This window comes from Alosa alosa, chromosome 9, assembly GCF_017589495.1.
Source record: "Alosa alosa isolate M-15738 ecotype Scorff River chromosome 9, AALO_Geno_1.1, whole genome shotgun sequence".
In the NCBI taxonomy this organism is placed as follows: Eukaryota; Metazoa; Chordata; class Actinopteri; order Clupeiformes; family Clupeidae; genus Alosa; species Alosa alosa.
The window spans coordinates 22,008,265-22,296,622 of record NC_063197.1 but is presented as its reverse complement, the minus strand read 5'-3'; the positions used below and the strand labels follow the sequence as shown (position 1 = coordinate 22,296,622).

The 288,358-nt window shown below is 42.1% G+C and overlaps 9 protein-coding genes and 1 long non-coding RNA gene across 13 annotated transcripts; 6 read left to right on the top strand and 4 right to left on the bottom strand.

Moving 5' to 3' along the window:
• The first annotated feature begins 2,069 nt into the window (after positions 1–2,069).
• Positions 2,070–8,993, top strand: rgs5a (regulator of G protein signaling 5a). The gene is made up of 5 exons (XM_048253116.1): positions 2,070–2,170; positions 3,711–3,824; positions 4,689–4,750; positions 6,119–6,285; positions 6,933–8,993. Exons 1-5 carry the CDS (start codon positions 2,127–2,129, stop codon positions 7,092–7,094), a joined length of 549 nt encoding a protein of 182 aa, XP_048109073.1. The 5' UTR covers positions 2,070–2,126; the 3' UTR covers positions 7,095–8,993.
• A 3,667-nt stretch (positions 8,994–12,660) lies between these two features.
• rgs4 (regulator of G protein signaling 4) lies at positions 12,661–24,096 on the bottom strand. Its single transcript, XM_048251438.1, has 6 exons — positions 23,780–24,096; positions 16,511–16,699; positions 15,940–16,038; positions 15,408–15,469; positions 14,230–14,393; positions 12,661–14,050 (listed from the first exon to the last, which is right to left on the bottom strand). Exons 2-6 carry the CDS (start codon positions 16,552–16,554, stop codon positions 13,802–13,804), a joined length of 618 nt encoding a protein of 205 aa, XP_048107395.1. The 5' UTR covers positions 16,555–16,699; positions 23,780–24,096; the 3' UTR covers positions 12,661–13,801.
• A 6,843-nt stretch (positions 24,097–30,939) lies between these two features.
• On the bottom strand, positions 30,940–32,384 carry LOC125300053. Its single transcript, XR_007194504.1, has 3 exons — positions 32,253–32,384; positions 31,963–32,023; positions 30,940–31,466 (listed from the first exon to the last, which is right to left on the bottom strand). It is a non-coding gene; the product is annotated as an uncharacterized LOC125300053 (long non-coding RNA).
• A 29,983-nt stretch (positions 32,385–62,367) lies between these two features.
• nos1apa (nitric oxide synthase 1 (neuronal) adaptor protein a) lies at positions 62,368–164,493 on the top strand. 2 transcript variants are annotated; one of them, XM_048252017.1, is made up of 13 exons: positions 62,368–62,925; positions 63,219–63,290; positions 93,773–93,865; positions 94,371–94,394; positions 95,489–95,547; positions 110,664–110,772; positions 118,453–118,594; positions 120,050–120,207; positions 134,860–135,021; positions 143,799–143,964; positions 145,188–145,337; positions 155,663–155,972; positions 158,623–164,493. In XM_048252017.1, the coding sequence occupies exons 1-13, from the start codon at positions 62,821–62,823 to the stop codon at positions 159,281–159,283; spliced, it is 2,211 nt and encodes a 736-aa protein (XP_048107974.1). In that variant the 5' UTR covers positions 62,368–62,820; the 3' UTR covers positions 159,284–164,493. The 2 variants fall into 2 exon arrangements, with proteins under 2 accessions (XP_048107974.1, XP_048107975.1); XM_048252018.1 differs by lacking the exon at positions 94,371–94,394 and having other exon boundaries at positions 62,369–62,925.
• A 6,042-nt stretch (positions 164,494–170,535) lies between these two features.
• uhmk1 (U2AF homology motif (UHM) kinase 1) lies at positions 170,536–185,787 on the bottom strand. Its single transcript, XM_048251706.1, has 8 exons — positions 184,968–185,787; positions 183,877–184,169; positions 183,393–183,584; positions 182,832–182,926; positions 182,584–182,660; positions 179,707–179,805; positions 177,026–177,114; positions 170,536–176,924 (listed from the first exon to the last, which is right to left on the bottom strand). Exons 1-8 carry the CDS (start codon positions 185,269–185,271, stop codon positions 176,778–176,780), a joined length of 1,296 nt encoding a protein of 431 aa, XP_048107663.1. The 5' UTR covers positions 185,272–185,787; the 3' UTR covers positions 170,536–176,777.
• Positions 185,788–185,894: 107 nt separating this feature from the next.
• uap1 (UDP-N-acetylglucosamine pyrophosphorylase 1) lies at positions 185,895–200,379 on the top strand. Of its 2 annotated transcripts, XM_048251703.1 has the most exons (11): positions 185,895–186,319; positions 187,055–187,357; positions 188,634–188,838; positions 190,314–190,489; positions 191,693–191,865; positions 194,516–194,709; positions 195,562–195,702; positions 196,637–196,825; positions 198,536–198,577; positions 199,385–199,451; positions 199,545–200,379. In XM_048251703.1, the coding sequence occupies exons 2-11, from the start codon at positions 187,087–187,089 to the stop codon at positions 199,635–199,637; spliced, it is 1,551 nt and encodes a 516-aa protein (XP_048107660.1). In that variant the 5' UTR covers positions 185,895–186,319; positions 187,055–187,086; the 3' UTR covers positions 199,638–200,379. The 2 variants fall into 2 exon arrangements, with proteins under 2 accessions (XP_048107660.1, XP_048107662.1); XM_048251705.1 differs by lacking the exon at positions 198,536–198,577.
• Positions 200,380–204,777: 4,398 nt separating this feature from the next.
• Positions 204,778–262,926, top strand: ddr2a (discoidin domain receptor tyrosine kinase 2a). The gene is made up of 18 exons (XM_048252263.1): positions 204,778–204,913; positions 226,469–226,576; positions 234,485–234,587; positions 235,675–235,906; positions 237,162–237,309; positions 237,831–237,933; positions 238,819–239,002; positions 239,902–240,015; positions 240,101–240,236; positions 240,366–240,431; positions 241,626–241,762; positions 241,976–242,192; positions 242,468–242,700; positions 242,918–243,045; positions 243,179–243,376; positions 256,345–256,579; positions 258,179–258,328; positions 260,595–262,926. The coding sequence occupies exons 2-18, from the start codon at positions 226,471–226,473 to the stop codon at positions 260,724–260,726; spliced, it is 2,622 nt and encodes an 873-aa protein (XP_048108220.1). The 5' UTR covers positions 204,778–204,913; positions 226,469–226,470; the 3' UTR covers positions 260,727–262,926.
• Positions 244,806–247,898, bottom strand: LOC125300375 (elongation of very long chain fatty acids protein 4-like). Its single transcript, XM_048252262.1, has 7 exons — positions 247,662–247,898; positions 246,875–247,062; positions 246,570–246,650; positions 246,041–246,097; positions 245,837–245,951; positions 245,477–245,604; positions 244,806–245,138 (listed from the first exon to the last, which is right to left on the bottom strand). The coding sequence occupies exons 1-7, from the start codon at positions 247,717–247,719 to the stop codon at positions 244,971–244,973; spliced, it is 795 nt and encodes a 264-aa protein (XP_048108219.1). The 5' UTR covers positions 247,720–247,898; the 3' UTR covers positions 244,806–244,970.
• Positions 262,927–263,237: 311 nt separating the features above from the next.
• Positions 263,238–273,115, top strand: hsd17b7 (hydroxysteroid (17-beta) dehydrogenase 7). Its single transcript, XM_048252234.1, has 9 exons — positions 263,238–263,376; positions 263,900–264,103; positions 264,504–264,596; positions 264,740–264,854; positions 268,225–268,419; positions 268,853–268,957; positions 269,158–269,214; positions 271,037–271,135; positions 271,662–273,115. Exons 1-9 carry the CDS (start codon positions 263,339–263,341, stop codon positions 271,755–271,757), a joined length of 1,002 nt encoding a protein of 333 aa, XP_048108191.1. The 5' UTR covers positions 263,238–263,338; the 3' UTR covers positions 271,758–273,115.
• Positions 273,116–276,008: 2,893 nt separating this feature from the next.
• serbp1a (SERPINE1 mRNA binding protein 1a) lies at positions 276,009–284,102 on the top strand. 2 transcript variants are annotated; one of them, XM_048252233.1, is made up of 9 exons: positions 276,009–276,363; positions 278,348–278,531; positions 278,812–278,952; positions 279,065–279,133; positions 279,448–279,522; positions 281,920–282,094; positions 282,274–282,312; positions 282,418–282,606; positions 282,982–284,102. In XM_048252233.1, the coding sequence occupies exons 1-9, from the start codon at positions 276,111–276,113 to the stop codon at positions 283,039–283,041; spliced, it is 1,185 nt and encodes a 394-aa protein (XP_048108190.1). In that variant the 5' UTR covers positions 276,009–276,110; the 3' UTR covers positions 283,042–284,102. The 2 variants fall into 2 exon arrangements, with proteins under 2 accessions (XP_048108190.1, XP_048108189.1); XM_048252232.1 differs by having other exon boundaries at positions 279,062–279,133.
• Positions 284,103–288,358: the final 4,256 nt, after the last annotated feature.

Sequence of the window (288,358 nt, the reverse complement as noted above, 5' to 3'; positions counted from 1 at the left end):
AGCATACACATAATCATGTAAAAAAGTAGAGTGAAACCAAAAGATAAAAATGCAAAATGATAAAAAAAGATTTTTACAGAAAAAGAGAAAAAAAGAGCACTCAACAGCAGGGCTGATGTTTTAATTTAAATTTTCCGGAGCTTGTATAGTTTTTGAGTTGTCTTCTCACTCTTACTTGTTTGTTGCATGTAGAAGTATTGTTCCCCTGTATTGGTTGAAACACACCCCATAATCATGTCCCAATGATTGCAGTACCAGACTCAAATTCTGACTAGAATTGAATCTGGCTAGGCGGATAAACGGCCAGAGCAACGAAGAGCACTGACCGAAGAAGTTGTCAGTATTTGTTGTTAGAGAGCCCATCATGAGTGTGGAGAGAGGTGAATCTAGGACACCAAATGCTACCTTTTGGAGGTTTTCTGGGCATAATTCAATGAAACACGGATGAAGAAAGGTGCCTGCTTGATAACCCCAGTGAAATGCCCTCGAAGGCTCTTCTGATGTTAATGTCGACAAAGGTTGCTTTAATGTGGATTTTTGTGTTAAATGGTAAAAAGATTGGGTGTTGATTGGCCGCTGTGCTAAATCCCCTACCTATAGCACTAGGAATTTATATCAGAAAATCTGAAAATATCTAAAAAATACAGTAATATCCACGATTGTGCATGTTTTGATAATATAGGCATATGGCCCTCCTGAAAGGGAATATGTCTAGCAGCACCCCACTCTTGTCTGGGTTAGGGAAAGCCCACACTGACCTCACACTTTTCTCAGCCACAAGTACTACAGGAAGTGCCTAGTAAAACATGGCTTTAGACAAAGGTTTCGTGGGTAAACTGTACCATAAGTGCACTTTGTCCTACCATCACTGCACATCTAGTACCCTCTCTTCTCTAACCGAGAGCAAGAGCTTTCATCATCCTCATGAGTTGATTGTCATCACCTTGTGTTTTTGAAAGCGGCCTCTCTCCCCTCTCTTTTCCTTGTGAAATGGTTATCACCCTGACGATCATACCTCTGGTTGTACGGTGCTGTAACACAAAGACTCTCAGATGTTATCACCCTGTATTTTTGGACATAGAAGCACAGCCCCTCATTGCACCTTCTACCTCCATACTAGAAGGCCTTTCAGTCCACATGGATGGATTTGATCAGCTGCAGCCTCCCTTTGCAAATTAAAAGTTTGATCATTAGAAGAATCAGACTTAATCTCTTAATATTAAGAAGTGTTTTCATTTCCTTTTGTAGTCGACATTTGTGAAATGATATGTTCCTATGGATTTTGGTGGCAAGCACAGATACATGTTGTATACTATGCATTACTGTAAAATATCACTGCTGAAATAATATTTTTCTAGATCTAATGCTTTAAAAAGATCCAACACATTGACACATTGAGAATTTCAACTAAAATTGTACTGCATTTTATTGAGGCCTGAATTGATTAAGTGATTAGTTTTCAATGACATTTTAATGGTAATTGTTTGGTAATTTGGTGGTTCCAATCATTTTCTGATTGACCACTTTTTTTATTGATCTTCCCAGACCACCATTATAGTCATTTACAAGGCATTGCATTTCGTTGTGATTATCTTTAAAAGGAACCTCCAATATTTTTGTGATAAATGGAGATTAACCCTCTATAGTGCATTCTGCTCAATCAATAATGCTCATAATATGCATGCATTTTTGTTCACACATAGGGAGATAGTACTCTCAAAAAGTGGCACAGATTTGCCCTTACAATTCACAGTAAAAAAAAGTGATGTGAGTTTTAAGAGTTGTACTGTATGGTTTATAGAGTTGTTTATTGTTGTAAATTTTAGGGGAAGTCCAAACATACTGTAGCTCTGAAGTTCTTCAAGTTCTTTTCCCTTTACATTATTTATATAGTAATCAATGACTGTACAGATGGCAACTTAACCGTTAACTCTTTTTAAGTTCCCTGTGCTTTATCACCACTGTTCAGTCTGGTAGATTCAGCGCACTGTTGTGTGGCAGAAAAGCCTTTGATTGGTCCAGAGTTTCTGGACCATGGCCAAAGGATAGTCTCTATATAAACATGGAGAACCAGAGCTGCGCAAGGAATTCAAAAAGACCGAGAGGAACGGAACTTATCTTGGAAAATGTGTAAAGGATTAGCTGCCCTGCCCCAGACATGTCTGGTGAGGTGAGATCTCCATCTGATGACATTCATTTATACCATTTTTAAAGCCTTCTCTGTTTTTCCTGCTTGCTTGACGTCTTTTGCTTTTACCTCCAACATCAAACAAGGAGGTAAATGAAAATCGAGTTTGCTGTACAAAACAGAGAGGGGAGATTATTAAATATGTAGCGGGACTAGCATTTTTGGATGTGAATACTGGCTTTAGAACAGAAGATCAGAAAGACTAGTTTTTTGTTACTGTATCAAAGCTGTTATCTGCTCTTTTAAATTTCAGTAAAGTACACTAAAGTTGGCAATGAACCTTGTTGGGTGGAATATCAACATGATAAAATCTAGTAAAACTTGATGTAAATTTGGTGTAAAACACAGAAGGTATTGTAAGGTTGGCTCCTTATTTCTATCACAGCTGTTACTGAACAGAGTCACTGATTTGACTCATCTGTCTTTTTTGACCCATATTTTCTCTATCAGCTTGCATTGATTCTCATTGCTCTTATAAATATGTTATACAGACACAATGGTAACCCGTAACCAATTTCACCTTAATCTCTCATATATAATGTCATAGCACCTCGAATAATTTTCATCTAAACAATTTCAGAGAAACATAATTGTTTGAGACATTCTATTCTGAGTTTGCATTCTATTTGGTCCTGATCAAATTACTACATTTTTAGGCTTTATTTCTCAATAGCAACGTGAACCTGCACAAAGTGGTGGGGCATTCTGTTGTGTGCATGTTATTGTACCAATGAATGACGCACTTCAAAATGTATCATGCTTTGACATTTGCTAATGTGAATCAGCAGTGTTCTCTAAACATTCATGAAATAGGAGAGCTTACAGTGACCTCACCAAGGCAAATAACTACTGAGCTTTAACACATGAGGGCTTATGTGCCAACCATGTGACCCTGGAAAGTAAATATGGGCCGGGGCAATACAGTTACACCTCGTATAACTCTAGTAGAACAAATGTGTGATCTGTTTTGGATGTCTGATGAGGACACTTGATCATAAACACATCTCAGAAAGCTTCCCATCATAATGATCTGAGAACTGATGTACATCTGAAAATAGGTAATGCGAGAAGATAGTGTGTGGAGGCAAAAGGTCAAGTACATGACAACCAAAAACTTAATATCAATATGCCTATTTGTATTGGATTTATATTGATCCCATTGCTGTTCCTTTGCAGCTGTATTTACTCACCCCCTTTCGGACAAAAATGAACATTTCTCTTATTTCATAGAATTAAACTGTTATACTGTTTTGTTATACATATTTTGTCAACTGTCATACAGGCCTTTGCTATTCGGCGTTGATAAAGCACATAGCTGTAAGGTTTGTTTTAATGTTGTTTTGTTTACTCATTATATAGATAGATAGATATATAGATAGATATATAGATAGATAGATAGATAGATAGATGCTTTATTGATCTCCAATGGGAAAATCAAGAGTTCATTGGTAAGAACTTTTAGGTGTTTAATAATGTTTTTGACACAGCATGTTGAACATTTGATTTCTCCGTCACGATTTAGGGCTAAGGAGATCAAGAGTAAATTAGGAATCCTCCTCCAAAAGCCAGAAAATGCCATTGACCTGATTATCCCCTATCCTGAGAAACCAGAGAAGAAGCCAGAGAAGCTTCAGAGGTAAGCTACCACAGTTGATCCATCCCCTAATCCACCTCCTAAAATCTGTGTAATTTTGAAGACATTCAATAACAAAGACCATATGGTAGCAATTGTGACAGTGGTAACAGAGAAGAGTGTTATGGCTTCAGACAGGGGTGCTGCAAGGCAGTGGGGTGGTTGGGGCTAGGATGATTCCAAGGGCCCTTCACTGATAGGGGCCCCCACAGAACTTGAAAAGCATTATTATTATTATTATTATTATTATTAGGAGGTCTGAACATTATCTTATTTCACAGGGCCCAACATTTCTTGCAGCACCCCTGGCAACAGACAATGTGAGATCATACTATAAAGACTCCCCATCTATTTAAATGTATGAAAAGCATGTGTCCAACAACACGTGAGAAAGAGAGAGAGAGAGAGAGAGAGAGAGAGAGAGGGGAGAGAGCTTTGTGTGGAGAGAAGGCCTGTAATGGAAAAGTGTGAGGGGAGTGTTTATACTGTAAATTGCATCCCAATTGACCGAAAAAGCATTGCTTACTGGCTGGTCCTCAGTTGGCTTGCGCAAGGGCTTACATAAGTTTTGCTCAGAGACATGGTTCTGAAGTGTTCCAACTATAAACATCAGTTAAATCTAAAGAATTTCCTCGGAGAGGCACTTGAAATGACATGGAACATTGCCATCGTAAATGAGATGGTGACAGTTCCTTTAGCACAAAGAGGTGATTGATTGAATGGATTTTGTAACAAAAAAATACAAAAGTGGATTTTCCTTGCTATAATAAGATTGGCTATATAGTTGAGTTCTATGCATATGGTGGTCAAAAGTGACTTTTTGATTACAGTAGATTGATTGGTCAATTATGTTATTTTCACCACAAGACCCACCCCTGAAGAAGCTGCCCACTGGCGTGAATCTCTGGATCAGGTTCTGGCCAATGACTGTGAGTTTCACTGAATGTTTTGTTTTCTAAAATCTAAAAGGACAAAAAAATATGAAGCCAAATTTAATCGAAAATTATGTGTTGTGCTTTCATTGATTATTTGTGCCAAAATTAAGAGCTGTATGTCTTATACCTAATACCCATCTCTCACTGACCCATTGTCAGTTAATGTAGACCTTAAAGTACATTACAATAAGTCTGTTAAACATTGCATATACTGTAATGTGCAGTAATGTGCTTATACGATTTATAGTGGAGCTGGAAAAACTGTAACAAGTCACAAGAGTGGCAAAGTCACTTTTCCCTGAATTTCCTGAAATTTTGCATATATTTCACAGCAATAATATCCCTCCTGTCTCGTACATGCTTTATGTTAGCTGGGCAGAAAACTCCATGCCCACCATGCGTAATATATATCCGTGTCAGAAACCTTACAACACTGATCCAGGTAGACTGATGAGCATGCACTTGTATGTGTAAACTGTTTTGCTCATCTTGGACAAAGTGTGTGCAGATGGAGACAGGAGCTTTAAACTCTATTGCCCTACTTAGCTACCTTACCACGGCATAATATATTGGTGACTGTTTACTTTAGGCTATGGATTAACATGCTATAGTTGTTATGAATAATACATCACCTTCAGTTATATTAAGCCATAAGTACTGTACAGTAACATACTGCAGAAATTCATGATGCGTGAAGTAAGCTACAGTAATTTTCTAAATAGTTCTCATTCATACTTGCAAACCAAATGTTTTCTTGTAATAATGGAATTTGATGGATAATAATCAGGAGAGTGTCACCATTTTATGTGTTGAATTTTGTAAATAACAGCAAACTTGCCAACAGTGTCGCGAGCGGCTCTGAGAGAGAACAGAGCCTCAGTAAGCTTAACCACAATGGATGGTTAGATAAAATCAAGATAAAAGGCTGGCTTATAATGTGAGAGCCGATATTTTTTTCAGCCCTCGATTACCAAATATATGTGCTTGCTGCAACATTTTTGAAAAGCACAAACCACATAACATGAGGAAAACATAACAAGGGTCAACTCATTCTTTTGTCTAAGGGCAGCCTTCACTGATAGGTAATCACCGTTCACAAGGCTTTTGCTTTCAAAACAAACAGCCTCGCCTGCTAAATTGACTGTTTGGCAGATGTTTTTCTCATTATTCGGAAATGCGCAGCCCCTAGCTCTGTCAAATTGTGAGAGAGTTAAAAGCAAGCCACAAAATATAAATAATGCACCAGGCTCACGGATGCAATACTGTGTCCTGTGCCAGAATGTCCAACTCTGGCAGGTCTGGCTGGTCTGCGTGGAGGCTCACAGTTTGTACATATACTGTATTGTGGACTCTCCTCTACAGATGGTGTGGCCACTTTCAGGAACTTCCTGAGGTCTGAGTTCAGTGAGGAGAACATTGAGTTCTGGGTTGCTTGTGAGGACTTCAAGAAGACCAAGAACCCCATGAAGATGGCAAACAAGGCCCAAAAGATCTATGAGGACTTCATTCAGACTGGTGGACCTAAGGAGGTGGGTTGAAAGCAAATTAAATATTTTTGATGTAGCATCACACATTTCATTTTGATCCGTCGGGAATCCAAGCTAATATTTTCATGGGAGGGTTCAGGGATGAGTGGTTGAAATCACTGATGCTTCTCTCAGGATGCTTCGCAGGAAGAAAAATGAGCTCAGCACCACTGTAAAGCAGCCAACAGACCTCATTGTTCATATCAATGACTGAGTGATTATCAGGAGCTATCATATTGCCTGCATTCTCTCAAACTTTTTCTGGAGTCCTGAGAAATACTAACCGTATTTCTTGGAGAGTCATCACCCCCAGAACTTATGTAAACATCAGTTTGGAGAAAACAAGTAAAACACCTGCCAAACAGTGTGTATTTCAGCTCTGCACAGTCTATTTATGCTCAACCCAGAATTATATGTTCTTTCACAGAAATGCTTACAATAAGGGTGTCAGCAAATATGGGTGTCAGCATCTGTTTTGTGAAGTCATTGACTGGTTTTATAACCAGTAAGGTAAATATTTAGCTAGAATTAACCACTCAATCATAGTAAGTTTATATACCTCTTTGTTTAATCACAGTTTGTTTCAAGATTAGCAGTTTGCGATTTTCATAATTTAGTCATTACAATCCTCTCTGTTCTTCCTCTAAAAGGTGAACATTGATCATGTTACCAAAGACGTGACCCTGAGGAACCTCGTTGATCTGTCCCCTGCCACCTTTGAGCTTGCCCAGAGCCGCATCTTCACCCTGATGGAGAAGGATTCCTTTGGCCGGTTCCTGAGATCTGAGATGTACCAGGAGCTTCTGATCTAAAGCTCTGGCAGGGCTGCAGGGAGACCAAGTCAGGTTACTAAACCCAACAGATCTTACCTGATGACCAAAAAAGGCCCTTTTATAGAGTTTGGTTTCGAAAAGAAATCTGATCTATTCCTGTGAAGAAAGGAAGACAAAACGACAATGACATGTTCTGGTACCATTTTGACTTCAGACAGATTTCACAATTGGGAAAGCACATCGGTGGGGACATTGTCTGATCATTAAATTATGCCTCTTAAATATTAAGCAAAACTGAATTCAGTTCTGAAATTGACCTTATGTCTCCCTGCAGCCTACTAAAACCAGCTTGAAAAATCATTCAGAGGAGAACAGAAATAACACAAGATTGGATAAAATTGGTGTATTTGTGTTTGGATGATTTAACCCCAATTTTATTATGTTTTCCTGATTAAATGGGGCATTCAATACATATCCTGTAAATTCACATAAAGTCACTGCATCACTTATATGACAGTAGCATTTACTTTGTTGTCAGACCAGCCATTACCATCCACTAATGAAAACAAGATATTTCACATTCGCCCTTTTTGTCCAGAAACAGAAGTGATTCACTTAAAAGAGAAGAAGCCCCAAGAGATTACTATACTTTCATCATGAAGCTTTAAATTGAGAGTGGGAAGCAGGAAATGTCTTTTTTCAAAGGCAAGTTTAATATTCACAGAGCCATACAGTAAATAAAGATACCACCAGACAGACACATCGCACATCGCACACACACACACACACACACACACACACACACACACACACACACACACACACACACACACACACACACACACACACACACACACACACACACACACACACACACCAACAACAACAACATGAGTAATAAGTAACCTTGAAGAAAGCCTCTGGCCTTCGAAAAGCCACTCTGGGAACAGAGAAGAGAGATTTGTGTTTAGCACCTAGTGCCGCACTGCAAGTTGCTGAGATGGGAATATCAAGTAGGAACCAATCTTGACAGAGAACTGGGTAGATTTCAAAACAGGCTGACATTTTGGTCCTCAGGAAACATTTGGCCATATATTCCAACATAGTCCTATTTATTTTCTACTGATACTATACTAAATCAACTGTGCCTATGGTGTTGTTTCCTGTTTCTCCCTTAACTCTTCAATACCATATGTAACTGATTTTTCTTTTGGAACGTACTAAAGCCTTAGCCTGAATTCTAAAATCTTTCTGTTAGCACAATCCAGAATAATTCTCCTGATTAAGAGGATTTCAAGCATGCATCAGGGCGTAATCAAACATTATAAAACTCTATTTTATGCTCAGTATGTTTATGATGATATGTGTGTGGTCTCTTTATACAATATCCAAAGTATTTCACAATATATTATATATCCTTAGCACTTTACACTATCTTAAGTCCTTATTATTTGCCTACTCACTTTTGATTGAAATTGAACTCTGCTGGCCACGAGTTCACAATTTGGACTGTTTCAAACCTTTCAAAAAGGAAGTACCAAGCCCATGGGAATGCCTCCCCACTGATATTTCCACTTTAAAGATAATTATTTTGATTAATTTGACCATATAGAGTGAATTCACCATTTCAAGTATCAATGCAAGTGTTACTTTCCCTCAAAATAAACTTTTTCATATTTACAGTCAATGCATAAAATTGCATCAAATGAATTTTCAACATTTTGATTATTTCATTTGATGAAGATGGCAAAAAATAACAAATAATGAGGACTTAATTTGTGCTAATCACCTTATATTTGACGTAGAATGTGCATGTATTTTGTGTAGCCAACCATATATATATAAAATGCATCAATACATTAAATATCTGAGGATGTATTTATTTTTCTATGTAAATATCTATGGTATGGAGGAATTAAATTCTAAGTTATTCAATAATGCAGCGCTTTATTCACTATTGTCTGAGGATGAATCCATCCCAGAACAACGTGGCAAGATCATGTCATTCTTTCACTGTCATAAATGCAAAAATAATATACATTTTGATTTGTCACTTATTCTGTGTCAAGCATCTACTGGTAAAATGTACAATTTGGGGGTTTCATTGCAGATGAACAGAATATTCGATGTAATGGATTTACATATCTGAGAACTGACCGTGAAATTATATTTACTTTCTTTGTTTTGTTGGTGGCTTACAGCTCCTAAAAGGGTGACGGAGGCCCAGTGGATGGCACTGTTCCACATTCTCCTAGGTTATTTTTGTCTTTCCAAACAACTGCTTCAGGTGTTTTCAAGCGATGAGCGAGAGGGAAGAGAGAAGAGAGCGGGTGAGAGAAAAGACAGAATGAATGCATGAGGATGTGTGCGGAGGAGTGAGCAGAAACAGATGGACGATGGAGATGTTGCCAACACAAACACTGTTTGAGGCTCACATGCAGCACTCTACTGCTTCCTATGAATAGCCCATAAAAAGCTGGGCGACCCAAGGGGATGAGTGAAGCTAACAGACATGCGGTGGCTTTCCAGCGAGATATTTCAATATGCCTGCATTTTTTTTTTTTCGACGTGAAGAACCTGTGTGTCTGTGTGAGGTGACCAGTGAGGTTCTCTTTTTGGCTGCATCAAATGAACCCATAAGAATTCGCCCGAATGTACAGTGTGCATTTTAACATGAGTGTGTGAAAAAATCATGTAGTTTTGATGTTTAGCCTTTTTGTTTTTTACCCTTTTTTGGTCAATTCTACTTGGAGACAAAGTAACTGAAATAAGAAATGGTCTCCACATGTTTTTCCTTTGACAGGCACTGTCTGCTGGAGGCAATTCAGCCATGCACTTTGAAGTGTGTTTTTCTTAGACCTGTGTTTAATAACCCAGATAATGAGCTCTGTCTTGCTTGACTTTGCCATGGATCATGTCTTACTTTACCAAACATTTGTCACAGTGCAAACTACACTTGAGTTGAGTAATGCCCTTACTGGGCTCCAGAGGGAAACGGTTGCATGATAGCGCTTAGCGAGCTCATCAAGTTTCCCTGTGACTAAAGGACAAAAATCTTTCCCAATATTTCCCGAGAAACCACAAACACACACAGACAGCAAGCAGTGGGAAGATAAGCACTCGTACATGCCTAGTACATTCGGTCATTTGTGTTGAATGAGCAGTTAGTGTGGTCTTGTGGGACATACGCTCCAGACTACTTTGCCTCATTTACATTTTTTAAACACTACCACCAGGGCATTCATTCCTCACATTCTAAATAAAGATCACCAAGATTGATAGGTATAATAAAAAAATCTTTTAGCATTTATTTATTTATTTATTTTTTTTGCCAGGTCCTGAAAGCCCGAGGAGCTGGACAGTATATTGCAAGGGTCAGGAGGGTTAATGCACTGGGACTCTTAGTACTCATTTGGCTTGGTTTGAAAGATTACATGACTCAGTGCGTTCTCTCTCTCATTGACAATGGTTCTAAGGTCAGGCTTGATAATGCTTGTTTGGAATTTTCTCATGACTACATAAAGGAGTTCTGGGAAATGAAAGCACTACAAAGCATGGAAAATAACATTACAGTAGAGCTTTATATTAAAAGAAATAAAAAACAGATCAAACAGTAGGTTGATATTATTAGAATTCATAATATTATGTTCGATTGATTGATCAAATTCAAAACCATGTGTGCAATTCTTGAGCATGTGTGTGTATGTATGCACGTGTGTCTGCACATGTGTACATTAAAAAGGCTCCCTCCCTCAAACAATAATAACCAGCCCACAGCCAAGCTGCAGGATTGAATTTAATACCATCAGGCCTTCTGCTGAGGTCTAATGACCAGGCCTAAATCCCCCAGCAAAGCGCTGATGAAACGAGATGGGCAGAACAGAGGCACAGATAAAGTGTTTAGCCAATTGGAGGGAAGAACAGGGTGTTCTGGCAAAGCTTCATTTTAACCGCAAATTTGAAGGGCTGTTTTTATCTGTTCTGTTGAGTCAGCCATGGACTCACATACATTATTAGCTTTTGCCTTCTCTCTGTACAACTACACACTGCTGAGGAAATGGCTAAATGCCATCATTTTGATTCAGTGCCTACACCTTGTGACATTAAATATTTACAATGACCTTACAGCGATGTTTCCATGTGTGGATAATGTTTTGATGTTTCCATCTGTGATAAATTAATAATAATATAACAAGGTAATAAAGTAATACACTTTTATGCATTCACACACTACAACAACATGTAAGTGTATGGGTGAGTGTGTCATGGTTTCTATGCATATTTTGTGAACATTTCAAGAGATTCAAATCTCTCTTCTATGAATACTTTACATCTGCAACTCGAAGTGCCTCACAATTGACCCTGTAGCCCTCAAACAACACAATGGAAACTGGATAATAAGATTTCAAGATATCAAATAGAATGAATGGCCTTTCTTATGCCTCAGTGAATGTGCTGAGTGATATTTGAGGGGTATTACTACACCATATTGTCTATTCAAAAGCATTCAGCAACAAGCCACACAGCTTGTTCCAACTTGTGCTTTTGAAATGCCCCTCTTTATCCACCCATCAATCAACACTCAAGTTTGACAAGCAACAGCTAAGACCCATTGTCTATTCTAGTAGGCTTGAGGCACACCGCACATAAAAGTGTTTGTTTTTTGGTGTGTATAAAATAATGAAGTTGGTACATGAGGTGTAGTCTTTCTCATAATGTGTCATATTCATTTACATCATAGTGATTTACTAACGACTGTTTACTGAATTAAGCAATTAATTAATACAGTCTACGATACATGTGTTGTGGACACTGTAAACATGTGAAACTTGTAAACTTTTACATGTGCAAAGTTTTGGTGCTTATTCTTGATTCTTCTAGGTTTACTTTAAGGTAAGTTGAGGGAAGTTAATTGTTAAAATGTTCAAAAATCCATACAGCATACAAAAGCCCCAATAAAGCCCTGGGCCCTCAGAATATTTCAGAATTCTCTAATCTCTACCATCCCACACACCTTTCTCTAAAACGATTAGTTCTGGTCTTTGATTATGATTGGCTAAATTGTATTCAAAGTCATTGTAAAACACTCTGCAGCCCTTCACGCTGAAGTCATTGAATTCTATGTCACTGCAATTATGATCAATATAACAGTGCATGTGAGACATTCCATTTGTAACAGCAAGCCACGTTAGCAACCAACCACCACATGCTTTGTAAAGTTTTGATGGACAGATAAATGGATTAAAAAGACCAGATAAGTGATTTTTCTCTAACATCCAAGCGTGTGTGTATTCTATTGATATGTAGTATAAGGTAATGGGTACAGTGGCATTTAAGGTCATTTGTCACTGACCTGGAAAATGTCCCTCTTTTTCACAGCCTAATATAGTCATAAATCGGGCAGGTATAAATCACTGGAACCTTCTTGGGGCGTATTGCTTAAGTTTATGGTTAGAGGAGCAGAATCAACCAACTCAAAGTGCCAATAAACAATGTTTGACAAATCAAATGGAAATATGCCATTGACGCACCTGGAATTTAATTCAGTGTGATCAGAAAATGTCCGGAGGATTTTTCTTGTAAATGTATGTACAGTACAAAATTACAAACTATACCAACATGGAATTTTATTTTTTTTAAAAATACAACAAGAAATGTAAGTGAACACATATTGGTTAAACACACATAATATATAACACAATACATATAATTTACTATTCATTTATTAACTTGAGGCAGAGATATTTTTTATAAGATGTAACATTCATTAATCAAATGTGTTTGAGATCTCAGACTTGCCCTCAACAAATTTCAATATGATAACATCAATGAATTTATATAGCCTAGGTGACACAACTGAAATCACTACAATTTTGCATCATTACTTCATTACATGATTTGGCATGCATGTCCACAAAAATGCAAATTTTTTCACATATATATCAGCACTCAGATATGTCTTTTTCTCAATAACTTAGCTACAAAGGCATGGCATCATAGGTAGCTGACATCAATACAACAATTGATATCAGAATGCGAAGACATCATAAAATCAAGATTCACAGTAGGCTAATTTACCATATCATTTTCTGTCTAATACATTCACTAACAAATTCAGTACAGGCATTTTTTTTTTAATGTTAGTGAATATATGTAACGGTAATTCTCTTGTAAACCACAACTTTGTCAAGTTATTTAGTTGCTACCTCTGTGCATGCAGGGAAATTGGAAACTAAATGTTTTAACTGACTCTTCCAAATCTCTGTTTAGAAAATTTAAATCAGTGAGGTAGTTAAAAGTCAATGGCTTAAAGACTTTAAAATATATTTTAATCATGTTTTGTGGAAGTTTGATAAGACGTTATCTACAGCTATTTGCACAACTCTCATGGCCATGTTAAAGGATCCTGTCAGGGGACAAAGACCAGAATTCATTAACTCGTAATTGATAAAGAAGTCGGATTCAGCATATACAGTAAGCCTTCAGATACAGATTAGACTAAGGATGGGTGACATTTTGCAGCTAAGTCACTTGTTGGTGACTTGTTGGTCACTTGGATTTAATCCCTATTCTACAGTACACTATTAATTTTACTCCCCTTTTAGTTCACTTTCAGTTTCGATGAAAGAAATGTGACCTCCACTATCAGTAACATACTGTGCACACAACATCAATACTCTATGTTCTGGGCGCGTAGCTGTCTAAGACGGGAAATAACCAATCAGTCAAGCTATTAGTTCTGAGGACTAAGCACAGAAAGGCAGGAGATGGCTACTGTTAGACAGGTTTCTCTTCACACCTCTGTCCAGGCCACAGCGTGTGCTGCCAACAGGGCTCTGGGACAGTTCCAGGAACAGTTTTGACTTCAGAAAGCGCCGGTATGAGTCTTTCTCCATCAGGTGTATAATTTTACTCTGGGCCTCATCAAAACAGGTGACATCAGCACTCATCAAGTTTCTTCTGGTCTCCTCTCGAGTTGCTGAGTCCAAATTGACCTGAGAAACAGTTAAGGGATTTATTTCACTCAAAAGGCTTTTCATTTTGTTCACTCTATTTGTCATATTTCCAAATATTTACAACTTAGAAATAAGTAGTAACTAAGTATTACATCATCAATATACGGTCATTAATGGTAAATACATATCCAGAACTGCTTTTTCAATATGATCTTTACCTCATTTGGGGAGTCCATCTCCACATATTGATTAAATATCTGTGAGGCTTTTACAGGCCTTTTGTCTGCGGAGGTTTTCTTGTAGTCTTCACAGGCGCTCCAGAACTGAATGTTCTCCTCGCTGAATTCAGACTTCAGAAAGGCTGTGAAAGCCGCCTGGCCCGCTAAAAAAGGTAAATAATTTAATTTTATTTCATGGAGGGAAATTTGAGAATGAAGCCATACACACTGGCAGTTTACACATTATTGTGCAACTAATGCCCTAGTATGTGAAATGAAAGCGCAGGTTGCAACACGGGATAGTTTTTCAAACACATATTTTTTGCTTCTGAATTCATTTCTATTTCATACAATCACATGACATTTGGGCTGCCTCAACAGAGTGAAATTCCTGAGACATCACATGATGAGCTACAAGTCAACCCCAAACAGTTCCCTTCCCTGGGTTGCACCAGTGTTTAGACACGCGGGACATGGGGTTTGGGGTGTGCGGGGTTGGGCTGAGTTTAGAGGAAGGCCTAAACAGTGGTCAGAGCCACGTCTCAGGGGGATTTCTCTGAAGGCCATTGCTCCACAGCTCCATACCCTTTGCGGCTGATGCTCAAGGGGCCACCAAAGTGGAGCAGCTGGCCCTGTTATGGCCACCCAGAGCAGCCAGACGACACGTAGCGCACGTCCTGGGGCCATGAGAACGCAGGCCAGAGTGGGGGAGGTGGGAGGTATGTGTGTGTGTGTGTGTGTGTGTGTGTGTGTGTGTGGGGGGGGTGTGGGGGGGGGGGTCAGCCTCTAGACTATACAAATGGATTGCTTTTAAACAACATACATGAGTCAGATTAGTGGGAACCGGGCAGACCACGGCTACCACACTGTCTGACAAATAAAAAAAGTCTCCGTGCCATCTGGGGAAAACGAAATAGTAAATAATCTCCATTCCAAATAAAATGTTTTTGTTAAAAACAAAAACAATACATTGGCTATCTGTTTTTTTTTGTACCCTTAGACAGACCTGAAAGGCCCTGATTGATTGTTCTTTTTGGATCAATGAAAAAAGACCATCTTTGAAGTCACATGTCTCTCAGCATGATAGACTTTTGTTACACCAAAAAGCACTTCACATAATTGAAGTGCTTTTTGAATTGATAATTGAATTTGTCTGCACACTCACACCTAATCCTTACCTTCATTATTGATCACATTGTTGAAGGATGACTTCCATTTCTCAACATCAACAGATTCGACACTGAAGAGACAAAAACAATCACTCTATAGCATTACTCTATAGCCCCAATGTGAGCTCAGTATCATAATACTCCCCAGCCCATGCAAGAAACTCCCCAGGTCATTCAGAGCAGCTTAACTAGAGTGGTTGGTAGTGTAGTTGTTAAGGACCTGGGTTAGCATGCAGTAGCCTGAAAGTTGTGGGTTCAATTCCCGGCTTCAATTCCCACCGTTGAGCCCTTGAGCAAGGCACTTAACCCCAAGTTGCTCCGGAGACAATGTAATGTAACATAGTTGACATATGTAAGTCACCTTGGACAACAGTATGTGCTAAATGTAACTATAAACTACATCAATTTGACTTTTAAAATGCAATTACAGCAATGCATAATGTATAAGACCGACACTATTGAGTCAAAGCATATTCGTTATCATGTTCGCCTAGAAAGTGCGCTGTTGTGGCATGTCGCCTGCCTCACTCTCCTCTCTTACCGTTTCACCTCTGGTGCCTTTTCCTTCAGTGCTTTCTGGTCAGGTGGAGGGTCCGGTTTTTGAAGAAGGAACCCAATGCGATGTTTTATGTCCTTGGCACTGCAGGAAGAAAGAGAGAGAGGGGGAATGTTTTACTCTGTCATTTTACTCTGTCAGCAATCATTTAAAACAGATGAATATTAACGAAATTAGCAAAAATTATTATGAATACGATTACATCTCCATGTTGTTATGAAAAGAGAAATGTCAATATTACATAAACTGGATTCCTGTTACCAAGTATCTTATATATATATGTATATATATATATATATATATATATATATATATATACATACATGAGCATACATTCAATGAGAAGACTTGTGATCTGTTTCTTTTGTGTCATATGTTTCATATTTATGTGTATTTATTTAAATTATGATACTTAACATAAATAAATGCTATTAATGCAAATCATCATATTCCTTGAAGTAATCAGTATCTATATAATCTGAAACGTCAGTAATAACAAACAATCTTTTCATTTGACTATAGGTCTGAACCAAAACAGACAAAATCGTGCCCCTACCTTTTCAAGCAGGTTGCGGGCAAAGCCGCGAGACCTTTACACATAGTTGCGGTGGTGAGTACAGATCCGACAGAGAGAGAGTGTGTCTTCAGCACAGAGTGCAATCCTCATACAGTGACAGTGCAGCCTTCCGCTCTGCCTGTGCTTTTATATGACCGGAGTCCTGACAGCAGGGGAACCGGCCAATCACTGTGGAACAAGGAGATCTGCTGTCAACAGGCTTGGTACAAAAGAGAATGTGTGGAGAGGAAGGAAATCATAACAATGGCTCGCAACCCCTATTATGGTAAAAGTACACCTGGGGGTATTGTGAGTGCTTTTTAGGACACCACCGGAGCCACCTGTATGACAAAGCATCCTTGAAATGTCCTCAGGATCGAATAAAAAAGAAGCAGCTTGTATGCTTTTTCATTCCTTATGCAACCTGAACTGTGACCACATTGCTAAGCATAATGGGAAAAGGACAGCATCTCCATACAAACAAATTCTCTTTAGCTTTCATTATTAATATGGAACACAATTCCTCACTCCTGTGAGGAGTTTCTTAGGGTTTTCAGTTGAGTTCAGCTCAACTGAACTCAACTGCATTCATCAGCCATATAACCTGTGCCCTTGCCTCTTCTAATTTATTTAATTGCTTGATCAATACTAATGCTCTATAAAACCATGAAAGAGGGGATCATTATACACTGTGTGAAGACAAATACTTTTGTGATCAATTCATACACATACATGTATAAGTATATATACTCTTTTGATCCTGTGAGGGAAATTTGGTCTCTGCATTTAACCCAATCCGTGAATTAGTGAAACACAGCACACAGTGAGGTGAAGCACACACTAATCCCGGCACAGTGAGCTGCCTGCAACCACAGCGGCGCTCGGGGAGCAGTGAGGGGTTAGGTGCCTTGCTCAAGGGCACTTCAGCCGTGGCCCACTGGTCAGGGCTCGAACCGGCAACCATCCGGTTACAAGTCCAGAGTGCTAACCAGTGGGCCACGGCTGCCCCAAGGGGACTCTCCATTCAGCACTGATATGACATGATGATTAGTCTCAGAGTCATGCATTGCATAGTTGCCATTTAGCATAATTTATGCCATATATAGTTATATGTGTAGGCCATGTAAGGATATATTGTATGTGCGCATATGCAATCTGTTTCAAAGGTGTGCATGCAGTGAATGTGCAGGATAGCAAGAGGGAAACAGCTTGGTTCCATTTAAGAATGAAGTAAAGAGCAAGCTAAAACAGAGACACATAATCACATCTGTGCAGTATCTTGAGACATTGTTTACATTGCAGAGTGTATTGCAGTGTCATGTGGATTTCATTTTAATTACATGTTTTATCAGTGTTAATTTTGTAGAGACCTGCAAATGGAAAAAGCATGTAGACTCATGTATTCCGAAGGGCTAGTGTGTGGGCCCAGCTTTGTGTGGGTCACAGTATGTGAAATCAAGCATGCTGCATTGCTTCAAAATAGTATCAGATATAGCTCAAAATTTTGAAAAGATGAGACACCTTATCAATTGTTTTTTTCCTCCTTGGGTCTGGAAATGGCAATGCACCGATAGAACTGTGGATGTATGTTGCCCTATGTTAATAACACATGTAACACAAGTGTGCGACTTGATGTTACAGTATGTAATGCCAGAAGCTGCTTCTTGATGCTTCCTAATGGGAGGGGACAAAACACTCATGTATTCAGTATCATTTTGACATGGAAGTAAAAGCAATGCTTTTTTGTTTTTAATCAAATGCATCAGGGGAAGTATTCTACCCAGCAGTATTTCTTATGGGTTTCTTGAAAGACAGTTTTATACTAACTGACAGTTATAGTCTTATGTTCCGTTTTCTACAGTGCCTCATTCCCCCATACATACAGTATTAAGCCATTAATCACAACACCAACAAATCATGAGTTAGCAAGCATCAGGTTTAATCTGATTTCTGTGTTGTTTTAGAGAGGAAGGTCATCCACAAAGTAACCTACTGGCGCTGCAAAGGTCAATAGATTTGTAGCACTTGCCAAAAAATTTGTAGCATTGTTATAAAACCTTTACAATCTCTAAAGAATCACAAGTAGGGCAGTTCATCACAGTCCATCCATTGCAACTGGACTGATGAAAGGTACACCTGTAGGCTACATTGTATTTGGGAAAAGCAGAAGGTAGCAGCATAGTGTATTTATTTATTTATTTATTAAAGAAAACAATCCCTGTTAGTTCCATGCAGTTTTCAACAGCTATCAAGAAGAGAGGTCATGTCATGGATTTTTGTGAATGTTTCTTCTTCTACATATGCATAAGTTTAGTCATCTAGTTCATATGATATTCAGCTTTATTGTCAATGCACAAATTAAATACCAGTAGTCTAAAACAAAATGCAGTTTTACCCAGTGGTGCAAAAAACTGACATGTCCAAAAGGGCCTTCATGAAATGCGTTGCTAGACTGTTCATACACATTTTAACGGGCCAAGTTGAAGAGCTACTGTCCGTTATTGTTCGTGCAAATAATAGGCTGATTCATGTTCCCTTGCATTTTGCAACTATGAGGTCCATGGTTAGTCTGGCTTTCGACCAAGCTCAATCTTTTAAGAAATCGAAAAAGAAATCGCCGGCAGATCAGGCTGAGTTCACCCAGCCTAGTCCATGGTAGACGCCCAATAGAAATATTGTTTAATTTTGCGATTGAGATATCCACGCACTGGCGCCTCCTGCGGCGTGTTAAGCCCCGGTTTCAGAGCTATTCTAAATGCAAAAATGCATAGAGGGAGTTATGACAAAACCGTGACTGTTAACAAACTATAAGCTATACAAGTTAGGCCCTATGCTAGGCCTATTACACAACATAAATTGTCACTAGGCTATGCTGGCGACCCAAATAAAATCTCCTTTGGGAACCAATGGCTTACAGTATCAAGCGGACTTAAGCTGCCACCTCTTGGCGAAAAGTTAATAGTTTTGCATATCAGTAGTAGCCTAATACATTTCACGCAGCTGTGTGAATCACGGAAAGCGCGAATGAAGTGGACACTTCTAAATGGAACCCAACCCACTGTACAGTAGCTCAAGGTCTGTGGCTAAAGCAGCCATAATGAAAGCGTTATCATTGTTTGGATACTTTACACACACGTGTTATTTAATCGCATAGACTACCAAGCTGGAATCAAAGCACATCGACTCCCCTCTCACACCCTAAACACGCACTTTGAACAAACAAAAAGCGTCTCAGTCTCAAGGTATAGCCATAGGCAAAACTGTATCGGACCGGTGTAACGTTGGTAGGCTACTAAATCATCCATCACAAAGAATGATTTTTGTAGCGCGTGCAACAAATATGTGTACAGCCCTGCCCTGGATACATCTCTCAACGTGCGCTCTAAAACATTTGGTTTAAATGGAGATGTAGATCATCACGGGTGCGAATTTATGTAGTTTCAGTCCTAGTTACTTTACTTTGAGCCATGCTCTTCCTTACTTGAATCACCTTTGAAAATAGAGGATTGAAGTAGACTATATGCAGAGCTCTCAAGTCTCACGCATTGAGCGTGAGACACACACATTTCAAGTCAAGTCAAGTCAAGTCAAATGTATTTATATAGCACATTTCAAAGCAATAGCATTGCACCAAAGTGCTTTACATAAAATAATAATAATAATAAAAATAATAATAATAATAATAATAAAAATAATAATAATAACAATAATACATATACATAAACATATATAAACAAAGGGAGAGGTGAGGGAGTCAGGGAGTGTTAAAAGCTAGGGAGAAGAGGTAGATCTTTAGGTTGGATTTAAAACTACTAATAGTGGGGCAGGATTTCACAACATCAGGAAGGCTATTCCAAAGCTGGGGAGCATAGACAGAAAAAGCTCTGTCACCTTTGGATTTAAGAGAGGCAGAAGGAACACAAAGAAGACACTGGGAAGATGATCAAAGAGGTCTAGGAGGACAGTAAGGAATTAAAATATCACATAAATACTGAGGTGCTAAACCATGTAAAGCTTTGAAAACAAACAGAAGAATTTTAATATTAATTCTTTGTTCCACAGGACGCCAGTGCAGTTTAGCCAGGTGAAATGTGGTCATGTTTCTTAGATCCAGTCAGTAATCTGGCTGCAGCATTTTGGACCAGCTGGAGTCTGTTTAGAGTAGATTTAGTTACACCTAAATACAGTGAGTTGCAATAATCAAGCCTAGAGGAAATAATGGCATTTATAAGGATTTCTAAATCACTGTAGGAGAGAGAAGACTTGAGCTTTGCTATTGTCCTAAGTTGGTAAAAACTTCCCTTGACAACGCTGTTGACTTGCTTATTAAAAGTCAGAGAAGAGTCTAGGAAAACACCTAGGTTCTTGACCACACTGTGATGGTTAACAGACAGAGGGCCAAGAGACTTGTTTACATTGTTGACAGAATTTGGTGGTCCAAAAATGATTACTTCTGTTTTGCTGTCATTTAGCTGTAAAAAGTTGTTAGCCATCCAATTCTTAATGTCATTAAGACAAAGAAAAAGGTTTGTCAATGAGCAGGAATTTTCAGGGGCCACCGGTATATAAAATTGGGTATCACCTGCGTGGCAGTGGTAACGAATATTGAATTGATTGAAAATGGAGCCCAGGGGAAGCATGTATAAAGAAAATAATAGAGGTCCTAAAATAGAACCCTGGGGGACACCACACTTAATGGGAGCAGATGACGATGAAGCATTGCCTAAACTTCACATGCCATTTCTCACTACGAGAAATTATTAACTTGCCCGCACAGAAATTCCTAAGGGCTATATTTTACAAATTCTACTAAGTTATGCAACAACCTATATATGATGACAACTGTAGACTTATTAGAGGATAAGAATTAAAAGGGAATGTGAAACATAGCCTACACAGCCCCGATATTTGGTTACGCGATTGTTGATGACTGATTATCAAACATTTCTGATTCATTCGTGCTCGTCGCTCGACTTATCGTGACTAAATTCAAGATGGCTGCAAACGCTAAACTTTGTGAAGACACTGTCTGTATAAATCGTCTTGTAAGTAAACTACCAGTGCTTTTTCAAAGTTCTCAATGTCTCGTTTTAAATGTCAGGGCCCTGGGAAGTATACCAATAAAGTGTGGAGATACGTTGAGCCTCGTAAATGGTGTAAAACAGTGATTTATTTGCATGGCTAGACCGATGCCCGAGGCATCAGCATTAGCCGCCTTGTTGGTAGCATCGGCTAACTAGGGCCAGATTTCGGAGTGCAGGGGACAAGCCGAGATGGGCTATGAGACATAGGTTCACACTCGGCGTCATGTTTCAAAACACTTTAGGTCAAAATCACACCGGAATTCTCCTTTAATTGGGATGTACAAAGAAAAGCTGCGTGGAATGCTGCGTACGCACAGTTTCATACATCAGGATTTTTTTGTGCGTACGCTACTTTTCAGGTTTGCGCGTACGCAATGTTTTAGTATGAAATCGACGCAAGTCTTTGTACATGAGGCCCCAGGATAATCAGGTAATAACTTCATTCATTTCAATCTCTCATTAGTTACTATAGTTTTCCTACTCGTGGTTTAAGAACAATACAATTTAAGTGTTCGTTTGAATAGTAGCTTATTGCATAGCCTATTGTTATAGGTCACTTTTAAAATCATGTCATATATAATTATATCCTGGCCATGGATGCATTAATCATTGCATCTGTATTCAAAAATGTCGGGTAAAAAGCAATTAGAGGAAAGCCCCCTAAAAGGTCCAGGTTCGTGGATGCTCAGAGGTGGTAAAAAGGCCCATTAATTAATTGTTAGTGCCATTTGTCAAATATTTTCTTTTGCAAATCTGAGCAATTATAAATTATACTTTTGCCCCATTTTGACTTAGGAGGGCATTGCTCCTACATACTTTAGCCAATAATCAAATGCCTGCTCTCTTTTGGAAAGCTGAGGCACTGTTGGAAAACAATTAGAATAACTGTGTGATGTACTGACACAAAGTTACAAAGGCTAGATTATTCTTTTCTTTTTTTACCGGATAACAAGCACCTTTGAACTGACCATTGACATTTCTGACATTTCAGCCCTCTAGGTCTTGACTTGATATGACATGACTTCAGTCCTAGCATTAGGTCTTGTCATGCTGTGTGCAAAAGTAGATCAATATAGAATGACAACATGAGTACTTTAGACCATTATTTGCCAAGGTTTTTTTTGTCTACTCATGCATTTTGTAAAATGCCCTATGAAAACTCCCCATAGGACTTTGGGTTATCCAAAATGCATAGTGGCAATCAAATGCTTACTGCATATGAACCCCTTATAAGCATAATCTTGGCCTCAAATGAAAGGTAATACTCTGAAGTTTCATGCTTGCATTTGGGTTGTAGGCTACTTCAGGTTCTGATATGACTACACTAAATGTGGAATAATTACAAAAAATACAAATCTATACAATTTCTTTGTGTGTATAAGATGGGCTATATTTCTGCACAACTAATATTGGATCAACTGGTAACCGACCTGGGGCTGCTGTATGCTAGCTGGTGATGCTAGTTGAGCGTGTAAATCCTCACACCCCTAACCTTAAGAACGGCTCTATCCGCTGAGTTGGAAGCTTGGGCTTTTAGCTCAGTGGTTAGAGCGCTCGACTCCCATGCCGGTGTGTGTTGAGGTGGCGGGTTTAAGGGCCGTGAGTGGCTGACGAAACAACCTCTGTTACACTGGAACATCAGAAGGCATATTAATAACAGCAACAAAAAGTTGAAGTATTATTAATGAAACACCCCCATTCTCGCAACCAGCCCGTCTGACCAGCCACCCCTTTAACCCTCAGACGGGGGGGGGGATCTCACTCTTGCCTGTCCTCAAAACTTGAGAGCCCTGCTATATGAGTGTTTGGGAATGAACGTTGACTCAGATGCTTTTTGAGACTGAGCAGAAATGTCCCAGCCCGGTGTTTAGGATGCATCATAGACAGTTTATCTTTCAGGTAGCATATATATTTTCCATTAGAAAACCATCACGTAGCGAACGTGTTGTGACTAACTCTCTTAGCTCCTGTTAGTAGTCTAGGTTATCATAAGCAAATGAGATGACAGTCGGAAGATACAATTAGTGCTGTTATCAATTTGCTTGGTAGTCTATAACCGCATTTATGGTTTTCTACAAATACATCAATAATCAAATTGGCCTCCATCACTCAACCAATGCTAACGGTAACATTATTTTACCTACGTCCTAGGCTATTGATATAACTTAAGATTAATGTAGCCTACCTGCAGTAAAAACCAAGCATGTGTGACGGGTCACTCCATTCTACTGTTGCTTCTACACATCACCACGGACAACCACTTGGATCAGGTTTCTTTATTGCTGGAACAAAGTATGACAGTGTGGAATTGTGGGTTCAGCAAATAGATCTCGGGACAACAATCCAGTATCTCGTAATCTCCAGTCTGGGTAAATACTATAGCCTACAAATACCTGAATATATTTGTGCTAGTTGCAAATGTAAATGATATATCTATGAAACAAAATAAAACTGTGTGTGATCGTATAGTGGCTAAGTTTTAGAATATCTGATATAAGCCTTGAATTACCCAACATACATACAGTACATTTCAACATTACAATAGTAAAACTACTTGATCCATTTTACATTATATTGAAATAACAAAATAAGGAACATGTTTATCATTGCAAACGCAGCACTCGAGCACATGTGGCTAATCTCCAAACTACCACGCTGGTCTACAATATAGCTAAGCTAAGCCAAGCTGCTTATCCATATAAAGCTAATGTATAAGGCAGCTTGCACAATGAGAATAACATGACGATGAAACCATTTACACAACATAAGAATAGTTATCTGGAACAAAGTATGACAGTGTGGAATTGTGGGTTCAGCAAATAGATCTCGGGACAACAATCTAAATAACATGTAAAGCAAGTGACAATTAGCACGCTTAATTCACATGAAAATATGCTTTGTTGCAAGTCTCTTAAACATGACTTTACAAGACACATAAATCATCAACTGAACTCAAAATAGTTAACTGAAATCATTATAAGTACATTACATGACAAAATACGAGACAAATGTACTTAGAATTTCAAGAAAACATTGTTTATCCCAGACCTCCCAAATTATGTGGACTTACCCAGTATCTCGTAATCTCCAGTCTGGGTAAATGCAACGCGAATCCCACTGTCACACTAAATCAACCTGCCTCTAGATGGCGTAATTGCATCAATTTTAATATAATTTAACTAGCAACTCTTTTTACTCCGTTACATACACCCCCCTTAAATTATGCTAAAATGAGGCAAAGTGCATGAAAATCTGACAGACAGAAAGAAAAGAAGAGAAAGAAAAAAAAAAAAAAAAAAAAAGTGTATCTCGAGCACTGATGTACCAAAATCTCAATATCATAAAGTCTTCTATAAGAAGTGCGTAAATACAGGGTGGTACCAAAACCCATACTTATCACAGAGAAACAGAGATGCCCTCTACATCTCACAGTGTTGTACATAACTTTGCCCTTATAGTATAGAGAATGTTCTGAAATAGATCACAGATCAGGTTGGCAATGAGAAAAAAAAACAAAAACAGTTTAATTGAACATACTAAACTCCCATAGACACTGCAATGAAACTAAATGCAGACCCTATGATAGGTTCAGCATTCCCCAACAATCTTTGGCCTGACATCTCACAAATAAGCCTATTAGGATTCCTCACACTTCTCCCACGTCTTGTGACAACTAAAGGGGCTTGTGTGTTAGGAGGATGCGCACAAACAACTTGTTCTGGTCTAACGTCATCTAGATGTGGAGTGTCACTAAGGGCAACAGATCCATCAACAGGTAAGTGTGTGATGTCGTGTACTGGATCTGGTGACTTGTCAGTGTGTGCATGAGTGATTTGGTCAGTTACAGAGACATCAAGAACACTGTCCTGCAGTTCATCTGACTGGTAATCTCGAGGCATCTACAGATAAGGCCTTCTCAACGCCGCCTTCCTCAGGAACACTCTCACTCTCCACTTCCGCCTGGACCGGCGACTGCATGAGCCAGTTCATGGTGCTGCCTGAGAGTCCTCCTTATCAGCCGCTGCAATAGAACTCTGAGCACACAAATTATTAGACTGTGACTCCTCAAGAGATGCCAGATTCCCATCCTGTCCAGGGAATGTTAGGAAGTCAACAGGGAGCAGCATGTTTCTGTGTAACGACTTTTTCCTTCCCTGTGACAGCTCTCTGATTCGGTACACATTAACTGCAGACCTCACAGACACCACATCGAAAGGAGTTGAGTCCCACCTGTCCGCGACTTTTTTCTCTTTCCTCTCTCACCACGATTAGCCAGCAACACGCGGTCACCCACAGACAATGGCATTCCTCGGACCTTCGGGTTGTAGACTTTGGCATGACGGTCTTGTTCTCCGGTTGCATTGTTTTGGGCAAGCCGCGCTGCTTCTGATAGGTCCCTCTTTAGGTGGTGCACAAACTCATGATGACTGACGACGTTGGTGTCCTCCAGAACATGGTGAAACATGATATCGACAGGCAAGCGTGGGATCCGCCCGAACATCAGGAAAAATGGTGCAAAGCCTGTTGTCTCATGCACCGTGCAATTATAACAGAAGGTCAGCATTTGGAGCATCTGTGGCCACCTGGACTTGCACTTCGGAGGAAGAGCTCTTATCATGCCTCCAAGAGTTCTGTTGAACCTTTCTGTAATGCCATTGCCCATGGGATGATACGGAGTCGTATGGGATTTATGCACACCTGCCATCTCCAGTAGATCTTTAAGAAGCCGGCTCTCAAAGTTAGCTCCTTGATCCGAATGGATTCTTTTTGGGAACCCATAGATGCAGAAAAATTTATCCCAAAGACATCGGGCAACTTGCTTTGCAGACTGGTTCCGACAGGGGAAAGCGAGAGCTAGCTTCGAGAAATGGTCTGTGACAACAAGAACATCAGTGGTCTTCTTGTCACCCAATTCCGCTGTCCAAAAAAATCGATGCAAACTAGTTCCATGGGAGCTGAGGTGCGAATATTCTCGAGAGGAGCTCGGGCATCTGGTTCAGGAGTCTTCCCTAAGATACATCTCTGACAGTGCTTCAAATAACTCACGATATCTCTCTGCATGCCTGTCCAAAAAAATCGCTCACTGGCCAGAGAGAGTGTTCTTGAGCCGCCCTGGTGACCAGCTATATCATGAACTCCATGAAGGACTTGCTGTTTCAGAGCTTCTGGGTGACAAACTGAAAGATCTTCCTGTCCATGTGGCGGTCCCTCCTCACTCTGTAGAGGAGTCCATTACGCACCCTCAACTTCTTCCAGTGTTTCAACAGCCTGAGCACAGGGCTCGACTCGGGCTGCTCTCGCCAGCTTGGCCTCCTATGCATGCACATAAAACAGTACTCTGTTCACTACAGCATCTTGCTGTTGTAGATTGTGCAATTGGCTGAGTGGAATAGCAATGGATGGATCTTCCCCAGGCAGCTGCAGTGACTCTGGGCTTGTGCAAGACAACCTAGAGACCCTCCAGTGCGATGGGCATCCATGACTGCTGACACCTCCTCAGCACTGATAGCACCTCCAAAAGACAAATGGGGATCTGGTTGGGACTCAGGGCTTCATCACCATGGTCATCGGTGGTCTGAACGGCTTGACAGTTGGTGGTCATTCGAAAAGCATCTTGCACTGTGCCGGTGACAACTCCATTGACTTCATCCAACAAAGACAAGTAAGGCTGTTTCATCAGGCGATGGCTTACACAGGACTGGACAAAAGGTTCACGGCTTAGGGCATCAGCGACGGTATTCTTCGGTCCTGGGACATACTTCAGATCGAAGTCATATGCCGCTAGTTTCGCCACCCATCTTTGTTCACATGCATCCAACCTGGGTTTCGTTAGGATGTAGGTCAAGGGGTTGTTGTCAGACCATGCAGTGAAGTGCACTCCTTTCAGCCAGTGGGAGAACTTATCACATACAGCCCACTTCAAAGCAAGGAACTCTAAACGATGCGCTGGGTAGTTCAATTGGGCACGTGACAGTGTTTTGCTAGCAAAGGCCACTGGCCTTGCAACCTCTTCTCCAGGCTGGAGCTGGGAGATGACAGCGCCAATCCCATCAAACGAAGCGCCTACTGCCAGGATGAACGGCTTCCCGGGTCAGGGTGGGCTAACGCCACAGTGTGTAATAGATCGCGGCTTCAAAGTGTCGGCGAATCCTGACACTGGGGGTCCAGTCTTCTGGCTTGAGCTTCACAGGACTGCAAGACTTTTCTTTGGCTTCCTTCCTCTGAGCTTTTCCCCATTGTTTTGTTCTGAAAGAAGCTTGAAAAGGGTCTGGCCTTAGCTGAACACCCTGAAATGAAATGTTGATAGTATAGCACCATGCCTAGAAAGGACCGAATTTTCTTCTGTGAAGGAGAGACACCGTCACTGTCCATCAGATCAGACATCTGTACTTGGCCAATGGCTTCAACCTTTCCAGGGTCTGTCTGCACTCCCGACTCAGTGATGACATGGCCAAGAAACCTAACTGTTCTCCGCAGAAAGTAGCACTTTTTCGGAGCCAACTTGAGGTTGTTGTTCTTCAAGCGAGAGAAAACCATCTCCAGACGCCAAGAGCTAGCTGTTCAGTCGAGCAAATACCATGAGGTCATCCAGGTAACATAGGAGACTGGTGAAGTTCTCATCTCCAAAAATGGAAAGCATCATTCGCATGAATGTAGCTGGGCTGTTAGACAGACCTTGAGGCATCCTGTTGTACTCATGCAGACCAAAGGGGGAAGAGAAAGCAGTGTACTTCTTATGGTCTTCATGTAAAGGTACATTATAGAACCCAGAGGTCAGGTCCATGGTGGAAAAGTAGACATTTCCACCAAGTGCAGCGAGAGCATCGGCCTGATGAGGCAGTGGGTGTGCGTCCTTAACCGTTCTTGCATTAAGCCATCTGAAGTCCGTACAGATGCGCAGATCTCCATTTTTCTTCCATACAAGAACAAGTGGCGATGCATACTCACTGCTGGATTTACGAATAATGCTTCTTTCTTCCATATCATTGAGAGCTGTTCTTAGTTTTTCATAGTGGTTTGGTGGCACTCTGCGGTAAGGCAGGCGGAACGGCTTTTCATCCACCAAATGTATCTTGTGCACAAAGTCAGATGCCTCTCCACAGTCCAACTTGTGTCGCGAAAAGATCGTCTCATATCTCTCAATGATCTGCAAAAGCCTGTCTGTCCACAGGTCAGAGACTTCACAGGCATCCAGATCCAGGTCATGTAGACCAAGCTCATCCAATGCTCTCTTGATATCTCCTCTGGACCTTTGTCGAGAAGCACCAGTCACAGTCTGGGAGAAAGCTTGAATGCTGTCAGGCTGAGATAAGTCTTCGGCAGCGATGCAGGGAGACACATCTGCTAATTTTGTGTTTCTCTTTAACACTACCGCTCAGTGGTGGGGTTTATGATCTTTACTGGCAGCCATCTGTCGCCCCCACATCGGTGCAACAATCCTGCCGACCAAAACTTTCCTTGGCCTGCATCTTGATTGAGTTGGTTCTACAACCACTGTGCTGCCTGCTGATATAGGCGCAGATGCAGGCAGTTTGCCCCACACAAGATGCTCACTCTCTGGTTGTAGAGTCACACACTGCTGCAACTTCAGCGTACCAACCTTGACAGGCACTGTCTCACCTCTCCACTTCTCCATATTTGAAAGAACAGAGAAGAAGTGATGACAATCCTCATCACTGCCACCACTGGGTTCGGACATCAACCGCTGTCAGTCTTTCTCATGAAATGAAGAATCTTCTTAATAGCATTGTTACCCAATATCACTTCATCAGTCTGGCCAGGCACCACAAGCATTGGAATGACCATCTTGCAATCATACACCACCACATCCACATCATATATAGCCTTAGGTGTGACTTGATGACCGCCACAACCGACAATGATGACCCCATCAGCAGAATATTTTCTCAGGCCTGAGTTATGCTGCGAGAGGCGTGCTTCTGCTGCTTCGCTCAGTGTGCATGCCATGGAACCACTATCTATCATTGCTTTCAGAGTAATGTTTGCCGCCGAGATAGTGGTATAGAACAAACTATCAGACTTCTGTATTTTATGTAGGCCTTGAAATACAACGGTTTTGTTTGAGGGTACTTTGGAACTGAATGACTTGTATAGTGACTCAAAATCCTCTGTGTCGTCAGTGGGAGGCTCACAAACAGGGTCTGCACTGTCCTCCTCTTGATGCAGACCCATCAGTTTCCCGACTGAGCGGATTTCTCTTGTGCCGGGCAGCTGCGTCTGGAGTGGTCAGGTGAATGGCACAGAAAGCAGAGTTTCTTGTCACGACAGTGAGTCAAGGCAGAGTGTTTAGCATCACTACATACAGCACATGGCATGCTATTCAGACCCTCAATCCTGGGAAGTCTAGGCGTAGACGCCCTGTTTGACATGGCCTGAGCAGGAGTAGCTCTCTGAAGTAGAATTTTTCTAACATCGTGATGACACGGTTAAGAGCAGGGGACTCAGTCGACTTGGCTGCATGAAGGTCCTGTCTGTCAGGTAAAGACGCACCAGCGCACTGCATTTCAACCTTGTTCACGTGCACATTCTCATTGAGTTTCCTATTCACAGATACAGTACCCTTAGAGCGAATCTCATTGTGATATTCATCTAGCACATCTTGGACCTCTTCAACAGACCACTTATCTATTGTCTTTGACCTGAACGTCATGGCAAGCTCTCTAGATGGACAATTCTTGATAAACATACGCCACTTCAAGAGCGGGCAGTCTAGTGTTTTACCTTGTTCTTTAAGCCGACAGTGGCAACATCTGCAGCCTGATGGAGCCTCAGCCAGTAGTCATATGCACCCTCATCACTCTTTGGCAGTGTAGTGTAAAAGTCTGCTAGGGGAGGGGTGAACAGGGGACGGCAGCAAAATGTTTACGTGAAGACCATAGATGGCTTCCGGTTCTCAATTACTTTAATGCCACTGTTCGAATCCCAAACTTTACAACATCTTTTGCTTTGCCTCTGAGATGCGTGAGTATTTCTTCTGCTTGTTGCTCTGCTTTGATATTTGTTTTCTTTTACGTAACTCCTCATTAAGTCTTCCCACTCACGAACATTCACCGTGTCTGTGCTATCCCCTCTGAAGGTTGGAGGCTCCTTCACCTTCCTGTGAGGCACCAGTTGAACTTGAGACAGGTCCAGACTCTGTGTGGATGTGTTAGTGGGTGTGCTGAGCATGTGTGCTGTGCTAGGCGTGGGCACTGCTTGTGTTGGGCTGAGGCGCGCAATAACGCTATCCGCCAGCTGCTGACCAACATTCCTAATTATGTCACTCATTTGACTCACTATGTCAGGTAACAGGGGAGTAGTGATTGGGGTGGGACGATATCAACAACCTGTGTGTTTGGTGCATGCTCAGTGTGGTGATTCTGGGAAGAAAACCCGACCCCACTAGCTATAGGGGCCGCTGCGGCAATCTGACTATCCCCCACCACATGAACGTCACCTCCCTGAACAGGACTATCAAAATCCAAAACTATTGGAATCCCCCTCCCTCTACCAATGCTTTCACCAAAAGGCGTACTGATATACCCTCGCCTGTAGCTCATATTGGAGTATCATGCAATATCAAACAATCAGTAACACAGTATCAGTCAATCAGTAACAACTGCATGAAATATAGTCAGAAAAGGGCTAGCAAAGAAAAGTAAATAAAAACAACTGAGGCCTACACTAATGTGTGAAGCGATACGCTGTCCACCTGACAGTGTGACGAAGCCGTCCAGTAGAATGGTCCCGGGTCGAGGTGAAGATCCAACTTCAAATCGATGAGTCACGGCACCAATGTGACGGGTCACTCCATTCTACTGTTGCTTCTACACATCACCACGGACAACCACTTGGATCAGGTTTCTTTATTGCTGGAACAAAGTATGACAGTGTGGAATTGTGGGTTCAGCAAATAGATCTCGGGACAACAATCCAGTATCTCGTAATCTCCAGTCTGGGTAAATACTATAGCCTACAAATACCTGAATATATTTGTGCTAGTTGCAAATGTAAATGATATATCTATGAAACAAAATAAAACTGTGTGTGATCGTATAGTGGCTAAGTTTTAGAATATCTGATATAAGCCTTGAATTACCCAACATACATACAGTACATTTCAACATTACAATAGTAAAACTACTTGATCCATTTTACATTATATTGAAATAACAAAATAAGGAACATGTTTATCATTGCAAACGCAGCACTCGAGCACATGTGGCTAATCTCCAAACTACCACGCTGGTCTACAATATAGCTAAGCTAGCGCAAGCTGCTTATCCATATAAAGCTAATGTATAAGGCAGCTTGCACAATGAGAATAACATGACGATGAAACCATTTACACAACATAAGAATAGTTACCTGGAACAAAGTATGACAGTGTGGAATTGTGGGTTCAGCAAATAGATCTCGGGACAACAATCTAAATAACACGTAAAGCAAGTGACAATTAGCACGCTAATTCACATGAAAATATGCTTTGTTGCAAGTCTCTTAAACATGACTTTACAAGACACATAAATCATCAACTGAACTCAAAATAGTTAACTGAAATCATTATAAGTACATTACATGACAAAATACGAGACAAATGTACTTAGAATTACAAGAAAACATTGTTTATCCCAGACCTCCCAAATTGCGTGACTTACCCAGTATCTCGTAATCTCCAGTCTGGGTAAATGCAACGCGAATCCCACTGTCACACTAAATCAACCTGCCTCTAGATGGCGTAATTGCATCAATTTTAATATAATTTAACTAGCAACTCTTTTTACTCCGTTACACATGCTTGGTTTATAAACATTCTCAGATTTATTTCGGCTTCAAGAAGAAATGGGAATTACATGTCATGCAGAAATCATCCTACCCTTATTAGACGTTCTCTGTGGTAAACTAGTCTTGTCCTTGTAGGAATTGTATTGTCTTTCCAACCCACTTTACACCCACCCAACAAAATTACGTCTCACTGCAACGATGCGCCATCTGGTGGACAAAGGACTAGTAACGCCAATACTGGAAATGCTGCCAAATTATGATGAATATTTGGTTTTCCTTTAATCCTACTGAATTTGTGATTATGTATCGGCCGTTCTAATTGCGTGCGTGCCTGTGTGTGTGTGTGTGTGTGTGTGTAGCACAGGCAGGCAGGGGAGTGGCCCCCGGGGACCAAACAAAATTTTTCCGTAAAAGTCTAGTGGGGCTACATACCTACCAAATTTCATGTGCCCTGGTGGTTCGGTGTCCCGGGTATCGTTGACCAAAAATTCAGGAAGTAGATGACGGGGAAAAAAGCGAGTTAACAATTGTTGTGTCTTATTGCTTGATCAACTGGCTGTGATTGCATTACATTACATTACATTTGGCTGACGCATTTTTAGCCAAAGTGACTTACAACATGGTAAACAGTTTAAGTTTTAAAGCAATTCTCAACAATTTTAGGACAATTTAAAAAACGGGAGAGTACAGTAAGAATAAGTGCATCAGTGAGTGTTGTTTTTAACAGTTACGTGTCAGTTTAAGACGGCTGGTGAGGGCTAGGATCAGCAAGACTTGTTGTAAGTGGTGCCATGAGAGGAGATGTTCTCTAAAGAGCTGGGTCTTCAGGAGTTTTTTGAAAATGGAGAGGGATGTCCCTGCCCTTGTAGGAACTGGCAGTGTGTTCCACCAACGAGTAACAACAGATGAGAAAAGTTTGGATTGGCCTGAGCGTACCGGTGGTAGAGCTAGCCGTCGTTAGATGAGGAGCTTGCGGTCTGGAGGTAGCGTATGTCTGTATGAGGGCATTCAAGTAGGTGGGAGCAGAACCGGAGACTACTTTGTAGGCAAGGGTTAGAGCCTTGAATTTGATGCGGGCCGCCATGTAGCCAGTGAAGCTGGATGAGCAGCGGGGTAACATGTGCCTTTTTGGGTTGGTTGTAGACCAGGCGTGCCGCCGCGTTCTGGATCATCTGAAGGGGTTTCACTGCGCAGGCTGGGAGACCTGTCAGGAGGGCGTTGCAGTAGTCGAGTTGTGAGATGATTATTGCCTGAACCAGAAGTTGGGTAGCATCTTGAGTCAACCAGCAGTTCAGTCTTTGAGAGGTTCAGCTGGAGGTGGTGTGCCTTCATCCATGTAGCTATGTCTGAGAGGCAATCCGAAATCCGTGCTGAAACCAAGGGGTCATCAGGTAGAAAGGACAGATAGAGCTGTGTGTCGTCTAGCAGTGCAGTGGTATGAGAAGCCATGCGAACGGATAATCTGTCCCAAGGAGGTGGTGTAGATAGCAAAGAGAAGGGGGCCCAGCACTGAGCCCTGGGGACCCCCTGTGGTGAGATGGTGAGGTGCAGATAGCTGACCAAGCCATGATAATGCTAAACGGCGTCCTGTGAGGTAGGATTCAAACCAGGAGAGAGCAGAACCGGAGATTCCCATGTTAGCGAGTATAGAGAGAAGGATGCGGTGATTAACCGTGTCAAAGGCAGCCGATAAGTCAAGCAGAATAAGTACTGATGACCGAGCGGTCGCCCTGGCTTCTTTTAAGGTTTCTGTTACAGACAGCAGAGCCTTTTCGGTAGAGTGGCCGCTTTTGAACCCAGACTGATTTGGATCCAGAAGGTTGTTCTGTGAAAGGAAGTCAGAGACCTGTTTGGAGACTGCTCGTTCAATGCCTTTGGATAGGAAAGGCAGGAGTGAGACAGGGCGGTAGTTCTCGACTTGAGCAGGGTTGAGAGAAGCTTTCTTAAGTAACGGTGTTACCCGGGCCATTTTGAACGCTGTTGGAAGTGTGCCGGAGGTTAGTGAGGCATTGATCACATGTGTGATAGCTGGTGCGATGGTCGGGTGGATGGACTGAAGTAGGCTCGTAGGTATAGGGTCCAGCGAGCATGTGGTAGGATGGCTGCATGTCAGGAGTCTAGAAACTTCACTTTTTAGCATTCACTCTCGGAGAGAGGCGTGAATGCTGAAAAAGATGTTCCAGCAGTCCCTAGAGGTTGTAGGAGTGCGGTATCTGAGTCAGATTCGTTGAGTGGGCATGTAGAGAATTGACTGCTGATTGCCGCCACTTTGTTTGTAAAAAATGAGGCGAGGGTATCCGCAGTAAGGCTGGATGGAGGAGGAGGCAGCTGAGGGTTGAGTAGAGATTTGAAGGTTGAGAACAGTTTTCGAGTGTCTGTAGCGCTGTTGATTTTGTCATTGTAGAAAGTCGTCTTAGCAGCAGTGATGCTGGCTGAGAAGGAGGTCAGGAGTGTCTGGTAGTGTTTGAGGTCATCAGTTAGTTTGGATTTGTGCCATTTCCTCTCCACGGCTCTGAGTTTGGTGCGCTGCGATCGGAGGGTTTATCATTTGGATGAGAGCGTTTGGATCGAGCTGGCCTTGTGGTCTAGACACGAGCTCAGTGTGGAGCAGAGCGAGTCTGTGGCCTCATTAACCTCTAGAAAGGAGAAGGTGTTGAGTGGAGGTAGACCGGAGGCAACCACAGAGGAAAAGTCTGTTGGAGACAGGTTCCAGATGTTGCGGCGGAACGTGACCATCGGCTGAGGAGCCAGAGGCTGTTCTGCCAGACTGACGTTGAACTGGATAAAGAAGTGGTCAGAAAGATGGAGAGGCGTCACCATGAGGGTGTCTGTGCTGCAGTTCCGAGTGAAGATCAAGTCAAGCTCTTTGCCAGCTTTGTGAGTCGGTGGGCTTTGAACCAGTTTGAGGTCAAAGGAGTGGATCAGGGCCAAAAAGTCTGCTGATTACAAATAGTTAATAATTATTCTGTCATAAATTGTGGATAAATGGAAATATTCTGAATATAAATTTTGTCAATGTCCTGTTTACATGGACCCTAGAATTCCACTTTAATTCAGTTTGATTGCCTATTCCAATTAAAAATGCCTCATGAAAATACCTCAACTGACTGGATTCAGCCTGATCCAACTAAATGTTCAATCCGATTGAGAGAGGTGGTGTAGCTTACTCCTTTTGATAATCTCATCAATCTGAAAATCTAGCTAAACAAGTAACTCAATTCTTGGAATACATTTGTTTTTTTTTTTACTGTGTGAACCATACATGGGAGCAATGCACAGTAAAGCGGTAGGCTCAGGGGTAAACAACAAAACAACAAGAAGGCAGTGGAACTGCAATAGCGGGAGAAACCACCACTGCACGTCAAAAAAGACTAAATGCAGATTAAATGCTTTGGGACATAAAAAACACAAATTCAGGTCCCTTTATTTAGTGTTCATGTAAACAGTTCAGATGCAATCTTTCATCGGAATGATTGGATTTAAAACTAAACTTGCATGCAACTAATGTTTTCACTAGTTCAGAGAGGTCAAAGTGGACATTCTAACAGTTTCGAACAGGACTGATATCGTCACAACAAATACAAAACTAGTAAGCTACACAGCTTTCTCTCTCAAGGTCATCATCAATGTATTTTATATTACCAAGATGGATATTGATTTAGTTTTATACTTTTATTCCATTGTTATGAGGCCCACCATGGCAAATATTGACAGTGGACATGGTGGAGGCACTTAAACAAAGCAAGCACACCTTTCAGAGACTCCTGATGTCTGATCTTGGTGAAAGATTAGATTTGTTCAGGCACTGCCCTTAGTTATTGTATAGTTTGAAATTTGAAGTAGCCTACCACTAAAGATGTCGAGTACTGAATGTTGAACACAATATCATTGAACAGTAAATCATAATATATTGTTCATACAATAAGTTGGACATTACATACTCTAGGTTAATGTATTTTAATGTTACTATATCACAATTTAATTTCAGCAAAAATACACATTTGCATTGCGTTGCACTGGATTGATTCAGCAAAGCTTATTATTTGCACACCCCTGGTGTACTTATTTCAATGACTGACTGAGCTCTGAGCAATATAAGCAATATATTGTGATTTTAGATGCTTTCAGAAGCTTTCCTGTAGCATTTTAACAAGCATTCTGCATACTTAAATGTCATTTTTTCTTCTTAACTCTGAACCCAGTGCCCCCATGGACACATCAAAAAATGGCATGTCTAATTTGGCTGTCCTTTCTTTCACTCGTGCCATGGACGTCACTCGTATCCAGGGCTCTAATTACAGAGCCCTCCAGGAAGAAGTCAGAACAGTTCAAATGAGTCCATAGCCTACCAGCCTGACTCTGTGTAACACCCGGAACATGCCCAGTGGTGAGTGAGGGACCAGGAGGGTGCAGATCCTGCCTTTAGCATGTCATAATTGGGTGGATATTTCAGAAAAATGTGTTGTGATCTGTGTGACTTTGCTGGTTCTGTTCTTTTTCAGGCTTCAGACTTGTTGTTCATGCTTGCTGTTCTTGCAGAAGAAATAATACTTCCGAGATAATGAGTTGGGGTCAAAAATATCATGCACCTATCCTGGTGAAGGGCTCCTCTTATAATAAACAGTAATATCATGACTCATGAGCCTTATTTTAAAAAACACAGTGTCATAAGCCAAAACATTAATTTAGTCATTTTGTGTCTATTCTTGTACAGTAATTTATGAATCCAGTGATGTCCATCTGCATAACATTGTTAGCCATTTGATAATGTCATCAAGCAGAGTTGTCAAGCCGACGGAGTTTTATACAGTGTTGGGGGCAGGGGAAATCAGCTTTCCACATCAGAGATGAGGCAGAGGGAGTAGAGATGTATACTAGCCATTCCAGGCCATGAAAGGAAATTATATGAATAGGTGTCTTTCAGGAACGAATGAGAGTTTTTAGGGGTTATTCAATGGTTGGACTGTATCTTTAAAATACCAATATGATTCTTATTAAGTAGTAGGGCCCAGGGGCGCCACTAGGGTTGTATTCCATAGTACGCACCATGGCCCAGGGCGCTAATCACCCCCACCCCCCAAAAAAAAGAAAGAACGGTGGCTACCCTACACGTAGAGTTGTTTCAAGCTTTTTAAAAGTTATGGGATGAGGGAGATTTCACCCCCGGGAATTTTTTTTAGATTCTGGCTGCTAAACACACCATTTTAACGCAATTTGGGTGGGACAGAAATACCTAATACCTTTACAGAGCAAGCAGCTCTGGCCATATCGGCTCTGGCTCACATGACGTGAACATTGCTTCAAATGCATTATCGCTTCACTACCCACTATCGCTTCACTAACACGCGAACAACAGAAAAGAAAAAAGAAACCAATGAGCTTATGTCGCAATTTGCGATAGAGAAAAGACAGCTATGGTAACCTAACAATAATGATTTGCTTACACTGCTGTTTGGTTGTCCCAAACTTTGCGTGACTGTAGGATGCAATGCCTAATCTCACTGCCTTCGGCATAACTGCTAAGAACAGTGCTCCTATTACTGTAAACACCTGAAAAATATTAAGCTGCTGTTTTCTTTTCATGACGAGCACTACGCTTGAATGATTTATGACTGAATGGAACGTTGCGTTTTTAAGCTCCAGAACTGCTTATCATGTCGTGACAAAGTTTACACCAATCATCTTCTAATGTATCCTTATGTTGAGATGTCCATTCTCTTTGCCCTAAACATCATTTGTGCCCGAAGCATGTTTCAATTAAGGCAGTACACAAGCTATGTTTATTGTTGTAATATTTATGATTTCATGAATAAAGCGTTGAAGAATTGTACGCACAGTGCGTACTGGATTACGGCTGGCGGCGCCACTGGGGCCTGTACTGTAGTTAGAAACTCAAAAAACAACCATTTTATCTTTATTGTCTTCTTGCATAAGAGGAATTAAAGGGAAAACCGTATTATATTGTTTATTATGCCAAAGGGTCCCTACAGACTGAAAAACCATGGTTCCTTTGCTCTCTTTCTCTTTCCCAGATGACACTTGAAGTCACCAGCAACCTTGAAAACATGAATGAGATTAACTGTGGAGATCTTTGCTGACATCTATCTGATGGATGAAGGCCACTTCATCACCATCCAGCGGTTACTATCCAATACATTGTCAGTTCCCTTGATGGATCAAATAAAATAAATCAGCATGACATTGCCATGATACCCATAGGAACATGGGTTAAGCTGAGTGTAGTAATACTTGGAAAGTAAGTGATTTTACCTATACCTAACCCTATGAAGTGTGGCCAATCATGTTTAGGCTACAGCCCACAGAAACAAAAGAAAAAATTGTAAGTTTGTGAGTTTTGGAACTATAATGTAACACATCAATCAAACACATTACAAGCAATTAAGTGAACATTTATTTCTTGACAAGGTGGATTGCATAATCAATACATATATGCATGTTTTTGTTTTTACATCCACATAATCTCACTGCAATTGCTGGAACATTCTTCAAACATTGTCAACGGAAGGGAAAATCTGGACGGACTCCAGCGTCTTTGATCTGCATGAAGGGTAATCAAACCGGCTCACATACCTCTCTATGCACTTCTAGCTCACATATGCAGACACTTAAGGCTGGACCTACACTAAGTGCATCCAGTCGAGGAGGCTGTTCAGATCTGTCCAATTTCAAAAAATTGCCGGCTGATACCATCATTCACGTCTCAGCGGGAGAAATGCATGCTCTCTCGGAAGTGAAGTCGTGTGCAGTAATGAGGAGAGGGGAGGCTTCACCGCGATACCATGCGGCTAGCTGCAGTTGAACCACTGTGACAACTCAAGTCCCTAAGAGTGCGCTCATCTCCCTAGACTCCATATGTAAACAACAAGCAGAGAGGGGAAGTGAATGACTGAAAGAGAGAAACAGCGAGAGAGAGAGAGAAGGGGGGGGGGGGGTGGCCGGTAAAAAGCAAATAAATTATCCAGACCCGAGTCATCTCTCATTAAGTCCAAAGGTAAGGCTGAGGGCATGGAGGCAGATCTGAGGTGCTTTTATGTGGGGAGGAGAAGAGTTATTCTGGCCATACAGCACATACTGTGACCCACCAGACCCTCCCAGGGATTACAGCATAATTGATCCAAGCCAGGTGAGCTGATCAAAGCCAAGGGCAGGCCAGATGGGGGGATGAGGTCAGTCTCTGGCAAGCATTACACATTTAATGTCAGTCTTTCATCAAAACACTGTCCAACAGCCCACATGCAGTAGTGCCATACGGCTTCAGGAAAAAAACTCTAATACGTCTGTGACAGATTTTGCATTTGCAATAAAATTTGCAAGTTTGAGCTGTATAATAAATGCTAATGTAGTCTTAATGTACTTTGATCTCAGTTAGATATGCTAAGTAAAGATGTCCAAATATTGTGGCCAAAAGCCACCAAATATTCAAAAACTGCAACATTTGCATGTCTGGGGGTCGTTTCTAGAAAGCATCGTTTGTTAACTTGCGTCGCAACTTTGGTAGTTCGCTTCATCGTTCTTGGATTTGGTGTTACCTATGGTCTCTAGATGTAGAGTAACTATATACATAAATATGTATGGTCAAAACCTATTGTTGTGTCTCGTAGGCCTACTCTTACTCAGAGATGAAAAGAAGAGATAGGATCACGAACTCGGCCCGGCGCAGCGCAGTGCACCAACGCTGCCATTAAGCCACGAGACAGTTGATAACCTATGGGATACCCAGATATTTGTCCAGGCTATATATTTTTTATAACACAAATAATGACTCATATTGGTCTGCTTAAGTTAACTGTTTTATATGCTTGCAATAGGTTTAGGTTTTGGCTGATGGCAATGACAATACCAGCATTAATCACTCGGTTTAGATTAGAAACATGTCGACATAGGCCGTGACAGAACATTTCTAGGGGGTGGGGTATTACATGTTGCCACTGTTTCCACCAATGATATGTATAGCTGCATCATCAACAACGTTGTTGGAACTATGGTGTTCGAACGTCGGAGGTAGCGAATTGCGACACAGGTACGATGCTTTCTGGAAACAGGTGTAACAGTGTCGTTGTTTGGTCACAAGTTGCGTCGTACCATGGTGGTTGAGCAACGTCGTTGCTAACTTTTGTAGAAACGACCCCCAGGAATGGACAAGCAACGACATTGCTCAACTTTCTGTGCATCCTATTTCAATTTCGTCCACAGAAGTATTGTGTTGTGTTACAGAAGGCATTCCGTCCACGCAATAGTAACTTAACAACTTACGAAATGCATTCAGTGACATATGCTTTCATTCTGTGGACGAAATGCATAATAGAATCACGTACAATACATTTCGTGAGTCAGCAGTACGAAATGAATTATGTGTCACGGTCATTTCATTACGTGGACGAAATGCTTTCTGGAAACAGGTGTAGCAGTGTCGTTGTTTGGTCACAAGTTGCGTCGTACCATGGTGGTTGAGCAACGTCGTTGCTAACTTTTGTAGAAACGACCCCCAGGAATGGACAAGCAACGACATTGCTCAACTTTCTGTGCATCCTATTTCAATTTCGTCCACAGAAGTATTGTGTTGTGTTACAGAAGGCATTCCGTCCACGCAATAGTAACTTAACAACTTACGAAATGCATTCAGTGACATATGCTTTCATTCTGTGGACGAAATGCATAATAGAATCACGTACAATACATTTCGTGAGTCAGCAGTACGAAATGAATTATGTGTCACGGTCATTTCATTACGTGGACGAAATGCATAACAGAATCACGAAATCAGTTTTGTGACCTGCTGCAATACATTTCGTGAGTCAGCAGTTTACGGAATTAATTATGTGTCACGGTCATTTCATTACGTGGACGAAATGCATAACAGAATCACGAAATCAGTTTTGTGACCTGCTACAATACATTTCGTGAGTCAGCAGTTTACGGAATTAATTATGTGCCATGATAATTCCATTATGTGGACGAAATGCATAACAGAATCACGAAATCAGTTTTGTGACCTGCTACAATACATTTCGTGAGTCAGCAGTTTACGGAATGAATTATGTGTCACGATAATTTCATTACATGGACGAAATGCATAATAGAATCACGAAATCAGTTTTGTGACCTGCTAAAATACATTTCGTGAGTCAGCAGTTTGAATGAATTGAAATGAAATGGGGAACTCATTGAGGCCTGTTTAAGATATGAATGAACAGTAGCCACCCTAGACATATAACACACAACAGGATTTAACCTCCCATTAAACCCTTATAACTTTGCATTAACAAACCTCCCTGTTATGCCCCCAATAAATTAGTATTTTGTCTTTTTTTCACATTCATTTTCATTTTTTTTTTTTGAAGTTCTCACAGATCTAGTCGATCTGGCTTTGTGACAGACCTGCCAGACCTGGTTCTCACAGTTTCTGGAGTGCCCTGAGGCCCTTCTGGAGACACCTGACCAGTGTCCGCTGAAGTATCCTGCAGGTCGACCCCTGCAGCATGTTCTTGTGTTTTACTGCTGTTGTCTGTCGACATGGGCACAAGGTGGCGGCGATTCCGTCTTAAAGTGCCCTGTGGTCCACTGACCTGGGGGTCGTTTCTAGAAAAGTTAGCAACGACGTTGCTTAACCACCATGGTACGCAACTTTGCAACTGCACTGTTACACCAAACAACGACACTGTTACACCTGTTTCCAGAAAGCATCGTACCTATGTCGCAATTCGCTACCTCCGACGTTCGAACACCATAGTTCCAACAACGTTGTTGATGATGCAGCGATACATATCATTGGTGGAAACAGTGGAAATGTGTAATACCCCACCCCCTAGAAATGTTCTGTCACGGCCTATGTCGACATGTTTCTAATCTAAACCGAGTGATTAATGCTGGTTGTCATTGCCATCAGCCAAAACCTAAACCTATTGCAAGCATATAAAACAGTTAACTTAAGCAGACCAATATGAGTCATTATTTGTGTTAAATATCTGTGTTGGAAAAAATATATAGCCTGGACAAATATCTGGGTATCCCATAGGTTATCAACTGTCTCGTGGCTTAACGGCAGCGCGTTGGTGCACTGCGCGCTCGGCCGGAGTTCGCATCCTAGCTCTTCTTTTTATCTCTGAGTAGGCCTACGAGACACAACAATAGGTTTTGACCATACATATTTATGTATATAGTTACTCTACATCGAGAGTACAATAGGTATACATCAGTCAAAAACAATTGAATCTACGTGTCACACTAGTTCACCTGCAGTTAGCGAGAAGCAAGAGGACAATCTCACATCATAAGAAAATCGAACCTACAACGTTGGGATAATAAGTCATCTGCTTTAGCCACTACACCATTTAACACTGCTGTTGTTAGGGACTGTGAAGATTATAATACTAAAAGCAAGGCAATACTTTAATTAACATAAATAGCAAGAATGAGCCAAGTAGGGGAGCAGTGTCTTCATCAAAATTAAGCTACAGGATAGATTAATCATTGAGTCACGAAATAAACATCCACTTCGCAAATTTTGGTTAGGCGGTTGTGATTTTTGGTTAGGCGCTCCGGACACCAACAGGAACTACCAAGGAACGACACAAGTGCGCGACTGCCTAGGGCAGTAGTTCAAACGACCAAACTTTTTCCTTGTTTGCGATTGAGAGTTCGAACTACCCTTTCTAGAAACACCAAATCCAAGAACGATGCAGCGAACTACCAAGGTTGCGACGCAAGTTAGCAAACGATGCTTTCTAGAAACGACTCCCAGGTAAGATCTAGGTGTTTCATGTGCGGATGTCACAGTACCTGGGGATCTTGTATCTGTGATCTACACTTGATCTCCTGATGACAGGTCAGAGAGATTTCTCACTCTGTGTCTGCGGTCATAGTTGCTTGCGTCCATCCATCTCTTCTCCCTTTCTTTACGCTGCACCGACCAAAGGTCTGGGATGGCTGGCTTCAACACCGCTGGGAAAGCTGGCACAGTGGTGCGCAGGCGGCGCCCCATGAGCAGCTGGGCCGAACTGAAGCCATTGCTCAAAGGAGTGCTCCTCTAATCCAGCAGTGCACAGTAGGGGTCAGTTGCTTTCTTCAGCAGGTTTTTGATGGTTTGGACAGCACGCTCGGCCTCGCCGTTGCTCTGAGGGTCTCATGGGCTGCTTGTTACATGCTCGAATTCATACTCAGTGGCAAAGGCCGTCATGTGAGCCCCCGCAAACTGAGGCCCGTTGTCCGTGACTAGAATCTCCGGTATGCCGTGCCTGGCGAAAATTGACTTGAGGTGCTTTACCACATCCACACTTCTTGTCGGGCTCAGCTGGGCCACCTCTACATACCTGGAAAATTAGTCCACAACAAGCAAGTAGTCTTTGTTTTTCAATGTAAACAAATCGGCCCCTAGCTTCTGCCATGGTCTATCGGGTAGCTTGGAAGGCATAAGAGGCTCAGTGACATTGGCACGTTCTTTAACGCATGCCGTGCATTTCAACACTAGCTCTCCTATCTGGCTACTTAGCCCAGGCCACCACACGGACTGTTTGGCTCGTTCACGGCATTTCACTATTCCCTGGTGCCCTTCGTGAATTTTCTCTAGCACTCTGTTCCTCATTACTGAAGGGATAACTAGCTTAGTACCCCGCAATAATAGACCATTGTGAGTGCTAAGAACAGCTCTTTCAGTCCAGTAGGGTCTTAGTAGCACATCCAGTCTGCTGCGATCTGGCCATCCCTCGATGCAGTACTTCATTGCTTCAGCACACACGCTGTCTGCACTCAGCTGTTTCCGCAGTTCGGACCCGGTAAGCCTCGCTTGCTGGTAAGTTTGCAATTACAGAGTCAACGTATATGTTTGTTTCCTCCATCAAGCCATCTCCATCTGTCATGCCATCCTTCAGCGGCGCCCGTGACAGTGTGTCTGCTGTAGTGAATATTTTTGCACCAGACAGCATGCCTACAGCTGGTCTACAGCTTTGGAGGATAAACTTTTCCCTGCACACTGCTTCATTGAGGGGAGAGAGGTCAACGCAGATCCTTATTTCATTCTTAGATTTCTTTGGTGCAACCACCATGCCAGAGCACAACTCCGTCGGCTGCTCGACCCGGCTGATGACTCCCAGCTGCTCCATGCGCTGGAGTTCCTGCTTTACTTTTCCCCATCAAGGGCAGTGGGACACGGCGGGGCACTTTCAAAGACACAGGCTTGGCATCTGGTCTAAGCTTACTTGTGTACTGCTGCTGTACTAAACCTAACCCACCACACAATCTAGGGTATTGTTGTTTTACAGAGTCAAAGTCATTATCTACTCTGGCTACCAGTCTGAGGTTAACTGAGGCGGGTCTACTCAGCAGAGCTGTGTTCAGGTGCTTCACTACATAAATGTCCTCTGTGGTGCGTTTGTCACCACTTTTGAGTATTTCTCTGGCTACTCCCACTACTGAGAGGTTCATGGCCTGGCCCAAACAGTGCTTTGTTACCTGGGGTGAGGTTGTATCCGGTGCCTCTGCATATCTGTCTGTACACCTGCGCACACTTTACCATAATGCCCTCTCTTCCCACAGTTGTGGCAGTCCGCATTCTTTGCTGGGCACTGGAATTTTGCATGTGACTTACCACATTTAGGGCATGACTTATGCTCTGCTCCTGCTTCGTGCTTGTCTTTGTACTGTTTAGCTGGCTGTCTTTTATTTTTCCATGCTTGCTGTTTTGCTTTCTTCGTGTGCACTGCATCCACTGTAGTTTTAGTAGCATGTGTAGCATCTCCTCTCAGATCGGTCATCTGCTTGTCTGACCATGATGCGTGTAGGTGCATTCCGTATTTACGTAGACAGAATTACTTTTGACCAAACATTTTGTCTACGACAGTAAATACTGCATTCAGCATTATGTCCACGAAAGGAAAAGGCCACCAGTCAATTTCGTCCACGAAACACTGCTTCAGTGTTTCGTGGACACAATGCAAACCAATTTGTGCATTCCGTGGACAAAAAGCGTTAAGATGTAACATGGTTTCGTAATGAATATATGTATTTCGTCACACGAAAGTCATTCTGTCCACGAAATAAGGCATGTTACATTTGGCGCCCCATAATAAACAAGTCATAAACGTTTATGACATAATGCTTCTGTTTTAAGTGACATTCGGTTTGTGTCATAACAAATTAGGGTTAGGGTTCATGTGTCATGACAGTGTCATGTCACTCTTATGTCGATACTGTCAAGTAAAATGTTATCATTTATTGTCATGTACTCATAAAAGGAATTATAAGTAATGAAATTCTTCTCCTCAAGAGCCAGCTCAACTTTAAAGAATGAATTAAAAGTGTGTGTGTGACACAAAGAACTTTGCAGTCATTAGAACTTGGGAACTGTCTCTCAGTGAGGCTTCCATTCTTTTGTTCCTGTGAGCCTCGTCTGTCAGTCCTCACTTTCAGTATAAGCAATTCAGAGCTTTACAAGCAGCTGCAGGCTGATTGGGAAACAGGTGCAATCTACTGTCTGAGTCTTATCAGCTAGAAAAGAGAATCTCACCCTTTTGACAGAAAGAAACATTGCATTCAGCAGTTAATTAGTCGCTGTGTAGGAGAGGCTTGTTCATGAGGCTTGTTCAAGTGTGGAGTGTCGTCAGCACGGTGAAGAAAATTGTTATCTTCAAAGCATACCACTGACTGACATACTATCAACCACCATATTTTTCATCAAAGTAGTTGGCATGTGTTATTCATTAAATGGGATGAATCATATAGGTGTGTGCAGGCTTGCATTTATGTATTTATTTACTTATTGGTTTATTTCATTGATGCTCCTATCCAGAACAACTCACAGTCTCACATTATTCCTTCTGAAATGTGTTGATTATCTGTAACACATTAGCAGATACAAGAACAGCCACATAGGCACTGTAGTATTTGGTGTTTCTATTTTAAGCTCCCTGATCTGATGTCATCAGAGTAAAAACATCAACAGTGCCCCAATGTTTTCCTTTAAATATGAGACATTACTAACACTGGCATAGTGACTTCTACATGAGGTCATCAATGTTCCTCCTCATAGACTAATAAAGAAAATATTCTTTTGAGAGTGGTGAACTCTAAGACTCTGACACAAAGCTTGAGAAAGCTTGAGAAATCTGGCATTCGCAAGTTCAAAGTTCAGCAGCACAGGATGTCACAAGAAGGGTTACTGTGGCCTCATAGAACCATTTAGATAAGTAAGCAATATAAAACATCATGTGATACAGAAGAGCGTGGTGAACTCTGATACATCATCCATTGATCAAACACTACTGACATTTATTACATTTTGCCTCCCAGCATTTTCAAGTGGCATATAAAACAGCATCACAAGGGAAAGTTTCTCCATCCTCTTTGTTGGTTTCACTTGCCTGGAAAATGACGGTAGTAGCAGTGTTAAAACAACACTACATTCAGAGACTTAATGTGTGTGTCTGTGTGTACATGTGTGTGCGTGTGTGCATGTGTGCGTGTGTGTGTGTGCCTGTGTGCGTGCGCAACATTCAGAGACTCAAGTTCTCATCATGATCTAATATTTTGCTGTCATTTTTTAGAAATTCACAGCTACTTTATTACAAGCTATTGTTCAATAGTGGATCTTAAACAAGAGAAAGTGGTACAGTTATGAATGTTCTTCAGGTGCTACTGGCATATGTACCATATTTCCCATAATAAGCCTCAAATATTATATCTAGGCTGCTATTACATCTGGTTGCTATATACAATGTTCTATACAATGTTTAAATGGTAGGCCCGTAACATATTATGCAAATTAATTGAAACCAAATTATTTCCCCATGTTACAATCAAATACCATCTGAAATGCTTAAAGGCTCTTTGATATGAAATACTACAATTTTCTTCATTCACAGGCCAGAGTTGAATCAATACATTACCTCTACCAAGGCAGTTTACTTGTCTGTCTGTCTGTTTGTCTCTTAGTATGATTACAGAAAAGCTACTGGCTTGATTTTAGTGAATGTTAGTTGAAATGTGTATGCTCCAAATAGGAACCCAGATACTGCTTCTGTGATATCACTAATATCACAAGATAATGGATTTGGTAGTGGTCTGCCCTGTCCAAGTGCACTTCTTGTTTTAAAATGGTTTAAAGTGATCTAGAACAATTTAAGCTATCAGATGCTATTAGAATTGTATTTCGAAGGAGCATTGATCAGCCACTGACAGCCAGATGATTGTAGGAGGGGAGCTACGTGCAGGTCAGCACGGTGTGCGAGATAGACATCAGACCAGATGGTGGTAAGTGGCCAGCCTTCACTCTGCAGGCTATCATGTGAGGGGCTGACAGGAGGATATGGACATGGATGTGAGAGAGAGAGCAAACTACCCATAACGAGGTCATACATCCAACACCGTGCTCAGTTTGAAACTGGTAATTGACTGTGTGTGTCTGTCGCAAGGTCGGAGAGGCTATATCGGGAGCTTCGGGAGTAGACCTATTCAGGGCCGGAGTGGGGCCACTTTTCAGCCCGGGAGTTTCAGGCCCAAGACCGGCCCACTTTTTTAGTGGTGGTGGAAATTGGATGAATAAGGCAACATTTCAGCTCTTACTATCCTGTAGTTTTCATTATAGGCTACCAATATTCCACTATTCCACAAGGATAAGTTGATAAGTTAACAAAAACAGGAAGGAAGAAAAAAAGCATTTGAAATGTATCCCACAATTTCACTAAGAGGCATATTGAACTATTGTTTACAGTACATGTTTTTTCTGCATGGGTCAGCTATCATGTTGTTGTTTGGTGATTTGCTCCTTTACTACACCCACTTCTGAGCAAACAAGGCATATAGGTTGATCATGTAGCCTACTGCTGTCATATAGCCTACTGTTCTTTCTTACATAAAATAATTTTAATTCATATGGTTAACTCTATTATCCTTTCTACTTGTCCCTGTAGTCATAGCTAATTTCAGGCTCATCATTTTCAGCTGGACTGGCGATCTGCTGCTCAGAGGCTACTTTTATTTTTAGGCATAGGCTACTGCATACACAGATCAAGCTTGAGTTTTGTTATAAATATTTGCAAAGTCTATGAATCGCCATATTGGATGATACAAAAAGGCTATTTTTTTTAAAATTAATTTAGTATGTTGCTTGCGAATAGGTTGACAATGCTACAACGTCCAGTATTAGCCCAATAATTAGGCTACGGCGCTATAATCATGGCTAATTTACCAGTTGCCACTTATTTTGTCCTCTTAAAAAAAAATCTGGAAGCTTGGCACATTTGGCAGCATTTTCCTCCAATACTTTTCGTCTTTTTTACCTGGCCTTTACAGTCCCTCATGGCCTCTTTCTACCATCCATCCTCCCTGACGCTTATCGCTACGGTAGGGCCGGCCCAGCTGGTATCTGAGAAAACTTTTTAGAAAAGACGGGCTATATGGACCCAACCAATTAACTCTTCTTGGGAGGGGAAAACAACCCGGGTTGTTTTCCCTCGACCGGTCCAAAAGTGAAGCGGCCCACCGGGAATTCTCCCGATTCTCCCGATTACCCACTCAGGGCCTGGACCTATTCCCGGTCAGCTGTTAACGTAAATATATAGTTTTTGAAGTTAATTTGCTGCGCCCTTGCGGCAGTTAAGCAGCCTCGGCCGCAGCCCCTCACTTGATGTTTCTCAAATCCTGTTAAAGTAGGCCTAGCACACACACAAACTGTTCTAAATATGCAACCAAGTCTGTCTTATTTGCAATCATTTAGACGAGCAAATGAGACCCCTCCTCAGGTGGCACAGCCCTTATATGGGGCGTGCCACGAAGAACTTAAGTTCGACCAGAAAGACTCAGTAGACAGAATAGAATCAGTTAACAATTTAATTAGTAAAGGAACGGCTTGGATGCAAGCATGATAGAGTCCTGAATAGGTAACAGTCTTTGGCGTAGGCCCCGCCTCGATCCGGCCCAGCGATGAGAGGATCTCGCCTCCTGCCGATGGATGAAGGCAGGGGCGGGAGCCTACCCCCACGACGCAGACGGGACCAACTGGTGGCGGTGGCTGAAGGAAGATGATGTGGTAGGCAGACCGTGCCCGATGGACGTGGACTGCTGGCAGAGGTGGCTGGAGGGGAGGTGGAGGGGACGTCAAAGTCAGCGTACTGAGAAGCAGAAGCAGTGTTAGGTGGTACATATTTAAAGAGCCCACTGAATTCCTATAGGCTAGCGCTGATTGAATGAGTGAATGATCAGATTGCAGGGCTTTCCCGAAAGTAGGCAAAGCTAAGATTGGCTCCGTGTAAGCATGGGAGGAGTAAACTACACTACGAGTCTTCCTAGTAGAACTTTCGCTGAAGCTCTCATATCTTAAAAGCCCTCGAAAATAAAATGTTGTAGCGTCGGTGGTTCTTTTGATAGTCTGTTGCTGAGTGAGTGCTAACCTTGATTCTGTGCGAGTGTCAGTGTGAATTAGATTAGGGGCCTATGTGTAGGCCTAGTGTTGGCCTTTGAAGTTGTAGCCTATTTGCCTATCGTTTTCCATGTTGTGTAAAGGCCCATTCACACCAAGAACGATAACGATAACGATAGCTATAAATAAATATCTTTCTCGTTAATATGAATGACGACGTTCACACATAAACTATAACGACAACGACATGAACGATATCGTTGGGGATCACTTTCAGAGCGATTTTCACAACGATAAAATGCTAATACCCCATCAGAACCCATTGAATTTTAGCCGTCACATTCATTAACACAAGGAGAGACTTTGTTTATCGTTGTTCAGTGTGAACGGTTTTATCGTTATGGATATAGTTATCATTATCGTTATCGTTGTTGGTGTGAATGGGCCTTAAGCCTATTTATTTGTCTGTCTTTGGTTGTACCTCATGTGTTTATCCTCTTCTTAAAGGTTGTATCAGCATAGCGGGGATCCGTCACTTCTGTTGATGTTCAAACAAAACAGAGAGCTAGCTCGCTACTCCCTCCCCCTCCCTCCCGTGCAATTAAAACTCTCCTTAACGCGCATCACGTTGGTAATTGGTTGAAACACTTTATTTGCCTTTGAGTGGTTGCCAACCTTTGTTGGTAGCAATTGTTTTTGTGTACAGATAGGCTGCCTACAGAGACGCGGATCGTTATGAAAGATTAGATGGATGTGATCATTTATGTTTGGGCCATTTTTGGGCCTGAAATCGCTGATACAACCTTTAATGTGTGTGGTCACTCTAATTGTGTGTTGCGTGTGTGTTTGAGACAACCCTTGTGTTGCTCTCGCTGTTGAGTGGCTAATAGCCTATCTGTGTACAGTATACCTCTCTCCTAATACCTGACTTACCAAGCCTAAAGTGATCGCTTTAAGATCTTGTAAATGAGTGGGATGGATTCCTATGGGTGAGATATCACTCATGCCTACAGTTTGAGTATGCTGATTACAGTAATAGGCATAATCCACACGTGAGGAGTCATAGCCGGTGCGTTTGTTTATTTCGGTGAGGCACAGGAGAGAAAGCGCACGTTTACGTGGCATGTCACTGTTGACGTGTGGTTGAAGCTTTTGAATACAGAAATAAAGGCTAGTCTCATTTAGTCTTTGTTGGAATTGATTCTTGACATCATACGTTTTCTTCTCCAGAAGTTTATGAATTAAATATGTTTCTAGATTCCACTCAGATGGAGGTACCAGACTACCAAACATTTGTTATTGGTACAAGGGAGGCTACTCCTATCTTGTGGAAAAATATGTTAACTCTAAAATGAAGTGTTCCACTCCAGCCCTGTGTGTGTGTGTGTGTGTGTGTGAACCGCGCTCGGCCGTGAAAGTAAGTCTAGTTGTAGTTTGCTGGTAACTGATTGACGCACATGTAGGCTAATCTCTATTCAGGTTGCATCACTGACCAATCCCTTTCCTCTAAATTGTGAGCCCGGTAACTTAAGCAACTTAACCTATTACAAATCTCACTGATCATCTGACAGCCCATCACTAGACTGTGCTCAGAAGAGTCAATAAAGAAGGACTAGAATGATCTCGCGCGATCAAGTGAGGGAAGAGTCAAGAGGTATGAGGAATGCTGGAGATAAGGTCTAATCACACTCTTTATGTGCTAAACCATGAATGGACACTTTTGTCACCCAAACTACCTAACCTTTAAATCCATCCTGATTTTCATAGCTAATTTTTGTTGTATTTATGTTTGCCCGGTCAATACAGTTGAAACCCCTTTTAAACATCATTATTGCAATCACTACTCCTTTCAGATAAACCATAAGAAACATTTTGCTGACAAAAATAGGTCATTACACTTTCATAAAAGGCTACATTTCAGAGTGGAAAATCAGGTGTAGCCTACTCAGCATTCTTCTGTCTCACATTAAGTTTATCTGAATAAAACACAAATGAATAGAGAATTGAACATACAGTGTCAGTGAAGGATACCACAATGAATGCCTTTCGAAAAGTCTGCCAATTTGTATGCAGTTCCATTGACAGAGCAGTTTATCCTCAAAAAGCCATTTTATATAATTATGTCTGTCTGTATAAGAGCTTTTACTGTCTAAAAATATTGCCATTTCAGGTAATTCTGCAACAATTATCCACAACAATAATGAGTGGATTAGACACGATTTCGAAAAAAAAAATCATTTTTATCATAAAAATCAATCTATTTTTCTCAAAAAGTAATTTCCCCCTCTATCACTGTCTGTTATTTTGTTAATATTATGAAAATAATTTTAACTTCAGATTAGATATTAGATATCCATCTTTGGTGAAACACTAAAGCATTTTCTGACGTCGTTTCTGGTTGTCTGAGGATGTGTTGTAACATTCCCAAAAGACCTATAACACTGAAAATGGTCCTCATGGGTAAAAGGCACAGACGTTTAACATGTTGTTCATAAGTCCTCCCACATTTTTTTTAACAGCTTCTGTACAGTTCATATAGAGGGTATGGAGTAACCACCACTAGTTGTTTATGACAGCAGTGGCGTCATGCACATTGAAATAAAGGGGGCACGTGCCCCCTTGGATTTTTCCTCCCTGATAATTTTTTTTGGTCATAACTTTGTTCCTATTGTGCTCCATTATAAACCAGAGCCTATAACGACTCAAATGTATTCTTCTGGATGTGGAATAAACCGTACCAAAATAGTTGAAGACCGATCAGCATCAGCCCTTTTCCTAAAATTGTCTGTGTATGTTCCCATAGCAACTCACACACACATTGAGCTCGCAATGTTTTGCTTGTGTTGAACTGTTACAGTTAACTTTAGGCTACAGTTTGAACAGTTGAACTGTTACAGTTACAGTCAATGGTGTTGAAGTGGTAAGTAGCCTAGGCTTGGTAATCAAAGTTAGAACTATGGATTTGATGTTGACCGCGAATTCAGAGCATTATGTCAAAGCTGCAGTTGGCAAGATTTTTTTGATCATATTCACTGAAACCAACACTATGCTCCGACAGAACAACATAAATCAGTCGGTTATAGAAAAAAAACACACTTCTACCTCCACCTAGAGCCTGTTATTTGTTTTGCAAAAATCCACAGCTCCCGGTTCTTCTGGTCCAATCAGAGCAGGGCTGTGTGAGATCTGAAGGTCAATCACAGTCTGGTGAGCCCTGATGAGCACAAACTCAATGAGAGGGTGCTCTGTGGTAGTGGGGGAGGGGCATGAGAGTTGTAAACATAGCTAAGTACCCTCAATCTGTCAGACTTGCCAACTGCAGCTTTAACGTTAACCTACATTGTGTCAGTGTAACCTAGGCAACTCTTAGAAATATTACAAATATTTGGCTAACAGACTTCTGCTCTGTTTTGTCTTGTGATACATTCTCCTGGTTCAATTGTTTCCAGTTTCATAGAAACAAGGGTGTTACAGTAAATTTGCAGTAGCCTAACTACAAAATCCAACCTAAAAACATTAGGCCTACCAAGGCATCGCATTGATGTTTCTCCACTTCTTGTTCTCTTCACTTAATTTCTGAGCACCACAAACTCAACACCTTTTTTAATGTAATATCATTCTTAGGTCACATACCAATTTAAAATCATAACATTACAACTGCAATGGTACTAAGTGGGTGTCTAAACATTCTTTAATGAGCTTACAGTTCTTTCACCACCTATGTGTTTTACATTAACTTACAAAACAGATACTTTAGCTTAGTCCTCAGATAGAGGAGGGTTGCTGCTTGCTCTGGTAGTGTAGCGGTTAAGGAACTGGGCTAGCGTGCAGTAGCCTGAAAGTTGTCGGTTCAATTCCCGGCTTCCACCGTTGTGCCCTTGAGCAAGGCACTTAACCCCAAGTTGCTCCGGGGACAATGTAATCCCTTGTAATATAGTTGACATATGTAAGTCGCTTTGGCTAAAAATGCGTCAGCCAAATGTAATGTAATGCTCTGTTAAGGTATTTCTGTCCCTTAAACTGCATAATTTCCAGGGAGGAGAAATCTTCTGCCCCCCTCTAACATGACCCCGTCAGAAAAAAAATTGCAACATCCTTGATTGATGTGCGTGTGTGTGCCTCTGTTTGTGTGTGTGTATGCATGTGAGCGTGTGTGTGTGTATATGTATGTATGTAGCTGAGCGACGGATCAAAACAAAAAACACCAAGTTTCATGCAGCCTGGTCTTTCTGTGTCCTGGGAATCGTACTGGGGGAAAAAATCTGGAAGAAAAAAAACTCCTAAGCTACTTGGCCAGTGTGGCGGTCATAATAAAGAACATCCTTATATAACATTCATCTTGTTTACAGTACAGTACACATCATATCTAGAACAGAAATAGCTGACAGTGAAAGGGAGCGCTTCATATCCCGCAGGGGCCATAGCCCACCCATAGCATGGCCCTTGGGAGACATGGAGAGAACATAGGGAGAGGACATAGAGAGAGGCTTTGGGTGGGAAAAGATGTGTGACGCTAAGAAGTAAATCGTGGAGGACATACAGCACATCCACATCCCCAACCTCATTTGGCTCCATGATATCAAGAACTAGGCCTATGCGACCTGATGATGCAGCTGTTGAGACACCAAACGGCACCTAAAATGTTCATGTAAGAGTCACGCTTCCACTTAATGAATTGGCATCTTGTCCTTGGCAACCCCTCCACAGATGCCTGCTATTAGAAACTCTGTGTGTGAATCAATAGGAGTGTGATGTCATTGGTTTGAGAGAGAGACAGAGATCTGCATGTTCCCATCTGCCCATGTAATACTAAATCTTACCAAGTGTGTGGGAAATGTGAGTCACCATACGCAGGCTCAATGGACAGAGAAAGTGAGTACAGAGAGCTTTAGTGACACCATGTGTTTCAGTAACAGCACAACATGCAGGGGTCACAAAAGAGTGGACGTCAGTAAGTGTGTGTGTGCGTGCCTGTGAGAGTGTGTGAGAGAGAGAGAGAGAGAGAGAAAGAATGTGTTTGTTTGTCAAGGGACTGTTGTCTGTGGGTGGGTGAGTGTCAGTAAACAATCTGTTTTCTTCAATTAGATTGCATTTTTTCAGCAAAAGAAGCCATGGAAGACTTAGGGATGCATAGCTTAAGGGCAGGCATGGAGTAGTGTTTGCTGACACATTACTTTTTTGCCATTGCTCCTGCATTTGTGTTTGTGTATGCATTTGTGTGTGTTTAAGCACAATTTTATCATTCAAACATAATTATTTATAATGACAAGCGTTGCAGATGTAGCTTTGCAATCACTGAGTCTTAATTGTGGTAGCAGTAAACATGTTAGATTTGCATTCATCTGTTATTTCATTTCCCAACATTCATTGAGAATGCAGCCCACCAATCTTAACAGGGTCTCTCTCTCCCTCTCTCTCTCCCTCTCTCCCTCTGCCATTTCAGCACTGCTCAGACACAAAGCTGTCTCCCAATAAAGCTGTCTTGGTTAGAGTTGTAGAGTTTAATGATTAACCTGAACAAATCTAGAGAACAAAGAGGCAACCTTTGCATTGGTCTTGAGTTAGGGGACAAGTCATTCAACACTACTTGTCCAGATAAACAAAAGAAGACACCACAATTTAGCTCCTTGAAGATTTAGGTCAAGGGGCATTGTGCAGTAACCTGGAAAATGCTCAATTTATCACTTATCAAGCCTTTACCCCTCTCTCTCTCCCTCTCTCTCTCTATTTCTCCCATCGCTTCCTACCAATCTGTCCTCCTTTCTTTCTCTCTCTCTCTCTCTTGATCTTTCTTTTATCTCTCACTCACATACAAACACACCCAAAATGGACACACACATCCATCAGTGTTGTACCACACACCGGAGCCAGTAAGTGTTCTGAGATGAAGGTAGCCAACACCACAGGGCAAATGTCTGTTTTCCAACTAGGTCAGGGCCCGCAGTCCACATTCCTTTTGCTGCTTGGCAAAATCTCCACAACAAATCCCTCTGAGACATATTTAAGCAAATGCATTTCCATTTGTTGTTGTTTTTACACTCATCAGTTTATGCCTTATTAGTGTATAAACAAATAAAATACTTTGTTAATTTTTTATTAAATCTGAATAGAAGGACACAGGAGAGTAATGTTGAGACAAAGCTATAGCATCCCTCTGTGGTATTGAGAGGTATCACACTCTAGACCAGATTAATCACTGGTGAGTTAAAGGCACATAAAAATACTATAATGAATTACTTACATTTACATGTATTCTATTTTTCAGTTTGCATGGGAGTTTAGCTCATTCCTAGAATATAATCAAGTGCAGGGCATTGTATCATACAAAAAATGATCTACCTTCAGAATAGAACATTCTTGATATCATGGATCAAAAGTACGCCATTTGAATATGATATTCGTCATAGTGTAAAAAAATCCCTTGCTTGGCCAGGTCAATAACCATAACAATCAAGCTCCACACCATCAGCCTGTGCAAATGTTGGTTTAAATTCAGCATGGGAAACCTGGTCATATGTAGCCTAGAAATCTAGACGCACCCTAGGGGCGGCAAATTAATTTGTTCAGCCTGTACGTCTAGTAGCAAACCATAGGGATTTCTGTTGGCTGACGCTGTGGACGTCATCCAATCACAGTGCTCTATTTTGTTAGAGAGTCATAAGGCGGGCTTAACAGGATGACGACAGTCCTGCGAAGGTGGCTATGGCGAACGAAGAGCGGTTGTTTGAATCGGCGTTGGCATCAACTTTGGAGGAGTTTGACTTGTGCTTTTCTTTAAAAGTTGAGCAACACAATGCACTTAAGTCATTCCTTATGCCGTTTTGCCGTTTTGCCGACCGGATACGGTAAAAGTTTGATATATCATCTTTCCTCAGTTTACGTCCCTGTTCACTGTTTTCGTCACTCTGGCCACGTCATCCTGCTCTTTGTTCTGATTGGTCGTAGCGCTGGCCTGTTGCATGCATGTTTGAAAGACAATTCGCGCTGGCCTATTGCATGCATGTTTGAAAGACAATTCTCTGCCCGCCCCTTGGATTAAGCGAGGTGAATGGGTCGATTCCAGACTATACATTTCAATGACATAGGATGGCCCGCCAGGCTAGGTCATATGCATTAAATACAGAATCTATATGTGTGACAGAGACTAAGTAAGAGGAGTAGAGATAAGGAAAGTCTTCCCCATCATAAGATGAAGTGGTTGTATTATTCAGAGACTTCTGATAAGCATATTAAACACTTGGACTGTGCCCATACACACTCCCATCATCTAATCAACTGTAGTAAGACAGAGAATCGGACATTCTAATATTGGAGTGGGGGCTGCTGCTTTCCTGTCATTGCACCATCCTTCACACTACGTCACCTTCACATCACTGCTGCACTGATGACACTCTGTGGCAAGTCTTTTGCATGATGATCATGCCACTATGAGCACTGGGATGTTTGAGAGCCCTGTGGTGGTGGCTGAAGACCAGAGACGATGGACTTGTGTGTGCTTTCCATCATTCTGGTGAAAAAGGAAGATTTTGCTGGTCTGGCTGAATTCAGATCTAGTCTGTCTATGTCTATGTCCTTCTTTATTTTGTCATCACTGTAGTGGCAGCCAGAAATAAAGGCTTGTTGCAACTGAAATTGCAAATCCAAAGAGAAAAGAATACAGACTTGTCAGTAGACATAACTGATTACTACACAACCTTCACCTCCAAAACGTGTGGTTCTCTCTGCTCTTACTAATTACTAAACAATATAAAAAGTACATTTGAGGTGACAGATGGCCTTTGTGTCAGCATCAATATGAGAAGATGGCAATGTTGGAACTTTAGTCCCTGACAGTGAAGACTGGATAGCATCTGATGTGCATTCCCACCACCTAGTGGCCAAGGGCTGGAGATGCAGGGTTTTCAACAATCATCCTTTTCTCCTGTTCCCTTTTTTACTATTTTTGCTGTAATAGGCCTTTACAAGCATCTGCACTGTGTCAACACATACAGAAGTCTCATATTCCCGAAATCCTTTTGATTTTACTTTAATCTGTTTGTCCATAGGTTTAGAAATGCATGCTGTGGAACTTCAGGAAATCAATTACTGCTGTCTATTCATAGCAGACACTTAAAAGAGCTTCTTTATCATCCATTACCCTGACGTTGTTGCATGAAACAATATAATGGAAATGCTACACTAATTAAAGTTGCCTTAACGATGCCTCAAAGCATAGTTAAACATAGCGACACCCTCCCTATGTGTGTTTTCCCCTTTCCCTAGGGGTGGAAGCATCTTGCCTCTGCTGTATGTGTGCCCCACATTCATGGAGCAACTTCATGACTTATTGAGATTAAGCCAGCTGTCTGCTGGAAGACGGCTTATTATGAGGCTTTTAAGGACGGCCCCAGAGTGCCCAGCGCTGACCCACTGCCCTCCATTTAAACTCTCCCGCTTTCCTGAACTGATGTCGGTTAAGTGTCTTTTGATTTAACTTGGAGTGACAGGCAGAAATGTGAATAAACTGTGAGTGTTTTTCTAGTTAATTAGCAGACATGTTAGAAATAGAGCTACATGATGTGGCTCGAATTTGGGAATTTGAAGAGTGCAATTAATGTCATTAAATGTACATCAATCCAATGTCAGTAGAACCATGTGGAATATACTGTATGAGTGAAAACATTATACACACTGAGGCTTAAAGTGCCCAAGTTGGATGATTATAATTATATATATGTCAAAACAATATAAGTTTTGGTGGTTCCCAGGCTCTGTGAACAGTGCACTGAGTCACAACGTTAATTAATGATCATTTGGTGAAAATGATAATGACAAATTTCAGAAGGATAAAGGAATGACAATAGCTGCACAGGATTAGCTGTATCATGGATGTAGCAAAGGGAGAGAGCAAGTCACCCCACCCGGCCTCAAACATGCAGTTTGACCACAACCAAAGAGCCAGGCTCGTTTGTATGGCAGTCAGAGCGCATACTCGACTGTAGAGACGGCACTCAGTCACACTGCCCTCCCCTTCGGGAAGCGTGCCCATGTGCTGCACGCACACTGGCGTCCCTCACGCATCCACCAGCCAAATTTCTTCCATCCCAGGGTGCCCCACACACTAGTGCTGTTATAATACAAACTGTTATAATACAAACTGTAACCAGTTTATTGTGGAGCTGAACTACAGAACCTTTATCTTAAAACAGTCGCACATTCATAGCAGACTAACAAAATAATCAACAAAGTTAGAGACAAAATTGTGCCTCAAAACACAGTACAAGTCTTGCCCCTTTGACCCTCTGCAATTATACTCAAACACCCAAAAGGAGACCAGATTTAATGTCTTACATTAATGGATGTTGAAAGTGCTTTCTTTTCGAAACTTTCTTTTTGAAAGACTTTTAAAGAAATGCAAATGCAGTGAAAACACAGTTAGAACTGTGTAGTAAGCGGCAACATGCGAAATGGCTGCAGTATATGGCTGCAGTGTAATTCACTCAAGTTTCATTCTTTAAAATCCTTCGCATTGCCGTGGGCAGTTCTAGCACAGACCACAGAACTAGTGCAGAGCATGGGCAACTAGCAATAACAATGAGTGCGTTTATCTGTCCTTCACATTACTATATGTAGCTTCAAAATGAATTTTAATATGATACACACCAATCGCCTTCACAAACATTATCTCAGAAATGCTAATTTCCTGCAGAGAATTGCTTTTATGAAAGTGAAGATAGTTTGACAGCATCAGATGTCTCCACCTGAACATTCACTTGGGTGTACATACAAATGTGCTTACTAAGGTACATAAACCACCAGAGATCATAATCAGCATTAAAGGTAAACAAACACACTAGTCAACAGCGGAGATACTAGGCAAATTAAAATTATAATTTCCAATTACATCAATTACATCTATCTAGATCTTTCTATCTATCTATCTATCTTCTCACTATGGCCGATTAACCACCAAGCCTATTTCAAGTTACACAGCATGACGTGAGATTCAACATCAATGCACAGTGTGTAGTGGGCTTGTGGCAGTCGCAAACACGCCACATGTTATACCGGGGTTCTTGAAGGCCCTCCTTCAAGGTACAACATGAGCTGCCACAAAGGCCAGTCAACAACCAAGCCTATCCAAAATTACACTACGGGATGCAAGATACAACATTAACACACAATTTACGTTTATTTGACAGGGACAACGCACAATATATAATTGGGCCAGATTATAGCTACAAGGCTAATTTACATCTTGTCCAATTGGTTGGCTCTTCTTCATGGCACAACATGTGCTACCAGTAGCCTGAATGCCAAACCAAAGAACAGACACAGAAAAAAAAACATCACCGATAGAGCAACCTTAGTGAGCATTTAACTGGGGTTAACAAGCAGGCACCTTCCTTTATCAGTGTTTCGTGAAATTAAGCCCATGGCGCCTCCAGAAGGCTAACATAACGTGGCACCCCAAGCCATTTCCTAACTGCATTATTACAATCCTCTCATATATCCACCTCTGAAACAGCAATGTCATACACAGTCAAAGCCAATCTAAACATTTACCTCATACGAAATGTTTAGAACATGAACTAGTTGGTGAATATTTTTGCTTTGTTTCAGTCTATGATACAGTAGAGTAAAACCTGCTTTAAAATGCAAATTAATCCAGTGAAGTACAGATGGCCAACATGAATATTTAAGTGCAGTGACTAAATATTGTCTCTCCATTGATTAACACAACAAAATTATCATAGAGCATAGATTAGAATAACATAGCCAAGCTGACAAATCAAGCAGATTCGAGCAGAATCAATTTGTTAGAGGAAGCTTCTTTTACATTGAGGATGGATAAAGACTAGCATACAATAAGTCAGAGGAATTGTGGAGTTTCAAAGAGAGAGCATGCATCACACAACATCACACCACCTTGCACAAGCAGCTTGTTCAATGAGAATTCCATTACCTCTAGGTAATACTGATGATTTTGGAGTCTGTCCCACATGGCACCTCTTTTGGTACCTATTGCACTTCTTTTGCCATTATAAGCTATTGCTCCAGTGGTTCACACTTTACTGTAGATGGGGTGCAGGCCAAAGATTTTCTCAGAGGGTAATTTAATTCAAAACATGTTAAATTATAATTAGCAATATTTATCAGACATCCATAGATAGATCTGTGGCATTGGGCACGCCACACCATCTGTGACCAGCAGTACTTGAGTTCCAAACAAGTTCACGGACATGTCCAAAAACAGAAGGCCATGCACCACACAGCTCAGGGTTCCTGCTCCCCAATAGTTACCTGAGAAGACTAGGTCAGCAGATGCATTGACAATGATTAAGGTTTTTAAAATTGTGACAAGTATAGTCTATGACAAATGTTTTCTCTGTGGATAGGTCACTGACTGTTGAGAAATGGGACCATGAGGTACATTTGAAAAAAATAAAATGCTAGGAGATGATAAATTAGGTACATTGAACATATCGTAATCTACAGAAATATGTATTGATATGACCTCACATTAAAAAAAAAAAATCCAAATGTGCCTTACGATGTCAGTAACATGCTAGTGCAACCCCAGTAGTACGCTTATGGTTTCATTCCAACTTTGGAAATTTGTCTGCGACAGTGAAATCGTTTCAAAATCATTTGGTGTAAGGTATTACCGTGAGTGTCTGACAAAGCTGACAGTCGCATTGTTTTCACAAAATAAATGGTGTTGCTGGAGAGCAGGGAGAGCCCATGGGTTGGTAATTCATGTTAAAGCATATGCCTGTAAGCATGCAATAGATGATACATCAATGGGGGACTTGTTGATTGGAAAGAGCTGGAATTGCTTATAAATGTGCATGTGATATGTAGAAATATGCCTGATATCACTCAGTCAACCCAGATAGGACTCTGTCTCTGCCTATATGTGCAGTACAGTAGGCCTACCTAATGTTTGTGTGTATGTGTGTAGACCTGGCCTGTGCCTCTATGGTTTTGTGTGCCATGCCCAGGCAGAGTTTGCATTTTGTGGACACAGAGTTTGAATTTTGTAGGCCTAGAGATTTGGAATTGTGCTTGTTTTCACGTAAAAAATGTAATAGGTGCAATTTCAGGAATATCCACATAAATGGCCACTAGTTGGTGATATTGGGCCTATATTTTAAACTTATCATTTATCAGACTGATTAAGGAGTAGCCTATATCTAGCCTATCTACAGTAGCTAAGGCTACCCGCTTCGATGACACCATTGAACGTAAATCGTCTTCATTGCTTTAGTGGAATGATAAAAGGACACATTTGAGAGTAAAAGCATAAAGCACTGATGTTGAAGTATAACTTACGACCTAATATAAACTGAAGTTGGTTAGATAGACTGTTTTCTAGATTGATCCCTTGAGCAAGTAGGCTATAGGCCTACTGTAAACTGTACAAGCCTGTGATTCGACAAGGAAACCATTAAATTAGGGAACAGGCACACTAAAAAACATCATGTAAAATGGGCTATTTCACACCTAGGCTACCACTAGGTGATGTCTTTAGATCATATGTTCAAATGCAGAATTGTTTCTTCCCTTCTACAAACCAGTGATGTCGCTGTGTTCCAATGAAAACAGGTGGAATTCCCAGATTCGACCAATGACGCTCCCTTCCTACCAGTTCGTGCTCAGGAGTAGGCTATGCTTGCTCAGTCATGGCGCTACTGTGAAGTTCGACAATCGACACGGCTGAGTGTAAAAACACAGAATTTTCTTTCTGTAAGTGATTTCCTAAGAAATCTCTTTAAGTCACAGAGGTACAGACGAGTTCTGCCCCAACGGATAGTTCAACGATTAAGGACTATTTTTGCGCTGTTTTTTTTTTTTTTTTTAAAAAGGATTTAACACAACGATCGTGACTACTTGCGAAAGGAAACGCTACAAAGTTGCTTTTCCTATCTCCATGCAGGATGTTACAATTGTGACCTTACGAGGAAGCAGCGGGATGGACAACGGGAGTTAGAACGAGCACTTTGTGGATTGTTTTGGCGTTTTGTTGTCCTGTGTAACTGTATTGGTGTCTGCGTTTAGCTTGTTCATGCGCTTTCGATACGACCATCATGCCAGCGAAAACAAAGTATAATTTGGTTGATGATGGCCATGATTTGCGGATTCCTTTACACAACGAAGAAGCCTTTCAACATGGGATCAATTTTGAGGCAAAGGTAAGTAACAGAGAACCTAAGTAGGGTAGCCCATGTAACCGTGGATTTCGAGGTGTAGAAGTGTTATCTTAATCTCATGAACGTAAAGTGTAACTTTCATTGTGTGTATCTAGTCCTTCATCGTCTTTAACAGTTTTAGTTTGGATTTAAACATTCAATTAAAAGTTGGGGCTTTGTCTAGGCTGGTTTCCTTGCTCTTGTGTATCCTTTGGCGATAACAAGGCTATGTTAAAATATGTATGTCGATCAGAAAGTCGTGGCCTAACTATCGCTTCGCTTTCTTTTATTATTAGTATATCGGTAGTCTGGATGTGTCGCGACCAAACAGCAGAGTGGAGATCGTTGCTGCAATGAGGAGAATACGGGTGAGTAGGATGATATATTCCCTCTTACCGGAGCCTAGTGCTCGCTGTAGTTGTTTTGTGTCAACATAGACCCAGTTCCTTACACAGAAAGTCAGAAGTGGTGTGAACATCTCCATGTGGGTGGTCCTGCCTTGAGGCCAGGATTGATCTGTGAAACGCTTTGGAGGATTGATTTGTAGCTATAACACTTCGAGAAAAAGAAAGTGGTCACTTCACTCTGAGTTGGACATTTGTTTTAAAATCCAAATGTATGTCTGGCCAGAGGGTATAGTAGGCTAACGGTCTCAACCACAATAGTTAAAATTAGCCAATACAGTAGCCTAGGCTATAAACTATCAGAATTTGCATAAGTCTTAACTTTAAGAAGGGGTTTGGCTCCGGTGATTTAATTGTGCTCGTTAAACTGACCCACATAATTGCCAGATATTTAGTTTTGACAAAAAGCTGGCCTAGATCATTTTGAGTTTCAATTTGAGTGTGCTTCAATTCGACATCTCGGTATCCTATTTTTATGCAAACATGTTCGTGTTCTATCATTATGATTCATGCGCTCAGGAAACACAATCGATCTCTTCGAATTAATTTTTCCCAAATAATTCTCAAATGTTGGACTGCTGGTTGGTTAATTTTGGGCCGCTAGGTCTACTACTTTGCCTGTCAGTATTTTCTGATTTGATTATTCTTTAAGGGGTCACGTCAGAAAATGAAAATGTGACTAATCTTTGAAAATGTGTAATCTTACAGAACCCTAATCTTAGAAAATGTGTAATCTGACAGAACCATATAATGGCCAGAGAGACTCAGATCTGCATACCTTTGCATTTTTATCACAGCATCACATTAGGCACAAATTATCCCATTAACCTGTTCAATGTGCTAGGCCCCCTGCCAACATTTGGCTGCTGTTATTTGTGGCTAGGAGGAAACCATTTTGCACGTTTCTTGTGTTTCAGCAGTAGGTGATAGTCAGATGTCAGTTATGATTATGGTATTTAGACGCTTTTGTCCAAAACGACATACAAGTTATGGTTCCATGAAAACAAAACATTTTAGATGCAATGCTTTCAAGTCAAAATGTATTATTATTGTATTGCTGCAGAGCATGTGCTCTTCCCTTTTAAATGACTTGTCCAATTGGCTGGAGATTGAATATTGTGACCGATGCATGTTTTCAATACACTTACAAAGAATACGATGTGCATTACCTGATGGAGGTATTAAAATATTAAAATGTGATCCATATTTTTTGGCACAAACACCTGGATTTTTAATTTATTTGCTATACTTGGCTACCTCTGGTCTCAGATCATAAGGCATTAGGTGCTGTCAGCGCTGATGTTTTCTAAAACAACACTGGTATATCATCTGAAGCACTTCAATATGAGTTGCGCCAGAACTAAACTGAAGCAAGTACGACATTGGACAACCTTACATGGAGCAGGGCCTGTTTTCTCACTCTGCTAAAAGTTGCAGACTGGATTCAGGGCCTTGGCTCCTCATAATCTTACCAAGAAGCTTCAGGCAGTGCCTAGGCTCCTCTAGGGTTCCTCTCCCACGATCGCTGGCATTTTTTCACACTCTGAATTCATGCCAGATAGATTTTACAGGCCAGAGGAGGATTTCAGTGATATCGGTGTAGGAGTCATAATGACACTGAGTCTGCTGGGATTGGAACATGATGTTTAGTTTAGCGCTTTCTATATCTGTTTGTGGGAAGTAGCTATACATCTTTGCCAGGCTAAACCACAAGATCGTCTGATCTGTCTTGTTTTAAAGATAAGGAGCTGTTTTAATCCAAATCTACGCTGGCATGCTTTGTCATTGATGTAGGTTTCAGGTCACTCTCCCGTGCGCTCTGTCTGGTTGCACATCTTCAGCTCATGATTTCCATTCATACTGTTCCATTGCCCTAATGACAAAGCACTGAAATTCAACCTCATTGTTGTTTATTCACCAGGAGGATATCACCTTGCTCTTTGTTTAAATTGTGGAGATGTAGGCCTACTCAGAATCTCTATATAGTGGTGAAATTTTGTGATGCTAATTTGATTCACAATGGTCTGAGAAGAGAATGTTTTTAGTCCTGCTATAAAAAATAGAGAGCGTGTGAAGAAAGGATGCTCTGAATAGAGGAATTACATATAATGGCATTCTAAGTGCACACGGTTATACTCACGGTGTCAGAAATATACCTGATTATAGGAATATACCTATTCTTATACCTGACTTGCTGTACAGATAGCTTCTTGAGCTGTTCTGTTTATAGGTGATTAGTGAAAAATGAAGAACTACAAAAAAACTCCTTTTGCCTGTTTTCATGGGTCAGTCAGATGGCCATCCTTGGGGCAGCCTGTATTTGGTGGGGTGATACAGAGTGTTAAGATGACCTTTTATTTGTAAATATTTACAATGTAACTTAAATATTACTTTCACAGTCTATACAAAACTACTTGTCATGTCCCCTGGGCAACCACACAGCCCCCTTCCCCCTCCCCTTCCCTATGGTGTCTTGAATGCTGGCTTCAGCTCCTGCTTTCCTTCCAGGATTTTCCAGTTCGCCTTTTGTAATCCTTTTGTAGCAAATTAACCGTGGTGCATTAATTCAGGCAACATTTGGCCTTTGTTAAGAGCCTGTGTTGGTCGGCTTGTTTGGGGTGGCTGTGATGCACAGCTCCAATTTATTTGATCACAAAGTCCAATTAAAGCTGGCTTGTTTATACTGACCTGTCTGATTGACATGTACAAGGTACAGCTTTGGACGTGGGCCAGAGGAGGTAGTGCATGCATCATGCAAGTCTCCAAGAAGGAAGGTGGCCTAGGCCTGATTTGTTTTGCTCGCGACAGAACTACACTGCAGAGAGTGGAGAATATACAGCGCCAGCTGTGCAGACACCTTCAGTGGCCCCATTTAAGGCTTTTAGACACGTTTATGCAGCCCAGCATACTCTCATCTCCAAGATGCTTCTAAAAGGGAGCTATAGGCTAGCTGGTGTAACCCACTTGCTAAGCTAGGCTAACAGTGTAAAGCTGGGTTATTGCACGCACAGAGAAGAGAAGGATGGCAAATAAGTCAATTTCCCAAAAAGTTGGCGTGTTCCATTAAATGTCAAAGTAGCTTGGCATCTTGGCTGTGTGCACAGGACCTTACTGCCCATGGTGAAAATAAACTTCACACAATTAGTCTGATTAGTATGAGTGTTTTAATTTAGTTTTGACATTAATCCTGAGGGTTCATGCAATTGCATTTTCCCCCAAAATTCCAGCACGAGTCATTGCCTGGTCTTTAGAGGTTAACGTTTTTACTTGTAACCTCTGTAGGGATTCTCCACATAATCAACCCCTAAATTCATTAGCAGTAAATTGGAGTCTGTGAAACCAGCCTGCCAATGGCCAGAGGTTAATATTTAACATGCTCTGTTTATCCAAACACAGCCTGTGGTTACCACTTGAATTTCTGAACCCGCATCTCTTTTAACTAGACAGCCTAGCCTTTAGCTTCATTTGTTCCATTTGACATTTACTCATGTTTGTGTATTTCTCACTCAATATTTCTCACACAATGCTTCCAAACATGGCTTGATCTAGAATAGGGCTGGGAGGGGCAATGCCCCCCCAAATATTTCTTCTGCCCCACCAAATTGGTCAATTTTATTTGACAGCTATTGAATCTGCTAATCACACTTTTCTAATTTGCCCCGGCTGAATATTATTACTGTTATGAATAGTGTTTTACGCTTTGCTAAACTACTCCTGAAGTAGCCTACTCGTCATACAGATATCACATGTATCACATCACACGAAAGAGCTTTTTCTCAGCTTTTAAATGATGTTAGCCACTAGTTGTTGTGGTAAATGGTTTGTGAGAAAAGTAACTTTAATTTAATCATTACATTCGCGCCCATCTTCCTACCCATTCATCTCGGTGGAATACTTCACAAACTTTTCCCTCAACACACGACAAACCATATATCAGAAGAAACAGCAGACCTTACCGAACACAAAAGTGTAACGCATTCCCCTGTATAGTTAGCCATTCCAGTGTAATCCGGTTTTACATTTGCAGCAATGTCTTAATGCATGTCTCCAACTTTGGGCTTCATGTTTCACAGTGTGTTTAAATAGTTCAATACATGATTTTATAACAGGCCAAATACAAAATAAATGTTACAAATATCGCCTAGATATCTGTAAATATTAAAATCGGCTCACTAAGAGTTTGTCAAAGTAGCCTTAATGATCACAAAATGGTAAACATGCCGGTAGACTATTTGAGGTTCTTAAAGCTGAACTGCTTTGTTCAATAGGCTACATGATTTCATAACAGGCCAAATAGAAAATAATGTTAAATATAGCCTAGATATCTGTAAATATCAGTTCTATGATTTACAGTTCTATGTAATATGTCATGTTTCATGTTCTGTTTCATACCTTGATGCAGGTCTACTGCTGTGAATAGGGTAAATATACATTTTATCATTTTTATGTAGCTTATAGCCTACTATATAGTTAACTTTGGCCTTGGTGCCCTGACGTGTGGCCTTTGTTTAGAGTAATATAAATGAAATATAAATATGTGCAGTGTTCCTATTAGCAGATACCTTTGCAGGACAAATATGGCTATGTAATGAACAATGTATGAACAACTTGTACCACTATTTTACATGATTTTAAGGTGAAAAGTAAGGCATTTGTAGGTGAAACTGAGCGGTTTTGTTGTGTAGTGTAAATGGTGTGTGCACAGGGTGGGTGGGGGGGTTATTATTCATTGTGCCCACCCCAAATTTCTATTTTCCCCCCCAATCTGAGCAGCCTAGATCCGGGCATGCTTCCAAAACAATACTCCATGCCATGAGTGGGTGAAGATTTATTTTAGATTGGCGCTAGCCTTTTTTCTGCTGTCAGTAACTCTAGTGCTAATGCTTGTGCTCCTCTAGTGTCTTTCTTGAGTACTCCTAGGAGACTCAAATAAGTGAACCTAGCCTGCAACCATGCCTTCTCTACTACGCTGCCAGAGTGCATGGCAAGTAGAACCAAAACACAGTCCAGCCTCTTCCCCCATTTGCAATATTAACTGGAATCTTCTCATCACCCCAGGGCTATGCCCTTTCTCCCTGGGGTCTCTTTGGTCTCGTTGCTCTCTTGCCTGGTGAAGCAAGTCATTTTCCACTCAATGGGCTGATCTGGCTGTGGTTGATTTATGGATTTTATTTCTCAGAAAACATCCCTTTTGACAGGCCAAGCTGTAACTAATGGAGATGCTGCCCTAATTTGATCCGGCTTTTTAATTAATGTCTGCTCCAGCGTGAAAGTATAACTCATTCTCTGTTCTCCTCCTCATAAAAATAACCCCAAGATAAATATCCACAAGTAGAGTCAGTAGAGCCCAGCGGTTGTTTTCTTGCTATCGGAATCTTATCAAGACAGCAGGTTGGAAAGACTGACAGCTGGCAACACCCAAATTGGTGCCGGCACGCACTTCATGGGGTGGCATGGCTACAGTGAATGGAGAAATCCCATGGGCATGCATAACTGGCAGGTCTCTAGTGGGTGGAAAGGGAAGTAATAAAATGGCATGAAGAAAGTGAGCCAGGCCCTTTACATTAATCATCTAGTTGGGGCAATATGAGGAGTCTGTGGAGTTTTCATCTTTCATTCACATTTGTTTGTCATTTGTTGGTGTGATAATTATCTTTATTTTGCTGGCCTTTAATAAGATTAGCTCTATCTTTATACACCCACCATGCTTGTTACGACTTCTTAATCAGAGCAAATATCAAGGCAGGTTTAGTTCAGAGCTCGGGGGTAGTCCTCATGACTTTGAAATAATGAAGGCAATTAAAAAGCCCCCCTAGAATGCATCACAATCTCTCAGCATGGGTGCTTGCCATCATAAAACAATCTATGCCCTCAGTTACCGGAAAAACATATCTGTAGTTCAGTGACTCAGTCACTGTGCCAAAGCTTCACCCCGACAGTAAGAAATGTGAATTTACCTTCCTTAATACATTCAACTTTGAAGTTGTGTGAAATTGCAAGACATGGATTGCAACTGGCTCTGTCACACTTGCACTGAATGATGAATAAGATGTTTCTTTTCCTCAGCGGAGTTCATTCTCTCTCCTCTCTGTTATGGTATTGGGTTATTGATCTCCATAACACATAGCAGATGTGTTATTTATAAGTATTGCCTTGGGCATGGCAGCCGTTCTGGGAGAACTCTTCTGTGCTTCTCACCATAGGTCAGTGGATGTGAGAGAATGGGTTCCAAAAAGTCTGTAATGTTCCTGTAGCATAGTGGCGGTGTTGTATTTGATAGTTAACAGCTTAGGTAAATCTCAACAAAAAAATTGCATAAAAGGCAAGCCAAACTGCTGGCATGAATGGCACTTAGTGAATGTGGAGGTGGATGCCTTGGATTAGCATGGTCTGCAGGGTGTTGTGTTACATTATTAGTAGGCTGTGTAAGCTGCTGAAGGGTCTGTATGGAGGAGCTGTTCTCCTCAGCCGCTCTCCTCTTGTTGCCCTGGTCTGTCCATCATACACGTTTGCTCACACCATTTCCCATGCTCTTTATTTCTTTTCTCTTTTCAGCCTAGTTTTTCATTAAAAAAAACGGTCCATAGTCCTCATATACACTATTTCTAGGAAATCCATCTGCCACGACTGTAGTGAACGCAGTGAAGTGTATGCCATGAAAACTGAGCACAGCTGAGCGTGGATATCTTTCTCCTGACCATAAGATTATATTTCAGGTTGTAAGATTGAAGATTTATGTCTCTATCAAAATTTCCAGACATGTCTGACCATTTCTTCCAAAGGTATTCTGAATTATAGGGTTGATTCTCACTATAATATAACGTGGTGTAATGATGGGGCTGGGAATGGGAGAGCACCTCTCATTTATTTTGGAAAGCTTTCGTTCTAGATCTGGACAAGGGGAAAAGTGCTGTGAGCATCATGTTCTTTGATTTCTTTAGCGCCTTTAACACCATTCAGCCTGTCAGATTGAGAGACAAGCTTGTGCAGATGGGGGTTGGTGCTCACCTGGTATCCTGGATAACAAACCATCTGACGGAGAGACCACAGTTTGTCAGGCTGAAGGACAGCTTCTCAGATACTGTGATCAGCAGCACCTCAGGGGACTGTGCTTTCACTGTTCCTGTTCACCCTGTACACTTCTGACTTCAGCTACAGCTCTGAGTCATGCCACATGCAGATGTTTTCGGACAACACTGCAATTGTGGGGTGTATCAGGGATGGACAGGAGGATGAATACAGGAACGTGGTGTATGACTTTGTGGCATTCAGCTGCAGAATCTGGCTGAGCCTGCACCATTGCACAAAGACCAAGTAGTTAGTGGTGGACTTCAGGAGATCTAAGTCACATATGCTACCAGTCTCCATTGAAGGGGTCTATGAGGTGGTTGGCACATATAAGTACCTGGGGGTACACATGGACAATAAACTGGACTGGTCAGCCGACACAGATGTGCTGTATCGGAAAGGGCAGAGTCGGCTTTACTTCCTGAGGATGCTGTGGTCATTCAATGTATGCAGTAAGCTCCTCTGGATGTTTTACCAGTCAGTCATTGCCAGTGTCCTTTTTTATGCTGTGGTGTGCTCCCAGCAGCATCAAGAAGAGAGATACTGAGTGACTGAACAGGCTGGTAAAGAAAGCTGGCTCTGTTGTTGCCATTGAGCTGGAGTCACCTACAACAACTGCAGAGAAACGGACCATGAGTAGGATGCTGGTGATCATGGACAATGACCGCCACCCCTACGCAGCACGTTCATTAATACCACACAAAAGAGTTGGGGAGAAATGGCCTTTACAGCATGAGCCTGTCTCTCTCAGGCCCTACCATTATGTAACTTTGTCTGCTGTACACCTGACTGTCTTATAGGCTATATTAGCCCTCCTGCACAATCTGGTCTGTGGTCATAACATCTATATTGTTCCTAAAGTATATTATTTCTTTCTTATTTGTCAAGCAATTATGTTTACATTCTTATCTTTTCATAGTCATAGTTAATATTTAATAATAAGCAAGCTATTGCACTGTTCAGTCCCGGCACTGTTCACTTGTGCTCTACCACCATTGCACACACTCTACCATAGCACCTTATCATGGTCATTGCATCACATGGTCAGTCCATACCAGGCCTTTATAATCACTTCACAATTTTTGAAGACCGTTTCTTAATGATTGAGATGTGTTGGATGTGTTCTGAGACTTAAACAGAGCCTTCATATAAGCCACAGGTGGTGCCATGTTGCAATCAGTGGACATACTATGTGTACATGGAATATTGTACAGCAGAAAGTTACTTTGAAATTTGCAACAGTTTTCTCTCAAGGCCACTGACTGGTCATGACTCACTCACCTCTCTGCTTGATGAATGAGCATGCACTGAATTCTGTACTTCAGGAACATAAAAGCATGACTTGTGAGGTAGATGGCTGACCAGCATAACCAAGGATTAAGTCCCTGTTCAGCGAGCACCTTGTCATCACGGATCAGCCCAGGCACTGACACGGTCAACATCAAAGCCGTGCAGCAGGCGCTGTTAAAAAAAAAAACAGTTACCTTACGCTCTCCCAACCGCACTTGTCCACCACTAATGACACATCCATTACACACTCTAACGTAGTGGGAGACTTCTGAGTCTTCCAGAAGTCATCAACAGAGAAATATAAGTTAAAAGATGCTGTACGTGCATAACCTTGCACACCTCTTGTCAGCACTCTGCTGAACCTTTTTCCCCAGTCTTACCTCCTGCAGGGTTTAAGCACACAGGGTCAAAATGTCCCTCCAGGAGCAAGAAAAGCAAGCTTAATTGTGTTGACAACCCACTGCACCTTACCGTTGTCCACCATGACTAGAAAATGCATCTGTAGCACCATATCCGTGATGCATCTCTGTCATTACAGAATCTCTCTCTCTCTCTCTCTCTCTCTCTCTCTCTCTCTCTCTCTCTCTCTCTCTCTCTCTCTCTCTCTCTCTCTCTCTCTCTCTCTCTCTCTCTCTCTGTCATGCTCTTCAAATCCAGTGCTGGCAGGCCTGGTGCTGTGGAGGAGGCTGTGCTGAGGTTCTCTCACGCTCTGCTCCCATCTCTCTCCCAGGCTGGCAGGAACTCTCAGTGTCAGAGGGAGCCTGGGTGATTGATCGCCTCCCATGCTGTCTCGGTTTCATGATGGGAGAGAGGGGCCTTTAATTTGTAATGGTTCTGGCCAGCCATATTAGCATGGTGGCCATCCATCATCACAGTAATGCGTCTTCTCCCTCTGCCTGAAAGGGAGTTCCTATATGTGTAGGTGTTTTAATAATATTTCAATATACCCTCATGCCTTGGCACGTTTGACCTTGCATTCACTCTCTGTTGATTTACTTGGAAGTCAGCTGCAAAAAAAAGTTAGCCTTCAGGTTTGGCACTGTACTTTCTATTATGATTGCATCGCATCCAACAGGTTGCATTGCATCCAACTTCACGTCATTTCTGCTCTCAAATAATTTTGTAGTTGCCTTTAGTGTACCTGCTCATGTGTAGTCCTTAGAGAAATTATCCCTCATAAGCATAGCTCTCACTGGGCACACAAATTGCTGAGAATCATTTAATTTAATGTAATGCTTTGACACATCCAATTACGCTACAGTTCTGTTCTACACCCATAGCTGCAACAGAGGCTTGTCAATGTTTATTGCTCCACACATTAATGATTTTTGGAAATAAATATGTTATTTTCCCACGTGAATGGGAAAATGTATTGGATTGACCATCCATGGTATACTGAGTGTATGCACTTAAAATCAAATTAAATTGCCATACATTCTGAAGCAGAATCAAAAATGTGCCTATGTGAAGAATGCTGCCAAATGTTCATCAGATAGGCAGACCAAGGCTACAGTACTTTGTATTTGCTGTCCGGGCACTTTTGAAGTTGTGCAGGATCATTTGGAGTTAGGCATAGAATTCAACTTGTATAATTAAAAGTTTCTGAACGGCCTTATACTGGTTTGATAAATGAGTAGCCCTGAATAATGTATTGAGACACCCTGACTCTTGCCTTTTAATCTTCAGTGATTTTTGTTCTGTTTCATTGTGACTGTACTTGATGAAATATACTGCTGGATGCATGACGAGGGTAACTAAATGGCCATTAAAAGGTCTTACTGCACTGAAAATGTCCAGAAATATTAAAGTCTCAAAGTACCAAGTTTCTTTAACTCAAGAAACCATAAGAGAAGAAGACGGACTTGATCGCTTTTCCCGCTCTCTCACTTAGCTTGTTAGATTGCTGTTTCCACACAAGGCCAAAATGGAATGCCTGCATCCTAGGCTCAGGGGGGTGATGGTTTGTAGCAGGGTCATTCCAAGTGAAAACAGCCAAAATCAGGGTATCATGTACATGGTACCTCTCAGATTTTGCTGAAAAGCAGTGAAAATATGCCTTTTGTTACCAAACGAGGGAATCTGAAGTTTCAGGTCAATATCTCGAACGGTTTGCCCGTGGCGTCCATTTGAATTTCGGGTGCCACGGCCGTAATTGACACATTGGAATTTCACATTTCATCTTTTGCCATTTTTGAAACCCCATAAAGTCTGTTCTAATAGTGGTAGAAGGCTGTAAACTGGTGTGGTAGTTCATTGTAGTCTGTACTAAACAAATTCTGGAGGCAGAATCAACATTCCTCACTGTTTGGGTGAGAGGTGGGTCAGCAAAGTCCTAAAAAATGTTGACGGCATGTGTGATTTTTCACTTTTTGGGTGGCCTTAGCACCACAATTAATGATCATATTTATTCTAAACAGGATTATTTGTTATATGTGGGAACCTTGCTCTTGCCAAAATGAATTTGAAGGGTATGGTACCACTGGTGGGGGGTTTTATGGGGGTACAAAGCCCCTCTCCGGCAGAGGTGACTCTTTTGGAACCCCAAATTTGGACCCCCAAATGACCATGTGGGCACTTGATGATCCTAATAGGATTTATACCAGATAAAGATGCATATTTGTTCTTTCTTTTAATGAAATAACATTTTTGACTATGAAGCTCCATAATATGAATTTTATTCTTCATAATGCACCATTTTGGGCATTGTTTCCAGCAGTCTGGAATGTAGATCAGGGAGAATTTAGTGATGATAAAACATGAAAATAGTGGAAATAACTTTAGTATTATGCTCAGTGATGGCAAACAATTAAATACTGAGACTGTCACGGATTAACCCCTTATCCCCCATGAAAGAGACCCGCCATCAAACTTTTAAAGGACTAAATAACAAGAATGTTACATAGTGTAAGAGTTTTTCCTTGCCGCTGTCACTCTCCAAATAAAATTTAATTGAAAATTGAATTGAATAGTGTCTTTAACTATTATCCAAGAAATTGTGGAAGCAGTGGCATAATTTTGTCATGGTCCTTTTGATCAAGTTTTTATTGGCGAGCACTGCGTCCATAGATGTCTGGCACACTGACACAACAAATGATATGTTGGAATGGCATCCAACAGGGGATCTGTCTTTGGTCCGATGGCCATGTAAGGATGTTGTTGACACACTTCATGAATTTCACAAATTGAATTTTCCTGGCTGGAAAATTGAGTTTTTCATTTTTCTTTGTTAGTGCAGAAGATATTAAAAAACATGAGGAAACATTTGAATTGGAGAGTTATGCCTCGGACAAAACAATCAGTGGAACCTGTTAGTACGGCAGTTTGCGAGGATGGCTGTTTTTTCCACTACATGCAGACGGGATTGGTTACAGGAAGGGTTTACCGAGAGAGGAAGTGGGAGAACAATAATGGAACTCGGTTACCAGGGTGAAGGCATAGATACAGGTACACATAAACAAACACGCACACACGCACACACACACACAGGGAAAGAGAGAGAGGAAGAGTGTGAGAGAGAGAGAGCCGCAGTCTCGGATGTGCAACATAAAATTATCTGTCCAGCTCAGGAAGGAAAAAGTATGAAGACATACCCATAGCTCCAACATTAGCCCCTACTTTGAAACTAGTTCTCTGATTGATTACCAATGCTTGGACCACATCAGCCAGCTATGTTGTATTTGCTAAATGTCTTGTTTGAGTGATTCAAGAATGTGAATTAATTGTCATTGAAATGGCACAGATTGCCGAGTTCTTTCCATCTTGGGAGAATTCATTGTTATCACAATAGCGGACTATGCAGTCTTCAGAAATGCCCTTCTGCTGTCTTCTGTCCATAACTCAGCAGTCATTGGATTTGGATACTGGGTTAGCCCTGTCTGTGAGGTCAAAGTGATTATTTCCCTCAAAAGGAAGTAATTATTAGTAATTAGTCAGAATGAGGGATTATTTTAATGCCAGTAGATATTATGTCTGATCTGGACAAGCTGGCCACCTGCTGTTACCTCCTATGATACTCCGCTCCACATTGCAGAGGAGGTAATGTGAGGTTATTCTAGTGTCGGTGGTGCTGAAACTGACCACTTTAGACAAGATAGAGGGGCAGAAGTTTAAATCAGTGGACTAATGAGACCCTGAGTTTAACCATGTAGCAACAGGTGTGGAGCCTCATTGTTCTTAGTTGATGACTTGTCTTCGCCTGGGAGTACTTTAAAACTTCATAATGACAGCTGGGCCCTTTACTCCTTATCACTTTGCCAGCTCAACATTAATGAGGGATTAACAACAGCTAGCACTGTAAAACAATGCACTCAGCTTTTCCCCCTTCCGTCCATGGTATTCTAAATGGCCTGAATAAGATTGGATTCAGGAAAGAAAAATACCTCAGACGCTCCAGTGTAGACTTGTAGTCTTTCCCTTCGGTTGCAGGCGGTGGCCCAGTTGGTACAGAGCTGAAGGCAATAGTAGTATTACTAAGCTAATATTGGTGGAGGGGTGGATGATGTTCATGGCTCACATGTTGTGTAGATAAGGCTGGGATGTAATGGCAGGATTATTTTATTTCAAACCTGAGTGTATGTTCAGAACTATGCACCTTGATTTTATGTTCATGTAGAAATGTAATGTGTTGTAGATGCTGCTCTTTCTCAGACAAATTAGATCCGTTCACAAAATTGTAGAAATTCGACCCTATTTGAAGGTGTTTCTTGATAACCACTAACTGGTTTCTCATGTCTTAGTGTCTTAGTGTCCCTGACAGCTCCTCTCAGATTGGTGACTCATTGTTTGCCTTCATAATAGTTTTACCCGGATAATCACCTTACCATGCGGTCTGCTGTCTAGTCAGAGGGGTGTGAACAAAAGAAAACATGTCACGGAAACTCTGTTAATCAGTGGTTTACACAGAACCAGGTTATTCCACGCTGTTCCGTTGTGCTATAACTGACTTCTATATACCTGCTATCAATATCTTAATACCTATATAATAATCGTTTATTATTTGATTGGCATTGTATTGCCATACCCTGTATTAACTGTATTACCTGTGGCGTTGCCGTTTTCCAATGCCACACCCCTAGAAACTGGTGTGAACTTGGCATGCTAAGATTGGTTTTAATCCTCCTAGCTCAGTCCGTCAGACATGAGAAGCTGGGTGGAAGGGATTGATTAGCGCCAAGCTGGATTTGCTTTGCCTTGTTTAGTGGGCTCTCCTCTCTGGCACTTAATGCTCAGGAGAGACACATGCAGTCATTCAGAGAATGGGGGTGAAGATTACCAGAAGCAAGAGGGGGTGAAGCTTCTTAAGCAGTGAAGCAGCTGCACCAGCCCTGTCTTCTAAACCATTGTCTATGTTCCAAGCAGGGGGGCAGTTAAAGGGAGGAGAATCAGTGGGGTCGCATTAATAATGGAAGTGGCTTCCTAGTGTAAGTTGGATCTCTGTATGTTGATGAATTCTAAATGATAAACCATACTTATTTAGCCATTATATCACTGTCAAAGTCAGATACCCCAGTATTAATGTCTTGGCACTTGCCCATGTCTGTCCCCTGTCATCACTGGCTCATTGTAAAGATGCTGCTGCTTAATAGTGGAGATTCTTGGCTCTGGACGGTCACTATGGAACAGTGTGCAGTAAATATTGTGTCAGTTGTTGGTCCTGAATGTAATTATCCAGTGAAAGCCATAAGGCCACTGATCCTTATGCTAGCATATTGTTTGTTCATTTTGTTCATTTACCTGAACTCTCCTCATTTAAAATAGCACAATGTGTGCAGAGCTAATGTTGACCCAAGTTGAATTCTATGGTAGAATGTTACTGAACCCTCAAATGGGTGAACAAGTGTTTCAGTCAGTAGTCATGGTCAATCAGTTTTATGGGAAACCTGCCTTCTTAGTCCATTTAGCAAAGCATTGTTCAAAGGAAAGCCAAGAGTTTTTTATTCATAGGCCCCAGAGTTCTCTTCCCAAGAAGCATACTCACTGGTTAGACATTTTGCATCCACATTTGCTTGTGTTAAAGCCTGGGTTCACTTTTACTGAGACAATAGTGTCATTATATTGTAGTTTATTGGGCTGGCATTCATTATTCCATTATCTGTGATGTTTCTCTCAGACAGACCCACAGTTTCCCCCTTTCCTCTGATAATTGAGAGGCCTGTTTATGAAGATAACTTTTGGGAAGTAATGTTTGTTTTTCAACAGGTGAAATAATATCACCACTGTGCTGATGCCTTTACCTTATTACTGTTGGAGATAATGATGAAAAACGCTTCCTACCTATTCCCCAAAGGGAAACAAACCCAGTTGATATCTGGCAGCTGAAAGAGATTCGTAAAGATATCATAGTTCAGTCCAAATTATGCAAGGACAGAAACCACCGAGGGGACAAAAACAACCTAGGGGAAAGCGAGGGAATGCGTAATACCAGATTATTGCATTACATACTGTAGGCCGACTGTGGATCATTGAGTAACATGCTTTCTGTGGAATTTTCGAGGGATTGTGATTTATTGAACTTTGAACCTTTTCAGTGAAATATTGCTGTCAGGTAATTTTATACCTTCAAACCTCTGAATAGGTCACATGACTAATGGGCTTGTTAAAGGGACACCAGGCAACGTTTTCGTGTTAATTAATCATCTTCGTAAATCGGTATATGTTAAATGACTCATTACGGGGCGAATGAAGGCTCTCTCGCCCGCCCCTACTGCCTGTAGGAAGAATATCCCACTTGCAAGTTCGGTGTATCCTACCCGCCGACCGAAGCGAATCAGTTTACAGCACAGAGGCAGGCTATCAAAATGCTCGAGATTGTTGCAAACGTGTGTATAATGGCAGAGCCGGCAAAGAAGCAGTGAAAACCCTTGACGGAAGACGCAAAGAAAAGGAAAAGCTTCAGACCGAGCGAGGGGGAGTTTCGTAGAAAAAAAAGCATCAGGCTTGCCTGGTGTCCCTTTAATTGAAGAATGTTTTCAATATCTGGACTCATAAAATGAGGCCAGGCAGTCAGACCATGCTCAAAGTAAAGATCAGTTTAGATGCACTGAATATTCAACTTTTTACTCCAAAGTAAAGGCAGTATTTTTATTATGAAAAATAAAGTCTTTCATGTATATAATATTGTTATACATTTATAATTTGTTATAAATTTAAAGTTGCCTTGTCAACCTCAAAATGATGCCTTTGGCTGGTGCACCAAATGGCCTATTAAAAAGTCATCCAGAGCTAAAATGAAGGGATTAAACTGAGAAAAATTACAGTTACAAGTAAATTCTTACAAGTAAGTGCTAAAGGCCAAATAGATACACACATGCATGCATTCGCAGACACATACATACATCTTAAACACACACACACCGCTCGAACACACATATACCGCTCGAACACACATATATCTCAGGCACCTTTCCACGTTTGATAAGAGGCTTTTCTTTTCCTGGTTGCGAATGCAAATACAGGAATCCGAGCAGAATGACATGAGACACTGATAAGAAAGACGATGTGGAAATTAACCTGCACACATCTGTGGGGATGTGGTACAGTAGTGGGTGGAGGCAACAAAAACGCAGCCTTTCATTTCCTTCTCCGGGTCTCCTGAGGTACTGTATGTCCCAAGCTTTTCATATGGGAATCTGGCGGAATGTCAGATGTGTCGGTGGTGTTCCTATACACTTCTGGAAACAGTGGAAATTCAGGAAATTCAGAGCGCACTCCAGCTTTGATTCAATTCATATGCACAGCAAGCGTGCTTTGAAAGGCTCTCCAATTACAAAGATCTCTTTCAAAGAGAAGTACATCACTGTCTGCCTGTCTTGTGTCAAACCAGCAGTCAGGGATCCACTGGGGAGCAAGGGTGAATGGAAAAAAACACAGATGTGTGGGGGTGTGTGTGGGCAGGGCTATGTGTGAATCTGTGCAAGCGTTGGGGCTACAGCATTATATGGCTGTTTGGAGTGCTTTTTGTCAGATCTAGACTTTCAAAGAGGCTCCAGGGTTCCAGGCCATTCATGCCAGAAGTCGGCAGCCTTTAAATCACAGGAGTACTGACTCAGGGGGCTTAAAGCCCTGTGAAGGTACCAGGCAATGAAGCCTGGTCCTGACAGGGACTCCAACCTGAAATAAATGGACGTGCTTGTGAGCACCGCGGCTCCAACAAAGCTGTTAAGAGATTTCTGAAAGAAAGTCAGACCATTTACAACTCTGTGAGTTAAAAGCTAGACAGGCCCTGCATTTTCTCAGAGTATGTATGCTTAACAGCATAGCTGTCCTCTTCAGCACCATACAATTACACTACATTTGAAATGTTTATGTGTAGCTTGTGTTAGCATCTTGTCCTCTCTAATCTATAGAGCACATCTGTACCCACATCATCTATGTGTGCCTTGAATTTAAACAATTTAATCTAGTCTTCTCATTTCAAAATGATGTATAATATCCACATGGAAAAGAAGTACAACTCCACACTCCAGTTAGACAGGAATTAGCAGTGCAAACTGAAGCACTGCACTTTAATTTGTCAATACACATGAGAGTTACTGGGAAAACAATGAGTAGTCTTAAGTGTCCAAAAGGAAAAAAAATACATATATATAATTTATTTATATTTCTTTATTTATTTAGAGTATGTTCCCCTTGTAGCATAACAACCAGTGGAGTCTATTATAAGCCGCTATGATCTGACAACACGAAGATGACTGACTGTATTTCATTTTGTGCACTCTGTGTTTGTTTTGCTCGGTTTTCAGTTCTTAGTTCAGTTGTTTTCTTTCTGTTTTTAGTGTTTCAATGCTGTTAATTTATTTGAAGGCAGAAGTGTTTGAACCAGGCAAATGAGATCAAAGCAGTTTTCTACTGTGAGTTTTGAAGCCCTCTCTTTAGATTGGGAGTCTAAATAAGTATTGTGTGTGAGGGTTGACTCTCTTCACTTTGTGTTGTTTTCTTGAGTGTTCCTGAAGCCTGTAGTTTAGAAGCCTGAAACATTACTGTGGAGAAGTGGGAGGAGAGCGACTATGGAGGAAGGAAGGGGGGGCGAATAACCTCAAAGGCTTTCAGACAAGGATTACGGGGAAGTGCATTACATATTCAAAAGTCAAATGACTACAGAGTTAAAACCTTCGGTACATTTCCATAGAGCTTCATTAGGCCAGTTAATCGGGTTAACCTTCATTGAGAAGTCTAACAATAAAGCTGAAATATTTAATTGAGTCCAGTTGAAGCAGGTCGCTTCTAATGGAAATACTTTTTTTTTAAGATGACTAATTTAACTTTGAATGTGCTAAGCCTTGTCTTTAGATAGCTTGAATATTAACAACATAGATAATGTTATAATCCTTATTTTCAGTAAGGTTTTAGCAGTTGGACAATTGTTAGTATTAATAATGCTTTTTTTTATCTTTTCATTCATTAATCTTAATATGTGATAGCAATAGAACTGCTGCAGTGTTTCCTTGTTGCTATAATTGATCAGAAATGACTGATAAAACTGGCCGGCTGTTATGGCTCCTTTGCTATGAGCACTGAATAGCCTAAGACTGAGGTGCTACGTTGAACCGTTGACACATCTGTCTCAAACTTGAGATGTGAGTTTGTGTGAAAAGTATTGAGGCGTGAAGGATATAATCCTGAAGCATGTCTATTCACCTCACCTGTCAATTACAGCATACACCCTTAGCTTCTCTGTCAAGCTAAATAGTGCACCACTTGCATACTAATGGATAGCTCTCAAATAAACAGAAGCACACCTCAGTGACTTTGTGTAATATCCGAATAACCTCAGTATTTGTCATTTGAAGGTTTCATGATCATGATTTCACTCTGTTACTGTTTTTCCTCTGAGGATGTTGCTGGTAAATATAGCCTGGTTTGTGAAAGTAAATAAAAAGCTGGGTGGAGAAGAAAATGAGAAGTGTGCACTGGAAGGTACATTGCATCAATAGTACCTCCCTGTCGATGGCATTCTGTTTACCATCATGCAACAAAAATTTAGTGTATTGAATCCTCCTCTAGGCTGAATTTCCACCTTTGTTTCATCGAAGTAAAGTTTGGTTTGGAGGTATATAGATGACAAAGCTGACCTATCCAAAGCTGTTTGACTGCACATCATTGCTGAGAAATAGCCTGTTGTTCTCATGTCTGTTTGGCAAGCTTTGGGCCGTGACTAATCACTCGAATGTGATTACTTTCCCTGCCCCCACGGATTTATGTGATTTACACATAATCATCACGGTCACGGACAGTAGCCCAAAGTAAGGGAGGAAAATGTATAGCCACACTCTATTTGTTTTTTTTTTCCTCTTTCTAAAAGTAAATTGGGCATTTTCTCACTGTCATAAAGGAGGCATGCAGCTAAGATGGAGGGTTTTGCGGACACAGGTAGCAATGCGATATACATTTGGAGCTATGATTTGTATATTAATAAGTAATTTCACGTCAACAAAACCAATCAGAATTAGCAGATTAGCAATTAGCAGACCCCAGTCCGCATCCAAAAGCCCTATTGTGAAAGCACCCTATAGTTTTCTAGAGAGTGGGGAATTGGCCCAATTGGCCTCTTAATTTACGATGTCGGTGTCTAATAAAAATAACACTGAACTGCCTTATTGCCTGTATGATAGCTTTCCCTAACCCTATCAAAGTGGAAAAATAATGAGTTGTGATTTTATCGTATGGCTTCTCCTTGCCAAAATGGTGAGAAGCAAGAGAGCATTGGCTGCTTTGGCAGCCAGTGTTACTCAGTATGTGGTTAACATGATGGAGAGCAGTCTGCGCCACTCTCCAACTGTGCAGCTTTGGCCGCAGAGCAGAGAATACACCCTGGAGCAATTTTGGTTTCATGCTCAGAGGCTTCCCCCCTCCTAAAGCCAAAGCCAGGGATGAGGAGAGCTCTCTTTAATCAGTTGCGTGGGGAGCTATGGCTCCCGCACCCCACCGACTCGCTCAGAGATTTACCGTTCATTTGACTTCAGCTCCGGTTGTCAGTGCTACGGGCCAGGCACCAGGCCCGTGGAATGTTGTCTTTTTCCATGCACAGCCACTGTTGCTGCTACCATCCCACTGAAGGCTCTCCAAACAGATAAGCTTGGAGGAGGGAGGGCATTGCAGCTGTCAGGCCTTCCTAAATAACATTAGCTGCCCTGTGACACCGCCATGATGATAAAAGGGCTATGGGCTTGCCACGGGGCTTGGGATCCCATGAGGGAGAAGGGCTTGGTGTTGCGCTGTGTTTATCCAGTGGCTTACATCCTCTGAGCCCTCCCTCTTCCTTGACCGGTGTTGTCAGGATGATAACGTCACGCACCAGTTTGGCCAGCCAAGATAATAAAAAAAGCCATTTCCATGATTCCACTTGGGGACAGGAATGCTGCGGTCATCATTTCGGTTGTGATGTTCACCACCCGTAGAACTCATAGCGGTGGTTTCTCATTAGAGCGTAGAAATGTACAGATCTCTGGCTTCCAGCTGGCTTTGGGAGAAGGCCAGTGCGAGGCCTTTTTTTTTTATTCCCGGCTCCATAGTACTAATGACTACTCTGAAAATATGGTCTTTGTGGCAAAGGAGGAATGATCTCCCCCCAACTAAACCCCACCACCTCTCCAGAGCTGACTCCTCTCTCAGAAAGGCCACTTTAGCCGAGGAGGACTTGAGGTATTGTGCAGTATGTACAAGCTATCCAGTGAATTTACGGCCTCCCTTACTGCGATACAATAGAGAGAAGATTAGACATTGTTTGTGTAGTCCTAGCCACAGGTATCTACCCTGGCCAACGGAGGTTACAATTTGTAGTGAGGGTGACTTTGATCTCAATTGTAACTTCGTTTTGCAGACAGTTTGTACCATCTGACATTTTAATCCCCCCAAATCTGATTGGTGATTCTGTTTGCCCGCAATCACTTGACCGAGAAATGGGTGGGCAATTAAGAGTATTCCCCTGGCCGAAGTCAAATGATAGATCTGGACAAATTGTTAAGCAGAGGCCGAGAAAGGGAGTAGCTGAGATTGAGCTGGTTTTATTCTACTGAGAGGAGGCAATCTCAGAGAACCATTTTGGTGACAAACCTGCATTGGTCCATTTAATCAACAAATATAACCGAAGGAACCTTGCAAGCCCCATCTCCCAAATATCATTTTATCTGCCCAAGAGAATAAAAAAGAGAAATGGAGGCAGGCTACCATGTATGGTTGTTAAGAATGAGGTCTCTTTTCAGATGACAGGGCCATCAATAAACAGAGAAAAAAAGGTGTTGAATTGTATCCTTCTTGCTAAATATGGTCTGTTTCTCCTTGGGAGACATTTCAAATGTGTTTTTGTGCTTCTTGTAGTTTCAGTGGGATTTGTATAGGTGCCCAGATGGTTGCTGTTCTAGTGTGCATTATTTTCATTTTATAGGTGAATGGTTGTCTACTCATCAGGACAAAAAAAGAGAGTATGAGAAAGAACTATTGATTGCATACTAAGCTAGGTTCTTATAAATTGTGTGCAAGAGCTCATTGGTAATGAGCATTAAAATAATGGCATTCAAATCTGGTTGTAACTGTAGACGGGTTGTAAAAAATAAGGGAACACACTTTTATCTTTGCTTTCTAGAATGCAGTTAATTTTACTATGCATGCTCAGCTTTGCATGGTTTGTTTGAAGCCCGTTTCAACTGGCATCCTAAAAAGACTCAAATGAAATTCTGTGGTGACAGTAACCTGAAGATTAGATCCAGCGGGGTGAATGAGTTGATGAGGATATGCATAATAGGTGTTGCAGATGGAATATAATCTCTGATGATGTATTGGTTGTGTAATAAAACTAACAACCAGATGGAAAGGAACAAAACAAAAGCTTACCTGAATGTTAATGATTTGTTAAACAAAAGTTATATGGATGTAATTTAAGAAACCATCACAATAGTAAGCAAATATTTGCCTTTTCTGTTTTCCACAATGGCAAACTTAATGTAAATCCAAACTAAATGGAATGCCTTGATAGTGGTTAGGAACAAGGGAAGAAACAATAGACAACAAATAAACAACAGTAAACATGGAGGAAAGAAGGGAAAAGAGCAAGAGGAAGAAATTTGAATGGGGCCCCTTACCTTGGCAAGGAGCCAGGCGGTCAGATGCTGTAAAACTGACCAAAAATGATATTTCTTCTCATAAACGGATAGATTGGAAGGGAAAGTTTTCATTCAGTAGTGGGATGGATTGAAACTTAGACGTTGATATTTTCATCATCTTTCATAATATGAAATCTCAAGTCTGAGCTATTGCCACAGTTTATGGGAGTGAGGCTCTGCAACCTGAGCCAGAATACGGGCATCCTTCAGAAAGAAGCAATCTCTGCCAAAATGCCGCCGTTGTCTTCTGCAGGAAAGTAATGATATTGAAGTTATTTTTGAAAAAAAATCATCATGGAAATTACCACAACCACCAGGATCACTTTGATTTTGAAAAACAGGACGTGTAAGCTCATGTAATAAACGGCCAGATCTAGAGTTCAAAGAGGGTAATCACACCTGTGAGCAATACAAGTACCTTAAAGTTAATGATGAACTTGGTCCAGAAAAGAATGTATACCACCCACGGCAACTCTGTGTAGCACAATCTATGTCAACCATCAATGGCATTGTAAAAATAACTTTATTGCTCTATTAAAAGTTAGTGTTGCCAAAACCTTGGAAAGTCAAGGGCAGCTTTTATGTATGAGGAAAACTAAGTTTGAACATTTAATCTGGAAACCAGAACACAGCAATCTTCATGTTATCTGTTTGACCTGAACAACAAGACTCTGGTTCATGCTGAATTTCCATGAATTCAGTGCAGTGCCCATTCAAACATGTAATTCCTGTAGAAAACCCGTAGCCCAATTACATGCCCGCAGGTATGCCTGCTTTAAAAATAGGACGATAGGGAAAAAATCATTCCAGCTAAGCATTCAATAATGAATACTGAATATTATAATATATTAGTTATAATTAATGTGCAGTAAGCAGAATTTAGGCATGGCTGCATGTGACATTTCTACAGATCAGAATGACATAAGGCTAACAGCTGTTTTGAGTCAAGGCTATATGTTTATTGTTAAGTTTATTGAATAAGTTCCTGATACTGAAGACAAACCATTTTGTGGAATGATGCATCATCATATTAGATTTGCAATGCAACGATGTGACTCAAAAACAGTCTTTGGTAGCATAAGTGACGTCGCTCTGTCTGCTCTTGTTGTCTAGCTGTCTTCTGAAACGTCATTAAATTCGGGACCATTAGCCTATCACTCGTTTCAATTTGTGACCTTGCAGTCGGAATTGTCGTTTGTTTATTCAGTGTCACGTCCAAAGTAGCCTGGGTTATTCGAAGCGTCAGTTTATTGCACATACTGCACCCACCTGCAGTTGGATATTGGACTTTTTAACAGGCCGCTCTCAGAGGGTCAGGTTTGGTTCCAACATCTCCACTGCTGTCAGCCTCAGCACCGGCTCACCACAGGGTTGCGTGCTTAGCCCGCTCCTCTACACTCTCTATACGTATGACTGTGCCCCCACCCACATCAGCAACAATTGTAAAGTTCGCAGATGACACGACGGTAGTTGGACTCATCTCAACCGAGGTGGATGAGCTAGCACAGTGGTTTTCAAAGTGGGGGCCGGGGCCGCGAGGGGGTGCCAGGGGGGCCTCAGCAAGTTGGAGGGAAAAATAAAAGCAAGAAATAAATACATTTGAAAAATTTAAAATATACTATGAGGGTTGTTATACAATGCCATTATAATAATGTGACTCATATATGAACATATTTCTCATGATAATGACTGGGAATAATAGTAGAGTGATGACTCTCATATAGCAGAAAGCCCCAAATAAAATTTTTACACACTGTATGCTCCATCGCGATGTGGTTGTGGCTAAAATAATTATTAGATTAGCTTAATGTATTTTTACATTTGCCGTAGTATTGTCGATGGGTTTAATTAATAAAACATCAAGGGGGTCCTTGGCCAGAACCTAGTGGTATTTGGGGGGCCTTGTCGTGGAAAAGTTTGAGCTAGCATACAGGGACGAGGTGGAGCGGCTGGCAGAGTGGTGCTCAGTCAACAACCTGCTCCTCAACACCACAAAAACAAAGGAGCTGGTCATTGACTTTAGAAAGAACAAGTCTGACATTCAACCACTCTTCATCGGTGGGGCCTGTGTGGAAAGGGTTCCAGTGTTCAGGTTTCTGGGCATTGAGCTGGAGGACGACCTGACATGGTGCGCCAACACCAAGGAGCTACTGAAGAAGGCGCAGCAGAGACTGTACTTCCTGAGAACTCTCAGGAAGAGCGGTCTACCCCAGAATCTGCTTCTCGCCTTCTATCACTGCTCCTTAGAGAGTGTGCTCACGTATGGACTGTGTGTTTGGTACGGTAGCTGCACATCCTCAGAGAGGATGGCGCTTCACAGGGTCGTCAGGGCAGCAGAGAGGACCATAGGCTGCCCCCTCCCCACGCTGGAAGAGATCTACACCTCCAGATGCCGCAAGAAGGCAATAGACATTTCAAAGGACCTTTCACACCAAGGTCTCTGTCACTTTCAGCTATTGCCTTCAGGCGAGATACAGAACAATGAAAACCAGGACAAACCGTTCAAAAAATAGCTTCTATCCGAAGGCAATCATGGCCCTTAACTCTTCAAATTTGAAATAGTCTGTTCTCGGCCCCTAACCCACTGTGCAAATCCTATGGTGGAGTAATGCTCTTTTTACAAGTGAAATATGCGCAGAACCATTCCTGTTCATAACCAGTGCAATATATGTTTATATTCTTTTTATATTTTTATATATATGCATTTTTTTTAAATATTTATTATTGTTGTTATGCAAACCTCATGAGTTGACAGCACTTTCAAATCTCGTTGTACCTTTGCAAAAAGTGTCAATGACAATAAAGACTATCTATCTATACTGTTTATGTAATTTTGAATAGCCACTACATGCCTGTGTTTGTTTGCGTATTGTTGCAAAAACCGCGGAATCATTTTATGTAAGCAAACTGCATACAGGGAGTCTTTATTGTTGAGGTCAGACATGATAATCATCCAAACATCTTGCATCTAACCCATGATTCAGTGCTGCCAAAACTCCACTTATCCTCTCTCTCTCGTCCTGAGCTGTGCTGTGTGAGATGGTCCTGTGCTGTGTGAGAGGGGGAGTGGCTACGGTAGAGCAGAGAAAGACAAGACAACATGTGCTTCTTTTACCAATACATATTTAACAATATCTTTTGCATTAATACTCCAAATAATGTCAAACTTGGCACTTTACTTACTCGTGCCCATAGAAATACTCCTGTCAAGTTTGAAATCAATTGGACCATCAGTTCGAGAGATATGCAAATAACAGACATACACACACACAGACAGACAGACGTTCCTGCAATTTATAGATAGATACTGTGAGCGGAGAAAGGGTTTGAGGTAAACTTCCAGCAAAGGTGTGGCTTAAGGTTACAAATGTTGAAATGTTAAAAACATTTTCTAACAAATGAAAGCTGTGCAATGATGCATGTTTAATGTTGTCCAAAATGTCTATATGGCTTTTAGGAATCAAGCTGTACCACTTTGTTCTACCACTTTGTTCCACCACTCACTGGGTGATTGATGCCTAAAGCTTTCCAAAATGTCAAAAACATGAGCAGCACCAAGAGGCATGTAGAAAAGTGAAGGAAGAGCTATTGCTGCTCCACCCATTCCATTTCAGTTCTAAGGTTTTTTGAAGGCAGTGAAAGCAGATGAGTGAGAAAATAAAAGTAATCGTAACCCTCCTCTAGCTACAACCCACTCTTTCTCTTTTCACAATCTTTCATGTGCGATGTTCAGTCAGGGTGTCATATAATAGGCTGATTCTTTTTTTTAAAGATTATATTATAGGCCTATTGCTAAAGGGCTTTTTTGTCTCTAATTGGATTTTAGATGAGAAAATCCCAATGAGGAAGATAGTGGATGGCTGCTTTTTCCATTGCAGGTTTAAGAACATACCTTTTATGACTAAAACAGTTTGGATTTTTTAAGATTTAAAGATGTAAGCTGCCCCCACACACACACACACACACACACAGACAGGAAATAGCCTAACATTTCAGTTTAACACAACATGACAAAACATCTTAGGGACATGTCTTTGAGTCGCTATGGAAACACCTTTCATTATAGTGTTTTTTTGGTATCCATGGATACAGCACTGCGCTGAATGGCAGGTTGCAGCTCTTAGAGCCATACTGTCCAACAACCAATCTCTCAGTGAAATAAATTAAAACCCCATCCTTTGTGTTTTTCCCCTGCATGGTTATGAGGTTTATCTGTTGTGATTAGAACCCACCAATCTTCTCTGTTTTCTGAAGTAGATAAGGTCCTGCACACTTCTTTTGTTCAACCATGCCTGTATCCCAAGTGGAGGTTGGCAAGAAAGTTTGTAGGCTAGTATGTTGCCAAACCTTCTCAGGGACTAAGTGAATTGGGTAAAATCACAATGGCTACAAAGGATGGCAAGTCTATCCCATAGCATTGGTCTGAAGTCCCAGCATTTGTCCCACATTGTTTAATGTAATATCAGGAGATCTACTCAAAACTCCAGGATCATGATCAAATTAATTAGAAGTCTAGCCAAAACATTTCAAAGACTTTCAGTCAACAATCCATGTTCCAATATAGGGTTGTCAATCTATAGGATATGTTCAGCCAGCGTGCCTTTGTTCCCTTACCTGGCTCCTTTCTTACACAAATGGGGAACAGTCCATCATATTTTGTGACAACGTATGGTAGCTAGACTAATGGAATTGCCCATAAAGCCATTTACTTGACAGACAGATGAGATTCCCTGAGAGATGCTTGAACAAATGTGTTCCCTTTGCAGTAAAGTCTTTCCAGGTGTCAGCAGTATAAAGTAAAACAGTACATTCCCAGAGCACTCTGTCTGAATGCTGACACAGACTCATAGTTTTCATTTTAGTTGAATCATAGCTGCTTTCCTTTGTTGGTTTTCTTTGCTCTTACCTTTGTTGTGTTTTTTTCCTCGGCTACATTTAACTGGTAGATGTGTGTAATTGCCACACATGCATGTAATCTCACCCATCATCAAAAGCTGCTTGTTTCTCAGCAGCTCATTTCTATCATTAAGATATTATACTTATGCTCCAGATTTATTTCCATTATGCTGTTAAGGTTTGGTTGTTTACCATATGCTTATGCACATTCACCCTGCTACACTGTGTTGTTTACACTATCCTGGTGGTAATGTTTATATTGGATGGCACTGCCTCTTTCTGAAGCCACTTGTGGTATAGTTGAGGCCTTGAGAAATGTGTTGTAGAGGTCCCATCTCTATATTTGATAACTGGAGTCTGGTAAGCAGGCTCTATTTTTCTCCAGTCTGTCAGTTGTGTGTGTATAGGTGTGTTTTTATTAAATGCTGCACACATTGGCCAAACCACCCCTGCTCTCATTTTTCATTCTCCCACTCTCTCACTCTCTAAATCACTTCTGTATTGAAGTGATTGATCTCTGCACCTTAAGGCATTGGTTCAATACTCTAGAGATGTAAACTGTAAACTGGAGTTGAATTCAATCAAACTGTTCATTATGATAATTTGACTCGTGTGCAGTGGTGCTTTAGATGTTTCAGTGAAAGTTGAAATGTGCCAAACCATTTAGCAAAGTATCCCTTTTATGAATAACCCATCTTGAGCTTATATAGATGGGCAGTAACTTTGATATCTGTGAATTAAAGCAATGAATAGCATGCCCTAAAAGAGGGAGAGGAAATTGTGATTTGCTTTGCCCATCTCATTTAAAAAAAATAAAGGGAAATTCTGTTGCCATCATGAAATTAAATAGCTTGCAGTTTTTTTTAATCATCTTAGTGTAAGAAGTAATTACATTGGGTTTATTTGGCAATTTCATGTGTTTTTGAACATCCAATTAGAAAAGGCATAATTTGAAATAAGTAGGCACCCTGTAATGGTCACCAATTGATATTGAATATAGCTTAAAATGTATCATACCGAGATCAACTAATTTGTTAAATTAAGTGGCTCATTAAGTTACACTTGTCATGTGGAATGAGACACTCTTTGAGCCATATGGCAGTAACAGCTAAGTGTTGTTGTAGAATGTTGTAGGAATTTTAAAGGTGCTCTAAGCGATGCTGGGTAACATCACTTCTGTTGACTTTCAAACAAAATAGAGCTAGCTCGCTACTTCCTCCCCCTTCCTCCCATGCTGCTCCTGTGCAATTGAAACTCTCCTAAACGCGCATGTCTTCTTTGATTTGCTGGAACAGTTTGTTATGTTTTTATGGGCTAGGTTTGCCCAGGTTATTTTGTTGCCGTTTTTGGAGCCTGGGCTGTCTACAGAGATCTCGTTTTTTTACAGTGCATTCAGGACACCGACAGCTAGCGGTTGGTTAGGTGATGTTTGCAGTAACAGACATAAAATGTTTTAGCCTAAAAAATGTGTGGCATCGCTTAGAGCACCTTTAATGTAAAAGTATTATCATCCTTATTGGTCTTTCCAAAAGAGTGGAGTACTTCAGCCTATACTGTTTCACACTGGTCTGCGTGGCTTTTTTTTCCATGTCCGAAGGTGGACTGAAATCAAAGTGCATGGGTTCTTTTTGATTCTTTTTGTCTTTTAGAGTTATTGGGTTTCTTTAAAGGTGCTATATGAATCCAAGCTATTTTTTCTTCTTTTCCCTAATTGGATTGGGCTTTTATGTATGAAGATCTTAGCTTGATCAGACGAGTGTGCTGAGTACAGTAGAGAAATATAGGAAACCAATCTGTGATTGCCCGTGTCATTAGCAGTGAACCTAATGTTGACACTGGGCATTGTTTGAGATTGTTCCTTAAAGGTGCCATGTGTAATGTCCGCCAAAAAATCAATTCATACTCCACATTCCATAAAAAATGGGGCAGTATACCTCCAGAAAGTGAGTTGGTCTACCCTAGAGTAACAACCGAGACACGTGTATTGCAGTTTGGCTGGCGGTTATGTTGCCCGCATACCGCCTCCCATGGCCGAAACTGGTATTATGACACCTGTCGGGCTGTGGCTAGTAATTTGGCATGCTAATTCAGGTTGATATCTCTGCAGCACTATACCTTGTCATTTTTTTTTAATGACACCATCGCCCTTATTTCTTCTCATTCTTTTGATGCGTGTAGCTCATTTTTTTGGATATTTTTACCTCAATTCTTACACATGGCACCTTTAACAAACTATGCCTAGAAAAAGATTCCGCATTGTGTAAGTGATGTCACTGTGGTCAGAATGTATACTGTGTTTGAGGCATTTGACATTGTAAATGTTCATTTTAACATCTCACACATTTACTCTCAATGAATGTTATGTTAAGAGAGACTTGCTTAAAACATGGGATTTGAATACACATCATGGGATGAGCGCTTTCTGGCATGTCTGGAGTAAGCCATAGTACTTTGAGGACATATGGACTTAATTCCCTCAGGCAATAAAAAACGAAACCCCTTATACTGCTGTTTTTTCTTTTTTAAATTGCCCTCCTGGAAGAATTTCAAAGCACTTGTTGTACATCCTTTAAAAGTATGTTCTTCATTTCTCCAGATTGATGAAAGATGTTTAGAAGCGTTAAATAAGTGAATAGATTTGCCAAGTGTGGTGTGGTTAAGGACAAGAGAATGGCAAATATATATATTGTTGGGCTGCTACGACAGGCAAGAACCACAGAATGACAATGACTTGCTACTCCTTAATGGAGTCAACTCTCTGAAAAATGTATTATCTCAGCAAGGACAATAAATAAGATGGGGCATCATTTCATTGTAGATGTGCACAGTTTCTAAATATGAATGCATGGTATATCAGTTCAGGATTTCATTCATTAGTCTTCAATCTCCACAGTTAAATTATAGCTATTTTGCCTTGAGATTTGTTAAATTGAATTGTGTACATGAACAATGAACCCCATGAACTTCAATGTTTGCAGACCATACATCACTAATCGTTTAGTGCTATGAATATTCTGACCCGCAGAACAGAAGCTCCATGACATGATGTGTAGTTTTGAAATAAATGCACTGTGGATATAACTCAAGGAAGCATTGTTACTTGAAATACAACTGCCTAAGTACATCAAGCGCATGCAAATTGGTTCTGGGCTTCAACTTGAACCTGAGCTTATCCATCTCCAGCTGGAATTGCCCATGCCAAGCATTTGTGGCCCAAGCAAGCTAATTATGTCTGAGGCAAAGAGGATGTCACTAGTGAATGTGTGCTTTTTAAGGGATATGAATGAACAGCAGTAAACAAATTACATCATCAACTGTTTGGTCCCAGAGCACAGCAAGGTGTCCTGAAATACCATGTACTGTTTTTTCTTAAGCTTTCATTCAATGAATGACACTCAATGTAATTTACTTGTCACCTTTATTTCATAATTTAGTCGAAGGAGCTTTGGATTTGTACCATAGGTGACATAAATAATTCAATTCAAAGTCATTGTGTATCCACCAATATGTCAGAGAGAGAAGTGTGTTTTCAATTATACGTATAGTGAGAGTGCTCACAGAGTCTTGCTCACAGACCTACCAGGAGCAGTAGTTTCTCAGGCACCCCAGTGTGTTAAATACCATCCCCCATGGCACCTTATGTGAATGTGATATTGTCACTATGCTATTCGCTAAGCGTGAAAGTTTGTGTGGGATCTCTAGGTTGATTACAATGGCAATGTTATGTGTAGCAGACCTATGTTATTACATGAAGACTGTTGTCCTACATGCTAATGATCTGGTGAACATCTTGGTTTTTGTGACTGATTTCAAGAGGTCTCTGACATAAAAACCGTATTTCACACTTTGGGTTCAACTCGTATATATTTCATCAAAGTTGAATTTGTTCGACGTTGACATTTGCACCTCACTATTTGTCATTCATGGGAAAAGTTTTGCCAGCTTAAGTGGTCTTGTTCAAACAATCACGCCACTTTCTTTAATTGCATTGCATTGACACTGCCACTCTTAAGTTTGGAAAGTTAATTTGATTTTAGTGACTATGGCTGCCAAATGATGTAAACTCTTCTCTGTATGTTTTTTTTCTCTTCATAGTATGAATTCAAAGTGAAGAACATCAAGAAAAAGAAAGTCAACATAGTGGTATCTGTAGATGGGGTGAAGGTGGTTCTGCGAAAAAAGAAAAAGGTAAGTTATTCTGGTAATTTGCCAGGTGATAGCCACCTGCTGTTTGAAATTGACTACAATCTGACAGAGAGCCTATGGTAAAATGTCACTGAGTATTTTTCCGGGAAAATGACTGGCCTAATTGGAGGAGATTGTTGTCTGTTTGTCAGGAGTGGAGGGCAATCAATATGACGATGAAACCGGGAGGAGAGCTAATGTATTCAATCTAAGCAGAATCTTGACATGAAAAACGGCAATTTGCTGTGACCACCTTCAAAGGGCCTGGTTTTGATGGAGTATTCGGGGGCTTGTCATCATTCGTGACTTTTCTCAGAGACTAATTTAGTTTGAACATGTCTTTCAAGCTTGATTCAATTAGGGTTAGTCCACTTGAGGGTGCCTAATCGAGTCGTCCGTCCCTCCACCTCTTGTCAGGAAGTCAGATGGCTGCAGGGTACCTGTTTTCATGTGGGTAGACATCAAGGCCTAATGGAGTCACTCATCCCACTCTTTTTGTTTTCCTCAGAGAAAGGCTTTCACCAATGCACAGGCAAGTGCCACAAGGCTTTCATCTAATATGGCCAATCAGTCAGTGGCATTTGTGGGCCTCTTTCTCCACACATGGCCATCATTAATCACTTTACCCACCCTTTGGACCATCATCTCATGTTTTTGGATTGTGGAGTCTAACATGATACAGTTTGTGAAGCCTAGCGATGCCAGAGTGAAACAGCTAACTGGTGTTATATTTGTGAATATTTGTATGTGTGCAGATTTTGACTCCTTTGTGTTTATTTTATGGTCTAAAATATGTTTCAAAATGAAAAGCTGTCCACTAACCCAAAACCTACAAACCAACTTGTTTCAGCTCAGGTCAGAATAGGTCACATTACGTTCATAGACATGTGTTTATAGATTTCATATTGTGACTAATATAATTATTAGTCATTTCAATTGAGAGTGGCATAAGGGGGAATGACCTAAATGATTATGCTTAGTCACAACAATTTAGGATTTTCTGTTTGGGATTTTCCATCCATGCAATGAAACATCTATTGACATCTATTACATAACTTCGTCTTGTAGATGAGCAGCTATGATGCAACAAAGTGTAGAGTATGAATCAGTCTTTGGTTCCTTCCAGCATGTTGAGATTAGTATGGAATAAAGGTGTACACTAGATGATGTGTGGTCATTACATGTAGGTCAAAAAAACCTTACACCACAGACAGGCTCAGTCTAGTTTGCAGGTTTGTGTTAATCATTCTGTAGACGAAGAATACTAGAAGGTAGACTGAACTCACAATGACATACAATAGTTGTTTACTACTACTACTACTACTACTACTACTACTACTACTACTACCACCACCACTACCACTACTGCTAATACTACTGCTACTACTACTACTACTCCTACTACTACTACTTCTACTACTACTACTACTACTACTACTACTACTACTACTACTACTACTACTACTGCTAATACTACTACTGCTGCTAATACTACTACTGCTGCTAATACTAATACTACTACTAATACTAATAATAATAAGACTTTTAGATGTATGTGGATGTTGATGCTACTATTTTCTTTTGTTGCTTTATTCATATTAGAGTTACACTTTTGCACTCTTGCAGAAAAAAGAATGGACTTGGGATGAAAGCAAGATGATGGTGATGCAAGACCCCATATACAGGTAAGAATCCAGATGAGACAGCACTGAACTGGTCAAAAAAATACTAAGATAGCCTTGCCCTTGTGATTTCAGCATGTTATTGAACATTATGCTGATGGAATGCAGTGAAGAGTAAAAACTTAATTGTGACTCGTGGCCAAATCCAAACATAGTCTCTTTGAACCAAAGATTCTAGAACAGTTCTAGAATCTTTGCTTTGAACTGAACTCTGAATTCAGAATGGCACACCTCCCACAGTTTTGGCCTTGGCTGTGACACCACTTTAATTTCACAAACGATTGAGTCTGTTAAATTTGCGCTGTTTTCCTAGCAGCCTAAATGCTATCAATACACGGACCTGCAATAAACGCAAACCACTAACCAGAAGAGTCTAATGAACGGACCGGTATTAAATGAAGCCTTATTTATTTCAGCATGTTACTCTTCTCAAACTCAAACTCATAAATCATGTTTTGTTAAAACAATGGGATTGGAGAAAACATAATTATCCCCTGTAGGAAATGCAGCTACTGTACATGTACATCTGTTAGTGTGGTGCCTTTTTGCACGTTTTCTCACACTCAAGTGTGACACACTCCTGGTGTCACGCCTCCCCTTCAGCAGTCTAGGGTGAAAATTGGAAAGTTTGGAGACATCCGGAGTCTCTGCGGGCACTCGGCCGGAGAGCGATGTGCTTTATTTGTCCATCGCATCTTTCGGAGAGCAGATAATGAGAGGCTGTGGTGGGAGTCCAAATCGCAGGATTAGGCCGGTGGATAGGCTGTTTGACCCCCCCTCCCCTGTCTTTCAGGTGGCTGTATGTGAACTCTGAGAAGGTAGCCGTTGCCAGGTAGCAATCTCATTTTGGCCCCCCATTACCAGTGTATGCACACACACACTTGGGTTGGGAGATTTCAAGGCTTTGACAGATTTGTTGAAAAATTGGAACACTACAGAGCTTTTTCTGCAGCATTAATCACTGCACACACACACACACACACACACACACACACACACACACACACACACACACACACACACACACACAGTACTTATGAAAAGTGTCAGGCCATCTCCTGGCAAAAGCAAGCATGGAATATTTATATCACTCGAAATCTATCGTCAAGAGCTATATTAGGCTGCCCCTCTGAGAACTAGAAGAGAAATGAACAGATGACGGACCACACGAAAGACGGCACAGTGAGCTGATGGTGAGCTGCCTTGAGTTATCACTGATAGACCGAATGAATGAATGAATGAATGAAAAACAGAACACTCTCCTCAGAGACAGAACACTTTTCTCTCTCTCTCTTTATCTCTCTCTCTCTCTCTTTCTCTCTCTCAAAGCAGTAGAACCGACTGAGAATACTACTTTTGATATGTTTGCGTGCTTGCTCAGTGTGACTGCATAGTATGTAAGGGATAATGTATAGAACGCCGGTCATTATAGGGAAATAGGTCCCGACAGAGCTAACCGGACCCCGACGCACATCCCGATTATTACATGGCTACTTGCCAAAACGAAACAATAAACTCCCCACGATATGACTCTTTAGCCCACATAGCCTAGGCTATAGCCTATTTGTTACCGTTTCATCGTGGCTTTTGGTGAGAAACAAATAGTTCGCAACAGCACACGCTGAACTTGATTCAAACATTCTTTAGGACACAGCTGATCAACCGTCTGCTTTCACTTTTGAATGAAGCTCCAGTCCTTGCATAGTGATATGAATGACGTGAATTAGAAGCACAAAACCCATTTTCCTTGACAGCGGTCTGTTATACTTAGCAACGGTCTGTTATTGAGAAATAGCAGACCACTGAACGTTGGGAATGCCCATTCAAGTGAATGGCGCATTCTTCAGCATTATGAAGAGTCGTGTAATAAAGAAAGTAGCAACTGAGGTATCTCTGTTGGAAATTATTTTATCTGAAAAACAAAGTGTTTGCAGTTGCTTTTAGTGCCAACGGATCAATATGGTGTCTCCATGCTGTTTGCAAGTTATAGGAAAATATTACATTTTTGGTAAAATATTACAGTGTTGGTTTATTGCTAGTATGTGTGTGTGAAATTGGCTGTACACTGTAGTTTTTCAAAGTTGATGTATCGTTCCTGTACGTTGATACTTGTTTGTGTTTATCAGCACCTTGTACCCTTCAGTCAATGCCATTGCTGGACTTAAGTGCTGGAGTAAGTCCAAGACATCAGGCCAAATATCTATCTCAGCACTGTAAGAAATACCCTCCAGAATGCTTTCACCTCAAAGCTGCAAAATCATTCAAATGAGCACACTGTCCGTGCGTGCGTCCGTCCGCTGGTGTTAGTGAAAGTGAGTACTTCTGAACCATCTGCAGTGTTTTATGACTATGGGCTATTAGTGGCTGCATGTTTATTACATACCAGCCATCATCTGAGTCATTATATTAAAACAGACTCGCTCAGGAGATATGGAGTAAGGGGAATAACGTCTAAGTGCAGTAATCCATCATTAACATCAGCATGGGACAACTGACCTGCCATGTACTGTATACACTGGCATCTCAATGGACTCTCCTACCACCCAGCTTAAACAGGATAGAGACTGTGTGTGTCTGAGTGTGTGTGTGTGTGTGTGTGTCAGTCATGTTGGAGTAATAACCCTCCATCACCTTGCTGTGGTGCGCTGTGTTTATCATCCAAGAGGATGCCCCTGAAAAAAGCTGCGGTTTGTGGGAGTAGGATTACATTACCGTGTGCAGCTGTCAGCTCAGTGGCTCTGCTGATCCCCCCTGCTGATAGATTACAGGTGTCTACTTTTTGTCCAGAAGCCTTGATCAATGATGTCTGTTAGATGATTGTGTTGCTGTACTCACGCCCTTTCCATGTCTCTGTAATGTTCCCTCCTAGGCAGGCTTTAAAAATGAACCACTCGCCTTGGTATTGCTGCAGCAACTCTGGATAGGGAATAGCAAATGAACTCTGGGACCATCTGAATGCATTTGATTGCTCACATATTGACGGAAGATTGTTTCAATGTCAAACTGTAGTGCTAAGAACTCCAAGTGCCTTTGAAACTCCAAGCTCCTATTTTCAAAGAGGCGATCGAAGTCCTGAAAGCAACCCTAAAGTACAGTATGCCTTGTGTTTCATGATGACTAATGCCATCTGTGACTGTGGATGGTGTGCTCCTATTATATCTAATGTAGGCTAATAGTTTCAGTTATACACACACATGAAATGCATTAGTTGCTAATTACTGACATTTTTTTATTTCCAACACATACACAATACAAGTAAAACAAAATGAAATAGTGCTGTCCCAAATAAATGAAACACAGGCTAATGATTGGCATTTGAATGTATTAAGCCTCTAGCCTTCAGTTTGCTGTCTGTCAAGGGACAGCTGTCAAATTAATATTTGTTGCTGTCAAAAAGTGAGAAAACAGCTGCTGGAATTGGAACAGTTTAGAACAAAAATAGGTTTAATTAGAATTTCATTACTCCGTCATGATGGCTGGAGTGCAGTTCTCTGACTGGGTCCACATTTAAGCAGGAGAATATCCTGTGAATATTACTGGGAGATTTTTGAAAGATTTAAAAGAAAACACACAAAAAGATGGCTACATGAATTACTTGAGATTAATTTTGGCTGTTCTTAGAAAAGGGGCTTAACATTCTCTCTTGCCTACCAGTGAATTGTTTTACCAGCAAGCTGCACTAATCCTCTCGGTCTTCTCCATCCTATAATAAGCCCACCCACACCACTATTCTATAGAGAAAACAGACTCTTATTCAGATTACCTCTCTCAACATTCACACTTGAATCATAGTCTTTTCTCTCTGTCTCGTCACAGTTCTATCTACTTACAAAGAGCTGAAGCTCAATGAAGACCACCAGAGAGGATTGTTAAGCATCTCCCTGTTTTGGCTCTGCATCGAACCATGTTGACATTCGCTAAGGAAATTGTGAAAGCCTCATGCGGAACACTAGCGTACACGCATTACTAATTCCAACTTAATTAATTACGGTGATGTTTGGCACTATGGAATCGTAATGACAAATCAATTCCAATCTGGAACACAAATCTGATTTCTTAAACAACTTGAAAGTTCTTTCTTAAAACTTAGCTGGCCTTGCTTCCAGTGTTTACCTCTGGCTGGGGAGATTGTCTGCCATCCTTAGTTTAGCTGCCATTTTCCATGTCATCATAATGAAGGATTGCTGGGAACACCAGAACAGGATGGTGGTGCCTTTGATCTGGGTATAAAGGCTGTAATTATTAGGAGATTAGTAAGGAAGGGTCAGTGCAAATTATTTCTCAGTGTTTTGTAGAACGACCTTTTGTCAGCATAATTGTCCCAGCCACCTCCTCCCCCAACACACACACACACACACACACACACACACACACACTCACTCTCAGCCAACCCCCAGTGTGATACATTCTTTATCATTTAGTACTGTAATCCCCGCTGGTCTCCCACACGCTCCCCCATTTGCACCTTCTTCCAGACTTAATTTGCCAACTCTCGCTGTAGCACAGAGAGTATTCGCTTTTTGTTGAGCTCATGCTATGCTCTCTCTCCAGAGTTTGATTCAGCCGGCTCTTCATGGTCTGCCTGTGTTGTCATCTGAAAATATCTTGACAAAAGGAAGAAAAAAAGGTCAGAAACGAGCAGGGCCACTGCACAGCTGCTGGAACCTGGGCAAAAAATAGCTGAATTGACTGATAAGGATAACTATCAATAGAACATTTCTACAATATAACATTACACAACATATGCATACGTTTGCTGCATATTCTGGTGGTATACAACATATTGTAAGAAATTATACTTAGCATGTGATATTTCCGAATTCCACCCCCATTCTGGCCTTGGTGTTGTCTCTGTGCCCTAAAGATGTATTTGATAGTAAAGTCTTAGTATGATTTGTCAAATCTCCTCACATGTGAAATAAGGCCTGTGAGGAACCATGCATTTTGTCCTATTGATTGAACTGAAAAGCATCTGTGGCTTGAATTAACTTATTTCTTTAGGTAGAGATTTCATTGGCCAGCTTTATGACATACCCTCAAAATAACTTGTTAAAAGCTCCTATTTGGCTCAACTATAGTTCTTGCTCTTGGTAATTTTGGATGACAAATAAGGAAACATTGTGAAAATTATTGTATGGTTTTCATACTTCTCTGCATAGCAGGTTCAGTACACTTCCCAAGCCTCTCAATTAGTGGTGTTGACGGCCGGTGTTGACTGAAACCTCAAATTAAGAGATTGAATAAGCCACAGGTCTCTTATGCTCACGTCAATTTAGTCACTTCATCCAGATTAGCTGTCGAACTAATCCTTTTTAAGTGGTTAATTGCAGTTATTTGTTTTATATACCTCCATGTTAGTTAAGGTGAGAATTTTAAACTAAGGCGTACAAACACAGAAACAAAGGCTCTGTCTCTGACCACTTTCTAACGGCAAAGGGATTTGTCCAGTAATGCATGGGTTGGCAAAAAAAGTTGTGAAAAACGTACTGTCAATTTTTGGAGGACAGATTTCTCTCCCTTTTGAAAAAAAGAATGAAAGAAATGAAGGGAGACGTGTATGGTCTGGTGGGGAATTCTTCACAGTTCACTAGTAGTCAAAGTCTATAGCAGCTGCCCTAGTCTCATAAAAGGCCCTGGAGGAAATCCAAAACTCCACTGTGCGATAAGAGGAGCATTTAATCATCTCCTCATTGATTCCCATTTCAGCCCAACAAACTTTCAAAGCATAAAAGTTCCCTCCCGATCAAGCAAAGGGCATTTGTTTCATCCGATCCAAAGCAGGGTATGTCCGATGACATTTTAAAGTGAAGGAACATAAGAGTAGGGAGTCAGAAGCCAATGTCCTGTAGGTTAATAATTCACAAGCACGTTATTGTTTAGTATTTCTTTAGAAGTGTGATTAAGACCTAGTGTCTTGTGACATTTTTAGAACAGGAACCACCTCTTGAGGAGAATTAATATTGAGATGACTATGTCTTGTTTGCCGTGGGTGTGTGTTTATCTGAGCTGCAGGGTGACCTTGGAGCCTCCTCCGAAAAACACTGATCACATTCTGCAGGCATTTTCATCAACATAGTGGGCCCTGTAAGGCCAACAAGGAAACTGCTGACATTGTGGCTGATGCTGAAACAGATAGGGGATACTATACACAAGACCAAGTTCATACGCAAACAATAGCAACCGCATGTGTTTTCTTATAATACTCCCGGACTTGAGAGTATGTCTGCGTCCTCTCAACAAGAGTGGAGTGTAATAAGATTTTTCCGATCTGCTGAAGCCTGAACATAAGTGCTGTTCATTTCTCCTTATAAAATGGTGTTTTAGAATTTTCCATTCAGTGTGACATACTGAATATGTCTCAGAACATTCCCTCTGAAAGCCAGATTGTAGATGTGTGTGTACGCATAGTACTGTACATACGAGGTCTGCTCTGCAATACGCTGCTTTGAACATAATGTGCCAGTGTGTTTCCCTGTAGGATAATATCTGCTTATATCATCATTAATTAGTCTTCAGTTTTTCTCTTGTCTTGTGTAACAAACTCTGCAGCGCTGCAACCATCTGCCCTCATGTGCCATGGCCTCCCATAGCGGTTTTGTTGTGAACTATAACAAGCCATTAAATAACACGGAAAAGCCCATCATACTCCACCAGTAAATAAGCCACACGAGATTTCTGCCAGCGCAGGGTTATGGCTAATGAATTGTGGGAAAGCAGGCCCTCTACTAGTGGGTGATTACCGTGCCGAGTGCTGCAAGTGACTATAACGCATCAGCTGTGTGGCCTTGAAGGATGTGTCTCTAGGGTAGGACCTGAGGACAGGAACTTTCCCCTCTTTCACTTTAAAATACACTTTACTGGGCTTCAGAAACCATGAAACTGCTACTCATCTCCCCCTACAGACCTCGTTGTCATCCTCCTCCTCCTCCTCCCTCCCTCTATCCCCTTTTCCTCCCCCAGGATATGTCTGCATGCCATGATAAGAGATATGGCCTAGATCCCTCAAAGGAGTTCCATAGCTCCTGCAGCAGAGCACAGACAGAGGGCCACAGAGCCTGCTTTGTTATCCAGCACACCATCATCACATGTTATTGAGAAAGAGAGAGACAGACAGAGAGAGAGGGAGAGAGAGAGAGAGAGACCGACAGACATCCACTAGAGGAGTAGCCAAGGTAAATAGACTCCTGTATCCTGGACCGGCTAGTTAAACAGTAAACAGACCTGGTGGCTTGGAGACTCACAGAATGTGTAGCCAAGCACTGGTCGTCTCGGTATATCTATTTTCTGTTATGGAGTGAATGCTCCTATCAGTTTCCTGCTGTGTTCACTGCAGGTTGCAGACTGGTAGACCTCAGCACCGCAGTATTACCAGTGCACAGAACAGGACAACAAGATTGTCAGTGGAAAAAAAAAATGACCAGGCGAAAAAATACACCTTGTGCGTCATTTCAGAAGAAATTAGGGTCCTCAGGGGAGGAAAGGTGAAGGTGGGAAACAGGATCATCATCTTGCCCCAAGGCTGCCACTACAGCTCTCTCTCAGCATCACAGGAAAAAAAAACTTTACCCATTGGCATGCTGAGTGTGTGAGGGCTTTACCCCTAATATCTCTGGCTTACCCTGTTCATCACAGGAGACTTTTTCCCTTTATCCCTGCACCAAGACAAACACTTTTTACCTGACAGAGATTCTACTACCCGAGGCGAAACTGAGCTTGTAGAATCAGTGTAAATCAGCAAGACAAAGCCACCGACTTGAATACCAAAGAGTTGTTAGCAGCTTAAACAAGTGTTCTATGCTTTGGCACAGACTTTGCATCATAGGGTCATGCCATATTTTTCAAGCAGCACAGAATTTTTGTCTTTTTGTCTGATTCATAGCTGAGTTTTTATATCTCTCTGCTTCAGATGACAGTGTGCTGTGGTGTTGGAGACGACGTGAGGCTGGTTAAAGTTGTAGATGGCGATGGCGTACGGGCGCTGCTTGTGGGAGGAGAGGGGGCTGAAATGAGGTCTCATTAGACCTGTCAGCAAAGCATGGAGGAGCGAACGCTCGCCGCTTAATTAGAGACCTCGCTGCCAGTGCCGCGCTCTGAGACGGAGATCCTGCTTGGCACCCGCACTCCCCTGTCGCCTCCCCACGCACGAGGAACCCGCTTAATCACCGTCAATTAAGAGTAGCCCTGCGCTGGAAGGAAAATGTGTGGTTAGACCAGTGGTCATTGGCGAGGGTTTATCGAAGTACAGGCTTGCTTGGGTTGACTTTTGGTTTCTTTAAGGATCATTCTACTGGGATGAAACCTGTGGTGTTAACTGGTGTGTGTGTGTGGTCTGAGATGTAATGAGCAAAGAAACACAGATAGATGTTTGACTGACTCCTTGGGTAGAGACAGGCGCAGCAAATAGTAATATGCCTGTATGCACATAATTGTATCACTGTTAAGGCCATACAGCGCTCTGATGCAGCACATGAGAAATAGCAATATTGGATGTTTGCATAGATGCTGAAATATAGCAATATAGTTTTCAATTGGATGTTTGCATAGATGCTGTAATAGAGGAAGTAGGCCCGAGGGGACTGCGTGTTGTTATGGCCTGTGGGCCGTGTTGAGCTTTGCTGATGAAGAATGTGAAAGCCTGTGTCAGCTCTCATGATGTGCTGCTTACTCATTCGAATGCCAGTCACAACATTTAAGTGTTGCTGGTTGTGTTTTTGTTGCTGAATAGGCGATTTTCTGTTGTTTTCCTTGTTTATTTCTCTCATGTCCACGGCCCGGGCAAATCAAGTAGACACGGCTGTATCATTATCACTGATTTTTGTCATGAATTGAAAAGCCATTTGTTCATAGCCAGTGGGTATGTCTAATAGCTAGTGGATTTGTCTCAAGGTATATAAGTAATAATTGTCACATTGTTTTTGTACATTCAATCTATACATTTTAATTCTGGCTTATTTGTGAGCAGTTGTCCAGATTTGCATAATTCTAGTAACAATAAAAATAATGACTTATCGCCGCCTTCCAAGATACCCAATGTTGCTTTATAAAAGCAAAAAAGGAGGGGTAGGGAAGCGGGGTTAGAGGCCAAAGGTCTTTTGAACATGCCAAGGGAGGGGGCACTGCGTACGTGGAGGGGTAGATTGTTCCATAGACTGAGGGCAACAGAACAGAACACTCTGTCCCCAAATTCTGTAAACGTGGAGGCATATCAGATCTGCTACTTTTAATAAGTGTTGCTAGATAGGTCTTAAGCATTATGCTCATGGTTTTCTGTCTTTCATCTGGTTCATTTACAATGAAACTGTCTTTACTACTCCTAGACCACTGTCCAGCAGTCTCATGTTTGTCCTGTTAACTCTAGTCACTTTAGGCACCTGAATATCTTGTGACAACAGTTCTTTATGCAATACAGGTTAACTCACCTGTTCCCAAGTAGTCTGTGAGCACCTCCACCATAACCACAGTTCACTTTTTCCATCAGCCTCAGACAATTTAAAGCTCCTGTCCATTCTTGTAAAACAAAATCCAATAGAAGTGTTGGGGTTGATTTAGATATACCAGTCTGCACTGGCCTGTGCCTACTTCATTCCCTAACTTCTGCTACCTTCCGCATATCTTTTGCTTCTTCCCTTCAAAGGCTTCCTCAATCGTATTTTCAAAGAGAATTGTTCGCTCAATAAAGGAAACGGTGCACTCACGCTCAGAATAGAACACTGTGTCTGGTCTCATAACAATTCTTTCCAACATCGGCCAGCAAACTCAAATCCTTCCCCCGGCCCCATTTGTCAGGACTGTTTGTATGTGCCTAGTGTCCCCTTTTCTGACCCTCTCTTACAAAATAAATTCTATTCATACTTCTACTCACACCCTGTTCATTTTCAAACAAGCATGCCCCTCCTCTCCGGAAGTGTAGCCTTACTCCATGCTTTCCAATTGTATGCTTGACCCGAACCCTCTGCTCTTCCACTCTGTACCTGGCCAATGATATCCCTATGGTGTAATGTGTCTCATGCATGTTGAACTGCTTCATGTGGATTTCACTACTCTGCTGTCATGGTTGGAAAAGTGTTCTAGACTGTTCTTAGACTGTAATAGTCATCTCCTGATGTGGCCTTTACACATTTAAACTCCTCCACCAAGCTGGTCTTTGTTAACTCTAAAAACGGCTTCTCCATACAATGCTATATTACTTTGACACGCTAAGCCATTTCCTAGTTTCCTTATTCATGATTTTCGTCAGATTTCACATTACCTGGAGAGGAGGTCCTATCAATGGTATGAATAACCTAACATTGAATTCTCCAAGATCTTCAACCTGTCCTCAGTCACTCAACATGGAACTGTACCACTTGCCTAAACTCTTCACTGATTTATCTACACTAAAATTAATCCTCTCATTATCAGTATAAAACATGCATGCATAGATGCACCTCTACATCTCACTTTCATCCTTGCCCATTTTAGATTATCAAGTGAAATGGCTGACAGTCGATCGGTACACATGGGTGGTTGTTGGAAGCTGTATGTAGTCCGTATAAGGTCAGATCAGAGGGACACAGGTGCCGTCCTGCAGCCTTTTACAGTCGGAGCCACTGGAATCCAATTCGTATGGTCTGAGTGCAGTCTCTTTCTGACACATTCTGAAAGCCTAGTCTGACACTAGGTGAAGCTCAGATCTCTATAAACATGTTTAAATCCATGAAAGCCTTTTTCATGTTTCTCTTCAAATATTTACCATCTATTCGTATGGCTTCTCATCAGTGCTGCATATGGTTGCTTGGGTGAGGAGTGCAGTCATTTGAAGTTGGCCTATAAATGGATTTTCATGCATTTGTAATATGCCATTTTCATTATCAGTCTTTAGATCAATATTGAGCCCATCTTTAAGCATGAAAACATTTCCATTTCAAAAGAATCATGTATACTAGATATGTGAGAGAGCTGACAAATAGGTGGATCCTATGTAATCCTCAGGACTGCAATCCTCTATAATCCCCAGGACTGCAAGAAATCTAGGTGTTGTTCTCGACAACCAACTAAACTTCTCAGATCATGTTGCCTCAGTCGCCCAGTCATGCCGTTTCGCACTCTACAACATACGGAAAATCAGGACTTACTTGACTCAAGATGCTACCCAACTTCTGGTTCAGGCAATAGTCATCTCACGACTCGACTACTGCAACGCCCTCCTGACAGGTCTCCCAGCCTGCGCAGTGAAACCCCTTCAGATGATCCAGAACGCGGCGGCACGCCTGGTCTACAACCAACCCAAAAGGGCACATGTTACCCCGCTGCTCATCCAGCTACACTGGCTACCTATGGCGGCCCGCATCAAATTCAAGGCTCTAACCCTTGCCTACAAAAGTAGTCTCCGGTTCTGCTCCCGCCTACTTGAATGCCCTCATACAGACATACGCTACCTCTAGACCGCTGCGGTCCTCAAACGAACGACGTCTAGCTCTACCACCGGTACGCTCAGGCCAATCCAAACTTTTCTCATCTGTTGTTCCTCGTTGGTGGAACACACTGCCAGTTCCTACAAGAGCAGGGACATCCCTCTCCATTTTCAAAAAAATCCTGAAGACCCAGCTCTTTAGAGAACATCTCCTCTCATAGCACCACTTACAACAAGTCTTGCTGATCCTAGCACTTACCAGCCGTCTTGAACTGACACGTAACTGTTAAAAACAGCACTCACTGATGCACTTATTCTTACTGTACTCTACCGTTTTTTAAATTGTCCTAAAATTGTTGAGAATTGCTTTAAAACTTAAACTGTTTACCATGTTGTTAGTCGCTTTGGCTAAAAATGCGTCAGCCAAATGTAATGTAATGCATTAAAGGCATTTACAGTAGAATACATTTTTTAGTAGAACTGTATTTGTGTATTGTTATTTGATTTCTTCACTCAATTAAAACAGCACAACTGCAATTTTATTGATATTACCTGAAATACACAATTAAATAGCATGACTTATGAATGTTTTTAAAATGGAGATATAGTGTTTGGAACCAAACTCTTAATTTTATAATCCCTCCGTTGATATTCTGGGGAAGAATAATACTGAAACAGATATTATTTATCTGGACATTGGATAAGGTAAGTGAAGAAAAATTGCCTGCAGTAAACATGGCCACAGGAAGGGTAGGCTGGCATTTGGAAATGTCTCCTTTTGTTTCAGTGGTAGGGTTTGGAGTCTCATGACACTTTCTCCCTCTCCCTCTTTCTCTTAAAACTACTGATGACATTTCAGGGCTTTTGTTTGCATACAGGGGCCTACAAAAGACACAGTAGGCTGCAGCCACAGGCCCAGTGCGAACTAAGACGCATTAAAAGGCGTCAATAATTCAGTAAGCCTGGAGCATGTTGATTAGTGGAAAAGTGTCCCCCTGCATCTGTAACACGTGTGAGTTGCATTGGTTTAACTTAACACCACTGTAATGAAAGACTTGAGAACAGAAATCAACAGTGAGGGATTCTTCATCAATATAATGCATTTGCAAGTACTTCATCAATATGCATGTGATGCGAGTGCTTTTGCTATGTTGGGTGTCTCCGAAGTGAGCTGAAGTAATGTGGAGAGGAATATATGCACTCTTCCATGAGGGACTTGGCAACACTCTTCAAGCAGTTACTCTGCTGCTTCAGCAACTTATGAAATGTTTATTGTTTATTTAACATTTATAAGAAAACATATGGTGAGTTAAGTAAATAACATTGCAATATTAGTGCATCTTATAGCTCTGAAAGCTTAATCGGCATACTTTCTCACCATTTCGTGTTTGTAATGATGGAGCATTTCTCAGAATACAAAAACATCAGACAGAAACTACACTGACGGCATGAGCAAATTATCCCATTCACTCGGGGAACAGTAATGTGATTTTCTCTTAATAATCCAAACTAGTCAAAACATGAGCATGTATTCAAAACAGAATTAGAGTGGAGTTTCAGAGCTAGATTTGTCTTGTGCACGATGTTTACAAAAGGTTGTTGATGATTGATGATGGTCCGTGCCTCCTAAAGCAACTCTGGCTTAATTGTTAAAGCGTAATTCCAGTCCCCTGGCCTTTATTATGATATTAAAAGTGGTGTCAGGACCACGAGAGTGGGAGAGATTTTTTGGCAGCTGCTGCTTCTCTCAGCGTTGATGAATGCGGAGGCTCGGGAAAGACTCCCTAAACAGCATGTGTCTTCCTTCGAAAGCGCTGAGTCGACATGCAGCTTGGGCTGTCAACAGCAGGCAGGAGAATCAAATTAATGAGAAGCCGTATTTTTGCCCGACCGTTGTTTCACGCCGCCACTGTGAGGTCTTAACACGTTCATTTGAAAATTGCCCACCTGAGCGCTTGCAGACAAAATGCAGCGTTGAACCCGCCAGTTGTCACGTCTCACGCTACCATGAGGTTTTTTTTTTTTTTTTTTTTTAAGCGAATCAGAAATGCCCTCCTGATGCCTTATGCTCCTTTGACACGTCCACTTCTCACCTCACACCACCCCTTAGGCACGGAAGGGCATGTTCATAAAGCCAGACACACATGCAGTACACACTTGACCTCACTTGAAGAATCTCTGGATGATATATAGACCTCTTCTCTGAGCTACATGAGTTTAATAGGAAACAGCGATGAAACAGTGATGTTTGCTTAAAATGAAACAGGGATGCTTGTTTATCATTGATGTATGTTTGTTTTAACTGCCAGGCCCTGTAGTGAGCAAATATGGAGAGATGTTTATCATTATGCTCTGAAGGTCATATCAATTATATCTGTGTCTTTGTGCTTTGCCATAAAGCTTTGTTTAGCTAAACTATTGATACTATAAAATAAATAAATATTTATTTTTCCAACCACCCAACAGAGATGCAAAACAAATATTGATTTAAGTTAAGGCATGAGGTAAATATGAGGGAGCACAAATGATAGCTGTCCTATTAGTGACTTTCATTTGACTGTCCTGTCACTTGATAATTCATGATGGCACAAAGGTGCCTCTGTTGGACCCATCAGCATATGCATGATATGCTACTCTGGGAAAAAAAATAAATGAAAGGAATAAAAAATGCACTGAAAAATGTGAGAATGTTGCAGCATTCTTACTCACAACAGAAGCTAGTGTCATTTAAAAAGATGCATTTTGTTCCCCTGCTTTGTGAAAAGACCACCATTGCAGGGCACTTTAGTGATTCAGATGTATTGAAGTTATTTCGGTTGTCACTTCTCTGGAGCCTTTCTTCCTTTTATTTTCAGCCCAGCTACCCCTTTGATATCCCGTGGCAGCCAGGCCATTTGTCAATTGATAAGGCCATGGAGGGGAAACCCAGTGTTTCACCCAGCTAGTTCAGAGGCCGCTTTCCAAAGCAGGGAATTGATCTGTATCAGCCTGATTGAAGGAGAAGAGGGGAAATTAATGTTTATCAGATTCCCTGACCAAAACGATTGCTTTTCCACTCTTTTACTGGCGAGATGGTCCTCTTTAGATAGGCTTTTCTGTCGGTCAGTTCGGCTGTGGACCTGGAGGTTGGCGCCAAAGATCCTTGATTACTAGCTCCGCTTTAACCCTCTCTGTTGGCGCCAAGCTACAGATACTTACTTACTTTCCTCTCCTTTCATTTACTACTATAGGCTTTGTCTTTGTGCAAATGCATAGAAATGACATGCAGTGAATGGCTTTCTTTTGCCTTGCAATAAATCATTCCAGTTGGTTTCCCGTGACAACACAAAAGGGTATCTATAATGGTCATTGAAAGTAGCGGTAATAGGATCCACATAAAGGTTATTGAGATACCATCTCCTTTGCCATTGTCATTATGCTTGTGTCTTCAGCTCTCTGCATTTCCAAAATGCGAGTTTAAAAGGCTTCATTTTTTATCTTCTGGTCTCCCATTTTAGATGCTTTGCCAGTCATTCATCTATTCACTGTTCTCTAGGCTTGTTGACCTTCAACGCTGTTTAAATGAGCGGTATAATAATTAAACCATTCCTTGTAGCAGACGGCAACTTTGTTATTAAACAAAAATAGTCAATAGGTAAAATACTAGTCAACTTTGCTGAATTTGCTGAAGTCTGTAGAAAATAGGAATTAGAAGATACTAATTATGGAAAACCTTTATGTGTTTCAGGATATTTTACGTTTCCCACGACTCACAGGATTTGAAGATCTTCAGTTACATTGCTAGAGATGGGCAAAGCAATGTGTTTCGGTGCAATGTCTTCAAGTCAAAGAAAAAGGTGAGTCCTCATGTCAAATATAAATCATTCTATTCATATAGCGATCACATATTCCTAAGACCAACTTGAGTCCTTAATTTTGAGTGTGTTTGTCAGTAGATGAGGATGACCAGTAGATATGATGGAAAATCACATCTCCTTTACGTGATAAAGCAATATTCTACTTCATAAAGACATAAATTCAATCTTTTGGAGAGACCTATTCACATGCCACCATACACACACACAAGCACACACACACATACAGGAAAGAAAGAACGATTTTGTGGTGGCTTCAGCACAGTTCCACAGGGGCGGTACCGGTTCCCTGGGCAGTGTAGTTGAACAGTATACGCTGTTCAGAAGCGACTGTGTTATTCTCTCCACTCACTCGGGCAGAAAGCAATACACAAAGCAGGAGCAGTGAAGCATACCCACAACACTCAGCATGTCCTCCACTGCAGTGGTCTACCAAACAGAGAGGCCCACAGTTAGCATGCACGATGACGCACACCCACCCTGCTAACTCACTCAACACAAATGCCAAGAGGGTCCATCTAGATACTCTTTTATTCTCACATGAGTTTCAGCTGTGACCTGAGTGAGTCACTTACTGGTCTTCCACACAGTAAATAGCATAACTGGGCTTGTATTGATAATCATATATGGAAAGAAACCATAGAAACCAATCATATAAGGAAAGAAACAGGTGTGTTGTTATTGTACAGCTGACACATTATTTTGTTATATAGACCCTTTCAGTCTGTTCCTAGAGGGTTTCCAGTTGAAACATTCCAAACCAACACAGATACTTTGAAATAAAAATGAACTGGACCTTAGCCTAATGCTCTACAAAATGATTTTTGTTTGTCTCCAAGTTAACATTAGATCAATGGTGCTTTATGTGCCACTGAAAATGCCTTAGGAACACACATCCTTGTTTATGGTCTGTAGCATTCATGCTATGCTTAGTGAAGTATGAGTGATCTTATGTCTTGGGCGGGTGGGGACACCTTTCTATGTTTAGAAGACGGGGAGGCGATTTGAACTGGTGATTTGAGAAGAATGTGTTTCTCATGCTTGTCTTGCTCGGTGAACCTTTGCTCCAAAGTTTTGTTTTTAAGAGGGCCAGGGCTCAGAGCCACCATGATTAGCTGTGACTCTTCAAAGGTCTGCCCAGGGAAATCCTCATTTTGCGTTGAGACAGGTATAAAAGGAGCCCTAATTGCCCTGTCATTATCAGAGACTACTAAATGACAGTAGCACCCTCTGGGGAATCAATTAGAGCGATCAGGCAGCTTGCGGAGAAGAAGTGCTGCATGGCATCTTAATGCCACCTGAGTGGCTCCCTGTAGGGGGCTCGGCGACACGATCAACTGAGAGCCGGAGCCTCAGATCTGACAACCAGGATTTTCTCCTGCCAGCCTGGTGCCAGAGGGCTGTTCATCTTGCCACCCGTCACCCATGAGGCCGAGGGAAATGGCTGTCCTAACAAAGCACTTAGACTGGCACTGCATCCATCTGCGGTTCTCCCCGCTGATAAAGATTGATAAAGATTAAAGTGGGTCAAGATAAAAAGATCTGGATTGAGATAGGAGTGTGTTTTTTAAATGATGTTAATTAGACTTGTAATGTAATGTATTTGAGAATGACTTGAAGAGAAGCTATTAGGAGGTGAGGTGCCAGAACACAAGCTTTTAAGGCTCGTCTTTCCCACCATCCAATTTCCCATGTGTAAACCACTCCCAGCGAAACTGTGTGATGTTGTTTTTATACCTGTTTTGGTATCACGTAAACAGCCCCTCATCAAAAGATGTTTTTTGTAAATTGGGAAAACAACAGAACTCTAAGCATGCTGTGAAAGGGGGTCTTGTTTTCCACCTGCTCACAAAAAAAAAGATATCTTCCTCTTCCAGTCTGCATCTACAAAGGCTCAATATTCATAAGGGCGGTTTGCTACCCAGTGTCCAGACAGTGGCAGGGCTGGCGTTTTCTTGCCAGCGTAAGTTAATCAGCCGGTGATTAAGCCAGCCAACAAATGAGCGTTTCTCAGGGACAGGTGTGCTACTTCCAGATTCAATTACAGATCACCGCTACCTGCCTCCCCATCCACAGCAGGGAGAAATTACAAAGTGTCGCTCTAAGGCACAGTCTGTCAAATCAGTCACGTCAATAGGTTTAAATATAACTATGAGGCCCAAGTGGAATAGAAACTGCTATTTGTGCAACCTGGCAAGCCTTCAAAGTTGTTGTGTTTCAATGTAGAAAGCTCTCATTTGTGGCTGACACACCCGTGAGGTGAGCAGCTGCATAGACAAAACTTTAAATGCTGGCTGACACTTTTTTTGTCCATGTCATGCTCCTCTAAAAATACATAGGTCCACGTAGAAAGATTAATGGCTAGTCAAACTGGTGTTATTTAATTCCATTAATTCACGAATACTAGTGTGCCAACATGACGATCCAATAGAATAATGATTAATTTGCCATTCAAAAGCTATGTGGGTAAGCATTAAGAGCCCATCATGAGAACTGCAGTATATGTCACTGTTGTCTGTTTTTTACGGAGCCCAGGAGGTGTCATTGCCAGATATTTTTGTATATCGAGAGAATGTGCGCTAATTTTACTAAATCGTGCACACATTTTACTAAATTGAGCTCTCAATTTAGTAAAACGTGCGGACGATTTAGTAAAATGTGCGCGCGCTTTACTAAATACTGTGCTCATTTTACTAAATTGTGCTCTCAATTTACAACAATTAAATTGAAATTTAGTAAAATGAGCGCACTATTTAGTAAAGCATGCACACAATTTACTAAATCGTACGCACGTTTTACTAAATCGTGCGCTCGATTTATTAAATTGAGAGCACAATTTAGTAAAACGTGCACACGATTTAGTAAATTGTGCACACAATGTAGTAAAATGAGCACACGTTTTCTGGATATATACCAAAAAATATCTTGCCATGAACCCTCTAGCGTTCCGTAGTTTTTGATGCCAAGGCCCTGTTACATATTGGACACCTGGTGTTTTTTCCCTCCATTGGCTTCCATAGAATTAAAGCTGCAACAACTATTCAATTAGTTGTCAACTATGTAATTGATCGTTGGCTATTTTTATAGATAATTTTTTTATGATATGTTAAAGAAAATGTAAAAACTCTCTGGTTTGAGTTTCTTCTATTTGAATATTTAATGTCATCTTGGGTTTCGGGAATATCCTAACATTTTATAGACTCAACAATTAATCAATTATTCGAGAAAACAATCAACAAATGAATCGACTAAATAATCGTTTCTTGCAGCTGTACATGGAATGATGGCTGAGTTGCCAGAGTTGCTAGACCTACAGTATGTATCTGCCATTGTCAGTGTAGCCTGAGATGTCCTTGTAGTTCCAGGCAGGACCTGCTGAAGGTAATTGCTCTTCAGACTGCGGGTCTTTGCCTGCCTCATTTCACTCTCCAGTGTCAGTGTTCATTACCAGCCGGCCATCAAGAGCCATTCAAGTAATTACCCATCAGCTCTTCTCATTTCGTTCTGATAGTCCACATCTAACTGTGGATTGATAATGTCTCATTTTGTTTTACCCCCAGACATCATCTGCCATTACAAAAGCATTTGTTAGATTAAATGATTTGAATGATTTTTTTGTTCTCAACCTGTCGGTCTTAATACATGGCCTTGCATTTAGTGATGCCATTATCTTACATCAATAAAAAATTGAAATGATGTCAATGTCTGTATGTCCACTGCGGTGACAAGGTTTCATAAACAAGATGTATTATCTGGAGTGGGATATTTAATACTGCAGCAGTGGGGGAATCCCTGGGGCTCTGAGGGGAAGATGATGAAGAACGCATGGGATTCTTCCTGACACCTTGTGCTGTAGGACCACTGCTGAAGCACTCTGCTATCTGCTGCCATAATTATTCTCTACCCAAGCCCCTCCTGACAAACCCAGCTGCATAGATAAAGGGCCAGTTCTACAGGAGAAGTCATAGTATTAGTAATGCTGGACATGGACGGCATTTGGGATGTATGTCGGGGGGGCAAGGCATCTCAGCCAACTATCATCCCAGCCTAATCACCAATATCAATCAGATCGGACATTAGCTGGGTCCCCATCCAGCTCTTTAATACGAGTTTTGACCGTTTTAATAGGAAATTCTGAGCTGCTTGAAATTCACATGAAATTCTCAGGATCCAATAAGAAATTAATTATTCTCTAAACAATGGCAGGAACAGGAATGTATGAACGTGCCCAACTTGTCAAATCAGTTTATCAAAGTGTACAGATCTGCGCACACTCTATAGGTCCACACTATAATTTGAGCGTGAACATGACCATTTCTCCATAAGGGATGTGGTGGAGTGTGCACTTCCTCATTTAGTTTACATGGAACGGGGGCTGCTTTCAAGGAAACCTCCATATCTTGGCTTGGAGGTTGCAATTAAATTGATTTTGCCTTTGCTTGTCAGTTTATGTGAAAAATAACTGTCAAATAGAGTCAATAAAGGAATGCATAGTCGCCTATTGATGCAAACACAAATTCACCATTAAAGGATGACTCTGGTCTAAGAACAACAAGATGATTAGTGTAAACTTTCGCTGAGGACAAAAATTATGTTAATCTGAGTAGTTTTGAGTTATTCCAGTCTTATTCTGTACTGTACCGACTGGACTGGACTGTCATTTTGATCCCCAACGAAGGTTTATACACATTATCATCCAAAAATAGACCCTAGATTGTTCTTAGACGAGAGTTGTCCTTTGAAGTCAGCCTCTCACCCTGCACATAAGAAAGGTACTCTTATGATGAGGGTCAAGCCAATGCTATCTGTGTCAAAGTCAAAGTCAAAGTCAGCTTTATTGTCAATTTCTTCACATGTTCCAGACATACAAAGAGATCGAAATTACGTTTCTCACTATCCCACGGTGAAGACAAGACATATTTGACCAATTTTAAGTCCACAGACAAACATAACATTCAAGTAAACAAAAAAAGTAAGTAAATAAGTAAATAAGAGGGCACATATAATAATAATGAAAAAATAAGAGCAGCAAAATTTTGTTGAAATTGTGCATAGACAGTCAATAAAATACTAGTGCAAATACTGTAAAATACTATAAAATACTGTTTGACCTAAGTAATAAAGAAAGTGGCATAGTGGTGCAAGTTATGTAAGAGCAGCAGAAGTGTTGTGTTTTTTCAGGACAACAACACCAAGTTGTAAAGTGTACAAGTGTGCAAGTGTTCAAGTGTGCAGGTGGAGTAGTGCAGGCGGCCATTGTGGGTCCAATGTCCAGGATGTTATGTAGCTGAGGGTGGAGGGGGAGAGGAGGGAGAGAGTTCAGCATCCTTACAGCTTGGTGTATGAAGCTGTTAGTGAGTCTGGTAGTGCGAGGGCGCAGGCTTCTGTACCTCTTCCCAGAGGGCAGTAGATCAAACAGATTGTGAGCGGGGTGACTTGCATCACTCACAATTTTGGTGTAAGCCTACTTGGTGAGGTGGGTGGTGTAAATGTCCTTCAGGGAGGGGAGTGAAGCACCAATGATCCTTCCAGCTGTGTTCACTATGCGCTGCAGGGCTTTCCTGTTGTATTCAGTGCAGCTTCCGCCCACACAGCGATACAGCTGGAGAGGATGCTCTCAATGGTGCCTCTCGGTAGAATGTGGTCATGATGGCTGGTGGAGCACTTGCTGCCTGAGTTTTCGCCCAGGAAGTACAGGCGGCGCTGAGCTCTCTTAAGCCAGTGATGCAGTGTTGGTGGTCCAGGAGAGGTCTTCACTGATGTGCACCCCCAGGAATTTGGTGCTGCTCGCTCTCTCCACCACAGCACCGTCGATGGTCAGTGGCAGGTGTTGGGTGTGACCTCTCCGGAAGTCAACAACAATCTCTTTGGTCTTGCTGGCGTTCAGCAGGAGGTTGTTGTCCCTGCACCACGTGGTCAGATGGTCGACCTCCAACCTGTATTGAGTCTCCAAAGTAGCCCTTGGTGATGAGACCCACCAGAGATTGTGTCGTCAGCAAATTTCACTATGTGATTGTTGCTGTAGGTTGCAGTGCAGTCATCGTCAGCAGGGTGAAGAGCAGCGGACTGAGCACGCAGCCTTGGGGCCCCCTGTGCTCAGTGTGATGCTGCTTGAGGTATTGTTGCCAACACGTACTACTTGGGGCCTCTGACAGAGGAAGTCCAGTAGCCAGTTGCAGAGGTAGGTACTGAGTCCTAGTTTGTCAAGTTTGCAGATGAGTTGTTGTGGTATTATGGTGTTGAATGCAGAACTGAAGTCTATAAACAGCAATCTCACATATGAGTCTCTTTTTTCCAGGTGGGTGAGGGCTGGGTGGAGGGCAGAGCAGATTGCATCCTCTGTAGACCGCTTGGCTCGGTATGCAAACTGGAAGGGGTCCAGGGTGGGGGGGAGAATGGCTTTGATATGTGACATGACAAGCCGCTCAAAGCACTTCATGATGATGGGTGTCAGTGCCACAGGGCGGTAGTCATTGAAGCAGGATGGAGCAGTTTTCTTCGGTACAGGTATGATGGTGGCAGCTTTGAAACATGATGGGACGATGGCTTGCTTCAGGGAAGTGTTAAAGATGTCTGTGAAGACATCCTTAAGCTCCCCTGCGCAGTCCTTCAGCGCCGCGACCTGGGATGTTGTCTGGACCTGTTGCCTTACGGTGTTGATAGCAGCAAGTGTCCTCTTCACGCTGTCGGCAGAGAGGCACAGGGGCTGCTCATGTAGAGGGGGATGGGTCTTCTGTGGGCAGGTGCTGTTTTGTGCTTCAAAGCGAGCAAAGAAGCGGTTCAGGATAGGAAGATGCAGTCTGATAGGAAGCAAGAATAGATAATAGCCACTATTTAAAAGGGTGTAGATGGGAAAGGTCTGATTAGTATATCACATATATCTTATATAATGTTAGTGACGTGTTTTGCATGGATTACATTTTTGTTTATGGAGTTTTTTGTACAGTTATGTTTTTCATTGATGGTCACATCCTCCACAAACAGAACTGGAAGACTGAAGGTTAACAGTGACAAACTTAGGCCTCTAGATACAGCCAGATGCTCCATCTGTAAAGGCATATGGTGCATCCTATACATCTTGACGTCATCTTCTCAAAAAGAAAAAAAAAATATAACCCACGGTCCCACCACCATCTGCGCTGTTGAGCAGACCTCCAAATTTTATGGTGTTTGCACCTGGCCTCCACCGAGCGCCCCTCTGCCAGGATGGGATAATGACTCCATCTCCATCCCTCTCGTGAGAGGGGGAATCTGCAGATGCTTGCTCTTGGCAGCCAGGCTGTTTTAGAGAGCCGGGTCAGGGAAGGGAGATTCAGGGCCAGCTCTCAGGGAAGAAAAAGCTATTAGAACACCAGCACCTCATCCTGGAGGTGAACTCCACTAATGATGAGGCTTCCAGTTAAGAGCTGGGCAATTTGGCTTTAATTTCCCCTCTCCCAGCGGCACCCTATTGATGAAAGCAACCAGAAGCAGCCCGGTCACTGAACCCAGACTGCAAATACAAAAGTGGCTTAAAGCAGAATAAATAGGTTTTTTTTCTGGCAGTACCTGTGTCTCTATTGTATTGGACCTATGACTTTTGCCATTAGCAGTGCTCTACCAATCAAGCAAATACTGAGTGTTGGATGAGCTCTTTCCCTGTTCTCTCCCTCTGGTGTCCAGAGCCAGGCCATGCGGATAGTGCGGACGGTGGGCCAGGCGTTCGAGGTGTGCCACAAGCTGAGCCTGCAACACACTCAGCAGAACGCAGACGGCCAGGAGGACGGCGATAGCGACAAGACCTGCTCGGGCTCCGAGGTCGCAGGTACACACCATCTTGACTCTTCACACTTCACTTGAGGTCGCTCTTCTGTTCTGTCCCCTCCCCCCCCCCCCCGCCGTTTCCTTCTTCCTCTTGCTCCTCTCAGCGCGGCACCTGCTAAGCAGCCAATTTGGCACTCTAGGCTTCTTAGAAGTGTGTGTGTGTGTGTAGGAGAGAACAAGAGACCGATAGTGTGTGTGTGTGTGAATGCTCTTTTTAATCTGTGGTAATAGGGATGAATGAATGTTAAAAAGAGCTCCTGTGGTGCAGTTAATGCAAGCTGCGAGCAATTCCTGGTGAACCCAGACCAGAGTACGCCTGTTGAGAGCAACGAAATTAGATGCCGTGCGTGCGTGCGTGCATGCATGTACGTACGCGTGCATGCATGTACGTGTCTGTATGTGATGGAGGGTCTTAATTGGGTTTGCTAAAGAGGAAGATGCTTCATGCAGGTACGTATGTAGGTATGTGTGTGAGTGTTAAGGCTGATGTATGTGGTAGCATTTGTAAGAAATAGAAGCAGTCTGTGTGTTGGTGTGAGTGAGAGGTCTGTGAGAGGTTTGATAGAGGATGAGAGGCGTTGAATGAGTGCATGCTCGAGTTTCGGGCCATGATTTCACACACGCCCTAGAACATCTGTGCATGTGCCTTATACCTGTGACGAGCTCTGCCTCGCTTAGGGGTGAGAGAGAGAGAGAGAGAGAGAGAGAGAGAGAGAGAGAGAGAGAGAGAGAAAGGGGAGAGTGAGTGGGAGGCCATCTCTCTCTGTTCACACTTCCGGGGCCCCAGCAGGGTCAATTGTCTCCGCCAGCCTCCACACTCCGAGTCTGCTCGCAGAGCCGCCTCCTTTCACATGCAGATGAGACCGAGCGCAATCACCCACCCACACACACACACGCGCACGCACACACATGCACGTCCTGGCACTTGGCAGCAGTACGAGGTTCCCCCGCGTCACTCTCCACACTGACGCATGATGTCACACTGCCGCTGTTGCTCATCCCACCCCGGCCAGCTCAGATGAGGGCCGTGCACACAGTACTCCTCCTCTGTCGAGAGAAAGAGAGCGCGAGAGAGAAAGTGAGAGACAGAGAGAGACAGAGATGGTGTTTCAGGAGCTAATTGCTCCTAGCCCCGCACAGAGAGATGAGTCGTGGTGGGCTGCCACATTCAAGTGTCATTGTGCAGCACCGTTGTTGAGAGTGAGTGTGTGTGTTTCTGTGTGTTTGTTTGAAGCACTGCATGAATGCTTCAGGACCAATTGAATGGCTGCTTCATCCTCCTCTTCCTTTATCGACTTCCTCTCTGCTTGAAGTGTTTGTCCTGTCCACATCTGAACTCTTATCTCCCTGCCTCTCCCTGCCCCATCTTTAATTTTTTTAAATTAAACTTGTTGAGTGCTGTTGGGGGCGCTCGAGGATTTTTCACCTCACTAAGTAAGCACTGGCTCCCTTCCAGATCGGGAGTTGACTGGTGCGGAGAAAACGCTGGCCGAGGAGACTGACATTGACGCCGTAGAACTGCCCGTCCCAGACAGCACGGTGGACGAGTTCAATCGAGGGGTCACCGACCTCGACGAGGCGAAGAAGGACGACGAGATCCCCAAGGATAAAAAGGTACCACCCACTCTCCAGCAATCTGCTGCAGAACTTTGACATTTCACCCTTTATAGAATGCAGTGTAACTTTATGGATGACATTGAATGTCACAGTGTGAGTTCTTGGCAATACATGTGGAAGTTAATTCGCTGTCATTGTAGCTCTATTTGTCAAAACAGATTTCACATCACACACAAATGCTCTGAGAATTCCAGTGTAGGCTACATATGGCCTTAAATATTCATGGCGCTTGTGTTGAGCTGATGTGACGGATTGGCACGTCTCTGGTAATGACGGCAAGTTTTCAATGCCCGTGAATGATAAGCGGAGACATTGTTATTCCACTGATGGGAGAGTCTGTTTTCCGCATTTTCTAAAGCACTCTCCGCGGAGAGCCCTAATTAGAAAGCTAGGTAAACCTGGGCACCGTTTGGAAAGCAGCACGCTTCTGCCTCCCTTATCCTCTGGTATTGGTTTGCTCCTAATTCATTTCTACGTGTTTGTGCCCTTGGCAGGTTCAAGGCTGCCGTGTGTGTGTGTGTGTGTGTGTGTGTGTGTGTGTGTGTGTGTGTGTGTGTGTGTGTGTGTGTGTGTGTGTGTGTGTGTGTGTGTGTGTGTGTGTGTTATTTAAGCATGTTTTGAATTCAAGGGGAAGGCCCTTTGCATTCAAATGGAGAATGCCGCTCTCTTCATTGCCCCGTTGAAGGCTGTTCAATATCAATTTGAATAAGAGCCCTCACAGGCAGTGCATTCTAATTTCTCCCTACAAGTGATTTTTGTTTCACACTTTAGTTCCTTTGTTTTGTTTGGGGTGAGTGTGGAGGTTGAACTTTTTTGTATACGGCAGGTGAATCCTATTTGGGAATAAAAGAAGTCAAAATAACACTAGGCCAGCCAGGTTATGAGACCATAAATTATCCATACGAATGCAGTCAGTCCTACCAGGCACATAAAGCTGCAAACTCTCAAGCCCCTCCCCCACTACCACCGAGCACCCTCTCATCGAGTTTGTGCTCGTCAGTGCAGACCAGACTGCATCAGACTGTCAGGTCTCACACAGCCCTGCTCTGATTGGACCAGAGGAACCGGGAGCTGTGGATTTTTGCAAAACAAATAATAGGCTCAAAGTGGAGGTAGAAGTGCAGGTTTTTTTCTAAAACCGGCTGATTTATGTTGTTCTATCGGAGCACAGTGTCGGTTTCAGTGAATATGATCAAAAACTGCAGCTTTAAGTTATATATTATGACCATATAGGTCCGCTTCATCTACTACCCAGGCAGCTACAGCACTACACTTTGGGGGCATGAACATGGGGGCTCACAAACATGCCCCCAGAGTGTAGCACTGTAGCTGCCTGGTTGCTTTAACTGCTGGCTGTAGTAACTCGAGCTAGGTAAAACCGATTGTTTTCTGGGTTTTCTCTGTGACCTTGAGAAACGGAGATCTATGTGAAAACTCAGATTTCTCCTTTAAGCCCTGAGTTCAGTGTTTTATTACGTATAATGTCATGAAAAAACATCCTTTTTTATTAGTACATGCTTCACAGCAGATGCGCCACCCTTGTTCCCACCCATCTTGAGATTGTTAAAAGATGGTTGTTGATGTGTGACATGATATCCCTATAAGACATCTACACTATAGATGGATGGATACATGCATGCATGTATGTCCCAACCTGATATTATTTTGCCATAAAAATGGACATCATAAAGGGCTTTCACTCTCTACTGTGGGTTTAAGGTTGGTTCCCTGCACTAACATTACACAGTACAGCCTGGGCACAGAGATCGTGCTCGGGCCATAAATTGAGGCCCCGGGGCAGTCTTTGTCAGTGGGATTGTAGAGGATGGTATTTATGTGGATGTTTGATTGAAAGCAACAAGCTGTGAAACACTTAAAAACATGAGTGCTGGTGTGAGGGGTCTCTGTTTTCCTGTCCTCCTGGGGACTGTGTGAGCGTGATGGATTACCAGTCCATGAATCAAGATGCAGGCTTCACTCACCGTGTGAAAAGGTGGTGCTTCGGATATGACCTATTAAGCTCTTCCCTTGTTGTCATCAGAAGCCTCATAAAAGAACAACACGCATGCAGACAAGGCCAGGGTCTTCATTTTCAGTCAGTTCATACACAAACAACCACATGATGCTTCACCACATAATTACTGTTTTCCTATTCCTCTTTAAGGTTATATTATGTGTGTTAATAATCAGTCTTTTGCATTTTGAATCAATCAATCGTGTACTACCTGTGTAAGCTAACATCATTTGTGTTGCAAATGAAGGTGTGTGTGTGTGTGTGTGTGTGTGTGTGTGTGTGTGGTCCTTTTTCCCAGCCATCCCCAGCTGTCTTGTTGTTTTTTTGTTCTCAGAGAAGCAAGAGAATGAATAGCTGAAAGATAGTTGCCCCCTTGTTTGTGGTGCAGGTTCCTGCTGCTGCTGTTTATAAAAGTAAATCACTTTTTACAACAGTGCACCCCTCTCGTAGAGGCTCTTGCCTTCAAAGAAAAAAAAGCATGCAGGCAACCCTCCAGCTCTTTGTTAAATAATTAAAAGGAGGGACTTTTTCAAATCAAAAGATTGTTTCCACTTCATGAGTAGTTTGAGTGTGTCTGCGGTCGATAACTTCACACAAAGCCTCTGAATTAGTAATGGCCTTCAATCAGTCCTGCCCAGGCCAGAGCTTTACGTCTGCTGTGCCTACCAGGTTTTCTCTCAACCTCATCATTTAAACCTTGCCCCAGCTCCATTTGCAGGAAAACAAAATGTTAGTCAGGTTTTTACCCAACAATTTCACATGAAATTGATACAGTTATGTTCGATGTCCCTGCTTTGAATATTGAAAAGCTGCAATTTAGGTTTCTGTGTCAGACCGTGCTGTAGCCCGTTATAGATTATCAGTAAGTGCCACTCTGATGGCCATGGCGTGCCACTGTCCAACCTATCTGTATTGAACAATGCCAACAGTGTGCCAGAATTCTGCCCTTCTTAGTCCTGGGGCACTGGCTTCTCCAAGGACACGAAACCGCCTGTGCCAGCTGATGAGATTTACCCCCCCTGCAGGTCTGTGCTGAATCACTGGGCAGACTGGACCATTATAGGGCATCCTGTTTCAGCACTGTCCACTTCAATTTGGAAATGGGACTTTTTTACGATGTGCCCAGTGGCATGTCTGAGAAAGATGCATTAGTTCAGTGGGTGGCACACAACCGAGTGAAAAACTGTTGTTTGGGTGATATTGCTCCTTTTTGTCTCTTGCCCCGAGCTCTAAGGTAGTAATTGACCTAGCTGTGCAATATTTGGGCTGTCATTCAATAGTAATAGCCTCAAGTGTAGTTTATTTATGAGGAGTGGAATTTATGTAGTTCTCACCGTGTGTGTGTGTGTGTGTGAGAGAGAGTTTCAGCAGTAAGACCTGATGGAGGAGGTCAGTTACACGCCACAGCCATGCCTGCTAAAGGCTGCTCTCAAACCCTCCTCATAAAACACACCACGGACAAAAAATGTTTATGTTTGTATTAATAGAGAATAGACTGCGTGAGTGCAGTTGTTTGGGATTTTGAGTGCAGAATGGGTATGATCATTTTCACTGACTGAGCTCATATTAAAGAAGTCTGCTGTCCTATACTGTCAGGTCAGAAATAGGCTACTGCAGCTCTCTTGGATCACAGAGTTTACCAACACAGAGAGCACATCTGTCAGTATTATCAGTCAGAATGTGTTAGATTAAGTTTGATTTATATTCTTTCTTTTAGAGTCTTTATTGTCCTATAAGGATATTCTTTTTCACACATATTATTCTTATTATATTCCATGCAGGATATCTACAGCCTCATACATATAACATATAACATATAACATAACACACCCCATAACATATAACATATAACACACCCCATACCCCATACCCCCCTCTCCCAAGTTTCCCTCCCTCCTCAACACCAAATAAGCAAAAAGGTGGACAGTACAGACAACACAAAACACAAAAGAATAGGGGGGATGGATGATTGTCACAGGAGTTTGTGAAGTGCAGTGATATGCGAGGAAAGATGCCCTTTGATATTGTTTCACTAATTGAAATAGCACTGAAACCAGCCACCCTTTTCATCTCACTTTTTGTAAAGATAGTAATTGAACATTGATTAAGTCATCAGCATAAATCTATTCTGTTATTTTTGCCATCTACACATTCCTCTGGGCCATATTTAACTGCTGGCTGTAGTAACACGGTGACATTTTCCTCCTGAAGTTTTGATTCAAAGCAAATTAGCATCAACTCGTAGCACAGGGCCATCATCCCACACTGATCTAAACCCACTCTACTCAGGTGAGTCATCTATTTTGTATTGACCATCATCCCAGGAGCACTCCATTTCAACAATTTGTAAGAGGACTTGATGGAACCTGAGTCACGCTGAGCCACATGATGTTTTCTACGTTGTAGCAGAGTGCCAGTGAATCAGGCATTACATAAATTGGACTCTTTAATAGCACATTTATCTAGATGACGCAAACATGATATCGATGGAAGATATTGTGTTGTGGGCAGTGTGGATCCTTGCACAGTTGGGGCGGTACAGGTTGGATATTATTTTGGTTCACACAAAATCAGATTTTTAAGTGAATGTATTTGCCTCTGGTGGTGGTGATTTCTGAGTCCATATTCTGATGAAAAGAGATGGAATGTTATATTCTCTCTGCCGCCTCCCCAAAGTCTGTTAGCAATTAGGAAAAGTGTTCTTGTATTTGTCTAACTATAGTTTCTGACTGACTAACCCAAGATGAGTTCAGGATCAGTCATTAGGATCTTCAGAGGCAGCGGTATATCCATACCAATTGGATTTCACTATATCCAAAAGAGAAAGGCTTTAGATTTCACTGTTTGGAAAACTACTTTAATCTTGTTTTTGCGCCTTAAAGGTGCCATGTGTAATGTCCACCAAAAAATCAATTCATACTCCACCTTCCATAAAAGATGGGGGCAGTATACCTCCAAAAGGTGAGTTGGTCTACCCTAGAGTAAAAACCGAGAAACGTGCATTGCAGTTTGGCTGGCGGTTATGTTGCCTGCATACCGCCTCCCATGGCCGAAACTGGTATTATGACACCTGTCGGGCTGTGGCTAGTAATTTAGCATGCTAATTCAGGTTGATATCTCTGCAGCACTATACCTTGTCATTTTTTTAATGACATCATCGCCCTTATTTCTTCTCATTCTTTTGATGCGTGTAGCTCATTTTTTTTTATATTTTTACCTCAATTCTTACACATGGCACCTTTTAATGTCATTGTTTATGCATCACAATTTACTCTAGTTGTCAATTTACCATTTATTTTATTACCGTAAGCCTGTAGCACATTGCCAGTATAGTCCAAAGACTGAGTGTGAAGGCAGAAGGGCAGGTGTGAGGTAAGAGGTGAGCTTTCCTCTTTGTATTTATTGGATTTTTATCTCTAGCTTGTGCCTGCACTTATTTAACAGCCGAATGACAAAATGGCCTGGCTCCCTGGGAGGCTCTTTGGAAAAGATGGGGCTCCCCTGTGGGACTTTCACCTGGCAACAGTTTTCACTGTGCCGACCAAACAGAAACAGAAAAAAAACAGAAAGGCCTGCCATACATGAGCAGTTCTTGGAACCATAATGTTCGTTCTTGCCTGTTGAGGGTTGCTAGGATACACATTTGACACACCAGATAAGATGTAGTGTCCTAATGATGTCCATGAGGGGCAGTTGTAGCCTAGTGCTGCCAGCAGTGTGATTTGGTGAGTTGGTTTTGGCATCAGCTGAACCAGAGTTAAACCAGCATGGATGTTTCAAGAATTCAAGGTGTCAAAATTATATTCACATTATCTTAAAAAGCACAGTGTACTAAGTATGACATTCTTATTTGAGTGCCCTTCCACAGGCTAGACAATAAGCTTTAAAGAAGTGCAAAATGATAATAAAATGCTATGGAAAAAAAAGTATACTGTGTCTGACGTTACAGTCACATGTGAACAACAGGTAGTACAGGAACACGCTCAGAAGACTGCCCTATGCATAACATGCATTCAGTTCCATTAGAGAGTGGATTCTCTGTCACATTGGCTGTATCTTGTGCACTGCAGAACTGTGATTCCATTCCACCGCTGTGCTCAAGGCTCACACAGGTGGTGGTTTTTGGGGCGTCCTACTTGCATTTCTTGTTGTTACGCAGCATTGTCTGTGGACTGAAATGCTTGAATGCCATCCCAGATCTTATGACTCACCGAGTGAAAGCAGTCCTGCAGTTTTACTGCTCACGTCATCAGCTCCATGCACTTCTGTGTCTTTGGAAGCAGGAAGCAGCAGCATCATGTTGTAACCGTGATCAAGGGTGTTGGCCTCAAGCCGCTCATAGAGCAGGTAAACACTTGCTTGGTTGAAATTACCTGAAGTAATAAACAGACTCTCTGGGGGTGTGAGTCCTTGTATCTGGTGATGGCACTGTTAAGTTCACCGAGAGCCTAATGTTCTCTTTCAGGGGAAGGTTCTTTTTGGCATTGATGCCAGAATTGAATTTAGAGATTCTTGTTCAGTTCTACTGATCTACTAGTTCACCTTGTTCCATTGGCCAAGGTCTCTGGGAGAATTTCCAGGCCACAAAAAATAAAGAGACCTGCATGGTTAGCATTGCGAGCATAGTGTTACTCTGGCCTCTCACCACGATCGACACCCCTCACATATGTGTGTGTGTGTGTGTGTGTGTGTGTTACACTAGTTCACATCAATGGAAATCGTAGGCAAAGCAGCATGTCAGAAGACAATGGATCGTCTGCCATTGCAGCAGCTGATGGATGACAAGAGCAAGATTCGAGTCACAGGTTGCAAAAGAGCGAGCCTGTTCTCTATCAGCATAGTTTATCTGTCTCCCTCACCTCCCACCACCCCACCCTCACGTGTCTGTCTCACCCTGACGCATGTGGATGTCTCTGCTGTTGAGATGGATTGGCCTGATTAGGGCTGGCAAGGACATTTAAAAGACTCCGGAATAAATAAGGGCACTCTTTTTAAGATGGCTGCTGCCTGCTAGGCTGATGCAGGGTATGGGACTTAGGCGAGGGCTACCTCAGCTGTCCCCCCGGCCGCGGTCTTAATCTCATGGCTGCGTGCAGCGTGGAGAGTCAGCTTCCGGCCATGCCGTGAAGGACACACATCTCATTGGCAGTCTATTGCCGGAGATATCCACTTTGCAGACTGCAAAAGTATGGCACCTTCTCATGGAATCGTTTAGCTGCTTTGTGACTGTTCAGATGCGATAGCCTCAGACAGAGATGAATGTCCTCCAAATTGTGTTTGTCAGTTAGGTTCACCAAATACCAAAGTCTGTGTTTGTTTGTTTGTTTGTTTGTTTGTTTTCCCTTTTGGTATAAATATCATGTAATCTTTGCTTGATGTCCCAATGAGTGAAGCTCCACAACTCTGCAGAACGATGGAACCAAGCTCTAATTCCCAAAAATAGAGAAATTGTTTAAATATTCAAACAGCACATGTAGGCTCAGCTAAGTCTGTCTAACATGTGAGCCCAGAATAATAAAGAGGGATCATGTCTGGACTCAAAGTGAAGGAAGGTTAAGTATTGATATTCAATATCACCTTGGCAAGTTATTTTAAAAACCTGTCCCTTTATAGATGGCTGCATTTATGCTGTGTGGCAGAGTAGCTTGGATGGAATCGGTAGCCAAGGCACTTTTAGTGGTTTTGAAAGCCTATGTGGCTGTGATTTTTAATCCAAGATAGGACTCATAGAAGATGGAGTGATTGAACGAGGCTAGCCAAACCCAGACCTCTTACCCGCCTGGATGATTCCTGTGTTGGGTCTCAGAGCAGATTTGTCAACTCTGTGCACCTGCTATTTCCAATACTGACCATTCAATCAGCAACTCAGCTTCATGCAATTTTAATGTGGCCCCAAAGCAATCTGATGGAGAATGCAATAATAGCTGGATAACGGGCTACAATCTTACAGTCAAAGAGTGCAGTTATGCATAAAGTCTGTCCCACGATTCAGATATTTTTCCCTCTGTGTCTCGTTCGCATCTTTTTTTTTTTTTTGGAGGTGTTTTTTTTTTTTTGTTCTTTCTTTTTAATTTGTACCATCCTGTGATACTCCATGCAGCTGGCACAAAGCACCTGTGTTGTTTGTCTTTGATACTTCTGCACAGAGAGGAAATGTAGCGCACACCACCGGGAGCCTCTTTGTCGTTTTGCTTTCATATGAGAGCAAACACACAAAGGCAAAGTGAGCTGGCACTAGAGAAAATAGTGACACATTTTGAAGTTGTCGCATATGGCTGGCAGAATGACTAATACCAAGTCCCATTGTCAGCTGTGAGAGTAGGAGGAAGGAAGGAAGGAAGGGTAGGAGAGAGGAAAGGGAGGGAGGGACTGAATGAGGAAAGGAGGGAGCGGGTAAGGTAGTGAGAGGGTGAGGAAAGGAGGGAGTGAATGAGTGAAGGAAAGAGGGAGTGGGTAAGATAGTGAGAGGGTGAGGGAGTGAATGAGGGAAGGAGGGAGTGGGTAAGATAGTGAGAGGGTGAGGAAAGGAGGGAGTGGGTAAGATAGTGAGAGGGTGAGGAAAGGAGGGAGTGGGAAAGATAGTGAGAGGGTGAGGAAAGGAGGGAGTGAATGAGTGAAGGAAAGAGGGAGTGGGAAAGGTAGTGAGAGGGTGAGTAAAGGAGGGAGGGAAGGAGTGAGGCAGGGAGTAAATGAATGGTTGGTGGAGTGAATGAGTGAGTGAGAGGGTAGTGAGTCAAGAAGGGTTTAAAGTGAGGGAGAGTGTGAAGAAGTGAGAGAATGAATGAATGAGTGAGGGAAAGAGGGAGTGGATGAGTGAGAGAAGGAGGAAGGGGGAAAGGTAATGAGAGTGAGGAAAGGAGGCAGGAGTGAGGCAGGGAGTAAAGGAAGGGTTGGTGGAGTGAAGGAGTGAGTAAAGGAGGGTTTGAGTGAATGAGTGAGGGAGGGAATGAAGACGTGAGAGAATAAAAGGCTGAGGGAAGTAGTGAGGAAGGGAGGGAAAGCACAGCAAATTACCCTCTAACCTGTGCTGACAAGACTTCATCTTTCATTCCGGCTCTTTCTCCTCCCTCTGGGACTTGCTGCCTACAACTCCTCTGAGACAAGCTTGTAACGACCCTAAACCCAAGCAAATGAAGAGCTATTCCAATTTTGTTACAGTGTAGAGTGTGTACTACTTACAAGCTGATGAGGTTGATATTGACCCTGGGATGGATGGATGGATGGCTGGACACACATTTTTGGATGGCTTATGACATATTTCCTACATTGCACGATGCATGAAATGGTAGAGAATAAAACAGGCACTCCACTAAAAGCCAGACGAGTGCTTGTTGAATGCCATCCAGTCCATCTGTGCTCCCTTGGAACGGTTTACGGGGCACTGTGCAATAACAGTAGTGCCGTCTCAGCGACAGGCCAAATAGACGTGCAGACAGAATGCTGCCCTGTCCAAGGATCAGACAGTCCATCGTCTGAACCCCTGCACTCCTCAGACAGTCTCCTGTCTGTCCCTCCGAGCCAAGCCGAGGCTGTGTGACTGATAAGAGACTGCTCTGGCCGCGGTGCTTAGATGATAACTGGGGCCTTTACTCTCCACGTCAACACTCTCACCCTCAAGCTCTCTCTCTCTCTCTCTCTCTCTCTCTCTCTCACTCTCGCTCGTCTAGTTGTGCAAGTGGCAGCAGACTGTGGCCGCTCCGCTCCCCTGGCGCGGTGCCCCCCCCCCGGCTGACGCGTTGGCAAGTGCCCGCATCCCTCTCCGTATCTCGCCACTCATCTATCTCTCCGGAGCAGCCCCGGTGGTGTTGAAGGCTGGCATATAATGGGCAGATCTCACTGTCAGGGGGTACCCTTGTCACATCTGTCTCAAATTGAGAGGCGGAATGACAAAAGCATCAGTGGTAAGGAGCGCAGGGAATGGATACGCTGGGCCTGACAGCCACTCAAAGCGCATCAGTCAGAGATGGCTTACCACATTAATCTGTTGCATTTGTGTCATGGCCTCTGTGCTGATTAGATACAGTTAAAAGTTTGAGCTGTGTCGAGTGCAAACGATGCCATAGATATTGGGGTTTATAACAGTTGAACACATCATCAATCTAAGTCTACGCCTTGGACAAGTTCCAACACTGTGGAAGACATCATGTCTCACCCCTGTCCCTAAAAAGCCACATCCTAGTGAGCTTAATGACTACAGACCTGTCGCTCTAACATCACATGTGATGAAGACAATGGAGCGACTCGTCTTAGGTATGCTCAGACCCCAGGTACGCCATGCACTAGACCCATTACAGTTTGCATACCAGGAGAAAGTGGGCGTGGACGATGCCATCACTTATATTCTACACAGGACACATTCTCACCTAGACAAGGGGGAAAGTGCTGTGAGAATCATGTTCTTTGATTTCTCACCATCCAACCCCTCAGACTGGGAGACAAGCTCTTGCAGATGGGTGTGGACGCTCACCTGGTAACCTTGATCACAGATTACCTGACGGAGCGACCACAGTTCGTCAGACTGAAGAACTGTCTCTCTGACACTGTGATCAGCAGCACCGGAGCGCCACAGGGAACTGTGCTCTCTCCAGTCCTGTTCACCTTGTACACATCTGACTTCTGCTACAACACTGAGTCATGCCACATGCAGAAGTTTTCTGACGATACTGCAATTGTGGGGTGTATCAGGAACGGGCAGGAGGAGGAGTATAGGAGCCTGTTGGAGGACTTTGTGCAATGGTGCAAACTCAATCATCTCCAACTCAACACTTCAAAGACTAAGGAGATGGTGGTGGATTTCTGCAGGTCTAAGCCCACTCTGCTACCAGTCTCCATTGATGGGGTCAATGTCGAGGTGGTAAGCACCTACAAGTACCTGGGTCTCCACTTGGACAATAAACTGGACTGGTCAGCCAACACTGACGCACTCTACAAGAAAGGGCAGAGCAGGCTGTACTTCCTGAGGAGGCTGCACTCCTTCAATGTGTGAAGCAAGCTCCTCAGGATGTTCTACCAGTCTGTTGTTGCCTTTGTCCTCTTCTATGCAGTGGTATGTTGGGGAGGAAGCACAAAGAAGAAGGATGCGGGGCGACTTGACAGGCTGGTAAGGAAAGCTGGCTCTGTAGTGGGAGCTGAACTAGATCACTTCAATATCTGACAAAAGGACCCTAAACAAACTGATCAACATCTTGGACAATGAGTGTCATCCACTCCACAGCACTATTGTTAAGCAGAAAAGCCTGATCAGCTGGAGATTTCGCTCACTGCCTTGCACAACAGACAGACTGAGGAAGTCATTCATCCCCAGGGCCATTGAACTGTTCAATGCTTCAAGAGGAGAAGAGGAGAAATAGACTTCTCCGCATAGTCTGTCTGCCTCTTCACCACCTCCATGTCTTGAACTCTGTGTCCACTAGCCACTTTACCATTGTCTTCTGCCTCACTGTTTGCGTGCTTTATTAGCACACATGCACAACCACTCCCTCCATGCCACAGCTGAACTGTGACCACACTTATACCTTTCTTAATATAGTTATTTATACATAGATATATAGACTTTATTCTTGCACTGTTGCACTGTTTGACTTACTCGTTTGACTTACTCATTTGCACCATCACCATGACACTCATTCACAAAGAGCACCTTACCGTATGCACAGAGGACCACAGGCTCAGTCCCTGCTTCGGTCATTGCAAGCGCACCTGATTGATTAATCACCCACTATGTAGATACTGTTTTTTAGAATTGATTCAGATTAAGTTTTATTTAGTATAATTTGTATTTTAGTATATTTAGTATATTTAGTATATTCTTTATCTTCTACAGTCCTTATTGCTTAGTTGTGTTTTTTTATATTATATACTTTTAATTACTTTTTCTGCTGTTAGTGAATGTGTGTGTGAATGTCTGTATGCTACTGTGACCTTGAATTTTCCCTAGGGATCAATAAAGTATCTATCTATCTATCTATCTCTCTCTCTCTCTCTCTCTCTCGTTGGCACAGCTCACAGTAGATGTCCACGCGGAAAAGTTCCACAATTTCACCATACCATGTCATCTGTCATGACTACTTGTCAGGACTTGGCCTCAGATACAGAAGCTAACTGCGGTCATATCTTGCTTTTATGACACTTTAACATGAGATTTATAGAGCGCTAGGCAGAAAGGGCAGTTCCCCCTCGACTGATGGATGAACTTTGTGCTGTTGGCCAATAGTGGATAAGCAGGAAATGGCGGCTTATAAATTTGTTTCTGTGCCGTGTAGAAAAGCCTGGTGTATTCTAGTCATATCTGGAAGGTCTTAGGTGTAGAAGGTGTTCTAGTCATATCTGTAATGCTATTGTGTGTACAGGCGTACTTGTAAGGGATGATATATTATTTATGCAGATTGGGGGCGGGGGGGTTGCACTCTAGTTTGCAGGTTTGTCCATCTGTTTGCCTGCAGCCATGCATAGAGAATATGTCCGTGTGTGTGTGTGTGTGCGCTTGTGTGCCTATGTGCCTGAGCCTGTGCCTGCAGATGTGTATTGTGTGGACTGCGTGTGCACATGTCTGTATTTCCACATGTGTAGCTTTGGATCTTGTCGTGCGCATTTGCGTGTTTGGTTGGTTGGTTGGTTGGTTTTGTTTGTTTGTTTGTTTGTTTGTTTGTTTGTTTGTTTGTTTGTGCTGGAGCGGCGTGGAGGAAGTGGTGTCGGCCCCTTCCGTCAGGAGCAGCTGGTATTGTTTACGGGGCGCTGTTCTGCAGTGCTAGCCCGAACACACAGCTGCCAGTCGCAGGCGAAGCGCACACCAAACACCCACTTCATCAGCATGCAGTATGACCAACACCCACCCCCACCCTCTTCACCGCACCTCAGGTCTGCTCTGTCCCCTGCACGCAAATTGCATTGGAAATGCGACCCACTGCGAGCCCCATAGAAACTCCTTCTTTGTGTACATCTTGCAGACGCCATGGTGAACTAGATATCCTGCTCACCTGATCGTCCATGTGACACCACCTGCTGTCTTTGAATGGATAATAAGAAAGATTTAGAACGGAAAAAAACAAAAAGCAGGCTTTTCTTGCAAGCTTGCAGCAGTAGTGCTGCACGGTTTGTGTATGCAACGGATCAATCCACAGTCCTTTGGGTGCTTGTGATCTTTTTTTGTACACACACACACACACACACACACACACACACACATACACACACACACACATATTTGGGGGCTTTGACATTGGGGTTGCTAGGGGATATGACTCCTCTGTTCTTTACTGTGAGTCTCTCTAGTTACCACCACCAGCTCATTTTTCAGTTCTACGTCCCCACTGTGTCGCTGAGTGCCTGGGCACCCAGTAAAAGGGCATCCTCTGCGTGTCACACTTAGGCCGGGATAAGCAGATCTGACACCATGAAATTATTCCCTCTGCTGGCTGCTCCACCGCCACGCTCCCCACAGCACACTGGAGGTCAATCCCTGGCCTGCGCCGGCATTACCATATTTTCATCTGGGAGCCGCAGGAAAATAAATAACCCAGGCATGCCGGGAAATATGACCAATTTGTCACTGCCACTGTGGCTGTGGCTTGCCATCTCACACCGGCAGCAGGCTTTGCATCGCTACAGCCCCCCCTTTACTGTCAGTCACACAGTTTTCTGTTAGCGCTAGTGCTAAGTGTGTAATGCTAATCATCCCGGCTCGTAGGCCTACGTTTCCCAGAGTAATTGTTCTTATTATCAAGAGTGCACCTACGCATGCCTAAGCTGTGGTTCCAGTCATGTACTGCAGGCTTTCAGGGTGGCTTGATTTTGCCAGCGCAATTATATCTTTGTCTGATGCAAAACCAATCTGAGGTTTATCTTTGAGAGGCATCCAGCGAATCCCTGTTGGCTTCCGCCAGACTGCTACAGTTTTTTAGTGTGTGTGTAGTCATGCTCTTCTTATGGGATGTTGACGTACTGTACTGCATTATTTAACAGGGGAGAGACTACTGTAGAGAGAGGGAGAGAAAGGAAATATAATGGTTTAATGGTTGTACCACTGCCTTGCTAAATAATCAATAAATGGCATGAGACTTTCTCCCTTTTTATCTAGTCAGGCTTATTTTCTTTACTCCACGTTTCCTCTGATTTTGAAAGCAGCCCCTCTGCTTCCATTGTCAGTCGGAGTTATTTCCAAGAACTATCAGACGTCTCTGCCATGGCACGCCATCTGTGTCAGGATTGAGGGTGGAGATCAAAAAGGCCTCTTCTGATAGCCATGAAATGTGCCTGTTGCTTCTTTTCTCTACTGCTGTACGCAACTAGTAGTCAGCCGCAACACAAAGGATATATCATTTCCACTGGCATCACTGGCTACCTCAGAGGTAGAAGTTGGCAGAGTAATATATGGAATGTGATACAGAACTAAGACATGAAGTTCATGTTCAGCTTACTATCGGCCTGATGAGAGCTGTACGTGATGAAAAATTCCCTCTGTTCTAGCCCAGGCTAAAGTGAGACTGCACTACTTCTTTCTGATTGCTATAGACTGCTCCACACCTAAGGCTTTTGTCAATGAAGGCTGCATTTATATAGTGAAATAGCACACATTCCAGGGTTTTACACTACCCAGTTATAACCAAAACCTTCTGTCTCCATGTCTGCCTTTGCAGGTGTCTGAGGAGGCCTGTATCCTGCTGGCCACCCCTAAGATGCTGCTGCCCTCGTCCAGCCAGCTGCCGGCCGGAGCGCCCCTATCGATGCACCACCAGATCCAACTCCTCCAGCAGCAGCTCCAGCAGCAGCAGCAGCAGACCCAGGTGTCAGTGGCTCAGGTAAGACCCCTGCTCTGATCCCTAGGAACTCTTGGCTTTGGCATCACATACAAGCACCAGCAAGAGCAAATGGTTATTTCTTAGTTTAATTTAGCTGAATGGCACAGTGCACAGGGAATGTGTTATTTATTTATTTTTCCCTGGCACTTTTGTTGTTTGGTTGGTTAAATTGAGGTGCTCGTGGGGGCCAGGCTGATGTAGAGGCAGCTATTGTGTAACAGGGTCCTTGGGATAATTTAACAGCAAATAGTATTTGATCTGCTTTTAAGAGCGCCAGTGTTGATGTGTGTGTGTGTGTCTGTGTTTTACATTCACGTAAAACCCCCTTCATTGTTAGTCAGGTATATATGTTTGCCTCATAACTCTTGATTCGATGAGCATTAAAGTCCATTCTAATTAAGGCATACCCATAAACCCACACCCACCTTCCCGCCTGTCAACTCTCTCCGCCGCTCTGACGTTAATGGCCAAGCGAGCTGTGGAGGAAAGCAGCATCTGTCTGCTGGTGTGCTGTAGTATGTCTCATGTCCACTACAAATGGACTTGTGTGTCATTACCTCTCCTCTCTCATCCCCTCCATTCTCCTCTCTAAGCCTCAAAGCGTTCCTGGCCAGAGCTCTGTGGCGACTTCCCCACAAAGTCCCCCCCTTTCTCCGCTCCTTAAGCGTCTCAATTGGAGGGTTGCAGGTCATGATTTTCGCCAGCGCTCCCATCTCCTTGTGTGTTGTCGTCAGTGCAGACCTCCCCTCTCATCCCGTCCACTGATGCGTGCTGACCCAGAAGTGTCCTCGGCTGTTTAGCGTTAATGTGGTTCCATTACGGCGTGGCGGGGAGTCTTATTTATCTGCCCTGGCTAGCATCCCGCGGCGAAGGATTATTTGGCCACGGTCAAGGCTCCCGAAACGCCCCAGGCCTGGAAGGCGCGAGGGGGAGAAAGGGGAGCACAGTCGGAGTAATCTCCCAGCCAGCGGCGAGGTTTTGCTGTAACGGCAGCTGGCGAGCGGGCAAGCTGGCCAGACCGCAGTCCTCCCACAGGGGTGAGCGGGGCCAGCTTGTGCCTGGATGGAAAAGACAGCGGGATGTGATGGCATTCTCTTCTGGCCCAGAGAGAGAGAGACGGTGTGTCCGAGAGAGGACTGAGATAAAGAGAGTGGGAGAGAAAAAGAGACGGATGGATGGAGAGAGAGGGAGAGATTGACGTTCAAGGAGAGAGATTTTAAAGGAGAGAGATACAGAGAGCGAGGGAGGGGGAGAAATAGTCAGAGAGGGAGTGTGCTGTATAGAGATCAAGAGAGTTACATCTCTGCGGCATTGTCCACATGTAAAAATCAGGCGGTGGTGTCCTCTCCTGACCCCCCCCCTTACCAACACGACACACAGTTCCCCTGCAGTCCTCCCCCCTCACACCCTTGTGAGGCTCTCTCTCTCTCTCCAGCCTGGACCTTGTCCAGCACTTGCTCTCCCGAGCCTAAGCAAACACGGTGTCACTCTATCGTCATTGCGGTAGTCGTTGTCTGGCCTCTGATGTCCCACTTCAGTGAAGACGAAGTGGGGTGGCCCCTTTGAAGTGTCATATCAAAGCGCCTGTCGAGCGACGCCGATCACGGCCTCGTTCATTTATTTATCCGTTTGTTTGGCACCATCGCTTATCCCTTGGGGTGGGGGGGGTAGGCAGATGAAACAACATTCATGCGCTTCTCTTTGGAAGTTGAAAGCCTCTCTCTCTCTCTCTCTCTCTCTCTCTCACCAGCACATGCCACAGCTCTTAAGCAGGGAGAGCGGGAGGAAGAGTAGCTGGTTTAATCTCCCGTACCCCCCCTTATGCTAGTGTATCGTAGCGGAATGTTAAGATTAGGCAGCGCTTCTGATGTTGTGTAAAGACTTCATTCATGTTTGCTGCCTCTCCGGTGAGTTTGAGCACCGCTCCATCATAATGTGGCCTGAGGGGGTTGGCTTGCAGTCTGCGTTTATCGAGCTAGAACATGCCAGCTCTAATCTGATGCCTTGTATTTTTTTACCCCTCAGAAGTATTAGGACTTTAGAGATAAGGACACTCATTTAAAATTAGGAAGTAGCCTATTTTCTGAGGGTAAACTGAAGATTTTTGAATATTTATTTAGGGTTGTCAGAGATTTAATGTAAGTAAGTATGGTGGCTTGTAACCACCCACAATTCATACCCTGCCGACTCAAATTAAAACTTCAGCTTTAGTGTCTTTGTATTTAAACACGACAGTGCCTACCATCTTTTACACCAAGGGCATCTAGGCATGACATGAAACCAGTTCTGTGTGTGTGGGTGCATTTGTGATGTGGCAATGAAACATCATTTTCATGAAGTGATCTGCAACACCATCTGTTTCCCAAGTCCTTGTTATGATAACAGCTTACCGTGTCTTTTTCTCTAAACCATTTTAGCAAATATTCTAGTAAATGTTTCATATGTCGACTAGTATATATGCTAATGACCTAAACTGCAGCGCAAAATAAGTCTCCCAGAATGTGTCTGTCAGAGAACAAAACCGTATTCCATGCATCTGAGGATCAGAGAAAAGGTTTTCTTCCACGGACTTCATTCAACCAAGAGAAATAGCTCTTCCACTTGGCCAAGTTGGAACTCTGTGAAGTGGCAGGCCAGGAAACTTCTAAAACTGCAGGGCTAAGACACAAAAGTGCTGACAAGCCCAGAGAAAAAAAACAAATGTACACACTAATGCACTATAGCCTACACATGCTTGTGCCTGCTTACTCTCAATTGCATACTTACACACACACACACACACACACACACACACACACACACACACACACACACACATATACTGCATACAACATACACTGCCGGTCAAAAGTTTAAATTCGCTTAGGGACAGACTACCAGCTGACTGCTTCTTCTTCGCTCCAATCAAACGTTGTCCACAGAGTGTGTCATGACGCTGCAAACTGCAGTGATGGCCTTCCTCCTGCAAGATTCCCTTTATCTTGAGCAATTTCCCCACTTTACTACCACAAAAAGCACCCCCAGATCATCACATTCCCTCCACCATGCTTGATCGTTGGAGCCAAACAGTCCTTCAGCTTTTGTTTGGTGTCTCACAATCAGAACACCTGAGATTGGTCTGTCTATAACACTTGATGTAAGTCTTACTCTGTCGAATGTCTGTGTTCTCGTGCCCATCTTAATCGTTTAATTTTTATTGGCCAGTCTGGCAAATAGCTTTTTTCTTTACAACTGTGTCTAGAGGGCCAGCATCTTCTATTGATATTGACACTGATCTTTTGCAGGTTCTATTTAACAGAGCAGGCAGTTGAGGACCTGTGAAGGGTGTGTTTCTCGAACTACACAGGCTAATGTATTTGTTTTTCTTGCTCAGTTGTGCACTGGTGCCTTTCCATCCTTTTTTCTAGTCGGGTTTCAAGCCAGTTTGCGCTCTTTTGTAGAGGGAGTAGCACACAGCTTTTTATGAGATTTTCTGTTTCTTGACTAATTCTCATGTGGAACAGCGTGCATTTCTCAGAACAAGAATAGATTGACGCGCTTCAGTAAAAAGTTCTTTTGTTTCTGGTAATTTTGTGTCTTTAATCAAACTCGCAATAGATGATGCTCCAGAAACTCAAACTCATCTAAAGAAGGCCAGTATTGCTTCTTTCATCAGGGCAGTATATTTCAGCCATGCAAATTGACATATGTAAGTGATTTTGGATAAAAGCATCTGCTAAATGAATAAATGTAAATGTAATGCAAACATAATTGCAAAAGGGTTTTACAATGATCAATTAGCCTTTTAATAGTCATTTATATTAACAATAGGTATAATTTTAATGGCCAACAAATGAGTTTTTCCTTTAAAAACAGGGAAATATCAAAGTGACCACAAACGTTTGAACTTTAGTCTACATACATTGCAGACACACACACACACACACACACATGCACACGCACACACACACGCACACAAGCATAAACACAGAATGCATGGAGAGAATACATATTCAGATCCTCACACACTTTCCAAAGACCAGCTGGACTTTTGAGCATTGTGGGAGTCCATGTATACAGAGGGGGTTGCCTTTATGACGATGACTCATTATTTAATAGGCTCCCAGTGGAAAATTTCACTGGCAGAAACCTTGTAGAATCTGGGATGAGATTTTAAAACCTTGTTGGGAGCAGCATAGAAGTGCCTCAAATCAAGACCCTTGTCATTATCGCATTCTTGACTTTCGACCCCGTCATTGCCCAAGCAAAAGAGAGACAAACAGACACTGCTCACATTACTACTTCAAAGTGGCTGTCCTCAAAGCAACAAGGAGTTCATTCTCGACAACAGTTATTGAGTTCTTTTCAAGGACAGCGCTGAAGGGGAGGACATTTTCACAGCCTTTGTGTTCTACTGCTAGTGTCAGGAAGAACTATATTTGGTGAGCTCTGTGAATTCTGGAAAACTTTTAAAGGAACTGAGGAGATGAGGCAACCGTGGCCTACTGGCTAGGGCTTCGGACTTGAGGGTTGCCGGTTCGAACCCTGAGGGTTGCCGGTTCGAACCCCGACCAGTAGGAACGGCTGAAGTGCCCTTGAGCAAGGCACCTAAGCCCTCACTGCTCCCCGAGCGCCGCTGTAGCAGGCAGCTCACTGCGTCAGGATTAGTGTGTGCTTCACCTCACTGTGTGTTCACTGTGTGCTGAGTGTGTTTCACTAATTCACGGATTGGGATAAATGCAGATTTCCCTCACAGGATCAAAAGAGTATATATACTATATACTATACTTAGATCCCCTGCAACCTGAAGTCAGTTATTGAATAATCGGGGTAAACTCAAACCCTTGGTGAGAGGATGAAGGAAATAATCTTTGGCAATATTTATCTGACCTGCCCAGTAAAATAAAAACACCAAAGAAGGTAAAGACTTTATCCTGGGTCCTCAGACTTGTCTGCTCAGGGAGAGCTCAGTCTTTTCCCTCTCCACAGGTCGAAAGCGTAGTTATCAGTCCTGGCGTTCTGTTTCTCTCTCACTGTTATCTGCAACACTAATGCTTTGTCGATATTGAAAAGCCCCGTCCGTCACAAGGATGGAAGGCATGCGTATGAGAAAAGAACTGAATGTTTCTCGAACCACAATTTGAATTTGAAAGCGAAAAAAAAAAAAAAAAAAAAAAATCCCACACAACCCGTGTCTGTGTAAATAATGAAAGTGCATTGATGTCCCTACCTCCTCTTTTAATTTGCTCTGCGGTTACCAAATGATCCCTCAGGCATTTTTATACTCCATTTCACCCATGCACAAGCAGCCTATTTTATAACACCTGTGACCCACACAAGCTCATATATCACAGCTGCTTGGCTTTGATAAAGCATGTGGTGCCACAGTGATTTATCATCTGTTAAAATTTGATCATAACCAGGCTGGAAGCATTAGTAATAAGATCATAATTTCATGTACCGGTAATGGAATGGTAAGGGCCGTTATAATCATACCTGGGTGGGAGACTTATGTGTGATCTGCATGTGCTTTGCTGCTGTATGTGCATAATCATGTAGTCGAGGTAGGTGTTGAGTAACATAACACGGCAAAGTGGTGAAATTTCAAATCACACCCACCCACACCCATCAGTCTTGGTGAAATCACTGGGGTGAGCATGACTCCTTTTGATGAGTTTCACACACGTGCTGCATGTAAAGGCATGTTTGTTTTTTTTCTCTATTAGCCCTTCCTCCCTTGCCCTCTCTCTCTCTCTCTCTCTCTCTCTCTCTCTCTCTCTCTCTCTCTCTCCCTTTCTTCCCATTCTCTCTGTCTTTCTGCAGGTCAGTGCCTTCACGGCCCCTAGGAGGGAAAAGACTTTAGCATGTGATACGGTACATATCACTGCTAATTTAGGTCTGTGTAGCTTTATCACTGCACACAAGCCATTTAACATCCAAATGACCTTTTGTCTCTAACCCAAGAGCTTCACTAATGAAAACCGTGCTGTCTTTTTCATCTGCAGTCGCTCCATCTGTCATTGAGTTGGTTGCGAGACGTGAGCCATTTGAACGTCCAGGAGAATCTCTGTCAGTGAGGCTGAGAGAGTGTGGTTGATTGGTTGGACAGTGACAAGATGGAGAGAACTGTCTTTTTCTCCCATCCCTGTCTGGCGGGAAAAGGCTTTACTTCACTGCCTGTGTGTGTGTGTGTGTGTGTGTGGGGGGGGGGAGTTGTTGTCAGGGTGAGGACAGTCCGAAGCATCTGCATAAGGACCTTCACAAAGCCACACTGCAATCCACAGTTGGACAGGTTGCCATGAACACTGACCTTCTTCTCTTCTTCTTTTTTTCTCTCTCTCTCTCTTCCCTTTCTCTCTCTTTCCAACCATCACCACTGGTAAGAGGAGATTCACACTAGATCTCATTTTCTGAGGTCAAGATGAAAGTAATCCTTTTATTATTTTCACCATTATTCTCACTGCCCATCCATCCTGCCCCTCTGTAGCTCTCGCTTCTTCCCTCTGTTGACTGACCACACATACACACAAACCCATTTGGAACACACTGGGGCGAAAAAATGGCCGGATCTCATCACGTGGATCTTTGAGCTCTCTTACCTCAGATTTTATCTTCCTGATTAAAAAAGGATGAAGCGAGCAGAAAGGATGTGCTGCATTGTGTTGGGGAACAAATTGCTCTGTGGGTTCCAGTTGGGAGATGGTGGTGCCTCCAAGCTTCGCTATCCAGTACATCACCTTCCCTTCCTATGGCGTTGGAGGCAGGGGGTGGAAACACTAAGTGAGCTGGGATGCTGGGAGAGTGTTTTGTGTGTGTGTGTGGGTGGGGGGCAAGTGCTTATCGGGATGTAGCTGAGGACGCCTGGAGGACACTGCAATGCATTCTAATCAGCTTGGTCACTCGTTCAACCCCCCGAAACACACACACACAGAAAGAGGGAGAGAGACATCATTTAAGCATGTGTAGGCAGATAAATATACAAATGTGTATTATTTCCCACACATACTCCTTCTCACCTGCCACAATATGGCTCCTGTGTGATGGGCTACTCTATCATTTGAATGGGTCTAGGCAGGTGAGCTAGTGTGCACCGCAAAGGAATGTTTTATGCCAGCTCCGTCACATTACTCTACTATATTGTTTTACTGTTGGTTTGACTTATTTACATTTGCTGATTCTAAATGTGTCTATAACCAACACTGTGTGCCAAAAAACTCATTTAAATCTCCATTTCCTTGAACGAGTGCAGCTCATAGTTTAAAATAAATTCTGTGTTTGTTTTTTGGAGCAGCAGTATTAGTGTCACAGACTTCCTTGCAAATACATGTTTTCTCTGTGTGTCTTGCTGGACATGAGAAAATTGGCCAATTAGACCAGATTTTCATCCCTGTCCTCTTGTTATCCATGTCCTAAAGCTGGGTTGGGTGATTTGCAATCCTCCCAGTTCCCTCTTTGCTGGTACCTCAGCAGTCGGGTCATTGTACTTGCATCACCTATGACTGCACAATTCTTTCTCTCGCCCGACTCCAATTCCTTTGAAATGGGGCGTGGGGCTTTTAACATTAAAGACCTTCAACTGGAGAAGCACACTGTCCTAGTGTGAGTGCTGCTGCAGCATAGTGCTTTCACTTCAATTACGGGTGCATTGGCTTCAAGTCCTTCAAGAAAGTAAATGTAATGACATTTGAAGCCGCACTTTTGAGTCACCCCTGGTCATCTTCTCTCTCGCTCCCTCTCTCCCTCCTCGAATACACTCTGTTCAGTTTCATTTGAGCATTGATATGTTTCGATGGAATTTATAGTCAATATAACCCTCCCTCACATGTCATATTTTGAGAATTGACACATAACCTCACTCTATCACAGCTCTCTGCCACTCTCTTCATTTCTTCCTCTCTCTCTGTCGGGCTTTTTGTGAGCTATCTTTCAAACTCAGTCACTCTGTCGGCTCCCAGCCTGAGTTATTGAAAAAGACAATGACATATGCCTCAGAGTGCTGTGCCCCAGCGCTCATAACATTGCAGTGCTCTCTTGACACTTTTATTGAGGATCAGGCAAATTTTGATGCCCCTTCTCTCAGCTCTGGATGTGTGTGGTAAATGATTGATTGTCTAATGGGTCTAAGGTTTGGGTGCAAATGGAAACTTTTGCTTTTCGCTGTTGAGGAAAACTTTAAAATCTAACCTGGAGGTGGGTTCTCATATGACATGTTAGTCATGCATGGCTCCATGGACTGCAGATTATGCTGCACTTCAAAGTACAGGGGTTTAACAGCAGAAACATGAGTTGTCTGACATGAAAAAAAGGTTTGATGTCTTCCTCATAATGTCCCACTTGATTAACCAAGCTAGAGCTTAATCATATTTCATAGTTTGTTTGCCAAGTAATTATTTATGTGGAAGAGGATTTACTTGCGCGCTAGATTGATTTGCAGAAGGGTTGGTGCTGATATTTGATAATTATTTCATCATTTCATTATTTTTTTGCCACTTGAGCTAGCTGGGAGTCCTCTGGGCTCTGGAGTCGTGTATTGGGGCAGTGAAGAGGCTTGTGAGGGCAGCTCTCTCGCGTGAATCTCAGCAACCACAGTAACCACAGTCATCAGTTGCATCACCCAAGAGTTTCCCACCAGTCATCTATGTGTGTGTGTTTATCTGTGTCCACACTGTACATGTTTGTGCATCTGTCCATAAAAAACTGAAGGGAGTGTATGGCTCAGTAATGACAAGTAAGGCTTTTTCTCTGAAGATTTTCTGTCCTTTCAAAAACTGCTTTGTTTTTTAACTGTTTGTGTGTAGGTTCACCTGCTGAAAGACCAGCTCTCAGCCGAGGCGACGGCTCGTATTGAGGCCCAGGCGAGGGTGCACCAGCTGCTGCTGCAGAACAAAGACCTGCTGCAGCACATCTCCCTGTTGGTCAAGCAGGTCCAGGAGCTGGAGCTCAAACTGGCCAAACATGGATCAAGTATGCGAACACTGCACATGTTTCATGTCTGTCTGTCTTGCTCACTGTCACACACAAACTTGTACACACAGTCAGCATGCATTTCTTGGTGTTGGGATTGGTGTTGTTTGCTGTGTTTGGTGGTGTTTGTATTTTCAGTGCTTCCTCCGGTCTGCAACCTTCTACAACTAACACACACACACACACACACACACACACACACACACACACACACACACACACACACACACACACACACACACACACATACCCAAACAATTTCCTTTTCTTGTTTCTCTTACACCATGTTTCTGTCTAGTCAGTATTAATTCATCCCCAAAGGCTGCGTCATGCACTCCAAAGCTATATCTTGTTTCTGGCATGCACACACCCCCACCCAAATGTCAACAAACTGTGTGAGAACTTCAATTACACAAGCAAAAATTGTTTTTGTCCTCAGTCTGCAATGTATTCTACTCCTTGTCTACTCACTACTTGTTTTCTGCTACACACACACACACACACACACACACACACACACACACACACACACACACACACACACACACACACAGTTTCCATTGTGGTCTCAAAGGCATCACACATCCCTTACCTTTGCCCTTCTTCCATCTTTACTTATTATTATCCAAAATGTTCATCTCCTTCTCTCTACCCCAGTCTCTCACTCTTTCTTTCTTGTCATTATGTGGATTTTTCTTCATCCAGCACTTACAGTGACTCCTGCCTTTTGTTATTGGACCCTGTCCCCTTTAGCAAACCTGCCAGTTCTCCCAGATAGGTTGTTTTACATAACAAAGCAGCTCATTGTAGCAGGCTCCTATGCTACAGTACCTCAGTGTAGAGGAGGCATTTACAGATCTCCTGTAACAGGGAGCAGAAATGGCTCCACACTCTCCCTGCAGTTGTGATTACCCTCAAGGAAACTCTAAGGAAACTCTCTTCTCCCTCATGGCTTCCTGAATACGGACACAATACTTTCTTTCTTTTTCATTTGTTACCTGTATTTTTTTTTTTTTTTGCACTTTAGCTCTTTCTGTCATGCTCTGTAACTTTCACTTCAATTTCCTTTGGACGGTGTACAGACGAACAGTATTTTCATGTAAATGAAATGCATAACACATACCCTGTCTGTCATTGTGAAGACAAGTAACCCCTCTCTCTTCCCTCTCTCCCTCTCCTCTTCCTCTCTCCCTCTCCTCTTCCTCCCTCTCTCTCCTTTTCAGTGGGCTCCCAGGACAGTCTTCTGGAGATCACCTTCCGCGCCAATGTCCCGCCGGTGCTGTGCGACGCCACGACCCCGCGACCTGAGGACATGAGCCTCCCCCCGCTGAGTGACGGCACCCAGCTCTCCCAGCCGCTGGCCAGCCCCTTAGGTAGGGACGACTGTTTGGTCAAGCTCGAGTGTTTCCGCTTCCTGTCGGGGCCCCCGCAGCAGGAGCAGGGCCTGGTGCTGGTGTCGGCGTCCGGCGCGGCCGCGGGCCTCCATCCCGCCCGCCGCAGACGCCCTCCACGCCAGCCAGCATCTCGCCCGAGACTCAGGACGAGCTGCTGCTCGGCAGCCTGGAGTTCCTCAAGTTCCGCGAGTCGGGCATCGTCTCAGAGTACGAGTCGACCAACACGGACGACAGCGACGACCGGGACAGCTGGGGGGGACAGGACGAGAGCACGCTGCGCCTGCTCAACGTGCTCAACAAGCACGGCCCCCCCGACTGCCTGCTGGACGACGAGATCGCTGTGTAGCCTAGCTTAGCCAAGCCTAGCTTAATATAGCCTAGCCTAGTGGTTCAAATCACTGTATCAGCCCTCTGTTTCCTAGCCTCAAAACCCAACACAATCAGTCACATGCTTGGTCTTTGTGAAAAAGATGTAATGCTGGGCCAAGAGTCATTTTAAGTCTGCACCTTTCCTTTTGTGCACGTCTGAGTCAGGGCGTCCATCGTGTGTGCTATCTAGTCTACCAGCAGCACCATAAGACGGAGTGAATGGGTCGAGAAGAATGGGTTGTTGGGTTGCTAACACACAATCCTGCAGGGTTTTGCCAGGAAGTTAGCGCAACCCAAAACCATGAGCATCCTGTCCCGATTGTCCTATTGTAAAGCACTCGTAAACTCTCGGGACCCAGGAGTATTTTGAAGAAGAGAATATTTTTAGCAAAACATGGCATCTATACCTATACAAATGTGTGTGTAAAGGTTAAAAAGAAAACAAAAAAACAGCAAAGAAAAATACAAATATTTTATACTTGGTCTTGTGAATGTGTCTATGTAAACAGTATGTCTTCTAATGATTCAAGTGTTTTTGTTTCCAGGTAATATGTCAGAGTTATTTGTGCAAGCATGTACCATACACAGTTCTGCAGCCAGTCTTGGTTCTTGCTGTTTAGTTCTTGTACAATTCCGGTAATGTTTAGAGCCAAGTGGTGCTGTTTGCTTAGATTTTGACCTTTGACTGAGACCTCTGAGGTTGTGCTGTGCTCTTTAGCCAATACACTGTGCATGTCTCTGAAACGCAGCTCAGAACCTTTTTCCCAGTGACTGTAGTCGTACATTAAGGAGCCACCAGCAAATCGAACGTGGCCGCTGTGAAATGTCGCCTGCGACTATCGATCCTCTTGATCAAGTGTGGTTGACAGCACTGATTGATTAGACGCTCCATTGCAGCATCCTCGCTGTGCATAGTGTTCGGAGGATGTTGCGTCTAGTCCTAGTTATGCAATACGGATTTCCCACTACTGGGAAAAGGGATTACGGTTGGGATTAATTGAGAATTGTATAATTAATCTGGACTGTAATTAACTGCTTACCAGACAGTATTTAAAACAGGAATTAGTGCAGTGTCCTGCAGTGACTCTTGGTGGACTGGGTATTTTAAAGGCTTTTTCTGGCTCCTTTTGCTCAGCACAGTTTCCTGTGGGGCATGTCACTCAAACATCCTATAGAGCGAGCAGTTATCATGGTTTCTCATTTTAGGTGGACCCAATTTGGCAAGTAGGGCCTGGGTGGAGGCTTGTGCTGCCCTGGGGATCATGTCCAACCAAATAAATTCTCTCTCTCTCTCTCTTTTTCTCTCCATCCTCTCCCATTGGGAGGCACTGCCATCTTGACTGTAAGAGGTTAGGGGCCGGTTGCCTGTTGTCCAGGCTCATGTGGTTTGTCAGGGATGCAGAGACAGTCTAAATGGCCCAGGAGTGGTCCACTGTGTCCAGGGACCGGGGCAGCGAGTGCTGACGGGGCTGAGGGAGGATGGCCCGCAGCATTGCAATCACTTCTCCACTTTCAGTTGTCCTTCCCCATCTCTTCTCCATTTGCCAGCCCCTTATCTTTCTTTTTCTTCTTTTTCATTTCCCCTCTGCCGTGGCCGCTTGTCTAACTCTGTCAGGACCCAGGCGCTGTACCTGACTGAATCTTGATTTGTCTTTCTTTTTTTCTTTTTTTTTTCTCTCCTTTTCTCCACCTCCTCGCCCTCGATCTCTTGCTCTGAAGATCAGCTGTGGCGATCTGATGACAGAGCTTCTCTCTGGTCTTCTCTCAGCTGTAAGCCTCAGTAAGCTTGCCTGAGCTTTTCTTATTACAACCTTTGAAGGGCGAAGTGAATTTGTCTTTTTGTTCTATGAAGGACTCACTACAAGGAACAAAATCAATTTCTTCGAATGTCTTCCACAGCCCAGAACGGTGACCTGTCTGCCCAATTAGTTACCTGCTAATTTAGGACTTTTACGCAATACCTAGAGTTACCTTTCGTCTCCTGCTCATAGACGGGCATATTAATCAAACTAAAATCCATACCAGCTGAAGGAGATGAATCACATGGCCCGCTGTGTACACCCCCCATCCTCTACAGTGAGTTGGTTTGTTCTCTCTCCTGCAATCTGTGACAGCACAGTTGATTGGGGTCCTGTGAGACACCAACGTGGAGCAATAGGGGACACATCTAGAGTTTTGCTTTGGCAGGCAAGGCTTTGAACTGCAAGATCAAGGGTTTTTTTTTTTTTTGGTAAGCATGGCTTCCAATAGTGTCCCATTATCCAGTGTCACTTTGATTTGGTGTTTTGATTCCAGTTGAAAGTGGAAGCTCTCCCTTTTCAAAAATAATGAATGGTAAGACATTCATACTCATTTCAAAACTTCATTACGCTCACATAATTAGATAAGAAACATTGATGCACTGTATTTTAAGTTGTTTTTTGGGAATAATTTACATCCATTATCGCAATAAACCCAGCCGCAGGGATCTTGTTATAGTTTTATGGCCAAATGATTAGCCCAGCGTAATTTTATAAGATCTTTGGCTACATCCCCCAAAGCTAAATCCAAAACCATGATCACTGATTTGATTTGGCAGATAAGCCAGGTGCCGCTGTGCAGATCTGACCCTGCTCCTTTACTGCAGAGAGGAGCCTAGAGATGCTCCAGCAGGAAGGACTAGTGCGCCACGGTGAAGCAGGCAGTGCAGTGCAGTAGTCGCTGGCAGGCACAGACAGCTGTGAGTGTTTATTGGTGGTCAAAGGGGTGTGGAGGAGGGTGGCTGTGCCATCTGTTTGTCACCACTGCCTCTGCACAGGGAGCCTCTGCTTGTTATGACTCCCTCTCTCTCTCTCCTTCTCTCTCTCCCTCTCTCTCTCCTTCTGTCTCTCTTCCTCACTCTCTCCCTTTCCCCATCTCCCTCATCTCCCTCCCTCTTTCCCTGTCTCTCTCTCTCTCTCACTCTGCCTCTCTCTCCCTCATCTCCCTCCCTCTTTCCCTCTCTCTCTCTCCCTCCCTCTCTGCCTCTCTCTCCCTCATCTCCCTCCCTCTCTCTCTCTCTCTCTCCCTCTCTGCCTCTCTCCATCTCTCTCTCTCTCCCTCTGTCTGCATCTCCCTCTATCCCACTCGCTATTTATCTTCCCCTCTGGTTGTCATCCTTGTAGGTACTGTAGCTCTCTTCAGTTCTCCTTCATGCAGATCGGAGATACATTTTAATTAGTCTGCATTTGTTTATGCCCTCTTTGTTATGACACAGTAACATTCAACGCTTGCCTCTGTCAACCATTAGCAATGAACCTTTGTTTATTTTTGTGGTTGACCTTAAGCGAGAGAAGGAGTGCCCTTAGCAGCTGTTGTCCTTTCATATCGGCTCCATCCCCAGTAACAGCACTGTAAATGGCTGTACTCCCACCTCTGCTTGTTGAAAAACCCCAAATATGTGTGTTCTGACTCTGCAGCTAATGAGCAGAACTTCTGTCAGCATCCATGTGGGTTGGTTCAGGTCCATGTAGACCTTCTTGAGGTTAATCTGGATGAAAACACAGGAGCCGCAGGGCCTGGAGACAGCCAGTGGCTCCTTTCATTCCTCTGGATCTTAATTGGAATCTTCTCAGGCTCACACCCTGTCTCCGTGCAACTGCCCTTTCCGCCCGATAAGTGTAGGCAAGCAGCACCATTCAAACCCTACTGAGAAGCCCCGCCCACCCACACACACACACACACACACACACACACACACACACACACACACACACACACACACACACAGAAAACCACCTAATACGAAGCAGGAAAAAGGAAGCCACCTCCCACAGGCACTTTCCACAGATAAGCACCACATGGCCACCACAGGGCCGCCACACCCTCCCTGTGGCCCACAGCTTTTCCAGTGAGACCCTGTAGATCGTGCTTCCCCTTCCCCTTCCTCACTTTACAGGTCACAGATTAATGAGTTTATCCTACGCCACTGCTATTCACCGCATGAATTAACGCTAGGCTATTCACCACATGAAGGGGTATTCTATCCTGACTGAGCACAGGGGAGACGTGAGGTCCATTGGCAGCTCTTGGATTCTGTTAAAGGCCAGACCAGCACCCTGCATCGAAGCTTGTCCCACCCATAACCTAAGACCCTGGGTGACCGTGCCAAGACCAGGGTGATGCATGCAGACATGCTGCCCGACCTTGGAAAAAGGTCTATCGATCCAAGCCTCCAAGAACTTGAGCAGGGAGTGCTAGCATAATATTTGAGGAAATCTGAAATTCTGAATCAATACGTTGTACAGGGAGGTGATGGCTGTACCTAAGATCCACTTCCAGTCCAATCAATGACTTAATGATGCATGTCCAGCAGTTAATCCCCTGCAGAAGGAGCGATAGCATCAAAGATTTTAGCAGCGGTGTGCTACTGATCTTTTGTCACTTTGTAGCCTCACAGTGTGACCAAACGCTGTCCAGAAGGCATGTCAGACTGAAATGTTCTTAAGTGCTTTAGAATCTGAAGGACAACAGTAAACAACAGTTATCATTCCCATGACTTCTATCCACTGCTGTCCACTCGCATAATCCAGTGCCCTTTACAAGAACAAGCTGTTCATCAAGTTAAAAGTGTGCAAAATTGAAATCATCTGAGTAGCTAAGACATGGTAATACTATTTTGTTAAAGTTAAATATGTCTGGCACATCAGAAAGACCTGCACTTGGAGTAGGACATTTTGTTATTTCATGTAATTGTAATTTATTTATTTGAATGGGCATAGTGCACAAAAAACATTATTAGATGTCTTGTGCCAGGTTGTAGCAAATTGCTATTTATGGAGCAATAAAATACAGATAAAGTATACAGTATACAGTACAGATTCACAAAGTTATAAAAATCGTTACAGACATTATTTTCCCCCTATCCCACCCCATATAAAGCTAATATGTTTTTTAAAGCTGAGAGTTGGATCAAGGGTGACACCCAGATATTTGAATTGATCCACATTTTTTATTGTTTATTTATCAAGTGTTTATTGATCAAGTGTTGATTGAAAAGATATGAAGTGCATCAAAATAGCATGGTTGTTCTCTTTAAGTGGCATTTTTCTGGCAGTTTTGTGTGAGGTGCCCCTGTGGCTGTCACCCACTTAAAAATGCCCCTAGTCTTCACTGAAAAGACAGGCCATTACCACAGCGGCCATACATAAGTGATGTGCTGAGGGCATCTGTACCTCTACTGAAAACCTTGAGTCACATTCACTCATGCCAAATGTGATTCTCTCTCTTTTGCTCTCTTTCTCTAGACTTCCTGTGCATCCTCTCTTTCTTCCCCCGTCTCTGACTGACTCCCTCTCTTTTTTGTCTTCCTAAATATATCTCCCCATCTCTCTTTTTTTTCCCCTGGCTTCTTTTCTTGGGCTTTGGCCTTTTTCCATGGCTGATAAATCAGTGCCAGGATAGAGATCCTCTCCAGGCCGCCAAGCCTCCCACAGACGTGTCACATCTCACGCTCACACTCAGCAGAGAGGAGGAGAGAAGTGAGGGAGAGAGAGTGTGAGACATCCTCTTTGGGGTGGTTTGGAGTCGTAACTAGCGCCTGTCCCCCCCCCCGCCTCTCTTCCCCCCCTCTCCGCAGGCAGGCCCCACAGTCTCTGTCATTGAGAAGCACTTCATGGTGGTGGTTCAAGGATGGGCACTTGTGCATGGCTAATGTGTGTGGGCGGGGGGCACGCGGGCAGACGTCGGCATGCATTTTTGTCAGGGCAGGATTGATAAAGGGAAGAGTGACTCTAATCCCATTACGGCCTGTCGATGAGGCCGGCGCCGCTGACCCAACCCCGTGACCCCTCAGTGTAAAGCAGCCTTAAGGAGAACACCCCCCTCCTCCAAATGTCAGGGGAGGATCTTAGAGACCAATAGCCGTACCCCCAACTCATCCCAACCCCACCCCGCGTACTGTAGTTTGTTAATGATTCATGTTGAAGGAGACCTGATGAAATATGTATGTTTGACCCAGCTTTTAAATTGACCTGTGCGTGTACTGGCCAGCTTTAGCGGCCTGCCCCACAGAGGAGGGAGAAAGTGGGTTATGGATTTCTATCCTCATCAAGTTTTTGTCCCCTTGTATGCATACATAGCTGATGCCATTTTCTTTTCAGATTTAAAATGTGAATATCTCCCTATACCATCCAGTGGTCTGTCCGATCTTTGACCATGGTATGTAGGTCCCACAAAGAAGATCTTCTAAAGTACCCCAGTCCACTAGTTCTTAAATAACCTGGCAATATTGCTGTAAAGCAGGAGCATTTAGTCTCATATTTAAACGAGGGTGATTATTCAGACAGGCCAGTTGCAATTATTTCACTTTTGTTTCTCATGGAAAGCTATAATTAAGCAATCAGCAGTGCAGTAATTTTTTCCAAGCCTCCCTGCACTTAATATGTCAAAGGCAATGGTACATGATTTGGCCTCCATTCATGCAGAAGACATCGTTGAGCAAGCCTAATGCATCGGGATGAAAGGATCATTTCATGACTTTTTTTTTAACTTTTTTTTTCTCTCTTGGCTGCTTTTTTCCCTTGTTGCTTTACATCAAACACACACAGTCTACCGCTTGGCAGCTTTGCCATCAAGGGAGGATTTTTTATTGTTTCTCAGTAATTGAAATATCTGGAGATGCCATTATGCAGACTAGGCTGCAGGCGGTGGAAGAGAGGTGGCCACCACGCAGTGCTGTAAACTTTTAAGAGCCTGTCTGTGTACCTGCGTGGAGTTGGAGGAGATTTTGATTGTACTCTGTTTGGTGTTGATGTGCGCCTGTTGAGAGCATCTGGGTGAAATCATGTAAATCGGGGCGTGGGGGTTGGAAAGCGGTGTTGCTCCGGCAGGGGGTTAGTGGGAGGGGGATAAAAATTAGGCCCACTGAGCAACCCTGCACAGCACATACTAGGCACGGAAGACCTGCTTTCTCTGGCTTTCTGACTCCTGAGCGGAGCTGACGGCGTTCGGTGGACCGTGGCTGAATATGCTCGCGAGCGCAGCGGGAGTTTTTTTTTTTTGCTAAAAGATGTCCCACCGTGTTTGTTTGTTTTCTAACCCTCCCCTAAAAAACCCGGCTCTGTTCACATCCGTACCCTCTCCAAACATCCAGGTGCAGCGAGTCCCACTACGCATTGTGTTCCTCAAATCTGTTCGACACGCTACTGTGTTTATGGGATAAATGATCGTGTCTAAACTGAAGTGGAAGTGCACTTATTCTGTACCTTGTCACTGATCTTGCTTTGGCTCAATAAACATTTCCTTTCTTACGCCTTCACTCTCTCTGTTCTTTCTTCTCCCCTTTACTTCTCCCATTCCCTGTTCCTAACTCTTTGACGTGTGCCCTCTTCCTTTTGCTTTCTTCCTCTACTCTCGCTGGGCTTTAGATCTCTGATGCTTTATCATAACGTGTAATTTCCTCCTCCTATAATAACTTAACTGTATTTGAAGTTAAATTGCCCTGAACGACACTCCACAGTGTGCTTTCCTGGGGTTTGCCCTCTGTAGTTAACCCCTCCCAGTGCCCCTGGCTTGACAGGAATCGGGCCACACATCTCGTCTTGAACGTAAACACTGGAAGTCTGGGAGCGCGGCCGGCCCAGACTAAACTCCTCGTGCTCCCCGACGTCTTCCCCTTTGTGCTGTCAGACGTGGGGAGTGGCAGCTCATAAATTACCCCAGAATAGCTCTCCTGTTGTACACACACCAGCTGCCTGGCCCAGATTATTGAGGTGCAGGTATTTAGGAACAGACACACACACACACACACACACACTCCGGAAATCAAAGCCGAGTATTTTGTTGTGTGCGGCCGTCCACCCAACACGACAGGAAGGCTCAAAATGGCCTGGCACTGGTAGTCAGTATAGGGGGGGGAAGAAAACAAATTAATCACCAGAAGCTGGACTATTTCAATGACGACCTGAGTCCCGTTTCCTCCCGTGGCCAGTGTAGGAAACATCTGTGAAGTGGAGGGGAAAAACTGGTCTTTTGTTTATTGTTTGCAAATGCTGTAGTGATGCATTATTCACTTCAAGGATAAACACGCGGATCTGTCTGCTCTGTTAAGTGGAAGACTGCACAGCTTACTCACAGTGTCAGTGACTAACTCAAAGCAAGATTCAGTCGCAGGGACAGACCTTTGGGACAGACCTTTGAGAGTCTGTGGTTGGTCAATTAGTTGTCAATTTGTATGTATGTGTATACAATCGTGATAAGCCATGAGACTGACTTAGTAAGAAAGAGACACCATGTCTGTGTGGTAGACCAGACTGTAATTTTTTGTTCAGATGTTGGGATCTGTAGTTGTGCTTTAGGATCTTTATTATTTATGAAGTATTTGTTTTTCCTCTCACATCCTCAATACCAATAGAGTGATCATTTTCTCTCAGAGTGAAATAAACACTAAATGAACTGAACTACTGGGGTAGGCATTCACTAACAGATGCAGTATCTCTTTGTTTGCTCAGCTAGTCTCCTGGTGCACAGTGGCCTCCAGAGAGCTAACGATTATTAGTCCCCACCTCCTCATTACATGGAAAAAGCCCCCGGTCATTAGCAGGCATTCCCACAGAACATTAGCGAAGTCCTTGATATAGCCCTCTGCCCTCTAAGGGACTGGGTGGAGGGGGAAGTGTTTTCACATTGTGTATTAATTAAAGAGGCGGAGAGCCACTTCAGCGCATAAACCCTCTTCGCTCCATCACCCTCTCTCCTAGCAACAGCCCACAGATCTGACAGCCAGAGGAATCTTTTTACAGGCTTCTCCCAATCAAATATTTTCTATATATATGAGGAGCCCTACATTTCAGATAAGCAAACGGCAGGGGTTTAAAGTGTCATCGCTGCCTTCGCGCAGGATGGTGACGGGCTAATGAAAGTGCCTGTTCTCACGCCGACTCCGCTCTCCCTGTCACGCCGATGCACCGAGCAGACGCGTCTTGATCCGACAGGTTGTTTCAGAAGGCGTCTGCAGTCAGGTTACATCCATAAAGTCGAGGCTCCTTCGCGCACAGATATTTAATCTTCCCCAGTCTGTGTGGATGTCTGGGCTCTTCTGTAGAGATGCACCTTGCATGTTCACAGTCAGGGCTCCTCACGGGGGCATACAATACGTGGTTTCTAGAAAATTACACTCCGACTACTGATAAGGTATCCAGGAATGTGTGATGGTGAAGGTAAAGGGGTCCATTCCATATGTAAACAATCAACCTAATCTGGGAAAACCTCAGTGAAACACGCATAGAAAATTATGTCTACCATACACAGCCCCCCCACTGATGATTTGCAACCCATCTTAAGTGTTTTGAGCCTCTATTCTGTATGCAAATGTGCACCTGCATAAGACTTGCTCTTTATGTCTCACTTATACGCCTGCCGAGCAATAATATTCTCCATGAGGTAAGATGCTCGAGTGCACCAGCCACCCCCTTTCTGCTTGAGAGTGTGTGATATATATATATACCCCAGCAGCCTCATTGCCATTGTGCTCGTGCGTTTATTTGCATGTGTCATGTCCATCGCTTGCATTTCGATGTGTAGTGCAGCATTGTGCCTCTGCAGTACTGTATGTGTTACGCTCTCTTCTCTTCTCTTCTCTTCTCTTCTCTTCTCTTCTCTTCTCTTCTCTTCTCTTCTCTTCTCTTCTCTTCTCTTCTCTTCTCTTCTCTTCTCTTCTCTTCTCTCCCTCTCAAAACTGGAAAGCCTAGAGCCAGATTTACCCCAAGGGTTTTGACCTTGATAGATTTACGGTCACTAATACCTTCTGTAAATCTGACTGCTAAGTTTTCTTAATTGGATCCCCCAAGATAATGTTTTGATGTATTGTAGAGCTCCCAGCTTTCAGATAATTTAGAGAGGATTTGTTCTCTGGAGGAGTACTTGTGGTTTCTCACTTGTCCTCACATCATCTGATTGATCCTCTCTGTCCTTTACAGTTGACCAAAGCATGTTTGAGAACTCCACGGTGGCCCAGCAGAAGCCTCCAAGCTCCAGGTCCTCTGGCCGCCGCTCAGTGGGAAGCATGTCCAGCCCATCCAGCGGCCTGGGCGATGGCTCTGGGCTCGCAGGGCAGAGGACTGGCAGCAGCCAGCATCTGAAGAATGCCCTCAATCTGGGCAAGGCCGTGGGGGCGAAGGTCAACGACCTCCTGCGACGCAAGGACCCCAACAGCCTTGGAGACGTTGGGGTGACGGAGGTGAACAAGAACGTGGGAGTGGTGTGGTCTCATAGCGGCGTTAGCAACAGGTAACCTAACCAAGACAAGAAGTTATTTTTGTTGTGGTGGTTGATATCAAAACACATTTTGCATATTTCTAAGCATTCGACAGTGATGTAAAAAAACTGGAGAAATAGTTTGTTATAAGGCTGTCCAACAGGATCCTGTTCGTCCTGTCAGGATTTATTTTTCAACAACAACCAGTGGAGTATAGGTTATCTTTCACATATATCTTTCAAACACGGTTTGAGAGAGGACACTCAAATATGTGGGAAACACAAAACAAAAGATAGAATAAATGACACACAAAATAATAATAATATAAAAACATAAATAAAAGCTCATAGATGCACTACAAATGGCAACCTCTCCTACTTTTACAAACATGTTGCCCCTACATTTAATTGAAGTCATTGCAATCTCTGCCAAACACAACATTCTCCTTTTTCTCTGTCGTAACCATAGTAGCAGCAACATTCTCCAGTGCATTCTGATAAAGAGCAGCAATCCATCTTTGTGTAAACAGTGCTCCGTCTGCCCTGTCTGTGTGTTTGGTATTTAGCCCAAACTGCCTTATCTCCATTAGAAAATCGTATCTCTCTCCTCTGCTCTGCTTTTCAGAATGCCATGAGTGGCGCTTACACATGACTTGATTGTGAGTGACAAACCAGTTTGTGGATAAGCCACTGCAATGGCTATTGGAATTCACTATTGTGGAATACATTCAAATCGCTCACCACAAATCAGTTTATGAGGAAAGGCAGTTCACATTTCTGCTCATTCCAAATAGATTTTATTTCAATAGGATTTATGGATATGCCACATGCATGTATACTATTGTAGCATGTGCAGTATGCACTGTATTTAGAAACCACCATTTTCCCCCAATCTGCTAACCCACAGTTGGAAAGATGAGAACCTTTCTTGGTCACAATTTCAAAGTCAATGGCTAGAAATGACAGCAATTGGAGCTTTTAACATGTTCCCCCTGCTTCAGTGCCGTTCAATAGTCACTGACTTTTGTAATGGTGTGGATATATGCGCTTCTCAAATCTACACGTCCACAGTAAACAATAGCTAGCTTCAATGATTTGCAGGACATATTTTGATAGATGAAGAATGTGATGGCTGACACTTGGCCCATTACAGACTTAATTCTTCCCCACACACCTGAAATATGAGCAGCGGACGTTGCCAGACGAAATGTAGTTTATGATCATCAGAGAAATCAATCAGACAGTCAGGATATTTTTAAAACCCAGCTGTAAATGGCACACATTGTAGTCATGGATCTCTATTCATCACCGAGAGAGAGTGTTTGTCATTGCCATGGAGACTTGAAGACGTGTATCGCGTGGGAAAGCTGGGCGCTCTCAAAACAGACTGCCGTGCCGCCCAGACATTCCAACAGCCACAAGGACGAGCTGACCTTTTGGGAAATAAACTGGAGTTTTACTGGTTTATTAGAGGTTACACTCCTCCTAAGCCCATCAGAGACTCTCTGCCCCCCCACACACACACACGTTGGCTCAGTGCAAACATGGTGTTCTTTGTAGTTGCCTAGCCATCAGTCATGTTTGTCATCCTGTCATCTTTGCGTCGCTTGTCAACTGTCATTTCAAACGGGCTGGAGATTTAGGGTCAGTTCATAGTTAGTTCACACTGCACATACTCTACTAGTATATTGCCCTTACGTAGAACATTTGCATCAACCAACAGCACTTTAACATGTTATTATAGACATATTGCCCAGTTATAAACTGGGCCTATCTCTTTAGTCTCCAGAGGATTTCAAATATACTTTCAAATGTACTTAATGCACTCTAAAATAATCACCTGAGGCTCTGGCAGTGCAGTTAATTAACCCCCTCCTGGCAACCCCTGGCCCTCGGGTTACTCTTTATAGGAGAATGCCAGAGACCTCCCGTGCCCGAGCCCCCCTGTCTGTCATTTCCCGTATAGGACTGCACCCTGAGCCGCATCTGAAGTGCACTCTCATCAGGGGCCATGGGGCTGCCAGCAGCTCATCCTGGTTCTCCTTCAGCTCTGAAGGTGATGGAGTGTGCCAGCAGCCCCGGCTGTCTCTGACACCACTTATCATACAGCCCATACACGACCCCACTGACCTCCACCAACAATCCAATCCCTTCACTTCACCCTTCTGGTCTCCTTCTCTCTCTCTCTCTCTCTCTCTCTCTCTCCTACCTGCCTTTAGTTTCCACCACTAAAGAAAAACATTTCATTAAATGTTTGGCCTGGATATTTCAGGAGAGATCGCCTGATGCATTTTCTTCATTAAAGTGTGGGAGGAATAATGCACAGGTGTATTTTTTCTCTTTGCTTTATTGCTCTCGTCTGTGCTTTCACAGAAAGTCACAGAGGTCTCTTGTATGATGTATAACAATGCAAAGGCCGAGTTGGGGTTGCCATTGTCCATTACAGACACTTGTTACAAAATTGAATACAATAGTTTAGATGCCTTTAAATCAGATTAGCATGTATTATATTTCATCTGCACATCTGATTAATAATCAGGAATCATTAACCACAGGCTTGCCTATGAAACTTTGCTGAAGGTGATGATGACTCCCAGAGTAAACACTGGATGATGCCAAGTGTATCTATTAAAAGTGACATCTGGTAGATCTGAAGCGCTCTCTGTCTCTGTCTCTCTGGCAGTCACGCTTCCTTTGATGGCTTTCCTCGGCTGGACCCTCCTCCGCCCACGGGGAAGAAGCGTGTGCCGCGGGCCCTGAAAACCACTCAGGACATGATGATCTCCTCTGACCCCGTGGTGGCCTCTCCCGAGGCCTCCGACTCGTCCTTCTTGTCCTCCCCGGAAAAGACGCCTCTCATCGGCAAAGGGAAGGAGGGACCCGAGCGGCCATCAGGAGACACCCAGGAGGACTCGGGGAGCGAGTCGGAGAAAATGTCCCTGGGGCTCTCCTACGCTCTGGATGGGGAGATGAAACGTGGGGAGCAGCAGACCGAGGAGAGAGAGGAGAGAAGATCTAGCCGAGTCACCGACCTGGATGCACTGATGGCAGAAGAAGGGATGGAGGAGGTGAAGAAAGCAGAGGATGGGGAGGACGAGGACCAGTCCCAGATCCAGCTCTCCGTCCCGGACCTCATCCACAAGGACACCCTGGAGCCCAAGCAGAAGCTGGCCGGCTCGGAGACGCGGCTGGCCTCCACGCCCTGCCCTGGCAAAGGCAACTACCGGATCAGCGTTGGCGAGGAGCTGCTGGAGAATGGCTCGGTGGACTACGGCACGCCAAGGAAGAGATCGCCCAGCATGGAGAACGAGGAGCCACACCCTGACCTGCTCTCTTTCGAGTAGACACACACACACACACACACACACACACCTCTGGCTCAACTGGGGAAGGGGCACTTTCGGGGCCAGTCATCTAACCTGAACATGCTGAAACAGATAATCCTAAAGACATTGTAGCACTCAACTAAGAATGGATGTAGTCACGACATTTAAAAATACCATATCTAAGCTGTTTGAACATGATTTATTGGGGATTTGTAGTTGCCCCAGGTGAGAAGCAGGGTTGCGCTTGGCATTTATACACTTCCTTGTAAATGTCACCGAAGCAGCAGGTCTCTGTTCAGGGACTTGATGACTTCCTAAGGGGACTGTACCAAAGTGGCAGACCGTTGCATCCCAATGTTAGCATGTCGGCGTCTCCAGAATATTCTTTCCATTGAGTTTTAGTACAGAGTTTTAATCATGATGAACTGTTTCACAGTACTGAAGGAAACTGGATTTGTTAGTGTTTGTGTAAAATTATGTACACAAATTTGGGTAAATGCTCTTAGAATATTTTAGATAAGTAAGTAGACTTTTTAAAAAATAGAAAAATTGTTTATTTTAACTGACAGCCAAACCAAAGTTAAAATTGTGTTCCATGGTCGTAATATATTTTAATACCTAAGTGTTAATAATTTTTACATTTTGATACTGTTTGATGTTTGTTTGTTTGTCCTTGTCAGTCAATCATGTCTACTGGTCTTCCATTCACCACAGACACAAATGTACCTCTTATCTCTCAGAAAGCAACCTTTATGAGCTTAACAGAACAGACACATTGTATCATAGAAATGCAGTCACTGGAACACTAAAATGGGGTCAAATCTGCCATGGCTGCAGTGCTAATATAAACACAGATCTCTGAGCATCCTTAATGCCCCCGAAGGACTCGAACCACTGATGCGACTCTTCTCCCAGCAGGTCTGAGAATGAGAAAAATGTCCGCCTACTGCGAGTGCAGAGAAAGGCTTCTTTGTCTTTGAGGTTCAGGGACACAGCTCCCATTCCACCAGCCTGCTAATGGTGACTGTGGCCATGTTGCCTTGCGTCTTTAATTACTGAGCGATGGCTGGAACTCCAGGTGATGAAGTGAGCGTATTGCCACCCCACTTTGGCTGCCGTGGAGATTTACGGAGCAGATTGAAATGGGCCCCTCTGACTCAATTAGAAGCGCCGGCACCACTGCGCCTTAATGGCCTTTTGCATATGAAAATGGATGTTCAGGGCACTCACTCCGGAGTTAGAGTTAGCCAGTGCATTAGGTGCAGGTGGCACAGTGGCGGTAGGTTTTGTCACGTCAAGGTTGGGCCAGAGGCTCCTTGGAGCAGCCTTATAACAAGGTGTCCGTCAGCGCCGAGGTATGAGCATGGCCTTGGAGGGGGAAAAAATCCCCGGAATGTTCTAACTTTCCACTAATCCAGCCGCCATCCTGTTGTTTGTGCAAAGTCTCCCTTCTGCTCATATGACTGTGGCCCGGTGCTGCTGCTGCTGCGCTGTGGGAACTCCTCTACTCTGCAGTAAACCCACTGAGGGAGACTAACTGCCTTAGAAAAGTCACAGAGGTTGTGTGGTGTGCTGTCATGATGTACAAACCTACATAACTACCCCCTCATGGCATAATGCCTTGTGAGCATAACTTGGGACCTGCCTTATGTCAGAAAAGTATCAGTGGAACAGTCTAAAATACAGATGCTTTTTGGATGCCTCAGCTGTCCACTCTAACACTTCTCCTTAGACACACTTCAGAGCTGTTTCTGTGCTCCATTGTGTTCAAAGAATAGAATTAACTTACACTAAACCAACAATATGAGCTCAAAGTCTAAACACTACTTGAAGAGGATAACCACTTATGAAATGACTGATAAAGAAAAGGCAGCCCTTAGACCTGCATGAGTATTTTAGTCCTAGCTACATGTAGGCTTTTTAACTGTGGCTGCACATTGCACCGATAATGATGTCTGAACTCTGCACCGTATTGCTGATCCAGCTGACATGAAGGAATAATGGAATGGACCAGTGGTGCATAAAATAATCAGTTACCAAGACTGGGAATGTGGAACATGGAATGTGGAAATTAACATTTTAATGTATTCAGATTTATATTTTAATTACCACTTGATTGACATAGATTATTCTATACTAATGCCTAACTATGAAAAGCAATAATCAAGTAATTAATTCTGTAAACCGGCTGTTTCTTAATGGTGTGTAATTGGTTTGGTTTATGTGGTCGGAAAACATTTCTGTATGTTGAAATATGATCGATGTTTTCATCAGTACTTTGAGAGGAACACTAATGGAAGGTGGGGAGGTCTGAAGATGTTTTCACAAAAGTGATATATTTCTTCATTAGTAATGACCACTCAGTTGGTATTGGGTCATAAAATGTAAAGTAAACTACTTTTACTGAATGTTGATGCCTTTCAAAAGAAATACTACTCTGTATATTTGGGGGGGATGGGTTTATAATTCATTTTATCAAAACATTGAAATGTATTTTAGTACTTTTAGAGAATGTTTTAGGGGAAAAAGAAATCTTTATAGATTATAGACTGTAATTTTTTGTTGTCTTATCATGATTGAGTTATATATGAGTAATGACTTGTAAATTGTTAATTATCTATGGTCTGATGAATTTCAATGCCATGGTTCAATGAAGGAAAGAAATGAGTTTAGGCGCTGTGATGTACTTGTGAAGGCTTTGAAGAGAAGTCAGTGTTAGTCTCATTTTCCCCCTCAGGCTAATCTGTGCACTACCAGTGTATTGTATGAGGGAGGCTGAACCATCATAATGCTGCATTAAGCCCACCGCACACGGCGGGCGATACAACAAACGCAATGCGATGGCGACGCGATTACCCATCGATTCAGTGGCCAGACAGCTGTTTTCTATTATGATGTATCAAAAAAAAGGGTCGAGCGACGACGACGGTCGTTCCAGATTTACTTCAATAGATTCTATTCCATTTTGCTGGTCGCCTGCCATAAATTGTTGCGTCGCCGGCCGTGTGTGTAGGCCTTTAGTCTACGAAATGTCCATCTTAAACCTATATTCATTAGAATTTGAAGGTAATGGCGAACATGTTTCTATTCCTTAGTTAACTGTTAGTTGATAATCCTCCCACTTCCTTGAAAACAACCTTCTGTGTGCCTTTCAATTGCCATGGGGAAGTTGACAAAGATGGTTTATTTCAGGAATGGCCCAAAACAAGACTTGCATTTGACATTTAGATGAAATAATGTGTGTAAATAGTAGGATGCCACTCTAATCTATTATAAATCTACGTGCTACCTAAGCGCTGAAGTGGAGGAGGAATGTCTTAGTAATGTTGTCAATGTATATACACAAAGCATGGTGTCTAGTTTACCTAGACCAAAGATTTTTAAGTCATATTTGACATCTATATTTGAGCATGCCAGCTCACTTCTTGGGCTGAAGTGGAGGTATGAAGAGAGGAATGTTGGTGAAACTCATCAATTTCCTCCTTAAGATTCTCTCCTCTCCCAAAGGCCTCTCTCCTCAGTGTAGTCAGTCAAGTGCAGATCTCAAGCAGAAAAACTGGAAAAATTGTAGCGATAGCAAAAATGGAATATGCTACTTAACTGTAAGTTGGTCTGAAAACCCCTGAGGGCTTTTTTGCTGGCTGGATTCGCTGTGGTTCATTCAGCCGAGTTGTGCGGGTTTTGAATAATTGCTGCTTCCACTGGAAGACTGGAATGTGTGTCAAGCCACGTGATGAAGTCTGATAAAGTTGGTGTGAATGAGATGTATGAGATTACAGAGGAGAAGCGGAGCCAGTTTGAGGAAAGTGAGACAGATAGTATCTTGTCTTATGAAGACACAGACAGCCTTCATTATCAAGATAACATATGGCACATGTGTAGACGTTACAACTGTTTAATGAGTTATGGCATTGTAGAGGAATGAATTAGCCTGGCTAGTACCAGACCTCTTCTCAAATCTCAATTGAGATTGAAAATGGGTCTGGGGACCTTTCATTCATCTCCAAGATCCAAGGGGCGTAACCAGCAGTGAAATTAAACTGAAATTGGGACATTGAATTCTTGCCAAAGTACAGCAAACAGCAATTCCAAATAATATACACATCCATATAGTTTTAACACTGACACAACCAACGCAGCCATTGGTTGTGTTGAACAGCACGGTTAACTGTACACCTGTCTGTCTTCATATAAACCCCGCCCCATGACAGATAAGTGAATATGATTGGTTCCCAGGTTTTTTGTGATTTGGAAATCGGCTTCAATGGGAAGGTCTCCAAATGGACCTGCAGAACAAATTCAAATTTGCTAACTGGTTCATCTGGATTCACCCAGGCTAGAATTGTTTGCTACTTTAACTGGAACTTCAGCTCTAGGCTCTTTAATGACTTGATTATTTTCCTGTCTAGTTTGGGCATAGCCTGTGTTTCATTACTTTTTTCTCCCTCACAAATAACCATGGCAACTGATGAGTGTCGGAGATGCTTCCTGTTTAGCTGGTGCTTGTTTGGATGGGCATCCAGGTCCCTGTTGAGTCTGAGAGATCTACAGAGGACTGAGTGACCGCTTGTGGCATTGTCTGCCAGCCACCTCTGTCACAACAAACAAGACTTGGGTATTTGTACTCGTGGCAGGCATACCCCAGCAGAAAATGTCTGTCATTTTGTTCATGTTTACGCTGAACCCAGAGAGCACTGAGTGGGGTCATTCATGTCATGAGCATATGAATGGAATGCATTGCAAATATAGTGTTGCAAGCCTGCTGAAGATGGAAGCTCTTTGTGCTATGATGCCCTCCAACACAAACATGCCTCAATGTCAACTTACATTAGCATTTACTTACCTAGAAAAGGCCCTCCTCTCCCGTAAAAAGAATGAAATGTATTGTGATGATGGTCGGTATGTCCTGTTTTGAAGAGAAGAGAGGTTTCCTTGTTTTAGCTTTTTCTCATGACGTGCTTTTCATGTAACATGTAGGTGACACTTCATTAACAGTTTTGTGCTGTCCCTGGAAATATTGTGACCAAAATCAGTGATGCCTCTGATGCACAAGCCATTTTTATCAGTGCAATGTTTTCATGATTCTTTTCAACTCAGTCTGGTGATGAATGAATGAGGATGCCATGGTAAAGATGAACAAACGAATGGGCAGAAAAGAGGGTTCAAGTCGTACTGTAAATGTATTTGTACAAGGGAATCTGTGATTTAATAAAGGCAACATGACAATTTTTTAAAGCCTGTTTTGTTTTTCATTTCACTGAGAATACAGTGTCGGCAGCTTTATCATGTTGGTGGGATCTGGTGGGATATAGCACACCAGAAGTAATGCCAGTATCATGTAGAACCGCTTGGCAAGAAGAATTGTTGGCGTGACATTTTTGACAGTTCTGATCTCGGAGCGAGAGTGTGGGTGTGTATTGATGTGTCTGCAAGAACTAGATTGTGCGGGGGCTTGCAGCCATTTGTATTTTTTATTTAGGTCAATCAAAAGAGCTGCCATGTAGGTACACAAAGTTGTACTTGTTCGCAAGTACTTTTTTGCAAAAGACATATGGTACAATTGTCGACAACTAATTGCTTCCTGTTTGCGCTCCCTTTTTGATTCACAGATCAATTAGGCCTCTTGTTTTCTTGCACCGAGGCAGTTATACTACCTAATCATCATGTATCTTCTTCAGATTGCCATCAGTATGATCTCTAACATCAGGATGATTTTGTGTGAATTTATGTTTTATTCAGGAAATGTTCTCTTCTCTCAACCATGGAATCATACTTAATGCAAAGATGGATGATCAAGTAGAAAGAGTTAGCAGCATGGAAGAACCAAGTTGCAGGGCACACCGCACTCTCATACTCTCCTTTTATTTGAATTATAAATGTGCTGGGAAGCTTGTCTTAAAAGATTTAATACTTACACTCACCTAATGAGGGCATTCACATTTGAAACCCTGAAGGAACATGGATGTCAGAGAGACATGAAAGTCATATTTGTCACTGTCATATTAGCAATAAAGTAAGCTGGAGATGGAGGAAACTCATTTACCATTCTGGTTTAAGACCAGCATGATTTAGATCAGTGTGACATTTAATGACCTGAGACGGCAATTGAGTTGAACTCACGTGGGATGTGGAAGATGGCGTATGATTTATATTTAATTCCTTTTTTTTTCTTGTAAAGGGAGCTGTATTGATATGTCATCATCAGTATGATCTCTGTCCTCAAAAAGTCACATCAGTTGCTCCCTATATTCCTCCATCCATACACTAATGGAGCTATATTACTGGGTCTGGCTACTCAAAACAAGGCACCCATTACCCACATTCCATCCACTTTATGGGAGAACAATAACTTATGGTATTTGATCACATTCACTCAAAGGCACATATAAAATGTGTGTTTCATAGGAAGGATCAATTTGTCAAGGCCCAACTGGCAAACTGCAAGTTAAAAGCACTGTTCAATATTCTTCTTTTCACAGATGTGAAACAAGAATTCCACTGAACTGGTTATTTGAAGTCATGTCAGCAGCACACATTGTTAGGCTGTCAAGGTTTGTGTGTAGGGTTATATAGATATCATCTAGCATGTCGGCTCCATGCATGGTGTGGTGTCTGTGACATGCCTTCCACGTGTGTGCTTTGCAGATTACACAACCCATGCATTTGACTCTTTGCACTCTTCGGCCTTCAGTATGTGCACACATGATCTCCCACTATCTCTGCATCTTTATCCACAATCCTGGAGTTGGGTGGATTTACGTCGAGTGGGCTTTGCGTGCGCACATGTGTGTGTGTGATTGAAACATCGTGAACACATTTATAATTCAGGGTCTGGTTCTGCGGGACCAGCCCAGCATAATTGGGTTTCTCGCCGTCAGGCACCACCCAGAGATCCATGAATATGCGACGAGCGGGCCAGGCTTTCCATTCCGCCACTCCAGCCTGTCTCCGTGGTTAACCACCACACCAGTGTGTGTGCTCAAGAAAAGCCCTCCGGGCTGCTCACGGAATATCTGGAGCAGCAGCAGCGGCAGCATCCATTACACACACACACACACACAGCTGAGACAGCGAAGACTGGATGGATGCATAGATGAAATTCAGCTAAAAGTGTTTCCACTCTAGTGGAAAATCTGTGACTGGTCTGTGATTTGGAGGGGGAATAGTAGGTGTCGAAATCGGAAAAAAAGCTTGTCAGTACTGAATTCCACAGAATGATTGTATCTGTTGTGATGGGGAAATTATGTTCTTGTGATGTGTAGATAGGTTGGTATTGCATAGCATTGCAGAAATGTCACTGAGTTTAAGTTTACATTTAGTCCTTTAGTAGAAAATATACATTTCAAAAAATGTACTAAACACTGAGACACCTTCAGTGGGATTATGGTTTAAGAACCTTTCCAACTGCATAGCCATGGAAAAGCTAGCATATGCCAACAAAGGGAAAATTCAGGGCTTTTACAAACTATGGGGTCAATTTACTGAATACCTCGAAAATCTTCTACTTAGAAGTCTACTGAGTAACTGATTCATGCTACAGTATTGTTTTAAGTAAAAAGCAGGGTTTTTTTTTCTTTTCTTTTCTTTTTCTTGACATGGACGTGTGTATGTGTATATATGTATAGGTATGTACTTGTGCACATGCATATATGTAGATCCTGATAAGAGTTATGTGTATGGCAGGTTATGTATGTGAGGTTATGATGTGTACATTTTGAAAAATCCAATAAACATAATGTTAAAAAAAAATGTACTAAACGCTCAATTGTATGATTTAACCTCTGATTACTTTTGTAATGGTCATCATGTTGATAGCTGATGAGACAGGACATGTGAGGACACAGTGAGTAATCTTATGGACATGCAGCACACAGTAGGTAACAGGCTGGGAAGGTGGTAGTCTATAAGTAAAGACATGAATAGCATCTTGAGAGGGAGAGGAAGGGACAGATATGCATCTCTGACTCATTTCATGGAGTGAAATATGATGCACTGATAGAGCGGAGAGAAATGGTATGGTTAATTTCCTCTGCATGACGGTGCTCTGAGATTTATAAACATCCTACTTCTTGCTCAATATGGACAAAGTAGCTGTCCCACACAGACTGAACGAAAGGGGAACTTTTTCTGTCTCAACACCGTTTCATTAGAATTCTAAAAGTGATGTTCCCTGACTTGGTGTTTACAAGACTGGCCCAGGCAGACAGCCTTTTCTTATTGTCCATGTCTATAATCAACTGTACTGTTTCACCCAGATCCTCATCAGTTAGACTATGACCCGTTTCACTATGAGAACAGATGAGCTGGCAGGAGCAGGGAAATAAGCCATATTCTATCAGCCTGATTGATCAGATAGGGTGGGTCCGTAAGTGACCACAGGTGCCCAAATCCATTAAGGACCCCATAAGCTCATAAAATTTGCCCACAAGAAGACAAACCACGGGTTCAATAATAACCCTCACCCTGCCATATTTCAGTAGGGCACTGCCCTCGGAATGACTAACCTTAAAATAAGTTGTGTTATGTTGTATGCTAATGACTCATTTTAATGCTGGCTGGGTTTTGTCCTATGATGAGGTCCTCGTTCTTTCGTAAGCCCTTTCTCTGAGGGCCTCTCTGACCGCGGCAGAGGGAGGTTGCGTGCTGCTCGGGGTGGGTGGGTGGGGGGTTGAGAGCCACTGATACTGTATGATTGTCCCCCGTGTATCCAAGCAAGCCCCAGCTCGATTTTCACCTGTAGTCTTATGTGGAGCACACTGGCAAAAAACAAGCCATGCATTTAGACATGCCCCCTGCTCCCAAACAATACAGTTGCCACCCAAAACGATCCTGGCGTGCCGGAGTTTGTGTGTGGCTGTATGCATCTGAGAACCTGTTGCAGACACGGAGTGTGTTTGTGCAGTAGTTGACATCCTACATGTGTGCATGTGTGTGGGTGAAAGAGAGGGAGAGAAAGAGAGAAGAGATGAAAGAGGTGAGAAGTAAATGTGTAATACAGGCCTGATGTGTTGTGGTAAGTGCACAAGCGTACAGCAAACTGAGAGAAACCATATGGACTACTGAGGGCAATCAGGGTTATCCTCAGGTAAATTAAGTCCATCAAATTCATGTGCAGAATTTATAATGGTGAAAAACATCTAATGTGGAGCGTCTGCACAATGCATTATTTGGTCACCTGAATAATTATGTTTCACAGACGTAAGCTTTTACACAAATTCCAAAGAGTATTTAAAATTCCTAAAAGAATTAGGTTGATATTTTCTAAAACTTAAGATCCAATCAGTTTTGACAGACAATCTTTTGACAATGAGGGACAAATAAAAGAGAGAGAGGGAATACCTGTATTCAAATTTGTCTGACCTGTTTTTTAATTATTTAATATATGTGTGCATGAACAGGACTCAAATTCATGTGCAGAATTTATAATGGTGAAAAATATCTAATGTGGAGCGTCTGCACAATGCATTATTTGTTAAGCTGAAAGGAAATTAACCAGTACCGATCCACGCTGTGGGCATGTCTTGAATCTGAATTTTGCCTGCAGATTACTGACCACACTAGGGTCCACTGATCCTGCGCAACACATCTGCACTTGGCAGAGAGTTCTGAGCAGCTTCCCTCTGGCAATCAGTTCTGATATTGGCTGTCCACACACACACACAGAGAGACAGAGAGAGTCAGCTGCATGTCTCTCTCTCTCTCTCTGAGTGAGAGTGTGTATGTGTGTGTCTGTGTGCAAGAGCCTCTGAAAGGCTGCTTTTGGAATGTGTGTTGAGAGCACGCTCCCCTCCCCCACTCCCCTCCAAATCAATCAGTCTGTCCCCCCTCCAGGGCACAGAGACAGCACTGCACTCGAGCTCGGCGGCCCTGGAATCCGACAAGGACGAGCTCGCTGCTTGGTGTGGAGGTGTGTGGAGTCTGGAGTGAGAGACACATCCGGCATTCTCCTGTCACTGCATTCCAACATTACGGAATCCCAGCGCAGTGCTCCCAGATTAAGAGCAGACTTCCTCCCCTGTCTCACCTCGCGTGGGAGTGATCCCAGACAGGCCTGTGCAGTCTCATTCAGATAGACCCGGAAGTGGGGAAGAGAGGGGAGGAGTGGAGTGTGAAAGAATGAGTACACAAATAGGGGAAAGTTGCCAGGTGTAGGGCTTGCAAAATCCCCATTTGTAATCCATAATTAGCACCTATTTCTTCACGCTTGAGCGAGCCCTTTTAAGAATGCCCCCGACTCAATGAGCCCTGCTCCAGGATACGCCATCTCTTTTGTCTGGTACTCAGTGCCGACAACACATATTGCAGCCGTCTGTCTGTGCACACACACACACACACACACACACAGACACACAGGGCCTGTTGATTGCAGAAGGGGTCTTTTATATGGCAGGCAGTAAATTGGAGTGCCCATAAACTGGCACGGATGTGGAGGCACAGGGGGGGAACACAGGAAGTCAGCGCTGCAGACAGGAGCTCGAGTGGAGGAATGGAGGGAACAAATGACGTGAGCTTCCCTGCAGTAAACACAATGGCCCCAAATGTACCACACTGAAGGTCTCTATACAACACACCACAGGGGACACGAGAGTTGCTGAAGTTGGAAGTTGAAGCGGTTGGTCACCTGAATAATCATGTTTCACAGACGCAAGCTTTTACACAAATTCCAAAGAGTATTTAAAATTCCTAAAAGAATTAGGTTGATATTTTCTAAAACTTAAGATCCAATCAGTTTTGACAGACAATCTTTTGACAATGAGGAACAAATAAAATGTTATTACTCTATGTAAGGGTCATTCAGTATGTTTTAGTTATTTTTTGGTTTTACTAGCACCATTGCACACCCTTACTAAACTTAATTGGGACTGAGTGGTCTGGACAATTGTTCTCAGAACAGTAACACATTAACATTATTTGGCCTGGCATACCTAGAAAAACAGTGCCAGCCTTGTCAAGGAAATCAAAGTATACAAGTGGAAAAAAGACATGTGCTACTGCTGCCCCCTACAGGTTAACAAAGTCACATACACAGAAAGATCAGTAATGCACTCACATTTTGGTATTTGAAAATAGACTATTGTGATCCAAAAACTTGATTAAACTTGATTTATGAAGGTCAGTCATGAGGAAAATTGGTTACACAATGTCTAAAATGTACACCACTTTTAACACATGACCCAAAGATACTTTTAACTTCACAAATGGCAAACATGTACACATTTAATACACAAGGTTATATTAAAGATGAATAAAGAAAGACTAAGAAACAGTAATGTAGATGTTGATATTTTATTGTGCAATATGCAACCACACTACACTCATCCAAGCACTAACAAAAACAGCATTGTCTTATGTGTGTTTATGTGCCATAAGTACCCCCTACAGCCCACTCTTGAGATCACCTTTACATTCAAGTTTGCACATTCTATATTTCACCTTATTTATCATCATTTCAAATGTTTTGCCTATTTCACATAAGCATATTGTATTTAGTTAATTCCTGTCCACATTAAGACATACTACTGATTATTCTGGAAGGAGGCTTTCTGAAGACACGGAGTGTAATGCAGAATGAGTCATAATCAGACACTGGTCTTTTCGACTTGACTGAGCAAGAACAAAGATTCTGCGTCACACCCACCGCCTTCATGAGCATCTCCTGAGCATCTCTTGTAACCACCTTCCAATTCACTTTCATCTGTTGCTTTTCTCAAGCACATGAACCACATATAAGCTAAGCTTCTAAGCACGTTTCATCCTTTTTTAAGTGCACTGTCTAAAACAGGGATCCGTTATTGTGCACAGGCAAGACAACGGGTAGAATCCTGATTGTCTTTGATATATGCAACAGGGGAGCATCACTTTCACTAAATCATCATATTTCAATCCTTCAGACCATATGTTTTTCACTGAGACGACTCTCACAGATACAGACACTTGTGAATACTGCACCTGGGTTCAGTATGATGATCTGTGCTGTCGGCTCAATGCAAAAAAAACAAACAAAAAAAAAAACAGAAAGTGCGAGAGAGAGGAAGATATCTGTCGGGACGAGATGGAGTGGCTTTCAGAGCAGGCGGCTCTGAAACCCCGCACAGGCCCCTGCTAATGTAAAACCCACGTCCATTACAGTCTGGCAGCCGGCCATCAGTGGCCACTCCACATGAAACGTACATCATCTAATCACTCGCAGGCACAAACCCTCGAACAGAGAACCCTCGCCAGCCTGATTGCTACAGCCACAGCTACTTTCGCTCAGCAAACACAAGCAATCAAGTCCCCACTTTTCACACAAGCATTCCCACCACTACTGACATCCAAACCTCAATCAACCTCTTGGTGAAAGAGGGGTAAACACACCATCAGACAGGGGAAACCTAATCCACTGCCTGTCTGACTGCTTCAACTTCCAAAGCTCAGAAACAGCTCCAGGGGGCCCACAATAACAGGTGAGGGAAGGAACATCCACAGCCATTCTGGCTGAAATTATGAGTGTCAAAGTGGAAGGGTATTCTAAGAACGGGTTAACTCCCAGCATTCCTCTCACTGTTAATCTGTGAGTATTCATTAAGGAGCTGCCCCGCGGTTCACATTACTCGGCATGTAAGTCCTTCCGCCGAGAGGAAGGTCTCTGCCAGCCATCTCATTTTCATTCACATTATGCGCCTGAGTTTTATTTATGAGGATGGATTATATATATATATATATATATTCCCCCAGATAGGACCCACCAAGTGTGCATGACAATGGGCTTCAGAGGCCATGTGTGATGAGATCCGCACGTATGAGAGTGGACTTGAGAATTGACCACCGAAGCCCGTAGAGAAGAGGGACGTCGGGCTCTAAGTCCTCCAGTTCCCAGGCACAGCTCTGGGCTCTTTGACACACTCCAGTCTCTGTTTATTTGCAGGCCTTCCAAAGGCAGCCAAGGCCTCGTTCTGATCCTAATCTCCTCCGGAAAGAATAATGTTTAGCTAATAAAGCGGACGGTCGCCATCGCCCTTTAAATCTCTCGCCAATTCACTGCTATAACTTCCAGCAACGGTGGCTTAACATGTGTACGTGCCTGTGCATGTGTATGTACATCACTGCACGCATTTCATAACTTGAAGATTCCCTGTAAGTGATGGTGTGCATATATGTGCATTCTGCAATATCAAAGAAACTCCTTGCAATAAAATGCACTTTGTGTCTCTTCGTCTGAGCACTGACTGAAGCGTGAGAAGTCTGCGGAGCGGCAGCATATTAGCATAGGCGGAGAGCCCACCACACCCAGCCCTTTTCCTGTGGGACAAGCGCGGGCTAGGCACCCGCTGATAATATTCAGGATGTAGGCAAACAACAGTCGCCACTTCAAAAGGCCCGCGTCCAAAGGTTACAGGCCTGCTTCACATCAAACAATAGCTCCAGGACCCACACTCACCCGTGGGCTTGCCATAAATAATACCATGACAGGTAACTGGGAAGGAAGGAACGCTGCACAGCGATCAGAGCCAACTGCCCCAGGGGCTGGATCCAAGGGGGTTAGCCAGGGCATCTTAGCTTGGGACACAGGCCAATTGAGATCTTGGCACTAAGTGAAGGCAGTGGGTTTATCATCAAGGAGATTCCACTGGGCAGTGCTGAAGAAACACAGCCCAGGAAGGGAGGGAGACAGATATACAGTATATATATATACAGAGAGAGAGAGAGAGAGAGAGAGAGAAAGAGTTCAGAAGAAAAGAGTCCATCAATGCCAGCTAGCCCAGGGCCCCAAGCTGGGCTGAGATGGTCTGGGCTTCAGTGCTGTGTAAGACTAAAGAGCAGAGTTTTGTGCTTCTTCAACCTTGAGGAAATATGCGGATAGAGAGAGACATCCGAGATGCCTCAGGGCAAGGCATAAAAATCAGACTGACATAAGCAGTGGGGGTTCGGAAGAAATCTGAGGAGGAAATCAGATTCAAATGCTCTCTCTCCGGCTACCAGTGTACTGCCTTGGGAGGGCTGCGGGCACAGTGTGGCAGAGCTATGTGGTGTTAATGACAGGCATACAAGTGTTTATTATTGCCCATTTTAAATAGCAGCTCACTGTTACAGTGGGTGTTTCTATATCAATTCACAGTTTGTTTTAATGGTATGTGCAGTTTAGTCTAGTGGACCATCTTTCACCCACTTCACAGGATTAGTTGACTCAAAGGAGGGACTTCTGTCCAATCTATCCAATGGACCTGTTCATGCCATGACATACAGGGGGCGCCCTTGTCCAGGCAAAGGTGTAGGTCACTGAATTTCTTGGTTGCAAAAAGATTCCATAGCCATCACACGAACACACCGTAAATGCCATGCCAACAAGTCACATGTCATTCAAGGAAGCAAATATTATGCCTCTCTTTTCCCTCCCACTCACACACTCCATTCTAATTATATTCAGTGTGGATCCACCCGTCATGGCTGATTGTCCAGATAGCATAGCGAAGCAGTGCTGCAGCACAGCATTGCAGAACACAGAAGAGCAGGTTTGGCAACTTTGGTGTGAACCGCCATTGCATTCTTTCCACCGAACACACTTTGCCCTGCCCTTGTAGTTCCTGGTTCACGCCAGGGGTTTTTGCATCGCTTGTTCCGGCTGAAAGTACACCAAACAAAGACGCGGGCCACCTTATGCAGCCTAGTTAATGATAATGCGGGACGACATTTCTTCAGAAGGTGCACACCTCTTCGCCTTAATTCTAGCCTGCATTCAAAGTCTAGGTTCCCATTAGGAAGTCAGTGCAGTAATAAAGAATGGATGTAAACAAAGCACAACTTAAATCCCTGATTGTTATTCTGCGGCGACAGCTGTCAGTGTTAGTTTTTGTTGAGCATTTCTGTGATCTGAAAACAAAGACGGGGAACTAGAGTTCACTGTGAACTCCACGGTGAAATAATATACTATACTGCCGCATGAGATGCTTTGATGCTTCTGTTCCCCAAAGTTTCACAGGGATGATAAGGCAGGAAAATACAGGGGTATAATAGTCTTCTTTGGGCTTCCAGGGGACTGTTCTCCAAAAAGACAAGAAATCAATATATTTGAGTAAACATTTCTTCTAAGGATCAAGGAGTGACGCCTACTACTTAGAAGAATTGAATACAACAAAATCTCACAACTGTCGCATGCATTCAGCAAAAGAATGTGGAAGCTTTGCTAAACAACATCTTCCGGTCTATCTTGTCTTATTCTGTTAATATAACTTTGTGAACTCTCCGGTCACACTCGCTATCAGAGGTAAAGACAACACTGCACATCTGAGATTCCCACACCTACATGGTTTGGCTATATAGCCTCATACAAGTATTACATTTCCATAAGCCTATATACTTAATGCAATGAAAATACTAACTTTTAATACTACACTAGACCCAGGTCAACCTTGCATTGCAACTCGCAACAGTGTGTTATATCAACCAGTGTGTCTATGTTGACTGGTAGTGTAGCTAAACTAGATGTTCATAAAGTACCCTGGGATTGAACCAAATATTCCACTGATGAACACAGCAACATTATAATAGTGTAGACCCTTACGCAACGAGCGCTAATCGGTTTGCTTATGAAGATGTGCTTTGATCAGTAGCTCTTCAAGCAAACAACAACATTCTCAGTCTGTTCTCCAATAATGCATAATTAGAAATCCGCTACCTTTGAATACGATGAGAACACACTGAACACCACAGACACACTAGAGCACACGCAGAAAAGGCCAAGGGCACTTCAGCTCCAGAGTGGCCACTACCGAGTCAGTGCAGAGCATGAGTAACAGAGAGAGACAGGCTAGATTATTCCCCTCCATATCACCCAGCCCCATGGCTACACACTGTTTGTGCACAATCATCACAGGCCTAGTGTCACCACAAGGCATCAAAATCAACTAACAACCTATTTGATGTTCCAAGCATGTTTCTTCAATTCTGATAATGGCTACGTTTTGAGGCATACAGATGTTTAGACTGACCCACAAGTCGAGTTGACATCTGTAAAACATGCACAAACACACACGCCAGTTCAACAAAGCTCTGTGTTCTCTGGTTCAATCAAGGCAAGCCTGCAGCCTGTGTCATGCAGCCTTAATGCTTTTCAGACTGTGAAAATAAACACATGTCACTACCTAATAGCACTTCAATACACATGTGTATGCACAAAATTAACAACATCAACCCTGAAAATGTTTTAACACAACTGAAAGCAGTTAGTCATCAGAAACAACAACTAAGGTATCTGGCCAAAGAAAACATGTTCTGGCCTTCACCTAAATGCAAAACGCTGCCAAGCCCTTTGTTTTCGTCTGTGTACGCCTGATAAAGTGTACCTCAAACTAGTGATTTTTTTTTGTTTATTTTTTTAACTAATCACATCATTACTGATAATTTGATTTAGGAAAGGAAAAAAAACACTCATTGCTGCATACAGGCAAATGAGAGAATTATCCAGAATCATAGAACACTGAGGTAACATTTCACAGTCATCTCAAAAAGCTGAGCAAGAATGAAATGATAGATGGGAAACAAATTGAATACTCCCTCTTTTCAAGAAAGGAATATATTGGGTTCATCAGATAGAGTACAAAAGAACAAAATGATGTACCATAAAGTAACAATGATGGCATAGTTTGTGTAACAGAAAGCATTTAGGGGAAAATAATATTACTGAATTTGGTCAGTTTTGAAATGGTACCTTTGGAATCCTTTTTTGTCTTTCAAAATGATGGGAATTATTTGGTAACATAATATTTCCTGTTTGGATTTCTAGACGTATCTGTTGTGGCTTTTTATATATGAAACTCCCTCATGACCTGCCACACTTTTCCTGAACGATTCAGCCTAACATGACAAATAGTTATTTCCTCCAGACTCCAGGCTGTGATTATCAGTGTTTGTGCTCTTGGTACTGAATACAATAACATTGGCAATCTTGTCCATTGTGGCCTACATGTAAGTTTGATCGCCACACAGACAAAGGCCACTGGCAAAACACAGTGCAAAGCAGGCCTATGCTTCAGACCAGCCTAAACACAGGGCCAGTAAGATACGCATGGCATACTTAAACCTACATATTTCTGGGCCATCCAGTGTGAAGACGGGATTTTTAGTGGTTTTAAACCAAAAATGATCTAAGCAAGCTCTCTCAACCAGTATGCATAGTCTATACACCCACAACAAGATAATGTAGGCCTTTTTCCTATTCTCTCTACACACAAATGTAGGTTAATATTATTTGTAAGCACTTCCTGCTCATGGTTTGTTTAGTAAAACCATGACGTATAAACCACGATGTATAAACCACACTATGTTAACAATGAGTATGCAGATTTGTGAACCACGAATATAATTATAAGCCACTGTTGTTTCACTTCACATTGTTGGACAGTGCCGGTTTGGACACTCCCCAGTGTAATCAGCATTTAAGGAGTGTTATGGATTTGGCTGTACTAGTAGTACATCTGGGCCATGAAATTATGATTATTCTGGGGAGAGACCTGGCGTGATGGTGTCGGTGACCTTATTGGACGGTCTGGTACAGATAGCCTCTCTTGTAGGCACTCAGAGGGTAGAAAGTGGCCACCACAAACTTGCCGTCGAACGTCCTGCCCGTCAGCAGCCTCTGGGCCTCTTTGGAGTCTCCAGCATTTGCATACTCGACAAACACCTGAATGACAAAACAAAAAAACAAGCACAATTTCACACTATTTACAATTCAGATGAAAACCTGAAGTTTCTGGAATGACTTCAAAAGAGGCTATGCCTTACCTGGCCTTTGCCTGGGTTTTCTTTTGGAATTAACAGTGAGACAACAGACCCATACTTCTGGCATTCCTCTTTCATGTCCTCTATAATGTCTGATAAAAGCAAATGTGTGAACGTATTTCAGTGACACTTTACATACAAAAGACTGACATACAGAAATTCTGAATTTTTAAATAAAAAGAAGCTTCTTTGAAGCCCATTTTTATGATAATAAAACGCAACATGAGTAACACTGACTTGATGCATACGCCACCCTCCCAAAACATTAAAGTCATGTATCTTTGAGGTTTGAAAATAGACAGTTACCCTATTTCCATCAGAGGGTTTCCAAAGGCAAGTATTTTGTTTCAAAAGGTTCAAATGGAAACCTTGAAATGTTGTTGTTTATGTCTTTTTTATTTAATATACATCTATTTAAGAATGAAAAACTTGGCTCCTAGAAATTGTCATTGACCATTCTGAAACATGTATACCTCCAATACAGGAAATGTTTTGGAGTGGACATCTGACACAAATTAAGTTTTTCAGCAAAGTAAAATACTTGTTTGTAGGGTTTATTGTTGTTATTTGTGTAAAGATCATCTAAATCAAGCCAATCGTAGATGCAGTGATTGTGCAGGAAGTTGCGTTTGTTTATGTTCATATTTAAATTTATTAGCAGATGCTTTTTTCCAAAACAACCTACAGTATACTTTAACCAAGGATGAAACGAAGCACACCAGGGAGGTCGCTCACCCCTCCGTTCAGTATTCCCAGAGAAACTCCACACAGGGTTTCATATTTGTTTGGAGGACAGGGTATTCCCACTTTGATTTTTTCCAGTTTTTAGAGCCTGGGGTTAGCCTGGCGGGCCATCCTATATCATTGAAATGTATAGTCTGGAATCGAACCATTTACCTCGCTTAATCCAAGGGGCGGGCAGAGAATTGTCTTTCAAACTGCCTAGGCATGCAATAGGCCAGCTTTCACGACCATATCCGTTATCCGGGTCGGCAAAAACGGGCAAATACATCCTTCTTCCGAAAGGAATGACTTAAGTGCATTGTGTTGCTCAACTTTCAAAGAAAAGCACAAGTCCAACTCCTCCAAAGTTGACGCCAACGCCGATTCAAACAACCGCTCTTCGTTAACCATAGCCACCTTCCTTGTTGTTCACCGTCACAGGACTGTCGTTATCCTGTTAAGCCCGTCTTAAGACTCTCTAACAAAATAGAGCGCTGTGATTGGATGAAGTCCACGGCGTCAGCCAATAGGAATCCCTATGGTTTGATACTAGACGTACAGGCTGAGCAAATTAATTTGCCGCCGCTAGGGTGCGTCTAGATTTCTAGGCTAGCCTGGGGTGCCTACAGAGTTTTTTTTACACTGTACTCACAGAAAGGGGAGCTAGTGGGTTGTGAGGAGATGATTACTGAGTGTGCCAAAAAAATGCTACATGCTTGTATAATCGCTGAATGCGCCTTTAAGTAAATTGCATCATTGTTGGAATATTTATGTTGTGTGTGTACAAAGACTATTTGACCGAAAACATTAGTGGTTATTCCTATTTATCCTATTAGTTATTAGGATGTTGAGAGACAGTAGACACTGAGAAAAGCCATGTGGCTTAAACATTTGTTGTAACTTCTGTTGCACAAATGAAAATAAAATAAATTCAGCAAAACAAGACCTTGGAATGCAAAAACCCTTGTATACAGTAATTATTTTGGTAGGATTAGGCCAAGTTTGATGCATATCTGGGTATTTCCTCTGCTAAATAGGACCAACCAGTTCAGCTATCTTCATAAATATATGTTTGATATTTGGCCTATAATTCCAATACATGCTATTTCCGATCAAATAATAAATTCCATTCTAATTATGCTGTAATATCTCTCATCGCATTTGAAATATATTACATAATGTCCAGATGTGGTAAATGTGGTAAAGTTTTGCAAAAACGCCATGTTGAACTGGTGTAGCAAAGTCTGAAAAATGTGTGACACGTGTGACATTTTTACACTTTTTCCCCCAATTGTGTAGGTGCTTCTAATTCTAGTCATTAATAAAAATACAACAATTCTGAGGTACACAGACCTCAAATGTGTGTAATCTGTAAGGGATAATGTATAGATCGCCAGGCATTACTGGGAAAATAAGTCCCGACAGGGAACCCGGACCCGGCGGCAGGCGGGGGTCTTATTCCGCCCTGAAGGGGCTTATTTTCACAGTAATGACGGCGTTCTATACATTATCCCGCTTTCTCTGACTACTTGCCAAAACAAAATAATAAACTCCCCGCGACATGACTTTAGCCTACATAACCTAGCCTATTTGTTACCGTTCATCGTGGCATTTGCTGAAAACAAATAGGCCTAGTTAGCAACACACGCTGCTGAACTTGAATCAAACATTCTTTAGAACACAGCTGCTGATCAACCGTCTGCTTTCACGTTTGAATGAAGTTCCAGTCCTTTAGCGTGGTGATATGAAAGACATTAATCAGAAGCACAAAACCCGTTGCCATTGACAGCGGTGATTAAATGCTTTGCCGGTGATTTATGTAGATTTAACATAGGCCCGAACGTTGGGAAGGCCCATTCATGTGAATGGAACGTTCTGCAGCACTCTGAAGAGCCGTGTAATAACAAGTGTTTACAGTGATTGTTACCCTTTGAAATTACTCAGAAGGAAAATACACTCACCTTCATACTCGTCCTCGTTGTACAGGTGACTGTCATCAATCACATTGAGAAGCCTCAGGACAGGAGTGGGCAGCAGAACCAAATCCTCTATGTGAGGAGCTGCAGGGAGAGCACATGGGCATTAACTAACTCATCTGCCCCAAAGTATGCAACATTCAATATTTTGACCCCTATCTTGGCGATCTAAAACGCATGGTCACTGGCAAATAGCTTAGGGGTTTGTCCAGTCCACATTAGGGATGGTTTTGTTATCAAACGTCGGGCACGTGGCGTAAAAAGGCAGTTCTTATGGTTCAGCTGTGGCCTGACTGGTTAGCACTTCGGACTTGTAACCGGAATCATGTTCTTTGATTTCTCAAGTGCTTTTAACACCATCCAACCCCTCAGACTGGGAGACAAGATCTTGCAGATGGGTGTGGACGCTCACCTGGTAACCTGGATTACAGATTAGCTGACCGAGCGACCACAGTTCGTCAGACTGAAGAACTGTCTCTCTGACACTGTGATCAGCAGCACCGGAGCGCCACAGGGAACTGTGCTCTGTTCACCCTGTACACATCTGACTTCTGCTACCGAGTCATGGCACATGCAGAAGTTTTCTGACGCTACTGCAATTGTGGGGTGTATCAGGGACGAGCAAGAGGAGGAGTACAGGAGCCTGGTGGAGGACTTTGTGCAATGGTGCAAACTCAATCATCTTCTCAAACTCAACACTTCAAAGACCAAGGAGATGGTGGTGGATTTCCGCAGGTCTAAGCCCACTCTGCTACCAGTCCCCATTGATGGGGTCAATGTGGAGGTGGTAAGCACCTACAAGTATCTGGGTCTCCACCTGGACAATAAACTGGACTGGTCAGCCAACACTGACGCACTCTACAAGAAAGGGCAGAGCAGGCTGTACTTCCTGAGGAGGCTGCGGTCCTTCAATGTGTGCAGCAAGCTCCTCAGGATGTTCTACCAGTCTGTTGTTGCCAGCGTCCTCTTCTATGCAGTGGTATGGGGAGGAAGCACAAAGAAGAAGGATGCGTGGCGAATTGACAGGCTGGTAAGGAAAGCTGGCTCTGTAGTGGGAGCTGAACTGGAGTGCATCACTTCAATATCTGACAAAAGGACCCTGAACAAACTGATCAACATCTTGGACAATGAGTGTCACCCACTCCACGGCACTATTGTTAAGTAGAAGAGCCTGATCAGCTGGAGACTTCGCACACTGCATTACACAACAGACAGACTGAGGAAGTAATTTGTCCCCAGGGCCATTGAACTGTTCAATGCTTCACTTAAGGGAAGAGGAGAGATAGACTTCTCTACATAGTCTGTCTGCCTCTTCACCCCCTCCATGTTTGGATACTGTCTGTCCACTAGCCACTTTTTACCACTGTCTTTCTGCCTCACTGTTTGCGTGCTATATTAGCACATATGCATAACCCCTCCCTCCATGCCACAGCCGAACTGTGGCCACACTTATACCTTTTCTTAATATAGTTATATATATATAGATATATAGACTTTATTCTTGCACTGCAATCACCTTCAGCTTTCTGCCAAAGTCAACTCCATGGTCAGATTTAGATAAGAGACAAAACCATAGACAAAACAATGGATGAAGACGCAGCAGGTCCATCCCGGGAATGTGCCAACCCGTGGCCCCTTCTCGCCAGACTATTTCAATTTTCTGAACAAGTTAATGATAGTTTTCACTTCAAGTGTTTCAATTACAAAATAGTATTTTGTATTTGAAATGCGTATTTTAAATACATGTATTAGAAATACTGCCCATCCCTGGCAACATGGTAAAAAGATGAAAATGACTTGATTTTACTTTCAATTCCTTTTACAAGTTATTAACATTAACATTTTTCATAACTCCATGTAGGACGTTTCTGTACATAAATGTAAGCACTGTGGCAGTAGTAATGCAATATTTAGAAAATGTAGGCTACTCTTGTACTCTTGATACTCAAGTACTTTTAAAAACAAGTACTTCAGTACTTTTACTTAAGTAGACATCTGACTGTTGTACTTTTACTTGTACTTTTACTTGTACTTGAGTAAAATTTAGCAAAGGGTATCTGTACTTTTACTCAAGTAATGAAGCTGTGTACTCTGTCCGCCTCTGCTCATTTGCACTATCACCATGAAACTCACTCACACAGAGCACCTTACCTTACGCACAGAGAATCACAGGCTCAGTCTCTGCCTCAGTCATTGCAAGCCCCTCTTGATTGATTAATCACCCACTATGTGGATACTGTTTTTAGAATTGATTTAGATGAAGTGTTAGTATAATTTGTATTTTACTATATTTAGTATATTCTTTATCTTCTACTGTCCTTATTGCTTAGTTGTGTTTTTTATATTATATACTTTTAATTACTTTTTCTGCTGTTAGTAAATGTGTGTGTGTTGTCTGTATGCTACTGAGACCTTGAATTTCCCCTGGGGATCAATAAAGTATCTATCTACTTGAAGTGCCCTTGAGCAAGGCACCTAACCCCTCACTGCTCCCCGAGCGCCGCTGTTGTTGCAGGCAGCTCACTGCGCCAGGATTAGTATGTGCTTCACCTCACTGTGTTCACTGTGTGCTGAGTGTGTTTCACTAATTCACAGATTGGGATAAATGCAGAGACCAAATTTCCCTCACGGGATCAAAAGAGTATATATACTTATATACTATACTATACTAATCAGTCATGGGTGTGTTTTGAGCACACCATCCTTTAACCAATGAAAATGACATCCGTCATTCCCTTTAACAGCATGCAGCGCAAATTCAAATGAGAAAAACAGATAATTTAAAACAGCTAGAAAAGTTATGTACAAGTCTTACACATGTAGCATGCATATACACTAGAGCATGTACTGTTTCATACAAACCAAAGGGAATGCTGAAGAAGGGGCTGGTGAGGGCAGCCTCAGCTGTGCTTCGGAGTTTTGGGTCAGTGTGGAGCATGCTGGGAAAGACCAGGTGAAACATCATGATTTAGAAAAAAATACAAGAGCTGCATCTGTCTCCAAAATACATGCACAAGAAAATGTCAACATGTCAAATCTTGAGAACACAATACTATATATATAATATATTATCACATAAAGCATCTCATGTTTCCACTTTGATAGCATACCTCTTAATAAGATCTCTGAGATGATATACTGGGATGGCAGGGTAGACCATACTATTACTGGTGAAGATATGATCGACTATTGTAGTGTTGTTATCCTAAAAAGACAACAGATCATTTGACTCATAAGTGAACTATATAATTAGAATCAATGAATGTTGAACTTATCTGAACCAGCAAGATGTAACTTATAACCATACATGCTGGTGCAGCCCTCCTTGTATAACTCACTGTGTGTGGCTTGAGACCAAACTCTTTAGCTTAATCCTTAGACCAATCCTTGAGACCAAACTCTTAAGCTCAATCCTTTTAAGCACACTATGTTGATATTTAATTTAGTTTATATAGTATATTTAGTATTTAGTATTTTAGTATCATGTTTATCTTCTACTGTCTCTATTGTACAGTGGAGTTTGTATATTACTTTTTCTGCTGTAAGTGCATGTTGTGTGTGATGTCTGTATGCTACTGAGACCTTGAATTTCCCCTTGGGGATCAATAAAGTATCTATCTATCCATCTATATAACTCAAAATCGATGGCTGTCACCAGTCCTCCTACTGACCTTCCATTCCTGAGATCGGACCGTCTCCTTCAGCTTGATGCCCGAGTACAGCTCCAGGAGGATGATCCCCAGGCTCCACAGGTCGATGGCGGCCGTGCACCCACTGTCACCCTCCAGCCCGGCCTGGGCCAGAGTGTTCTGCTGCTCCGCCTCAGGGGCCCGGTAACCATCCGTCTGGACGTACTTCACATCCTGTGTGGTGAGTACAGAGAGCAGTGTAAGATAAAAGCTGGAAGACTGATAAGAACTTTCAAATCAGTTATTGTAATTAATTTCCCAGCAGAATACAAACTCATTCATCATCTTGGGGAAAAGGAGTAAAGCACCATATTGAGCTAATCAGGGCCAAATGTGCAGTAAAGGGAAATATGTAAAAACCTCCAGTAAAATACCATTCTAAAAACAGATTTATAACTTAACACATTTGGCATTAGGCACTTGAGCATCATCAAACCGGCATTAAAACCCACACACTTAAGCTCACCTGATGTCCCTCTTGGTAGCTGAGCCCAAAGTCGATGAGCTTGAAGCACTCATCCTCGGCACTCCAGAGCACGTTGCGGGGCTTGAGATCGGCATGCACATAGCCCTCGCGGTGCAGGAACGCCAGGGCCTCGAGCATGTTGCGGGCGCAGTGCTGGATGAGCCACATGGAGTGACCCTGGTTGGAGGCACGCAGTAGCAGCTCAGACACGCTCACGTCCAGCAGCTCCAGCAGCAGGCAGCGTGTGGGCACGCCCACCGCGCTGTGATTGGTGAACACCCCATACAGGGTCACTGTAGAGGAGAAACCGTTGGTTTAAACTGTTTCAGTTGTGCAAATATCAACAGGTATAAACACTTAAGAGAATAAGATATAATATAATGAGCTGAGCTCAATTGACCACACCTTTAAATTGTTTTAAAAGGGCTTGTAGCACTGTCATCTATGCATGCAAAACATGTATAAAATGTAAAAGTTGAATGTGAAAAGTTATGGCAATGCAAGGGAAACCCTTGTATATAATGAAATAATGGTTCAATCAATTCATGCATTTCTACTTGATTTATTTCCTCAGATATTTTGACCCTAAAATATCCTAAAATTCCCCCAAAAAAGTATCAATCTATCAATGTTTCTGTTGTCCTACCTATCCATCTATCTATCTATCCATCTATCTATCTATCATGGAAAACACATAATCTCTGCACCAAAGGACCTGGTTAACCTATTCATGGGTCCTAGCGAAATCCAGTGTAGCAGATGGATGTGTCCCTATTCGAGACACATGTACAAACTAAATGTATTGCATGCCCAGTATGTGCTGAGTCAAACATACTGGCTCTTGACTGTCTCAAGACGTGATCACTACAGTTATGCTCCCGTCATAGGGCGTAACTGGTTGATATAGTATTTCAGTGTGTTGGCCTACTCTGTACTTCCAATTTGATCAGCGATTTTGCTTGAACGTATAGATACTGCAACGTTGACAAAGAATTCAAGTGTATTAGCCTGATCCATAGTTATAGACACTATGGTTATGTTTTAGCATATCACGTCATTGCAATTACCATTATGGCAAAGGCATATCGTACCTATATTCTTATGTCCCTGAATGTCTTCAAGCACGGATCTTTCTTTGTGGTACCCGTAATCCCCACCCTGTGCGTCCGCCTGGAACTCCTTGACAGCAGCTGTGCTCGATCGACCAGAGCTCACGCGGTAAACAGAGGCTGACACACCCTGACCTAGCAGAGCCTGCACATTCCACATCTCTCCAAATATCTCGAACAACACCGGCGTCATGGTCTGCTCCACCGCTGCCGGTGAAGGTGCCATTATTGCTGCCGTACCGACATCCGAGGACAGTTTCCCACTCGACTCAGAACTACAAGCCATTAGGTCAAATACCTTTGCCTGGTAGCAAGATATATAAACTGCCTAGACGAGACGAGTACACCTGCTTGCTAGCTAATGTCACCACCAATACTATCCAGTTAACGAGCGACGTAAAGTTTTTTTACACACTGGAGTTCCTTTCAGCAGCTTCTGATATTTCTGACATCCGATGGCAAATAACCATTGATAGCGCCATGGTTACCCTTCTGCTATACCTGCCTAACCTCACAATTACAAACAAAATAGTTTAAAAACACTTTGCGCTTGGCTACACAATCTTGCTACGTAAATCAGCTCTGTTAGCCGGCTAAATTTAGTAATTTAGATTGAGGAATTCCACCTCAAGATATAAAGCATATTGGAGCTAAATGCGGTATGTTCCGCCCCTGACCGATCACAGATCTTCAACGATGACAGTGCGCTTTCTGCCATTGTGCTTTCTTGTACATAATACTTTTTTTAAAAACTACTCGATTAGAGATCGAGTGCATTTAGCCTTTGTTTAGCCCGCCATTTTACCGGAAGTAACGCATCAAAATAGCGTGAACTAATAACTACTTCCGCGTCCTGCTCGAGTTTTTCCCCAAGAAATTATAAGACGCATCAGGCAATGTATAATAAGGGTAGACGGGCTCTGGACGCATGCAGTGAGACAGTTGTGTCATGTCAAACGCTGTCATTTATGAGAGCATTTTAGAAGGTTGTGTGTGCCTGTCAGGCTGAAGGAGCGCGAAGGGGGGGACTATGTATGTGCTGCAAATTAGTTGATTTTACTAAACGATTATCAGGTCGGTTAGCTGGTTATCCTGTGTTTGCATTGTGTTATCATTTTAACGTAAGTCGTAGTCAGTCTGTATCTGTAATGTTTTGATTAGGCCTATAGTTATATGTTGGGGTGTAGTTTTCTTGAAGGGTGTTCCCGGTTTAAATTACTTTAGTGCCACGTCAAAGTGACGGAGGTAAGAGGTGGACCTAGGGGCGGTGCACTTATCACTACGAATGTGTCCGGCCAGAGTGGCAGAGCAACAGAGGCATCAAGACTTGTAAGGTAAGAATATGTCAGAATCATATTAACATACAACTCCAGACAAAGTACTCGTTTGAAAGAGCATGTCGTTGCTTGTTAACGGGCTAGCTAGATGACCGTCCGGTTTCTTGTTAATGCAAAACATGCTGTGTTGAACTGCTTGCGTCTTTGCTAAGCTCATAACTTCACACTCACGTTTACTGGAAACATGCTGTAGGCTACTGTATTTGTGGTGGAAATGCTGCTGTCTAGTAGACAGTCAACATGTAATGTGTTTCTAGTGGAAATATTTGGCTGCATGGACAGGCTGTCATTCATAAATGTACAGTGGTTTAGCTTGTAGTTAGACTAGCAAACCCTGTTGTATCCGTGCCAGCCAGCACCATACTCATTTCCAGTCATTCATAACGGAGACAAAGTCTGATGGTGATCAGAGAGGTTCCCAATTAACAGCAATAACAGAAACATTTTTAAATCCGAAAGCTACAGACGTGCTTATGCATTCTAGATCTAACACACGTCATTGCAGACATAGTAGTGAAGTTGTGAGTAATTGTCTTGTAATGTAGGATTGCTGGTCAGTCCAGTGATCATGTCCTAGGGAAAGAGCTGATGTTGTTTTAGATATAATATGGACAACGACAACCCCGAATTAGCTGTAATGACAGGGTAGAATGTAATGGTTTAGCCTAAGCCAGCAGTAAACCAGGTGTTCATGGGGTAACCTACTTTCACCTGTTTCTTTTCTCCCTCCAGCATTTGAGAGTGTTTGTCTGAACATAATAAGAATGGACAGATTGAGAGAACGACTGACTGAGGCTGGGCAGTCCCACCTCTTGCAGTTCTGGAATGAGCTCAGTCCTGAGGACCAGGCTGAGATGAGCCAGGATCTGGAGGGCATGAACTTCAAGGAGATCAATGGCTTCTTTAAGAGTGCCATGGAGACGTCCTGCCAAACAAAACAAGAGAAAGTTGACAGTCGAATGGAGCCAGTGCCCAGGGAAGTCCTTGGGAGCGTGACTCGTGATCGAGAGTCTGTCAAAGATTGGGAGAAAGAGGGTAAGTGTCAAATCAAGAAATCAAATTGTATTGCTTCTTTACTGGCAATGAGGAAAGCAAGTGTTCAGGAAGTAGTTATGGCCCTCTTTTTCTACCCACTCATAAGGACATAAACTTTCTCTAAATGTTATGCAACACACTTGCAAGGTAGTGTTACTCCAATATCCTCCATCCTCATACTTTGCAAAGTTGCCAGTGTGACACAGATAACACAGCTTAGTTGTCGCTGGCTTCCATAAACACAGAATGAAAACCAGCATTATTTCAGGATCAGATCCTGCCTTGAGCAAGTAATACAGTATGAGGGCTTTGCTATGTTAAAACCAGTAAGTGGGGGTCCTCTTATTGGCTTGAAGCCCTGGAGGTCCAGTCAGAAGGCCAAAGCAGAGGAGAAGAATTTTTTTGGGGGTGTAGAACCATCTGGTTTTAACTAGCCCCTTGATGCCAAACTGTTCTATTACACCCTTGGTTATGAGGTCATACAGCATTGTGTCATGCCTGTTTCAGTTTTCATATACAGACAGTGAAAGGCAACGCCTAGCTACAGTTTTGCTGTTGTAATGTTCAGTAGTGGTTTTAATTGTGGAAGTGTGGAAGCTTTGTTTTTTTGTTTAATATGTTGACAGTATGTGAAGTAGCACTGGACATTTTTGGCCGGGTTCCGAGTAAACAGAGTTCTAGACTAAAAGGTCTTTTTTTCAGTGTAGCTTCACACATGGCCCATGTCTCATTGATGTTCACACCAATTTAAGAAATAAAATACATTTAAAAAGTATCCTGTTTTTGGCCTCCAAGAGGGCAGCTCTGTCAAAGTAGAGATAATTGGGATAATGAACCCTCTGCTTTCATTTATTGTTAAGTGGCTAAAGGCGCTGACCTGTGAAGTTGGGGCCCGAGCACTGGATGTGCAGGCTGTACCTATTCACTGGTCTTGGTCTTACATTTCCTAGAGGTTTGGTGTAGATTAACTCATAGGTGTCGTGATTCTATTATGAGGGGGGTCATGCACGGCTCTCTGCTGACAATTTGTTTATCTCCATTTGTTTTCTATGTGTGATTCTGTTTTTTCTCTCTCTCTTTCTGATTTTATAACCTTATTTCCTTTTGACTCTCTTTTAATGTATTTCTGTTTGTTCCTGCTCTGGCTCTCTCTTTCTCTCCATCTATATATCTATCCCCTCCCCTTTCTCTCTCTCTGTCTCCTCTCTCTGTCTCTGTCTCTCTCTCTCTCTCTCTCTCTCTCTCTCTCTCTCTCTCTCTCTCTCTCTCTCTCCAGGACTCCGCTGCATTGCCCAGAACAAAGTTGCTGTTCTTCTACTGGCTGGTGGGCAGGGGACCCGGCTGGGCGTCTCATACCCCAAAGGCATGTACGATGTCAGCCTGCCCTCACACAAAACCCTCTTTCAGATCCAGGCCGAGCGCATCCTGAAGCTCCAGCAGCTTGCTGAGCAGCAGCACAACACTAAGTGCTGCATCCCCTGGTAAGCTGCCGCTACACTGACTGTCTGGCCCAGTGAGTCCTCTTACCCAGTCTATAAAGTGGTGTCCAAGCAAGGTTGTATAAGCTTAGATAACCCTTGCCAGACACTGTTGCACTTAATAGCTGTGCCTGTATAAACTAATTGTGTAATTGCTGAATGATATTTTTTATGATGGCTCATCTTGTTCTATTGGGCCATTAGGTTGTCTCTGTTGAAGCCTAATCCCATCCAGGAAGTTTTGTTTTTATTTTCTCAGAGTTCAAAGTATTCTTCCATAACATTACAAAGGAATTGCATGTCATTAAATCAACTTGACTAATGCCTTTATCTCAGAGAGAGCATCAAGGCCACATGCCTCTGTTGCCTACACTCATTCCTTTGCATGACAACAGCTCACAAGGAAATTTCGTGCCATAGTTTCTCGGAAATTAATTATTTGCATACTTGCGTAATCAACATGCATTTTCTCCTTGAGAGAGCTGCACAGGGCACACTGGCATAAATACTAAACCATGTTTTCTGTGCCAGGTTGGTGATTAACCTCATTTAGTTTACTCATTTCAGTCAATTTTCTCTTGGTCAATTGCTGGTCCTATTGCTGGAGGATGTTCAAGGTTTTCATTACCATGTCATTAGCTGCTCTTTGCAGAAGCAGAACATGAATAACAAACCCTTTTTTACTTATGTACCTTGGGCCAAACCATTCTTTGTTTGTGGGATGTTGACCAAGAGGCTTGAATGAAATGTACACAAAAGATAGAATATGTAACTGTATGTAGCTAGTATATAAGCGATCTTGAATTTCCCCATGGGGATCAATAAAGTATCTATCTATCTATCTATCTATCTATCTATCTATCTATCTATCTATCTATCTATCTATCTATCTATCTATCTATCTATCTATCTATCTATCTATCTATCTATCTATCTATCTATCTATCTATCTATCATCTATCTATCTATCTATCTATCTATCTATCTATCTATCTATCTATCTATCTATCTGTCTATCTATCTATCTATCTATCTGTCTATCTATCTATCTATCTATCTGTCTATCTATCTATCTATCTATCTATCTATCTATCTATCTATCTATCTATCTATCTATCTGTCTATCTATCTATCTATCTATCTATCTATCTATCTATCTATCTATCTATCTATCTATCTATCTATCTATCTATCTATCTATCTATCTATCTATCTATCTATCTATCTATCTATCTATCTATCTATCTGTCTATCTGTCTATCTGTCTGTCTGTCTGTCTGTCTGTCTGTCTGTCTGTCTGTCTGTCTGTAGGTCAGGAACATTTGACAACATGCCTTTAAATGTTGTCTTTTTAATTAATGTCGGACCTGTATAGGATCTATTCAGTTTGAACAACAAGATGTTGTAGACAGGCTTTAACAGTTATAACTTGTAAGACTATTATGGTCATACAATGCTAATCAATAATTACACTTTAGGTACATTATGACCAGTGGGAGAACAATGGAGTCAACCAAAGAGTACTTCTCAAAACACAACTACTTTGGCCTAAGCCAAGATGATGTTGTATTCTTCCAGCAAGGCATGCTTCCCGCTATGGATTACAGCGGGAAAATTATCCTGGAGAGTAAGGGGAAACTCTCCATGGCTCCAGGTAAACACGGCATCCTTTACTACCCCAAAAGGCCGTAGGTTGCACTGATTATAGACACGTTTCCCGTTAACTAACAAAACTAGATATTTACATGGAGAGCATTGTTCCATGCTGTTTTATGGTGCTTTCTGCCCCATAGTTGCACACACATGTTTTTTGTGATAATGCATAGAAATCCATATAGAACAGCTAAGGGCCGTTGTTTGGCAAGATGCGCCTCTTAGCTGTTCTATAATCAGTGTAACCTATGGCATGTATGATGCGCATCGTGCCTAACAACGCTCCTTACGGGTGTTGTACGGCACGACGGCATGTACGCTTGCAAGTGGCTTATCTGTTTACACTACGGGTGTCCCGCAGGCGGGACATTTGCAGTGCCCCCCACCTCTCCCCAACATTCTAAATCAATTGTATGCACCATATTGCTATGTAGTATTATAGTATAATATTATACACCATTTAAAAGGCACAGCAACAAGAAATGTAACAATTTATTTATATATAATAATTCTTCCACCAAGAAATATATATTTCCTCTATCAGAATGGTTGCCAACTTTTGTATCAAGTTCAAAACTTCGTAACGAAATTCGGTCAACGTGTGGGGTTGAGTTGGATTATACAACTGCATATTGTTGCTGTTATATTACAAGAGCCATTCTCCCCAGAGCAACTCTAGGTTAAGTGCCTTGCTCAAGGGCACAATGGTGGAAGCTGGGACTTGAACACACAACTTTTCAGGCTACTGCATGCTAGCCCAGCTCCTTAGCCACTACGCTACCACCATCCCACAAGCTACCACTGCCCCACATCCAAGCCTTAGAGCGTGTTTGGAACGCACCCAATTAGCGTGTCTCTTTCCAAGTCTTTGGGGTAGAAGGCACTAAAAGGGACAGTTTGCATCAAAGAATACATTATTGGCTTCTTAGACTGTCTCAGTTAATGGAATATAAATGAATTGGTGGTTGTTTTTTTATACATTGCCTTGGCAATGATAACATGACAAGGGCAGGGAGCCCTGCATTTTTAATAGCTTTATGGTAGGTCTGTCATTTTTTTACTACCTTAATCTTCTTCACGTCTGCACTCAATCAGACATAGAGGAAGCCTGCTCCTTGGGTGTGTCCTTGTAATCAGGGTACTGTATCCCTTGTATTTCAGGTCTATAGTTTCCCTGGAATAAAATATTTCTCTCTGTTTCTAGATGGCAACGGAGGTCTGTACAGGGCCCTGGGCACACAGAAGATCATAGTGGACATGGAGAGGAGAGGTATCAGCTGTATCCACGTATACTGCGTAGACAACATCTTGGTGAAGGTGGCTGACCCAGCCTTTGTTGGCTTTTGTGCACTAAAGGGAGCTGACTGTGGAGCAAAGGTTAGTGTGGGTTAACTTTTTACTGCGGGCTTCTGGGTTTTAACACACTTTTTGACTTTTAGAACTAGAGTTTAAGAGAAGGTATGGATAGGGTATACTATACCATTATTATGTCATACTTCATGTCAGTTTTTGACACCATCCATTCAGATGTGTAAACTTAATTGTTAACCATCCAGAGTAAATTATACGGTCTTCTTATTTAACCATAAAGCAGTACAAAGTTCATTATTGATTACCTTCTGATGTGGTTTTTATATAAAGGCTAATTCTAGGTTAAGAGTGTTTTTAGGGAGCTGATTAACAGAACAGAGTGAACCTCAACACCATTGTTAAACCTGCACTTACTATAGCTCACCACTTGGTGGTGCTATGGCTTTTGAAAGGGTAACTAATGGGTAGTCCAGGCAGAGTTAGGAAGAGAAGAAGGTGAACATTATGTTCTTTACAGCATGTTCCACCATCTTTTCTAATAATAACACTGCATCTTAGGTTTTTGGGCATGAAAGTGGACACATTTGAGTGTACAGTAGTTGTATTGCCCATTTAATTGTAAAAACATGCCAGGGTTTTCTAACCAATGTCATTTATCAGCAAGCAGCACAGTACAGTATGAAGTGCAATGTGGGAAACGTTTGCTTCCATTTGAACACAATGAGTTTTCTTTATGGAGCAAAATTCTGAAAAGGGTGACCATAATAGACTTCACCAGGAGAAAGGGTTCAAGGTTCAAAGGGTGACCATATAGGTTTTACTGGGAGTGGTTCAACATGAACCTGTAATGCTGTCAGACTGCAGAGTACACAAGTGCTTTTCTCAGATTTGTGAATAATTCCATACTAACAAAGTTGTAGTATGTTTATTTTTTTAGGGTTGCAACATACTGCAGAGAGTAAAAACATACAGTATTTTCCATGTCACCATGCACTTATTAGTGTTCAAGGCCTTAATATCCCTTTGGCATCAAATCAGCAGGGTTACTTTGTCCTTACAGTTTTGAGAAAGTGGGGAGAGAGAGAACTTTGAAGTATAGAAGTGCATGCCAAACAAACTGATAAAACGGTCCTCTATTCGATCAGCTTTCTTTAAATTTCTTAGAATGCACACAGTTTCATATCAGGGCCTTGCGAACCGATATGTCCTACAAGTATGGCCTACAAGTATAGCCTTAGTAAGCCTCTAGTCATGCAGCCCAGTACACACAACTGTTATGTCCGCTAGAAGACCTTCTCCGGGCTCCATGGAGACAGCGGAACTGCTCGCCCCCGTCTCTGGGACGCGTGTGATTCAGTCCAGTGGCTGCGATGAGGCTTGGGGTATAAGCTTCAATTAGATGTCATTAGTCTACATTTTCTTCACATCTGTGGACATTCCTTCACGCGCCGTCCGTCCCAGTTGGTAATTACTCGCCTTTCCCCCGAACCCCGGTCCGCAGAGCAGGTTTGCAACTGCGCGCTCAAGAGCTCCAAAACGAGGCAAAGATGTTCAGCAGCACTACTTTGGCCTATGAAACACATATTTTAGTGTTCTGGTTCCACCTGATTGGTGCCAAGTATTTTTTGGTCATTTTTGCCCATCAACTTTATAGCAAATGTAAAATAAGACCAGGAAAACTTCTCCCCTGATTTAAAGCTGTCAAAGTCATTTATTTTCTTGGCAATAGGCTTTGCCCTGTCAGATGTTAAGGAAATGCCACAGAATTGCCTGCCAAGAATATAGGTATGTTATATTTAGGTTATATATGTATATGTATGAGTGTTATGATTAGTTTATATATAGATATGCTATATAGAACTCCCTTTTTCTTAAAGTACAGTGCTGAGGGAAAGACCTGGCAGGGGGAATAAATTATTTTAAAAAGTGTTTGGGCACTTTCCCAAGAATCTTGTGATGTGGCCTTGAAAGCATTCGTCATTCCCGTATGGCGCCCAACCAATGACTAATCCACAAATACCCAGGAAATAACGGCAGCCCTGCTCCCGTATGCACCAAGTCAGTCCAGCGTTCAAGACACTCAGGCTTTGGTCTGTGCAATCAAGAGAAATACCTTTCCAAAATCATGTCTGGACACTTCATAGTCAGACTCTGCCATTGAGTTTGGCGCAAAATGGTAGGGAAACAATTCCTTCGTGACTCTGGGGAATCTGTGGTAGAGAGGGGCTAACAGGATGAAAGACCAGACCCACCCTCCCCATTGTAAAGTAAAGTATACAGCTAATGTGGCTTCCAGCGCGAAGCCTCCTCCCCTACACAAACCCACCATCAACAGTGAACTTTGTAATTTGTAACTCACAGATGGATGCTGGGCCCTTTTCCCCCTCTCTGTCCGTGTAATGCCTGTTCCTGTTTTAAATTAACATGGGAGATGGAGCGTGGGGCACCGTGTTTTCCTTTTACATGGCATGACCATTACTGATTGGTGCAAATAAGCTGTATCCCACATCTTAACCAATTGTGGAATTTTGAGAACGAAAATGTTGCAGTGCTCATGAAATGGAATGACATCCAGATTTTGCCAAAACCATCTCTGACATTGACATCAAGGCCCCGGCTGGAGTTGTGGCCTGTTTATAAATAACCCGATTTAGACGGACTTCTATTTATTTTTACGAGACCCCAATGGCCTCTCGTCTTGTGACATCACTCGCAGGTTGTGGAGAAGACCAATCCGACAGAGGCCGTGGGCGTGGTCTGCAAAGTGGACGGCCGCTACCAGGTGGTGGAATACAGCGAGATCACCCTGGCAACAGCGGAACGGCGGAGCGCCGACGGGCGGCTGATGTTCAACGCCGGCAACGTGGCCAATCACTTCTTCAGCCTGACGTTCCTGAGAGACATCGTCAAGTGAGTCAGTCCCCCCCTCCGAGAGACAGAGACTGACTCATGCACGACATCAATCAGGGCCGTCTCACCCTTACTCACTCACTCACCCGCTCATAAACTGAAGGGTCAAATAAATGAGCAGTAATTCAAAGTGATTCAAAGTGAATGCTGTCATAACTGCTGTCTAATATTAATATTTCAAAATGCAAACTGGAAAATGTAATGCATCGTAAGAGCCCAAAAATGTCTCTAAAAGAGAGAGCCAGGAAAGCACAATTGCAAACTTGTAATGGACAGAAATGGCCCCTGTACTGAATAGTGCCATGTAAAAAAGATCAGTCAGTCAGGACTGAAACAAGGCTTTTTTCTTATGACAGCTCCATGTGGGCTATTCTTAGTATGATTTTATCGCCCACCCCCCAAAGATGGCCTTCTGGGTACAGTACATTGAATCCAGATTGAATCCTGGAACAGGTATTTGGTAATAGGTTGCTAGGCACTGTACCTCCAAACAGTGGAGATTTCCATATCTAAGGAGCCATGCTATGTTGGGAATTGTCAGAAAGGTAGAAATGACTTACCCAGAATATAAGGTGAAGTAAAAAAAAAAAAAAAAGAATATCTGTAATTTGTGTATGTCTGGACATTGGTATTTTAAATGCGTGATGGCTTTGCCAGTCTCTCCTTTGCCTCTCTCTCTCTCTCTCTCTCTCTCACTCTCCTTTCTCATTCTAAGTTTTATGAGAGCAACATGAAAAAGTATATGTTCCATTTTTATATCCTGTCTTTTCCTGTATCTGTCTGTCTGTCTGTCTGCCTCCTCCTGTCTGTCTGGTTCCTTCTTCTCCCTTTTCTTCTGTCCATCTTCCCCAGTATCCATGAGCCTCAGCTTCAGCACCACGTGGCCCAGAAGAAAATCCCCTATGTGGATACACAAGGGCAGCTAATCAAACCCGACAAACCCAACGGGATTAAAATGGAAAAATTTGTCTTTGACATCTTCCAGTTTGCCAAGTGAGTGAAGCAATGATTTTTTTTCCAGCCCTGTTTTTAACATATGTGCTGCTTACACACACACACACACACACACACACACACACCACAGAACACACAAAACTGTCAAAACAGCAGGTCCACAATGCTAGTCCCACCTCTCTATACACCCTTGCACTGTCATATACAAACATACTGAAGCACATGTACTCACTGTCCATGGAGACCGCTCATGTCCACACACACGCACACACACACTTCCTTTCTGACGGGCCCAACCAGCTCTCTTCTCCTGTCGTATGGTGAGGCAGAGCCCAAAAGAGTTCAGCGTAACAGCCATTGCGGCTCACTGCCCTTCAGTGCCCTGGCTCTACTTAAAGGGCTCATAGAAATTCCGTTACCACTGGGAGCCATTACGTCAGGCTGGAGTCATGCCGCTATTGGGAAGCCTTCATAGAACTCAAAGGCATCTTGCAGACAGATTCCTCCTCCAGTTGCTCCACACTGACGTCAAGAATTCAATTATTTTTTTGTAGCCATTTCATTCAAAGCGCAATCAGATATTGATCAATCAGTATTGAAACTCAACGGCATTTCAAGTTCAAAGAGCAGACCAACATCAGCCACTCAGATGTTCCGTTAACTGTAGAGTTCGACTGATCGAGCATGCTGGAGGTCTCGCATGCTCACAATGAAGCACAAAAGCACTGACCACAGAACGCATGGTGTCTCTAGACTTGTTTAGTAAACATGCGAGCAGACAGATTTGTCTGAAATGTAGGGCCTTTCATTTAAGGCCGTAACTGTAGGCTTTGCACATTTGGTTCAGGAACATTTTGTCTGGGCCTGCTGTGAGTTACTGCCGAGAGTGACCGGCCACATGCTAGCAGTGGTATTTTGTAGGAAGTGGACTGTTCGAATACTTCTTCACTGACCGTCTGGTATGCCTTCACAGGACGTTTGTGGTGTACGAGGTCTTGCGAGAGGACGAGTTCTCGCCCCTGAAGAACGCCGACAGTCAGGACGGGAAGGACAACCCCACCACGGCGCGCCACGCCCTCATGTCGCTCCATCACCGATGGGTGCTCAACGCCGGCGGGCATTTCATCGACGAGAATGGCACGCGAGTCCCCGCAATCCCCAGGTACACACACACACACACACACACACACACACATGCATACATACATATATACATACACACACACACACACATACATACACACACACACACACACACACATACATGCATACATACATATATATATATATATACATACACACACACACACACACACACATACATACATACATACATACACACACACATATACATACACACACACATATACATACACACACACATATACATACACACACAGACATACACATACAGACATACTCATACAGACAAAGACGTAAGAGTGAACGTGAATGCATACTAAATTCCCATGAAGGGAAACACTCATACAGCACATATTTTATGTCTTGTGCGCTTATCAAGTCAGGGGATGAGTCGGACACAAAATATCACCGGGAGATTTCAAGCACAAATGGCCTCCTCCTGAAGAGGGGGAGAGCGGGTGTGACCCAACGTATGGCAAGTTAACTTGGATAAAAGTGTCCCCAAAATACACATGGGTAACATATGAGTGTAATGAGTCTTAACAGTTCTCGCCACTCCCACTTTGCTCTTAACCAAATCCTTTGCAGGATGTTACTCTAGCCTCCCCACCGCTACAATGATATTATAATAGGGTAGAACAATAGATATAGTAATAATCAACCTGTTGCTGGCAATGGAAGCATGTACCTATTTGCTAGCTTGATGTTTTTCTTTACTGTTAAACGTGAACTACGGTAGCCTGGTAGCTACCTAGCTAGCTATCCATCTAGGTAGACTCTGAAATAGCCCTAATCCGCAAATGGGATTCATCATATGCTTCATAAGCTTCAGGAGACACAAATGATGGCTTGAAGACTCACCTCCTCTAGTGCCTCATACCCTTTGTTGCCTTCATGATCCCTTTTAAAAGTTTCTTGTAGCTAGCTGCCTGCTACCAAATGCCAACAATGACAAGCCAGCATCAGTGTGTGTATTCTCCCAAGTATTTAATGCATTATTGGAATGAAGTTTAACATATGAAGCTTTTTATTCTTATTTTATTCTTAAAATAAAACACTATTTTACAGTGCTAAAGCCTACTTCTATTTTAGGGGGGAAATCCGGGGCTACTAAAACCATACTGCAGCGGCCATCTAAAATATTTAGTAAGGGTCTGGAACTTGCACGACAGTTCATCATAGCTGTTACTACGTGGTTACCAGGGCCATGGGGAGTGAGATTGCACAGCCCAGGCTGCTGGAGGGCGCAGCAAAGAACTTTATCAGCTTTATCAAGAACGATATCGTGCCTGTTTTTAAGCTCACAGTAATCAGCCCGACCTCAAAACATTTCTACTGAATACTCCCAACTCTCCCAATTACCACTCCGCTATTGAATCAAAGTATTGGACAGGATGAAGTATTCAAACATGCTCACGCACACTGTATGCAGATATTGCACCTTTTTATTTAGGCCAACCTCCCAAGTATAAATTTTCTTGAACTTGCCATGTATTAAATGAATCAACTGTGGTGTTGTGAATCAAGGTACTCTGTTTGGGCACTCAGTCACCCAAGTTGGGTTGCCCAGAATTAAGAGCATCCCAATGCTGTTTATGTTTTGTTTTGTTTTTATTTTGATGTCACTTCCACAACCAGTGTCATGTAAAACACCAAAGAGGTTTGTTAGGCCACATTCTGTACACCATCTTTTTTTGTACTCATGTTATCTCCTGTGTAATATTTCTAGACACGGACCTGCAGGGAGTGTTTCACCCGGTGTCACCCAGAAGTAACTATTCCCAGTGTTTATTTTTTTATATAGTGCATGGTGGTGGGGCTTCCGCTTTTCCCCCCCTCACAGACCCTGCAGCTAACCTAGCCATCACAGAACAAGGCCCAGAGGCCATGGGAAAGGTCCCTTGACCTGGCCAGGGTGGTGGTGGGAGGTATCCATGGCCCGAATGCCAGCTGGTTCCTGCTAGGACTGGTCCCCTGTCGCTAACTAACAGACAGACTGCTCTGCATGTGGGGTTATTAGGCATGCCAAACAATCAGGGAGATGATACTCATTTACGCAAATTCATGGTTATGGTGCGCCTCTGAATCAAATGTCCGTTTTCGCCATTTCTGTGTTCCTCTCTCCTCTTCTCTTAAACCTGTGATTAACTTCAAAGGGAAGAATGTATTATTTTAAAACCTTGCAATAAAATAATCATTCTTTGAAAAATAGAGGATAGTTTTAAACGTACTGTAAAAATGATTTCTGTAATTATGTAGCTGTTATTTAGCACAAGTGTAGATAGCTTTACTGCAGGCCTTGTTTAAGACAAAAGTTTCTTATAGATTATGAAATAAGTTGTAAAATAGTCCTGGGTTTGTATAGTTGGATAGACGTTCACAGAATAAGATAGTTGATTTGCATTGTTACGTTAGTAACACTGGCCATTGTCACATAAACAAACCCTTCAGTATGGCCAGGATCTTAGTTAAAGGACTGCTACAAGCACCTGCTACATGTTAATGTGACCTCTTCTCTAGCCGTGTTTGCATCTACAGAGTGGTTAACTCAGTTTGTCTGTGTAATCCATATCCACAGCTTGAAGGATGGCACAGACCTACCAATCAAATGTGAGATCTCACCACTTGTCTCCTATGGGGGAGAGGTATGAAGCCAGCCTCTGCAGTTTCTTATGCGTTCAAACTGTTGCCAAGTTAAGCATTAGCATCAGAGGCCTTAACTAATTCTGTCGTTACAGGGATTGGAAGGATTGGTGAAGGGCCGTGAGTTCCGTCCCACACTGGTCATTGACAAACACGGACTCCATGAACTGGTGAAGAACGGACTGTGAGGAACAAGATGGCGGCAGTCGAAGAACCAAATGGAAATTCCTTCATCTGTTTGCCTCTCGAACTGGGGAAACTGAAGTTATTGTGCAATAAAATGAAGGAAGGAAGCGTCTTGCAGCCAACTGCACGAAAACCGTTTTAAAAGATTGAGCTATATTTATTTTGCGAAGACTTATTTTTTTATTTGCACCTTGTCACCGGGTCTGGCCAATAATAATTGCATTTATCCCTTAAATTGTACATACAGTAGATTTCCAGCACAGAACAATAAATAAGATCAAATGTTATTATGATTATTGTTGTACAAAAGGTACGTAGGGAGGGTTTATGAAATATCCCACGTGTGACATTTGTCAAACTGTTTGTCTCCTGCCAAAGTGGCTCAATGTCTGTCTGCTCTACTGTACTCTGATGAAAACTTTTCTTTTTCGACGAGAGTGTCTGTGAGTGTCTCCCATTCGAGGTCAGACTGACAGGACTTTGATTAAACGCACAGTTGAGTTCCCCCTGGCGAGAGTGTGTGTGTGTGTGTTTTGATGGGTGTGTTTTTTGCATTAGAGATCCAGGCTCGTTGAATCAGAATTTCCAGCGCATGGTTTATGAGGGAGGTTTCAGATGGGCCGGAGCCTGCTAGACCGCCGCAGCCATTCAGGAAATGTGCTCTGTGGCTCCTCGCGGCCAACTCCCCCATCTCTCTCTCTCTCTCTCTCTCTCTCTCTCTCTCTCTCTCTCTCTCTCTCTCTCTCTCTCTCTCTCTCTCTCTCTCTCTCTCTCTCTCCCCATCTCTGTTTGTCCTCTCCTGCTGCTCACGTTCCTTCCTCTCCTCTTCGGCTTTCTCGTCTCTGCCGTTGTCTCACTTTCACTGTTGCCCATGATGCACCTCTGCAGTTCTGTCTGCTCTCACCCCCCCCACTCCCCTCTCATTTTCCCCTCGTTTCTCTGGAATTCTACAGACCTAATGGGAAGAACCTTTTTTTCTCTTTCTGTTTACATTGTCACCACAGTTGGCATACCAAAATATTCAGATGGTATACTTGAAGGATTTTGTCTGTCTTCACTCTAAATAAACCGATACAAAAGTAACTTATTGTCATTTGTATGTGTCTCACCCGCCGTGCAAAGACAATGTCCTAAAACAATTAAAACATGTCAATACCTGGGTAATACAAGAACATGGATTAGTGAAAAGCCTGGATAAATTAACCAATTAACCCAGAGTAAATGATAAACCTGCTAATAATTAGCTTTGTTTTGCAGAGAGAATGAAGCTATGGGACTGTGCCATTAGGACGTTTACCACTTGGGTTGATTTAGATAGGCTTGTTACTTATCCCCACTCGTGGGATACCTTAAAGAAATAAGATTAGTGTATAGCTATCAGACAAACCTGATTACAAATTTGAATCCTCCCTGTCAGTTGAAAAAGTGGTGATGTTCCATGAGAGGAAAAACCTGTGCTCCTCAGAGAGGGCTTTTTAATCAGCAGGGCTGTTCAGGATGAGGTCTTAACAAAGTACTCAAACACTTACATTCAAGGCTGTAGCCATGGGGTCAACAGGTCATCAGAAATAATGACCAATTTGTACATCCGCTTTTTTCAATTTGTATTTTATAATTCCATGGTATTATGCAACTTTAACATACAGTAAGCAATGGGTCAGGAGAGGATTATTGTGCAAGTCGAGTCAGAGTTGCATAATAATATGTTTTTCCTGGCAGAGTTGCACAATAATGTGTTTTTCTCTGTCAGATGTTTAACCATTTAGCATATAATTTCCTAGTTTGTAACAAGTGCTTATTTTGTACAACAATGAGTGATATACTGTAACCTACCGGTTTTGTCTTTTTGAGCATTTTTGAATAATGGGGGTGGGCATGTCCCCCTCAAAGTATGTTATGATTACAGCCTTACTTCAATCACTAGAAGTCGACCCTGTGCAGCATATGTGAAACAGTGTGCAATACATGCTACTGATATCTGCTACTTTCATGGGAGGCTTGGATGTGTCAACTCATCAGTAACCAAGTTGTCTTTGTTGACTTGAAAAAAAACATGCTATAACAATGCTTTTACCATAATCTAACATTTCCATGCACACGTAGCCAAAGATTTTCACACTCACGCTTGGGTTGGTTTCAGAATTCTGAATGCCTTCACACACAGAGGTTTATAGGCCAAGTATACTTGCGTATACAAGGAATTTGGTCTCTGCATTTATCCCGTTGAATTAGTGAACACACAGAGCACACAGTGAACACACAGTGAGGTGAAGCACACACTAACCCGGAGCAGTGAGCTGCCTTGCTACAGTGGCGCTCGGGGAGCAGTCACCATATGTGGGAATGGGAATAGTAGTTGAAAGGTCAGATCAGTTAGAGCTGGTTAGCGACATATGATTGCACCAACTGTTGGCATTCCTACACATTGGGTAGTTTATGAGAAATGTGCTGAATAATTTAGCTAGCAACTCTGGGACAGGAGCCAATGGCCTGTACAGTAATTTCTCGTGCATTATGTGTATAAGCCGCAGGAGAGTGTTTTATGCAAGTTAAAAGAAACAAAACCATATTAATACCATATTAACTGCCCCAGTGTATTAGCCTCATAGCTGAAGAAATTTAGCAAAATGAATGTATAAGCCGCGGCTAATAGTTGGGTAATTACGGTAGACACATAGGCCTACAGAAATAGTATAGCAATCATGTGCAAAATCAGTGATCTGCCCACTGTTAATGACACAGTAGACCAGTGGTCCCCAAACTACGGCCCCCGGGCCGGATACGCCCGCCACCTCATTTTGGGTGGCCCCCCAAAACATGTCCGTGGTATATAGCAACCGGCCCGCACGGGAGTACGACATCGTCAAACTACAACCTCTGCAATTTCCCCCATTCATTCTCTACGGCGAGTCTTAACAGTACACATGTAATACTCTTTTTGTCCACTGGTGGTTGTTTTGGCGCTGTTTCGCGTTTGCCATCAAAAACGGAATGAAATGTAGGCCTATCTGCAAACAATGTTATGAGGCTATGCTGACTGCATCAGTGCTCAAAGTATTCAAAAAAGTTTATCAATGAATTGTTAATAACTAACTAACTTATATTCAAGTCATTTTTCTGGGACTTTCTGGGATAATTATTTTTATTTGTTCAAATGTTGAATGGTGGTCATTTCAGACCACTTCAGCACTTCATAAAATACATTTTCAGAGTTCACACATTTTTAATGAAATATACTTTTGGGACTACCTGCTAATACTTTTGGAAATGCAAAAGTCTTTTTATTAATATTATTTAATTTGAGTTACATTTAACACTGATATGGCATGATGGCAATATAAACACAGCTAACAATGGTATTAAATTGCAAAAGCCTATAGATTAAATGTAATGGAATATTCAACTAAGGTAGACTGCTGTTGTTCACAGCACTAAGCTATGTATGGTTACTGATATACTCAGAGTCTCTGGCCCTCTCTTACAGCCAGGCATAGTAAGCTGGCCCTCGGAAGAAAAAGTTTGGGGACCACTGCAGTAGACCATCTAGACCTGTACAGTAGGTCTACCCAGGTGGTTGCTTTGTTGGTGTGAGGTTCCCCAAATATCAAGGGTATCCTCTTTATCAAGGGTACCTTGATAAAGCACTATGCAATGTGTTGTTGCATGACTCACTCACATCCTCAGATACTGTACAAGGAAGAGCTGTAGGCAGTGCAAGCTAATCATTTTGAAACATATGTGTCTGGTGGAAGCAGCTGCTTTTGTAATTGCTTAGCTTTAGAGCAAGATAATGGAAGCTGTCACAGAATAGGCAGACTTTGTGAAAGGTTAAATCTTTGGCATGATATTTATTTTAAAGGCTGTTGAGATTCAGAATATGAAACTTGTTGCAATGATGCATCTATTTGTGAATTATGTGTTCTGCCGGATCCTTTTCCTCTGGAGTGCACATATTTGTGTTTGAATACATGAGGACCAAAGTTTAACTATAACTATATTTATATAACTGTATCGACTCATCAACTATCTTCTTTTATCATAGTCATTTTCATGAACTACTTCTTATACATATTTGTCTCAACAGTAGCTGAAGGCATTCTTCTAGATCAGCTGATGTAAAATTGACTCCAAATGATTGCTTCATGGTAATCTGACCTGAAGCATCTTCATGCAGCCCCTGGTGAAAAGAGGTCACCATTTCCTAAAACAGCTCTTATCTACTTTCCAGACCATACTGAAAATTACACATTCTTCTTGGATAAAGCTCTGAGTGTGTTTCAGAACCAGAGGTATGGAGAAATAGTCCTGCTTTCCTCATTATAGTGCAGTGTTCTCCTCCTCCTCCTCCTCCTGCTCCTGCTCAGTGCAGAGGGGGGAGAAATCAACCCTTAAAGAGATGTTCCTGCTTCTCAGACTGCTAAAGGAGATGATGTCATTCCCATAAAACTAAATATTTGTCCAAAAAAAAAAAAAAAAAGGTTCGTGTAGCGATGGAGTGGCTGACTGCACATTAAAATTGTACTTTAAAAGAAGAGCTATAGAGCGATACTGCTATAGCTGCAATAGATATCTTGCCGATGTTATTGTTTGTTTTTTTGTTTTTTTTCTTTTGACATTTTTTATTCTTCAAGTCAGAAAGAATACAATGCATGTATACATTGCCATTCTTTAATGCACTCTCAAAATTGCTGGAATGCTTTGTTCCGTATTTAAAACCTCCATACAAATCAAATTAAAGAATAAAATGTGGAAGTCATCCATGATGACAATGATGTTGGACTCTGCAGTGTTTGTGCAATGTGAGATTCACATCAAACAAAAAAAAAAACAGATTTTTTTTCCCATGAACTGTCGCTGCTGTGAGTTGGGATCTTTTTCACTATTGCCTTAAATTGTCAAAACAAAAAGATGGAGAAAAAAAACTCTGCTGATTGGTCACCAGAGTCAGACTTAATTGAAACCTTATGTATGGCATGTGGAATTCTGGGACTTTGGCATGCTCCCAAGAATCCTCAGAATGTAAAGTTTCTTTCCCTCTCTCCCTCTCTCCGTGTCTCCCTCTCTCCCTCTTGGTCTAGCTCTTGCTGTGTCCCCCCCCCCCTCCTCCTCTTTTTTTTTCTTTTTTTCCAGGGGTGTCTTACATCAGCTCACAGTCCTGAGAGTTCGCCCTGAGAGAGAAGCTTGAGAGAAAGGATTCTAGCACCCACTCTCCTACACTGGCTCAACTGGATTACGAACTTCTTGGGACAAATGGTTTGAGAGAGGAAGATCTTCAGAAGTAAGTCTTAATGGTGTCTACAAAACAGCTCCTTTTTTGATGAAGGCACAAGTTTGTTATTCTTTTCATATTGCAACAATTATACAGCTCTGACTTAAAGTTCATCGTTGGCAGTCGGACTAGATGTTTATTCTGAACTAAATTAAGTTCAGCAAGTCAATCTTCAAGGGTTTTGGTGACTGGTTTTAGTGATTTTTGGTCCACTTTCTCTGTATTAGTTGCTGTTTGCATGGCAGACCAAAATAGCAGATTGCAGAGTAGCTAGCACTCCGCGCTCCACTGTGAAAGAACTGGTGCAAACCAGCTGTTTTGGAGAAAGGCTCGTGTGGTGGCTATGTACAACTCTAGTGTTCAGAAACTTGCCATTTACAGGTCAAAACAATGTATAACTTAATTTTGTATAAGCTGTGTGAATATTTTCCCTCCTCACTTATTGCCTTTCCTTTTAAACTAAGGTTATTGAAGTGTTTGTTGATTTGTTACTATGTGGATTTTATATCAGATCAAAAATGTTGATAAAACACATAGGTCACAATCCATATTATATTCAAAAAATAATGTTTACTTATTTCTTGTCTGAAGTATGACACTGCTCAAATTGTTCAAAAAGTGTTGAATGTGGACTCCATACTGACCATCAAAAGCAAAGGACATACAGCACTTCTAAATGTTACATGTTAATTATTTCAGTGTGCCTGTGTGTAGTATGCTCCATGGCCACTCAACAGTTACTGTGCCAATTTTATAGTAACTGGAATTTGTCTAGGAACAGGCGGTGCACATTTCTTCATAAATGTATCGCAGCCACTTGTGACTGAAGTTGCCTTGGCAGCACTCAGTTAACATGTTGCACTCAAAGGTGTTTGTGGTGACAGGGCATTGAGTGACAACCTAAATGCTGCAAGGTCAAGGTGCTCCGTTATGTGACCTGCATCCTATTCCGAGCAGCCTCGTTTGGATTGGACATGGTTCATGACCTCACTGCTGGGAATATTCAGGGATGAACTCACCAAAGCAACATGTGCTTTGGTTTATCAGAAATATGTGCAGCAGGTTCTATTGCACACCAACCCCACCACCACCACCACCCTATAGACCCTGACTAACTTAGAAAAGATGACCTCTGGATTGAATATAACAGCCTACCTTTTTGTCCTGGTTTCTCATCTGCATAATTATGTAGTTGCGTAGGATGATTGGATGTGACAGATGACTCTTCTGATGGACATTTAGCAGCAGTAAATATTAGACTGTGTTTATAATATCATAATGGTGCATTTTTAGGTACTGGGGCAAGGGACAGGGGAAATGCAGTGAGCTATGTTATCACCACATCTTAGACACATGTCACTTGAATTAGCTATCCAACCCTTTAGACTAGTGCAGGATTGACAGCCATTCACAGATAACGGCCATAATGATACACTGTAATGGTGGTGTGTAATTTTGACTTGTGCTTCAAAAACAGCAGACGTTGCCTCTCCCCCAATGCTGTGCCATTACTCTCCATTTTATGACATTCCACTGCTTTTTAGATCAATCCTGCTGGATCGGGAGAGCAGTGGGATGGCTCTTTACTTAGCTGCCGTATGCATTGAGGTATAAATAGTGCTGTCCCAAAGACATCACACAAAATACCAGGTTTTACATCCCACACATGTTCTTGAACTCCAACCCAGCCCAAACCGAAACGCCTCTCTTTTAAAAACACCAAGCAGAGAGACTGGGTTTCCGATAATGTCAAGGTAAATAAATTCTGCATCAAAGTTGTTACTTATGCTTGGCAACTTGTGCTTATTCTGTCTCGCCTGCCATCTTTAACGCATTTAGGGCCAGATGATGGTGTTTCGCGATTTTTGCCATATTGGTAGCCACTGTCATCCCCCTCTGGCTAAAATAGAATGATACATTCTTGTATATTTCATCGTTGGGATTTCTATTTGCACACAATGTCTTGATCTGAAATACACCGAAAAATAAATGACAGATGGTAGATGGTCCTTTGTAAAATGGCAGTGAATGCCAGTGAGGTTTGTTTCTACCACACAGCCTATGGACCTCGTCATACTGTATCTGACTCCCTACAAAAGCCGTTGTGTGCAACATATTATATCGCAGATCGCAGTAATTTCTGAAACTGCTGCTGTTTCCTTTCACCAAAACTGTCAATCCCAATATATCCAGAAAAGATATGTTTGTGTTGACTACCTTGGCTTGTGAAATGTGTACTTTGGATGGTGTATATTTATGAGCAAGACAATCCTTTATTGTACTGACTCACATGCCCAGTAGCCAGTGAGATTGAACTGATGCAAGTGATACTGTAGCCAACATTGATTTTTTTTTTTTTTTTTTTACCTATGCTTTTGAGGTTATTAGGTACATGTCGCTTAAAGTCTAGATTATTTGTTCAATTTTACTGAAGTTATTATATAATTTATTGTATATGTATGGTTTTACTAGAAGATCAGAGATTATATAGCATTGAATCAACGGCTACTCGTTTTAGACAGGGGTCGTGGAATGTAGAGAAATTGTATGACACTAAAGTAAAAACACTGTATGAAATACTTTTTGACATTGATCAGATTTACAGGTCTTATTGATTAACATGACAAGAAACTGGTTGTAGTGTGTTGTAGTGGCTCAACTGACTGTACTTCCACAAAGTTGCACATCAATTGCACATACAGACGTATTCATTGTCTTTAATAAGGTCATCGAGATCCTGGATAGTGGCTGCAAAGGATTTCTTTCTTCTCTCTAGCACTGTGTACATGTGACTATCTTTACATGTCAATGTGAGAGAAAGAGAGGGGGGTAAAATAAGAGGAAAATTAAAGCAAGGGTCAATAAAACTTTCAGACCGACATCCTAATGGCAAAATAATAATAAAAAAACGTGAATCAATACAAGCCAATACCAACTCTGTTATTAACGGCTATTAATGTAAATTTGATCAGCTTTTATCTAAAAAAATGTAATCACAATTTTTTTCATTTTGAGATTTATGAGGAGGGAAATAGAATTGAAATATACATGAGAATGCTGTGTGTCACTTCATATGTTCTATAAAGTGCCAGCAGCAGGTTAATAAAGCACTCAGTATCCATAACACACGTGTGAGATCTGAAACTAGTCTTGAGTGAAGCTGGAATTAGAAGTCATTGACAGATTTCAGCAGGTCTCAGTCGCACATGATTTAAGCACCAGGGTGTGAACTGAGTGCTGCTTTTAAGGAAGGAAATGGAAAAGGATTTCTTGGCAAGAGACATTTTTTCCAAGGGGCAAAGTTGCTGGGCTTAATTTAACTCCAAAAGCTCCAGGGAGAGGCCGTCGAACTGAGGCCCTGGTCTACACAGGTGCAGAGGCAGAACCGCAGCTTTCACTGCGTCTTCACGGCTTTGGGGGCATCTGGGACTCATTTGGGCACAATGCGGTACAAATAGTTTTACCCCAACCTTTGGCCAGACGGTATTCCCATTGGTCTCAGGTCTGACTGTAGCCCAATGGAGTGATCAGGGGACAGCTTCATTTTTTGTCCAAAAAAAAAACAACTTCTAAAAAAAACTTCTAAAGCAAATAAATGTTATTAACATGAATAATAATGTATATACAATATCCATATACATGTAGATCACATAATCCAAACATATAGCTGGATATAAATAAACTAAACCTAAATACACATTTTCTAAGATAAATAAGAAAATTTAAAAATATAAAAAATAAATTTGTTGATAAAATGCATTGAATCCTTTTTATCATATTGGCGTGTGGTAATATCAATGCATAATACACTACAAGTGAAAATCTCATGCCTGAGGGACAATGGCTAGTAAAAGTGCAGCCAGTGCTACTGTCCTGTACTGCGCAGGGCCGTGCCCCTGTGGTAGGCCTGTAATATCCCTGCAACATGTGACACCTGCAACCGCAAATGTCCGCTTTCCATTATGGTGGACACCAGGTGTGTCTCAGTGCCCAGAATAACGGGGGCTTGTTTTAGGCATTCTCTCACCCCTCATCGCTTGGTACGTGCACATAAACTCAGATGGTCATCATTCATTTGTAATTTGTGCTTGATACTTTTATTGGCAATAATTTACATGCACATCACCTGGATCTGTTCCCATGAAAGACGTTCCCATGAAAATAATGAAATACTTGCGATGCCATATCAGTGCCGGGGGGGGTTGTGAAGGAGACTGAAACGAGAAGCATGTGTGCCCTCACAGCAAAGTGTGTGTGTGTGTGGGTATCAAACTCTAACCTCCCAGAGACACACGCCCTATAAAACGTAACACTGCATTGTTTAGCACTGCACTAATTCAAGCAGTCATTTTAATAGGCTATTATCTCAAGGCACATTGTTCTCTCGTAGATCCCCCACACCCCAACATATGCACACACACACACACATGTGCGCGTGCACACACATACACACACACACACTCTCACAAACTGTGCCCATTCTGCCGCCTTTGTCTCAGTGGTGAAAGGGAAATTTTGACTGAAATTTGGTCACACAACAGAGTAAAGGGAATTTTTAATCCTCAAAGTTTTATGACAATAATATTTTTCATCAACATTAGCCCTTGCTTCCCCGGCTGCCAGGAACTTTCTCCTCATACTTCATTGTCTCTAAATGTCTTCGCATTTATATATTTCTGCCTCTCTTCTTGAATTTATATTGCGAGATGCACGTCTTAGGCCTGTAAGCCCACAGCACATCTTCACCTCACAGAAAACAGCAGCCATATATCTCTGACATGCCGCTACCTCTCCAACTTTAAAGCCCTGCGAGTGTTTGATGAATGAGTCTTAAGTCATCTGTAGCAGCCATGATTAAACGGCAGTCGCTCAGCACATGGAGTCTGAGGGCAGCTTGTGGACACTGCGGAGCCCCATCACTGTCATTTTCAGGTCAATTATTACCATCACAGTGCAAGGAAACCATTCAGCCTCAGGGCCACTAATTGCTAACAGATTCTGACGCTGAGCATTGCCGGGAGACATAATTGCCACCTTCATATAATGTCTCCCTCGTGTTCTGTCCAAACTAGTTAAAATGCACCTATAATCTTTTTTGGGGTCCAATCAGACTGTTTTGAACAGAGAATAATATTGCATTTGTGATGCCTCTGTAGAGCCCCTCTGTGCGGTGTATTTCATTACAGATCAATGAAAGAGGAGTTCATGATATCAGTATGATATCAATTCCTTTATCATATCTTACATCACACATGGCCATGTAAAAGAGGCTATGGCTTGAGTTCAAAAAGTACATTGGGGTTGAACAAAGAACCGCTTTTATGTTGAGTAGAAACTATAAGTCAGTGAGTCCTTTCTTAATAATATTAAGTCAAACACTCTCTAGTCACACATATTTTTAGTTTCTGGGAAGCAGCACAACAGTTTTAAAAATGCATTAAAAAATAAAGTGGTCCATTGTTTTAACATAAGGCAGTACAGTAATAACAGCATTTAATTTAAAACTGACTTCCTCTTTTCACTAGATCTGCACGTTTCAGAAACATTTTGGGTACTTTTCAATGTATGTCATTGTACAGTATCGGCCAAGACATTAATATCATTGTGAGAAGTAGTGTTGACTTAACACAGAGCTTCAAATATTCATCCTCCTTTGCACGAAAGAAATATTGTGCATTAAGAGGGAGCCGTAAAAGAGTGAAGTGTCTGCTTGCACAGACCTTTGGGCCACACTGATGTGGCATTAGGGTGGCATAAACTCAGCTCAGTTGTGCTCTATTGATATTATCTTTTCTCCTGCAGCGGAGGCAGGCCATGTACTATGGACCCTCTGTGTGGTCAGTTTTGGAAAGGAATCCTGTCTAAGAGAAGATCATTGTTGGAGCAAAACATTTTTTGAAAACACAAAAATAAAAGGCTTCCTTTTCATTTTTAACATGAGAGTGTTTAGGATTCATAACAGAAGGTCTGTGTTTGAAGCAAGCCCTGCTGAGATTATACCATCATCAGCACAGCCACTGGTTGTGTATAAAGCGGTGCCAAATGTTCTCCTAGTGTCTGTCATCGTATAAAGCCCGACCCATGCTTGTTGAGCAGTTGTGATTGATTCTTGGGTTTTCAGTGATTCAGAAATTGGCATAAATGGGAAGGTGGCCAGATGGATCTGCCAGAGCAATGCCATTTGCTCTCTAAGCTTTGTTTAGTTTTCAGGCTAACATTGATTCACAATTAATGACAATCAAAAATTACTTATTCATAGCTGTGACTTTTCTTCTTAATGATGATGTTGGGTGAGTCAAAAACAAACACACCTAACCTCACAGCTACTTTTTTATGTCTCTTGAGTCTTGATTGAGTGGGTGCAAAGAGGGTGGACACTGGTACCACCTGGTTTAGTGTAATTTTATGGGAATGAATGGAATGTGTGAAAATCATTGTTTTTGCACCTAAACTGAAACTGAGGAAACAGCTGCAGCACAGCTGGATCAATCAAGCCATCATTAGGTGTGAAAACCAAGAGAAGGAGAGGAGGAGGAAATGTACCTCCGGTGAACCACACCTTAAAGGCTGCTGTGTTGCCAAAGGGAAAAATTGAGACAACGTTGGTTGGGGTGTCCGGGCGGACCAAGGTTTCGATAAATGAGAGGATGTCCTGAAATCTTTGTTGATGTCTGATTGTGCTCTCAGCGTTTGGGTTGGACGAGAGCTTCGCCACAAGAAAGGGATACTGCGGATCCCCACATAATCTGTAATGCAGATTGAATAATTCATAATATCTGTTAAGAGATTGCCATTGAGCATTTGTGAGTGTTTAATGCTGGCCAAACCAACCCACTGAAAACCTTTTGTATTACCATTTGTGGGGAGAAAAGTAAACAACACGATGGCTTTGATGACCCTTATTCGTGGGGAGGAAGTACTCTACAGTAGTCCTCTTAGAGTCAACAATGCAATCCAAGGCAGGATGGTGTATATGGTCAGTGTTATCTGCCTAACTGAAAGTGCTGAAATTGTGCCCCCACACTGTGGTTTTGCTATGGAAGTATCTGGTCTCCACTCTTTCCTGTCTCTGGCTGTACAGAAACATGATTTCTTTAAAAAGTTCATTCCTGAATTTAAGCACCCTGTCAATAGCCATCCTGGCTTTTCAGACAGAAGGCAAGATTTTACAACCAAAGAGTCAACAAGGTCAGACTAGTTCATTCTGCGATTGAATGTGACACATGTGGTACGATATTTGCTGTTCCGGCAGTTATTATGGTGTGTATGGATTAACTCATCAACTATTTACTCTCCATAAAGTGTACCTGGACACCAGTTATCAATTACCAGTTACTAATTATCTGCATTAATTAGGTTTACTCTTTTGTATACCAGCTGTTAGGTAGCTGCCTATAGAACCAGAAAAATGTTGTCCTGATATATTGCTCACTGCACTGTGTATTTTTCTTTGCTTAGAAAAGCAGTGTTTTCTTTCAGTTTCAAAAATGTCCTCAGCCCATTCCACTGAATACAGTTTCATAGATCTTTCTCCAGTCCAGACATTACTAAAACCTAATATTTTTATTTTGTCTGCCTTCTGTAGTATTGTTGGTACAACGTAATCTGATGTGTTCTTGTAAGAATATAAAGAAATGACCCACATTATTTAAACTCAAAACGTCAAACATGTTACTTGTGTGATCATTGTTTGATTTTCTTCTGCTCTGTATGTCTCATGACATTCTTTTCCATCTTTTTTGTGATGCAGTGGAAACTATCCTCCTTATGATGTCTGCTTGTTTTGCCCAGAACTGATAGGAATAACAGTCGACCTCCATTAATTTCACCTGGCTTGTGAAACATTAAACATTATAGCTATTGAATTATACCTCATTTCTATAATGTGACCATGAATAACTGGGGTTAAAAGTTCATGTTGAGAGAAGGTTCTGTTGACATAACATTTGGTGCAAGTTTGATGGGTACAGAGTATAATTTGTGTCAGATTTAAATTAAAGTTACAATTATACAATCTATTCAGACCAACTAACTCTATGATTTGTTGCTTCAGTGAAATACTGTTGGTTTCATCCCTCTGGGAGTAACAAAAAAACATTACTGAAATAATACACACTTGGACACTGTGTCGATAAGCCCTCCATTGAGCCAAGAGAAAACAGATCTGGGCATGAGATATATTTGAAAAGGCCACAGCTGAAATGGCAACACGCCCCTGCCTTCTCACGCTTATAAGCAGTGCTTCTGGAGGTAGCCGTGCCGAGGCTTGGAGGGCTCCGTGTGTGCTGCAGTGTGTGTTTTGAGCACACAAGCCCCAGTTCTCTCTCTCTCTCTCCCTCTCCCCCTCTCTCCCTGGCCAGAGTAGCCAGAACCCTGGTGCTGCTGTCTCTCACACCTGAGGGGACGCAGAGAGAGGCTCCTTGGACCCACGCGAAGTCTGTTGACTTTGGATGCTCTCTTGAGGAGGGGCCGCCCAGAGGGGCCACTGGAGGGGCAGATTGTTGCTTTTTCTCTGCTTTTGAGGAACGTCAATAAACAGAGAGGGGATATCAGCCAGTTGCGTGAAGGTAACAGCTGGGCTTTGTTATCTGCCATGGTGCTTTATAGAATTAACTGTCATTGAATTCAAATGTGGAGTGTTTGAGATTACAATGCCTCATCAGCAGTGATAAGCTTTGTTTCAAAATTACCAGATGGTGCTTTGGTTAACTGATTATTTGTTGCTGTTGTGGTAACTATTTAAACTCTAATATGACACTGTAAATTGCCTGTACACCGAAGTGAAATGTAACGTGACATTGTGCTTTTTTGTTCGTGCAATTTGTGCATCAAACTGTGAACTAAGCCTTTCCACATAAAGCCAAATCAGCAGCTGATGAGACTCTGGGAGCAAAAGACCATTTTATGATGTCAAACATTACATTTGTGTTTCCAACTAACTTACCAGTTTCATTTTACATCAAGTTTGGCTGTGCTCATCAATTCCGTTCTCTAAGTAAACCTGTGACACCAAACAACCAACCAAGATTTTATGAAAGTCCCTTGTTCTGAAACTGTGAAATATGGCATAGTCATAATGTGATGACGTGTTTTCCAGTTAGTTACACACACACACATACACACACACACGCGCGCGCACACTTGTCTTTTTCCTCTTAAATCACTCAGATTTCTGCCAATCAGGGGAAGATTTGAGCACATCTGACACTGGCTGGAACCAGTTCCATAATCCACAGTTGCTTTCTCACTTGTATGCAGAGATTTTGAGATGCAATGGTTTGTGTGTACAGTATATAACAAAGGCAGGAATAGGCCTCTGGTCCAATATCCCCATGTTCTGAGGCCTCCTATGTCTCTGGCAGATTGACCTAGATACTTTATTCCTTTTCACACTTGGTCTGGAATGTGTTTACCATGCAGGGTCGACAGAAGCAGGTCTACCTGCACCGTGTATCAGTAGTTCAGACCAGGAATACCTGACACACTGCCTGCATGGGGCTGCTTCTCTCACATTCATTACTATCTCCGTCATTGTGATATAGACTTATTAATAACAAATAAGGACTGGAATAAGGAACAAAGCCACATTCATTGCTGAAGTTAAACATAGACAGATGTCCATTCACATCATGATCCATCAATCGGTAGCATATTGGCTGTACCCTGAGTGGTGTATGAGCCCACTGTCCATTTGATTTTCAGAGCAAAAGGCAGGCAAAGGCTTCATTCTATCAGGTTAACTGATTCTAAGGCTGTTGACATTTGAACTCAAGAGCCAATCAGATGGCACCTCTTCCCTTCCATGGTGGAATTGTTTATTGTGTGGTCTGAGCCACTTTGCTATACAGTGCCAGTACTGTACACTGAGGGTTTTTTTTTTATGCACACACTGAACGCACAGCCAGAGGACCATGAGGACCACTGAATTTGACAAAAGGTGTAGGCTATTGGAGTAGAATTGCAGACTCCATCTTTGACCACTTGGCTTGGTATCAATGGAATAGTTCCTGTCATATTTTAACCCTGAAAGACTAAAGTAATCTTGCTAAATGCATTTACAGTAAGTGAGCATTATTAATTCATGGCTCATGTTATTCTTGTGTCTGACAGCTCGTAGGCACTGCAATGTAAGCTTTGTTGTGTCTTGTCATGTTACAATGTCGTAACATTTTCAAAATGATAAAATAATAACTCATGAACAGAAAAAATGGTGTGTGCACTACATGTTGCCCATAGATAGATAGATAGATATTTTGTTACATGGTAATTCTGGCACATGCACAAGTGAAGGAAAGATAACACACCTGCTGCTAACATTAGCTCCCAGGCCATTCACAATGTGGTCTGTGAGACAGGGGGAAGAACAGGTTAAGTTTTGACATCACATTTCACCAGACACATTACTGAAACACATCTGAAGTTGAAATATTGTAAATTGAACAATAAATACAAAAATATTCATAGACTTTATATTGATCCACACTAGGTGGGTTTATATGGATAGTTTTTTTTTTGTCATTCCGATTAAACAATTGAAAAACAATGTGAAGATAGGCACAGCATGCCATCTGATTGACCCTTTATATGGCTGTTCAATCGGAATAGGAATGGAATACACCACCTCTTTCATTCCGATTAAAATTCTGAACAGATCGGCAGTTTTATTCGTATCAAGGTGTTTATATGTGTAATTTCTATTCCAATTGAGCCATTATTCCGATTCTAATCAGAATAGAAGTGTCCATGTAAACTCAAGTCTCACTTTTCCACTGGATAATTCAGAGCCTCTACTCCTGTGTCTCACCATTTGTTAAACTGTAAAGTGTCATTTAAAAGCATGGAATCCCACACTTGCCTTTAAAAGGCCCTATTTTGGCGATCAGAAACGGAATGGTCAGAGGTGCAAAGCTTAAAAACATTTAGGGCATGTCCTGTCCCAGCATGATTTTGTGATCAGACGTCAGGCGCATTTTTCAAAAGGGTTGTTCTTCTGACTCTTCATCATGGATGTATTTTTGGGTGTAACATCCTTTAAACTAATGAGAGTGACATCTGCCATTCCCTTTAACAGCAAGCAGCGCAACTTCAAACAGCATCGGTAATTTGACAGTCAGCGGCGCATTTCAAGGAAACTGTTTCCACGCCTGTGTATGGAACACAGGGATTCCACTAAACCTTGCCTAACTAAAACATGTTTGTGACTAGCATAGTATAGCCTACCTACATGCATCTGCACTCGCCTATTATTTGAACTCGTGGATTTGTTGGATTTGGTGTTTCTAGAAAGGGTAGCTAGAACTCTCAATCGCAAAAGTTTGGTGGTTTGAACTACTGCCCCTGGGCAGTCGCACTTGTGTCGTTCCTTGGTAGTTCCAGTTGGTGTCCGGAGTGCCTAACCAAAAATCACAACCGCCTAACCAAAAATGACGAGGTGGTTGTTTATCTCGTGACTCAATGATTGATCTATGCTGTAGCTTAATTTTCATTAAGATATGACTCCCCTACTGGGCTTATTCTTGTCATTTATGTTTCGAATATTGACTTGCCTTTTGATATGCTAGTGTTATAATCTTCACAGACTATTTAGGACAGTACAGTGATTAATGGTGCAGTGGCCAAAGCAGGTGACTTGTTGTCCGAACGTTGTAGGTTTGATTCTCTTATGAAGTGAGTTTGATTCTCTTATGAAGTGAGTTGTCCTCTTGCTTCATACGTGCAGGTGAACTAGTGACATGTGGAAATACCAAATAAAATAATGCAATTATATTTGAAACAATTGTTTTTGACTGATGTCATGTTCCTAATGGTCTCTCAAGTAGAGTAACTAAATGCATACATATTAAGGGCCAAAACCTATTGTTGTGTCTCGTAGCCCTAGGCTATTCTTACTCAGAAGTGAATAGGAGAGAGAGGATGCAAACTCTGTCGAGCGTGCAGAGTACGGACGCGCTGCCGTTAAGCAGTGTTGGGAATGTTACTTTAAAAAAGTAATTAGTTATAGTTACTCACTGCTTGTTCCAAAAAGTAACTGAGTTAACTGAATTACTCTATGATCACAGTAACTCGTTACCAGGGAAAGTAACTATTTGCGTTACTGTTAAAAAAAAAAGTTGCTATATGTCAAAGAATTTGGGCTTGTGGTTTTGAGCAGCCAGTTGAAATGAGTAGAACAGACAGGTGTTTGTAGGGTACATAACTTTCAATATTTATTAGATAGATAGATAGATAGATTTATTGATCCCCAAGGGGAAATTCAAGATATTGCACATCGACAGACCTACGGTTGACTTCAGCCTGTGTCATAGATTTTTGTTGTGAGGCAGAAAGATCTAGCTTTTGCTGCTTGGAGGACTTTGCTCCAAGTCCTTCTTTGCTAGTGGATGGCGAGCTATCATCTGTGGTGGAGGTATCCGTGTTTTTGGCCACTAGCTTTAGATGCGTGTGTGAGATGCTTCATTAAATTAGAGTTGCTTACAACGGATGTCGACAAAGTCTTTGCTCCTGGACATAATGTACACATTACATGCACGTTCTTGACTTTGACCACAATGAATTTGAAGTAGTGCTCAGGCTTGGAATTTCACCATTCTGGGGGCAAGGCCACTTGGCTTTCAGTTGGGCATATTTGGTGGGCACAAAGGCCACATGTCAGGGCACCAAGGCCAAAGTTAACTATACAGTAGTAGGCTATAAAAATGATCAAAGTTGTATTTAGCCTATTCACTGCAGTAGACCTGCATCACTGTATGAAACATTACAAAAACATGAAACACTACATATACATATAACTGTAAATCATCTGATCATCTAATATGTATAGATATCTAGGCTATATTTAACATTTGTTTTATATTTGGCCTGTTATAAAATCATGTATTGAACAATTTAAGCACAGCTCAGCAACACCAAAGAACCTTTCCTCTGTCAAACGCACTATTTGTTTATCCAGCACCGGCTTTGCAAATAACAATGTCCACAGACAAGGTAGAATATGTTGCATGATTTGATGAAAGTACGATGTATTGCTACTTCAGATGCAAGTCAAATTTGTAGTTTGTTATGTCTCATTCCATCGAACTACAGATCCGCTACCTGATCTGGCAAACTTACATAGTGCGGTTATAGCCGATAGAGGGCCGCGAAGCGAATGCAGAAGTGCCGTTCACCCTGTTACGAGTTGATGAACCACTGAAACGATTTTGGAAACATTATTTTAAGGTGCAAAAAACTCTTTGGTGTTGCTTTAAGAAACTCAAATAGCCTAGATGCATAGCATTTTGTGATCATTAAGGCTACTTTCACAAACTGACCACTGATTTAGGCCTACCGATATCTAGGCGATATTTGTAACATTTATTTTGTATTTGGCCCGTTATGAAATCATGTGGAACAATTTAAACACATTGGAAAACTTAAAGCCCAAATTTGGAGACACCCATGGATGTCGACATTTACTGCAAATTCAAAACTGGATTACTCTGGAATGGCTAACTGTACAGGGGACTGCTTTGCACCTTTGTGTTTGGTAAGGTCTGCTGTTTATTCTGATATATGGTTTGTCATGTGTTAAACAAAATGTTCGTGAAGTATTCCACGAGATGAATAGGGAGATGGACGCAAAACCTTCAGTAGAATTTATGATTAAATTGATTATTTCCAGTAAACAAAATAAAGTCCTGGCGACGTCACCTCCTCGACATTGTATAGGGTTCCCTTTACGTCCCGCGGACCTCTGTTCGGGAGGTCTAAAAGACGTCCACAAGACTTTGAGAGGACGTCCTGTAATGGTCACCGCGACGTTATGCGCGCGACGTTTATATTTCCGCGATAAAAAAAACATGAAGTGGGATTTAGTATGGTAGGCTATTACATCCTGTAAGTCTCAGCGTTGCTAGGGGAGAAGGATCATGAACATGTATTAACTACTTGTTCTACACAACTACACAATCAACTTCACTCACCTCATATTTTCACGCATGTATGAAATCACGTCCTCCTAATGCATTACACTACTGATGAGTAGACATGGACATTTGTACCTGGCTAGGATGTGCTGCTTTCACATCTATGGTGTCATTTTCTTAATAAACTATTACGTTTTAATGGGCATATCCCGTAGCATATTGTTCAAAATCATCAGAGTAGGCCTTGGCTAGCCTAAGATAAATTGTTCAAACCATATTGTTTCAAAATATTAAACACTAATAATAGCCAAAAATACTAAATGAATCGCAATGTATGCTGGGAAGCAAAACTCAACATGAAATAAAGTACATGAAACATAACTAGAATGCATTGACGTTATATCCACTCGTTTTCTTGGACCTGTGATCAAACAGGGACAGCCTATAAATGTAAGCCTTTCTTCCTGGAACATTGCAGATAAAGAAAAAAATATCGTTTTCTCTGAATGCTCTTTGTAGCCAACTTTAAGATGAAATAAATAGATTCCAGATGTTTCTATTCTATATCATTGTTTTATTAATAAACAGTAAGGCTCTGGTGAGGCAGAGAGCTTGCTCCTCGTCAGAAATCTCATCGGTTGTGTGCACTCTTTGCTGTTTCCACAAGGAGCTGCTGTAACATCGGGGACAGCTATGCTTGACACTTTTAAACGTGAGCATGCGTCAAATAAATTACAATGACATTTAAACAAGTCATGAAGAAGCAGTATCCTTAATTCTTCTGCAATGTAGAGCTAGATCGTTTTGCTTTACAAATTAAGTAGTCACTTCTGTTGCTAGACAACCCTAAACAAATGCTACGTGGTCTGTTTTTAACATTTCTCTAGTTTTATTGCATCGTATTCAGCTCCAAAAGTCGGTTCAGTCCCAATTCGGCCGTGTGTGTGTTTCTGAAAATAAAACAGATAATAAGTACGTGACTACGTTAAATGAACCACTACCTATTTAGAGCATGTTACATGCATCACGTAATGACAGTTATCTTAAGAAATGCGCATTGTAGGCTAAGCTAGAAGCTAAGAACAGCGACTTTGCTAACGTTACACCAAGCATCACATCAGCGAACATGAATTTGATAAAATCCCTTCCCTAGTTTGTAACGTTATACATTAACGCTAAAATCAAAATGTATGTGCTACATAATTCGCAGACATGCTGAATTATGTAGCACATAGCCTACATTTTGAGTTTAACGTTAACAACCCTTTTCCCAATTTATGAAGTTGTGCGTTTATGAGCAAACTACTTTGCTCATAGACGCACAACTTCATAAACTGTATATGTTGCCTTAGACTACGGTAGGCTAATGCAGCTACTGCTAGAGACTAGATAGATAGATACTTTAGTCATCCCCAGACGTGTAACGTGAAGTCGTGCATGAATGTGATGTCTTCGTCCTGCAGGCAGTAGCCAGAGCGCTCTCAACTCCGCTGCCATGTGTGAATAAACAAACGTCCCCTCCATGTCCCCGGTATAACGTTATTGTCGGGTCCTTAGGAGGTATTTGAAATGACCAAATGCAAATGTCATCCGAGGGACCTGACGGTGACGTCCCCAGAAAGTCCTGCACCGGACGTCACGCAATAACCAAACGATAACTTGCTCCAGACGTCAATAAGGTCACCGGAACGTCCGCTAGAGAACATGACGTTCGGGACCAATCAGGGACGTTGTGAATGTCGGCATAAGGTCCGGGGGACGTCCCGTGTTTGTCGGGTTACTTTTCTCGCGAACCGTTCACCACAACCATTAGCGGCTAACATCGTTTTAAAGCTGAGAAAAAGCTCTTTCATGTGATACTTGTGATGTCTTTGTGATGAGTAGGATACTTAGCGAGTAGTTCAACTGATAAGAATGGGTGAATTTGGAAGCACTTTCTTGCGCTGTCACTTTCTCCACTGCGTAAAAAACTAAATTAATTTGCGCTGTGAATGCTAAGATTATTTTGACAGGCCATAGGCTAAATAAAAATCGCTATTAGTAGGACACAAAGCAGAATATTGAAAGAAGGGGGCACCAAGGCCAACGCAATAGGCAACGGTCGTGGCCGCCGTCACCGTGAAATTCCTACTAGTGCTTATATCTCCACCTTGAAAATGCCAACTTTTCATCGGATTGCTTCAGACCTCTGCTGTTTCGTTGAATCTCTACTTTAGCTGTTGTGTGTGTGGTGCGTGTGCTGGCAAGTGTGTAAAAACACTGGCTCTGGGGGTCATTTCTAGAAAAGTTAGCAACAACGTTGCTTAACCACCATGGTACGACGCAACTTGCGACCAAACAACGACACTGTTACACCTGTTTCCAGAAAGCATCGTACCTGTGTCGCAATTCGCTATCACTGGTGGAAACAGTGGAAACGTGTAATACCCCACCCCCTAGAAATGTTCTGTCACAGCCTATGTCGACATGTTTCTAATCTAAACCGAGTGATTAATGCTGGTATTGTCATTGCCATCAGCCAAAACCTAAACCTATTGCAAGCATATAAAACAGTTAACTTAAGCAGACCAATATGAGTCATTATTTGTGTTAAATATCTGTGTTGGAAAAAATATATAGCCTGGACAAATATCTGGGTATCCCATAGGTTATCAACTGTCTCGTGGCTTAACGGCAGCGCGTTGGTGCACTGCGCACTTGGCCGGAGTTCGCATCCTAGCTCTTCTTTTTATCTCTGAGTAGGCCTACGAGACACAACAATAGGGTTTGACCATACATATTTATGTATATAGTTACTCTACATCGAGAGCACAATAGGTATACATCAGTCAAAAACAATTGAATCTACGTGTCACACTAGTTCACCTGCAGGTAGCGAGAAGCAAGAGGACAATCTCACATCATAAGAAAATCGAACCTACAACGTTGGGATAATAAGTCATCTGCTTTAGCCACTACACCATTTAACACTGCTGTTGTTAGGGACTGTGAAGATTATAATACTAAAAGCAAGGCAATACTTTAATTAACATAAATAGCAAGAATGAGCCAAGTAGGGGAGCAGTGTCTTCATCAAAATTAAGCTACAGGATAGATTAATCATTGAGTCACGAAATAAACATCCACTTCGCAAATTTTGGTTAGGCGGTTGTGATTTTTGGTTAGGCGCTCCGGACACCAACAGGAACTACCAAGGAACGACATAAGTGCGACTGCCTAGGGGCAGTAGTTCAAACGACCAAACTTTGCGTCCTTGTTTGCGATTGAGAGTTCGAACTACCCTTTCTAGAAACACCAAATCCAAGAACGATGCAGAGAACTACCAAGGTTGCGACGCAAGTTAGCAAACGATGCTTTCTAGAAACGACCCCCTGATTGGCTACCATGAAACATGACTCTGCCTTAGCCAATCATAATCGCTTATGTCGTTATTAACCCACCTCCTCACTAGCTGTGAGCCAGGGGTGCGTTCGGATCACACAGTTTATTCAATCAATGCATAGTAACGCACCGCATTTAAAGGAAAATTACGGTTTTTAGCACTTTGAGTCCCTTTTCTGGTTTGTTTTGGATAAACTAGAGTGGTGGACACCGAAATTTTGACGATTGGTCCTGTCTCGACCTTTCTGACTCGTTTTTGAATCGCCTTTGACTACTCTGAGTGGTTGCCAACAGGCATACTGTAGTAGGCTACTCAAACATGTCCTAAAACAACCCTCAACGTTCATTTTCAAAACTGTGCAACTCACTGAGTGGTTATTGGTGTTCGTTGATTATTAAAAGCAAAATATCGGCGTAATGTATGATTTCCAGCCGTCTTATTTGCTAGGCCTATTGTGGAACTATTTATTCAGACACCTCACAACCGCGTATAAACTTCCGCTCAATATTTGAACCTGAAGCATAGACGGTGGCGCAGTAATATCAACGTGCAATGAGTCTTCCAACAGAAATCAATGGGATTTTACAAAATGCCAAATAAAACACGACAGAAACTGTATTTCGCTACGCTACTTGTTTTGGAACATCAACAAACACCACAAACCACTCGGTGAGTTGCACAGTTTTGAAAACGAACGTTAAGGGTTGTTTTAAGACATGTTTGAGTAGCCTACTACAGTATGCCTGTAGGCGATTCAAAACGAGTCAGAAAGGTCGAGACAGGACCAATCGTCAAAATTTTGGTGTCCACCACTCTAGTTCATCCAAAACAAACCAGAAAAGGGACTCAAAGTGCTAAAAACCGGAATTTTCCGGCGTTGTAACAACGGGAAAAGTAATTAGTTAGATTACCCCGTTACTGAAAAAATAACGTTCTTTTAAACGGCGTTATTCCAAACACTGCCGTTAAGCCACGAGACAGACAATAAAACCTGCAATACCCTGAAATTCGTACAGGCTATATATTTTTTAACATAGATATTTAACACAAATAATGACACATATTAGTCGGCTTAAAGGTGCTCTAAGCGATGATGGGTAACGTCGCTTCTGTTGACATTCAAACAAAACAGAGAGCTAGCTCGCTACTTCCTCCCCCTCCAGCATCTCATCTGTGATTTGCTGGAACAGTTTGTTATGTTTTTATGGACTAGGTTTGCCCAGGTTGTTTTTGTTGCAGTTTTTGGAGCCTGGGCTGTCCACAGAGATCACGTTTTTTTTAACAGTGTATTCAGGACCCAGACAGCTAGCGGTTGGTTAGGTGATGTTTGCTGTAAGTGACAAAAAATGTTTTAGTCTAAAAAACGTGTGGCATCGCTTAGAGCACCTTTAAGTAAACTGTTTTATATGCTTGCAATTGGTTTAGGTTTTTGCTGATGGCAATAACAATGCCAGCATTAATCACTTTTGGTTTAAATTAGAAAAATGTCGACATAGGCTGCGGCAGAGAATTTCTAGGGGGTGGGGTATTACACGTTGCCACTGTTTCCACCAATGATATGTATTGCTGCATCATCCACAACGTTGTTGGAACTACGGTGTTCGAACAGCGGAGGTAGCGAATTGCGACACAGGTACGATGCTTTCTGGAAACAGGTGTTACAACGTCGTTGTTTGATCGTAAGTTGCGTCGTACCATGGTGGTACTTTTCTAGAAACGAGCCCCAGGTCAGTGGCGTAATGATTTTTAGAGGGTGTAAGATAGCGATTTTTGCATCATGCGCCAGATCACATCTTATGTTGTCAATTGCCACACCCCTACGCGCAAGGTTTAATAAAATTGGAACGCATGGCAAAAAATCATCACATAATTGAGTGTAAGATAAGAATAATCCTCGCATCGCGCTTTCTGCCGTGTGTAAGAGGGCCCTAAGATTGTTACTATGTGATTTTATAGAACCTAACAGGGACAAGGACACTGTAAAAACTAAAAGCATATTGTTGCAACACTATTAACACAAGTTCACACTTGCTGTTTGCAGCTGAAGTTTCTGTCAGCCTGCTCATGCCTGAAGCACAAGAACATTTAGGATAAATTAATGATGTTGTTTTCCTATCACTTTTGCCATTTCCAAATCTGTCACAGGCCTTGTCAGTATATAACAACAGTAAAAGGCCAAGACTTTCTATGAAACCCTTGTGGTGAGAAATACAACAAAAAGTTCACTGTCTCTTCTTAGTCCTCATGCAAGTTAGGCTCCACATTCTTCAGACTAATTTAATGCAGAAATTTGCCAGGAACCCCTCCCTGAAGATCTACAGTGTCTAATAATGTAGGAACGGCTTAACTTATAACCAGTTATGTATGAGTATTTTCATTGTGGGCAATTTGTGTATTGGTTCTGTCCCAGGCTGAAGAGTTAGGGGCTTTCTTGGCCAGGCTTTAAGGTTTAAGGAAAGCATTTGCATTTGTCATGGTGATCTATAGGCCACCCCCATGAAGGACGATTAGAGGGGGCTGTGTTTTATTTGGAATCAAGACAAGAGAGTTTTTGTTGCCTTTTTGAAGTGTCCAGTGGATATTTGCAAATATAATATTGTGGGTCCCCTGCTGTTATTGTTGACTCTTAAAATGGTAACATTTCTGTAACTTCTTGCCGTAAGAAAAACTTCTTGTGGTTCTTCATAAGTAATTGGATAATTGAATGATGTAGATGCAGTATTAACATATAGTTTTTAATAACTGAAATTATATTTTGAACTGAAATGATATTTGGTATATTCATTTATTAGATGCAAATACACTATGTATACACAAACATTATAAATATTTATATTTTAATTAAGACCTACAATTAATTGATTAGATTCATTTGTGGATGTATGCCTCAGGTTCCTCTGTCAGAGGATTTTAACTTGCACAGAATCAGAAGGCAGCCATTTATCAACTTAGACCACACAATACACACAAATAACTCAAAATGTTCTTTACTCCTATGGTTGCTTACATAACACATTATAAACCACATATGGTGTTTCCTATAAAGTGAGAAAGAACCTCAATAAAACGAAACTGAGTACCAAACACTTCAGTTTGCAACGTGGGACATTAATATGGTTGGCTTTTCCTTCTAAGCACATTTAATTAACAATACTCCATTATAAACAATTTCTGCAAGGGCAGAACACTGAAGAGGTTATGGTTATCATGAACATAGGGAACATCAGATAAGACACACACTCTTCCACCCACACACAGGCTCTCTTAGATACGTAGACTAACAGGCACACACTCACATGCACACTTTCGTAAGATCAGGTCAGCAGGGAGTCAGGGACATTACTGTTGTAAGCTTTTCATCTCATCAGTTTTAAGTGAAGAAAAGTCATGGCTCTGGCCCTCATCTGGGCCATCTGCTACCCTGGTTGTTCTCTGATAGTATTCAACAGGGCAGGCTAGACTACTGTAGGCTAGGTTAGGCTAACAGTGGCATGCCTGCTGCTCCTCAAAATGTGCCCATTCCGCCGTGTTGGCACTGAGAATACCACGCTCTCTTTTCTCCGGTTGAGGTCATGTCTGTCGGACACGTGGCTCTGCCTACCATCCACTGTTGATCTGTTGCACTCCGTATTTATTTTTCCTCTTGAGGTGTTATGCCGCCATGAAATAACTGCCCCGCGTCAGTCTTTTGAGTGAAGTCATTTTTGCATCAACTTAAAAGTTTGTTGGAGGTTTACCAGGCAGTTGTAACATAAGCACAGATAACTGTTCCTTGACAAAATGTTAAATCCTTAATATGGAATTGTTTGCATAGATAACTCCTGTGGAAGCTATTATCATCATCATCACTGATGATGTGCGATTGAGGCCGTTTTGTTCCATCTGGCCAAATTTAGACGTGATGAAAGCGGAGGAAAATCTCGTCTCCTCAGTGAGTTGTAATTGCATCTTTAATGTCCTAATTAAAGCCACCTCCTCAATAAAGCTCTCTGGTTTTACTGCATAATTGATGTCATTGCCTCATCTCTTTTTCCTCAAGAGATTATCCAGCTCCGAACCTCCTTGAAAAATGATTCCAATTCTGGCTGTGCAGTGGGCTCCTAATTTTATGCAAATTAAACAAAAAAATCTTGGTGAATGATGCTGAAGCATTATCACAGGCACGTTTTTTTCTGTAATAGCTGCTGCTGCTTCATATGAAGTGGCTGTAACTGAATGTAATGTATCTTTGAGTGTTTTGGCTTTTTTGTGGTAAAACTTCTTCTTTTTATTTTGAAGATATGAAGACTTGGTGTCTGTCCAGGATGAAGCACCCATGGAAAACCCAGCTTCCACCTCTCTTTCTGCTTTACCTGTTGGGAGCTGTGAGGACTCAAGTCAACCCAGGTAAGGCCATGTCTACTGGAATTACACTGACTTATGACCAAAGATTTTTGAGAATGTAGCACTCTTGAATCTTCCCTTATTGCTATCCTTACTTAATATATATCTACATATGAAGTGAGGAACTAGATAGTTAGTCAAAAGTGGTATTCCATATACCATACATCTCTGTATGTATCTTTTAAGGACAATATATATGCCTTTGTTTTAGTTATTGATACAGCAGGCACATATCAACTCATATTGTTACTTCACCATCTGCTTGATAGTGAACCATCTCAGTCTGGCATCTGCAACAACTATAGAGTTTTTTTTTCTTTCTCACATCCATGGGTGGTTTGTGGAGAGGAAAGTGTGATGTCAGTGTAAGGCTCAATTATACTTTACAAGGCATCCAGAAGCCAACATTTGGTGAGCAGAGATACAGTAGAAGGAGGCCTCACAATCCTGGTGCAGGGGCAACCAAGCGAAAGGGGATTTGCTTCCCAGGCTCCCCCGGCCCCAAAACCCACACACAAAACCCCCCAGCTCCGCAGCAATTTCCTGGATCATGTGTCCATCCACCCGGAGCAAGTACCATCGATGTCCTGCTTGACTGTAGGCCAAAGCAACAAAAAAAGCATTGTGTGTTAATGCAATAAAAGGGCTGTCATCAACTTGAACTGTAGAGTGTGAGTCTATGACAGATTGAAGAGTAGAGCTGTGCAATAAGGGTAGGAATGTGTGCGCTTTTAAGAGTTCGTTTACAGCTGTGTGGTGTGGTGCTTGCATGGGAGAGAGGGATAATTGTACACCACTGCATCGCGAGTAACATGTCACTTTAATTACCGCCCCGCTTGGGCGAACTACAAAGATGACTGAATGTTCCCCGTAAACTTGCTTGGCGTTGTTCAAAGTAAACACAGAATATGTAAAAATGTGTCATAAAAGTGTCCTTTTTTTCTGTGGCTCGGACACAGAACGTTGCAGTTCTTTTGATGGGCTCTGTTGGCAGGTCACTCCCTCTTTTGCTTTTTTATCCAGTGGGATGAAAGATGTGTACTAGAAATGCCATTTTTCCAACTATGACTGTTTAAAACAAGGACATTTAAAACATGGGTAAAACACATTTGACTGCTGCCTACCATGTACTATGAATTACTTGGAAAGTACTGAAGAAGTTCTGGTTTAAGATAAAGCATTGCATTTCTCTGCTGGATTTCCTCAAATATCAGGCAAAGCTGAGGTTGTAAACTGCATGTTTACCCTGATCAATATAGAACAATGTACTTAGCATTCAGATTGGAAAATAATTTCTGGTTACTGTACAATAATCTGGTTACTTGGAATAATCTACGGCATGAATGTGTTTGGGTAATCTAACATGTGGGAGATCTATTCTTTCTCTGAGAAACCAAATGAAGTCAAATATTTCACTTTTTGGGAAAATATGAAGTATATGAAATAGGCCTGGCATATTTCCATTTTCCATTTGAATCTCTCTCTCTCTCTCATTCTCCTTCACACACACACACACACACACACACACACACACACACACACACACACACACACACACACACACAGAATCTCTGCCCAGAAGTAGTTCCACTGATTGTTCTTTTTCATGAAGTGATAAAAAGGGAATGGAGTAAGTCCCTAGATCGCTGTGTTCTGATCCTTTTCCACTGGGATTAGCCAAAGGGTTCTGCAGAAGCCATCAGGGCAAGGATCTCCTCCGGGCCTCCACATTCTGATCCCTGCAGCCGAGCTGCATCCCCTTTGTCATTTATTTAAGCAGAGATCAGGCAAGGACCTGACCTTGGCCTGAGGTTATTATTACATGCAGAAAAGGGAGTGAGTGAAGTGTGTGTGTGTGTGTGTGGGGGTGTTTACAATGGATTCAGCAATCAGTCTGGAGTCTGTGGCTAATGCATACCAGACATTTTGACAACAGGAAAGTACATTGAAATGGGAACTCTCCTCGTTCCAGAAGCTTCAGTGCATTTTCCAGATAGCTGTTGCCCACTCCAAAGTCATAGAGAAACATATTTATGCGTACACTTGCTTATTTTCAAGACATACAAGAAACATGCATGTGAGCCCACTAAACAACATTTTAGACTGAGTTTACATATCATGAGAGAGTTCGGAGACTGAGGTGAGTATGAACGTCTGTGGACAGAAGGATACAATCAGTAAGATAGCTACTCCAACTTCACTCTTCTGAATTTATTCCTACAACACAACAAAGGGAAAAAAGTGAAGAGAAAAAAAGGTTTTCCAGTAGCAAATGGAAATGGTCAATGCTGCAGCAGAGAAGGATGCAAACTGCCAACTTTCCCCTGCTTAAAAATCCAAAGCACTGTAGTTATGCCATCCCACTCTATTCCATTTCTCATGTGCGATGTGTATTTGAAAAAGCTCTGTGTGTGTGTGTGTGTGTTGTTAGCTTAAGTACAGTGGCAAAGTTTTGAGACAGCTTGAGATTTATGAGTCCGGCTTGTGAGCAAATGAATGAGGATGACATTGGGCATCCGCTGTAGGGCACATGGCTGTGTGCGCATGTGGATTTGCAAGCCTGCATGCTTGACTTTACTGTTTACTTGTGTATGCACTTGCATGTGCATGTGGATCCACTTGTGCATGTTTGTGCGACTAAATCTGTGTGCCACAATTGGTAAATGCTTGTGCATTTGTGCATGCACCTGCATTTGCAATTTCAAGTGAGGGTGTTTGTGTGCCTATGCATGGAATTCTACTTATATCAGTGTTTGCCTCATGCATGTGTGTGTGTGTGTGTGTGTGATTGTGTGTGTGTGTGCCTGTGTGTGTGTGTGTTTGTACCTTCCCCAGTCTGCATGTGTGTGTATGCGAACAGGGGGTTGTTGGAGCCAGCGGTTAGACAGCAAACACGGAGGAACAAGCGTGCCTTTCACAAGCCAGTGCATGGAAAAAAAAAAAAAAGAGGGGGCAAGACTGGCTGAAGAACTGTGGTCTGCCAGAGAGAGTGGGACCAGCGCTCGCCCCCTGAGAGCCTGGTGCAATGGCACTCTGCTCCTCCACAGAGCATGGTATTTTTCCACCTTTTCCAAATGGGATATTTTTAGCAAAGACCTGAGAAATGATGCCTTGACCACAGTCCCATATTAGACTAGTCCAAAACACCACATTCACCAACACAATCTTACACGTACACACACACACACACACATACTGATCCATGCTATTTTAAGTACATTCTTTTAGCCATTTTGCCTTTATTCAGATAGGACAGTGAATAGTGACAGGAAGCGAGTGGGAGAGAGAAATGGGGTGGTAATCAGGAAATGACCACATGTCGGATTTGAACCCTGGGGACCGTGGGCACTTGACCCGAATGTGGTATGGACGCTGAAGCTGCTTGCGCCACCCCCCACACTTACACATGCTTAAACAATGTGCAGATACCACACACACACACACACACAGACACACACATATACACACACACACACAGAGAGAGAGTGAGCATGTTCCAGGTTTGCCCCCTCACTGCTTTCCCTTGGGGTCACGCTGAGAGGGCAGAAAAACAAATACAGAATAAAACAACATTTGTGGAAGTGAGTGTTGCTAACTCCCTCTAATAGACATGAAGGAGCCCCTTGTCTTTCCAGGATCTCTCGCAGAGAGCCTTAGGATGTGGCATTAGAAAAATCGCCTCAGGTGTCGTGTGAAGGATTTGGAAATTGTTTGGATGCTAAAAATGGGCAGTCAAATTAAATGTCAGTTACGTCAAGCACACTACAGGTCTCTGTATTTTCTAAATAGTTTTCAAATCCATTTGCCCCCAGGTCATGCATGCTCAGTTTGGCTTATAAAATCACCTCCAAATATTATTACTAGCTCTTTTTTTCACACTAATGAACGTTTTTGCAGAATTCGGAAGAATATCAGTCAGCAGCAGGGCATTATGAACACACCCGCACCTGGTCATTACATACTTGCTGTTATAATTTTATAACATTAGAATGTTATGAGAAATGTGTTACATCATGTTATACAAAACACAACACAACTCTTGATGAAGACTTTCATAAGGTCACAATATTCTGTTGCCCACTGTGGGTCAGTGAACACTGACCACAAGGGTCTTTCTTAACTGGTAATCACACCATCGCACCAAGTCACACTATCATGTCAACAAGCTTACACTCCTCTGCCTGCATTCACAAAAGCTTTGGGATATCTCTCTCCCATGCAGCATATTCAAGTTCAACCACAAATGTAGACCACCGCTCTCTGAAGCTGTACACACACACATATCCCCCAGCACACACACATACTCGCATACGCCTATACTTATGAAGAGACCGTTTTGCCCACTCTCTTTATAGCTCTCATTCTCTTCTCAACTTTTCACCTCTACAAACACTCCCAAACGTAGCTTTCATGCCACACCAAACATGCTGTTCAAGATGCCATTTGTCTAATTATTAACTCTATTCGCTGTTCGCTATATATCTCTGTCATATTTCCTTTTCACAAGCACACAGATTCACAAATAGAAGGAGAGTGTGTGTGTGTGAGAGAGAGAGAATGAGAGAGAGAGAGAACAAACAACAAAAAAGTGGTTGTACATCACTATGATTGTGAGGTTGGTAATTGCAGTAACATAGCAAACAAAGTGAACATCCAGGGACATCAGCATCTACTGGTGATGTCTGACTGTGCACTGTAGGGGTGGGGAGGGAGGGAGGGAGCAGGATGGGGGCAGGGAGCAAGGAGAGATTGACGGATGAAGGGAGGTGTGGTTTGAGCAAACGAAAAAGGGAGGAGGAGGAAGAGGCAGCGCGGCTCTGTCACATCTGGAAGAGTTTTTTGTTTGGGGCTTGGGCTCGATTTGGACCATATCAAGTCGCCCATGCCAAGACGAGCCCTGTGAGGTTTCCCCCATCTTGACTTTTAAGCAAACATTTGGAAGAGGGCCGGACAAAGAGAGAGCGGAGACACACACACACACACACACACACACACACACACACACACACACACACACACACACACACACACACACACACACACACACACACACACACACACACACACACACACACACAAACACACACACACACACACACACACACACACACACACACGACAAACACACACAAGAAAAAACGAAGGGCCTCTCTGTTGTCCGTGCTGTTGCTGGCGAGCGCACAAAGGCTTTGCTGTTGGAATGGAGGAGTGGTGGGGCCATTCTGTCTGGGAGAGTCTCTTAGCACTTCCGACTCCACGCCGAGTATCCTGACGATCACCGGCTCAGAAAATACTCACCCACGCCACAGACACACCAACACACACTCACATGCTCATTTGCAGGGTCGTTTGGACACCAGAACCTGATGCCCCATGTTTACCTCCAGAACACTCAGCCACACATTATAAACAAACGGGTCTGCTTTCTCTCGCACACACCCACCCATTACCGACTTTTCCCCTGCATACTCGCCAGTCCACTCTAAGACCAGAACATCACCCCCCAGGGACATACCAGTGTACTATAGACCGGTTTCAGGTCCCCAACAACCGTAGTCAAGAACGAACTCGGAGGACAAGCACTAGCACTAATTTGTTTACACGGACAGCGCATAGAAAGTAAGCTGGCTGAACTTGATATAAGATGAAGAATAAAAGCATATTGCCTAAATATTTAGATGTGGCAGAGTCTAGATTGTTTTCATCTAGAGGTGTAGCGGGTTTACCTATGAAAAAGAAACGGATGTTTTACGGAAGGTAGGCTAAACATTTGGCCATTTGAATGAAGTTAGGTTATTCTAGGCTAGGCCTTCGACTGCATAAACAATTCATTTCCTAGTCTTCTTACTATGACACACAGACATGGACACTCACACATGTGGCACTCACACATGAAGGCACACAGACACAAATACGCCACACACAGGCAGTGCATCACACGTATGCACCACATAGCCAGTGTGTGGCATTTCATGTCAACACTATGGTGGTATATAGTAGTACAGGCAAACATAATTGTCACCCCTTTAGAAATTTTGTTTTTTAAGCTAAATACACACACTTTTGGAGTTTTTTTTTTTTTTGAGAAAACAAACAAACCAGGACAATTTCAATAACTCAACACAACTGAAACTGAAAAAAATTGGTTTCCCCAAATTCAACACAAAATATCACCATAATGCTGCGGGAAGTGTAATACTGTCAAACTGACACGGCCAAAAGTCTTGTCACCCTTCACAAAAAGTGTCTTTTGCACTGATAACAACACACTTTTCATTGTTAAAAATCCAGTGCTAAGGTTATGGGTAGTCAGACGTCAATAGACTCAAGTTTACTCACTTTACATTTCTTGTGGTTTCTATGGACAGTATGATGTTTTTTCTCCAAGGATGTCCAAATATTTGAATGACTGTACCTACCACTTTATATTCTGTTTTGTTCATGCTTATAATGTTTGGATGAGGTATATTTGGACACCCTTGGAGAAAACATCATACTGTCCATAGAAACCAATAAAAAATGAAAAGTGAGTAAATTTGTGTCTATTGTCCTTTAGAAATGGACTGTTATTTTTTTGGGGAATGCTTTCATAGCTGACGTCTGATAACTTTAGCACTGGATTTTAACAATGAAAATATATATGTATATATATTGGTGTGCTGTGGTACAACTGTATGTGACCACCCACTCACATACCTTCTTTGTATAATTTGTTGTCTTTATTTGTTGAGACTCTAGTTCAGATATAGAGAATCTACTGTACATTGAACACCCTGACCTTGGCAGTTTAAAATAACATTAATTTATTATTTAATGGATGCAATAAATAGTTGAGATATTTTTGGACAATTCTGAAGGACTCCATTCTGAGTTACATTAACCAATTGTCTAATGCAAGGAGAACTACAAGGAATAGTCTTTCAAACATATCCCACAAGCACCTACTGTACAGCACAGTGAAGGCCTATAATTTTTACAGAAGACAGACGTAATTTCTATGTTTATCTATATTGTATGGTAGTGATTTGTGCTGTCTGTTAGACTGTGTTCACAAAGAAAGAAATGATCCATTTAAAATAAAAACTGCATGGTGTTATTAGTCAGAGAAACAATATTGATACAAAAAATATTTATATGCACACATAGCAAGTACATTTTAGTTATGCTTAGTTTCAAAGCAATGCGAAACAAGTTTGATCATGCATCACACATGGAGATAGACTACTTCATTAAACAGTTGTTTCTTGGTAATGCCCCGCCGGACCACACAGGGTATGCAGGATGTTTCCGACACTTCATAACGTTGAGCCCAAGCCCTGTATGGCTGGTCACCGGGTTATTTGTTCTGGCCGGGAAGCACTGCGGTTTCCCTCAGTTTAAATTCATCAGGGGGAACCGCAGGGTGAGTGCGAAGGAGCAGGGCTTAGCCCGAGCCCAACCTGACCCTGACTGGAGCCCACGCTCTCCACCCTCACCCGATCCACCCACCCTCCCCTGCTGTCCTGAGAGACTCTCCCTTATGGGGGCAATTATCTCCACCTCAAGGCTTACAATCTGATGGCTAACCAGGAAGCTAGGATTTCATCCTTTATTTGTTTTTTTGGGGTAATTTCAGGGAAAATGGGTGAATTTGAGGAGTGCATTGGTGCGATATTTGCATGCTGTTTTTGTAAGCATGTAGGCCTGGCCTACCGCGTTTTCTTGTGCAGTGTTGTTTTAGATTTTTGTTAAAAATATTCTCTCCAACTCCTACATACAGCTCAAATGAATTATTTGGTTAACTTTCTAGAAATGGTCTAATGCTCAAAAGGAAAGCAATACTCATGAGGCGCCAGCTAAAACAGACTGCATAAACTAGGTGTTTGTTTACGACATGTGCCACCTTTGCATAAATCCGATATGTGTCCACAGGTGTGTGTCGGTATCCACTGGGGATGTCTGGAGGGCAGATCCAGGATGAAGACATCTCTGCCTCCAGCCAGTGGTCAGAATCAACGGCAGCCAGATATGGCAGGCATGTGTTCAATCACACCTACTCAGAGATTCACTTTCACATTCTTTGCCTTTCCCTACTTGTCTCTCTTGGTCGCTGTTTTCTCTCCCTACCTGTGTGTGTGTGTGGGTGTGTGTGTGTGTGTGTGTGTGTGTGTGTGTGTGTGTGGGGGTGTGTGGGTGGGTGGGGTGTGTGTGTGTGTGTGTGTGTGTGTGTGTGTGTGTGTGTGTGTGGGTGTGTAGGTGTGTGTGGGTGTGTGGGTGTGGATGTGTGTGTGTGTGTGTGTGTGTGTGTGTGGGTGGGTGGGTGGCTGGGTGTGTGTGTGTGTGTGTGTGTGTGTGTGTGTGTGTGGGTGGGTGGCTGGGTGTGTGTGTGTGTGTGTGTGTGTGTGGGGTGTGTGGGTGTGTAGGTGTGTGTGGGTGTGTGTGCGTGGATGTGTGTGTGTGTGTGTGTGTGTGTGTGTGTGTGTGTGTGTGTGCGCGCGCATGAATGTTTTTGGTGCTCATTGCAGGTATCCTCTCAAACCCACATCTGAAGAGAAAGAGAGAGAGAGAGAGAGAGAGAGAGAGAGAGAGAGAGAGAGAGAGAGACAGAGAGAGAGAGAGAGCAGGATTGTGGGTGGCCTCCTCTCCCTCGCTCTGTAATGATGTAATAATGTTTACCCCGGAGACGCCACAGTGTTTCCACGTCTCCCCATCTGCTCAGCCTCTGCCCAAAATGAACACTTTCAAATAAATTTATGACAAAGAACTTCCCCTAGATTGTTTGTGGAGCCCATCTTTTTGTCTCTGCCGTCCTCTCACCCCCTCTCACTCACTATATAATTACCTTTCAAATATACTGTACATCCCCTCCCCCTTGTCACACAGTTTTTCTTTTGAGATAAATGTGTGTTCTTTGGATGCTAAGAGTTTGAATGAAAGGTTACTTGAATCCTGACATTTTGTCTATTTCTCTCTCTCTTGCTCTCTCTCTCTCTCTCTCTCTCTCTCTCTCTCTCTCTCTCTGTGTAGCCATGAACCTCTCTTCTCTTGTCTTGTCTTCTCTTTTCTTCTCTTCTCCTCTCTTCTCCTCCCTTCTCTTCTCTTCCTCTCTCTCCCTCCCCCAGGCTGGAATTTGAGGAGGGAGATGGTGCGTGGTGTCCAGAGATCACGGTGGAGCCGGACAGCCTGAAGGAGTTCCTGCAGATCGACCTGCGCTCGCTGCACTTCATCACGTTGGTGGGCACGCAGGGACGCCATGCAGGCGGCATGGGCAACGAGTTCGCCCAGATGTACAAGATCAAGTACAGCCGCGATGGCAGCCGCTGGATCTCCTGGAGGAACAGACAGGGAAAGCAGGCCAGTGGCAGGACACACACAAACACCCACACACCCACATACACACACACACACAAACACACACACACACACACACACACACACACACACACACACACACACACACACACACAAACAAACACACACACAAACAAACACACACACAAATAAGCATACACACACACACACCTCTACACATGTATCACTGTTTTCAAGAGAATGATGATTAATATAGGCCTCATGAGACCAGCCAGTGATGGAGTATTTGTAAATATCATTAGCAGAATGACATTTTTAGAGTGAACTTTGCAGTGAGGCAAGTACACACATTCCCATAAATCTTTTTTTTTTTTTTTAACTAGCTGGGACTTCCCACATAATGAAGACTCCTGTTAATTTGGGAGTTGATTAACACATCAAATAACTGCTTTTTGGGGAGGCGGGTATTGCTTTAGGTGATTTGCTATTTGCTTTTTCATTGTTCTTATAGTTCTTAATTTTACTCCCCAAAGTAGCTAAAGACGCAAGCAGTGTCAGACATATGATGACTTGAGAAAAGGAAAGACTCAAAGTGGACATTTGTTTTACTCAAACCTTTGGTGTGGACTTCTGTAGCATGACATCATGTCACCATGGTGTCTGATTGTTGGGTAGTGCTGGGGCAGACTGACAGGACAAACAGTGACCTTATGTTTCCAAACACCAACCACCAAGGCTCTCCAGAGACTTGCTCAAGCACACAGGGAGTTTTGCATGAAAGAGACCCCATATTATGTCTTCTTCATAAGTACACACTGAGGTAGCCTTGGTGTATATTGCCTGAAACCCCCATCCCAAAGACTCAAGCCTTCAACTACGGATACATCAAGTGATATTTATGATTTATGGGAGCCTTGTTTTTATAATAAGACCTTCAAATGTACTTTGGAAACATGAGTCATTCGTTCTGTGGACAGAACTGACACCATTTCAGATTAAATTCATCGGAACAGAGACAGGATGTTTATGGATCAGACGTAAACAGATGACTTTTCACTTTACACAAGGCCGCACATCATCACTGAGGTTTCTCCCCATTGTCTTTCACAGCATGAAAAGACAGAGTGGCAACCTAGAACCTAGTATAAGAATAAAAAATCATCTTTCGGAAATTGATCTTAATGCTTTATTCCTCTTTTTAGTCAGCTTTAGCATAAGTTCATACATTTATGCGCACAAATGTATATGGTCAGTGTGTGTGCTGTTGGGCTAACAGTTGAAATGGTTGTGTTCACAGGTGATTGAGGGAAACAGAAATGCATATGACATTGTGCTTAAGGACCTCGAGCCCCCGATCATCGCTCGATTTGTGCGCTTCATGCCCGTCATTGACCACTCCATGAACGTCTGCATGAGGGTGGAGCTTTATGGCTGTGAATGGCTGGGTAGGACAAGAGGATTACTTTATGACCAGAGTTTTATATGGGTTTATAAGATATCTATGAACTTTAGTTTTAAATAAACATTCCTAGATATTATCTCTGGGTGTTATCAGCTAGTTCTCAATGAATTTGAATGAAGCTACCTTTATCCTCACCTTACCTTATCCTTAACACTCTCAATTGGACCTTTTCTGCCAACATCTCAGTGATAGATTATCACCTTTTTTAGTGTATGACTGGTTTACACCCCCTATATCTATGCCGACCTTAGATAAGAGGTCAAATCTCATATCTTGTATCTCATATCCTGACCTAGCAAACTTATTTTATTTCACTATATTCATAAGGGCACGTCACTATATTCATAAGGGCAATACTTAGTACACTGAGATAACAGTGTATAGATAACATACAAACACTACAACCCAAATGTAAAAGTCATTTAAGTGAGAGGAATTATGCATTTGTTGTTGGTAATACAACATAAGAGCAAGTTGAGAGTGCTACTCCTTTGTCTTTCACAGATGGCTTGGTGTCCTATAATGCTCCAGCTGGCCAGCAGATGATGCTTAATGACCTGCCAGTCTACCTCAATGACTCTGTTTATGATGGGGCTGTAGGCTACAGGTAGGTTCGCTGCCACATGCTCTCTCTTTCAGTGAAACGAAAGAGAAACATCCATACTTTTCATCCACTCAACATGGCTCTGCTGCTCAATTCCCACTGTATCTTGACAAATAGGCTTCCTTTTCTCATTTGTCTCCTAACCTGTTAGTTAGATGTGTATGTGTCTTTTGGCTGGTCTGCAAGTCTCCCAAGCTTGTTGTTCATATTTTGATTGGGGAAAAGTCCACCAATGCTTTGTTGTTGCTAGGACGCTATGATGCCGTTAGCGCAATGGGACTGGCCCCTGTGGTCACCGTGGTTTCAGAACACTCACAGGAGTATGTGACTCATGGCTTCCTGAATGAATGTCCTCCATGAGACTGTGTGTGTGTGTGTGTGTGTGTGTGTGTGTGTGTGTGTGTGTGTGTGTGTGTGTGTCTGTGTGTGTGTGTGTGTGTGTGTGTGTGTGTGTGTGTGTGTGTGTGTGTGTGTGTGTGTGTGTGTGTGTTTGTGTTAGAATAGAGTCATATGGAGAATGAATGCTAGTCTCATTCTGCTCAGTCTGTTTCTTAAAATATGCAGGAAATGGCCCACGCTCTCAGAAATGAAAGGGGGGAAAATCAGACAGTTCACCTCTTACAGCATTAGTTTGATAGAATACTGCCATCTTGTGGTAAAATATGGTTCCAATATATAATTAGGTGGCAGTGCAGGATAAGAAATAGAGGAGCCATATTAACAGGCTAGAAGTTTGCAATTTAGGCGCCTACTGCAACGAACTGATGTGCGTAGTTCTATTTAGTTATGCTTCTGTCATAGACTGGACTGAATGATCCTTTTATCCTTTTAAACAACCCTGTCACCTTTTCCCCATCACTTTCTCTCTCCCTCTGTCATCTCTGTTAGCATGACAGAGGGTTTGGGCCAGCTGACGGATGGGCAGAGCGGTCTAGATGACTTCACCCTCAGCCACGTCTACAACGTGTGGCCTGGTTACGACTACGTGGGCTGGACTAATGAGAGCTTCCCCAATGGTTTTGTGGAGATCATGTTTGAGTTTGACCGCACACGCAACTTCACCACGATGAAGGTAATTTAGAAAGCAGTTGTGTATAATGCACTCTTCTCAAACCCTTACTGTATGCACATGTGTTTATGTTTATAGACCCTTTCAACAATAAAAACAAAAACAATGCTTGAACATTCTATTTGGTTCCCAATCTACTTCCTCTGCATTAAGATAACATATGGAATGTTAAAACGGAAGCCTTGTGGGGCCAACTATGATGCTGATAATGGAACTCTCTTGAAAGGGTCCCTTTCAAGAGAGTTCCATTATCAGCATCATAGTTGGCCCCACAAGACTTCCTTGGGGCCCAAATAGAACGTTCAAGCATTGTTTTTGTTTTTATTGATGAAAGGGTCTATACTTAAAGGATATATTTAGAGTAAGGTCTGAAGGATGATGACTGCTAATTATACTCTGACAGAGAGTTGATTTGAAATGTTTTTACATTTACATTTATTCATTTGTCAGACACTTTTATCCAAAGCTACTTAAGTCAGTTGTATTATAAGGGCCATTGTCCCCCAGAGCAAATTGTGGTTAAGCGCTTTGCTCAAGGGCACAATGGTGGAGGCCGGGAATGCTTTTCAGGCTGCATGCTAGTCCAGCACCTAATCCACTATGTCCAGATTGTTTTGCACCTAATCCACTATGCTACCAAAGCCAGAACTGAGAGACTCATCCCCAGGCCATCCTTAGATTGTTTTTTCCCAACTCTGAAGCTCTTCACTAACTATTCACTATAACATCTTCAGTAAGCTTTGTCACAACTGAATTTGATGCTCTAGCATGTGAGTGAGGTTGTGTATGCGTGTAAAGTAAGTAACTTGTCTTTAGATATTGCATTAGATACAGAGTAGAGAACTATTCCTTTATAGCTCCCATGGTCAGTCAACGTTTTTGCATTTGTCTTTGGGCTGCAGGTGCACTGCAACAACATGTTCAAGTGGCACGTGAAGACCTTCCAAAAGGTGGTGTGTTACTTCCCCTGTTGCTCTTGGGTGCTCCTTGCTGGTGCCCCCCCACCCAATCCCGAAGTCCTTAATGGGAGCCCACACCAGTATGTGACAATAAACTTCCTTTGTATCCTTGTATCTTTCAGCCCTGTGATGGATGCTCTAGCACGCCAATCCCAGTGCCCAACGCTTTTGCATTTGTCACTGTCTGCAACTGTATAACCACATGGCCAGTGCAATCAAATGCCAGTATTACTTCTCTGATGTATGGATGATGTTCAGCGAGATCACCTTCCAGTCAGGTATGACATGCTGTCTTTATAGGACCTTTGACCTGTTGACATTTGACCTCTGTGCAGTAATGTTAATCTCTACATTCTTAAGCCAAAGCCATACAATCTATGCAAAATACTAAAATCTTGTTTTTCCAGACACTGCAATGTACAATACAACTTTGGCTCCTCCTAAGACCGGCCCACCAACTAGCACCCAACCAGGTCAGATTTTCTAATTTTGAAACTGAGAAATTCAATAAATTGAAATCCCCTCATCGGTCGATACTGTCCTTTTGACTCTCATTTCCAGGGACCCTCTGTCAGAGAGATCTTTTTAGAAGCTTTGTTCAGATCAGAAAAACGTTCTATCTTTCCTCATTTAGAAAACATTTTAATTGGAAATCCGAGAGAGTTCCATTATCAGCATCATAGTTGGCCCCACAAGGCTTCTGTTTTAACATTCCATATGTTATCTTAATGCAAAGGAAGTAGATTGGGAACCAAATAGAACGTTCAAGCATTGTTTTTGTTTTTATTGTTGAAAGGGTTTATAGACCCTTTCACGAGAGTTCCATTATCAGCATCATAGTTGGCCCCACAAGGCTTCCGTTTTAACATTCCATATGTTATCTTAACCCTTAAAGGTGTAGGTTTTTGAACATTTTAAGTTCCGCAACAATTGAAGATTCTAAAATTCTATGTTGAATTCAATGAACCCAGATATTCTTTAGAACGTTCATTTCCCAACATTCCCGTCACACCGGTGTGACGGTACTCCTTTAAGGGTTAATAGCCTGGCGGGCCATCCTATATCATTGAAATGTATAGTCTGGAATCGAACCATTCACCTAGCTTAATCCAAGGGGCGGGCAGAGAATTGTCTTTCAAACTGCCTAGGCATGCAATAGGCCAGCGCTACGACCATATCCGTATCCGGGTCGGCAAAAGCGGCAAATACATCCTTCTTCGAAGGAATGACTTAAGTGCATTGTGTTGCTCAACTTTCAAAGAAAAGCACAAGTCCAACTCCTCCAAAGCTGACGCCAACGCCGATTCAAACAACCGCTCTTCGTTCGCCATAGCCACCTTCCTTGTTGTTCACCGTCGCAGGACTGTCGTTATCCTGTTAAGCCCGCCTTAAGACTCTCTAACAAAATAGAGCGCTGTGATTGGATGAAGTCCACGGCGTCAGCCAATAGAAATCCCTATGGTTTGATACTAGACGTACAGGCTGAGCAAATTAATTTGCTGCCGCTAGGGTGTGTCTAGATTTCTAGGCTATTATCTTAATGCAAAGGAAGTAGATTGGGAACCAAATAGAACGTTCAAGCATTGTTTTTGTTTTTATTGTTGAAAGGGTCTATAATGTGTGGTCACCTGTTATTCACTGAGATGCCCTCTCTATCCCCACCACAGGGGAGGACCCCACTCATAAAGTAGATGATAGCAACACAAGGATTCTCATAGGCTGTCTGGTGGCCATCATCTTTATCTTGGTAGCCATCATAGTCATCATCCTCTGGAGACAAGTTTGGCAAAAGATGCTGGAGAAGGTAAGGTGTAAAACTGTGAATGAAAGTTCTGTTGAATAATGCAGTCAGATTTACTTCACCCCATTTTGTGGGCATTTCCCATGTGTACTACACTATATATCTAATGCACACATTTAATTCAACATATTTAGTCATTTTGATTGTTCCAAAAAAGTATGTGGTATTACTGTTTTATTACTGTGCTATTGTGTAAATCTGTGTTTATAATTCCAGGCCTCTCGGAGGATGCTGGACGATGAACTAACTGCTAGTTTGTCAATACAGAGCGAGACGTTCACTTACAACAACAACAACAACCCCTCCTCTGCACCCAGTGAGCAGGAGTCCAACTCCACTTACGAGCGCATCTTCCCCCTAGGGCCTGACTACCAGGAGCCCTCTCGCCTCATCCGCAAACTCCCCGAATTTTCCCAGTCCACTGAGGAGGCCGGTGAGTGAAGATTTAAGATAGTGTTAAAGTAATGGAGTAGTTTTCTGTTTTTTGCATTTGCTTGAAAGGACAAGTGTTTTCAGAACCACAGGGTCATATCATGTTCTTTTTATAGCTCTGAAAAGGGTTGATATGATGATGGTTCAGAATTGGACCCATTTTGTCTCCTCAAAATCAAACAAATCGATTTTACTCCACAAACTCACCTTAAATCAAATACCATGAATTTTGATAAGGTGACTTACACGCAATGTTGCTTTTTGCTGTTACTTCAGCCTCCACCAGTACTGCGACAAAGTCCCCTGCGACCAACACCTCCAGCCAGGACGGAGTGCCTCATTACGCTGAGGCTGACATTGTCAACCTGCAGGGGGTAACTGGGGGCAACACCTACGCTGTGCCTGCATTGACAATGGACTTGTTGTCAGGGAAAGACGTGGCAGTAGAGGAGTTCCCACGCAAGCTGCTGACCTTCAAAGAGAAGCTAGGAGAGGGCCAGTTTGGAGAGGTCTGTATATTACAGCATGATGAACAATGGAGGACTTATGACAAAGACATATTGGCATTCTCACTGGCATACAATTTCATTGAATATCAAATATTTTGTTTGAGGGTTAATAATGACATGTGTTTTCACTTTACTGTTAAATGTCATACTGTTTATAATGTTCATACATTAATGAGTGGCGCCATGCTCATTATGGGTTTTTGTTGTTGTCTGTAAGGTCCATTTGTGTGAGGCAGAGGGCATGCAGGATTTCATGGATGAGGACTTCTCATTTGACATCAGTGAAAAGCAGCCTGTACTGGTAGCTGTGAAGATGCTGAGAGCAGATGCCAATAAAAATGCCAGGTAAGGACAGTTCTTGAAACTGCATAAATATTCAGTTCCTTTTATTTCCTGTGATTACAATACTTGCAATGCCAATACTTGTAATGTACTGTAGATTTGTAAACTGTTTGGCCTTTCCCACAACTTCCCACAGGAACGACTTCCTGAAAGAGATAAAGATCATGTCAAGATTGAAAGACCCCAACATCATTCGTCTGCTGGCCGTGTGTATCTGCAGTGATCCACTGTGCATGATCACAGAGTACATGGAGAACGGAGACCTCAATCAATTTCTGTCCCGTCATGAACCCGAGGGCCAGATCGCCCTGCTCAGCAATGCCCCCACTGTAAGGTAAGGGTCATGACAGCATACCTGTCAACACTCCCGTTTTTCTCGGGTTTCTCCCGTATTTCAAGGTCATCTCCCAGCACCCTCCCGTTTTGTTATTTCTCCCGGAAAACTCCCGTAATTTGCATGGCCATCAAACTTCATTTTAAAATAATTGATCCATTCAGGTTGCCAGATTGTGTATGAAATACACCCTACACATACACGATCACTTAGTTTCAATTTCAACCGTTTTGCCATAGGCTAAAACCTGGCAACCCAAAACCAAGAAAGCGGGTGCCGACTGCGCAGCCTGAGTCTCGTCATAAGCAAGCGGGCTAGTTGAATGGCCTACTCCAGAACTAGCTGTTGTGAAATTGTTGGGAATTTAATTGATTAACACATCACATAAATTTTGTTATTGAGTGTTGTTGATACACTGAACTTGTGCCCTCGGAACCAAATCTGACAGCAAGCAGCTTTGGAGTTTTGGAAGTAGGCTGCAGGCAGGCAGCTGGTGGATACATAACTGGCATGCGTAAGGTAATGGTAAGGTAAAAGCAACCACCGAAATGCAGTGTTGAAACACGTGTATGAAACGTATTAAATATGCAAACACATATTCTTGTGGTAGGGCTTCCTTTTGCCACCTGTCACGCTTGTGCCAGTGATCCAGGAGATACCTACAGGTGTTTGTCAAAAAGTACCACCTCAAGACGTGACACTACAAAAAGCTGCAACAAGCGCCATGTAGGCTAGTGCAAGCGAGCACAGAGACATTCTACAATACTGCACGTGCCTGTATTTACACACTAGACTAGACCTAGATCTAAATCACGTCATCTGAAACCACTTATGATCACATATCAGAGATTCAACTAAGATAAGCAGCCTACAGTTGAAAACTTTAAAAATAGGCTTAACGGGGCTCAACGTTTCAACTCCCGAATGATCAACACAAACATTGTTTCCCTTTTAGCGGACCTGCACTTCAATCGAATGCAACACTGATCTAACGTTACAGTGTAATATAGACACTTGATGGCCAGCAGTGGGCTGTCTCAACTTGCTGCAACAATTCCAACGTAGGCTAGTGCGCCATTTGGTGGCTCTATATTAAAATACACATTAAGAAACAAAAGTGGAAGCCTAGTTCACAAATGTCCGCGACAGCTTAATCAACAGCATCTATCATAGGTGATATTCTGACAGTGGTCGGTGAACCTCGATTCTTTGGAGGCATACTTACCCATTCCTAGACGCTGCCGGGGAAGAGAAGTGTAATTGGCTTATGACGTCACATCGCATCGCGAGATCAAATTTGGGATGTCTTTCTACTTCAGTTCACTGTTGTTGATTTTTTTCCCCTACTAACTTCCCCACTGAAAATACTATTTATTTCTACATAACATATAATTATTTCAATATATGAAAAAACATACATATTCAAAACTGACACCAATTGTGTTGTTTCTTTAATAAAATCAGAGAGTGATTGTAAACATGTCAGGAAAGAGATTCAGTACAGTAATAATGTCCTCACAATTGTTGTGAAAGGCTTCATAGTTCCTCTTGTAAAGAGGTTTAGCAGAGTGGGCCATCTTTCACACTTTGTCCACTATGACTTCTTACTCTTCCGAGTGACGTAGCTCTGGTAGTAGAAGTTACTGAAGAGCACGATGAGACTCAGCAGGTACGTGCACACGACTATATTCATGGCGTCGGGGAAATCACAGTCCGCATACAGGTTGTAGGTGGTGTGGATGGTCAACAGGACAAACTGCAGCTGTAACAGCAGAGTTTCCATTTAGAAAACCTCACAAATGCCTAAAATTATTCCAGTAGCCTATTATGAAGTGTGCCATGTTGTCTATTGTACTTTAAGAGGCACGCACCACTGTGAATATTTATGAGGAGATGGCAGAAATTATGTTTTGATTCGCTAAGGGACACCAAGCAGACAGCACACTAAACTGACACAACATTTTAGAAAAGAAAATGTTTCCCAAAAATATATTCAATGGTGGTCCACTGAAATCAATGTGACATATTAAACTCACGTCCAGATCCACAATACACTCAATGAAAAAACTTGACAATCCCTATAGGCTACTCTAAACTCACCAGCTGTAGTGATGTAAGATATCGCTTCCACCACAGGTACTTCTGCATATGAGGTCCCAGCGCAGCCAGGCCATAGTAGGAGTACATCACAATGTGCACAAAGGTGTTCAGAAGACCTATGAAGAAAGCTGAAAAAACCCCAACAAACTAATATTTAGGTCTAAACATACAAATTACAGTTTTAAAATTCTGAATTCCAGATTTTCTGGTAGCCTATATGGTACATTCAAGTACATGTACTTATTCACATACAGAACCTACATGTAATCCCAGTGAACCTTTGTGTACTGAGGATTTGCAACTGAATAGATGGGTGAGTATGTTTGGCCATGGCCTTAACTCTTTCAAGGTGACACTTACATTGCCCACCAGCAAGATACTTTACCCCAGCCCACCAGTTGAAGATCATCGTGCCATGGTGATATACATGCAGGAAGGTTAGCTGGTTGTTCTTTTTCCTCAAGATGAAAAAGATCTACAGGATGAGAAAGACAGACTCAACCATAAACTCTGTGGCTGACCATAACTCAACTGTAACTATTACTATGAGTTTGCGATTCATACAGTGTCACTAAGCTCGATGACTTTGGAGAAGAAGAACCACCAGCACACACTGGCCATCTGCAAAAAGGAGAACATGACTGATATGAAAGCCATCACCATCACAGAAAAGAGATTATATCACAGTGATGCTTTAATTTCCAGAGTTTAATAGAGGACTATTAAAATGTGTAACTAGACAAACTAAAAAACAGTTCCGATTTACATTGTTTATGATCATGCGTTTGGACTCTTGTGTAAACTTGCAATGAGACTGATTCCACTTTATGCTTCTTGAGGAGACGGAATATTTGAATAAGTTGCAGAAGCCAATAAGGAATGGAGACATTTCCTTGACAATTCCATTTCAGCAACAACCTCAACCTATTAAAACAAACTACAGTATGTGATCTAAAAATGTAAATGACACACTGTTTTGGAGACTACTATTTAGACCTTAATCAAAGGAAGGCCTCCTACAACCAGTCTATGAACACAACTCATGCAGTATCAATACTCAGACTATCAGGCTACTGATATCTAAGTTATTTACCCGCATGGCCAGAGGATTGGTGCTGTAGTCTACTGGTTGACAGAGGTAGCTATAGTTAGCTAACCAGGATGACATCAGAAACTATCAAGACAGAAAAATGTATCATTAGCTGACAGAAAAAAGAAATCTGTGGAGTTGCAACAGCTCAGTGCTTCCTGCAATGTACATTATAGTAAGTTATTTGATTAGCCATTCTAAAACTGGTTGGTTATTATTAAAGGAGTAGCTAGGTGTTGGAAAGCCTCTAAGAAACATGAACTATTACAACCAATTCAGTCACTAATGCAACCAATAGCATAACCTACCTCGTGAAACATATAAACAGACAGAAGCACCATTGCAAAATTGTAGACAATGAGGACAACTTTGAGATCAACAGGCTCTCTGTTCTTCATCAGCCTGGGTCCAATCCATATCACACCGAGATAAAACAGAAATATGCAGATGACTGGCATAGGAGAATACACCAGCAGCCACGGATCTGTCCTTTTATCTAGAAGAAAGACAATGCACTCGAAATTATGGTTTAGGTCAGTGGTTCTTAACTGGTCTGGCTTTGAGACCCACAATTTCCCCATGTTCATCATAAGTCGTGACCCTTTTTAGCGATCACGGTGAGCTACATGATAAGTGCTAGGCCTACTTGTTTGGAATATGCCTACATTTGTGAAGTCTTCAACTCCTGATGTCACCTTTCAAAGTGCCCGACAGGTTTGTCAGTAATTGTGAACATCGCACACTGATGTTTCTGTCCCATTTCGTCTCAATTTAGTGAATCCATATCCTTCAAATATTCAGGGTCGTCGTAGCCTATTTTACCCGTCACATAAACATTGTCTATGTCCATGGCAAAGACTGACATAATAAAGTCAATACAAATAAAGGTCCAATATTAGATCTGTTCAGGTAACATTTGACGCGATTTTTTTTTTAAAAAAACCACAAGCTCCGCGACCAACCAGTTAAGAACCAATTGACATACTAGGGTAATTTTAAGGTTGGCTACAGACGAAGGAATTATGTGACATGATTTTTCTTGACACCTTACACGCTCGTGAAGCGTTTTAAACTTAAAAGCATGGCACAAGTTACCTCCATTCTCCAAAGTCCACCGATGAAACGATTCAAGTTTCTCCCATTCTGAAGCCATTGTGCACGCCCAGGAAAAATACTTCCGCGCAGGGCTCTCAAGTTTTGAAGTTTGCAAGGAGTGAGACTTTGTTTCTCGGGGGCGGGGAGCGTGGCATTGGCACAGTGCCACGCCCCCTCCCCCTGATCGAAGTACATGAAAGTCCTACGTCTGCTTGAACCAAAGTCCTTTTAGGCAAGTCCCTCCACTCGGCGGCCATATACCAACGTTTTATGGGCACTCATCGGGCACAGTCTTTGGGTCGAACTGCGCGTGCGCAAGGCTTCAAGACACCAATCTTGCTCAGCGGCGAGATCACAACACATGATTGGCACGATGTCTTCACAACACACCATATGATTGGCTCAATGTATTCACATGTCGACGTTTTGCCGAGGAAGGGGTGGGATATGTGTAGATAACGGCCATATTGGCGTGACAAACTAGCCCCATGCATTTCTATGGAGTATTTTTTGAGTGCTGTGTCTCCTCATTAGAAAGTCTCTGCTTGAACTACTCGTGGCGCCACGCCCCTTCCCCCCATGAACAGACCCACCCTCCCCATGTCCCATCCCAGCTTCATGAGAGAGCACAAATTCCATTATTTCAAACACACTGTTTTATTTATTCTAGAACCCTATAGTAAATAATAATAAATAATAATAACATACATTATAATAATAATTTCACCCAAATGGGCCCTTTGAACAGCAGTGGCTCATTCTGCTCTAAACAAACAGAAAACAACCAAATGAGAAAAAGCACATTTAGCCCCAAAATGGTCTCTTGAACAGTGGTGGTTCTGTCCGTGTGTGTGTGTGTGTGTGTGTGCGTGTGTGTGTGTGTGTGTGTTTTGTGTGTTTATGAGTGATGTTGTGTGTTGTAAGTGTTTGTGGCAAATTTTGATGCCTTGATGACTGATACTGGGGGCTCCCATTTAAAGCACTGTGGTTCAATGTCAGCCATTTTCACAGACATGAGGCCATCCTTAAAAATATTCTTGTTTGCAGTAACAGCCAAAAAAAAAAAAAAAATGGGTCGGTAGGTAGGTCAATATTTTTTTTTTTTTTCAGATTCAAAGTAAAAAAAAAAAAAAAAAGTACAATTTTGGTCATGGTGATTACGTAGGTATGAATTTAAACAAATGTGCATATTGTGACGTAACTGACTGGGTCCTCAACCCGTGCCTTTAGGCGCATCACTGCAAACCTCAATCTGATGCAGGTTATGTAAACCAGGCTTTTTCAAACTTCTTTGACCTGAGGCCCAGTCATGGCAGACTTTTAGGTCATAGGGCTCATCTACACGTACCCAACCCCACTCCCTCCAAATCAAATTGTCATTATCATTATCACAATCATTATTATGCCTATATTGTTATACATGCACTTTCACTTAAATGTTTTGTGACATGCACATCAGAGGACCGCTTTACTAATGTAAGATATAGTTTCATTGCTTTCGCATGGTTGCATGATGCTTGCATAGGAAAATAAATACTTCTCAAAACAGCAACAATTATATGGGTGCTATTGTTTTGGGATGTTTCCCTCATGCAATCATCATACATTGGTAGGAAATGGAGAAAAAAATGCATGTTTTTTAATGAATTTTAATTTGAATGCCTGATTGTAAGGATTCAGGAAACACAATACCAGCTTTTTTGGCGAGCAGATAGGCGTAAATCACTAAGCTGTTGATCTTTAACAGATAGAAAGAAGGCTACAATAGCTTTTGTCCACGTTATATTCAAATTTGACTATACAATACTCAGTGCTATACAGTGTATTATACAGTCTCTGCTCTGTTTCTATGGAAGTTCCACAACAACGTTGTTCTATTAAGTGTCGTTAAACAATTAAATAGCATTCAACAGGTTGAAGCGGAGCTTTGAGACCAGTCTATCGATTAGTTTCAGTTTCTCTCGTGCAGACGCTTGCATTGAATGGACGCTCATACCACCACTTTATTGTATGGCTCCATGTTTAATGACATCGATAGCAGAAACGTTTGTTTTCTTTTTTTGTCGGTCCGCGGTATCTTGATCAACTGCGCAGCAAATTATTAGACAAAGCACCGGGGGCCTAATTTCACTCCAAAATTCCGCGGACCAGCAGTCTCCACATTGCGGACCCACGTCAAAACAAAACTATTTCTTGATTGGTTGAGAAATCCTATTTTCTGATTGGCCGATAGGTTAGTAACTGAACAGCAGCCCTCTGAGCTGAATGAGCGCACAGACAGCAACGTTGTGTGATACGTTAGTAAAATATAGCCCTTAGAAATTTCTGTGCGGGCAAGTTAATCATTTCTCGGAGTGAGAAATGCCATGTGTGGCGTGTGAGCGTGTGAAGTCATTGAAATGCGTGTCTCACGCTCAATGCGTGAGACTTGAGAGGTCTGCTTCCGCGTGAAATCAATTCAGTTGTTGTCAAAGTTGGATATAGAGCTACAGCAACGAAAAAACAAGATTCTGCAAGAAATCGCAGAAACTAACACTCATGGAACAAAATAGGCCTACCCTACAGACTGTTTTTAAAACAACCCGTTTTCCTATTTTACTGTGCGATCCACACTTCACCAAAGCATTGCGCACAAACGTAGCCTATCTACTTTACAAATAAACTGCGCTCAACAAGTATTCTTGGCCACCTTGTCACAATAAGAGTCAACACTCAATAATTTACAATAAAACCATCGTCATTATATATCCTTTCATAGAAATGCATTCAAGAAAATGATTTCTGACTCACAAATACGAAAAGATTTACGTTACTATTAAACATATTGGATGCGCTATTCATATCACCCCCACAAAAAACACTCTTGTCTCTGCTACACAGAGTGCAAAAACTGGAAAGATATGTTTCAGGATTCATAACTCTGTGCACATCCCAAAAGGACAGGGCTGAATGTGTGACCCTATAGTGCAACCTATTGTCCCAGCACAGCCCACTCAGTGTTGTACTGCTATTCTCATTCAAAAGAAAATGTTTTAATATAATTTTCATATAAAATCTTTATTCATTGCTAATTATATACAGCGGGGAAAATAAGTATTAAACACGTCAACATTTTTTTCAGTAAGGATGAATCCAATGAGGCTATTTGCATGAAATTTTCATCAGACATTAGTATTAACTCAGATAATCCACCCATTTAAAAAAATCCAAACATTAAAGTCCATAAATTGAGTTATGTGTAATATAGTGGAATGACACAGGAAAAAAGTATTGAACACGCTTGCTGAAATTTCTTAAATACTTTGGGGAAGAGCCTTTATTTGAAATGACAGCTTCAAGGCATTTCCTGTATGACAAAACTAATCAGTCGCAGTATTCCGGTGTGATTTTGGCCCATTTTTTAAAACAGATAGTCTTTTAATATTGAAGATTCTAGGGGTCCCTCTTGAACACAATAAAGAATGGGAACGTAAGTTGGATTATGTATTCTCTGTATGTCCTGTTGGTGACCTCAGCGAGAAGTAGGCCTACTGTTAAGACGCTCTTAGCCGGTAACGAGTACTCTGGAGCACTCGTAGATCTACGAGTGTTTTCACGACGCTCTTAAGCTACGATGGTTTCGGGAAACAGTCGGCAAATCTTAAGACGTTTGTAAGAGGGACTTTACGACGCTCTTAGGCTTAAGATGCTTTCGGGGAACTGGGCCCTGATCTTTAGTTAACTTCCTAAACTATTTAATTGGATTGAAGTCAGGGCCTTGATTTCCTTTCTCTGAGTTTCCTTTGCTGAATGCTTTGGATCATGTCTTGCTGGAAGGTCTAGCCATGTCTCATCCTCATCATCCTGGTGAATGGCAAGGTTCTCCTGGAACAAAAGGGCTCCATTCATCATTCCTTCAACTGTAAGAAGTCCGCCAGTATGAGATGAAAAACAGCCCCACACCATGATACCACCACCTCCAAACCTCACTGTTGGTATTTTAGGGTGATGCACAGTGCCATTTCTGCTCCAAATATGGTGTGTATAGTATGACATCCAAAAAGTTAAATTCCTCTCGCCTGACCAGAATACATTCTATCAGTATTTCATAGGCTTGTCCAAATGTTGTGTAGCAAACTTTCAATGAGCTTCGACATGTTTTTCTTCAGTAATAGAGGCCATGTCGGTGGAGTGCATTACCTATGATTTTCTCTGTAATAATTGTACCTGCTGCATCCAAGTCTTTCTGGAGCTTTCTCCAAGTGGTCCTTAGCTCTTGGCCTACTCTTCTGACAATCCTTCTGACTTCCTGGTTCGAAATCTTGCAAGGAGATCCTGTGCATGGCCGGTTAATGATGCAGTGATGTTCCTTCCACTTGCAGATAATGGCTCCAATACTGCTTATTGAATGATTCTGAAGTTTTGAAATGCATCTGTAACTAGTTCCATTGATATGTTTTGCAACAATATGGTTGCAAAGGTCTTGCGAGAGCTCTTTGCTTTAACCCATCATGATGAAGAGTTCATATGCAAAACCCTCTAAATCCGTCTGACCACTTTTCTTTTAAATGAGCATTTAAATTCAGGCTCCTATAGGTTTTTGCCTATAAATTGATATTTCAGACCAGGAAGATAGTGGTATTTAGGAGGTTTAGAAGTTAAATTATTTGATTAGCGTATACTATGTGTGAAGAGCATCCCCTCACCATCTTTATCTCATTTTTGACATAGGTGGCATTTAGAGGCTTTTGCATCTGAACCCTTCAAATGTTTCTTGTGTGACACCTTGGTAACGAAAAACCTTTTTATAACCCATCAGTATGTACTAAGCCAGCTTATATTAATTTGCACAGATAGGAGGGATAATTACACTTTAACTACTTATAGATTCCAGCTTGTTCCTTGCCATTCCTTGCCTTTGTGTACTGCTTTTTCTTAGCGTGTTCAATTCTTTTCCCCTGTGCCATTCCACTTTTTTACTCATAACTCTACTTATGGATATTAATGTTTGGATTTTTTAATATGTGTGGATTACCTAAGTTAATACTAATGTCTGGTGAAAATTTCATGCGAATAGCCTCACTGGAAGTATACTTACTGAAAAAAATGTTGACGTGTTCAATACTTATTTTCCCCGCTGTATCATATTGAACCAGGAATTAATGTCTCTGAAGTATAAAAAAACATTCTGATATAAAAACATGTAGCCTACATGGACTTATGAATCTCTTAAGAGAATGGTGAACCACGTTTCATTTTTTCATGATCTTTGCAGATAAGGTGTAGACTATCACAGCAATGCATAGGCCAGGAACATCAGTTAAACATTAGTCCATTTTCAACTTTGCACTTTCTGTCTGTGATCAGTTGGCCATCAGGAATAGTGTTTCCATTTATTAGTTTGTTTTTGAGGGAGTGAAGAACTTGGTGAGAGAGAGTTGCTTGCCTCCTCCACTCTCTTTAACTTTTTTGGGTTTCTTCTCATCTTTTAATGCAGAGCCTTTCCTTTTATTGTCCTAAAATCATATTTAAGAATGCAATTACATTTAATGGATTGATAGAATTGGTTTACTAACAGGATAAGTTGGCATTTTGTAATGATCGGACAGAGGTTGTTTGCAATGTCTTATGACCGCCGCACAGTCCTGTACAACCGTTCCGCGAAAATAAATCACACTTCAATTTGTCTCCATCTTTTACTCCATCCCCCACTCTTGAAACTTTTGTGTATGCTTGTTTGGCATGCCTGAGTGTGTGTGTGCGGCTGCACAGAAAGTAGCCTACTGGTGCTGAAAAGGTGAATAGATTGTAGAATAGCCAAAGAAGATGTTAACCTGACCCTAGCCAGATGAATTTCGTTCCGCTTAGCTCCGCCTAGCTTCACTCACATCCATCTGGGACCTCTTCCATTGAGAGTGATTTCTGCAACCGACTTTATGGTTCAGCCAATCAGGGCGAGGGCGGAGTTTCATAGATGTGACATAGCTTAGAAGCGACTGTGAGACTGTTATTAGCGTCACGGGTTGGCTTCGATGTGAGTGGTTGAAGTAGCACGTCAATAGATGACGGACAAGTGGCTTATTCAATAAGCATTTTTTGATTAGGCCCAGCCTTCTGAAGCAACACTTCAATGGATCGGTTCCAGATGGATGAGTGGAGCTAGGCGGGGCGAAATTCATCTGGCTAGGGTCAGGTTAAGAAGATGCATTAACACATATTTTTTGTGTGTAGAGTGTAGCATTGTTATAAAACCTTTAAAATCTCTAAACAATCACAAGTAGGGCAGTTCATCACAGTTCATCAATTGCAACTGGATTAATGAAAGGTCACTTACACCTGTAGGCTATATTGTATTTGGAAAAAGCAAAGGTATCAGCATAATGTTATTTATTTATTTATTTATTTATTTATTTCTAAACAAAAACATCTCTGTCAGTTCCATGCCGTTTTCAGCTATTAAAAACAAAGGTCATTTTTGGATGGATGGATTTTTTGTGAATGTTTCTTCTTCTACATAAGATTTTAGTCATCTTTAGTTCATGTGATACTTTATTGTCAATGCACAAATTAAGTAACAGTAGTCTGAAACGTTATTGTTAATGCACAAATTAAGTAACAGTAGTCTGAAACGAAATGCTGTTTTACATCTAACCAGTGGTGCAATGCGTCGCTAGACTGTTCATACACATTTTAACGGGCCAAAGTTGAAGAGCTGTTGTCCGTTATTGTTCGTGCAAATATAGGCTGATTCATGTTCCCTTGCATTGTGCTGACGTCCATGGCTAGTCTGGCTTTCACCACACTAAGCTCAATCTTTTAAGAAATCAATAAATAAATAGCGGGCAGATCAGGCTGGGTTCACCCAGCCTAGTCCATAGGCACCCGATATTGTTTAATTTTCCGATTGAGATATCCACGCTCTGGCTATTCTAAATGCAAAAATGCATCAGGGAGTTATGACAAAACTGTAACTATAACTAGATCCTAATAGAAAGCTGTTAGCTTCCCTAAGCTACAGGTAGGCTTATAAGGTAGGCCTATTTACAACATAAATTGTCAATAGGCTATGCTGGCGACACAAATAAAATCTCCTTTGGAAACCAATGGCTTACGCCTTACAGTATCAAGCGGACTTAAACTGCCATATCGTGGCGAAAAGTTGTAATAAAATTCACGCAGCTCCATCATGAGTCAAGGAAAGCGCGAATGAAGTAGCCACTTCTAAATGGGACCCACTACACAGTAAGGTGTGTTAAAGCAGCCATAATGAAATGAAGGTGTCATTGTTTGGATACTTCACACACACGTGCTTTTTAATTTCACAGACTACAACTACCAAGCTGGAATCAAAGCACATCGATTCCCCTCTCACACCCTGCACGCACTTAAAACAAATAAACAGTCTCAGTCACACGTATAGGCAAAACTGTATCAGACCGGTGTAATGTTGGTAAATCTTCCATTGCACAGAATGATTTTTGTAGCACGTGCAACAAATGACAGTCACAGTTACAATTACAGTGCTGCTATCAATTTGCTTGGTATAACCGCATTTATAGTTTTCTACAAATGCAATCAATCAAATTGGCCTCTATCACTCAACCAACGCTAACGGTAACATTACCTAGGTCCTTATTGATATTATAAGATTAAATACCTGCAGTAAAAACCAAGCATGTCCGATAAACATCCTCAGATTTATTTCGGCGTCAAGAAGAAATGGGAATTACATTTCATGTGAACATCGTCCTATCCTTATTAGACGTTCTCTGCGGTAAACTACAGTCCTTGTTTAAGCGTACATTGTTTTTCCAACCCACTTTTAACTTCCAACAAAATTACGTCTCACTGCAACGATGCGCCATCTAGTGGACAAACGACTACTTATCGCCAATACTGGAAATGCAGCCATGATGATGATGAATATTTATTTTGGCTTTCTTTTAATCCTACTGAATTTGTAATTATGTATCGGCCGTTGTAATACCGATAGTATGTGGGTGCCTGTGTGTGTGTGCATGTGTATATGTGTGCACCGCCATCTACAGGCCAATGACTGTACAGTCACTAAATGTACACATAACCTAATTTTTTTAGACCCCCCCATGGATGAAATTCTACGAAACTTGGCATACCCCCAGAGAATGCCAGGTCAATCATACACGTAAAATTTGGTGCAGGGGGTGCAAATCACAAATGAGTGATTATGGGTCAGGTTGATGTGGACCCTTGAGACCAACATACCATAAAAGATTCTTCATCCTCAGTGCCACGGTTCAGGTAGTGGCCCCCGGGGACGAAACAGAATTTTTCCGTAAAAGTCTAGTGGGGCTACATACCCACCAAATTTCATGTGCACCGGTGTTTCGGTGTCCCAGGTATCGTTGACCAAAAATTCAGGAAGTAGATGAGGAAAAAAAAAACTTTGACAATCATTATATGACCGCTTCGCTAACAGGCGGTCATAAAAAATAAACACATCACGCCTCTGCTTATCAGACAGCCAACCAAGTTAACGTGATTTTGTCAACAAAACACGAAACAAACAGCTGGGAGGCCATAATACAGATCTGTTTGTTCATGTCTGTTTGTAATTTTCAGTTCTCCAACAGGACATACTATATCAATTTAAATGTATAAATTGAATTTAATTTGTGACGCATTTTAATAAATGTATTGTTTTTAATTTCATTGTTTTCCCCAGTTACCGTAATCTGCTGTACATGGCCACCCAGATTGCTTCAGGGATGAAATATCTCTCTTCACTGAATTTTGTCCATCGCGATCTGGCCACCCGCAACTGCCTTGTGGGCAAGAACTACACCATCAAGATTGCCGACTTTGGCATGAGCCGTAACCTGTATAGTGGGGACTACTACCGCATCCAGGGTCGAGCAGTGCTGCCTATCCGCTGGATGTCCTGGGAGAGCATCCTACTGGTGAGGCTGATAGAAAGAAACATACACACACACACACACACACACACACACACACACACACGCACACACACACACACACCAGGGTTGTGCACAATTCGAATTCCTGCTTGCTACCTCAATTGAAATGCAAGTGAAATTCAAGAATTGAATTGGAATTTAAGAGCCAGTTTCAATTCAATTCTGGAATTTTGCACAAGCCTGACACACACACACACACACACACACACACACACACACACACAACACACACACACTGTTCAACAGAAGTAAGTAGACCACTGTGTCAAATGATTCAAAATATCTGCAGCCTAGTTGACAAGCAAAGGATTTCCTATTGTGAACAATCAATACCAGATATTTTGGGAACACTACATTTAAAATGCAGGCCTCAAAGAAGAATTTCAGCGCAACAAAAGTAAAATTCACCTACAAGTTAATAAATCTGTGATCACTGAAACACAATTGAGCACACCTGTGATTTCCAATTAGCCTAAACGCATGAATATGCGTTATGCACTACATGGTCACCATCATGCAAAAATAAACATGCAAGTGTTTCTAGAGAAGATAGATTTGAATATATGACCAAGTCAAGTATGTCACCTTGGGATGAAAAGACAGGTAGAGCAACTCTAACAAAGAGTAGCTGAAAAAATATTAACAAACATCCAAGTATCTCTCCAGAAATGTGAGTAACACTGATATTCTCCATTGAGGAGGATTGAGTCTGTCATCAAAAATAAAGGTGGACATAAGATATAAAACATTTGTAGTATTGACAGATGTCTTGAACCTTTTTATGTTAAAGTGTTAACATTTCACGCAGATGTAAAAACTTAAAGATGTTACTCAAATGTATTACTCGATGTATAACCCCATTTTCAAAAAAGGTGGAACGCTGTGTAAAATGTAAATAAAAACAGCGTGTGTAATGGAGGGGTATAAAAAATGACTCTTTGTGCTGTCAGTGCATTACCTTACTACTATTCTGGTTGCCGCCATCTTGCTAAGAAAAGTCTGTACAAGTCGATTACTGAATATAGCACAAGCTACTGTCAATGGACACGAAACAAGAAGAGTTTGGTAATACTGGAATAATATTACGGTAATACACTCACTGCTCAAACAGTGCTCAAACAGTGCTTTTGTTATACTTTTTCTTTACACTTATGAAGGTAAAACTTTTATAATACATCAGTCTGCCTGCAGAGACCCTTTTCAGAATAGATGTGATTTTTTTGTGCCTAGTAAATGGCTTAAAAGAGTGAATTACTTTGACGGAGCGACTTTGTTACTGCCCCCGAAGGCTATTCCATGCTACAGTATTTTGTTGTAAATGCAAAATCAGGTCTTACTCAAAACTGTCCCAATAACCGTAACATCATTTTGGTCCTCAATGAAAGATTACACTCTATCATCCAAAAATAGACCCTAGGTTGTTCTTAGATCAGAGTTGTCCTTTAAGATGGCTCCATCTGTTACAATATAAACCTGACTAGTTTGCTAACATTCATCTGAAATATTCCTGTCATTTTGGGTGTGTGACATGATGCAATAAATTCTCTTTGATCATGTGTACATGTTTGCTTACCTGTGCAGGGAAAGTTCACCACGGCCAGTGATGTGTGGGCCTTTGGGGTGACGCTTTGGGAGACGCTGACCTTTTGCAAAGAGCAGCCTTACTCCCAGCTCTCCGATGAGCAGGTGATCGAGAACACCGGAGAGTTCTTCAGAGACCAAAAACGCCAGGTTGGTTCTAAATGTAGATGTTAAATGCTGACATTTGAGCTCTCTCTCTCTCTTTCTCTCACTCTCTCTCTTTCTCTCTTTCTCACACACACACACACACACACACACACACACACACAGTTTTATATACTTAGTTTGATTCTAATGCAGTTTTATTTTGTGTATTTTCTGAATAATCCAACAGATATAAGCAGTTCAGCAGTCTATTATGAGTTTTACGGGTTCAAGGTTACAGGAAATAACTTTTCCAGTTAACAAGCATGGTTCAAATGCTGATATAGAACAAAACTTGGCCAACTGTTTGGCCTTTGTTTAATATGCTCCTCTGTGCAAAGTCCATGGACTACAAACATGTACATGACCAAGGCTACCAAACAAGGACAATAAGCTGTGTTTGTATCCTAGGTCCTCAATGGCAGAGATCAAAGACTGGTATTTTAGATAGTTGTTTTACAGTGAGAGTCTTGCATAAATATCAAATGATCATGATATCTCAAATAGTTTTTTGTCATTCAGAGAGATAGTGGCAATGTCTCATGTGTTTGGATTTCCAAATTCAAGCATTTAGAATGGACAGTAGTGTGTTTATAGATCTGGGCCCAGTTTCCCGAAAGCATCTTAAGCCTAAGAGCGTCGTAAAGTCCCTCTTACGAACGTCTTAAGATTTGCCGACTGTTTCCCGAAACCATCGTAGCTTAAGAACGTCGTGAAAACACTCGTAGATCTACGAGTGCTCCAGAGTTCTCGTTACCGGCTAAGAGCGTCTTAACAGTACTTCTCACTGAGGTCACCAACAGGACATACAGAGGAATTACAACTTAGAATACATAATCCAACTTACGTTCCCATTCTTTATTGTGTTTACCTGTGATGAATTAGATTTTAGCGTGCAAAACAGCATAGCCCACATTTAATGGTCATAATAATGTGATGAAAAGCGGACAAAAATGCAATCAAGTTATGAAACGAGACGTTGCCAGAATATTTTGACATTATCATATTTGACATATTTTATTAGGCCTATGAGGTAAAAAGCAGAGAAAGCAACAAGTGGTTTAGTCTGTAGCCTACTGCATCAAAATCTAAGCCTACACATTTCCTCACTTTCTTACTCGACTTCTTTCTTATCTTCAAACGTGTTCTTAAGTGACACCGCAAAAAAATATTGCATGGTGCAACAATCTAATCTTAAAATAATTACAATTATTTATGTCTGTGTGGTATATAACCTACTTGGGATGCTTACATGCAGATGTCAAAGTGTTTCTATTTTCGTATTGATGTGAATTAATGCTGTGTAGATCCGAAGTTTAAATGGTAGGCCAATAGCTGTGACGTGCAGTCACCTGACATCACCTTCAAATCAGAGGATATTTCAGAACTATTAACGTGCACGCGCGTTCACGCTACGAGCATGTTCGGGAAACAGTCGGAAAAAGCAAACGAACGATCGTAAGATGAATCGTAGAAAACCCTCGTAAGAGTGTCTCCGTCGTTATCGGGAAACTGGGCCCATGTCTCATACTGCTTGCAGTTTCATGACAACAGAATGAGGTGATCCATCAATGTGATCCAGTCTAGTCATAAACGGATGTGATGTCTGTCAATTGCTGACTCCCTTCTCCAGACATGTTGCATTTGTGACCTAGGTAGTTGAAGGTCTCATTTCACAGACACACACACACACACACACACACACACAGGGTCTGGAATATATTTTATTTTATCTGGGTTGAGGAACATGGGGGCCCATCAGGACTGCCTATGCAGGGGCCCAGAGTCTTGTGCTACGCCCCTGCACACACACACATGCACAAACGCATGAATGCACGCATGCAGGGGGCAGCCGTGGCCTACTGGTTAGCGCTTCGGACTTGTAACCAAAGGGTTGCCGGTTTGAACCCCGACCAGTAGGCACGGCTGAAGTGCCCTTGAGCAAGGCACCTAACCCCTCCCCGAGTGCCGCTGTTGTTGCAGGCACCAGGATTAGTGTGTGCTTCACCTTACTGTGTCTTCACTGTGTGCTGAGTGTGTTTCACTAATTCACGGATTGGGATAAATGCAGAGACCAAATTTCCCTCACAGGATCAAAAGAGTATATATACTTATATACTGCACACACACACACACACACACACACACACACACACACACAACAGGCATGCCTCAGCTTGATTAACTATAATGACCTTTTTGTCTTTCATTGTCCTTTGTAAGAGTCACAGCTTTAAGTGCTTTATTGAAAGGCTAATTTTTATCTTTATAGATCTACTTACCACAACCGGCCATGTGTACAGATCCACTCTACAAGCTCATGTTGAGTTGCTGGCGCAGGAACACCAAGGAGCGTCCTTCTTTCCAGGAAATCCATTGCATTCTTCTGGAATGCCAGGTTTAGCTCTGTAATGGTGTCCCCTTGAATGCCACAACAGGCACATCCAGAGACACTTTGTGTGCCCGCAGGACTCCAAACAGCAAACAATACCGGTGAACAGACACAGACATGCACACACATACACTCACAAAATGACTCCCCCTGTGTTTAACAGGGATTGCTTGTCAATCCATTGCAAAAGTAACTTCACATCAGCACCTCTGGGTGGCAGTAGAAAGCCAAATAGATACAAACCAAAGAAATGTAGCATTTAGGCACTTTTTGTCAAATAAAATTCACGGTTTTATAGCCATAGGTTTGTTGTCAATAAAGATGTCCCCAAACTAATGTACAAAGAATGCAAAAAAAGATATTTACATAGAATGATCTCATGTTTTTCAAATGTTTTCATTTTGAAGACAGCTTGAATGTAAATAGTACATGCTGTTCGATGGGTAATGTAGAGAATTGTGTAGAGTGTATTTTGACAAATGTAAGAATGTTTCTTTTGCTTATTGTTATCTAGTCATATTATTTGTGCAGCAAACTGCACCACTGTGCAGCACAGCAGAACAGAGACACACTTTTTTTTCATTATTTATGAAAACTTTTTTCTAGACGTTAAAAATGGAATCAGCCCACATACTGTATGCATGCAAATCACTTGTTCACATGTTCATAGTTTAAAAGACTGATACTGTGTTAAATCCTCAACAAATATCAGTCAGAAATGTCACTTCAACTACCTACAGTGTATAAATTAATATTTATGTTGTCTCAAAAATGATTTTTTTACGTTTGTTTAATAATCTCACAAACATATTCCATTTTGCTTGTGTCCAGAGATAATGTAGTTTCCTATCATTCTGACATTGTTATTGCACAAGTATGATTCTTGTAAAATACATAAAGTTTTGATGGAAAATAAATCATACTTACAGGGCATTCAAATAAAAATGTGGATGTGAAGTTTATCAAGGATTATAAACCAAATTCAGTAAATGCTATTTTTTTAGAATTGCATCACCGTGAATGATGGATTCAGTCATTAATGAGAATATGCCATTCATTTTAATAAATGTTCAATTATGGTCTGTATTTAGTCTTACTGTGTGTGGATCTAGACTACAAAGCTCCTAATGACATTTATATTCATACTTTACTTATGTTTTTTCTCATGCATTTATAAATGTAAATCCCAATTTTCCTCCATACAGGAGAACTAAAAAAAAAAGCTTTTTCATTTGGATTTAAGGTCTTCATAAAACGCTGATCTGACCACATGCGTGTAAACATAGACTTCTGATAAAAAAAATAAAAAAAACTGGACTTCTTTAGAGATGCACTATGGTGGTTTATTGTAAGTTAGGCTTTGACATATTGTTCTGCATTCTAAGGAAATAAGTGAAAACGTGTGCAAGCTGGGTTTTTGTTTCTAACTTGCCGGTAATGTCAACTACTATGAACTGAGAGAGGAGTATAAGTTATGTGGGATATATGGCATTTGTATCTTCAGCTTTAGAAATGGCAAATGGAATGAGAGGTCATGTAAATTTGGTAGAAGGTTCGTGTGATGTTCAGAAAAATTAAAGATGATTTTAGGGTCACATCTCCACATTTGTCTGTGGAAGCTTCCAGATGTCTAGATTCTCATTAAAGATGTATTTATGACAATGTATAATGTAACACACTAAAAGGACATATATTTAATATCTCATGGACCCACTGTAGCTATCTTTGAACTTTGAGCCAAACAATGTTAAGATTGCATTGTAGATATGGTCTTACAGGTAGGCTAATTCCAGCATGTGCATACTCTAACAAATATACAGTATGACAGTTTGTTTCTGTTGTATGTATCCCAGTTTGTTGTTTCCTCTCTTCAATTTGAATTTGAAAGTATGGCTGCACATACAATAGATTTAGCCTATTCATCATTTTGGTGATTGATTTTCAAGTGGTAACATTTTATTGTAGGCTATTTGTATGAATTATAAGACTTATTATATTATCTGTACCTGATGGGTTTTGCATCATCTTTGTATAATGGTTTTAATTATATATATATATATAAAAAGTTTATTGATACTGACTTAATTATGTACAGTAAATATTGTATAGTGGTCATCTCTGTGTTACTGCTTTAATAAATTCAGCTTTATTCATTGTATTCAGTTATTTGTTATCCTCATATAGTTTATATGAAAATGCATTGGTTGGACTGGTTTGTATAAATATTTGTCACTGACAAAATAAAAAATGACTGATCAATTTGGTTTGAGTCTCACTTGGTCTGGTAGCTTAGCTCATAGGTTTCCAAAAGTTCACAAGCAACTATAAGTGAATACATGCTAGCCTACCATAAAACATGATCTCTAGGGGAAAAAAATGTTGGAGACCGGCTTATAACATGTGTTGCTCGCAACAGGTTTGTATTGGAGCAGGCCAGACTGGAGCTCAACTCTATTGGTTAAAGGAGCTGTGACATCCAATCACACCATGAGGCGGAGGATGACACGGATATGACCAGCTGAACGCTGTGGAGAGGACACCAGCGTTCCGACGTGCAAATGAACGATTGAAAACCAAAGCCGCGTATTTATAGATATTAGATATTTGATAGGCTATATGTCAAAATGATGAGGCAAGTTGTTTTGGTGACCGGTGCAAACAGGTAAACTAAACGTTTCTTACTATGCTCTACACTAGAGGACGGAAAGTGTAAGACCACCGTAGCATTAAACAAGTTGTGCCCCACATGTGTCATGGGTGGATGGCTGTTTTCACTGTTATTTAGCAGGTATGCTTATAAGAAAGACGACGTATATTATAAACATAATTTGACTTGTTAAACTTGTCAGGTTGCGTTTCTGTAAGTGTCATAGTGTTATATTTTCACATTTAAATGGATGCCCTATGTTCAAACGTAATTGCAATGTTAAAAGATTACTCTTTGTTAGTTAGACAAATACATTTTAGCCTACCCAATGTTTAGGATAGGCTATCTTTTGGGCAGGGAACTTTCCCAAACAAGTAAACTTACTCATCAACAACATTACTCATCCCTAAATCTGAAATAGGACAGGACAATCAGTTTCCATCCATTGACTCATGATGCAAACTATGCTGGCAGTTAAGTCCAATAATGTGACCTTATTAGCACTTTGTAGGCCTACTGGTGTCACTTGTCCCCACAGTGGTATCGGCCTTGCATTGTGCCAGCGGCTCCTGACTCAGGACAGTCAGATCCAGCTGTGCCTGGCTTGCAGGAACATGAAGAGGGCCGAGGCTGCCCAACAGGCTCTACTGTCCTCTCACCCCGATTCTGAGGTGGCCTTGCTTAAACTAGACGTGGGCAACATCCGCTCAGTTCTCCATGCAGCCCAAGAGGTCAAATTAAGGTAGGAAGGGGTATCAGATTAAAAAAAAAAAAGAGTTATCACCAGAGGTCCCAAACCTGTTCTCTAGCATTACTCATTCTCATTCACTCATTACTGATGACATGAGTAATCATGTGTCAAGTTGAGAATGGAATGTTCTCCAGGGAAGAAATGAATTTGTGATACTCAATGCATCTAAGAGAACCACGCTAGTCCTTTAATTTAAGAGAGGTCATGTAATGAGTGAGTAATAACTTGCCTATACAGGTACTTTTTTAAATTAACATAGTTTAAATTTCAACATCTAACACTCTACAAATCATGCAGACTTTAACATGTCTCCTGATGTCATCCTGAGTATCACCCTCATCCAGCCTTGGTCAGTATCATCCCTAATCTCACATTATTGTGTTCTCTACAGGTATAGCAGACTGGACTACATCTACCTTAATGCTGGAATCATGCCCAATCCTCAACTGGATATCAAAGCCTTTTTCAAGGGTCTGTTCTCATGGTGAGAAGTTTGCGGACACAGAGTGCAGCTGATTTAAAGGTTTAGTTGTTGGTTCTAGTGTGTGTCTGCATGTATCATGACATAGTCTACCAGACTTGCAGAGGATGGTTTTCTTTTATGATTAATTTATGTTTTTGTTGCAGCAATGTTATCAATATGTTTGCAACAGCCGAGGGCATTCTTACCCAAACAGACAATGTTACCTCAGATGGACTACAGGAGGTTTTTGCCACCAATCTATTTGGACATTTCCTGTTGGTGAGCAATCTGATTTCAGCAAATTAACCTATCAAAATAGCATAGCATTAAATCAATATGTGGTTCTGGGTTATTTCCATACAGTCTGCTTTACAAACTATAAATATGCTTAAAAGTTTAGCAGTAGTTTTTCTTTTCATTTTGTCATCTGTCCTCTTTCATGAAATTGATTATCTTTACCAACACAAAACTCTTCTTGATTAAATGGTTTAACAAAAACAGGTATCTCCCAAACTATTTTAGCATCCAGTATCCCTCTAGCATGTTGGTATTTCAAATAATAACAGAAAACCTTTTACTTGTTCCATTTTCAGTCTGTGAAGGTCAGATAACCCATCTCAGGGCCCCTCAGGGCCTACTCACATAAGTAACTGACATAGACTACAATGAAAATGTTTCTGTGGTTTCAAATAATTTGGAGAATTGTGCTGATAGAGACCTCTCTCTCTCTCTCTCTCTCTCTCTCTCTCTCTCTCTCTCTCTCTCTCTCTCCGGCTCCCCTGAGATTATAAGGTAAAGAAATGCTCACCAGATGGACATCCAAGCTGAGTGGTGTTGTGTTTTCAGCAAGCCAGTCAGAATGCCTGCATTAAACTTTCAGGGGTAGAGCAGACCAGGTTGCCTCCCTCCGGAGGAGGGCCCATGGTATCGCTTACTGCCTCGGCTGCAGGCGGCTCCGAGGGCTTGTTTTCCTATTTGTGCTCCGTCCTTTTCGTTCTCCACTTGGTGGTCAGTCACACTAGACTACCCAAACAGTAGGCAGCTGTGAGCATCGTGTCCCTCGGTGGGTGACAGAACCAGTCAGTTCTCTTTCACAGCCTTACGGGAGCTACAAAACAATGCAGGTTGAGCAGTCTGTACAGAAAAAAAAAACACATGGTATTCGTTCTCTTTGTCTTCTCTGGATATTTCATCAGAATCACCAAGCACAGGAGTCTGATAGACTAGTATGGGAGAGAGTAGATTCTGAGAGATATCTCATGATTACACACAGGGTTCTAAATTAACACCTGCCAACCCGCCAAATGCGGGTTAAAATTCATTTTGGCGGGTGTTAATAAAAACTTACTAGCCAGTTTGGCTGGTGATGCATGAAGCATTACGTGCTCTCGGTCATATATCCCCCCTGGCAGTAGGCCTACTTCCAACATTACATTTCCCATGACCACTGTGCCGTAATGCTACGTGATACGCCCATTGACTGCGCGCAGATTGGAGTGAAACCAGCGCGAGAGACTGAAACGAACGGAGCGTCTACCAGAAAACTCAAGGAATTAGAAGAACGAACGGAGCCAGAGCAGGGAGCATAGACTGAAGGAGGAGGGAGTTAGCCAGTAAAGTAAAGTAAAAAGTACATAACACAAATACATAACACGTAACGAAATATTAACGCAATTAACGCATTGTGTTTACCTAGCCTATTTCCTTTGTGGGAAGCTGATGTCATGTAGTGGAGGCCGCAAAACCTGAAGCAGCAAGATCGTTTATTTTATTGTCTATAGCTGAAGATGGAGAGGAACGTGAGAAGCTTGTATAGGCGAAAATTATCAGTTTTAAAAAGTTGCCTGATTAGTGATCACCACCACCACACGCATCACGCACTGTGCATAGAGACAGAGGAGGGACCAATATTTAGCCAATAAATAGTAGGCCTAGCTGGACTGCAAACTGTTTTTTACTGCAAGTAAAAGTATTCAATGTAATACAATGTAAACATGCACCAACAGCATGCTACATAAAGATGATACTTTTCGGGTCCTCTCTATAAAGATCCAACTTGAACGTAGGCCCTATGCTACCAGTGTTGGGCAAGTTACTTCAAAAGCATAATGCATTATTTATTACTTGTTACTGTCATCTCAAAGTAATTTGTTACATTACAATATTACTGTATTTGAATTGTAAGGCATTACACTACGTTTACATTACTTTCACCAAAATAACAGGAAATATGGATTTGGTGTTCTTAATAGATCTTCATGTGTTCAATGCAGCTCATTACACGGCAGGAGGTGATGTGGTATGGCATAATGACTGAGCTAGGCTTAAGGCTAACAAAAGAAAAATATAATGGTTGCAGTTATGGCTCATGGGACAATGTTGGCCCCAAATGCCAAAGGTCACTCACAACTTAATATAGTAAAATATAGCCATAGTGAAATTGTATGTTGACTTTAAATGGTTTTCATCATTGCTGGTTGCCTTTACTTCCACTTACAGTGGTGTAGACTTAATGCAAATAGTTTGAGAATAATGGCTATGATCTTTGTCTGTAAAAGCAACATTTTAGTTATTCTCACTGCTTGAAATGAGAAGTATAGCCTAACCATGTTAGATCTGTTGCATGAATGGCAGAGATAACTTAAATTCCCTTTCTACAGTCATCTAAACAAGGCAATCAAATTCCATGACCAGCATAGATGACTTTTTTAAATTCTTGGATAATCTTCTCTGGTGCCAATTGAGCATTTCTCAATTTTGGATTAAAAAGCAAAGTAACTTCAGTTACTGAGAATTGTACCGAGTAAAATTTTACTGAAATTGTATTGGTAATGCCTTACATTACTGCATTACAGCAAAAAAGCAATGCATTACTGTAATTACATTACTTTTTTAATGCATTACTCCCAACACTGTATGCTACTGCATTTAATTGAGAACGCGTCTGAGCACACGTGAGTGGGAGAGAAAATGAGTAGCAGCTTCCAGCTGGCTTGTCATTGTTGATGATAATTGATATCTCATTTTTATTAAGTTAAGATTAAACTAAATGCGGCGGTGGTTGGGACAGACTTATGGGGGCGAGAAGAGGAATGGAGCAGGGGATGAGGATATCGACAGAGAAATAGATATAGATAGTATATCCATGCCAACAATGTTAATAAAGATCAAATGCATTCAGTGACACTCATCTCATAAACTCATAATTATCTTATTTTTACCGGAAACAAATTGGCTAGCAGAAATTCTGAATGGCTAGTAACTTTAGAAAGTTACCAGCCACATTGGCTGGTGATCAAAAAAGTTCATTTAGAACCCTGATTACACAGATACCCGAGTTTGTAGTATTCTCAAGGATCATGTTTCATCATCATCAAGTAACAAGTAGTTTGGAATGCACTGTGTTGTTTCATCACTAAGATTATTCAATGGAAATGGTTTTATTTAGATTTTTTCCAACAAACAAGCAGCCAGTACATGCATTATCAAGAGTCTGTACTCAGTTGAACCCATAACAATTACTCGGATGCTCGGATGTGTTCTTTCTGAGACCCAGGAACTTGAGATGTCGGGCATAATCACTTTCAGGTTGTCTCACAGTAACCTGTTTTTTTTTTTTTTGTTGTTGTTGTCACCTGATCTGTTGCAGGTCAGAGAGCTGGAGCCTTTATTATGTAAGCCTGATCAAGCCTCGCAGGTGATTTGGACATCGTCCAGCAATGCCCACCGATCTGCCTTCAGCCTTGAGGACCTTCAGCACCTGAAGGGCACAGAGCCTTACAGCTCCTCCAAGTACGCCTCAGACCTGCTCAGTGTTGCTCTGAACCGCAAACACAATCAGCAGGTGGGCTCAGCTCATACCCCTATTTGCTGGGTGACATGACATTGTGTGCTGTGGCCTAAGCTTCTATTGTAGTGATAGTGTTTGTTTCTTGTAGATAGCCCCAGAGCTTTTATTGTAGTGAATTCTGAGTCGGTAGTGGGTAACTACAAACTGCAGAGAAATCTTTGTGGGTAATATTGAGGTAACATAGATTCAAGGCAAGAGAGGAACAGAGCAGGGTACATACACACATTTGCACTCAATACTCACAGTAATAAAGTAAAAATCGTATTGTGTGTTGACGGATGAGGACAGGTCATTTTGGCTACGCTGTAAACACAATCATTGTTCTTCTTTTGTCTGACATATTTCACAAATGTAATTTTTCTGGATGATCTGTGATTATTCAGAAAAAAAATATTACACCTTTATAATTTTCTGCCCTGTCCATCAGGGCTTGTATTCGTCTGTGATTTGCCCAGGACTGGTAATGACCAATCTCACATATGGGATCCTGCCATCCTTCTTTTGGACACTGTTTATGCCCATTTTGTGGCTGGTGAGTGGAAAACTTGGCACAATCATTATAATTATACCTGTAAAATAAATCCAGATAAAATTCAACTTACAAAAATGATTGGACTTACTCATTGTGTTCCTGCCATTGGTTGCATTGTGCTCATCATGTTGGAAAACTGTAGGACTTTTATATATTTGAACTATTTTACCGTCTTCTTTGTTTGTCTTCTGTTTGAACAGATTAGAATCTTCACCAACACGTTCACCTTGACACCTTACAACGGAGCAGAGGCATTGGTATGTGTACTGTGTGTATTAACCTACTATTCTTCCTATCAACAGACAACCATACGGTATCAAGCCTCTCCAAATAGATCAAAATATCTAACTTGACCGTTGACTCAAAATATCTAAATTATTGAATGTTACTCAGACCATATTCTATCGTAGAAATCACTTATGATCTGCACAACAATTTCTACTAATATCATTTATACAGACGGTATAGATGAAACAGTTAGTTAAAGGCTATAACATGTTTGTTAGCAATACTTCATGCTGTGTCCGTTATTGCCTCATTAAATGGAAGGCTATCTATTTACAGTGCTCTCTAGTGACATTTGGACCCATTTTGACTCTTAAAGTTTTTTGCTGATATTTGTTTAAAAACACCCTCTTGTGTTTAGACCAACGTATGGCAGTTTTATCACTTTTAAAATTAGTGCACATGAAAACATGCATTTTAATCAGCGTTAGCTGCTCCTGTTACCTGTAACCTCAAGATATGCGGCAGCCTTGATTTTCCGCCAGCCAGACGCTTGGAAGGCTACACCACACTTGCACTATGAATTATAGAATACATTCACTTAAAACACTTTTGATGACACTGGTATTTTACCATCTTAGGTTTTTAAGTCGGGTGCTTCAACTTGTCTTGGAAATTTAATGTAGGCACATGTCAGCAAGATTGCATATCTTACAATTGAGTTAATGTTCTGAATGTAATGTAAAGCAAACACACTGTGTAGCTTACTTAACTTAATTTAGCTGTCTTTTAACATTAACTTCGTCTACAGAGTGAAAGCGAACATTGTAGGTGCCATAAGGAATTCCTTTATAGCGTTGTCTAATGTTTAGTAAAAGGGAGTAAATTTCACTTTCAGTTTGGCGACAGTAAAGTTACTGTCGCCAAACTGAAAGTGAAATGTACTCCCTTTAACTAAACATAAGACAACGCTATAAAGGAATATAAATTCTGACACACTCTGACTCACTTATCTAGTATATTGCGCCTGTTAAAAGCGTGGGGCTTTTCTTGTTACTCACACTCAAGCATGAACCAAAAATGCAAAAGTCAGTGACTTTCATTTCAATTTATAGGCTGTAGGCCATTTATTTTGTGGTAGCCCTGTCAGTAATTTTCTTTCTCCCACACATCAACTTCTTCCAACCCCTCTCCACAAATATGTCAGGCACAGCTGTCTGAGAACATGCATCCCCTGCCTCTTACATTAGAACTGGGTTCCCCTGAACTGGGAATCATCATCATCATCATCATCCATTGTTTATTCAGGGAAGATCAGTCATATTAAGCTCTTTTATACAGCAATGCTCTGAGATAACAATCAATACAATACAAAAACAACAATCAAATAACAACAGAAAAAGAAAATGTGATTAAAGATTGGAATAAAAAACAACAACAACAAATTATTTTAAAAAAGTCTATATATCAGTCAAAGCAAGAACACACCCTAAACACCATTTTAATACCTCTTGTAATTTGTCCCATTAATTGGGTGCAAAAATGTGATTTCAGTGTGGAAGGGGTGGATGTACAACAATACCACTGTGTAGGACTGACATTATAGTTGATTGAACAGAAATGAGTGTCTGGTCAGGTAGAAAGCTAGTTACAATATACTGTATGTTCTTACAGGATTATGTGAGAGGATGGATATGACTCAATTAATTGATCTGTCCTTACACACACCCCTGTCAGCCGTCCCCGTATTGAATACACAGTAATGTCCTTGGTCAACCCTTAGTGCTCTCCTCTCAGTCCACAGTGACTCAGCTGTCATTTCATCTGTTGTTTTTCCTGTTCTTTCTCTGGCAGTTCTGGCTGTTCATGCAGAAACCTGAGTCCCTGGATCCTCTGGTCAAATACCACAGTTTGACCTCTGGGCTCGGCAAAAACTACACTCAGTCTCATAAGGTCAGAACAGACAACCCTCCAGCTTATCACTATTTTATCTCCTTTCAATTTAATCACCTTGGAAATGGGCTGGTTTAGTGCCGCAGAAAACCACCTCTAATCCATACATGCCAGCACAGCTTTGTCAGAAGTTGCATGATGTGTGCTGGTAAAGCAGTGCAATTTGATGTAAACTGGACATTAGAACATTACACAAACACCTTATCAAAAGCCTGTAACAACTCAACATTACTACCAATTGCTAACTTATATGGATAGCTCTTTAACACCAATGGGACATTAGAGTAGAAACATATTTATGATCTTTCACAAAGTGTTGAGCCTCACTTTCATAGTGACATGTAAACTAGGGCTCTGTTTCAGTTATTTCCTTTATTTTCTTTTACGTTATTATGATTTATTTCCATCCTAAGCATCATAGCATGGTCTACTCTTGTTCATTTAATATTTTCATTTTTAAGGTAACACCATTATGTCATGTAAAGCACACTTAACCGCATCTATCAATATCTTTGTCACTCTCTAGATGGATATTGATGAAGACTGGTCAGAGGCCCTTTATAAAAAGCTGCGAGACCTTGAAGACAAATTACGGAAGAAATTGGCAGAGGAAGGCCAGTAATATATGGCATCAGTAATTTGAACAAAATCCTATCATCTGTAGGGTTATTTTGGTCCCAACTCAAACAAGGTGTTGGTTGTTGGGTGTTGGTTCCCACACCTCAGGTCCTTTGGTCAAGGAGTTCACACCTACTGATGCAATACAAAAGACAATATTGGCTTTGCCAACTTTATTTAATTTATCAAGGAAACTGATCATGCAATAATTACCTCGTTTAGAACTCCCTGAGAGTTTTTAGTTATTGATGTCACATTTCACTATTCAATGACATATTGGCAATATTTTGCCAGTGACAGGATTGTTTTTTTTTTTTTTCAATAGAAATATGTCTGTCACCTCTTTGAAGTTAGCCTTCTAAAACAAACCTCAAATAAAATGTTTAAACTGCCTAAAGCCTAACATTTGGGGTACATTCAACATTGAGGTTTAATTCCTTTTCCCACGTCTTGTGAAATCGTATCATATGGCTTTTAAGGGAATTGTAAGATAATTAACATTCCAGTAGTTTGGGGAATCAGTAAAGTTTGCTTTGGAGGATGCTGCATTAGCTCTGCAATTCCTTCAGGCTGCAAGAGCTGAGGTGAGGTCTAATCTAATGCATTATATTACATCTTCAGTATATCTTTGTGACAGAATCATCCTGTTTAAAACCAGAACAGGCCCTGAACATCAGTCCTAATTATTTGCTGATTACTGTGAACTGTCCTCTGGCAGAACCAGCTGTTCTGGTTTGAATGATGTCACTCTGTCCCTCTCAACCTCTCTGTTCTGTTGTGAACACAGAGCAGCCATCCGGAATCAAATAAAGGACGGGCTGGGGCACAGGGACACTGAGTCTGCAGTGTCATCACCTTCCATTGCCGCGACCTCGGTCGGCATGGGAAATCGTGTCACAATAGCATGGTTCTCTACAGTTAAGTGTGCAGCTTGCATTCCCCGTTTATTATGAAATTTGATGTTCAAAACTGTTCTTTTCTTATCTTCTGTTATTTTCCAGATAATGACCTTGAGTTAATTTAGTTGTTGGCATATTCTATAGCAAGCTTTAATCAATAAAAATACATTTAAAAACATGATGCACAGTGTGTGCTTCACTTCTGGAATGTATTGTCTTTCACATGCCACTCATGTTTTTTTGTGTTTTCAGTAACTGTTCAGATGTGTTAAAGAGTGCCTTTGTGTACATTCCCTTTACAAAATAAGCAATGTGCCTTTGTGTACATTCTCTTTACATAATGCATTACATATTGTGAATGATGTATGCAGAATATGTGATGTATGTATAGTATACATATGTTAATAATAATGTTAAACTGTGATTCATAGTACCAACAGTGTAATAAAAACTTTGGAAGATACATATTTCCTCCTTGTTGGAATGGGCTTTCTAAGACAAAAATGGTAAAGCCTGACAACGTTTTTTAGAGCTTTAATGTGGAACTCGTCTGGCGAACATGCTCCAGTGTGTGGAACTGTCCTCATGACATTTGAGCACTAAGGTCAGTATAGGCTAATGAAGATATTTTAGCAGTAGAGCTTCTCCAAACTTAGAGCAGTTAGTGAACTTCAAAAGCTGTATGGAAGAACACATGCACACAATCAACCTGCAGAATTTATAGGCTATGCACCATTTCTGATCTAAAGCCAAGTAAATAACAGCAATGGAACACTGCAACACATTTTAATTGTGAAACGTTTTCCCCCACTTCCATAACTTCATAGCCTGATAGACAGGACAATTACAATCTGAAAGAATAAGCCCATCCATTACGTGCTCTTCTATTGATTTGTTATTAATACAAAATCTTCAGGTTTCCTATATTTCATTAAAGTAGCTTCGGTTAAAGAAGGACACTGACCGCCTTGTAGATCACCTCACCTGTATAGTTTGTCTAAAAGCTGTTATTCCATTTTGTGGCCGCTCCAAAAAACTAAGCAGGCTATAGCCTAAAGCAGTTACTTTAAAGAAAAGCAATGTGTCCATTCATGTTCATGATGAGGTAAATGTATGACGTCCCCTACGTTCTCCTCCGTCGTCTATTAAAGTGGTATCAAACCCTGCAGTGCACTTTGAAGTCTCTACAATCCAGTCCCGTGTTCTCTGCAGTTGCTCTGGCGAAGCCAGATGCTCCAGTGGAATGTCGTTAAATGTTAGATAATGAGTCTCGGACTCAAGAATATCGTCATCAATTCCGCTCAGTTTTGGGTTGCAAAAAGCCCAAACCATACCGCAGAAATAGATAAAAAACGTCGCCATCACAAAAAACATCAAAGCATAAGATTCAATCATTGCCTCGCTCACGGAATTTGACATGATTCACTCCTGAGGGTTTTCTTTTTTTAATTAACAGGTGTATTTAAAAGTCAATCTAGTTCAGAGATGTTTTGTATGTGGTCCCGTTCCCATATGACGCTGCGTTTTGTTGATGCTGCATCACACCCCATTGTGATGATGCCATCAGCAACATAATTTCATTCTATTTTGTAGTAGACTATTACGTGGTCTACAACATCAAAACGTTTCTAAGCACTTCTATGCATGCGTGCCAGAAATATGTCTTTTGTCGACTGCTTAGCCTATTTCTACTGAAGATGTGACCAAACATTTTGTTTATGTCTATATCTCGGAACAACCCTCACTGACAACTTAGGTCACCTTTCCTCATTTGTCAAAACCACATGTAAGAAGTTGGGTGTTATCTTTGACTCTGGGCTTTGTCTTGATAAACATGTTTTAAATGTTTTATTGGAGCTAGTATTATGGCATTATGTTCTATTGCTGTATGTCAATTGCTATGTGATTTAATGTTTTTTTTTTAGCCACCATGTGCCTAGTATAACATCTTGCCAATGGACTACAGTTGAAAATTAGCCTGCTGGCTAACACTGGCACATTTACAGAAATGTTGATCAATGTGCACTGTCCTTTAAATAAAAAAATAAAAAATAATAAATAAATAAACAGATCTCTGTTTAGGCTACTGTCGAGAGGAGCTTTTATCAGTTAAGAACCATCACCAAAACTTAAACCTTTTCTGTCATATCACAACCTAGAAGCCACTCATGCCTCCATCACGGCTTGATAGATAGATAGATACTTTATTGATCCCCAGGGGAAATTCAAGGTCTCAAATAGATAATTGATTAGGCCTAGCCTACTGCAATTCCTTCTATCTGTCTCCCCCAATCACTGTCACGCCGCAGATGGCCCAGAACGCTGCGGCAAGGCTGACTGGTAGGCTACACAAAAAACTGGAGCTTATTACCCCAGTCTTTATAGCCTCCCTTCACTGGCTCCCAGTCCATTTAAGGATCCAATTCAAGATTCTGCTAATGGTTTTTAAAGCACAAATGGCCTTAACCCAATCTACATCTTTGACCTCAGCGTAAGCTATATAAAAGGAAATTTTACTTAGGCCTATGTCTATGCAACATCTCTAAAAAGAACGTGACAAAACGTTCTGTAGCCTATCGAGTTCATCTTCATATGGCCTATTCAATCCAAGTGTCTTCAACACACAAAAGCCTTAGCCTATACTGGTTTAAGGCACAGTTGTTGTTAGCTGATATGTTGTGTTCGCCTCAAAAGGCCTCCCGTCCATGAGACAGCGTGATCTTGGCTGTTATTAGGCTTTAGGCTTATTTCATGTGCGCCCATACTTTTAAGACCACATACAATGACAGCAGATCTGACATCAACATGTTGCACACAACAGCTCATTTAGGCTAAGTGGCATAAGTCACACACACATGGGGCCAATACGGAAAACAATTGAATTGCGCACCACAGAAAAAAAGAAACACTGTTTCAGTTGTTGTCTACTGTTAACTGCGGCCTAAACATTCTGATAGCCACAAGGAGCACCTCGACAAAACAGTGGATATGCTACTGTTATAAAGAAAGTTATTTTGTACGAGTAAGCCTACATCTATCTTCCATTTGCAATAACTTAACACTTAGCGTTGTCCATACAACTTTGCATAAGTCTGCAAACTGCCATCTGGAAGTGTTCCAAACATTATTAAAAACAGCTACATTCTTGACAGGCTTTTCAGGTTTGTGGTGAAAACGCATCCCTCAGCACGTAAACTGACAGGCAGGCTTTCACTTGAGGCAAGTGCATTGTTCGCTTGGCATTGTTGGGACTAGTAGTTCTCCTACCATTGCTCTGTGTATAGCCCTGGCCTGTCAAGACTACATGCCCCACATGGCGCAGGAGTTGAAGTCCCGGATGTCTATCACGCCGGAAGAGAAGGCAATTCCTTTCCCAGCCATCTTGTGGCATCAACTAGCGAAGTGTTCGCACCAAGCCTCGTAGAATCGGAGGAGAATCCTGCTGAAGGGGCGCCATCATGCCCGGACATCTGCAAGAAGGTTTTGGCTGTGTTGTAACCAATCGGTTCGACCAGCTATTAGACGACGAAGATGACCCATTCGAGGTTTTAAAGGAGGCAGAAAAGAAGAAGGACGCGGTTCCTGGTGGTGCCGCCAAGACTGCTGCCCAAGCTGCAAAGGTGGCCAAAAAAGAGTCTCAGAAAGACAGGAAGAACCCTGTTCCCGAGAAGAAAGAAGAAACACAGGCACCCGTAGCCCTTAAGAAGGATGGTATGGTTGTTTACTTAATCGTCTGTCCATAATTTGAAGACTCGAATGTCTTGGTGCAAGTTGCGCGCTTGAAAGTCCAAGCCCCCCCCATGAGGTCAACATGGTCCCTTTTGTGTAGCGTTAAGGGACTTGGGATGCTTAGCAGAAAGTCTTGAATACGTTGTCGGTTTTCCTGCGAATTTTGCATTAACACCCTTAACCTCTCACACTTGAGAAACATGTTTTCCCCTCTGTGTATTTCTGGTATGTGTAACTAACATTAGCCTACATCTCCTGTGGCTTAGGCCTTTAGTTCACACTAACTTGGGAAAGTGGTCTTCGTATTCATGTTGACAAATTAACGTTAATGTGCGCGCGATTCCATGGTGGTGTTATGTGCTCTGATATAGCTTGCATTTAACGCTAACAAGGTGCTTGTGTTCCCGCCATGTAGTACTCAAACAAATCACTTAATTGTTGGTCTGGTGTGAAATCACACAGTGACTCAGTAAGACTAGCAAGCAGGCTAACTTAGCCGATTAGCTCACGTATCATGGATGGCTAGCAAGCTTTAGCGTTGCGTGACAAACCTCGTGGCTGAAGTTAAGGATGTTAAAGCGTCAACAAGCTTCAGGATAGTCACTCCCTCGAGTGCGTTAAAGTTACAGGCGCACATGAAGGGTAGTTTGTGTACTAACTTTTGAGTATCACGATTTCTACAAAAATGCTATTTGCCACTCATCTAGTAAAGTTGTATAGAAGTGGTATTTGTAGGCTGCTGAATTGTTGAAATAGAATAAGAATAGGGGACGGTAAAATGTCGACTTGTCTGTCAGATTGGGCGAGACCAGAGAAGACCAGACAGGTGCACACACGAACGTGTTAGCTAGTTACCAGCTGCTGGGGTGTGTGGCTAGCCTCTGGCAAATGTCTATTTTGGTAGGTGGAGGGAGGGCTCAACCAATCCCGCTGGAGGCAGCATCCTGAGCCGAAACGCAGCGAAAATAATGGCGTTAATCTGGCTGGTTTGCCTGTATCTTTGCCTCAAAGTACAGACCTAATGCCCACTACTGTGTGATTTCATTAATACATAATAGTTGAATACATAATAAGTTCAAACCATATTCAGGAAGGTGTGTTTAAAGCCAAAAAAGGTCACGTGGTGTATTGGTGTGAAACACTAGCGAATAATAAAGGATACCCATTCGATTACAAAACGATTGTGGATGTACACATGCACCTGGTCCTTTGTGTTTGATAGACTACAAACATGCACATTTTAACTTAATTCCTCCTCTAATTTACTTATCCAGTAGAGCTATATCTAAATCCTAAATATTTGTGTCCTTTTGCATTACTAATGAGCTAAAATGAGCTTTGTATTTGGCTAGTGAAGCTTCAGAAACTGGTAACATGGATGCCACTACTATCAACAGAGTAGCAGAGTTATACTAAGAGCAGAGAAGCAGTTATATTAAAGCTATTTTTACATTCACACAAGCAGTAACATGCTTTAAAAACTGGCTAGCATACGAGACCCAATGGATTTTGTATGCGTAACATGTTTTGCCAGAATCTATATCTTCATTCATTGATCCCTGTGGTGGACTAGTTGGGATGTTTACTTGGGCTATTTACTACTAGATGTTGTGTGTATTGCCAGCATTATCTGTAAATTAACATTCCACTCATCTTGACCACAATATCTATGTAAAATAGGTTAGGAAAGGTTGCTTGAATTAATCATGCGAACATGCATATTTAATTACATTGTTAATAATTACAATTCTTATAACAATAATTCACTTTCCCTTGCATTGGTGCAGAAACCTGGCACAGATTGATCATAGTCTGAAATTAGTTGAAATAGGTTAAGCACTAAATCCTTTCAGTAGAGCTGTAGAACCGGGTAGTCCCTTTTCGTCATTTATTAGCTTTCAGTTGTTTCTTGAGCTGGTTGGCTACCAGCTGTCTGGGGTCTTAAAGAGCCACTTTTCTATTTTAGGGATGAGGAGAATGGGCAGAAGACCTGACCAGCCAGGCCAGACAGGGTCCCAGCAGCAGGGGGGTCAAGGGGAGGGGCGTCCTCCCACGGAGAGGCGGACAGACCGGAGGCCACCACGTGAACGCCGGTTCGACAAGCCTGCTGATGAGAAGCCTGCTGAGGGAGGAGAGTTCTCTGTTGAAAAGTGAGTGACACTAATGATTTTTGCTAAATAACGATGGCTTTCTTTGCAGTGAAGCACCAACACCCTGTGTGAAAGTCAAGTCATATGAAAATATTTTTTTAAAGGTGAAATAGCGGGGTGTCAAGTCATGTGTTAAGTATCACACATAAATCCTAAGCCTTTTTTTTAGTGCTTTATAAAATAACTAAAAGAAAACAGCAATATTGTATGTATTAAAATGCACAAAAAATTAATAGGATAAGATCTAAGGTGTGATGCTTGTCTGCGAATGCACCCTTAGGCCTGCTGGTGACCGGCCGTTCAGGGGCCGTGGTGGCGGCAGAGGCGGGCGTGGAGGACGCGGCAGGGGCATTGGCAGAAGCGACGGCTTTGATGCTCGTGGAAAACGTGAATTCGACAGACACAGCGGCAGTGACCGATCGTAAGTCATGCGTGCACAATTGCTATTGATTTATTTCAGCATTGGTCTACTTTACAGTCTATGTTTTGTCTGGTACTGTCTCCACACTAAGTATAAATTTTTGCTTCAGCAGCCTGAAAGCTGAGGAAAAGCGTGGGGGAAGTGGATCTCACAACTGGGGGACTGTCAAGGATGAATTGAGGTTAGTTTTGAAGCGAGATGAACTGAATCTTAATGTTTGTGAATTTGCTTTGAGTCATGTCATGATGGGTATCTACTTGGAACAGGATAGTAAAGATAATTAATAGTTAATTGGAAATGGCCCACTCCAATAGAGTACCGAAGTGTGACGTTCCGTTTTCATGACTGCAGTGTCATTGGAATTCGAATATGTGTGATTAATGTAGGTTTTATTGTAGTTATTGTTTACTGTAGTTGTGTGCTAGTGTAAACTATACTTTTATGCGAGTGTGAGTTCGGCTGTTATTGAATTCTCTTTTCACCCCCCCCATGCAGTGAGCTTGACCAGTCAAACGTTACTGAGGAGACCCCGGAGGGTGAGGAGCACCCCCCTGCTGACTCTGAGAACAAGTGAGTATCCCATCGCTACAGTGAATGCAGAATCACACCCACATAATGACCATTTGTAGAATAAACAACCGGCTGCGTACTACACGAGCACCAGAGCGGTAGATTAGATTCAACTTTATTGTCATTGTGCAGAGTACAAGTACAGAGACAATTAAATGCAGTTTGTGTCTAACCAGAAGTGCAACAAAGCAGAAAAGTGCAATGTGATATACAAAGTGCAGTGCAGTGTAGACAGTAGTATACAGTTGTTTTCAGAAGGTGGTTTAGAGTACTATAAATGAAATATAAGTATGTGCAGTGTATTAGCAGTAACCTTATAAGAGCAGAATAAATATGTCTATGTAATATGAACAATAGCCCTTTTCCACTGACAGAGAACCGGTTCCAGTCCTGTTGGCGAACCAACATATGAACCATTCACAGCAAATGAAACCGTTCGAACATGGCACTTTAGTTCAGAGGGGAGAAGGCTAAAAGCATGAGTTTTCCCTCTGTATCAACTGTTGCCATGAGTAAACAAACTAGTCAACTAGCACTACACTGCAGTCATTATCTAGCATTTTACACAGCGGTCATGTCCTCCTGTTTATACATCTAATTAACTTGTTTATGCATGCAATACCCATTATTTATGACGCATCCTTGGTTCTGTTCAAATCTGGTGGAAGGTTCACTGGCCAGCTGGTAAGAAAGGCTAGAAAGGTTAAAAACATTCTGAACCGATCCGGTTCAAGAACATATTCTTAAGAGTGTCACAACTCTCTCTGGCTCTGGCAAGCAGAGTTGTAAATAAAGCCAGTTTTGCATGCTCTGAAATGAGCCTTTACTATTGCTACTAGTATTCATGTGAATATTGATTCTCGCGTATGCGTCAGATTCATTTTTGACGACGTGCAAACCAATGCACCAACTGGACACGGTATGTGTGGCAGCCATGATGCGCACGCGTTGTTAAAAGCAAGTATATCCAAGGCCAAAGTGTGATACAATTTCTAACAACCTGTGCTTTCTGTCTGCATCCGCGAGCCGGTATGGAGCTCTGTTTTGATGCTTCCACCTGTAATCAGCAATGTCCTTACTAGGGATCGACCGATATGTTTTTTTCAGGGCCGATACCAATTATTACCAAAACAGGAGGCCGATAACCGATATGTAAAACCGATATTTCACTTGTCAAAAAGGGGGGTAGATAGTAGCCTAGGCTATGGCGATATGCTGAAAATTTTCATTCAAAAGCATTTAATTATGCTAACTTTTCTTTCTTCTTTTGATACACAGTTGTCTATCAACTTGCATCACAAGTGTAAATCCTGTGTGTCATGTTAATCCAAGAGCTGACTGATGGCAATTATTTCCATAGGCATACACAATGGGCTATGTGCTTGTGCTTGTAAGGGACCTGTCACAAAGAGGATGCTATGCCATCGTGTATGTGAGTGCACGAGAGAGGGATAGGGAGAGGAAGAGGTGCATGCGTGATGGCAAGTGTTATGGTTTAATAGTTTAACAAAACAGTTAACAAAATAGTTCTTAGGCTATTTAAGCATGCAATTTGTGTCCATATGTAGGCTATAAGCTACACTTCTGTGAGCCTAAAAGGCACGTAATTGCCAGCTCAGGACGCGATTTAGTTCAGGTCTTATTAAATTACGGCTGACCCTGGGTGCCTGTAGTCTTTTCTGACAGTCTGTCAAAAAGCAGCAACTAGACTTTTTGACGTTCGCTATCGCATAATTTAGGACTACTATGTAGGCCTAAGGGATAACGTCTGCCGAGGTGTCCCGTTATTCACAATTAATGGTCGAGGCGGATGCAAAGAACTCCCGAAGCGCAGCACCCTAGTTTGTAGGCTAACTAGTAAACGGTAGGCTATATCACTAACGGGCATCAATCGGGAATTCGCTAAATGAAGGAGGTGGGTGCTTTAGGCTACTTATTGATCAGGATCAAAGAGACAATAGCTTACAAAGTGGTGTTTTTGTAATTTCAGTGTAGTAGATGATTGTGATTCATTGCAACTTCAGCAATGTAAGGTAGGCCTACCTTCCTTACCTTCGAAAATAGCTCCGTACAGCTGAAGCCCAGTCTACAGTAAGCCTCAGTGAGAATTCTAAACTTTCTCCGTGTTCAGTTTTCGATCATGATTGGCTGCATTCGTGCTAACTAACAAATCAGACGGTGTAGTGGGCGGGACAGTGCTCTCGACCACAGAGTAGCAAATGCAGGGAGTGAGAAACGCTTTACAGACAAAGTAGCGCGTTTCTTTCTTTATCCATTTCAGTATCGGCTTATCGGTGGAAAAAATGACCGTTACCAATTATTATAAAAATGCTAAATATCGGCCCGGCCAATAATTGGTCGATCCCTAGTCCTTACCATTGGCATGTCTCATCCCAGGGAAAACGAGGCCGGAGAGGTGAAAGAGGAAGGGGCCAAAGAGATGACCCTGGATGAATGGAAGGCCATGCAGGATAAGGAGAGAGCCAAGGTGGAGTTCAACATCCGCAAGGCCAACGAGGGAGCCGACAGCCAGTGGAAGAAAGGATATGTGCTGCACAAGTCTAAAACTGAGGTAGCTGTAGTTCCATGAATTATGTAATTGATGTAGTGAAATACTTTGCTTAGGAACCTACAGCGATTGTATTAAAAATTAGATTAATTTAAACAACGTGTAAAAATATTTTATGGTATTAATCCTGAGTGTCCAGTATAAAATGTATTCTAATGACATTTTTCTTTTTTGTCATGAAGCCTGGCATGATTGATACTGAAGGGGATATTGAGACAAAGGTATGTATGCATAGTATTCAGGAATTAATTGCTGTTTAAGGTTATAGCAATAATCTATTCAGCTGTGTAGACCGAGATGTACTGACCTGAGTAAACTCTTCTCAGACCGACGATGATCACGCCTCAAGGAAGCCAGCCCATGACATCACATCTCAGCTGGAGATCAACTTTGGAGATTTGGGACGCCCAAGCCGCGGACGCGGAGGTCCAAGGGGGGGCAGGGGAGGCCGAGGAGGTCGTGGAGGCCATGGACCAGAAACCGCCAGGCCGCCACGCGGTGGTCGCACTGATAAGGTAAAATCTAGTCTGATGCCGTCAACTTGCAGACTCGGTTTTATTTGGCTGTAACTGGTGCTGTTGTAGGCATCTATCCTCTCATACCCAATATTTTAAAGTCACCAAAAAGGCAAATTAATAATAAAATGTAAGTAATATAGGTCTAGAAATGAGGAAAGGTACTACAAAATTGGTAACGGTTCCCCAGTGGTTGTTACCAAACTATCAAATAAGCTCCTGAACAAACAATGCTGCTATCTGTATGTAACATTGAATGTGTAACAACTTACATTTTCTATGTGTTATCTTTTGTGGATGTGCAACATATCTAATACAATTAATGCAATTGTGAAGAGACTGATCTGGGTGCTCTGTTCTCATCTCCTCCTGTAGCCAAGTGGATTGTCTGTCCCGAACGTGGACGACCCTGAGGCCTTCCCGGCCCTTGCCTGAGTCCAGTCCCAGTGAGCTGGACCTGGAGCGCCCCCGCTGGGCCCCTCCTCTACGAGGCTTGCATGCTTAAGGATCCTTCAGCAGATGAAATGATGGAAGACTGTCATCCATGCCATTCACCCCTGAGGACTGAAATTTTACCTGTTTTAAAAAAAGGAAAAAAATTAAGAAAAAAAAGGAAAGGACTTCTTGCTACTCTGAAGCAAATTATTGGTAGAGGTTTTGTATTTTAGAAAACAAGGTAGCAGGGATGTTTTCATACAGTATTTTTTTCAGAGGTTATGCATTCTTCGTGGATACTTTTTGTATTGCTGCTTGAAAATGCGCATTTTCAAACAGATGTGAAAAGTGCAGCAGTAAGCGTGTGGTATCCTATGGGTTGCGTTTTGTTATTGTAAACAGTTGCCTCCAGTCAAGCACCTTGGGGATCAGACAAGCTCTTACTATGTTGAGTATTTCTGAAAAGGTTACTGCCTTTAGTAAATTGTCATTTGAAATAGGCAGAACTTATCAGTTCTGTTTAACTCAAGGGGGCCAGCTACCAGGGACATGGTAATATGGTCCCTGTGAGTTTCTTGGGGAATCTTCATGGAAGATTCAAGTGTTAAATGTTAAAGATGTATGCCAAGTTCATCCATCTACATATGCCACTGGTGATTATGAAACTTAATGTAAGATGAGTTCAAACAACCCGATGACATGAATGTGACTTAAAAAAAACAAAAATTGAATCTGGGGAAAAACAAAAATCCATTTGCTATGTGTACTCTACACCACTTAAGTTCTTTAAAAGCCCATCAATTTGATAAATGTTTACATGATGCACTCCTGTTTACTGAAACTGATGTAAACTCACCTGGTAAGCCTGTTCATGAAAAAAATATCTGTACAAGTGATCATTCTTTCGTATCCCTTATGCTTTACCAACAGCACTACTGCGCAATTGCTCTGAAAGAAATACGGTTGTTCAGTGTGGAACAACTGAGAGCTTATAAAATGTGTGAATTCCAGCCCTGCTATTATATAGACCTCTGTCCATAATTAAAAAGATGGTCGATTCATTTTTGATTGTAGTGTGGCGTTTTCAACCAGTGTGTGAAATACCTTTTTTTCTTTCTTTTTTTTTTTTTGTATTCCGTCAGCAGCAGTCTTTTGAATCGGCTTTGGCCGTGACTCTTAAAGTATTGGAGTTAAGCTTTTCTTTCTTTGTAGCGCTATCCTATTGTGTGCAGAAAGAATTTGAAAGACAACTGTTTATCCCACCCCTCGGATTGAGCCCTGCCAATGGTGTATTCCCAGACCCAACATCTTGATGTGGGTCTAGCTTGCCAGGCTACATCTCCAGCTTAATCTCTCCGAAACCAATCTTTTGGTATTCCCAGCTAATACAGCTATTCTCAGACAGTTCAGCACTCAACTTTGGCCCATCTTCACGGACCCCAGCTAAAACGGCATGTAACCAAAGTCCTTTTAGGCAAGTCCCCTTCACTCAGCGGCCATATTGCAGCGCTTTTTGGGCACTTATCGGGCATCTATTTTGGCAGACATGCGCATGCTCAAGGCTTCACAACACCAACCTTGCTCCAGCGGAGAGATCACAACACATGATTGGCTCTATGTATTCACATGTCAATGTTTTGCCGCGGAAGCGGTGGGATATGTGTAGACAACTGCGTTACAGACTAACCCCATGCATTTCTGTGAAGGAATTTTTGAGTGCTGTGTCCTCATTATAAAGTAGCCTCAGTCATAGTCATGTCGGTTAAGCTTGTACAATATTAGGAAGATCTGACCTTAGATAACACAGTATCCCACACAACTTGTGCAGGCCAGGTTGCCTGTGTAGTGTGAGACCACCACAGATCATTCAAAGGTCAGCAGCAGCACCTCTGGTCTAATCAGTCAGAGAAGACAACATGTTTGTACCTCCTTTGTTAGTTACTATTCATTGGCTTCCTAGAGCATCTGAAATTAAATTCAGATTTAATTTAAACTGGATTATATTACATTTTATTGTCATTGTGCAGAGTACAAGTACAAAGACAACAAATGCAGGATCTGCACTTTGCCTCCTTAACTCCATGATCCAGCTTAAGTCCCCTCTCGACCACTGCGGTCCTCTGATCCGTGTTTGTTGTGTTGACCATCCATTAACGCAATTAAAGGTCACAGTTGACTTTTTTCCCCTATGAATCCTGATCTGGTGGAATGAGTTACCTAATGTTCTATTTCCTTTCAAAAAAAAGACTCCTGAGAAAGATTTCATTAATACTTAGGGATATGCCTTGTATTTATATTGTTAATATGAAAAGTCATTCATTTGGTTATTACTATACCCCCCAACAAACCTAGATATGACTTTTTAGACATGCCCATGTCATACTGGTACTCGTTCAAAAGATTCTAAATGACTAAAAGCCTCTTGGGTTGTAACTTTTACAGACAAGCTTACAGCTACCATTGAAGTTCTAGTCAACTCTGGAGGTTGTCGGACTTACCAACAGTAACTAAGGGGGGCGGGACTTCGAAAGGTCAGTTGTCGATGTCGTCATTTTAAACAGCTCCATATGTGCCGCTATCTCCAGAAAGCCAGCGTCCCGAGAAATGATCAATCAAGGATCAAAGTCTTCCTCCAGAGGCTGTGGCAAGTAGTGTGGTGAGTCTGGAGTCGCAGAGAGTCTGGCCTAGATCCATTGGCAAACGTTTATTTCCTGGTTGGACGCTTGTCTGAAGTTTGAAATCATTGGAGTTCAATCACTAACGTTTGGTAAAGACCTATGTTAAAGGAGAATTCCGGTGTGATATTGACCTAAAGTGTATTGAATAGTGGTGCTTCGGCATCGGGCTAGCCATGCAAATAAATCACTGTTTTACACCCATTTACGAGGCTCAATGTATCTCCACACTTCATTGGTAGACTTCCGAGGGCCCTGACATTTAAAACGAGACATTGAGAACTTTGAAAAAGCACTGGTAGACGATTTATACAGACAGTATCTTCACGAAGTTTAGCGTTTGCAGCCATCTTGAATTTAGTCACGATAAGTCGAGCGACGAGTAAGAAAGAAAGAAATGTCTCGTTTTAAATGTCAGGGCCCTCGGAAGTCTACCAATGAAGTGTGGAGATACATTGAGCCTCGTAAATGGGTGTAAAACAGTGATTTATTTGCATGGCTAGCCCGATGCCAAAGCACCACTATTGAAAAAGCTGTTGGTAGCATTGGCTAACTAGCGCCAGATTTTGGAGTACGGGGGACAAGCCGAGATGGGCTATGACACATACGTTCACACTCGGTATCATGTTTCATTACACTTTAGGTCAATATCACACCGGAATTCTCCTTTAACCACGGGGGATACAACGATAACGATAGGCTTGCAACTTAAACATAATTGCTCTCAGGAACGCCCTCTGTTCGCTGGTTGGTTCGGAGACAAGTTGGCTTTGTGAAGCAGTTGCAGGTGTCTTTGTCCTGGCCCTCCGCCAGAAGACCTCAAATTTGGGTTTGTGATGCACAAGAATCCTCTTTGCAATGACTGACCAGTGAGGTAACAGTTGCAGTGAGCCACCAACTTTACTTCACTGGCTCTGGCTGGGCCACACAGACTGCAAACAGAAAAAACGCAAAGCACAGAAACTAAGGACAATGTCTTACATAAAACAGAAAAGTCAAAGATGACCTGTGTAGTGAGGTGAACACAAACAGCCATACGGTTAAACAAAACAAAAATCTCCATAGAATTGTGATTGTTACGTCTGGTGTACTTACTTCATTAGACTTTGGTGTGATGTTGAGCTGTTTCATCCTCTGATGGACTGGCGTCTTTGCACGTACCTCCTGGCCCTCCCCCACTTACTCAGGGCAAGACCTCAGATTTGGGCTCGCAAGTGCCTCTTGGCCAGTGAGGTAATTCAGCATGTACAACCAACTGGTGTTATCATGTCATGTCAGTGGGGGAAGGCCAAGACGGGGGCCATTTGCTGCTGTCCCCCAAGCATGTAAAGTTTAATCCTAAGAGTCCATTTGTGTTGCTGTCTGATGTGATTCAGCCTGGTGTCAACGTTCACCCCATCCTCCCGAGGTCGGCGATGAAGTGAGCGTGGCAGGTAGGTCACGCCTCCAGCCTTCACTGCAGTCTGGACCAATGTTAGGGCCACAAAGTCACTGTTTTTGACAATTTGATTATTGACCAAGGCTGGTTAGGTCTTGCTCGAGCTCCAGGTTGATGTCCTGAGACAACGGGACAACGCCCCGGCCTAACAAAACAGTACAAAAAACTGGAAGACATTTACTAGCATCAAGTCTCAGGTCAGATTTCAAATTACTCACAAAACTGCGAAAGGCAAAACGTGCTAACATGCCATGCTAGTTTATCAGGAAAATGGTTTAGACGGTTAAACGGTTAATTCCCAGGAGAGGTTGGTTATGGTTTGAACATGGCCAGTGGCAGTGCAAGAAAGCTAGTCTAACAACAGTAGTACGACTAAAGGAATTTTACAATTTTACCCCATATGTAGAACCTTCATCAGTGGCTAACGTTAAAGCAAGGCTAGTTCCACACTTTCACCTAGATTCTATGTCCTAGAACAAAAATGGTTATATTATTATGTAATTATTGTGTCATCAACTTCCTGAATTTTGGTCAACGATTCCCACGACACCAAAACACCCTGGCACATGAAACTTTTTACGGAAAAATTTAGTTTGGTTACAGGGGCCACTTGTATGTGCATGCCTATGTGTGTGTGTGCCTGTGTGCGTGTTTGTGCATGTGTGTGCATGTGTGAGTGCGCGTGCCTGTGTGCGTGTTTGTGTGTGTGTGTGTGTGTCTGCATGTGTGTGTGTATGTCAATTTGTCTCCAATTTGTCTTTATAGAGCCTGATCGAAATGGGATTCGATACCAATTTCGACATTTGAGTTTTTCAAAAACTGATAACCGATATATATATATATATCGGCCGATTAGTAATTTTTAACGAACACAATGAAAAAATTTTCTCCCATAAGGTTCTATTTCGACATTTGAGTTTTTCAAAAACTGATAACCGATATATATATATCGGCCGATAGTAATTTTTAACGAACACAATGTAAAAATGTTCTCCCATAAGGTTCTAATCAAGATGGGGCATTATGTATTTGAATAGGCCTAACTATCAAGTTTCCTAATGAAAGGCTCTTCATATACAGTAATTAGTTTTGTTGTATAGAATAGAAAGAATAGTAAGAATAAAAGAGGTCTTTATTCTGTGATAACTACATTGACACAAACTACATTGTGAGCATGCAAGCAAAACATTTTACAAATATGATC

Bases quoted from the DNA above. Each gene is read 5' to 3' on its own strand.
- rgs5a (XM_048253116.1), top strand. From the start codon at position 2,127: ATGTGTAAAGGATTAGCTGCCCTGCCCCAGACATGTCTGGTGAG. The intron at 2,171-3,710 runs GTGAGATCTCCA...GTCACGATTTAG, and splicing joins CCCCAGACATGTCTGGTGAG to GGCTAAGGAGATCAAGAGTA. The intron at 4,751-6,118 runs GTGAGTTTCACT...TCTCCTCTACAG, and splicing joins TCAGGTTCTGGCCAATGACT to ATGGTGTGGCCACTTTCAGG.
- rgs4 (XM_048251438.1), bottom strand. From the start codon at position 16,554: ATGTGTAAAGGTCTCGCGGCTTTGCCCGCAACCTGCTTGAAAAG. The intron at 16,039-16,510 runs GTAGGGGCACGA...TTCTTCCTGCAG, and splicing joins CCCGCAACCTGCTTGAAAAG to TGCCAAGGACATAAAACATC. The intron at 14,394-15,407 runs GTAAGGATTAGG...TACCTTTTTTAG, and splicing joins CAATGTGATCAATAATGAAG to CGGGCCAGGCGGCTTTCACA.
- nos1apa (XM_048252017.1), top strand. From the start codon at position 62,821: ATGCCAGCGAAAACAAAGTATAATTTGGTTGATGATGGCCATGATTTG. The intron at 94,395-95,488 runs GCAAGTGCCACA...GCACTCTTGCAG, and splicing joins AGGCTTTCACCAATGCACAG to AAAAAAGAATGGACTTGGGA. The intron at 143,965-145,187 runs GTATGCGAACAC...TCTCCTTTTCAG, and splicing joins ACTGGCCAAACATGGATCAA to TGGGCTCCCAGGACAGTCTT.
- uhmk1 (XM_048251706.1), bottom strand. From the start codon at position 185,271: ATGGCTTGTAGTTCTGAGTCGAGTGGGAAACTGTCCTCGGATGTCGGT. The intron at 177,115-179,706 runs GTGAGTGTATTT...TGCTTTTATCAG, and splicing joins CAACGAGGACGAGTATGAAG to ACATTATAGAGGACATGAAA. The intron at 176,925-177,025 runs GTAAGGCATAGC...TTTGTCATTCAG, and splicing joins AAAACCCAGGCAAAGGCCAG to GTGTTTGTCGAGTATGCAAA.
- uap1 (XM_048251703.1), top strand. From the start codon at position 187,087: ATGGACAGATTGAGAGAACGACTGACTGAGGCTGGGCAGTCCCACCTC. The intron at 196,826-198,535 runs GTACACACACAC...TAATATTTCTAG, and splicing joins CGAGTCCCCGCAATCCCCAG to ACACGGACCTGCAGGGAGTG. The intron at 198,578-199,384 runs GTAACTATTCCC...CCATATCCACAG, and splicing joins TCACCCGGTGTCACCCAGAA to CTTGAAGGATGGCACAGACC.
- ddr2a (XM_048252263.1), top strand. From the start codon at position 226,471: ATGAAGACTTGGTGTCTGTCCAGGATGAAGCACCCATGGAAAACCCAG. The intron at 237,310-237,830 runs GTAGGACAAGAG...TGTCTTTCACAG, and splicing joins TTATGGCTGTGAATGGCTGG to ATGGCTTGGTGTCCTATAAT. The intron at 242,701-242,917 runs GTCTGTATATTA...GTTGTCTGTAAG, and splicing joins GAGAGGGCCAGTTTGGAGAG to GTCCATTTGTGTGAGGCAGA.
- LOC125300375 (XM_048252262.1), bottom strand. From the start codon at position 247,719: ATGGCTTCAGAATGGGAGAAACTTGAATCGTTTCATCGGTGGACTTTG. The intron at 245,605-245,836 runs GTAAGTGTCACC...GGGTTTTTTCAG, and splicing joins GTATCTTGCTGGTGGGCAAT to CTTTCTTCATAGGTCTTCTG. The intron at 245,139-245,476 runs GTGAGTTTAGAG...CTGCTGTTACAG, and splicing joins ATCTTACATCACTACAGCTG to CTGCAGTTTGTCCTGTTGAC.
- hsd17b7 (XM_048252234.1), top strand. From the start codon at position 263,339: ATGATGAGGCAAGTTGTTTTGGTGACCGGTGCAAACAG. The intron at 264,104-264,503 runs GTAGGAAGGGGT...TGTTCTCTACAG, and splicing joins GCCCAAGAGGTCAAATTAAG to GTATAGCAGACTGGACTACA. The intron at 269,215-271,036 runs GTATGTGTACTG...TTTCTCTGGCAG, and splicing joins ACAACGGAGCAGAGGCATTG to TTCTGGCTGTTCATGCAGAA.
- serbp1a (XM_048252232.1), top strand. From the start codon at position 276,111: ATGCCCGGACATCTGCAAGAAGGTTTTGGCTGTGTTGTAACCAATCGG. The intron at 278,532-278,811 runs GTGAGTGACACT...ATGCACCCTTAG, and splicing joins GGAGAGTTCTCTGTTGAAAA to GCCTGCTGGTGACCGGCCGT. The intron at 282,313-282,417 runs GTATGTATGCAT...AACTCTTCTCAG, and splicing joins AAGGGGATATTGAGACAAAG to ACCGACGATGATCACGCCTC.